The sequence below is a fragment of the Musa acuminata genome, chromosome BXJ1-5 (assembly GCF_036884655.1).
Source record: "Musa acuminata AAA Group cultivar baxijiao chromosome BXJ1-5, Cavendish_Baxijiao_AAA, whole genome shotgun sequence".
Classification (NCBI taxonomy): domain Eukaryota; kingdom Viridiplantae; phylum Streptophyta; class Magnoliopsida; order Zingiberales; family Musaceae; genus Musa; species Musa acuminata.
Window position 1 is genome coordinate 4,998,240 of NC_088331.1, and position 203,357 is coordinate 5,201,596.

At 40.1% G+C, this 203,357-nt stretch overlaps 29 protein-coding genes, 1 long non-coding RNA gene and 1 pseudogene across 56 annotated transcripts; 21 read left to right on the top strand and 10 right to left on the bottom strand.

The window, feature by feature from the left end:
* Nucleotides 1-12,152: 12,152 nt before the first annotated feature.
* LOC135673229 (proline-rich receptor-like protein kinase PERK1) lies at nt 12,153-18,122 on the top strand. The gene is made up of 8 exons (XM_065182044.1): nt 12,153-13,022; nt 13,732-14,274; nt 15,127-15,213; nt 15,331-15,401; nt 16,337-16,413; nt 16,835-16,982; nt 17,088-17,249; nt 17,671-18,122. The coding sequence occupies exons 1-8, from the start codon at nt 12,296-12,298 to the stop codon at nt 17,971-17,973; spliced, it is 2,118 nt and encodes a 705-aa protein (XP_065038116.1). The 5' UTR covers nt 12,153-12,295; the 3' UTR covers nt 17,974-18,122.
* Nucleotides 18,123-18,846: 724 nt separating this feature from the next.
* Nucleotides 18,847-21,952, top strand: LOC103984130 (ras-related protein Rab7). Of its 2 annotated transcripts, XM_009401566.3 has the most exons (7): nt 18,852-19,027; nt 19,124-19,150; nt 19,248-19,347; nt 20,761-20,907; nt 21,006-21,086; nt 21,289-21,434; nt 21,678-21,952. In XM_009401566.3, exons 1-7 carry the CDS (start codon nt 18,975-18,977, stop codon nt 21,748-21,750), a joined length of 627 nt encoding a protein of 208 aa, XP_009399841.1. In that variant the 5' UTR covers nt 18,852-18,974; the 3' UTR covers nt 21,751-21,952. The 2 variants fall into 2 exon arrangements, with proteins under 2 accessions (XP_065038118.1, XP_009399841.1); XM_065182046.1 differs by lacking the exon at nt 21,006-21,086 and having other exon boundaries at nt 18,847-19,027.
* A 1,188-nt stretch (nt 21,953-23,140) lies between these two features.
* On the top strand, nt 23,141-26,602 carry LOC135673230 (uncharacterized). The gene is made up of 5 exons (XM_065182045.1): nt 23,141-23,212; nt 24,267-24,521; nt 24,718-25,045; nt 25,143-25,224; nt 26,180-26,602. The coding sequence occupies exons 2-5, from the start codon at nt 24,314-24,316 to the stop codon at nt 26,369-26,371; spliced, it is 810 nt and encodes a 269-aa protein (XP_065038117.1). The 5' UTR covers nt 23,141-23,212; nt 24,267-24,313; the 3' UTR covers nt 26,372-26,602.
* Nucleotides 26,603-29,113: 2,511 nt separating this feature from the next.
* Nucleotides 29,114-31,788, top strand: LOC135673231 (rho guanine nucleotide exchange factor 8-like). Its single transcript, XM_065182047.1, has 7 exons — nt 29,114-29,532; nt 29,642-29,758; nt 29,964-30,118; nt 30,221-30,295; nt 30,388-30,657; nt 30,743-31,063; nt 31,151-31,788. The coding sequence occupies exons 1-7, from the start codon at nt 29,256-29,258 to the stop codon at nt 31,544-31,546; spliced, it is 1,611 nt and encodes a 536-aa protein (XP_065038119.1). The 5' UTR covers nt 29,114-29,255; the 3' UTR covers nt 31,547-31,788.
* Nucleotides 31,789-32,107: 319 nt separating this feature from the next.
* LOC135673232 (TOM1-like protein 9) lies at nt 32,108-41,340 on the top strand. 2 transcript variants are annotated; one of them, XM_065182048.1, is made up of 10 exons: nt 32,108-32,478; nt 33,874-33,952; nt 34,879-34,977; nt 35,064-35,177; nt 37,180-37,337; nt 38,025-38,106; nt 38,418-38,503; nt 39,293-39,463; nt 39,803-40,317; nt 40,563-41,340. In XM_065182048.1, the coding sequence occupies exons 1-10, from the start codon at nt 32,378-32,380 to the stop codon at nt 41,207-41,209; spliced, it is 2,052 nt and encodes a 683-aa protein (XP_065038120.1). In that variant the 5' UTR covers nt 32,108-32,377; the 3' UTR covers nt 41,210-41,340. The 2 variants fall into 2 exon arrangements, with proteins under 2 accessions (XP_065038120.1, XP_065038121.1); XM_065182049.1 differs by lacking the exon at nt 35,064-35,177.
* A 2,014-nt stretch (nt 41,341-43,354) lies between these two features.
* LOC135586203 (transcription factor bHLH68-like) lies at nt 43,355-51,560 on the bottom strand. 9 transcript variants are annotated; one of them, XM_065182057.1, is made up of 14 exons: nt 51,400-51,540; nt 51,201-51,276; nt 50,258-50,343; nt 50,065-50,170; nt 49,847-49,964; nt 49,674-49,763; nt 45,921-47,228; nt 45,533-45,821; nt 45,191-45,268; nt 44,971-45,036; nt 44,757-44,822; nt 44,464-44,514; nt 43,801-43,845; nt 43,355-43,725 (listed from the first exon to the last, which is right to left on the bottom strand). In XM_065182057.1, the coding sequence occupies exons 7-14, from the start codon at nt 46,211-46,213 to the stop codon at nt 43,591-43,593; spliced, it is 1,023 nt and encodes a 340-aa protein (XP_065038129.1). In that variant the 5' UTR covers nt 46,214-47,228; nt 49,674-49,763; nt 49,847-49,964; nt 50,065-50,170; nt 50,258-50,343; nt 51,201-51,276; nt 51,400-51,540; the 3' UTR covers nt 43,355-43,590. The 9 variants fall into 9 exon arrangements, with proteins under 9 accessions (XP_065038129.1, XP_065038123.1, XP_065038130.1 ...); XM_065182051.1 differs by having other exon boundaries at nt 51,174-51,276; nt 51,400-51,537; XM_065182058.1 differs by adding an exon at nt 49,144-49,434 and having other exon boundaries at nt 51,174-51,526.
* A 634-nt stretch (nt 51,561-52,194) lies between these two features.
* LOC135673234 (putative pentatricopeptide repeat-containing protein At3g15200) lies at nt 52,195-55,455 on the bottom strand. The gene is made up of 2 exons (XM_065182060.1): nt 54,944-55,455; nt 52,195-54,156 (listed from the first exon to the last, which is right to left on the bottom strand). Exons 1-2 carry the CDS (start codon nt 55,005-55,007, stop codon nt 52,490-52,492), a joined length of 1,731 nt encoding a protein of 576 aa, XP_065038132.1. The 5' UTR covers nt 55,008-55,455; the 3' UTR covers nt 52,195-52,489.
* Nucleotides 55,456-56,077: 622 nt separating this feature from the next.
* Nucleotides 56,078-62,039, bottom strand: LOC135673235 (serine/threonine-protein kinase RHS3-like). Its single transcript, XM_065182061.1, has 3 exons — nt 61,687-62,039; nt 60,246-61,086; nt 56,078-57,149 (listed from the first exon to the last, which is right to left on the bottom strand). Exons 1-3 carry the CDS (start codon nt 61,697-61,699, stop codon nt 56,300-56,302), a joined length of 1,704 nt encoding a protein of 567 aa, XP_065038133.1. The 5' UTR covers nt 61,700-62,039; the 3' UTR covers nt 56,078-56,299.
* Nucleotides 62,040-64,497: 2,458 nt separating this feature from the next.
* On the top strand, nt 64,498-69,719 carry LOC135673238 (cyclin-A1-4-like). 2 transcript variants are annotated; one of them, XM_065182066.1, is made up of 11 exons: nt 64,498-64,916; nt 66,394-66,769; nt 66,968-67,101; nt 67,664-67,756; nt 67,833-67,966; nt 68,051-68,126; nt 68,203-68,279; nt 68,370-68,403; nt 68,489-68,638; nt 68,800-68,934; nt 69,025-69,719. In XM_065182066.1, exons 1-11 carry the CDS (start codon nt 64,713-64,715, stop codon nt 69,094-69,096), a joined length of 1,485 nt encoding a protein of 494 aa, XP_065038138.1. In that variant the 5' UTR covers nt 64,498-64,712; the 3' UTR covers nt 69,097-69,719. The 2 variants fall into 2 exon arrangements, with proteins under 2 accessions (XP_065038138.1, XP_065038137.1); XM_065182065.1 differs by having other exon boundaries at nt 66,391-66,769; nt 69,025-69,716.
* A 6,398-nt stretch (nt 69,720-76,117) lies between these two features.
* On the bottom strand, nt 76,118-79,041 carry LOC135673240 (E3 ubiquitin-protein ligase SINAT5-like). The gene is made up of 3 exons (XM_065182070.1): nt 78,662-79,041; nt 77,073-77,459; nt 76,118-76,814 (listed from the first exon to the last, which is right to left on the bottom strand). The coding sequence occupies exons 1-3, from the start codon at nt 78,881-78,883 to the stop codon at nt 76,449-76,451; spliced, it is 975 nt and encodes a 324-aa protein (XP_065038142.1). The 5' UTR covers nt 78,884-79,041; the 3' UTR covers nt 76,118-76,448.
* A 392-nt stretch (nt 79,042-79,433) lies between these two features.
* Nucleotides 79,434-84,190, bottom strand: LOC135673239 (phosphatidylinositol N-acetylglucosaminyltransferase subunit A-like). Of its 2 annotated transcripts, none has more exons than XM_065182067.1 (9): nt 84,033-84,190; nt 82,782-82,921; nt 81,994-82,566; nt 81,634-81,788; nt 80,816-80,906; nt 80,580-80,696; nt 80,329-80,432; nt 79,955-80,045; nt 79,434-79,826 (listed from the first exon to the last, which is right to left on the bottom strand). In XM_065182067.1, the coding sequence occupies exons 2-9, from the start codon at nt 82,899-82,901 to the stop codon at nt 79,734-79,736; spliced, it is 1,344 nt and encodes a 447-aa protein (XP_065038139.1). In that variant the 5' UTR covers nt 82,902-82,921; nt 84,033-84,190; the 3' UTR covers nt 79,434-79,733. The 2 variants fall into 2 exon arrangements, with proteins under 2 accessions (XP_065038139.1, XP_065038140.1); XM_065182068.1 differs by having other exon boundaries at nt 82,782-82,937; nt 84,033-84,178.
* A 191-nt stretch (nt 84,191-84,381) lies between these two features.
* LOC135673236 (pentatricopeptide repeat-containing protein At5g46460, mitochondrial-like) lies at nt 84,382-88,223 on the top strand. Of its 3 annotated transcripts, none has more exons than XM_065182063.1 (5): nt 84,382-84,760; nt 84,878-87,393; nt 87,488-87,668; nt 87,881-88,030; nt 88,127-88,223. In XM_065182063.1, exon 2 carries the CDS (start codon nt 85,071-85,073, stop codon nt 87,159-87,161), a length of 2,091 nt encoding a protein of 696 aa, XP_065038135.1. In that variant the 5' UTR covers nt 84,382-84,760; nt 84,878-85,070; the 3' UTR covers nt 87,162-87,393; nt 87,488-87,668; nt 87,881-88,030; nt 88,127-88,223. The 3 variants fall into 3 exon arrangements, with proteins under 3 accessions (XP_065038135.1, XP_065038134.1, XP_065038136.1); XM_065182062.1 differs by having other exon boundaries at nt 88,117-88,218; XM_065182064.1 differs by having other exon boundaries at nt 88,124-88,207.
* LOC135673241 (uncharacterized) lies at nt 88,054-92,043 on the top strand. Its single transcript, XM_065182071.1, has 3 exons — nt 88,054-88,217; nt 89,187-89,636; nt 91,532-92,043. The coding sequence occupies exons 2-3, from the start codon at nt 89,188-89,190 to the stop codon at nt 91,761-91,763; spliced, it is 681 nt and encodes a 226-aa protein (XP_065038143.1). The 5' UTR covers nt 88,054-88,217; nt 89,187; the 3' UTR covers nt 91,764-92,043.
* Nucleotides 92,044-94,378: 2,335 nt separating this feature from the next.
* On the top strand, nt 94,379-98,847 carry LOC135673242 (BEL1-like homeodomain protein 9). The gene is made up of 4 exons (XM_065182072.1): nt 94,379-95,406; nt 96,943-97,316; nt 97,956-98,016; nt 98,159-98,847. Exons 1-4 carry the CDS (start codon nt 94,696-94,698, stop codon nt 98,702-98,704), a joined length of 1,692 nt encoding a protein of 563 aa, XP_065038144.1. The 5' UTR covers nt 94,379-94,695; the 3' UTR covers nt 98,705-98,847.
* A 2,218-nt stretch (nt 98,848-101,065) lies between these two features.
* On the bottom strand, nt 101,066-106,582 carry LOC103984144 (LIM domain-containing protein HDR3). 3 transcript variants are annotated; one of them, XM_065182073.1, is made up of 12 exons: nt 106,420-106,582; nt 105,012-105,160; nt 104,731-104,812; nt 104,452-104,572; nt 104,242-104,362; nt 104,035-104,118; nt 103,103-103,222; nt 102,743-102,955; nt 102,600-102,662; nt 102,415-102,530; nt 101,680-101,738; nt 101,066-101,546 (listed from the first exon to the last, which is right to left on the bottom strand). In XM_065182073.1, exons 1-12 carry the CDS (start codon nt 106,463-106,465, stop codon nt 101,227-101,229), a joined length of 1,494 nt encoding a protein of 497 aa, XP_065038145.1. In that variant the 5' UTR covers nt 106,466-106,582; the 3' UTR covers nt 101,066-101,226. The 3 variants fall into 3 exon arrangements, with proteins under 3 accessions (XP_065038145.1, XP_065038146.1, XP_065038147.1); XM_065182074.1 differs by having other exon boundaries at nt 104,731-104,822; nt 106,420-106,558; XM_065182075.1 differs by lacking the exons at nt 102,600-102,662; nt 102,743-102,955.
* Nucleotides 106,583-107,698: 1,116 nt separating this feature from the next.
* On the top strand, nt 107,699-109,253 carry LOC135674920 (uncharacterized). 2 transcript variants are annotated; one of them, XR_010513770.1, is made up of 3 exons: nt 107,699-107,838; nt 107,957-108,750; nt 108,823-109,253. It is a non-coding gene; the product is annotated as an uncharacterized LOC135674920 (long non-coding RNA). The 2 variants fall into 2 exon arrangements; XR_010513769.1 differs by having other exon boundaries at nt 108,826-109,253.
* A 3,832-nt stretch (nt 109,254-113,085) lies between these two features.
* On the top strand, nt 113,086-115,805 carry LOC135673243 (probable transcriptional regulator RABBIT EARS). Its single transcript, XM_065182076.1, has one exon. It carries the CDS (start codon nt 113,345-113,347, stop codon nt 114,122-114,124), a length of 780 nt encoding a protein of 259 aa, XP_065038148.1. The 5' UTR covers nt 113,086-113,344; the 3' UTR covers nt 114,125-115,805.
* Nucleotides 115,806-119,517: 3,712 nt separating this feature from the next.
* Nucleotides 119,518-121,490, top strand: LOC135673244 (protein PSK SIMULATOR 1-like). Its single transcript, XM_065182077.1, has one exon. The coding sequence runs from the start codon at nt 119,722-119,724 to the stop codon at nt 121,189-121,191; it is 1,470 nt and encodes a 489-aa protein (XP_065038149.1). The 5' UTR covers nt 119,518-119,721; the 3' UTR covers nt 121,192-121,490.
* A 1,511-nt stretch (nt 121,491-123,001) lies between these two features.
* Nucleotides 123,002-127,844, top strand: LOC135673245 (uncharacterized). 2 transcript variants are annotated; one of them, XM_065182079.1, is made up of 11 exons: nt 123,002-123,284; nt 123,402-123,566; nt 123,647-123,802; nt 123,957-124,011; nt 124,136-124,194; nt 124,432-124,557; nt 125,634-125,771; nt 125,861-125,915; nt 126,010-126,164; nt 126,254-126,337; nt 127,574-127,844. In XM_065182079.1, exons 1-11 carry the CDS (start codon nt 123,168-123,170, stop codon nt 127,595-127,597), a joined length of 1,134 nt encoding a protein of 377 aa, XP_065038151.1. In that variant the 5' UTR covers nt 123,002-123,167; the 3' UTR covers nt 127,598-127,844. The 2 variants fall into 2 exon arrangements, with proteins under 2 accessions (XP_065038151.1, XP_065038150.1); XM_065182078.1 differs by having other exon boundaries at nt 123,025-123,284; nt 125,876-125,915.
* Nucleotides 127,845-129,406: 1,562 nt separating this feature from the next.
* LOC135673246 (transcription factor PCL1-like) lies at nt 129,407-130,526 on the bottom strand. The gene has a single exon (XM_065182080.1). It carries the CDS (start codon nt 130,410-130,412, stop codon nt 129,495-129,497), a length of 918 nt encoding a protein of 305 aa, XP_065038152.1. The 5' UTR covers nt 130,413-130,526; the 3' UTR covers nt 129,407-129,494.
* Nucleotides 130,527-135,757: 5,231 nt separating this feature from the next.
* LOC135673247 (E3 ubiquitin-protein ligase RDUF2-like) lies at nt 135,758-137,564 on the top strand. Its single transcript, XM_065182085.1, has one exon. It carries the CDS (start codon nt 136,089-136,091, stop codon nt 137,262-137,264), a length of 1,176 nt encoding a protein of 391 aa, XP_065038157.1. The 5' UTR covers nt 135,758-136,088; the 3' UTR covers nt 137,265-137,564.
* A 317-nt stretch (nt 137,565-137,881) lies between these two features.
* LOC103984150 (B-type cell cycle switch protein ccs52B) lies at nt 137,882-145,882 on the top strand. Of its 4 annotated transcripts, none has more exons than XM_065182084.1 (14): nt 137,882-138,026; nt 140,354-140,584; nt 140,686-140,785; nt 140,860-140,968; nt 141,093-141,996; nt 142,094-142,216; nt 142,379-142,483; nt 143,131-143,310; nt 143,518-143,580; nt 143,693-143,887; nt 143,963-144,064; nt 145,143-145,205; nt 145,401-145,469; nt 145,562-145,882. In XM_065182084.1, exons 5-14 carry the CDS (start codon nt 141,547-141,549, stop codon nt 145,613-145,615), a joined length of 1,404 nt encoding a protein of 467 aa, XP_065038156.1. In that variant the 5' UTR covers nt 137,882-138,026; nt 140,354-140,584; nt 140,686-140,785; nt 140,860-140,968; nt 141,093-141,546; the 3' UTR covers nt 145,616-145,882. The 4 variants fall into 4 exon arrangements, with proteins under 4 accessions (XP_065038156.1, XP_065038154.1, XP_065038155.1 ...); XM_065182082.1 differs by having other exon boundaries at nt 137,887-138,026; nt 140,019-140,584; XM_065182083.1 differs by having other exon boundaries at nt 137,908-140,290.
* Nucleotides 145,883-146,745: 863 nt separating this feature from the next.
* On the top strand, nt 146,746-149,718 carry LOC135673248 (uncharacterized). Of its 4 annotated transcripts, XM_065182089.1 has the most exons (4): nt 147,231-147,372; nt 147,490-147,584; nt 148,590-148,806; nt 148,914-149,718. In XM_065182089.1, exons 2-4 carry the CDS (start codon nt 147,582-147,584, stop codon nt 149,393-149,395), a joined length of 702 nt encoding a protein of 233 aa, XP_065038161.1. In that variant the 5' UTR covers nt 147,231-147,372; nt 147,490-147,581; the 3' UTR covers nt 149,396-149,718. The 4 variants fall into 4 exon arrangements, with proteins under 4 accessions (XP_065038158.1, XP_065038159.1, XP_065038160.1 ...); XM_065182086.1 differs by lacking the exon at nt 147,490-147,584 and having other exon boundaries at nt 146,746-147,372; XM_065182087.1 differs by lacking the exon at nt 147,490-147,584 and having other exon boundaries at nt 146,746-147,372; nt 148,689-148,806.
* A 1,128-nt stretch (nt 149,719-150,846) lies between these two features.
* Nucleotides 150,847-154,698, top strand: LOC135673251 (outer envelope pore protein 16, chloroplastic-like). Its single transcript, XM_065182091.1, has 6 exons — nt 150,847-151,168; nt 151,262-151,313; nt 152,346-152,377; nt 153,562-153,595; nt 153,722-153,789; nt 154,294-154,698. Exons 1-6 carry the CDS (start codon nt 151,055-151,057, stop codon nt 154,432-154,434), a joined length of 441 nt encoding a protein of 146 aa, XP_065038163.1. The 5' UTR covers nt 150,847-151,054; the 3' UTR covers nt 154,435-154,698.
* An 882-nt stretch (nt 154,699-155,580) lies between these two features.
* On the top strand, nt 155,581-162,382 carry LOC135673250 (pectin acetylesterase 5-like). The gene is made up of 12 exons (XM_065182090.1): nt 155,581-155,897; nt 155,990-156,072; nt 156,570-156,699; nt 157,184-157,263; nt 157,397-157,486; nt 157,703-157,827; nt 158,297-158,357; nt 160,407-160,457; nt 160,588-160,665; nt 160,751-160,856; nt 160,971-161,116; nt 162,060-162,382. Exons 1-12 carry the CDS (start codon nt 155,663-155,665, stop codon nt 162,180-162,182), a joined length of 1,308 nt encoding a protein of 435 aa, XP_065038162.1. The 5' UTR covers nt 155,581-155,662; the 3' UTR covers nt 162,183-162,382.
* A 515-nt stretch (nt 162,383-162,897) lies between these two features.
* LOC135673252 (large ribosomal subunit protein eL36y-like) lies at nt 162,898-166,137 on the top strand. The gene is made up of 4 exons (XM_065182092.1): nt 162,898-163,033; nt 163,308-163,418; nt 165,337-165,536; nt 165,835-166,137. Exons 2-4 carry the CDS (start codon nt 163,317-163,319, stop codon nt 165,863-165,865), a joined length of 333 nt encoding a protein of 110 aa, XP_065038164.1. The 5' UTR covers nt 162,898-163,033; nt 163,308-163,316; the 3' UTR covers nt 165,866-166,137.
* A 2,027-nt stretch (nt 166,138-168,164) lies between these two features.
* On the top strand, nt 168,165-172,122 carry LOC135673253 (protein spotted leaf 11-like). The gene is made up of 4 exons (XM_065182094.1): nt 168,165-168,647; nt 169,774-169,890; nt 170,063-170,491; nt 170,580-172,122. The coding sequence occupies exons 1-4, from the start codon at nt 168,339-168,341 to the stop codon at nt 171,750-171,752; spliced, it is 2,028 nt and encodes a 675-aa protein (XP_065038166.1). The 5' UTR covers nt 168,165-168,338; the 3' UTR covers nt 171,753-172,122.
* Nucleotides 172,123-176,246: 4,124 nt separating this feature from the next.
* Nucleotides 176,247-177,674, bottom strand: LOC135673254 (dof zinc finger protein DOF5.1-like). 2 transcript variants are annotated; one of them, XM_065182095.1, is made up of 2 exons: nt 177,478-177,674; nt 176,247-177,324 (listed from the first exon to the last, which is right to left on the bottom strand). In XM_065182095.1, exons 1-2 carry the CDS (start codon nt 177,526-177,528, stop codon nt 176,383-176,385), a joined length of 993 nt encoding a protein of 330 aa, XP_065038167.1. In that variant the 5' UTR covers nt 177,529-177,674; the 3' UTR covers nt 176,247-176,382. The 2 variants fall into 2 exon arrangements, with proteins under 2 accessions (XP_065038167.1, XP_065038168.1); XM_065182096.1 differs by lacking the exon at nt 177,478-177,674 and adding an exon at nt 177,425-177,465.
* Nucleotides 177,675-188,253: 10,579 nt separating this feature from the next.
* On the bottom strand, nt 188,254-189,085 carry LOC135673255 (ATP synthase small subunit 6-A, mitochondrial-like; annotated as a pseudogene).
* A 1,135-nt stretch (nt 189,086-190,220) lies between these two features.
* Nucleotides 190,221-193,623, top strand: LOC135673256 (cation/H(+) antiporter 20-like). Of its 2 annotated transcripts, none has more exons than XM_065182097.1 (4): nt 190,221-190,731; nt 190,900-191,922; nt 191,994-192,941; nt 193,027-193,623. In XM_065182097.1, the coding sequence occupies exons 1-4, from the start codon at nt 190,552-190,554 to the stop codon at nt 193,405-193,407; spliced, it is 2,532 nt and encodes an 843-aa protein (XP_065038169.1). In that variant the 5' UTR covers nt 190,221-190,551; the 3' UTR covers nt 193,408-193,623. The 2 variants fall into 2 exon arrangements, with proteins under 2 accessions (XP_065038169.1, XP_065038170.1); XM_065182098.1 differs by having other exon boundaries at nt 190,598-190,731; nt 190,829-191,922.
* Nucleotides 193,624-201,648: 8,025 nt separating this feature from the next.
* LOC135673257 (histone H2B-like) lies at nt 201,649-202,386 on the bottom strand. The gene has a single exon (XM_065182099.1). It carries the CDS (start codon nt 202,323-202,325, stop codon nt 201,861-201,863), a length of 465 nt encoding a protein of 154 aa, XP_065038171.1. The 5' UTR covers nt 202,326-202,386; the 3' UTR covers nt 201,649-201,860.
* Nucleotides 202,387-203,357: the final 971 nt, after the last annotated feature.

Below are 203,357 nucleotides of genomic sequence, written 5' to 3' on the forward strand. Positions count from 1 at the left end.
TCATCACCAAATCATAACGTTCAAGAATTAATTCAGATTTGTAACGTTTGGACCATAACGAAGAACTTTAATAATATTAAATATTTAATTTAATAATAACGGTTTCATGTTTAAAGAATAAAATACTGAAATCATTTAAACCATAATTAATGAAGAAATTCATGATAATCAATTATGAATCTTAATGATAACAGTTATATTATTATTAAATTAGATATTTAATAATAACGGTTACATTCTCCCACTTGGTCCATACGTCTATCTTAATAATTTGAATTAATTTTTCTTGAACAACTTTCTTAAGAAATAAATACACGAATCATAGCGATAAGTCCTCTAAAAGCGAGTATTATCATCCATGTATCACGATGTATTTAGTTTCTTAATCTTAATATGATAATATTACTTAATGAATAAACCTTATGTTTATTCTTGGTCCAGCAACAATATATTTTCTCAAAATAATATGCGCATGAATGAGAAAATTTCACAATATATATAAGAGTTTCAATATCATTACAAAGTGGAACCAAGTCTCATTTTCTCTACATGATCCTTGAATTTCAGAGGTGGCATGCCTTTAGTCAAAGGATCAGCAATCATCAATTCAGTGCTAATATGTTCAATGATCACTTTCTTTTCCTTTACACGTTCTCTTATGGCTAGATACTTAATGTCGATGTGTTTACTTCGACTTCCACTTTTATTATTTTTAGCCATAAAGACAGCAGCTGAATTGTCACAGAAAATTCTTAATGGCCTAGAAATAGAATCCATGATTCTAAGCCCAGAAATGAAACTCTTAAGCCATACACCATGTGAAGTAGCCTCAAAGCAGGAGACAAACTCAGCTTCCATGGTAGAAGTAGCAGTCAAGGTCTGCTTAGCGCTTCTCCAAGAAATAGCTCCACCGGCCATCATAAAAATATATCCTGATGTTGATTTACGAGAATCAACACAACCGGCGAAGTCTGAATCTGAGTAACCAATCACATCCAGATTGTCTGTATGTCTATACATAAGCATGTAATCTTTGGTTCCTTGTAGATACCTCATCACTTTCTTTGCAGCTCTCCAGTGGTCCATACCTGGATTACTCTGATATCAACCTAGCATCCCCACAATAAATGCAATATCAGGTCTAGTACAGACCTGAGCATACATAAGGCTTCCTACGACAGAAGCATATGGGATGTTTTTCATTGATTCCCTTTCAAAATTGTTCTTTGGGCATTGGTTCAAATTGAACCTATCACCTTTCACAATGGGAGCAACACTTAGTGAACAATCCTTCATCCGAAATCTTTCTAAAAGTTTATCAATATAGGTTTCTTGTGATAGACCTAAAATGCCTCGAGGTCTATCTCTATAGATCTTAATGCCAATGACATAAGATGCTTCACCCATATCCTTCATGTCAAAATTTTTAGAAAGAAATTGTTTCACCTCATGCAGCAAATCCTTATCATTGGTTGCAAGCAAAATATCATCTACGTATAAAACAAGGAAACATATTTTACTCCCACTAACCTTCTGGTATATGCATTGATCCATGAGATTTTCAACAAATCCGAATGAAGAAATCACTTCATGAAATTTAAAATACCATTGGCGGGAGGCTTGTTTTAAGCCGTATATAGACTTCCTAAGCTTGCAAACCAAGTGCTCACCAACACTAGAGGAAAAACCTTCAGGTTGTTTCATATAAACCTCTTCCTCTAGATCTCCATTAAGAAATGCTGTTTTCACATCCATTTGTTGCAACTCAAGGTCAAAATGAGCAACTAATGCTAAAATAATACGCAGAGAATCTTTCTTAGATACAGGAGAAAATGTCTCCGTATAATCGATTCCCTCTTTTTGAGTAAATCCTTTTGCAACAAGTCTTGCCTTGTATCTCTCAATATTGCCTAACGAATCTTTCTTAGTTTTAAAGACCCATTTGCAACCAATGACCCTTGCTTCATTAGGCAACTCTACAAGATCCCAGACTCCATTGCTCATCATGGAATTCATCTCTTCTTTCATAGCATCATGCCACAAATTTGACTTTTTGCAACTCATGGCTTGTGAAAATGTTTCAGGATCATTTTTTGCTCCAATATTATAGTCAGATTCTTGTAGATATACAACATAATCACTAGGAATTGCTGATCTTTTATTTCTAGTAGATCTTCTTAATGTTGTACCAATGGTTCCTTGAGGAACTTGTGGTTCAACTAGTTGTTCAGGAGCTTGTTGTAATTCCTGAACTGCTTGATCTATTAGAATACTATCAACAACTTGTGGAATTTCAATGATTGGTTGTTCAGCACTAGTTTGTACTTGAGGAGTGCTATGAACTATAACCAATCTATCATTTGATGTGGAAGGTTGAGATTCTATATGATCATGTGTGGAAACTATGTTCCAGAAATGATCGCTCCCACTAATCACATCATCCTCAAGAAATTTAGCGTTTCTTGATTCCACAATCCTAGTTGTGTGAGATGGACAATAGAACCTGTAACCTTTGGACTTTTCGGCATATCCAATGAAATACCCACTAACAGTCCTCGGGTCCAGTTTCTTCTCTTGTGGATTATATATCCTAACTTCAGACGGACATCCCCAAATGCGCATATGTCGCAAACTCGGTTTCCAACCTTTCCATAATTCAAATGGTGTCTTTTGGACAGCCTTGGTTGGAACTCGGTTTAATATATACACAGCCGTCTTTAGTGCTTCAGTCCACAAATATTTAGGAAGATTGGAGTTGCTAAGCATACTCCGCACCATGTCTAATAATGTTCGGTTTCTTCTTTCTGCAACACCATTCTGGTCTGGAGAACCAGGCATAGTGTATTGGGCAATAATCCCATGTTCTTGAAGAAACTTAGCAAAAGGACCAGGTGCTTGTCCATTTTCAGTATATCTACCATAATATTCTCCACCCCTATCTGATCTCACAATTTTAATTTGCTTACCACATTGGTTCTCAACTTCAGCCTTAAAGACTTTGAAGGCATCCCATGCTTCATTTTTATTATGAAGCAAATATATATACATATATCGTGAGTAATCATCTATAAAGGAAATGAAGTATTTCTGACCATGTATGTCCATGTCTGGACAACATATATCAGTATGAATTATTTCTAATAAGTCTGAACTCCTATTAGCACCCCTTTTGGACTTATTGGTCTGTTTTCCTTTAATATAGTCCACACAAGTCTTAAAATTAGTAAAATCAAGAGTACTAAGTACCCCATCTTTAACTAATCTTTTAATTCTCTCTATGGAGATATGTCCTAATCTCCGATGCCATAATATAGAGGAGTCCTCATTAATATTACACCTCTTAATGCCAGCGTGAACATGCATTGAACCTTGAGTATTATCATTTTGTAATAAAATACGGTAAAGACCGTCAAACAAAATACCATTCCTAACACAATCAGATTTATATAATAAACGAAATGATGTGTCTTTAAAATTAAAGAAATATCCAAATGGTACGAGTCTGGAAACAGAAATTAAGTTTCGTGAGAAACTTGGTACATAAAAGGTTCTTTCCAATTTTAAAACAAAACCACTACTTAAAGTTAAAATGCATGTTCCAATTGCTTCCACATGTGAGCCCATCTTATTTCCTGATAAGATGCTTTGCTCACTTCCCACTGGCTTCCTTAGGTTTTGCATACCTTGTAAAGAGTTTGCAATATGGATTGTTGATCCAGAGTCAATCCACCAGGTGTTAATATTAACATTGACCATATTAGATTCATAACATACATATGAGGTTGGTTTACCTTTCTTTTCAAGCCATTGTTGGAATTTCGTACATTCCTTCTTCATGTGTCCCTTTCTTTTACAAAAGAAACACCTTGCTTCTTTCTTGATATCAGCTTGGGGTGGTATTTTACCTTTTCCCTACTGATAAGCTTTTTGATTGGCTTGATGTTTGTCAGTTTTGTTCTTCCCTCGAGTGGTTACCATCAATGCACTCTCACCCAATTCCATTACTAGCCTCTCTTCTTCTTGAACACACATGGTCATTAATTCATTAATTGACCATTTATCTTTATGTGTATTGTATGAAATTTTAAAAGGGCTATATTGAGGTGGAAGGGTGTTCAGAATATAGTGCACCAGGAAGGATTCTGACATATTAACCTCAAGTTTCTTAAGTTGAGCCGTAATATCTCGCATTTGCATTATGTGCTCACGCACACCCTTTATGTTGGTGAGTTTAAGTGATGAAAATTTCATAATAAGGGTGCTTGCTAGTGCCTTATCCGAAGTGATGAATTGTTCATCGATAGCCTTTAGCAAGTCTCGGACATTTTCATGCTGGTCAACAGAACCACGTATGCCAGCAGTTATCTTAGTTTTGATAAACATCACGCTGAGCCGATTGGATCGCTCCCATCGCTCATATAACGCGATCTCAGTTAGAGTGCTGGTATCAGTGACTATAGGTGGTTCGTCTTTTCTAATAGCATAATCAATATCCATCCACCTTAAATGGAGGAGAACCCTCTCCTTCCATATCTTATAATTATTACCACTAAGTTCGGGAATATCACATCGAATATCAGAGAAATTAACAGTTTGAGAAACTGCATAAAATCAAACATGCTTATGTCAAAATTTGAAGCTTAATAGACTAAATTACATGTTTTACCAATGTGAAACATGCCAAAAATATGAATCTCATGACATAAAAATTGCCTGTGGGCTAAATTCTTAATTCAAATAGATTCATATGGTCTTTATGATAAAACTATCAAATTATATTCCAATTCATAATCCCTATGGGTAAATTATGAAAATAATCTGATATTTTATCCTGATTAATTATATTAAATATAATAAAAGATCCTGTGGGATAACAATTATTATACGAAATATAATCAATCACAATATGATGTCTAATTACTTATGTGATCCTTATTTTAACTTTATATATAATTTTAATTAATTAAGGATGCTGTGGCTAATTCTTAATTAATTAAGATTATATGGATCACTAGACATTTTAAACATAAAAAATTTGCTCATAAACATAATTTAATATAACTAAATATGCATACATAATATGAGCATTTTAACGACTAAAAATGTTGAAAATGATATTTCCTCATAATTTTCAACAAAATATATCAACAAGTTTCCAAGAAGAAACCAAAATCAAATCATTTTCATGGCATAAAAATGAAAACTTTTTCATATCAAGGCAGAGGTCATTCGGCTCTGATACCAAATGTAAGAAATTTTGATGAAGCCAACTTGTGTTTCTAAATCATTGTAATAGAAACACAATAAACTTATGCGGAAACGAAATAGCGTACCTCCAGCCATTGTCGCCAAGAATTTCTGCAGAGGTTTCTTCTTGAACTTTGGTTCTTCTCAGCTCAGTACTCTCACTTTAGATGGTGTAGGAAAGCCTTTCGCTTCAAAGAGATTGATTGAGCCAAGGGACCAAAATCCTCATGTATATATAGATGTTCTCCCATCAAGAACATTTATCATCACCAAATCATAACGTTCAAGAATTAATTCAGATTTGTAACGTTTGGACCATAATGAAGAACTTTAATAATATTAAATATTTAATTTAATAATAACGGTTTCATGTTTAAAGAATAAAATACTGAAATCATTTAAACCATAATTAATGAAGAAATTCATGATAATCAATTATGAATCTTAATGATAATAGTTATATTATTATTAAATTAGATATTTAATAATAACGGTTACATATAAATCATCATGTCGTCCACTGACACTGTGAGCTTTTTTGCAGGGATGTGAGGAGTATACCCCATGAGCTCCAATATATAGACAATCGTGGAGATGCAGCATTTCCATGATTGTCGAAGTGCATCTGCTTTGCGGTAGATCCTGGGAAGTGTGGCACCAAAACCACATTCTATTTGTACTTTCACCGTAAAGACAGAATAGAGCAATTCTACTGGTAATATCGACGGGGAGGATTGCGCGAGAGCCTATCAGAGTTTGGCTGGCTGAAGTACCCGATCGAACATCTAATGTGTCGTTAGGTAGATGAAATCAAAGTTGATGGTGGTGGGAGATTCGACACATTATTATTAGATTATGTAATTTTATTTAATTAGGTAAGATATATTATAAATATGATTGGATTCTGGTTATTGATCAATAAAAAAAAATTCATGTTAAATAAGATTCCTTATGAGATAATCTTGATGGGAGGAACTCCCCTAATAAGTTATCCTAGACCCTCTGCTCTCGCATATAAATAGACAAAACCTCTAGAGGTAAAAAAAAAGAGGCATCTTAGTTGAGAGATTAAAGTTTTTCTTTCTCTTCCTAATTCATCAATCTAGATGGTCTTGTAAAAAGATAGGAAGAGAGGAAAAGGATTAGTTTGTCTTACAGATTGATATCTCAAATCCGACGATGAGGATGCTTGATCTCAGCCAATAGACTCATAGAGCAATCAAGATTGTAGAAGCCCTGGTTGAAGCGTAAGACGGAGCCACCCATGGTAGCCCTTGTTCCTCTGTTGTCTTCCTTGTAGTTGCCTTCCTCTGTTGCACGTTACAAAGTAATATCATATTAACAAAGAAAACATCATAATTAATACAAGGATCAAATCCATATTGCACATCATATATATATTTTTTTTATTTTTTCTTTATCTTCTTTTAATATCACATGTCATATTATATACCTATATATTCTTTTATTTATATTAAAAAATAATAATTATGAAACTTAGATATATACTAAACTCGAGGGAATTAGCCTCATTTTATATGGACAAGGTAAACTTAAACGCCATCCCATATGTCACATCATAGATTTATCACTATGTAACACATAATTTTTATTCACATAATATTCATAAAAATTAATTTATTTTTTAAAAAAATATTATTTTTAATTCTCTTAGTTAAGTTACTATTGAATATAATTTATATTACCTCATTGCCTTCGCCTTAGTGGATTTAAACATCATCCGATTTAAAGTTTTATAACCTTTGGATTCTGGAATAAGGTATAAGTATGGTAAGGGAACTAATCAATAACCTAAGTTAAATTAAATTTATATATAATAAATATTTCGATCGCCAAATTATGATTCATGATTTTTGATGCATGAAAATAAACTAAATAAATAATAATCTAACTATTTCATAACACAAGCAATATAAAGGATCATCATATCACTTGTCAAATAAAACAAAATGTACACTCTAAACACAAGATTCATCCTACTTAAACAACTCATTAAATATATATATTTAGTGAAAGTTTAATAGCATGACAATATGTCTCCATACACTAAGTGTAACTTAGGTTATTTAAACTTAACATGAAATTAATAATTAACCACAACGGAAGCTTTAACACATAAAATATAACATTCGTTATTTTACACGATAAAACTGATATTTTGAGCATACCAATTCTCTACGCAACAACATATATGCTTCAAAAATTGTGCCACTCAAACGTATATTTCTATTTCAATTAATTAAATTAATCATTAACGAAGAAGTTATCCGTATTTTATTTTAATTACGTTCTTTAAGTTATATTTCATTCAATTATATGCACTATAAATACTCATTCAATCAAATTATGTGTTGCCTGCTAGTCTCAATCAACATCTCAGTTTAATTTAGCGAGTCACTCGCTTAATCAACCTGCAACATTTCATCCAACTTTAACGGGCCCATTTAGGCCTTATGGGCCACTGAGGTAAAGCCCACATGAATGGAGTCAACTATATACTCTGTTAACCTTTTGACACGAGTGTTAGGATATCATCGTCTTCGCGACTTGGTTATGAAGAAGTCAACGACTCTGTTGATGCTTTGGTCGCTTGTCTCTATCCCCTCGATCATTAATTAGGAGAGTGAAGAGTCTATTAGATCTCTATCCTTAGTCAGGCAAAGCTTGCATACAATAACGAGTTCTTACCTCATAATTAGAATTAGAAGCCGCCGTATTCATATGTACTTATCATGTCCACACCATTGGTTTCTCGATTGGGGATCACAAAGCTATTAGAGTCGTTTCAGAACAAGATTTGAAGGCATAAAGAGAGATGCGAGAGGATATCTCGTACTATTTTCGACATCCTGTTGAAAGGAGTTCAACATCTCATGCGTGATCATCGCAATGGGGCTCCTTCCGCTTTCGTTCGGGTGCCTAATGATTAATCTGCTATTCTCGAAGAAACTGCGACATGTTTTGGGATGATCTCTAAGTTTCAAGCTTGTTCTTTTGGTGTCCTCAGAGTTGTGCACAGTAGAAATCTTCGAGGCTTGTCTTGCATTCACGTCCTGATGCAAAGCACCGTCTGCTACATGATGGCAGGTGGTTTCCGCAGCGGTGTGTGAGGAGGGGCTTGTCGATTGCCGATGACACGGTTGAGTATGGAGACAAGCTCATGTTAGCTGTGAAAGATCTTATTGAATCATACAGAATCGTTTCCATCTCCGGCTTCTCCTTTCTTCTTCCTCTTGTCCTATTATTATGTTTATGTCAGCATGGTTTGACCAGTTGAAGATCGTCCTGTGTTGATATCTGAACTCTACCAATCACCAAGAAAAGATCGTTGTGGAAAACAAGAAGAACCTGCAACGCAGATCAGCAGCAATCCACGAACGCTCACAGTTGCGATCGAAGAGTTGTCAGCGGCGACGAACAACTTCTCCGATGACAATTTACTGGGAGAAAGTTTTAGGAATTCCTTGGATTCTGCAAACGGCTTAGCATAGTATTTGCATGAGGACTCTGAGTTTTTATCTTTCATGTCCTTGCTATATGTGGCAATCAGCTCGAATGATGCTCATCAAGGATTGCGGTCAATCTTTGATGGTGGAACTTTGTAGGCCAACAAAGGATCATTCACCGGGATACTAAATCAGCCAATATTGTCTGTCCTGGATAATTCTTTTACGGCAAAGGCAATGTTCTGATGGCAGAAATGAGACCTAAACTTTGACACCTTGAAGAACTCATGCAGATTGCAGATTTCGGGATCGCAATGCGTTTCTCTGATGAGAAAACGCAATTTTCGAGTCTTGTGAAGGGCACTTATGGGTATATGGATCTCATGTCATATAGTTCCACTCCCGATCAATCTCATGCTGATGCACAGATACCTGGCGCCAGAATACGCTGCGACCGGGCAGCTTACGGACGAATCTGATGTCTTCTCCTTCGGAGTGGTGCTTCTGGAACTGATCACTGGAAGAAGGCCTACAGGTTTGGCTGATTGGGTCAGTGTTATATACAACTCTCAGCTTCGAGACAAAACCATTATTGCCTATGGTTTCGTCGACAAAACCATCGATTGCGTCGAGGCAAATGCCGTCTTCATCTCTTCTTTACACGTAAGAAGAAACAACAATAGTCCTACAGAGATGGGGAGAATGGTTGTTTGACTTGTCATTATACCATGAGATCCATTATGGTCCGAGGACAAGTCAAGCGATTGTTTATCTTCTGTCTTGATGCGAGGGAGACACATCAGATTATCCTATACGCAAAAAACCTCATCAGCAGATAGGGAAGAATCGTACTGTTCTGATCTTTCCTGCAACTATCATTGATCTGTTGCTCTTTCATATTAGGTTCTGAACCTCCGTCGAATAATTGTTTGAGCTCAAACAGTAAACAATGACGGGTTATGACAGAGACGAGGACAACAGTGTTGCATGCTTATGAAACCTATCAATCTCACAGAAGACAAACAACATCATGTGCTTGATGAAGAACTTGATATTTTCATGGGAGACAACATCATGTGTGGCCAAAATGACGGCGAAATCTCGTCATATTGGCTGCTCAACCTTTTTTGTGTTCTGTCACTCGTTAAAGACGACGAATTTGAAGAGAGCACCTGCGCAATTTATTATGAGACATTAAATAAGAAAAGATGCGATTGTCAAGGAGAAGCTAATGAGAAGGTGAAACTTCTCTTTTGTGTGAGGTTGGAGGACCACATGAATTAGCAGCCCCGCTTCTTCTGCAGGCATCTGCACTCTGTGAGGAATGGTATTTGATTGAGTGGAAGACATGTTCCCCAATGTTTCCTATTATTCCCGGTTAGCAGGCAACGCACACTACATTGTCCGTAGAAAATTTGACCGATGCAACTTATTCCTTTTGTAGCTCGTCGCTGTCGCCGTGAGCAATGCTTCTCACCTGAACGAGGCAGGTGATGGGGCTCCTCTACCTGCCCAGTTCTCTTGGCTCACAACCCTGCCTAACACTTCCATCCCCTCAATTAGGTCTCTCTCTCTCTCTCTCTCTCTCTCTCTCGCGTGCTTCCTTCATCTATATCTGTACATATACATGAGCAGCGAGAGATTAATGCAGATGCGCTGTGTACTTCTGCTGCTTAACCACGGCAGAGAAGATAAACATATGACAATGATAGCCGCTTGTTTGTATTTGATTCGATCTAAATAAAGTGCTGAATAATTTGACCAAATCGATTCTGAACGGTATGAATGATCACTGGATTCGAAGCTTCTTTGTCCAACCTCGATCTCGAGTAATGGTCACCAACAACTCGTCTTCATATAATATGCGAGGGGAAATGGCATTGTCGCCGGCCCTGGTTTGACCGGGCGGCTCCTTGAAGGCTCGGTGTGGTCAACCATCTCCATTGCCGGCTTCCTTTTTCCCAAGTCAGCTTTTAATCATGAAAGAGAAATGTCGAAGATGCCTATGCACTAAATATTTTAATCGCTGCCACTGCATTTAAAATCTAAAGCTGAGATTTGATCATTAATCTTCTGACAACATGCATGATTTCGTAGCTAATGCCCCACATTCCTTCTGATCTCCTTGTTGGTCTCTGCCAACAGATGTGTGGCTGCCGACTCCACAAGAGTGACATGGTAGATCCAAAATCTGACTCTCCCCACACACGCTAATGCAAAAAGTCAAATCACACCGACAAGAAGTCGATGTAATCAATCATCCACATGCAGACCGGAGAGCTGCGTCTTTTGCAGCATACATTACGTGCATTGAAATTTTCATGCAAAAGCATCGCACGTAATTATCATCTCTTTGGCTTATTTCGCTCACTTGGGTGAATTAAGAGTGTCACCAACCCATCTCAGAAAGAATCAATTGAGTCTTTAATCATTGGAGTCACCACAAACAAGTTGGGCCTACTCACCAGCTGGAGTTTCCCCCAAGAGTTTCTGGAACATAGATGAGATGGGTCTTGGTCAAAGGAGAAGTTTACGATGATGTGAAAGCTGGTGCTGTGACCATCTCTTTCAAGTCACTGTGTGCTTGGCCTATCTCCTGCTCGTATATGGATGTGGCTTTGTTTGAATGCATCGTCGTCGGCAACTGGAGCGGTGATGCAACTAATCCTTTGGACTGCCTGCCTGTCTCCTCCTTTGTGTTGCGTGGCTGTTGGCCTCTTTTGCTTCAGAGACAAACAAAGGGAATCCTTTTTTGGGTGTCTAAATTGAAGAAAAGAACCCTATGAACTGCTATCATTCACAAGACTGATTCTTGCAGCAGATTAAACGTTTGAATCGTGCAGCAGGCAGTGCTTAAGCTGGTCAGATTCATGCAATAAGACAGTAAAGCTGATGCGGTTTGCTAGACTTTCGCTCGTGCGAAAGAACAGAAAGGCATGAAAACTCGGCATAATTATGACTTGGCTGTTCTTCGATCTCCATCCTTAATAGAAAGATTTTTAGAGGAATGATGAGAAATCATCAGCGTCAAGGCTTGCCCGTTATCCCATCGCCGGCCTCGGTAGGAAGGCTAAAGACGAACGAAGAAGAGAGGCCTTCGCGGGCACGGTAGGAGAAGCGAGGCGTGCGTGCACTCGCGACCTGCGCGGCGGGACCGTGTGGACCCCGCAGGCGCGCTCTCGCGCTCCCTCCGCTCGCGCTTACCTTTTCTGGTGTGAGGATTCACTGCCAAATCCGCGCAGGGTTCAGGTTTTATGCGGAGCTTGATTCGGTAATAATGTGGGACCCGGAATGCAGGAGGAGAGAGAGTTAAAGGAGAGCTTGGATGTTGTGGTGTTATCTGACAGCGGATCCGAATCCCTTCGGCTACCTCAACGTTGAAGGGTTAGCACGCACTCGTCGAAGAGAAAGCGAGAATATATCCCCTTTGCTACTTCCTCTACTCCGCCACCGAGACGCGCCTCCACGGCGCTGCTGCTTAACGTGTCTTTTAACCCCAATTACATTGACTTCGCACGATATCAAGAAGAAGGGTTTGATAAATAGACCTCGAATACTAACCCGAACCGCGGTCGCCTGTCATGTCCACTTCGCCGCCGGCCCCCTCGCCTTCGTCACCCGCCGATTCCTCTCCTCCGGCCACCCCTGCCGCGCCTCCACCGGCTACCCCTGCCGCGCCTCCACCGGCTACCCCTGCTGCCCCGCCTCCGGCCACCCCTGCTGCCCCGCCTCCGGCTACCCCCGCTGCCCCGCCTCCGGCCACCCCCGCTGCCCCGCCTCCGGCCACCCCTGCTGCCCCGCCTCCGGCCACCCCCGCTGCCCCGCCTCCGGCAACCCCCGCCGCCCCGCCTCCGGCCACCCCCGCCGCCCCGCCTCCAGCAACCCCTGCAGCCCCGCCTCCGGCCACCCCTTCCGCTCCCCCGCCCACCTCACCTCCTCCCTCCCCCGCCAACCCGCCCCCAGCCTCGCCGCCTCCCACCAGCCCTTCCGGCTCTCCGCCGCCGCCGCCGCCCTCCGGGAAAACCCCGCCGTCTCCTCCGCCGCCGAGGACTCTGTCTCCGCCGCCACCCAGGACTCCGTCTCCTCCGTCGCCCAAGACTCCGACCGCCCCGTCTGCGCTCTCTCCGTCGTCGTCGTCTTCGAGCTCGGTCTCGACTCCGCTCGTGGTTGGCATTGCGGTGGGCGGGGTGGTGATCCTCTTGCTGCTAAGCTTAGTATGCGTCTGTTGTTGGAAAAAGAAGCGCCGGCCGCCGCCTCCACCGCCCCGTTACTACGGTGCTGCCCCGCTGCCTCCGCATGCAGGAAAAGGTTGATCTAATTTTCTCGTAACAATTACCAAAAATGTTCTTTTTTCATTGATTTAGATCATAATCTACAATCTATAATCTATAATGAAACCTAAATATCGTCTATTTCGCTGTACTTCCACAAATTTCTATTTTTTTTCATGAATGTTGTCAGATTTTGTGTGGAAAAAGTGATTTTTTTTCTTTAATTTTCTTTTTTCCATGAGGGTCAGGATTCAAGAACCAACTATTTGATTATTCTCTATCAGAAGACATGGATGAATATTTAGGCAAGAGAATTAAATATTAAGCAGATTGTTATACAGTGAGAATTTTATATCAGAGAGAAAGATGCAGATATTGCATATTAACTTCCACTTGATGATTCAACCTGGATTATCAATGCATATTTATGAAATCCTTTTTTTTGGTTTTTGTAAAGGAAGATACCTGCATGAATGGAGGTACCTGGGTTTCTCTTCATATGACATCTGCAATGATGCAAGTATCAGATAATGGTTTTCAAGTTGATATAATTTGCCTACTTTTGCAACTTAGATTGCATTGCATAGGTGTTGACTTGTCGCTATTGTGCATCAAATGGTCACATCACTACCTTTTGTTAAGACTTTAAATAGGATTGTTATTTGTGTTTCCTAATTCTGTTTGCATTTTCTGACTATTGATCGAGAAAAGTATCATCATCTAAATGAATGTGATGGTGTTTTCAGATGACCGGTATGGTGAACATTGGCAACAGAATGCTCCACCTCCAGCAGATCATGTTGTCAAACTGCCTCCAGGTCCTCCTCCACCTCCTCCATTTGCATCACGTCCACCACACTCTCCAGGCCATCTGCCCCCTCCACCTCCGCCTATGATAAGTAGCAGTGGAGGGTCTGGGTCCAATTATTCCGGTTCTGAGGTGCCACTGCCTCCATCTCCTGGTGGCGCCCTTGGCCTCTCAAGAAGCACATTCACCTATGAACAGCTGGTTATGGCAACCGATGGTTTCTCTGATGCTAATCTCCTTGGGCAAGGTGGTTTCGGTTATGTACACAGAGGAGTACTTCCCAATGGTAAGGAAGTTGCAGTCAAGCAATTGAAAATCGGAAGTGGGCAGGGAGAGCGTGAATTCCAGGCAGAGGTTGATATCATTAGTCGTGTACATCATAAGCATCTTGTTACGTTGGTTGGATACTGCATTTCTGGAGGCAAGAGGCTGCTTGTCTATGAATATGTTCCTAACAATACATTGGAGTTCCATTTGCATGGTGAGCCACAATTTCATGTTGTCATCTGCAAATTTTAGCTCGGATAGTTCTGCTCTATTTAATTTTTCTTTTACTTTGGTGCTAAACTTTCTATACTAGATCATCGTGTTTGTAACTTCATTGGATGGATTTGGATCAGAAATGGTTTTTCAGCACATATTTGAGATGTAGTACAAGTTCATATAAGAAAATTCAGATGGTTTTCTAAGAAAAATGATTTTTTATTACTCTTGTATCATGATTTATTATATTATTGATAGTGACTGTCTATAGTTATGCATAGTGTACTCGTTACACCTTCTAATATTCCTGATTATTCTTAACTTCTCTACTTTTCTTTCAAATTAACTCAGAAAATCTTATCTTCTTTCTATCAGTAGAATTTTCTTCCATATAGTTTATACAAAGATTGGGGATCTTGATTGAGGAAATTACTCTAATGTTTTATATGTCCAACCCATCAATTTACATTAAATAGTTATTAGGTGATATTCCAGTCGTTTGTACAGATTTATGAACCCTTAGCAAAAGAAAAGAATGTCTAGTTAGTAATGACCCTTCGAACTGAATGCTAAAAAGTTTTTAATTAACTTGTTTAAAGCCAGAATTGCCGATTCCAAGAAATGGTCCTTGTGACTATTGTTGGACACTTAATACAGTCCATAAGATTTTGTTTTCAGATGATAGATGTTTGATCCAACATGTCTTTTGAGGATGATCCTGCATTCCTGTAGGATTTGTTCCCCAAAAGTGTAGTCTATTAATAGCTGATGTTTTATGCTTGTTTCATCCTTCTCTGGATTACTATTTTACTATTAGAAACTTTCGTTTGAAATTAATCTATATTGCCAGGGAGAGATCGGCCAACTATGGAATGGTCTACACGATTGAAAATTGCACTGGGTTCTGCAAAGGGTTTGGCATATCTTCATGAGGACTGTGAGTTTGTTCTCCTTTTTTTTGTCTTTATTACTTCTCAAACTTAAAGCTTAGTGTTGATTTGCTCGCATAATTTTTTTTTACTTTGTTCCTAATGAAGGGCATTTTTCTCTGCAGGTCACCCTAAGATTATTCACCGTGATATTAAGGCAGCTAACATTCTTCTTGATTACAAATTTGAGCCAAAGGTAAGCAAGTGCTGCTTTTTTGTCCATTGAATTTTACTCAAATCACCACATCATCTATCTTGTATACATAACCAAGTTCAAATATGTATTGCTTCTGCAAGTAATATGTGCTTCCTCGTTACTATTGTTTTTCATTTGAATTCTATTTTCTTTTTTTGTTGCACTGTAGTCTTTTGGTAAATTGCTGTTACTATTGTTTTTTATTTGAATTCTGTTCCAGTAACATTATGCAATAGGATCAGGTGTCTCTTTCCTTTTTTTCATTTTTGACATGTATAGATTCAAAATACAAATAATGCTTTGGCTTAATTCTTCCTAATCAATTTAGCATTTATTTTGCACTGTAGTATTTTTGGCAAATTCTTGTTAGTCGATCTATAAGATTGATAATGAAAGATTATGTTTGACAACATTAGTAATGAAGGAACTTATTAGTCATTTATGGGATAGACACGATTATATTATTTTAGTTGATGAAAGTTCAATTGAAAATAATTTTAATTTAGGTTATGGAGACATTTTATAAGTTAAAGGTTTTATATTAATTAGAACTAAGATTGGCTATATAAATTATAATTTTAGCAATATTAAGAGAACAGTTTAAGATATTAAGATGGAGGGATAAAAAGCTTCTGTATAATAAAAATTTTAAGGTATCTTGGATTATTATTCAACAAATGGGGGGATTGATTTAAATATTACTTGTAAAGTAGAGTTGAGTGTTTGAAAAGTCGATGCCATTGTTTTTCATTTGAATTTTGTCCATGAATATTATGCAAATATTCTATTTTTCATGTTTGCCATGTATGCCTTTAGAATGAGAATAATGCTTTTGGTTGAATTCTTCCTAATCAACAGCATTTACTTTGGTAACTTCCTGTTAATTTATCTTTAAGAACATCGAAAAAAATTAAACGTTGCGTTCTGATCTTCAGGTTGCAGATTTTGGTCTTGCAAAGTTTGCTTCTGATAACAACACCCATGTTTCCACTCGGGTTATGGGAACCTTTGGGTATGCTCACTTTTGCTTTTGCTTTTATCCTGGACTTAGTTTATATTAAATGGTTGATTCCTTCTAAAGACTCATTTTTTAAATGTTAGGGTTCTTGTATCATGTGGCAGTCTTTATCAGGAATCTGTTCTGCTATCAATATTTTTGTTGCAATTTGGATTCTATTTTTTTTGGTTATTCTCCAGCACAACCGCAAATCGTGTAGTTTTTAGGTTCGATGCTAATTGTACCATGTGGAAGGATTTTAAATTTGAGGTTCCTTTTGGTTATTCTCCAGCACAACTGCAAATCGTTTAGTTTTTATGTTGGATGCTAATTGTACCATGCAGAAGGCTTTTGAATTTGAGGTTTTCCTAAGGTTTTCATGCTCGTGATATCCTTTACCATCACAGTTTAACATATAATCTCTGCATTCTTGCAGTTATCTGGCACCTGAATATGCATCTTCAGGTAAACTCACTGATAAATCAGATGTCTTTTCGTTCGGTGTCATGCTTCTGGAGCTAATCACTGGACGCCGTCCTGTTGATTCGTCCCAAACTTTCATGGATGATAGCTTAGTTGACTGGGTTAGTACATGGTGTGCCTAATCTTGTTCTGTATATTTTTGTGCATCATGATGTTGCTTCTGCTTACCTTCAGCACTCAATTCTTTGAGCTGCTTGTATCTGCAGGCAAGGCCATTGCTTACTCGAGCTCTTGAGGATGGCAATTACGATGCCCTTGTTGATCCAAAGTTGGGTAGGAACTTTGACCCAAATGAGATGGCTTGCATGATTGCCTGTGCTGCTGCTTGTGTGCGCCACTCAGCACGGCGACGGCCAAGGATGAGTCAGGTGCTGATTCTTTGTTCTTTTTTATATATCTTAAATGGTTCCTTTTTCTGTCAGATCTGTTTTTTTTTCTCTGTTATGACAATTTCTCTTGAATCATTTGTTTCCATTTTGCTGTGTCTGCATTAGTTTCTCTCGTGATACTGATCAACAAACACCTTCCTTGAAGTTAACCTTCTTTTTGCTAGTTTGTAGGAACTTATCATCTGTCAATTAAAATTATCTTTTATCCATTATTTCTGCATCCTGTTTCCTCGGATTATACAAACTCCTCAACTTCTCAAGAATTCTTGTAATCAGTTCTCGTCTGAAGCACATGGGCTGAGTTTGATATATATTTCAGCCTTTGCGATAACATGAAAGATACTTCCTATTCCTACATCGAGCTTTTACTAACTAACCCCACTGACTGAAAACCAATCAGATCATGCGTGCTTTGGAAGGAGATGTGTCTCTCGAAGATCTGAACGAAGGCATCAGGCCGGGTCATAGCAGGTTTTACAGTTCGCATGGCAGCTCCGACTATGACTCTAGCCAGTACAATGAGGACATGAAGAAGTTCAGGAAAATGGCACTGACACCGGAGTACGGCAGCAGCGACTACAGCGCACCTACCAGTGAGTATGGCCAGCATCCATCGGCGTCGGCCAGCAGCGAAGGTCAACATACACAGGAGATAGAGACGGAGAAGAAGAAAGACAGCTCTGGCTTTGGCAGCAGCTTGTGAGAAGAAACTTTTGCAGATTGCTCAATTGTAAAGCACAAACATCATGTTCCAGCCATAAGTATAGTTTCTGGAATGCTTTTATAGGCTTCTTCAAATATGTTTAGGCCTTCTTTTGCCAATAATGATGAACATCCGACTGATTCTTTTTATGATTTTAACTTCATAAGCTCTCCCCCTTGTGCATACTCTCTGGTCTCAGTTCAAAGAATTTTGGATTGTTTGTGTCAAGAACATCTCCTTGAATGCAAGTCATTGTTAGCAGGTAGTCAAAGCTGAGTTGTCTTCCAACTTTTCTTCTCATCTAACTTTTATAACAACATTCAAAAGGTCATAAACTCCTTATATCTAATTAATTACCTTATATCTCGATTCTTATATTTTTAAAAATTATATTAAGGTCCTTATATGAAATATTTAATTTTATTTTTCTTCATAAAATCGACGAAAATATATATAATTTATCATTAAACTAGTGTAAGGATCAAAAAATTAAAAATTAAAAATTATAGAGATAATATGTAATTAATCCTCCAACATGCTTCTAATCATGCTATTAATATTTCATTTATCCTTACAAGCTAATCATTACCCATTAATGGCTCATTAATCCACTATTTGCCAGCAACAACTCTTATTAAGGTGACGATGATGATACTTAACCAGGCCAGCTCCTATAACAGAAGACAAAGTGTTCAATACCGTTAAGAATGTACTCTCTTTGGCCACCTGACCTACGATATCACCAATTCGGCCCCGAAAGTGGGCTCCACATAGGGCCACTCACCTCCTTGGATGAACGGGTAAGACAAGTGGGTTCCCTAATCATATTGCTCATAATAATACAGCGAAGAAGCGCACAACAGTCTTAATTGGGTGTCCTTTTGGGTCTCTGTCGACGCTGCCTCGCTCTCTTGAGGCAATAATTCTAGGGCTCGATCGGGTGGTGAGGGAAGAAACCGTGGGTCGCCAGGCTCTTCTCGGCTCTGTCGGTCGTCGGATCTATGGCGTCCCGGCGGCGGATGCTCCTGAAGGTCATCATCCTCGGGGACAGCGGGTGAGATCTCCACCCGTTTGTGCGTGGAAAAAGCCCCTCCTTTCTCTTGTTTATGTGTCAGGATCTTTCCTTATGTGTAATGGTGTTCTTTGATAGGGTTGGGAAGACATCTCTCATGAATCAGTACGCGTTTAATTTTTGAACGAAAGATTTGTTCTTTTGGTCGCGATTCATTTGTCTATGGTGGGTGATTTGGGGTTGGATGCTAATTTGAATATAGGTATGTGAACAAGAAGTTTAGTAATCAGTACAAGGCTACGATTGGAGCCGATTTCTTGACTAAGGAAGTCCAGATTGATGACAGGTTGTTCACATTACAGGTCAGGAACTCTACGCCATGGCTTGTGTTGGGATTCCTTTTGCCCTCCCTTTTGGGTGCTTCTTGTTCCTAAGCATGATATATAATTCAAATTGGTTTCATGATGAATTTTAATGGTGGAATGGTTTTCTTCTGACTTGAACTGTTGTTTTCATCCAAGGATTGTAATCTGTGATATTTATGCTTACTTAGAAGTCAGAATTAATCCCTTTTATCTGAAATATTACTTGATGTTCCTAATTGTGGGCATGGGCAGATGAAAAAGTACTTTTCACATGAATAATATTTCCTCTGGTGATTGTGAACAAACGTAAGTGTAGGTGACCAGTTTATAAAGAAACAAAAGAAACATAAGCAAGCAAATATCAGTCATCTTTCTGTTCAAGTAATTATGAACATGAATCAAAATAATGACATGATAAAGCTAATAGAATTGGACAATCGAAGAAGCACAAGCTCATGATACAAATTAAGCTTGAGTACTGTAGCATAGAAAAGACATAGTTGTACCATGGCACTGGTTGGCAACCATAAATACAATTACCACAAATGATGTTCAAGTTAGACAAGCTTGATTCACATGTAACATAATCTTGTAAAGAAATTTCAAGACAAAAGCTAAGTTGATATAGCTTCATTTGCTTGAAATATATGAACATTTTGAGAATCTAGCCACTTAGGTAAGCTGGTATTCTCTTTGATGGTGGTTTGGCTTCTGATTTGTGCATGTATTGAGGAGCCTGATACTTACACTTATGTTTGTGCTATAAGATTCATGTGGTTTGGTCTTATAGCTACTTAACATGGTTCTAACTAAACTTGGCCAGGCATGCTTCTGGCTGAGATTGGGTGTAGCTCTATCTGATTTGAGCTTGACTTGAATCCCTCTTAAATTAAGAGTGTTCATCTTTAGCTCAGCTTGCAGTTAGGTTTATCCATACTCAAGCTGATCATGACCTTGTATTAAATGACATTCACTTTCTGTCTTATGTAAATGGCTTGGTCTATCAACCTTTGAAAATATTCTCAACAATGTAACTGACTTATCATCATATGTCTAGAACTAGGTATTTTCCTTCTTTTGCTGTTATTTTCAGAAGGGAAATTAAAGAACTTACCCACAATTTTCTGACCTATTGCAGCTTCTCACTTGTATGGTAAAAGATATAGTTGAATTATCTTACTAGAGTTAATCATTGATGATGTTTTCTTGACAAATAGGAGATTAGCCGAGTCTAAGTAGACTTGAATGGTATATTAATGGAAACATCAAAGTTCAGCAAAATCATCATTTTTTTAAAACTTTACTAGTCTGTTATGCTGTTGGGCTTTCGGCTTTGGAGATATCTTTCTTGTTTTTGTTCTCCGTTGTTTATAATATAATAAGCTTGTTGTCTGATGTTTTATCTTTCAGATATGGGACACTGCAGGGCAAGAAAGGTTTCAGAGTCTTGGTGTGGCTTTCTACCGTGGAGCTGATTGCTGCGTCCTTGTGTATGATGTTAATGTCATGAAATCATTTGATAATTTGAATAATTGGCGAGAAGAATTTCTGCTTCAGGTAAATGATACTTGACTTTCTCGATTGATTTGGAGCAGTACACATGAAAAAAAAAAAAAAAAAAACGGGTACATCTGTATTGGTTGTGTATATTTCAGGCCAGCCCATCGGACCCTGAGAATTTCCCTTTTATAGTTTTGGGTAACAAGATTGATATCGATGGCGGTAACAGCCGAGTGGTGAGACACTCTTTCCTTCTCAATGCTATATAGGAAATGAAAACTTTATCATCGGTGGTAAAATCTCTCTTCCATATTATCCAAGCAAACAAAGCAAATGGAAGAGATCGATCTAACGACATCATTTCGATGAATCGATAGATGTCAATATGTGATACTGTTATGTTTTTGAGATGGTTCTTTCCATATCTGGATTTTTCAGGTGTCTGAGAAGAAAGCAAAGGCATGGTGTGCTTCTAAGGGGAACATCCCCTACTTCGAGACATCAGCTAAAGAGGGACTCAATGTGGAAGCTGCTTTCCAGTGTATCGCCATGAATGCCCTCAAGAATGAGCCAGAGGAAGACATGTAAGTATCTCTCATATCACCTCCCAACCCATCTAGTCCTATTTGTGCATCAACTGCCATTCACATCAACTCAACCTAAAGGTCATCATTTAGATCACAGTCTGCTTATCGTCTGAACTCCATGAACATTATCTAAATCAAAATTGAAGTTTTAGGAATCTATTTATTTGGTGATTGATCACCTCTAAACTTGGGCTTGTTTTTTGTGTTAATGCTATCAATGTCATTTTTACTATGGTGAAGATATCTTCCTGATACCATTGATGTGGCGGGTGGTGGAAGACAGCTGCAGCGATCATCTGGTTGTGAATGCTAAGATGAGAGTCTATTGGCGTCAATTCTGTCAAACATTTGTTGCCTTTGCCAAATTATTTGTCTCATAGTTCGTGGTGATTTTTATTTGGACGGTCTGCGTGTATGTATTGTAATGTGTAATCTGCTTTGCTATCGGATATGATGCGATTCTTCGTATTATAAATATTTGCGGTAGTAAAACTGACATGGATAGTATTTTGTTACCTCGCGTGCGGTGCTCTCTTCGAGTTTACTTCCACGTAGCCAAAGAGATATGTACCAGTCTCGGAGGCCTCGGACACGTGGCTGCAGCTCTTGCCCCTGCAACTAGCCAAAGAGACTGATCGAGCATGTTTTCTTACCTCATGAAAGAATGAGATGGTGGATACGGAAACAATGGAGTTGGAGGACGCAGACGCCGGTCATACTGAGCCCACTCTCGTTGGAGAAGCCATCGCCCGAGCTGCCACCTCCATCAGGTCACTCGCTGCTTCTTCCGTGGCTGCCACAGAAGACGATGATGACGACTCTGAAGCCGATGAAGAGAACAAGGGGTGCGTTGAGGACCCCGGGCCGAGCAACGGTGACGTACCGGATGCCCTTTTGGGCGGCGAGGCCCAACCTTTAACTTCCTGTGGAAGCGGCGGCGGCGGCACTGGTGATGAAGAAGAATTGGAAAGGCAAGTGGCAAAAGACACGGTAGTGGTCGTGGGGGGTGGAGAACAGCCAGCAACAGCTGACAGCGTGCTGGTCGTGGGAGAGGATGACAAGGCTGGAAGCGAGAAGAAAGCTTGCCCTGTGGACGGGATAGAGATTAAGAAGAAGAGATGGCAAGGAGAAGATGAAGATGGGGAGTATGACAGCGGTGATGACAAGCCCATTCTGGTTGAGGACCTCGTCTAAACTAGACGTGTCCATTGTGATGAGTATGTAACGTCTTCATAAACATATCTGTCCTCTCTCTATACGGGTGCGCCTGTAAGAGATAATACCTGCAAACAAATTTTACGGAAGAGTTTAGGTCCAATAAACCTGCAATCATAAGAGAGTATAACTGGGTAAAGAGTTAGGATGAGTAACTATTTCCACTTCATCCTTGTATTCTTGAACCATGAGCTTCCTTCTGGGTTTGACTGATGATGAAGGAACACAAGAACATTCCTCCACCTGTAACTTGCTTGAGCAGGCAAAAAGGTCGGAAACAGGAAAAGTAGAGAACCTGGGGGGAATACAAGAAAAGTTATCCCTTTCTTCCTCATCCATATGCAGATACTTTCAAGGACTTGCATGTGAAAGCAATGCCTTAACTTTCTTGTCCAGAACTCCATCTCATCAACATTAATTATCCAGGCCTGACTTTGTTTCCAAGCTTGGTCTCAAATAAAAGTCCATATGGATCCCTCCCTCCTGCTTGTATCAATTTGCAAGCTCCAAACAAGCTCCAAGGTCTGTACCAGCTTGGACAATCTGTGGAAACAAATTAGGTGCAGTGCTTCGTAATCGTGGTCAGTTTCACCCTTCCTTGGAGCTGTTTCTGTATCAAAAAGTTGGATATCTTCTGTAACATCCAACTGAGTTCCTCGTGTCTTTCTTGCTATTATGAATGAATTTTTCACCTGCATGCAGTAATAAATGACGATAAGAAGCAGCCTTAGGAAATACTCTCACTGATGTCATGTAAATTGCAACATGTTGTCTTTAGTATGATTATAGATGACAAATAAGAATATAAGATTATGTGACAATTCAATGAAAAAAGCTTCATATCATGGCTTCTTTAAATGGTTCAGCAAATGAATTCATCTAATTTAATTGTTAGGGGTGAGATTTTCTGAATTAGGAGAAGAATACTGGGAAGAGCGCCAGAATACAATTGAAGGAAGGATACCACAAAAAAAACTGCATCATCTAAAGAAGGCATCATATTTATGTTTCCAGTGGGCCCTTCATGTCTTATGAAATGAAACATATATGTTTCGCATGGCAATTATTTGACTAAAGCAAAAGAATTTCTTCAAGTTAAGCTAGTCACTGAGAATCATAAAAATGTGAAAATATATTATTTTTCTTCTATATCAATATCAGCAGTTAATAAACTATTTCAGACCTATTTTTCTGATCTAGTTATATCATAATTTCTATAGACAGTCTACTATAATCAAACACTTGTTTTATTACTACATGTTGCATGCGTGCCCATCCATTAGAAAACAAGGATCCTCCGCACCAGTCATGTTGCCCATTGAGAACAAGGTAATGGCTCAGCATGGATGCAATCTGATCATTCTATTGGCCTAACAATTTGGATAGAGTGGATGCCAAAAAGCAAGTTACTATTGGTAGGTCCATCGAGTCTCAATCCATACTGTACTCTAATCTGAGACTGATAAGGTTTTGAATGTATAAACAATTAGCATTCATAATAAGCTTCACAACACAGAAGCAAAGAAGCAATTTCAAAGGAAGCCAAATACTACAATCTGTGTGTTTGTGTTGAAAGAATGCATATAAGAAGTCATAAAACACCTTCTTTTGTAGAAAGAAAACATACCTGTATTGGGTTCCAGAGGCAGTTTTCAGGCCAAATGAGTGACGTCAACAATGCCAGCGATGCTGCGTTTGCAACTGCAGTTGCAGCAGCTGCATATGCTATCACTTCACTGGAAGAAGAAGATCCATTGAACCAGAAGCGCCCTCCAGCCAAGATAAAAAGCAAAAGGGAAGATAGCATGAACAAGCCAACTGATAACATACTATCGAGATGGTTAACTGGCTACGATGAAAAACAATCAGGTACTTTCCTGTTATATGTCCTTCTGCAGTTACTAGCATAATAAAGCTGAATCATTGTGTTCTCATCAATTCCATACTGATGTGTATAGTTAAGGTATTTTTGTATCCGTTTCCACATTCAGCCCAAGGACACATAGAAAACATTAAGCATGAAATCCAATACCCAAAATATTTGTGAAGGATAACACAATTTCAGATCATTCTCCAGTGAAAAAGCCGGTAGGAAACAAAGAAAAAATGCTAGACGAATCTGGGTTCGATCGCAAACTTTCAGGAAAAGAAAAGGAAACTAATCTAATCACTAAAAGGACACCAACGATCTCTGATAAGTATCCAGATGATACAGGCAGTATTAGATCTGAAAACGGACAAAACCAAAAAAGGAGACAAGCATCATCCACAATCAAACCTACAGCATCACTTTCTGGGAAAGGAAATGGAGTTGAGAAAACAATTGGTTATGATACAGTGGAAACAAAAGCAAATGCATGGGAGAGAGAAAAGATGGACGAAATTAAGAAAAGGTAACCACAGCTTGCCTAGCAATCTGATGTATCAAAAAATTTCAGCAGCAGCAAATTATTTAGTGAATCTACTTCTAACAACAGAAACAATTTTCAGGTATGAAAGGATGATGAATGAAATTCGGGAGTGGGAGAATCAGAAGAAGGTGAAGGCCAAACACCGACTGGATCGAAAAGAGGTTTATGATTATTTCTGTTGCAATTTTCTCCTTTTCATCTTATTTCTATTCGAAGACATATCCACCCCAAATAATAAAGACCTTTAGAAGTCCTTGATGAAGACAGAGTCTTCCTAAAGCAGCTGAACTGCAAAAAGCAATAGCAGCTGCCATCGCTTTCAGCTTCTCAAACCAAACTGACCACATCTTATGTCATTCAGAACCATGGACTAAAAAAATCCTAAAACACTTCAGTATACATGCCCTTATTATTAAACATACACCATAAATAAAGTTTCAGCTGCATAAACAAAATCTCTCTCATGAAATGGCAAAGTCCAAGGTAAGAATGCAGATAAGCAGTGTGGTCCCTACTGGATAATTCACACATTCCAAGTAATCAAATCTGCCCTGGCAACTCTTAAATTAAAGCAGACACCATACCATTACAATCTTCATCTTACAGAAAAAGGAAATAGAACATATTCATACTTCACATCCACAAGAATATACCTCGCTACTTTACAAAAAAATAAGAACTACTTCTCCAATAAACATTTTGTTTCTTGGAATTACCCAGTCACAGTTGACATCCAGAAAACAATTTTACCTATGGCTTATCCAGGTAATTTGCACAATATCTTCTTTTATTATCAAAAGCACTTGTCTGTATTACATCCCAATATAGATGCCTATGGACACACCATGACATCAAAATGCAATCCTACTATATCCAGGCCTTACTCTGTCCCTTATATTTCAGTTGAACAAAAGACAAACCTATCAAGTTCCGATGTGTTTTGAATGCATCTCCTCTTGGAAGTTCTCCTAGTTCTACATGCTCAGGCTTCAGTTGCTAATGAAGCATGCCAGGGCATAAAATGATTGTTGTTCACTAAAAGAAAAATAAAACAAAGTTTTATGACATTTTAACTGAGATAAAAGAACAGCTGACCGCTTAATATGGTAATTGCAGAGATATGTGGAACGCAGAAAAGAAAAGGCATTACAAGAATATCGTTACAAGATAGAAAGAATTGATCGAGTTTCTGTTGACGCAAGAAACTTAGCAGAAGAAAAGAGAAAAAATGACGAGACCAAGACACAAGAGAAGGCCAGAATGATGCGTTCAAAGGGGAATGGACCTCACACATGCTTGTGCTTCTAAAACATCACCAGAAGAGAAGAAACAGTATCTGGTCAAGACACTACATCAATATAACTCAAAGGCAGTTTGCTTGTGGATCTTTCATTCTATGTATAAAAATCAACATGTGCAGATCAATGAACATCTGGTATATCTTGGTTTAATTTGTAATATATATTACAACCTAAAAAATTCATGTTCATCAAATGAAACCAAAGCAGAACTTCAAATAGTCCAAAAAAATAAAGGATGTGTATGTGACTAACGGACTGAACCCAAGTTTAAACAGATACATGGTTTAACCTCATGCGCATTCAATAAAGTTTATGTTGAATGCAGTATCAAAGAACGTGAAAAGCAGTTCAGTATGGATACCACAGTGATTAAGTGATCAAAATTATCAACTATAATTTGAGCTAGAAATAGAAGAAACCTAAAACAGCAACTCGCAGATGCTTGCAAAACAATGGACAATCTCCTACCTAACATGTTCTGTCACTTCGGAAGATAGTGAATTTTGGGTACCTACAACCTATCATATGGCATATTTCAAATCACTATGTTATACACAGATTTTAATTTTATTTCACAATGGGTATTAATGTAATCGAGATGTTATGGCTGGTCTTCCTATTTGAATTAGAAATAAGATACTGTTAGATGATAATATAGAGAGAACCCTGATTGATCTAGGACTATACTTTAACTTTGGAGAATTAGAGTTGGCCTTGGTCACCTCTCTATAAGTTTCCCTACATCTTCCCTCCTCTTAATCCATCAAGGGGAGCGAGATCATAGGGAAAATAGGTGTCATTGAGATAGGTAGGTACCTCCCAGCCTTAGCTATTTAGTTTCTCTAATGAAAGTGTAGCTAGACATTTACTTATACTAATATAATGAGATTCATTGGAATGTATTTTGAATTATTGACAATAAATATATATGAATTTATTGTTCTTGTTTTGCATATTACAGATGATTGAATGATGAGCTTATGCATGGTATGATCCTTTTGATTTATGAGACAGGTCATACCGGGGAAATCTCAAAAATCAAATAAGAATCAGCTGAATTTATAAAGACAATTTTGCCTTGTACATTAGCTTTTACTTGATTGATCATTTCCCACATGTTTCAGACTACCACAAATCTCACTCATGTCTAATTAACTTTACAAGGTAGGCATAACAATTTACACCACAAAATGAGTCAGTTATGTTTATTCATAAAAGGAAAGCTTATCACTTCTCTTTGCAGGTAGCTGTTCATCAATGCAGATATGCCCTCATCACTTCTAAGATTCCATATCACTTCTCTCCAATGTTCATCAACAAATACAAGATTATCCCCATGTTCCTAAAATGACGCAAATCTATAATATTTGACGCTATTAACAGAGGTAACATTCATTCGACATGAACATCTAATATAGTTCACCAGAAAGTAGAGTTGCAGAAAATGACTTGACATAATTCCATCCGATGAAAATTCCTAGTAAAACAGACGACTTGAGGTCCACCTTTCCCACAGAAAGAACACCAATGTGCAGAATAAGAAGATACAAAGGTATCAAACGCAAACCTCGGTAGCAAGCTTGTAATCCCCCTTGGCCTCCCACGCCCCACCTTCGGACAAACCTATCCGCTTCGCGGATCTCGCTACGATGGCGAGGTCTGCGACGCTGAAGGAGGCGACGATCTCATAGCGCCTCGATGGTCTGAGCGTCGGACCCCCATGGTGGAGATCCCCAACAGCGCCCGGACGGAGGGGACGTCGGAGCGACTCCCGGAGCCGGAAGGGCTTGCACCGCCGGCGTAGGGAAATGTGACGTCTCTCCTAATTGGACATAAATTAGTCGATTAAGTCTCAGGCCACCGTCATTGGTTAAAGCAGTGGATGAACATATTGGATCATAAATTTGTTTTCTAAATAATATATAATTATATTACAATATGTAATACGTTATGTTAAAAATATGTCACATACATAGATAATTACATAAAATAATTTTTATAATATGATGGATGGGAAAATAATAAATACAATAAATTTTTTTTTCTTGTCTCATTTGTATAATAAAAATTGAAATATTTTTGAAAAATTCAACACTGAAAATTAAAATTATTTTTAAGATTTAGTATATATATATATATTTATATATATAATATTTTTTTAATAAGGAGAAAAATTCCCGGGCTCTTTGCCAGCCTCAAACCATACAACAGAAAACTTCCATATGCATTCACTCTCTCTCTCTCTCTCTCTCTCTCTCTTCTATTTTAGTTCTTTGACTCTCCACCACTTCCTCTCCTCCTCCAAATCCCTTCAATCTGCACCCCACGTTCGATCCCCCCCAATAGAAAATGTCAACACCACCTCAAAAGCCCCCTCTCCTCGTTCGCCACAGCTCAACAAGAATAGGAGCTCATCCAACTCTTAAGCAATTCTCATTCTCTCAAACACCTTCATCAATATCTCATCTTCCCCTTCGCTTCTCATCCTCCTCTCTTCTCTCTCTTCAGAGTTTTGGTTCTTCTCACCAACGGCGAAGTTTTAGCCTTCTTCCGTTCTTCCCACCTCCTTTCCCTGTCAGGAGAGGTGGGGAACAAGGTCCAAGGTTTGCCTCATTTTACGTGCCCAAAACCATCAAGTTACCATCTTTATCATCCCATCGATCTCGTTACCCTGTTCGTTCACATCGTACGCCTTCAAGTTCCCAGCTTTATCTTCCATGCCATCCGTTGGCATTGTATTTTAGGTGGGTTTCTCGTACTCCGTCAAAATTCCGTTCAGGCGGCTAACTACGAGGCCCCCTTACCTCCAATCTCTCCGCTCCCCTGATCGGGGAGATGACCCGGTGCACCCCCGCACGCTATGGTATAAGGTCAGGGCGTTCAGTCTTGTCATGGTGCGATTTCTCAAGCGGGGGCACGGCTTCGACAAGTCGGAGGAGGGAGACGAGGTGTGCGAGGTAGGAGGGCACCAGGCTCATAGCCTGATTCTGGAGGGCAGTGAGAATGGCTTCGGAGTTGAGGAGGATATCTTCTTCCATAGCCAAGGGGCAGGCGCAGGCCGCCCTCTTGGGGCGCAGCAGATTGGCTCCGTGCTCGAACGCTCGTCGGGTATAGGCCCGAGGTCTCGACAGCGCAAGGATGGAGGTGCTCGAGCTGGACCGCCATCAGGCAAGTTTTTTGAGATGCTAAACGACACGCATACATATATGGAAAGGAGGATTCATGAATTGATTGTTATGACATCAGTTTGTTCTCTGTGTTTTGGCTTTTGATTCAGATATGGAGTTGATGAAGGAGAGGTTCACAAAGCTGCTTCTTGGTGAGGACATGTCTGGTGGTGGTAAGGGAGTTTCATCAGCTCTTGCTCTCTCCAATGCCATCACCAACCTTGCTGGTAATTCCACTCTCCCTGAGGACTAGCCATGATTTGTCATACTTCAACACAATCAGCTGAGGAGCAAAATAAAATGCTGGATATTGTCATCTAAGAAATAGGAAAATTCTATTAATATATGCAATTTGCTAACCTGTTTGATTCTGATAAGTCTAAATGCTCAAAGGATCATTAGCCATTGTTTTACTGTTCCTGATACATGCAGCATCCGTTTTTGGTGAGCAATGGCGTTTGGAGCCTATGTCTGCTGAAAGAAAAGCTAGGTGGAGGAAAGAAATCGGTTGGCTTTTGTCGGTCACCGACTATATCGTAGAATTCGTTCCTTCCCGGCAGACATCGAAGGATGGATCCATCATGGAGGTCACGCGGGGCCTATAAGCTCTGTAGATTGTGCATAGCACGCAGAGTGATCTGCATAAAGTTTCATGCAAGTTCAAACTCATGTGTTTCCTTCACTTGCAGATAATGATCACTCAACAACGCAAAGATCTTCAATTGAACATTCCTGCGCTGCGCAAACTCGACGCAATGCTCATCGTAAGTGAGCCTCTCCCTCTTCAGAAGAACAAACAAATGAACTGCCTTCATGTATAATTCTGAATTCTTCATCGTTATGCATGGTGAATCAGGGCTACCTGGACAACTTCAAGGACCAGAACGAGTTCTGGTACGTATCAAGAGACGCTGATGAATCTGAGAAAGGTGCACAGAGAAAAGACGACAAATGGTGGCTTCCGACGGTGAGAGTCCCTCCCAATGGACTCTCGGATGTCTCCAAGAGATGGCTGCAGTTTCAGAAGGAATCAGTCAACCAAGTACTCAAGGCAGCAATGGCAATCAATGCTCAGGTCCTTATGGAAATGGAGGTCCCTGAAGCCTACATCGACTCCCTTCCCAAGGTAGACCACCGTAAGCTTGTGAATGTATGTTGATTTCTCATGTTCCTAGCCAAGTCTCTGCTCCCTTGATCTGGTTTTGTGACAGAATGGGAGGGCAAGCCTAGGAGAATCGATTTACAGGAACGTTACAGATGATGTCTTTGACCCTGGAGAGTTCCTCGAAACGATGGACTTGTCGACGGAGCACAAGGTCCTCGACCTCAAGAACCGAATCGAGGCCTCCATTGTCATCTGGAAGAGGAAAATGCACGACAAAGACAGCAAGTCCACCTGGGGTTCGGCTGTCAGCTTGGAGAAGAGGGAGCAGTTTGAAGAAAGAGCCGAGACCATCTTGCTCCTCATCAAGCAGAGGTTTCCTGGACTCCCTCAAACATCTCTCGACATAAGCAAGATCCAATACAACAGAGTAAGGGACACGATCTCTGTCAAGGATCAGAATCTATCATATATTATCCACTTCCCCAGTGCATTTCTTTGACGGCCATTTCTGCAGGATGTTGGACTGTCGATCCTGGAAAGCTACTCAAGGATTCTGGAAAGCTTGGCTTTCACAGTAATGTCCCGAATCGAGGATGTCATCTACGCGGACTCTCTGGCTCAAAATCCAGCAACCAAGAATTCCAACAGGAGGCAATCCCTGCATGATGCAGCAGCAGTGAAGAAGCTGCACGCGAAAGAAGAACCGGAGTCGCCGTCGTCGATGACCCTGTCAGATTTCATGGGTTGGAACTTTGAGCCAGAACCAGTCATGAAGAAGAACTCCGGGTACGTGGACGACATCATAAGCTCGAAGAAGAAGCCTCCTGACGTCGAGGCCGTGAAGAAAGTCTCCTACATAGAGAGGGTAGAGCACGTAGGTGGCATGCGAAGTCCTACAGCTCGCCATTAAAGAGTACTGCAGAGGGAAAGAGAAGCCGCTTTGGGTCAAGTGTGGATAGCTCACACAGGCATATTGAAAGCCTTTGGTAGGTCTCATGTTATACTGACATCGATAAGGACAAACACGATATTTTCCCAACTCTGTAATTGTTTCCCACTATGCTTATAAGGGATTGAAGACAACATATTTGTAAGTATATTTTGGATAAGAAAATTCAAATGATCAAAAATACCTCAAAACCTTAAAATCAATTAATACTTTTTATTCCCAATATTGTTTAATTTAAGTGTCTATAATTATAAATTGTTTGGTTTATTTTAATTAAATGCGTTGTTCGACCTACGATGCATTGGACCGGTCGTCGGGCCGGTTCCGTAACTGCTTCCGTCATCATCCATGCGTTCGCCACTGTTTGATCGACACGTGGGCCCTGTGACGCTGCCCCCGCTCGGCACCGTTTCCGTCCTCATCCGTTCCTCGATCACGCAGCGGAATGACCGAAGCTTTTGTCCGTTTGTTTCCCGTTACGGTTTTCTTCTTTTTCTTCCAATTTTTTTCCCCTTTATTTAAATAAAAGGTTCGAGACGGGGAGAGATCCATATAGAAGTGGCTAAAGAAACACCGACTCGAGTGGGAGAAAGGGGAAAGGAGATTCGATCTGGAGCACGCGTCTGCCGATCGGGAGACGCCGCCATCGCCGCTTGGCTTCCCGGTTCTTCCATAGATTTCCGATTCCTGTCATCAGGGTTGGCGTGGCTCGGGTAGGACTCGCCGGAACCCGTTCGGATCTCGTCGGAGGGGTCGAGCTATCGGTCGATCGGGTTTTCTGGGGCCGCAGGGATGGCCGGCGCTCTGGTGGATCGTGCGACGAGCCATATGCTGATCGGCCCGGATTGGGCGATGAACGTCCAGATCTGTGATATCCTCAATCGTGATCCTGGGTATTGCTGTCGGTGTTGTTTACTGTTGTATTCGTTTGTGAGTTGAAATTACTGGTCCCTTGATGAGATGTGGTTGTGGCGTTTTTTTTCGTACGATGGAATCGTTGCAGCCAATTCCATTAAATTTTAGCAACTTTTTAGTTTTGCCTCCCCTTCCTTTTTTCTTGATTTGCTCGTAATGAAAAAGTTTGGATTTTTAGGCAGTATACGACGGAAATCGTTGATGGATGTCGTGAATTCTACTTTATAGGATAAGACGTGTTGACTGTGTGTCCATTTGTTAGAAATTCCACAAACGAAAAACCATTCTGACATTCTCTTTTGGTCTTCCTAGAAATTTTGATGAAAGTATGCACATTTGGAACCTTAGATCCAGTATAAATTAGGCTGATACAGGAAATAAGACCTTAGAGTGAGTATGTTCAGATCTGAACACTTTGCATTTAGATCTATTACTTTTGGTAAATAAAACACTAAGATCAATCAGCAACAACGTGCAACTCTTATTGGTAAAAATAAAACAATCTTGAATCTGGCTTCAAGAAGTTACTTGCATACAGTTGGTATGCTAGTTGCTTATACTTGTGGCATGACACATACACATGGCTTTGACAACATCCCAAGAGCTGCAGAGAAGGTGGTAACAATTTGTGATGCTATGATGAGAACGGCCTCAGATGAAAGATCATATTATTGATAGGAGCACAACCGGGAAGGAGAGACTAACATGTTATATTTATAATTTTTGGGTTTTCAAGCAACATCAGCTACATAAGAGAAGGCACGGAAGAAGGACCTTTTTTATGGTCCTGTTGTCTTTTACGTTATTTCAGTTGGTTTAAGGGTTGTCTTATCATCAGTGGATCAACTATAATTTCAGTTTTGTAGATAAAAGAAAGGCCAACTTGTATAAATATAGTTATCTCCAGCTAACAATGTGGGACTTGATGGCTATTAGTTTGACTATGATATCGTCTTCAACAGCTCTTAATGTTAGGAGACGATGTCTGTAACTAACCACATATATTTGGTGTTTACTTGTTCTTGTTGTCAGCTAAATTACCAAGGTTATAAAAATTTAAAGTCACTAAGTTTTTCTGGAGGACCCTTGTTGATTGACTGTCATAATGGGAAAATTATGGGATTAAGTTATTGATGTTGTTGTAAGCTTCTTTTTGTTTATCTGCTTATCTTTCTTTTAATGCTCGAAAGACATTTGAAATCAACTTTGCTATATGCTACACATGATGAGTAATATGACTGGTTGAATTGTTATGGACGAGGCAATGTATATTCTTGATGAGCTGTGTCTTTGAGATGTTGGGTGATTACATCTGTACTCTCTAGGTGAAGATACTCTGACACTAATTTAACTCTTCGCATTCATTTTACCAGACAAGCAAAGGATGTTGTTAGAGGCCTCAAAAAGCGTATTGGTCATAAAAATCCTAAAGTTCAGCTGCTTGCACTAACAGTAAGTATATATCTAACTTGTAATTCTTGTCATCAACTTTTGGAATTTATCATATTGGATAATCAACTTTATTCACGAAATTGTTTGTTTCGTATATACCTTTTTCCTACATGAATTCATCCAAGCTAACAATGACTACACTGTAGCATTCCATTTATTTATGATAATTAAAGGTACGGTTTGATCATAATAACTTAGGTGGAGGATGCCTCTGTGAAATTGACTCCACAGTTTAGGAATTGTGAAATTGACTCCACTTAGGAGCCATTAAAATTATTTGTCCTATTCTATTTTATGTCGACAATAAATTGGTTATTTTCTTTTCTTATTTGTTCTGTAGCTGATTTTGAGTTAGGCCTAGTACCAGTATACATCACAAAAACTTTTTTGTGGATTCCATGAGAACCAGGATTGGCAAAATACTAGCAAACTTAAGTTTATGACTTTTTCTTTTAACCTAGATGATCTCAGGATCAATTATGTTGTCTTCGAAGAGCACTCCTAGCATATGGTTGTTTGTTTGATCTGGATCCACATGTCTAGGTAAAATAATGCAGAAAAAAACAGCCTAGTCTAAGAGACTCCTATTGTTGCAAGGCGTGGGAAGGGATAGATATATGAACAAGATCTATGAAACTTAAGACTTGTGTTTCCTCCTATAGATGGATTGTGTAGGTTATATAAAGCACCGCTGGTGAAAAAAATGTGTTGATTAGGATCTATATCTATGCTCATGGCCTTTTGTATGACTTTTTTAATGGATCATATAATAAAGTTGAACCTTATGAACTAAAATTATTAGTGAAGGTTAACTTTTAAAATTTTGATGTTATTATATTTTGATTTTTTATTTGTGATATGCAAGTTTCTTTATTCCTTTATATTACATACAATAATTTAGGCCATATTTTCATATGAAATTGCAGCTGTTGGAAACAGTTACAAAAAGTTGTGGTGACATTGTCCATATGCATGTTGCTGAGAAAGACATACTCCATAAGATGGTCAAGATTGTAAAGAAGAAGGTTACATTTCCTGGGTTTATAATGGGCCTTTGTTTCATATGTCATGATGAAGATTCTTTTATATTGATGATGTTTTCATATTACAGCCAGATTTGCAAGTCAAAGAGAAAATTTTAGTATTAATTGACACTTGGCAAGAAGCATTTGGTGGCCCTCGTGCAGCATATCCACAATACTATGCTGCATATCAGGACCTGTTGGTAATTGTCAAATTTATTAATTTTTGTTTGTCTAGCATGATAACTGTATATGTACTATTGTGAAGCACTCAACACTTCAAATGCTTGACGTGTCTTTTCAGATATATTTCCACAGGTTTCAAATACTTCTCCACATATATTTGATATCTCGAAACATTAGAAAACTTGTATCATCTATCCTTTTTTATGGCAATAAATGGTACATACGGTAGGCTACATATATCATTTCAGGATGCCATCTTTTGGTTAACATACATGTAGTCGAGGCTTTTGACTTAGTCCTTAATGTTTTGCATTTGCGTTTGAGGTGTTTTGTGGATGTTTGCAATTTATGTTATTGGTTGTTATGCATCATATGAATTAGATATTGTAGAAATGATAGGTTGTAATGAAAATATAATATATATAAAAAAAAGCACCGGTTGCTTTTTCTTTGTCATGTCTTACATTTATAAGACATGTAGTCATATGCTGGCATGTCTATTTCCATCATTCGTATCTACACTTGTTGAAGAAAAAAATTCATCCAAATGAGTAGTGTTTTGGAACCTTATGTCGTGGCTTGGGAGTCGGTACAGCTTGGTCCTGAGTCGAGGGCATAAGGTTGTCCACGTGAAGAGGACGAAGGAGTGAGGTCGGGTCGGGAGGTTGTATCCTAAGCTCCTGCTGTGCACTCAAAGCCGACCCGAGGTGGGGCTTGATTGGCTTCGTATGCGTCTATCCTACACAACAAATCGATGTTGGGAGGGGGATTCGCGACTCGACCCCTCCCATGGTTAGCCAGTAAGAGTATTTTGTGGGGTAAAAAGTTCGATCTCCTTTCTATGGGCTAGGGGGTTTGCTTTTATACTTAAGGAGCTGCCCTAAAGGTGTGTGGGTCGTTAATGCCCGTTGTTGTCCTCGTTCGGCGTCGTCGACCCGTACACTCCCGATGGCATGGGCTGACCCGTCCTGTTCCTCGTCGTGCGGCATCGACACGTACGGTTTCCGACGATTCGGATAGGTTTGTCCGGTCCCCCATCATGTAGTACCAACCCGTACGGTTCTAGGTGATGCGGAAATAGTCATGCACCAGCTGCCAGCTTGGTTGTCTTTGCTGTAGACGTGTGTCAGGTCATTCCACGTTGGCTCCCTAGCGGCTGCCAACTGTCGGTCTGCGATCAATGTTGAGATATTCCTTATCACCTTGCTTGAGCTAGTATAACAGCACCGACCACAGACCAACAATTGGCAACCACCAAGGAGCCGACGTGGAACGACTCAACGCATGTTTGCAGCAAAGATGATCGAGTTGGCAAACGACGCAGACTATTTCCGCATCATTGAGAACCGTACGGGTCGACGCCGCATGATGGGGGATCGGACAAACCTCTTCAAGTCGTCGGAAATCGTACGTGTCGACACCTCACAACGAGGAACAGGACGAGTCGGCCCGCGTCGTCGGGTGTGTACGGGTCGGTCGAACCGAACGAGGACAACAATGGGCATTAACGACCCGCGCACCTTCGGGTCGGCTCTGTAGGTATAAAAGCAAACCCCTAGCCCAGGGGAAGGGGATTGAACCTTTTACCTCACAAAATCCTCTTACTGACTTAACCATCGGAGGGTTCGAGTCGGGAATCCCCCTTCCGACCTTGATCTATTGTGCAGGGTCGAGATGCATGCGAAGCTGATTAAGCCCCACCTCGAGTCGGCTACGAGTGCGAAGCAGGAGCTTAGGACACAACCTCCCGACCTCACTCCTTCGTCCTCCTCTTCACGTGGACGACCATTTACCCTTGGCTCAGGACCAAGTCATACCGACTCACAGGCCACGAGATAAAGTTCACAACAAGTAGTGATAATAATAACGCAAAGGAAGTTACACTTTCTGTGGAGGTTTTTTAAATTAAAATTCAAATATTGGGTGTTGGGTTACTGTCACTTGTAGGTTCTTGACATTATGATATCTTAGTGACCCCTTCTGCCCTCACACCACTCTGCCTTTTTTTTTCTTCATTAGCAAGCTGGAGCTGTATTTCCGCAGAGGACTGGGAGGTCTGCTTCTATATTTACTCCACAAAATCAGCCTTTGACATTGTATCCTCCATCTGCACGGAGTACTGATGATCACCAAGAAGTGCCTGAAACATCAGTCGGATCTGATTTTCCTGCTTTAAGGTGTATGCCTAACTCCTATCTTCTAATCCTTAAATGTATTTTACTTGCAAATCATACTAGCAGGAATAATGCTCTGTGGTTCTGACATCTCTTATTCCTTTTCTCATTTTTGTCATTTCTCCATACTTTTAGCTTAATTGTCAGACTAGGACTCATTTACCTTTAGTACTAATGTTAAGGAACTATGTTGGCCATTTACTGATCATATATTGCCTATGAGCTGAAATTAGATAGTCATATTCAACAAAGTGGAACAAAGAAATGAGGTGAGCATATTTTGATGTAACTTCCTAATACAAAACACATTCCCAGCTTATAGTCCTCAATTGAACATATTGTACTGTTTTTTATCATGATATTCATTAAATGCTAGTCTAATTTATCAAAAAAAAATCTAGCCAAGCTAAAGATACGGATTGTGCAAAAGTGGCTTAAAGTTTTGAACTTCTTTATTTTCGTGTATATTTTCCATGTACAAATTCATAGATGTGAATATTGGAGTCGGGTTGGCACATGTAGGCGGGAACTCTCCAAAATGCTAACTAGTTTAATTTACTTACAAACAACCTTTTTGATCTACATTATTTTCAGAAAAAACTAGCAAATTGCAGTACCTTTTCCCGTTATGTGATCCCTTCAACATTTATCACTGTTACCATTTAGGATTAATTTTGTTTAATTTTTCAGCCTGACAGAAATTCAAAATGCTCGTGGCATCGTGGATGTTCTTGCTGAGATGTTGAATGCCATAGACCCTGGGAACAGAGAGGTATTGTCAGTGTGGCACTTCTGTATTAAATTTAGAATCCTTGAAATGTATTTCGAATCCTGAGAATCTTGACCCATGCTTTTAGACCATCATATTTCAACATGATTATGCTAGATAACACCATTATGCTCAATGACTTGTTCTTATCTTCTTAAACACCTATAAATTAATTACACAATTTAAGTGGTCCCTGTAAATTGAGATTTTTTTGTGTGTTTTATCCAATAGTACAATCTCTGACATGATTTTTTAGGCTATGGCTGATATAGCATAATCACACAACTGCCACCTGCTCCAACTTTCATTTTCAGGGGCTCAGACAGGAGGTTATTGTTGACCTTGTTGACCAGTGTCGAACTTACAAGCAGAGGGTAATGCAGCTTGTCAACACAACCACGTAAGTTTATTAGTAAATTTTTAATACTTTTGACATTTTCAAAGAGAAGGTAGAAATTTAGAATATGTGTGTATGCTGTAGTCCTTTTTGGAGAAATCAGTTCCTCTTATATGGCATTTGAACTTGTTCCAATTCCCTCAGCAAATCTATCTGTTTTATCATGTATTAGTAAAAATAAACAAAGGCCTAGTGTCTTTAGCAAACTTATCCTAAAATAACACAATATAGGAATTTAGACTGGTGTGTATGCTATGATCCTTTTCTATGGCATTTGAGCTTGTTCAATCTCCTTCTACACTCATACTTTCTATTTTATTATTTTATTAGTAAAAATAATAAGTCCTACCATCTTCTTTTAAGAACAAACATCTTTATTCATATTTTCCATCCCTTTTCTTTCCTTGCTGTGAACTTTTATCCTTTGTTTATAGTTGGTGGAGCCAGGTATAGCAAAGTTGATATTGTGATGAATGTAGGCAATGGATTGTGCGTGCTGGCTGGCATGTACTGTGCCAGTGGGTTTCGGCGGACAGTTGTTTGTGAACTGGGACAACTGTGGGCCATGATTGACACATGACCAACAAGGCGTGGCATGGTCCCCATCCGAAGTTGCATGGATCCATTCATGCCATGCTAGTCGCTTCTGCTGTGAGGATAGAATCCTTGGGGCATAACCTGTTTGCGATATGATGAAGTGTTTTCATATTTTGGTGCTGCCTGGTTTATCATACCTGTCTGCAAAGACATGGGATTCATTTTTCATTATTTCTGTTTGCTTCTCTGTAACAGAGATGAGGAGCTTCTTTGTCAAGGACTTGCTCTTAATGATGACTTGCAGCGTGCACTCGCCAAACATGATTCTGTTGCAGCAGGGATTGCCGTTCAGGTGGAGAAGCCAAAAACCCTTAAAGCACTTGTAGATGTTGATGATTCTGCAGCCAGCAAAGACACAGATCAAAGGTGATTAATTTTCCCTTACCATTGTTTGCTTGTTAAAGCACTGCAGTATAACAGTTTAGAAACATGTTATTCTATCTATTAGATGTTATAAGGAGTACAAAACTTGATTCTTGCTAAGCCTTGTGGCTTTCCAGTAGGGTAGATCTATGCATAGCAGTTTGATTATTTGAATATTACCGGCCTTCTCAAATACATGTAATTGAGAGTGTTTTATGAGTATACTAAACCTTTGACCGTCTTTGATTCTCTTCAAAAAAGTGATTTACTACTTAGGTGGTGGTTTCTTTGTTAACTCCAGATGTTAAGTATATTTCACTTTGTGATGCATGTGATATGTAGGTCCAGCACAGGCACCAGTAGCAACCAGCCTCCTCTTCAGCAATTATCATTGCCGGCACCTCCAGTCTCCAATAGTTCTGCAACCTCATTAGCAATAGTTGATCCAAACATAGATCTTCTCAGCGGAGAGGATTATAGTAAACCTGCAACTGAGAATATGCTAGCCCTTGTTCCTGTCAGTGAACCACTTACTAATTCTGCTTCTGACCAAAACATCTTAGCCCTTTCAGACATGTTTTCCAACACTAGTGCTCAAGTGAACAATAACAATCCTACAAACGTTTCTGATTCTTCATTGACATTGTCAGCCCCACAGGCTTATCCTTCTGTATCACCACTTCAGCTGCAGCCCCAGCTGGTGCAGCAGCCTGCCCCTTATCCTAATGGAAACAACCCAGGACCACCTCGATATGAGCATGCGATTAATGATGGTTCACAGTTAAACCAAGCAAATACTGTGTGGAATGGTCAAGTTATTCCCAGCTTAACATCACAGCAGGCAACACAAGGTTATGGTAAGCCAAATTATTTGCTTGATTATTTTTCTTTTAATTGCATTTATTACATCAGCCATGTCATAATTATATGCTTGGAGTATTTGCTTTCTGAATGTAAGACAAGTGGCACAGACCAGTGTTTGCTGGGAAAAGTTTGTTTAGCTTTCACATTGAGATCAACCGATGTCAGCTGCTGTATGAGAGGAGAGGTTTCAATTGATTTATTATCTGTAAGCTCTGAATGCTAACATTTCATTTTTCAGGTATAAATGACCAAAATGGAATTCTTCCTCTACCCCCTTGGCAAGCTCAACCTGTGCGGACTACTGAATTGCCTAATTTGCAGCCTCAACCTATGCAAAATGGCCATCTTGGAGGTGTGAATTCTTTACCGGGGCCAATTAACCAACCCGGAAGCATGCAACTCCAAGCCCCCCAATCCATGCCGGGCAGCTTTATGGGGGTAATGCATCCGCAATTTATGTTAGGAACACAGTTTGGAGGTCTGCAACCGCAGTTTGTGCAGGGTAACCAATATGTGGGGCAGAACGGTCAGATGACTGCTATATATTCGCAGCAAATGCTCGGAGGACATTTGCCTGCTATCAATCAGCAAACTCTCTCCGGCGTCCAGATGACCGGTTATGGGTACAGGAGGCAACCAGAGTCCCAGTTCTATGATCCAAGGGTTACTGCATACAATTATTCCAGCCCAGAGGAGATTTCCCAGAGGATGTATGGGCTCTCCATGCAAGGCAATAGCATGTTTGTGAATAAGACTTCTTCCAACCAGAGCTCAATGCCCTCTTACCTGCATCAATCCAACATGCCATCAAAGCCTGATGATAAACTTTTTGGTGATCTTGTTAATATGGCCAAAGCAAAGCAAAATAAAGTTGGAAGCCTGTAAGATCAGCTTGGGACCATTTTAAATTGTCTTTGGCATTCTTTTATGTTTCTGTACTTGTTCCAATGGTTTTTGTTATATAAATTTGTCTTTCGATCGCGGATCTCATGCTGAATGATTTCCCGACAGATTAATACTTGTCTTTGAGTTTATCATACAAACTGCACTGTCTCTACTAATCTCTCTCTCTCGAACTTTTTCATTTGGTTAATCAGTTAAGCTGTGCATTGCAAACCATATATATGCCTTTAAGAAGTATGCTTCCAATTGTCTCTGGCAAACACCATGGCAAAGTCTACATCAACTCCCCAGTAGATGCTAGCTAGAAGAAAAACCAGTATTATATCTCAGTCATGCCTTCTTTAACTACATAAAGCTGCTCTAGATGTGCTTATACTGCTCAATTTATTATTGTCTTGATGAGAACTAAAGTTATCCAAGTTCTTGACCCAAAAATATCATATTTAAGTTTTTTAATTGAATTGATGCTCAATTGATTTTGGCTCATCGACGATCCATATCAATTTCAAAGAGAACTACGATGTTAATCTCATAATCGATAAAAAAAAATAGCTAGTTTATTTTAAATTCATCATCGATATCAATATTTTTTTTTTATCTCACAATATATTTTTTGTGATGAAGATAAAAGATAAATAAATGCTGAATATATGCTACGATTCATCATCGATATCGATATATTTTTTTTCTCATAAATATATTTTTTGTGATGAAGATAAAAGATAAATAAATGCTGAATATATACTACGATTCATCATCGATATCGATATTTTTTTTACCTCACAATATATTTTTTGTGATGAAGGTAAAAGATAAATAAATGCTGAATATATACTACGATTCATCATCGATATCGATATTTATTTTTATCTCACAAATATATTTTTTGTGATGAAGGTAAAAGATAAATAAATGCTGAATATATACTATGATTCATCATCGATATCGATATTTTTTTTTATCTCACAAATATATTTTTGTGATGAAGGTAAAAGATAAATAAATGCTGAATATATACTACGATTCATCATCGATATCGATATTTATTTTTATCTCACAAATATATTTTTTGTGATGAAGGTAAAAGATAAATAAATGCTGAATATATACTACGATTCATCATCGATATCGATATTTTTTTTACCTCACAATATATTTTTTTTTATGAAGGTAAAAGATAAATAAATGCTGAATATATACTACGATTCATCATCGATATCGATATTTTTTTTTATCTCACAAATATATTTTTGTGATGAAGGTAAAAGATAAATAAATGCTGAATATATACTACGATTCATCATCGATATCGATATTTTTTTTTATCTCACAAATATATTTTTTGTGATGAAGGTAAAAGATAAATAAATGCTGAATATATACTACGATTCATCATCGATATCGATATTTTTTTTTATCTCACAAATATATTTTTTGTGATGAAGGTAAAAGATAAATAAATGCTGAATATATACTACGATTCATCATCGATATCGATATTTTTTTTACCTCACAATATATTTTTTATGATGAAGGTAAAAGATAAATAAATGCTGAATATGTACTACGATTCATCATCGATATCGATATTTATTTTTATCTCACAAATATATTTTTTGTGATGAAGGTAAAAGATAAATAAATGCTGAATATATACTACGATTCATCATCGATATCGATATTTTTTTTACCTCACAATATATTTTTTTTTATGAAGGTAAAAGATAAATAAATGCTGAATATATACTACGATTCATCATCGATATCGATATTTTTTTTTATCTCACAAATATATTTTTGTGATGAAGGTAAAAGATAAATAAATGCTGAATATATACTACGATTCATCATCGATATCGATATTTTTTTTTATCTCACAAATATATTTTTTGTGATGAAGGTAAAAGATAAATAAATGCTGAATATATACAATGATTCATCATCGATATCAGCTTCTGCATATTACTGCCAAACATAAATAATGCTGAACATATGCTACGACTCAGTGGTACGTGCAGCTGATGCTATAAACCGGCATGACGTCGACCTCAGTGGTACTTGCAGAGTCTTCCTTTCCTCCATGGCTTCTCTTGTTTAACTAATGATTAGTGTGGCATGAGAACCGTCTAAATTGAAACCCTAATTGCCACATTTCAAGAAACTGCTGATAGATCACACTGGAGTAAAGATACAATCATAGCTGATCGCCGAGAGAATCTATAGAACAAACATGTCTCTGCCATCTGGCTGATCGCAATCCACAGCATCATAAGCGATCAGTCTTCTCTTTCGGCAGAGTGACAGCCAATGATGCCTTGCCAACCTGCAGTCCCCAAAGCAGGCAAAGCAACAAGTCGTAAGCCTCAACGGAAGCCCCCACCGAGCGCTGGAGCCCAGAGATCGGCTCCATTACCACTCCCTACATGCATCATGAAGGCGACAGGGACGAGGCAGAGCCCTCGACTCCTGAGGTCTTTCTTCTGTTCATCATTGCATTCCTGCAGTAACGAAGAATGGCAGCAAAACAATCATACTCTTTGGAAGTCGATCGATCGATATCATTTGCAAAGTACCTGATCTTGTTCTCCACCGTTCTTCATGCCATTCTCATTCAAGATCTGCATTTGTCCCGGGAACGATAAGAGTAGAGGCAATGAGTGGCGGTGGTTGATTTCCTTTAACGTCGTATACGAGCTTAAAGTGATGCACATTTAACCTCTGGTCTCGAGGGAAAGGAGAGTAGAGTAGAATTCTATGAACGACCTACCTAGCGTAACATGTGAAAGTAGAAGAAGACAAACCCTAGAAGAAGAAAGCGGAAGATATATATATATGCATAGATACTGAAAAGATACCGCCTATCTTTCGTTCACAGGTTGTCGAGCAATGCCACTAAAGGCTGACTCAGTGCAAGACTATGGGCACAACTCGTGACCGCGACATACATCAATGGGGCAAAAGAGATGGGGATCAGTGATTTGTGGGTTAAGCCGCTGACAGTACGCAGTGCTACTACAGCACACCGAGAGGAACCGAGTCGATCTTATAATGAGAACTCATCAAAAATAGACTCTTCAACAATGAAAACAACTAATCTTACAGTATGTGTAAGCTCAGAAACAGATCCAATTATGTGAATTTTTTGTATGGTTTTCGTGCATGCGCGCGCGTGTATGTGTGGGAGAGAGAGAGAGAGAGAGAGAGAGGATGGTAGGGATGAGGGTATGATTACTTACAGGCTGACTCAGGTCTCCTGATGCAGCGGGCAGGTACGACGAGCTCAGAACCTACATGAAAGAAAGGGATGGTTGAGACACTGAGGAACTGCAGACGCATGGCTTTACAAGACCACCAGGCAACAAAAAGATACTGCATCGCAACAAACACTAATTCGATGCTGTGTCAATTGCTTTTTCTGCGTGCCCTCTCACCACATCCTCCCTCTTCCTCTCAGCTTGCTTTCAGTGCACAAGAGAGAGAGAGAGAGAGAGAGAGAGAGAGAGAGAGAGAGAAGGAGAGAGAGATTGACCTCAATTTGACTGTGGAGGAATCTGATGTAGCCAATGGCTTCTAGCAATACGGATGCAGTGTCTGTCTGAAAAGTGTAGTTCTTGTCAGATCTCCTTTCGATTGAACAACAAATATATATATATATATATATATATATATAAAAGAGAATTTGGAACCTTAAATTAATTTGCTGCATAAACTCCATGTAAATTTGAAGTAGGCTTTCCTAATACCTTTCCAAATGGGGAAACTATCTGGTGAAGTGCTGTAATTCTCTCCCCTAACTTCTCCTTCCTCACCTGTAAGAAACCATGGTAAGATATTTCTAGACTATATAAAGAATGTGAATACACACACACACACACACACACACACATATATATATGCTCTTAGTTTTCTTCTTTAACGAAATAGGTTTGCTGAAATATAGTCGGATGGTAGATATATATGAACCTTGGGATTAGATTTTGGGGAGGAAGAGCCTTCGAGCCTAGCCTTCTTGAATGCTGGAGCAGTTTCTATGCTGTTGCACTTGGGAAAGAAGCAAGATTCGATTAGAAGAAATAGTAGTCAGGAAGGAATTCATTTACGTGTGCATATAGTTTTATGATTCGGAGTAAAGAAAGCATATGGATATACTGTTGCAATTGGATATAATTTATGATTTAGATGACAGTAAATGTCATCTTTTCAAAGCTCAAGACATGATTTTAGACAGATCAGTACTGAAAATTATCATCTGTTCAATTACATTTAACTCTGGAGGTGATGCGATTTGATGCATGTTTCTCTCACCTCAGATGAAGTGTCCGGGAGCTGATCTGCTTTGCTCGAGAAGGTCAACACATTGGTGCTGAAGCTAGTCGTGATGCAGGAGCTGGGAGATGAAGCTGGTAGGACTTGGCTCCATGTCGATTTAGAGGCGTGGATTTCTTCGTTCATGTGCACGTATCCTCTTCCACACAACTCTTGTTCTGTGTCAGCTATCTGTGCAGGAGCTGATGGGTAGACCTGTTGCTCACAGTTCATGGTCTGCAAAGGCATCATCAAACCATGCTTCTCTTCTTCTCCCACAAACCCTCCGCTGAAAGATCAACACCATGACAACAAAATCTCTAATTGGAAGTCATGTCACAAAGAGAGAGAGAGAGAGAGAGAGAGAGAGAGAGAGAGAGAGTGTTACAACAAGAGCTGGCACCATGACTCTGGTATGCCTTGGCCATCTTGCCAAGAAGTCATTGGAGTATTAGAAGGCCGTGAGAACTGAGGGCAGACCGAAGAAGAGGACGAGGACCGAGAAGAAGAAGAAGTAGAAGAAGAAGAAGAAGAAGAAGAAGAAGAAGAAGAGGGCCGAGGAGGTGGTCTCATGTCACCGTTCGTGCTCCACCACCAGGTTGGTTTTCCTTCCACCATCTGCTGCACCATGGAACTCTGAAACACTCCTCTTCTCATGCCTGCATGTTGTTTCTCCTCCATCTCTCTTTATACTTCCACACCCTTTATTTGTTGACACTGCAACTCAATTCTAATTCGAAGCCTTTCTTTCTGTTCTAATAACGGAGAGAAAAGAATGAGAACACAAGCATGCTCGGAGAAACCTAAATAAATACTCACTGAAGCCTCTTGTGGTTTATCTTCTTCTCTTTCTCCCTTCTTTAATACTTTTGCTTGTGTTATATGTTTCTTCATATTCTTTCTTCATCCTTCTTAATTTTTCCTGCTTTTGTTATATGATAAAGTAGGGCAAAAAGGAGGTGGCAGTGCATTCACAACAGGAGATGGTAGTGAATGTGTATCGCAAGGTTGGCAATATAGGCTTGGCCACATGAATGGCACTCTCAGAACCTCCATTTACCCAACTGTTCTAATTCGATGGGGATTTGATGAGGCATGAGTCTATCCTCCATTGAGAAGAAGAGTTAAGCGTGTGGTAATTATGATCAAAGAAAGAATCTTTATTTATCATATGAATCCTGTGACAAAGAAGATCAAATTAAGATGACCCTAATCTTTATTTTTCATGCATCTGAATCTACCTGACCAGCTAAAACCATATGGAGCTGAGATGAGTTTGGGTAGAAAAGTAGGAAAGGATTTGATTCCCAAGTAATAGATGAATTAATGTTCCTAAATGATGAATTAATAGTGAGAGAAGCAATTGTTGGGCATAATTGTGAATATACATATACAATAAACCAATTTAGAACAATCAGTGGCAATTTATACCAAAACAATTTAGAACAATTAGTCACAATCTTCAGTAGAAGCAGCATTTGTAAGCTGACATTGGATTATTGGGATTGAATAGAGGCAGTCATGGGCAGTCCTCTCTCTCTCTCTCTCTCCCTTTTAGCACTCCTATGGCTTGTCTGCATCTGGCCACCAACATATTCCTTTGTAGATTGCAGCAGCTTCACTTTCCTGTAGCTTTGCCTGGTGAATAATCATGGTTCAGTTTTAGGTTGCAGAGGCTATGTAGATCCAGTACAACCTACAGTCCACAAGTTCAAAGAAAAACTATTAATGATTTATCAAGATAAAGCTTCCTTTTTTCCATAAATATTCAAAATGTAGATCTGTTTTTTTCTCCAAATCAGGTAGCTTCATCCTGAGATGTAATAGGCCAACAAACCAAAGCTCACACTGTAGAAAGTGTTCTTGAAGGCTGCACACTTAAATAACTCAGGTTTAGGTAGTGAAATTTCTGTACTGGTGCCTACGTTTGCAACAAAATTCACAAGCCAAAAGATCTGGTAGACACTGACAAGGTCATAAATCATTACAAACAAGCTATGCCTCAATATTCTAAGAGGAACTAAGAATATGGGGAAAAAAATTCACAGTAACTCACTTAGCTTTACTCACCTCCTCACCAACATAACTGATGCCAGCTCTCTGTAGAAGCTATTTACATTAATGATGCTTATATTTAAATTTTTATCCCTAAGACACCATCAAACAGTTTTTGAACTCAGGATGATTGTTTAATAAGTTCACAAAACAAATAAAGATGGGTTTTCTCCTTTAGTACATCAGGATAATTATTCATCAGGGGCAAATATATAGTCACTAGCATCTACAAGAACTTCTACTGACTTGAACTCATCTAAGAACATACAAGTCGTTCAAATGAGTGTCATGCCCCCAAATCGAAGGACATGACGATGCACGGATGACCACGAGTTAGACTAGTTCAAGTCTGACCATACATTTTTTTCTATTCCAATCTAACTCGCGGTCACCCAAATGGAAAACTAATACACACTATAACTACATAAAGCAAAAAGACAATCACGATACTCAAGAGATTTAACTTAATACAAGAACAAAAGATTATTACATCATAGAATATCACCTAACTATTTCATATATCCAAGTCACATTTCTATTTAAATAATTACTTTCAATAGGCCTTTAACATATAATTCTTCCTGACACATGCGGAGTACCAAGATGCATATCCAACCCTAGATCAACCATACATTCTTCGATGAATTAACTGTGGAGATGGGGTAAGTGGGGTGAATATTTAAATAAAACACCTAAGTAAACAAGCCTTCCTCATAGGGCTGATAAGCAAGGATTTAAACTCATTATAACTAGTCAAGTCACAAACAAAATAATAATATTAATAGCATATGCATTTCATACAATCAGATCAATAAGTGCAGGAATAAAGAAATACTCCAACTTATCACATACATTGTGCCCTCATATTCATGGATTATTACATTTCTCTTTTTTCTTTTTTTATACATATATCATATGTCGCATACTTTTTAAGATAGTCAGGTACATACTAAACTCGAGGGAATCAAATCCCACCAACATCCTTGGTGGACTTAAATGCCATCCAACGTGTCGAGTCACGGGTATACCACCCAAGGGTACATCTCTCGTAGGATGATAGCACGTTACCCTAGAAAATCATCTGATAAAATATTTTCTTTATGATTCCCCCTACAAGGCTACTATCAGATATCACTCTCATACTACCTCATTGACTCCACCTCGGTGGACTTAAACATCATCCATTCGCCGATCTGAAGGTTTACTACCTTTGGAATCCACAATAATATAATCACTCGTAGTGGAATTAATGAGAACTAACTTAAAAATACATAAATACATATATAACATTTGCACTGATCTTCTTTGCCACTTGCTATAACCACATACATCTTCACATGCACTAATTCATGATAAACAAAAGTTCATGATTAAAACAATCACACTAACACATCATCGAAGTATATCATGGTACACGTATATAAAGAACAGGAATCATATTTAAAGCAAAGCCTATACCTCTTTATCATATCCAAGCAACTTACCCCCAGATTTTTACTATTTAAAAATAAAAATTAATATTTTAAAAACACTATTTGGGTCGACGAGCCACTTGCCTTGTCGGAGTCCAAGCTAATCACTTCAACTCTAGTCACTTTATTGGAATTTGATGAGGTATCCAAACCATTCAGTAGTTGCAGTGTATCAAACTAATTTAAAATCCAAACATCCCATGAATGGCACATTTCTGTGTTCTGGTCTCACCCATGCAGCTTACAAGATTCTATGCGTTATATGTACATCCAACAACACCTTCCCATGGCTTGTCAAACTTGTCGACTAGTGTAACTCAACTTGTATAACGTTCTTTGTAGACATTCCCTTGGCAAATAGTAGCTTTCAAAAATCTAATGACATCGGAGATAAAGGAAACATGGACCACGTTAGTTTCTTTCCAGACCAGTAACCATATCAATATTCTTCTAGCCATAGACTGAATAGACAGATGGTGTGAAGAACTATTTCTGTTTAGGGATAATCAAAGGCACATGGATCATCTAACAAAATATATAACTGATGTCATCACCAAAGTGATACTAACAAAGAAAGCTAAAGTTACACTAATTCAAGACACATTTCTAATCACCTTTAGATTGTCTTCCAGTATACGAGTAAACTAATTCTGAAGCTCAGAGCCACGGATATACATCAATATTTCCTGCCAATCAGGAGGGTTCTGCAAATAGACAAAAGTTCAAGGATAACAAATAAGCATCCTTCAGAAATAACCAAAAAGAAAAGACCCTCATCAGGCATTACATTGAATCGTCCCAAGTTAGGCTTCAACTTCCCAGCCAACACTTTAAGTGCAGTTGACTTTCCAATACCATTTGTCCCAACCAGACCCAGAACCCGTCCAGGTCTTGGAACTGGCAACCTGTGTAATAAATATCCATTATACAGAATCCATATAAAAGAAAATTATAGAAACAAAAATTATAACATCATGTATGTTCTGAAATAAAATTTCTGCCAACCTGTGCAATTTAAATATATTTGGACCATACCGGTAGGTTGTATCTTTATCTAAATCCTTTGGTAGATTGAATGATTGATAATCTGAATGGCCTCAAATGGGCATTTCTACAACCAAATAACAGAGTTTAGATATATCTTAAAATACTTGAAGACCGAAATGGACAATAGAAACCAAAGGGAAGATCCAAAGACCTTAACACAAATATGACATCCAATGCATAACTCCTCAGAAATAAAAGCAATTTTTGAGCCAGGGGTTACTTCTATGCACAGTTTTCCTGTCAGAGGCAGAAAGATGAAGTAATATAAGCTCATAATGTGATTACAGTAGGAACAGAAATCAATAAACAATACGAAGTCCAAGTAGAGAGGGAAATGGTTATTTACAATAAGAAATGAAATGGAAAGCTCTTGCAGTCAAAAAGAACTTTATAATGGTTTTCTAGAAGATCAAAATAAGAAGCCTGGTCGTGTGTGGGGTGGAACTAGATATCAATCAACTAAACAAGTTGTGGCATCTAATCTCATAAAATTACTGTTTTAAAGGAGTAATATTTCTAGAAGGTCCTTTCAATTTTAATGATTTTCCTAAATTTACTGACCAGTAATTTTATAATAAAAAAATTGAAGAAGTTATCCATCTACATATGATGAATTTTCCACATTAGGAATCCTATTCATCACATTGCTCGCATCTCAACACTGCTTTAAGAAAAGTGGACTCCTACAATTTCACTCAGATAAGTGCTAATAACCTAAAAAAAGCACAAAGCCAAATGCTTCACTACGTTTACTAATCTGGCTTCCTTGTTTCAACTTTTCCAACTAAGGCAGGCCATTATGAAGTCTGCGTAATTGTATGTGTGCCACACAGACGACCATCTAAATCAGTTGCATACCAGATGGGCCTTTTAAAAGCTAGAATCTTCACAATAATAGTCGAATACAAATTTGGCTCTTGAGTTGAATCATAAGGGGAAAAAAGGATAGGACACTAGGGCATAGCAATTGCAGTTCCTCCTTTTTAGTGTGATAAGCCGACTTTGTGAAACAACATCTACAATCAACTTATTGAATCAAAAATTTTCGCTAACCAATTGCATCCCACCTAAGATAACTAAGAAAAGATACAGACTTCCAATAAAGGATTATGGTCAGCCAATCCGCCATGATGAAGGGGACGACAATCTAGCGCCACCGCGGAATTTAGCCTAATCCATGAGCACAGAAGAAGTGAGAGAAGCAAATCATGATAAATACCAATTATACAAGCTGTAACGCTGTTTAGAGATCGATCGAGAAGAAAAGAGGAAGAAGGGTGCGAGGTGTCACACCACATGCTACTGGCTCTTCGCGGAAGAAATAGGAACCCTAAGTCGGTATTCAATGCGCGAGATATACGAAGAAGAAGGGATTAGTTGTCCGCTCGGCCGACCCTGAACCCGACCCCTACCCGGTTCGGTTCACTAATCAGATCGTTTTGAGTGTATATGGACCCTATTAACCTTCCTAATTCTTTAATATATAATACTCGTATGCTAGCGAAAGTACATCCTTTATAAAAGGTCATGGGTTCGAACTTACATAATAGCTTAAAAACTTTTATATTTAATATTTTTTATTTCCATTTAATTCTTTATAATATTTCTATTTTGATATTATTTCAAATATAATTATAAAAATTAAAATAAAAGATTGTAAAATAGTATTATTTACTAATTAGACTATCTAAATCTTAAAATAAATTAAATGCTTGAATTTTTATTTACTATCAAATAAATAATATCCCTTCAATATGTTTATCTCATTCCTAGCATCTTATTTTATTGTATCATAATCTTTATTTTTATAATATTATTCATATATTTTATATTTGAAACATATACACACACACACACACACACACACACACACACATATATATATATATATATATATATATATATATATATATAGGTGTATATATGTGTGTGTGTGTGTGTATATATACTTTTAATATTAAACATCAATCAAAACTAACATTTATGGATTTTCAACATTGAAGCTGAAAACACAAATTTGAGGCAGATGCATATATAATTTTCTGTCGATTAAATATCTTGAAACTGAAACACCTGTATTCTATAATCTCAGCCAAGGATCCAGTAATCTCATCCCTCATAAAGTATTGCAAAAGCTTCTTTAACCGGCAGTTCTCAGCTACTTTAATCACCCATTAACCACCAAGAAGGAAGTACATTTGGTTGAATCATGCAAGCTGATGATATTTGAAGTATATGGATTATGGAATACATATAATTTGCTGTAGCATTATCATTTCTCTCAGTTTTGAAATCAGCTGCCTCGACACTTGAGATGGTCCATGAGGTCTTTGAGTTCGCTCTTACATCAGCTGTCTCCAGTGCATGTTCATCTGAACGAAAATTAGGAAGAATTCTTGAGTGAATTTACTTGCAAATTCATCTTCTTAGCATCATTATTGGAGTTGTGTGATGAATTATCCCCCTTCTCTCTGTTTAAATGGATTGCTTTCACTAATAACCTTGTCCTAGGCTCTGGAGTCATTCCTTTTGATCTCATTTCACTGTAGAATTCCAATGCCTCATCTAGCTTTCCCTGACTGTGAAGTCTATGAATCCTTACTGTGTAAGACCGCTGATCAGGACCTAACCCGCTCCTCTTCATTTCAGCCCATACAGATCTAACACCCTGCTGATAATTCCAGTGCAAATAAAGATTCAGGATCAAATTGTAAGTGTCAGCATCAATTCTGCAGCCAGTCCTTTCCATTCTCAACAACAAAGGGGAAACCTCTTCAGGTTTTTCCATTGTTTTCAAAATGTAAGAGTAAGTTATGGTGTTTGGGAGGCAACCCTTTTGTTCCATGTCATCCAACAGCTCATGTACTTTCTGCATCCTCCTGATCTTACATAGATGTTTGATGAGAGAGTTATAGGTTGCTACATCTGGAAGGCAACCACGCTCATTCATTTCACTAAATATCTCGAGGGCTTGCGGGATTCTCTTCTTAAAGCATAATGCATCAATGATGCAATTGCAAATTGTAACATCTGGATTGCACCCCTTCTTCCACATGGATGTAAATAAATTCACAGCAGAACCAAGCTTTCCAGCTTTTGTTAAAGCATTAATGAAGATGCCATAGGTGAACAAATCTGGTTTGCAGCCAGAAGAGATTATGTCATTCCAAACTCTCTTAGTTTCGCGTAAGCTTCCCAGCACACACCAACCATTAAGGATGATATTTCTGCTCTTTATAACAGGTGGGAACTCATCTTGTTTCTGAAGAAACAGAGCTTCTGCTTCCTCAACATGTTTATATCTGCAGAGGGACATCAGAAGTGTCTGGAAGCCGATCATATCAAGCTCAAAGCCATATTCTCTCCTCTTGTAGAATATTTCTATAGCTTCTTCTACCTTATGGGTGCCTGCATATCTATTCATAAGAATTGCAAAAGTTTTGTCATTAATGATGGATGGATCTATATCTCTTGGAATCTCATCAAAAGTTTGCCTCATTAGCCCAATTTGCTTCATCCTACCAAGAATGCCAAGCATCTCATTGTAAGCTCTTGATCCATGCTTATAATCATTTTGCATAGAAGCCCAATTAAAAAAAGACATGGCAGGCTTCCAATCAGAGCGGTGCCTCCGAAGAACATTCACAACTAGGTCTTCGGTTAACTGAATATTACATTTATCAAGAACCGATGGAAGCTCAGTGCTGTTCTCATGAGACTTTAGTATCTTTTGGATCATCATAGCATCTCTAGCACTTGGACCATTATCAGATGCCAAGCCATCGGTGGAGGGCAATGAAACACACACTTCTGATGCTGAACTTGAAAGACGTAGTCTAGATTGCATAGAAGTGCCCAGGAAACCGTTTGCATATATGTTTTGCAATGAAATAAAGGAATGAATTCCGATATTCTGCGAGAAGTACAGTGGTATTCTAAACAGAGCACAATGGTTCCACAATGCGTCTTGGACGTATGAGGTGTTGCTTGATGCTATGGTTGTAAATGTCTGTTTGAGCACATGATTTTGGTTGACGAGTAGCAATTGATCTGAACATAATTAAACCTTAGTATTCCAGATATCAAAACAGTCAAGTTCCGAAATTTCTATATAAGTCATAATCTTGAGGACAATGACTACAAAACTGGCATATGCTAGGAATGCTTAGAAGAAGGAAAGATTATATTATGTGCTAGAATAAGAAAATTTCCCACATCCAGATCTATTACTGTGGTGAATTCTTCCAATAAAGTTCTCCAAAAAGAGGCTGAAAATTTATCAAACTAACAGATTTAACCAACCCACTGAGAACCCAAACCCACAAATCACAAGAACAGTACCAATAACTAGCACAACCATTCAAACTAAGCCTGTTAAATGCGATTCATTATTTATCAACCTAAGTCCAGAAACCCAGTGCAAACAAGAACTTCGTGGTGCAAAGTTTGGCTTCTTTCTTGTCTAAAATTAAGTAGAATGCTCAAATTTGGAAATAATGCATATCAAGGCTCTACCATCTAGAAGAAAGTGGATCAATTAATTACCAAACTGTATTCCAGATAGAAGAAAGAAAATCAAAACCAACGGAAGCAGTCTGAACATGAAAAGGTGTTACACTGGGATTCCTTAGCTATTACAATTTATTCAATATATTCCGTGACCTTATTATCTATCATCTCTCCACTAAGGTGGAACCAATTAGAAACCTAATTGCACGAGGTTCAGATCTTTCTTCCTCGACACCAAGCATCAAACTTAGAACTTGACAAAATAAACCAATTACCAGTACCATGTAAGACATCATGCTTCAGAAATAAAAAAGACGACGAAACTTACCAAGGATGACAGGAGTCGCAGCCAAAAATAGAACCCTGGACTTGGTGAGCCTCGAGTAACACATCGGAATATAAAGGACAGCAACGGCTCATAGACTTAATTGAGGGGCAGACAGTCGATCACGGCACTGGGAAGGCCACATGAAAGAGAAAACCATGCGATGCAGGAGATCACAAGTATGCCGCTGCAAGTTGCCAAGGGTTTTAATAATAGACAGCAGAATCCGCGATCCAAATATACATGCTATGTAAGACATTTCAGCGAACAAGTGGTGATCAAACAAGTGTTTCCCATCTTAAGCCTCACTTCACAGCGATAACCCACAGGCAGGTGATCGAAACAGAGACTCGGCTCGGATAACATGGTGGGATGACTGACGGCACGAAATTGAAGGCTGGTAGCAGTGTGTGCTCGTAGCGGAGGAGGCGAGGGTGTCGTGTTGTGATCGGGGTGGTGTTCCAGCTATAGTGAGGTCGAGGCCGTCGAAGGGTCGCAAAGCCTGGAGAGGCACTTAGCTTTATGCCATGTTGTGACCCAACCCAAGCCCAGCTTGTATAACGAGTTAGATGTATTCCTTTGAATGCAAGCTTTGCTTCTCCTGTATACATGCATTTGGTCTATGAAGCTTAACATAAATTAACATGCGCTAATTACATATTATCTATAGTATAGTAAGTATTTCTTAACATCTTGATCTTTATATTTTTAAAAATTATATTGAGATCCCTATATTTAGAAAAGTAAAACATTTAATCTCATTGTCTCAATAAAATCTTTTTTTCACTTTCGTAAGTATAGAGATCCTAATATAACTTTTAAAAATATAAAGATCAAACTATTAAATATAATTAATTTAAAAAATAATTTATAATTAACTCATTTAATAACGAGCATAAAATAAAAAGTCACAATTGTAACTATCGAAAGAAGAGGACGATATATTAGCGGAGGGGATAGGCTTTTTATCAAACACCTCAAGAACTTTTATATTGGCCTAGAACTAAGAGGCTAAACTTTTCAGTCACAATCATCAACGAGGGAGTAGACAATATAAATATTTTTTATGTTGAGTTCATATCAATCATCAACGAGGGAGTAGACAACATAAATATTTTTTACTGCAAAAAATCCCAGTGGACTGGAAGAAAATATATAATTTGGGAAGCTGATACATCGTGATGATCCTTTTTTTGTCTGATATGAATTTAACAGCAGAGGAGACCGTCCTGAGATCAGCTGAAGGTTAACAGTTACCATGTTATAACCACAACCAAGAATTTTCAATCATATCAAGCAGATGTCTGCACTATAAAAAAGGAAAAAAATAGAACAGGATCTTTCTTTTTTTTTTGCTTCCTAGAAATACTCAAAATCAAGATAGGAAGAATCATTTGAACTGCCCTTGTTTGCACTACTCCCAGAAAGGCCACTTTCAGAGCCCTTCTTCTCTTTACTCACGAATTGATTATAGTTGACCGGATCAGGAATATGTGGTGGCGTCATGCTTCTCACCAAAGCCCAATTTATACCATCGAAGAATGGATGTTGCTTAATTTCTGTGGCACCTCTATGATATGCAATTCGTTTTTGAGGGTCCTTGACAAGTAGGCCTTGTATGAGGTCCCGAGCAACCAGGCTCACAAGAGGGGACTCCGGAAACCTCAGGGGCTGCCCTACCACATTATGAAGTGTGGCACGGTTACCTGAGCCTTTGAAAGGGGTTGTCCCATGCAAAAGTTCATAGAGGAAGATACCAAATGTCCACCAATCCACTGCACTGCCATGTCCCTCACCTCGAATAATTTCCGGTGCCAGATACTCATGAGTCCCAACGAATGACATTGATCTGGCATGTGTTGGCTCAGCCATGAACTCCAAGTTGGATCCGTTGCTAATGCCAAAATCCGATTTAGATTTCCGATTTCTTTTGGGGAGTATCCGAGGGAAGAATGTTGATGGCTGGATGCAACTCTGTACGACGTGCTCGCTGTCAAGCATACTGTTAGTAAAACTACTACTGCTTGTGCGACCAGACGTGGATTTGACTAGTGTTGGATCAACAGAGCATCGCAGTGAGAGATCAAAGTCTGACAGCATAATATGGCCCTCCTCCCTTACAAGAACATTTTCAGGCTTCAAGTCTCTGTACACGATACCTAGCATGTGCAAGTACTCAAGTGCAAGCAACACCTCAGATGCAAAAAATCTGTGACACATAGAACAGTGAAATGAATAAAATGTTCCAAACCTTACGATGATAATGCAGCAAAAAAATTTGTCATATTCAAAAGATGATGGAAAGTAGCATGGTTATGGAAGATCAACCAAGACAAAAGAAAGGCATAGCATGAAGTCACACTCAATTTCTACTCTGCACCACCTTTAGATACAAGAAATATTAGGTACAGTGCACAAAACATCCCTTCTATCAGCTTAACTTACTAAATTGATACATAATTGAACTGTTTAACCATGCTTCTAAGAACTGTCAAAAGTTTCAAAATTTCAGAGAAGATTTAAAATGTTGTATTGAATGTAGATTTACATGCATTATCAGCTACCACTAGAAAATGTAACTAATAGTTGAACAAGTTTGCATCTGGAGTTTGATCAGTATTTGTTTATTTATTATTTTAATGGTACCTGAACTATTCATGGTGTATCAATTGGATAAACATATAAGATAAGTTGCAAAAAGAAAAGGAGATTCAGAGGATTCCCATAATGAACAGCATAGGGCTGATGGATGATCAAGCGGGAAAGAAAAGTTTATTTCCATAATGTGGATTTTTCTTCAACTCAATGAATTTCCTGGCTTAGGTACCTCTGTCAGAAACCTCCTTCCTGCCCACACTTCCATTCTCTTCCTCTTCTGATCTTAAAAAGCATACTAAACTTCCTTCAATCTTCCCCATGTAGCAACAAGAGCAGCTCTCTCATCATTCAAGGCTTATTGATAATCTATGATCAACTTTCTTTCGTAATAAACCCCAGGGGAAGTAGAATCCCTGGTGAATCCTAGAAAGAGCAATGTCCTCAACCGCTGGACATTAGGGGCATATCGACCATCATCATGCTATAGTGATAGTATGAGTAGTTTTTGGAATTGTCGGTATCATCTAATAATATGACTAGATCTAAACACTCCTTTATACTTTTGTGCCCCTTAGAGACATTCACGGATACCATTCGGATAGGGCCCATCCATATTAATGAGTTAGTTCTATATCTAGTTTAGAGCTTGTTTGTTGCGGGGGGTGTATCTTGTTTAAAGATTCATCTAAGACATTTTTTATTTTGGTTCTATTCAGTAGATTATTAACAGAATAATCTAATCTTTGATAGAGATTGAGGCCCGATGAATTAAGCTACCACCAATATATGGTCTAAGGAGAGCTAATGTATGCAATCTTATGTTGTTTGGTTCCATGGTTTGAACTATATTCACCCAGATACAAAAGAACACCTTTATCATAGTTCCAAGGTTTGTTATTGCAAAGCATAACCTCTTACATTAGAAAAAAAGAATTCTTTCTTGATTTGAAAAAAAAAGGTCCAAAGAAATTTTATAAACTTTATTTCATTTTTCAGTGTGGAGAGAGAGGCTTATGGCTGGAAGCTTCATATCAAGCAAAGGTTTCCTCGTATGCGAAAAGTTGGCCACAAATCGAATGGACTTCAAGAGGTTAAGGATGAAAATGATGCATGAGGAATGGGAATACTGGCTTTCTGTTCCATCACCTGCTGTAAAATTACTTCTAAAAAAGTTGGCTTTCACCATGGCAACAGTGCAGAATAGAGAATTGATGTATAAGATGTGATAGGCTGAACGAGAACATTATTGAGTATATACTATAAAGCTGGAGCATAAAGCTATCCCAGTGGATTTTCTTTCATCTTTGAGATCAAAGAACACTCTCAATTTGGGAACAAATTCTTGGGTGGATGTGGTTGCTACTTTTGGAGTTTGAACGTGATAGAATTTGGTTAGTATATTGTCAGTCAGTTGATGCTCTACACCGTTAAATTTAGAGAATATTTTATATATTCTCAGTTTTTTGAGTCGCTTAATGTGAATACATAAGAACGGCACTCAGGAGGATGCACAGTACACAAGCTGTGAATTGTAGACAACTGAAAAAATAAAGTAGTCGCTGAAAAGTATGTATACAAATCTGAAGCAAAGTCAGTAGGTCATCCTAGACTACCTGTCAAATTAGTTGTGGTTTTGTTTCAAAGAGTGCTTCTAAGCACAGTGCAAACTTAGTCTGGACATGCACATCAACTGAAGAACCAAGAAACATGTGAGGAGCAAATAGTATAAAACCTAAGATATAATAGGCTAATGTAAAATCGCCACGTGAGGCTCTTAAGTCAAAGGTTCAGCTGAAGACAGATAGTTGCAAAGTTTCTGAATTTGATGCAGTGTTGAAAAGCAATGTGACAGGTCTTTTTGATAAGTGCGCCCTATGACAATTATTTGAATCCTAAAGTTCTTAAGCTTCCAAGTGATGTGCATATTCAACTTCATGATATTAAGCACTAAAGCACCTAAAAGAAACAACATCAAAATGACATAAATATGATCATTAAGGGAAGTGAGTGGTAAAATTAGAAAATCAGAGTAAGGGATATGTTCAATTAGGTGCAAAGGTTCGGCAACTGATAGAGACATTAGAGTAGTATGAGAAGAGGGATAAGGAATTTTCGTAAGACAAGAACCTGAAACAAAGAGTCTTACAAGAAAAGCAATAAAAATGATATGGAAACAAGATGCTTGAACTAGAGTCTAAAAAGAGAGGAAAGTAGTAAAATGAAGGAAGTGTTATAAAAATGACGGAAATCTTGTAACAATATGGAGGTAACACCTTACTGTTCGCCATTTACTCCAGGAGGGACCGACAGTTACCATTGATATTCCCCATCTCAATCTTCCTCAACTGATACATTTACCGAATTCAGGGTAAAAAAGTTTAAATCTTCGAACATAAAATATGTTATCTAATAGGATAAATGCTATCTACTTGGAGGTAGAAGCATCGATTTCCTATTGAAACCTCAAAATGCAAAGAATCTATTAGTTACATACAGAAAGTAAATCTATAGTTACGTAAAAGAAAGATGCAGGTGTGACCATAACCAAGTAAGAATGACGTAACTGCTGTCCATGAAACAATTTTACTGAGAAGGGGTTGCAGGGAAGTAGAAAAGTTTACACATACTTGCACAACTATCGTCAAGCAGAAGTTGTTCTAGGAGAAGGTAAATAACTGGAGTAAAAGAAGAAACTGAAGAAATTTACCTAGCAGCTTGCTCGCTGAAATATTTATTAGGCTGCTTCTGCCGAAGAGAATGGAGATTGCCACCGCTGCAGTACTCCATAACTAAGCAGTAGAACTTTTCTGTCTCAAAATGAGAATACAGAGTCGGCAAGAACGGGTGGTCAAGCATGCTGAGTATTTCCCTTTCAGTTTGTGCCCGGAGTAGCTTATTCCTGCTAACTATTGAGGCCTTGTCCATCACTTTCATTGCAAAGTATGTACCAGTTCCTCTAAGATCAACAAGATAAACACTGCCGATGTCACCATAACCAAGGCGCTTAAGAAGTCTAAAATGACCTATGCCAACAGGGGATTCTCTCGCATTGGCCAATTGAATGGCCTCCCAACGACAATCACCTCCAGTGTGCCGTTTAATAGGGGCAGAATTGGCACTTTCAATGCTGTCACTTCTATTGCTACTGTTGCTACCTCGATTAACAGTTGTGCAGGAGTCACTAAGTTTTGCATCACTACTCTTTGTGGTCACTGTTGTGGTTGATGTTCCCATCGAGGTTGAGGTAGAGGATGAGGATGAAGCAGTTTCAAAAATCATTGGCAATGTGGCGTTAGGACTTGGATTTGGGTAGCATTTTGGGCTTCGAGGTGGATTCTTCAACACATTTGTCCCATTCTTGATGATTGGTTCCAAATTTTTTTTATGTGATGCTTTCGATGATACTGAATCCAAACTTGCAGGTGGTCTAGGACTTTGGCATGGACTTGTGTGCACTTCAACATTATTTCCAGTCTCTGTGCTTCTTGTTGAGTCCATACATGTGGGTGCTATTGAATTCACTTGTTTGTCTTTAGACGATACTCTTTCTGGAAGAATGGAATTCATGTCAGCTTTCATCAAGTAGAAACACCAGAATTGTCAAGCAAACTACAGTTAAATAAGTTAAAAGGATGCCAGTACTTGCTAAATTTTACCTAGGTATTAGTAAGAACAAGTAACGGGCACTAATACTGAAACCACAAAGAGCTACATGGCCATTAGAAAAGGTTATTCCTTTTTGATGAATAAAAAGGGTTACCCCTCAACGGGTCCTTGATTATCTCAAACAGAAACACCTGCCACAGCACGGGTCCCTTATCTTTTATCAGAAGCACAAGCAATAAAGAATCAAGACTGGAATGACATTACCGAGACATCATCACAAAAGATGGTTTCAAGAAACGCAAATCGGTGAGACCACAACAACACCGAAACCAACGTAGAGAACAACACAATAAACCATGCGACAGAAACTTAAATGACTTCGTTTTCACAAAAAGAATAAGGAACCACATGTAGATACAAATTAGGGTTTTTGGAGACCAGATCGCAGAATCAAGTAATACAGAGTAAAACGAAAAAGAAAGGAAAGAGATTAAAGACGAAGATTGATGGGTGTTCATCATGAAAGGGATCACAGAACCAACCTACGGAGCTCATAGGTTCCAAGAAACGCTCTAGAACCCGATTCCTTGAGAGCAAAGAGGTCACGGAGAGGTGAAGAGGATGTAACCGAGCAATTGCGTCCGAAATTGGGCTAGCGGGGCCGCCTCCTCCTCGGAGCCCATCGACGGGATACGGGAGCTGGGTTGGATTCGTGGGGCTGTGAGAGGATAGCGCGGAGAGAAGCCATAAATAAGCTAGGGTTTGGTTGTTGAGAAGATCTGCTAAAGGTGAGGGATAAAGAAGAGATTAGACGGCAATAGCGGGGACAGAAGGGAGGCGGTGGGAAACGGTCGGCAGCGAGGTCAACGGAAACGAAGCCAACGAACGCGTGGCCGCTTCGTACCGCCGACGCTGTGGCGGGAGCTGTTCGAACTGGGTTCGTGTACATATCTCGTGGCTCAGCGTTCAAACCGGACCGGGTCCATGTTACGGGTCCGGTCGAGCGTGGTTTGGTCCAGAGCATTTATAGATATGGAACATTATTTTCGAAGCCCCTTCAGAACTTTTGCCCCTAAGCTTACAAATTTTTATAGACCAAACAAAATTGTTATTTTCGAGAAATCTTATGAATTTTTATAGACCCAGTAAGATTGTTTATTCTGGAGAGGTGACACCGGCGTAATTGAATATTATCCATCGGTTAATATCTTAATTTTTATATTTTAAAATATTATAATGACATTCCTATAGTTTTCATATGGGTAATTACTTTTAGTATCTTAATTATATATTTTAAAAAATTATAATAATATTCTAAAAGTGAAATATCTAAGTATATTTATTTTAATATCATCGATTTTACTAAAAAAAATATAAAAATAAAAGATAAAAAAGATAATTTTAATATTTCAGTTTGTAATAATGGATGCTGATGTAATTACTAAGTGACCCTTTCGTCATAACGATCATCACTATTTACATTTGTATCGACACAATGGTGATCGTCACAACGTCTACGGCAAAGATGATGGTCATGTGACCATTTGACTCATGGGGTAGATCGCATAACTCAAAGCTGGGATCACCAAAACTCCTATCACTCTTCTTATTGCCACATTAGTTATCGTCGACTAGGAAGAGAAACTCTAGAAGGCTAGTAAACGAGTGATTGTCGAGCTCCTAATAGATATATCTGACGATAGTAGAAAAATATGAGTATTAGAATTCGACGTTGAGTATGTCGTCGTATCCATCGTCAACACGGTTATTAAGTGACCCTCACCTTTTGTTGTCGCTATCCTCACCCACGACCTCCAATAGCACCATCATCTATTACTATCAATTAAAACATTAAAAATATATTTTTTTTCTTCTTCTTTTTATTAGTAAAACAAATGATATTAAGGTAAAATGATATAAATGTTTTACTTCCGTAAAACGTGAATACAATTTATTGTAAATATAAAGACCGAGATACTAAAGGTAACTAATTGGATAATATATAACTTACCTCTAATATTCCGTTGATAACTTTTGATTTAATATATATATATATATATATTAAAAAACTATATCGGGATCTCATAACATGAGATCATAATCAACTTGAACATTATTGATAAATATATATAACATGCAGACACTTGAGATGACAATTCGAACAATCCCTCATGTTCAAATAGCGTTCAATAATCTGGAGTAACTATTTCTACGAATTAACTCTTCATATTATTTTGAAGATTATAAAAACTTTTATAAAAAAAATATGAGGTATGCCACTTTATCTAAAAGATTACTTGATCGACTGAACCCTCTAAATCCCTCACTATTTTATTATTTTGATTTTACACCAAACTTATTACCACCTCATATTCAAATCGAGATATGACCCATTCTAATTCTTAGACAATCAAAATGTATATTAACAATGACAAAAATAAATAATAGTTAAATCAATTCAATTGTCACGTCACCAAAATTAAAAGGATCTTATATTCTTTGATGTATGACCATCTAAGAGTGAAGTATTATTCTAATACCAATTAAATACTAAAATAAATTCGAGAAAGAACCGAGTTTATTTGAAAATCAATTTTCACCTGAGGATTGCTATCTTAACAATCAAAACTCTACGATTTATTGCTCTAATATAAAGTAAAGCTGGTTTTACATACTTGAAGAACTTGTTAAATTGGGATGTCCCACACATTTAATTTCACAATAATTAGCACAACTATCATCATGACTTGGTCAATAATTACAAATATCCAAACCTAGACAAAGGACATCTTTTAACATCTTCACCATTTTATTCATATCTTTCCAAGAGCAGCCACAGTTAAAGTTCAAATCATGTTGCATGGTCCTCTCTCTCTATCTTTCCTTCATTTGAATTATTATTATTTTATTATATGTCACTCATAGCTTTCCGAGCCAAATTCGAATTGAAATGATCCGCGATCCCCTCACCGCCCCCTCCGTACGACGCTCGTTGCTGCACGCCCCAATCCGGCGGTGATCCGTTGCTCGTGCTCACCGGGGTTCGATTTTGAAAAGACCTTGCTCCACCCGCATTCCCGTCACCGGATCGGTCCACCTGCCTCGTGATTGGAAGAAGACGGGGTTTAACGGGCGGGGCCCCACTTGGTGTGCGGATGGTGATGGACTCGTCTCGGCGTCGATGGCACGTGGTGGAGCGCAGCACGCGCTCCGAGATGCGCGACGATCACCTGATGGAGGGTCCAGATCCTTCGGGATTCAAACCGACTTCTTCCCTCCAAGAAATTATTTTTAATTATTTGAAGATGAGGGTGTCCATAAACCCGTCTCGTTCCTCTTTTCCTTTCTTTCCCTTCTAATCCGCTCCTCCTGTCCGAACAGGCAGAGCGAGAGTGAGCGAGAGAGAGAGTGAGATTTCGTGTTCTGATCTCTTCTTGGTTTGGATTGCTCTTCGCTTTTCTTGCATGCTCTCGTAGCGAGAGAGAGCGAATTCGAGCGAGGCGAGGTGAAGGAGAGGCGGTTTCTCGGTTCGGGGTTGTGGGGTTAGGGTTCTTGAGGGCGTTGGCAGATGAATCGCCGGTCATCGATCACCTCTTCGACCTCCGCGGCCGCGTCCGCTTCGGCGAAGAGGCCGGCTGCGATGGAGAATGCTGCCAAATTGGCGACAGCTACGGGGGAGCAGGCCAAGAAGAGGGTCGCTCTTGGGAACATCAGCAACCAGAGCAATGTGGCACGTAACCCTGCTCGGCCGCTCGGGGCTAAGAGTGCCAATGTGGGTATACTTGGTGTAGTTTCTTTAGCGTTCTTTTCTTTCTAGGTTCTTGTACAAAAAGATATGCTTTTGGTCCACATTGGTTATCGATGGTCATGTTGTCTATTACTCTATAGAGCTTCGATCTGTCCCTGGAATAATGAATTGGTTTCCAGATTGTTTGAGGTTGAATGCTTAGAGTACTGACTTTCTTCTTGTCAATTCTGTTTCAAATTTAAGGGTTCCCTAAATTTTCTAACGAATTTTTGTGATCAAACTCCTTTCTGGTGATACCATAGCCGGGAAACCTGTAACTTTTTCACGGTCTGTTAGTGTTTTGTGATACTACAGCCGGAAATGTTACTCCGTCTCACGTTTTGTTAGTGTTTAACATTTCCTATTTACCTAATTACAATACAATAATTCTTCTTTTTAGTGTAAAGATTATGGAGCTACTAAACTAGAACTGCAAAAAGTGGTAGTTTGTCCTTTTTCAAGTAAAATAATATGATCTGTGTTTTGACGAGTCTTCATGCTCTATATCCTTAGATGCCTTACATGCATTACTTTGGTTTGTCTTGGATGCCTGATTGCCTTCTTTTCCCTCTTTATGGTCCATTATCTGCACGAGAAAATTGCTCGTGCTCAATATGACCCGAAAATCCTCAAGAAAAAAGCCTATACATTTCGAGAAAGTACCATGGTTACTACTTGATTACGTGACAATTGGTCAGAAGAGCTAAACAAAGTTTGCCATGAGTCCTCATCGGTCATGCATGAGAATAACAGGTTAAGTTCATTTATGTTTTCTTCGCTAAAAGTCAACTTAAAGATTGAGTTGAAACCAAAACGTTGGTTTTTATTGTGATAAAACCATCATTTGAGTAGTGCACTAGTTTTATTAATTTTTAATATGTTGTTGATATGCTCAGAAGCCCATTCTGAATGGTCAAATAGCACATGGTCTGTTTTGATTTCTCTAGTAGATAAGCTTTGTTTAGCAGTAGAAACTCCTCGTTAAATAGACCATCCACAAGGTAATTCCATTTTTCACTTTGTTTGTTGATCTTATGTGGCAAATTCTAACTTTCATCAAGTGTCGCACTCATTTCTGTATGCTAGGTTCAATTGCTTTGGGTCATGTCAGATGATGCATTCTTAATTTGTAATAATCAGATGAGATCTTGCAATATTTTATTCTCGAAACCATGTTAACTCCTGTGTCTCATGTTCTACAATTTTTTTTTCTAGGCTTTTCATTTTAGTATCTTTTTATTCCTTTGCAGTTAAAGATCTTTCATGCTCTTCTTACTTTTTCTTCCATGTCTTGTTTTTGAACTATTAACTTCCCTATGTGTAGTTAGTCACCAATTACTTTCTTTAATTTCTTAATACATCGAGTATGATCGAAGGACTTCTCATTTTGTTTAGAATTTCACTTTATCCATGCATTTCTAGTAAATACCTACTTAACCTTTTTTCCCTGCAAATCTAGAAGGCCATTCCAACAAGTTCAGCGTCAACAGTGAAAAAGGGATCTCTGACTGGTGCTCGTGATACAAGATTGAGTCGAAGTTCTGCAGTTACTTCAGCCACCATTAGACCAAATACAAACAAATCCAGCAAGAGAAGTTCGCTTCCTGTCAACAATGGACCTAAGCCTGCAGCTGCTGCCAGTCTCGCATCCTGCATTATAGTTGAGTCCTCTAATTTCTCGGGAGATTCTGTTTCTTTGGATGAAACAATGTCAACATGTGACTTGATGAAAAGTCCCGACGTGGAGTATATAGACAACGGAGATTCTTCAGTCGTAGCTTCTCTGGAAAGACGAGCAACTGAAAACCTACACATATCTGAGCATGTAGCTGCAGCAGGTGTCTTCTGATTGATCTCATAATCCAGTCCTACTGTTACATGTTTTGACTTCTAGCATGATTTTATAACTAGGATTGCCCTACTTTTTATGTAAAATTTTTATAGTCAATGAAGTTTATTGCTTCTTAGTTTTATCACGTTAAATAGACTTTGATTCTTATTTGTCCCTGAATCTTGTCTTACTATATACATATCAGGTTCCACATCAAATATTGATGTTCCTACACCGATGGAAGTCGACAATGTCATTGATGTCGATACAAACCACAATGATCCACAATTTTGTACCACACTTGCTTGTGATATCTACAGACATTTGCGCATAGCTGAGGTGAAGTTCTTATTCTGTATCAGTTTTGCTTTTCTTTCTGCTGGCTTGTTTCATCTCATTTTCTATACATATTCTGATGATAACTTTACCATTCTAGTCAATGAAATGCTTAGTTTGCCTAATCTGATGATTAACAGATTCTCTTTATCTAGGCTCTAGACAGTTTGCTCTGTAGATCACTAGAATGCGTTGTTCTTTTATGATGTTTGATGTGCTATCCTATTATAGTTTGCGTGAACAATGTTTGATATTTCGTCAGCTCCAGTGTGCTGGCCAGCTATTGAATTGACATCTGCAATATGCTGAATCGTATAGTTTGGCAAGCCAATGACAGAAAAAAGAAGCAGAATATGCAGGAAACGTTAGAGACTAAAGAATTCTCTAGCCATAGAATTGAAAATAAGATATGGTCTATTGCCTGGGGAGCTACTGGAGCAATGCCCTTACATTTAAAGCACTAAAGTTCTTTAATCTTGATGTCAGGTAGACATAAGATGCATGAAATTTGAATGAACAGTGCCTTTCTTATACTGATATTACGGTGCATCTGCTTACCTGACAGACTAAGAAAAGACCTTCTACGAATTTCATGGAAACAATTCAGAAGGACATAAATGCAAGCATGCGTTCAATTCTAATAGATTGGCTTGTAGAGGTATATCCATAACAAGTGACTTCTATTGAATGTCATTTCTTTCAACTTAAATGCACTAATTTTCTCTAAACTTCAGGTTGCAGAAGAATATCGCCTGGTACCTGATACATTATATTTGACTGTTAATTACATCGATCGATATCTCTCTGGAAATGAGATAAACCGCCAGCGATTACAACTTCTTGGTGTTGCTTGTATGCTTATTGCTGCGTAAGAACTAACCAAAGATGGTGTAATGATTTTTAAGGTCACTTCTTTGTTGATAATAATTTTACTTGGTGATAATATCTACAGAAAATACGAAGAAATATGTGCTCCACAAGTTGAAGAGTTCTGTTATATTACTGATAACACATACTTCAAGGATGAGGTAGATGTCCTTTCAACTTCGGATTAGATTTCTTGTATGCAACGCTTGTGCTGTCAATTCATATCTTAGCGCACAGGTTTTGGAAATGGAAGCCGATGTTTTGAAGTACTTGAAATTTGAAATGACAGCTCCAACTTCTAAGTGTTTCTTGAGGTAAAATCTATGACCCTTGGTGTACCTTTCTATTTTCTCACGATTTTGTGGACATACTGCTTATCATAATCTTTGATGCGAAAACAAAAGGAGATTCATTCGTGCAGCACAAGGATCTGACGAGGTAAAACTCCCATCTTCTGTCCATCTCTTTTGTAGCTTATTTCTCGAGAAGTAATGACACTTTAAATCATATATTTCCTTTCCAGGTTCCAGCATTGCAACTTGAGTTTCTCGCCTGTTATATCGCAGAGCTGTCGCTTCTAGAGTACAATTTGTTCTGCTATGCTCCGTCGATCATAGCGGCCTCTGCTATCTTTTTGGCCAATTTCATAATGCAACCGACAAAGAGACCCTGGGTATGTATGTCTTTTGTGTTCCTTTCGATTTGCAAAGCGAATCTGTTGTTTCTGCTGAGGAACAACTTCTAGAGTGATCGGTCTTCACCATCTCCACCATATTGTTCATAGTCCAATGCTTTTGGAATTAATGCCTTGCCATTCTCTGACTGATGATGCAGAATGCTACACTTGGTCATTACACACTGTATAAACCATCTGATCTCTCCGACTGCGTGAAGGAGTTGCATCGCCTTTTCTGTACTAGCGCAGGCAATAACCTACCGGCAATCAGGGAAAAGTACAGTCAGCACAAGGTAAATTTTTTTATATGGCCTGCTCAAGCACTTATTCTTTTCTTTTCGTTGACACTCGAGTTTGATTAGTTTTGTGTTTTCTCTTCCCAGTACAAATTTGTTGCCAAGAAGTACTGCCCTGCTTCCATACCTTTAGATTATTTCCAAGATGCGGTGCATTAGACTTGGTCATGGGAATCAGTTTTAGAATCTGCATCGTGAGTCAGCTCATCCATTGCATGATGAGACTCCTTGAACTGATGGAAGCCACTGACAGTTCCGACGACTCACCAATGCACATACATCGCTCAGCTAGCTACTAATGGAGAGGCGCTCTGATGAGTTGTTCATTGTGCTGATCTCGCTTTTTTTTTTTTGTACCCTTATGAAGAATTTGTGAAAATTATGGTCGATAATTTCACTTCCTGTGTGTATCGGCGTTCGCCTTGCGGTTTCCAAAAGCCACCGCTCACCCTGTATGCAATCTTACGGTCAACTCGGTTGACATGTCGAAAGCTTTGACTTTGGTTGTGGTGTTCAGAAAGATGGAGAAGCTGCGTCCCAAGGATCGTTGATCATTTCCACTATGTACTTGCATAATGATCACCCTTGGGTTAGTCATATATCTGTGAGCTCGCTTTGTATGTTAATTTTCCGCTATTGATATGATCCGCAAGAGCTCTCCAAAACATGTGTGCCTCAGAAAGTTACACATTTTCTGAAAGTAATCTTGCAAGTATTGATAATAGCATCATCAGCAGACGCCAATAGCTTGTATCACCAGGGGGCATCAAACAAATATTGCTGCTTTGGTCGATTCTTTTCTTATTTCTATTATTGACAATATATTTCTGGGAGTTTTTGAATTTATGTTTGTGTTGTAATAAAGCATATTTTGGATATCGATCACGTCACGAATTACGTCATATCATGCTCCTGTCGAGTCGAGGATTGACTCCCCACGTCGAACTGAAACTCGGGAAGGCACCCCTTTGGTGAGTCTCATCTTGGAAAGCTCATGGTGGTGTCGTATGGTATCGTTCCATGATCATCGGGTGACGCTCATATAAAGGTACCATCTAATCACTCGGGAGTCATCATTGTGCCAAATCCGCGTACGACCGATCCTCGAGCAGCATTATAAAAACCCCTAGCCAGAGGTAAGAACAAAAAAAGAAAGGAAAAGATCACTGAGTTAATCTACGAGAGACCCAACTCGAGAACACCCTGACCAAGGTATGTGTGTAGGAGTTCGGCCACCCCGGAGGCGCAACCGACTTGACCAAGCCATGCTAACTCCTCGGCTGACATAAAAATTCTCTAACATGTTGGAATATATATACATGCCATATATTTCTGCTTGGTTTTATACCGGTCTTATTGATTTAATGATTTGTCTTGGATTCAAATTTTGTGTTTGCCACAATTTTTTTTTTACACACAAAAAAAAACATGTATTTTAAGCTCAATTTTGTATTTGGGTTGCTGATCTTTGTGCCAATTTCTATTTTACACTCTGATGTGGGTTTCGAAATTACCAAGTTTGATTGCAATGTTGAGATAGAGTTAATATTTTGGTAGTCTAATATAGACTTTGGTTCAGTGGTAGTCTAATATTAGAGCATTCTTAATATTTCTACGTAGGAATTATTTTTCTTAATAAAATCAACAAGTTGTGAGGGCTCCTTCATCTGGAAATTAGTTATGAAGGATCTCTCCAAAATCATCTATGTAATTCTTACATTTTTTTTCTTATCTGTCTACTTAACTTGATCCAATTAGTTGCAATAATAACTATGTTTTATTAACAAAAATTCGATTAAGATTATGAAAAATCGGGTGCACAATTTTGAAGCCATACTTTGTAACCCTCGTATCAATTATGAGGGAATGCATCCTCAACCCAAAGGTGTATGACCGCAAGATAGTCCATATGCAGGATATAATCCAAATATGGTATCCATGATACGTTAGATATGGTAATCTTAGTTTTGTAGAGGGAATGAATGATATTTTCATGCTAGAATATTCCACCTAATTATTATTTTCTTATCTTCGTCATCTCCATAAATTCAGGAGAGAAGACAGAAGAATACAAGGCATGACATGACATGTTTCAGAACCCGAGTTCCGAGTCAAAAGTCTTCGGCCATGGCCATCCCCACCTTACTCTACTCCTGCAAGATGTGTTCTTCCTCCTTACTGCACTCCTGCGAGAGGCTGCTCCCTCTCAGAACTTAGAGATGAGGTCCAGAGTCCGATCCCGCCGAGCTACACCACGTACGTAGCATCGACGCCATAAAAGGTTCGTCCTTTGAGAGTTTTCACGAATGCATTATATGGTCGCTTCTCTTCTTTCTGTAGCCACAAATTAACATCATCATCAAATATTGAGGTCGAGAGGAACCTGTAATCCATACTACAATCTTTTTTGTTCACCTGAGATGTGTCTTTCAAGTCGATCTAATGAAGTCCTTCCGAAGAATCTTACATTTCTTCTATTTCTAGTTTGGTTTCATAGACTACAGAAGAGTAATGCCCTCCACTTCGCAGATGTTCTTCGAGTTCTTCAACGCGTTATTCTGCAAATACATGATAAAAAAGCAAACCTACAATGCATTTAAAATCTTCGTTAATCCTTTTTATGATATCGAATTCTGAACAATCTACTGATGAAAAAGATTGAAAACAACATTTATATGATGCTGTTTGTGTGCAGACACAGCTGCTTCCTTGTATGACGGCACAGAGGAGACCGGATCACTGCCATTTAACGTTGGTTCGGCTCTGGTGGATGAACACAGTAACTGCAGTCATGAGGAATGTTCAAGGAAGGTGCAGTCATTTGTAATGTGTATTGCAATGTTATCCGACATAAATTAATTATAATGTATTTTACGTATTATTGTACGCAATTTTGCTTGCGACAGATGTATTTGATTCTGAAATATGAAATATAGTGCAATGTATGCAGATTTCTTGCTACTGTGCTTTCGATCGATAAAGTACATAAATTAAGATAAGATACTTAATAAATCTATTACCATGAAAAAATAATAATAAAATAAAAAAAAAAGAGCTTTAAATAGAAGGAAATGTTCATCTCATCTTGAGATAGTGTGGATGAAGACAACGATATATTAGTAACTGCAAGTTTGTAATCAGCGTTGCACTGTTATTTGATACTAATTTTGATGTATTTTCTACTACAACTTTGTATGATTGTATAAAATTTTATGACGATATACGCATTTGATTCTCGAATGTGATATATTTGTGTAAGTATAACACCATATGCAAATTATCTTTTTTTTTTCCTATATTGTTGTTGATATATTTTTGAATTTATTATCGTCACACATGATTCTCCCGATATGAGAAATAAATTAATAATAATAATAAATATATTTGGATCAAATAAATATGCATGATAATTAGTTATTAATCAGTATATGACCCAGAATAACATAACATAATTTGACGCACATACTATTAAAGTTTAAAATATTACATTTGTCATAATAAAAGATACATGGTCGATAGCTCGATATCTTAGCTTTATGTTATCGATACCTTGACGTTATGTGACTAATACCTCGATATCAAATAGTTGACACCTTACTATCATATGATCAATACCTCATCACATAGTTGAGTGGGTTAGGCATTTTCAAGTTCGACACGCCACCTTCACAATTAAATCTAAAAGAGGCATACTATCTATTTCATAATTGACATTTACAATAAAGGTAAAATGATATTTGAAGCTTTTTATGTGCGTTTATGAAATCTTTTCCTATTGAAAAATATATTGTCGAATCAATCATAAACTTATACTTAGGCATCGGAAAGCTATTGTCAAGAACACCCTACCATAGTTTTACAAGTATTCAAATTGATTGGACTAAAATGACACGAAAGATCAACCTCGGTTGATTCCTAATCATCCTCCTACTTGGCCAATCAAGAATTGGCTTAATAGATCTAAATTTTTTTTTTTTGACATTTTAGTCCCATAAGAAATTAGATTTTATTATATCAGTCCACAATTTATCAGGATGTAAAGTGTCTTTCTCAAATACCATCCAATTATTATTTTGCATCACAATTATCTACATATTTTGATTAATAAATTTTATAATAATTATTAATTTATTTAAACAAATAATTGAAATGTAAAAAAAAAAAGGATGAACAATTTTGGAAAGACATTTTATAAGTTTCCTATGTGGGATATGACTGTAAATTATATGCATGCACTTTGTGTGTTAGCATGGATATGTAAGATATGGTGTTCATATGATAATTCACATTCCACAAATGTTTTGAGAAGACAATAATGAAAATTTTAAGCTAAAATGTTCCATCTATTCATCATTACTTGTCTATTTTTATCTTAACATTTTTTTTCTCAAGAAATACAGAATGAAGAGAAGCATTGTTGCAACAAAACATGCTAAAAAAAAAAGAGTACCAAGTTATCTCCCATAATAGTCATCTATGATGGGTTTCTTTCTCCTTCTTCTTTCAAAGTCTAGTCATGATTTGATTTCTAAAAGAAGTCAGTAATGAGTTATTCTAAATGGAAAATATGGTTGTCTGTCTCTCTCACATCAAAATTTGTGTTTCTTAAATAGACCATATGTGCTTGATTTGTCCACCTCTTTCTAATTATTAATTAGGCTTCTTAGTTTCTTTTCTTATTACCTGTTTAGGCAAGATTTAGTAATGTTGTGAGTTAGCTGATTGATTTTTGATGGCAATGTTCTGAAATTAAATCCCACCTTCACCCTTATCGAATATTCTAAAAGAAAAAGATAACTTTAAAAATAATTAAAATCGAGAAACTTATCATAACATATTTTTTTATTCCTCTGAGGTATATTTATGGTTGATATTGATAAATTGGGCTTGTATTAGGCAAACTTAAGCCACACAAATTCTAATTGATGAAAGTTAGTATTGTTAATCATTAGAGTATATATATTATTATCCTTATATTTTTTAAGATGTCAACTAGCTCAGTTAATAAAAATCTTGATAGTTTATCGTAGATTCGAATTTCATCTTTGTCATTTATCCTTTATCAATAAAAAAATTATCAATTTATATGGTATTCTTTCATGAAGCTCAAAAGAGTTGGTCAATCTGATTTTGAAGCTAATGCTTTCTCTATAGGTCATAATAACTTATAAAGTTTGAAACTCCAAGGGATCAAATCGATAAATCCTTATTTGATTAAGCTAAAGGGAAATATAAGCTTCAACGATTATCATTTTACGATATCATCGTTAATAAACCTATAACTCAAACTATTCCTAACCTATAATTAAATCATGCAATTAAACGAACCACAAGAAGGAAAGGGAATATATCGATAAGGTTTAGAAATCAACATATTCTAACATATTCTTAGATTGTTCTAACATATTCTCCTTATATCAAGTTTCCTTAAGCTTATTCTAGGGCTCAAGGTCATCGATCGTCTACTCTACTAATTATTCGATCATCGAAATTTATACCTTAATATCATCCTAATATCAGCCTAATCAAACAAGGTTATATCCACTGCTTGGAGTTCGTGAAGCATTGATTTCAATATAGTGATATCCAACTCTCTTGTGATGAAGGAAAAGATGTCATATGAACCAATGACCAATAACACCGATGTACTCTTGCTGATTTTGTTGGTGAACAAATGTGCCGTGTGGGAGTGCTCTCCTCGTTGACCGATTGTAGCATGACGTGGCATCGATTGTGACATATCTTAGATCCAAAATATACCATTTGTCTCTATCGATCAAATATACTGATATGTACTTTTTCTTTTTCTTTTCTTAGTGACTAAATTAATGTATTATTTTCACTAAAACTTGTAATGGATGTGTATTGCTCTGATACAATGTTTTATGCATTTTATTATGTGGCTTGTGTGAGCACACAAATTTGCAATTCATGTATATATTTAATTCTCAAATATGATAATTTTGTGTAAGTAACACATTGTGTACTCACAATATATTATCACGATATATTTTTTACTGCCTAAGATAGGAAATAAAGTTCATTTATCATCCTGAAGAATTAAGATATTTGGATATGAAATATATATATATATATATATATATTCTTTCTTTAAATAGTCAACATGTGAAAACCAATCCTTTTTCACATTAAATAGAAGACATATAATATAAAATCAATCGATGGGAGGTACATACACAACTCACAAGTCATCTCGAGGTATATGACCAAGTCACCAAATTATGATCCGCGATCGTACAATGTAAAATTTAGATATTATATATATATATATAGTGTGCTTTAGTGCATGTAGTTTTGCTACATTTGATTATGATGCACTCTTCTTTGATGTAGGATACACTCATTTATGCAGTGAAATGCACAATTTTGGAAGGACATCTTATGTTGGATACACTTCATATGCAATATGTAATACCACATTAATTATGAATGAATAAATAAATATTTTTATATTATTATTATAAAAATAAATAAAAATATATAGATAATTTATCAAATAAAATCTTTTGTAATGAGCAATATAGTAATTTATCGAAAAAAATCTTTAGTTATGGACTTTAATCAAATGTTGTCCTGATATCAAGTCATGATTATCCAATTATTTTGAGATAAACCAAATACCTATTCAACTAAATCCTAACTATTCAATTAATTTTAGTTAAACTCTATTTTACCCATTGATTTTTTAAAATTACCCTCTCCTCCTTCCACTTTACTATCTTCTACTTCTTCTTCTTCTTCTACTATTGGTTTCCTCCTCTCTCTCATCATTCTTCTTCGTCTCCTCTTATCACCTCGACCTCCATCTTTCGCTCCCACTTTACCGCCATCGTTGCCTCTTCCTCCGACTCTTTTTTATTTATTATGCTTGCTGATATCTTGCTTACGGACATTGTTGTTGTGCAGACAAAAATGGCTTCCTATCCTCTCTATACTGAGAAGACCATCAGACAAATCACCACCATTCAAGTATACTAACCAAAAATTGATAAGAAGACAAAAAAAATCTATGTCTAATTTGGATTAATATTTTTCTGATCTATATTCAAATGTCGGGTATGGATCCAAGAACAGATTGGGCTTAGGTCTGGTATCTGATGGATCCGACCCGACATCATCGCCCATTTCCGAAACAAAACTATGAAAAATGCGCTCGACAAGCCATCAATCATATACTCATAAAATCATTGAACAGGAGGCATACACACAATCAAGCATGTAGCACAAAAAGTCAAAAGATCATGATCCACGATACAATGAAAAATTTACAAGCTGCATGATCTTGTAATGTGCACCGGCTAAAGATTAAAGTCGCATATTTGCTACATCTAAGGACACCAAAAATTTAGACATGGGATGAATAACACAAGTATTTTCTTCATACTTTACATAGCCCCATCTCGATCGACGATTGGACTGAACAGTCAGAAAGCACCAAATATCAACAATACGGTGTCTCGAACACAATCCAAAGGGTACAGTCACAAGTATTATGAGCTACAGGGATTTGGAATGCACGCTGCAGGGTCTGTATTCTGCTGTTCCTTCCATATGCGACCGGTAACCCGCAGTTTCAGCTCCTTCCTATCTCCGCCAGAGAAGAAGAGTGCCATATTCCTCTGAATTATTAGACCATCATGACTGTCTCGAACTTTCCGGTGGCTGTCACGAATGCTGCGAGGGGTACCTTCCCATATTAGTTTCCTGCCACTCGAACCAACCTCGAGGCTGTAGCTATAGTGCCTTGCTTCAGTCTCGTCACCCATGAAACGGAGGAAGGTCATGTATACCGGTGCCACCCCAAGCTGAAAAGCCTCAAAATGGAGACAGAAATACTGCCCATAACAATGAAACACCTGTAGAACACGGAGACAGCAAATGGTAGAATATGGAAGAAAAATGCAGGTAAAGTGGCATATGACTAAACATGTATAGAAAACGAGGCAGTTAAAGTTTAAATTAAGTATAATAATATGCTTTAACAGTGTTTCCTTCCATCATAGATCTCTACAAAAGTAGATCATATATTTCAAAGCACACAAATAAAGAAAATCATTTTAGATTTAATCCTTCAGTAAGGACATAGTGAACTTTAGAGTGCTTAGCATACTTACAGTCAGCATCCAGGTGGCATTTTCTACCTCTCTAGGATTGGACTTCACGTATCTATGGTTGAATGTGGAACCAATGTGCATATCTACCTTGTGATCATCCCTCAGATGTGCCACGAGAAAAGGAATATCCCCGACAACAGAGCATTCAGAACCCGCATATGGGCAGTTGTATGGTCTAAAATTACACCAAGCTTCATGCTGGAGCTTGCTGTAGTATGGGAAGATTTCAGGACAACCCAATGAGAAATACCGGCAAGGGAGCTCGAGTGACTCGGCAACTTTTTCCAATGCCAAACATCTGATGTCTCCAAGCTCTTGCCTACATGTGGGGCAACGATTATGCACCCTTGATTTACAAGCTGAACATAGAGTGTGTCCATTATGGCACTGCAAAGATTCAGATTAATTTTCAGTACAAAATAATTTATAAGAACCATACCATAATCTAGAGAAAATCTGGAAGAATAGAAGTAGAAATCGCCATGAAAAAAAAAAAAAAGCTTCACACCTTTTGAAACATCATAACAATCCTTTCCTTATTTCGGTACTGAAATGTGACAATACATTTTGGATAATAAAGAAGACAATTTCAAGCCATTTGAGAGTATCAACCAAGGTTTACATATAAGTTCTCCAAGCTAACTAATAGCAAACATATCGGCAAATGTACAGGACATATGCAGCTGAGAAAGCAAAGAAAGCTAGCAACTCTTATTCGTACCAGACATGCAATCACCAACTTCCAAAGCTCACCGAAAGCTTACCGCATAAATGATTACTGCTAGTCTGTCTACATAAAATAGTATAAGCGAGAAAACTTTTAGTTCGACAATGAAAGTCTAAACACCGAAATGTTGAGTTTCAATTCACTGACACATTTATCTCCAGTATCATACTGTAAAAGAGAATCGACTAGAAGTAGAAGCTAACATTTACGTGCTGAATTATATCATAACCTAACAGCAAAAAAAAGGCCTTAAATGTTAACCATCGAGTCCATAAACCAATTCAAGAAAGACATGAAGAAAAAAGAACAAATATGATACATGTACGATGATTGAAGACAACGGCCTCTCTTTAGCAAATTCCGAAAATATATGTCAATCATATGCATCCGACACATATGTGGATCAATTTAAGCTAACAATTATACAGAAGTCAGAGCAAAACACTACAAACTGAGGACAACAAAAACAAAGGAAAAGAAGAAAAAGAAATGGTCTTAATTTCATATCATCATGATTTCTTGAAAAATAATAACAGGCACAAAAACTACATTCGCTAGAAGTGTAGATCGAGATATTATTTCACCGACTTCAGCAAGATCATAGATTGGCACAGAAAAGATCACACATTTGTCTGTCCTTGAGAATCAAAACAGGTGAAAATATTGCAGCTTCACGTCACCAAGCTTGAGATTCCCAAGAAAGAAAAAAAAATCGATGCCGAAAATCTTAACTTTATTCCAAAAATCACTTCAGTTTCGCTCGAAACACAAAATCAAGAACTCAAATCTGGCAACGATCTGGCTAGATGAAGCCCGAACAGTCAGTAAGGACAGAGGGGAAATCCAGAAGAGGCAAACCCACCTGATGGATCGGGGGGTACATCGAGTTGGTGCAGACGGGGCACTCCAGCAACTCATGCACCCTGGTCGCAGGGCTCATCACGGGCGACCGGCCGCCGCCGGCGACAGTCCCGCTTCCATCGCCGTGTGGCTTCAGGAAGGGGTGGGGCACATGGGCGACCTCCTCATCGTCCACCACCGTCGCGTCCGACACCGAGATGCACTCAATGTTGTCCGATTCCATCACCAAAGAAACGAAAGGAGGCGCCTTGCGACCCCTGTTCTCTTCTTTCTGGCTCCTGTCGCGGGGGGAAGCAGAGTTACGGATCCCTCCCTCGGGAGAACCAAAGCAGTAATAAATGCGACAGAACGGTGGGATTTGCAGCACCAAATTGAACTTTCGAAACTGTGGTTTTGTTGGCAAACCAAAACAGAGTTCAGAAAACACTTTTGTTTTTTGTTTTCAGGTAAATTGTTTGCTTCAGAACTTAGTAGGTGAGAGGACAACAGGGGAAGACGATGGGCGAGCTTTAGTGACTGCTTGTAAAGTGATCCATCCATGTTCTTACCAAAAGGAGTTTTTGGATGCCTCGACAACTTTGAGTTTTGATTTCTTTGCTTTGAAGGAATGCAAAAGAGAGGGTTTGATTTCTGATTCCATAAAAATAAATAAGAGTTTGATTTTTTTTTCTCAACACATCTTTTTAAATACCAAAGAGTGAAATCATGAATTTTATTTTATTTTATTTTATGAAAATTTCTCAAGATATCATTAGCAACTCCAAAAACAAAAGTAAACTCAATGAATAGACAAATTTAGGTAATGCTGAAAATGGTATGATAACGGAAAATTGTTACAAAGATCACTAAAACTCCAAAATGAAACTTAAATATTCGTTAACAATCCAAAAATAAAAATGGTTAGTATGCCGACAACCTTCCCGATCACATCTCTCTTCATGAATAGAAAATTTTGAGAAAGATTGGAGAGATGCTTCTTGATGATGGAGTTCAGTCTCACGCTTCAACAAAGTCCTGCATAGAAAAGTTTTCTTTTGGTATCTGTAGATCAAGATACTTCTTGATGATGGAGTTCAGTCTCGAGCTTCAACAAAGTCCTGCATCGGCTCTTCATGCTCATTTTGAACCAACACCAACTCAGGAACTTCTTCGATACTTTCAGCAGGCTGGCTTGCCCAAGGAGAAAAGAAAGAAAGTGTATCAGAGCAGTAATGATTAGTTCTTTGTATCTTGTTCTTTAAATTTTTTTGGAGTCTTGATACTGTGTAGGAATTAGCAGAAGGTAACTAAATACCTGCCATAATTCCAAAAGCCGCCATAGAAGGAAATTGACAATCATGACTAAGCCAAACAGCTTGCCAGCCCAAGCACCACATTTCAGGTATCTAAATTCATAGAAACAGTAAGTTACGATAATGAATTGTATCGATGCATAAAAGGTTGGAAAACCAACTTTCGGATAACTATGAGCATATGGAAGTTTAGAAGCTTCCTACAACATGTTGTTGTGCAGTAGTTAAGGGAAACACAGGATAGCTATTTTTGATTTCACTGAACATATAATTCAATTCTAGGAGAAAACTTTCCAGAGATCAACTTATTATCTTATTTGCCCAAACCATCAAAGGAAAGCTGCAGAATCCATAAGAGACTTGCTGATATACTTACCGCGGCAGGCGTTGCAACAGATTTTCATCAGAGGACTGTAATGCACAATTATACACGGTCTCTGTTCTTTTAGCCACATCATGCCAGCTGTACAGTTTTTTCATCTGATATAATCCAATGTAACAAGAAAAAAAAAATGATAATCTATTAGTTTGAGTGAATTTATTTATAAAGAAATGCACAATAACAAGAAAAAGAAATGTGATTTGACCCTTTAAAAATGCCAAAACTTGTTACGGTTGACATCGTACCCGTGAGTGCATGACATGTGGATTGATATTAGGAAGCATGTGAATAGCTTTCCCAATAGCATGCACCATATCCCCTGGGTCTGGTTCTGCAAGCACAATCATGTCATCCGGAAGGACCTGCCAAATTCAACATGATGAAAAACTTAATTACTGTTTTCAACTTTTACTCAAACAAGAATTAAGCATAAGTAGCATTAGGACATAAAAAAACACACAAGAAATCCCTATGTGCATGCCTCTGGGACACCTCCAACTCTTGTGCTCACAGTAAGCAATCCACAGCTAGCAGCTTCCAGAATGGCTATGCAAAAAGCTTCTGTAAGAGAACTACAAAATTACACACAAGTCAATCATATGCTTGTTCAAACGTAAAGCACCTAAACTGTGTTTACATGGATTATATACACAAATCTTGGAAAATTTTGTTCACACCAGCAAATCATTTTCCTTACTATAAGAAACAAGCGGGAAAATCTTTATAGACAAGAAAGTTCAGTTACATAAAGGTTAATCACAAGGACTTAGATGACCCTTAAATTAAATTCAGCGAGAACAGACAGGTTACATTTAGCTCAGCTCCATTTGTAATATCAATCAACTCGGGTAAATAGAGACAAGATAAGCGCACACAATTTCCTACACCTAGTACTAAACACCAAAAAATGTTCCATGTAGCTACCATGTCTTGGAATCCACATAAAATTAGTACCAAGATAACTTAAATTGGAAATACAAATTTAACATAAGCACACAATATCCTATTATTAATACTAAACACCAGATAATGTTCCAAGTAACTACCGTATCTCAGTATCGACATAAATTAAGTACCTTCAGTTATGAAAAGGAACTGCATATACAGTTCACATATGCCAGCATATATTCAGTAGTCAAGGCTAAAATACCATAATTATTTTAATATTTCATTAGAAGAGATTTTGCTTGAATGGATGCCATGCATGTCAAACAATTCACTAAACCTCAGGAGCTTTTAAACGAGCATAATTTAACTGGATTTTAATAAGATTAAAAGGAAGGATTAAGAAAGAACTACCTGTTTAGAAATATATGACCAGAAATAAGAACAGATCGCACTTGAGAATGTGGAACAGCACCCAACATTTCAACTCTATCCTGAAGAGAGTACTTCTCCCTCATCTCTTCTAGCCGCACACGTTTTGGCCCATCTCCTCCAACTACAAAACAGACCTTATAAAAAGTAAACTATAAGGAAAGAGAATTTAACAAACAATTTCTTAAATGAAAATTAAGGGACCAAATAATAGAGTAAAGCAACATTGATCGGCATTTTGTTTTTGTGTAAACTTATCTTTTGCCTCATTCAAAATTTTCAAAAATTATGGCACTCCAATTGTTGCATCATTAGAAAAAAGAATTGAACGCTTTAGCTTACATTTGGAAAGAGACGACAGACTTCTGGGATGACCTCAACAAGGAGATCTGCACCTTTCCGGTACACCAATCTACTCACAACAATGATGACGATTTCATCACAACTGAGCCTATTTGGGGCAGGACTGAACATAGCAGTGTCCACAGCATTAGGTATTACAAAAACTCTCTCAGGTGTTATCCCAGACCTCAAAACTGTGTTCTCCTTGCTTGTATGAGAAACACATATAGCCTGACTTATGTCAGCAAGTGTAAACTGCAACACCTTATTCATGTGAATGCTTCCGACATCTGCAAAACCGTAGAGTGAATGATCTGTGAATATAATCTTGTAACCCATGGTCCTGGCATGCATCAGTGCTTCGTGACAAAGAGTTGAAAAAGCTTGATGTCCATGAACAATAGAAATCTTCTCACGAACAAGAATGGTCCTTGTGATGGGAAGTGTTCCATAAAATGTTGGTAATGCATTCTGCATAAGGAATGGTCTCCATGGCACATAATAAACTTTCAGACCATTGGTCACGTACCGAACTCCAGAACGGTTTCCATATGCATGTGTCATAACCACCACCTAAGCAATGCATTTAGAAAAGCCTAAGATCAATTTAAGAAATCAAGGTTATACGAGTGTAAAATTAGTATGATGACCAAAAGGTTGTTGATCAAATGCAAACAAGTGGCTGTATTAGTCAACCTTGCAAGTAGAAGCCGCAATTAATCAGGTTTCTTTTCTCAGCTAAGCAGAAAACAAAATGGACATCTTACAGAAAGAAAAAACTGTTCAACCTTGTGGCCAAGCTTAAGCAAGCATTGTGACAGATAATAGATATGACTTTCCACACCGCCAAAGTTTGGGTAGAAGAAATCAGAAACCATCAAAATCCTGTGCTTCCTTTGTTGATCCATGGCAATCAGAAATCAAGGTCCTGAAAGTCAGAAAATCTATAGTAACTATTAAATAACATCACAAAGAATTAATAATCCCTTGAAGAATGCAACACTGACAAGACAGCAAGATAAGTAGAATACACAACTTGAAATATTTCATGTGGTCATTATTAGTTGAAGAGATAGAAATTAAACAGTTTAACTATGACGGACAAAGGAACATAATCTAAGTCCCTTAAAGAGCAGCTAAAAATGAAAAACCAGATATGACCTGGTGTAGGCGACCTTGTATAAGCTTTGAGCACAGCTGAACAAAGTGGGAACACAGAAGCTTAAATGGTCAAATTGACCTTGGCTACCGATAAAGTCAACAAGTAAAAGATTCATGCTCTACAATATGTTCATTGGCAAATTTAGTGTGTGCGCGCACACACACATATATATACACACAAATATATATATATATATATATATATATATATATATATATATATATATATATATATATATAGGAAAACATATCTAAAAAAGTTATGTCAGGGTAATTAGTTAATTAGCTACCTTAGCATTTCGATCTTTGTATTTTTAAAGATTAGCTACCTTATCATTTTAAACTGTTGCTCCAATGAAATCTCTCTCTTAATTTTTAACCCTGATATCAATTTAATTTTTAAAAATATAAAAAAATGTAGGGATTCGAATACTAAAGTAGCTAATTACAGAGGTAATATATGTAATTAGCCCGTCCGGAAGGAGGCAAGGGCTACCAGGAAGGTTGGGGGCCGACAGCGGATGAGTAGAAAGAGAGAGAGAGACAGCGGGAGTGAAGAAGGAGGGCGCTGTCGGGGACGCTCGGTAGGGGCGATGGCGGAGGAGGGGGCGAGACAGCAGGAGGGAAGGAGAGTGGGGAGGGGATATCGAGGAGGCTCGATGGGGCGGCTGCAGAGGAGGGAGAGAGATATCGGGAGGGAAGGAGACGGGTGGGAAGGGGAGAGGAGCATGAAGGAGGAAGACGGAGGGGGCGTCGAGGAAGCTTGGCGGGGACGGAGGCGGGGGAAGAGAGGGAGAAAGAGGGAGAGCGACAGCGATTGGAAAGAGAGGCAGGAGGCACAACGCCGGTTGGGAGAGAGAGAGAGAAAGAGGAGGTACCGTCACCGATGGAGGGCTGCCTTGTGCACGGACGCGGGGAGGAGCGGCGGGAATCATCGCTGAAGAGGAGGCGGTGGCGACGGCAACGAGGCGAAGTGAACGACATGGAGAACGAGAAAAGGGTTTCTCTCACCAGCCGGCCCGCGGCGCGGGACTTGGCTTGGTTGAACCGATTGTAACATTCGGATTCAACTCAAGCCAAGTCAATTTCAATCAGGTTTCAAATTGGGCCAGGCGAGCGCTGGGCGGCCCAGCGTGTGGGCCCAGGCGAACCAGCGTGAGAAATGAGCGTAAGAAATGAGAAAATAATTAGACAAATTCATCGAATCGGGCCTAAAATAAGCCGCAAAAGAGTCGTGTGTATGAGCGACCCGTAAACGTGCGCCGCCGCACCGTCTTTGGAGGGGAGAGAGGCGGAGAGGGGTTGAAGCCTAAGGATAATAGAGATGGCGAGGTGATCGTAGTCCTACTACTTGGATCAAATATATCTGAATATATGCATCACGATCGCCCACAATACGAACCAATTCAAAGAAGAAACCATTGACGACTTGTGAGGAGAAGGATGAAGACGAGAAAGCATCCTTGCCATCATAGCGATAACTACAGAGGTGGTCAGGAAGGCATTGTAGTCGGTTACCAGCTTGCCATGAGATGATCAACCGGACAAGAACCCCAGCAAGAAGGGCGCCAAGGTCGAGTTCAAGCAGATCTCCGAAGTCTCGGAGGTACTCTTCGGGATAAAAAATCCAATCTTTTTTTGTTTGCTACATTAATCATGCCCGTGTTTCTTCTAAAGATCAAACCTTGATCCAAATTCTTGCATTTTTTCCGTCCTTTGCAAGGTGGCTTCGCTTGTGATAAACGAGCATGACAATGCTTTTGCATGCAATGCAATTATTGTGAGAGTACTCGGCCATGAAACTTCATTCAATCCTCAAGTCTTGCTAGTTCTGTTTCTCTATGACAACGTGCCGGCTTCGTCTTGATGATTCATTTCAAGTCTTCAAGCTCTTGAGCGATCCAAGGTAGCTGACCATGAGAAGACTTCCTGCACTCTTTCCAAATCATAAAGCGACCGTCTTCCCTCTCAAAACTTCCCATCCCCTCGCCGCTAGAAGATGCAAGGAAGTTGGCTCTCACTGGAAGGCCGCGCTCTTCCGCCTCCTCGAAAGCTGTGACATGGACGAAGCCCGCCGCCTTTTCACCAGAATTCCTTCTCCCAGCGTCCAACTCTACACCATGATGATCGTTGGTTACTCGCGGACCAACCGCATCGACGAGGCCTTCAGACTGTTCGACGGTATGCCGGTGAGAGACACCGCTGCATGGAATTCCATGATCAAGGCCGCCTTAGATTGCGGTGACGTGAGTCTTGGGCGGAAACTGTTCGATGAAATGCCGGAGAGGAATGTGATCTCGTGGACGACGATGATCAATGGGCTCTCGCGGTTCGGGTGGATCGATGCGGCGGAGGAGCTGTTTTTTAGGATGCCTCAGCGGGACACTGCCGCGTGGAATGCCATGATTTCCGCGTATTGTGACAATGGAAGAGTAAAGGATGCTCGGTTGTTGTTCGAGAAGACGCCGCAACCCAATGTGATTTCTTGGACTGCAATGATCGGAGGTCATGACCAAAACGGGGAGAGTGACAAGGCATTGCTCCTTTTTCACAAACTGTGGAGTTCTGGGACGAAGCTGACGCCGAGCACTTATGCATGTGTCCTAACGGCGTGTGCCAATGCATCGGAATTAGGACTAGGCACGCAGCTGCACTCCCATACTGTAAGAACAGGCTATTCATCAGATACATTTGTTTCTACTTCACTGGTCAACCTTTATGCCAAGTGCAAACAGATTGAGGATTCAATCCAGTTATTCAGTGAGAGGAAAGAAAGGGATGTGGTCTCTTGGACAGCTCTCATAACCGGCTACGGTCTGAACGATAAACATGAGGATGCACTGGACGAATTCAACAAAATGATTGCATCTGGTATCAGGCCGAATCAGTCTACCTTCACCAGTGCATTGAACTCATGCTGTGGGCTGGAAGCTCTCGATGGAGGAAAGAAGCTCCATGCAACTACAGTCAAGCTGGGTTTGGAACTTGATGTGTTTGTGGGCAATTCTCTGGTTGTGATGTACTCCAAATGCGGGGATGTAGAGGATGGTCTGATGTTGTTTGACAGTATGGATAGGAGGAATCTCGTCTCATGGAACTCGATCATAGTTGGATGCGCACAGAACGGGTATGCAACATTGGCACTGAAGCTCTTTGATGACATGAGACAGATCAACGTACAACCTGATGAGATCACATACACAGGGCTGCTGACCGCTTGTAGCCATTCCAGAATGCTCGAGAGGGGAAGGCACATTTTCCATCTCCTAAAGCATGATTCCTCGGTCCAAGTGAAGCTCGAGCACTATGTTTGTATGGTGGATATCTTAGGCCGGTGCGGAAACCTGGAAGAAGCAGAAGAGTTCATTCGGAACATGCCCGTGGAACCGAACAGCAAGATATGGTTGGCTCTGCTCGGTGCTTGCAGAATGCATGCTAATATCGAAGTTGCTCGCAGGGCTTCCAAGAAGGTGTTCGACATGGAACCAGATAACAGTGCGGCTTACGTATTGCTGTCCAACATATATGCTTCAGCCGGAAGATGGAATGATGTATCACAAACCAGAGTGATGATGAGATATCGAGGAATCACCAAAGTTCCCGGTTCCAGTTGGATTACGCTGAAGGAAACAAGGCATGAGTTCGTGTGTGGAGACAGGTCTCACCCTATGGCCATGGAGATATACAAGAAGTTGGACTGGCTCGGAGTTAAGCTGAAGGAACTTGGCTATGTTTGCGACAAAACATTTGCGTTGCACGATGTGGATGATGAACAGAAGGAGGCAGCGCTTGCGCACCACAGCGAGAAGCTTGCTATTGCCTTCGGTCTTATTAGTACCGTGGAGGGTAGTACGATCAGAGTCATGAAGAACCTAAGGGTGTGTGGGGATTGCCACTCTGCCATTAAAGTCATATCGCAAGTCGTCGGGCGTCGGATTGTGTTGAGGGACGCCACTCGTTTTCATCACTTCAGGGATGGGCTCTGTTCTTGCGGAGATTGCTGGTGACCATGTATACATTCTTTCCAAGTGGATAACTCTTCAGCTCATTACATGGTCTTCGTATTGCACAAGACAAAAGATTGCTATGGTACCACAAGTAATCTGATATATCATCAAACAGGAACATGTCAGATTGATTGGACGTGTGTTGCATGTCTTCTGGCTTTAAGAAAAAGAAGCAACTCAGTTGTGCACGCCTAATTGTATTAAAAGATCGTACGTGGTGTTTGGGTCCTCGGTGAGTTGGAGTCGCAAACAATGTGGAGTCCTTTGTTGTTCAGTTATATCATCATTAATTAATGATTCTTGTTGTTCTAATGGCACCGGTGCAGGTACAGGATCAGCTGAAGAAAGAAAGGAGAGGGGCAAAAAAGAAATACATCAGTAAAAAGAAAAAGTACCTGCTTTCCCTCAAGAACTCCAGTTCACGTGTCTCCCAAAGTGAAGCTCTTTCTGATAGCTGCAAGATCCTATGAACAGGCTATGTCTCAAGCAACTGGACTAACGCGACAGGTGAATAATTCCTTAGTATTTATTGATTCACCAAATCGTCTCAAATGTTTGGTGCAACACACAGGTAGTACCTTTTTACAGATGTAAGCAGCTTTCGTGTAATATTGCAGAGGCTAAAGCTTTCTCTAGCTTTGTAATCATCAATCGGCCATTGTAATCATCTTCGGTGCTATCTTCTACGCTGAAGCCTACTTAAATGTCTGTGATTGCAGAGGCTAAAGCTTGCATCTACATGGGACGCATGCTTCTCGGAATGAGTGAGGTGTGCGCCTTCATCAATCAATTCCGGTGCACGCTCGTGATGAATGGTTCCCATGGAGGTGGTCCTTTTCTGTTCCATGGAGTCTGCACAAAGATAGAAGGTACTGTTCTTACTGCTTGTATGTCTCGGCCAAAGATTCATGTCGCTTATGTATGCTTTTACGTTTTGGGTTTAATGTGTCGAAAGCCTTCAGCAGCACTGGAGAAGGGATCGACGAGTAAACAACTCGAGTGCAATGGATGAGGCTGCCGCGCGTAGCCTTTTTGACTCCCACACTAACTTCATGGGTACTTTATTATTAGTGTTAATATTATTTGAAGAATTATTGGGTGAGCCAATCTTTCTTTGCCTATTTGTTGAACCCCTGTCACTTCCATAACGTCTCCTTAGACTTTTTACCGTGCTCTCTGTGCTTTCATTGTTGGGGGCCCCACCACCACTGTCAGCAAGAATCCAAAGCCTCGACATGTCTTCGGGTCTCTTATTCTTTTGTTCTGCGGCACAGCTTTATGTTTTTATTTTATTTCTGTGCTTTCCTCTCTTATTTGTTTTATTTTATTTTATGGTGGCCTGCAAGCGGAGAGAGTTTACAATCTTTCTCTGCTGCTGCTGCTGCCGCTGCCGCCGCCGCAGCTCCTGCTGTTACAATCTTGTACACTCCTTTTTCTCTTCTTCGATTCACAGAGGCAGAAAGCTCTGGGAGATCTTAATGTGGCTACTGTAAATTGATCTTTTCTTCTTTTGTTGAGCATCAGAGGATGGAAGCCACCAAAAGAAGTCTATCTCTATCTCCAGTCCTGATCTCCTTCTACTCCTATGCTTTAATGCATTGTTTAAAAACGACTGTTGCAGATTCTTCTGATTTTTTGGCAATGTTGTGTTCAAAATCTTGTCTGATGTAATGGCCCTTTAGGTGCAGTTGCTGCTGAGTTTCTTGGATCGGAACCTTGTTTTGGTTGATCTCTGGTTCTGTGTCCGTGTCTTCCTGGAGTTTTTGGGGTAGTTCAAAGATTTGGTGGAAAGATTCAATTTTGGAGTGGGTTTAGATTTATCTTCCGTGTTACGTTTCCTGATGCTTGACTAAGGGCCCGTCTTTGTTCTTGTTGGGGTACTTGCTTCATGATGAAATGGATCAGATCCTAGGCGTCGCATCAAGTTCTTTGTGAAATTGGTTTTCTTTGATTCAGCCTTCCAAAGATTTGAAACTTGTAGGGCATTTCATGTCATATTATAGGTTTTTGCTCCTAAACTTGTAGGATGGCTAAGAAAGGTGGCAAATCCTCTGGGGATATAGAAGAAGGGCCGCACCACTCTCACTCGAATGACAGTGACGAAGATAGCCTCTGTTTCTCAGATGCAGAAGAGCATTCTTGGCATTCGCCGTATGGCTCCAACTGTGGCAGTTCCATTCACAATGGCTGCCGGATCTCTGGCGCATCCTGCCGTGAGATCAAGGGATTTCAAGAGCCTTGTAGAAAATCCTGTGTCTCACAGTCTTCGCTTGATGATGATCTGGAGACTGGCACGACGATGGTGAAGGTAAATACTGATAAGGGTGAGAGAGATTGCAGGATTTGTCATCTCAGCTTGGAGAAGGCAGCTCCAGAGTCGGGAGTCCCGATTGTGTTAGGCTGTTCCTGCAAGGGTGATTTAGCCGCTGCCCACAAGCAGTGCGCTGAGACATGGTTTAAAATCAAAGGAAACAAGTAAGCTTGCATTTACTCTTGTCCTACTCTTTCTCCAATCTTTTGTTGCTTCATAGGTCCTGAGGTCCTTTAGAATATGGATGATCCTGGATTGATTGAATTATGTATGATGCCATATTTGTTAAACATCGATATGAAGTCTGCATTTGATGTGTATGTGGATAATGCCAATAGAGATATGATTTCTGTGAAGATTTCTGTGAAGATGTGTTATGATTTCTCTGAAGATTCTATGATTCCTGCGAAGATATGATATGATTTCTGTGAAGATATGATATGGTTTCTGTGTATGTAGATATGATATGATTTCTGAAATGCACAAAACTTAAGTCATGCAGATATGATTTCTGTGAAGATACGATATGATTTCTGTGAAGATATGATATGGTTTCTGTGTATGTAGATATGATATGATTTCTGTGAAGATATAATATGATTTCTGAAATGCACAAAACTTAAGTCATGCAGATATGATTTCTGTGAAGATTCTAGAGAGGAAAACCATGCATCTGCTTGCACATAGCTAGTTTGTCTCTCAAATCATGTCATTTTTTATATTGGCTTCAGTAAGACGTACGAAACTAAGTAGACGATGACAAAATGACAATTTCAGGAAGCAATGGAAAAGTTGAGTAATCACTTGACCTACTTTGTGGATAAAATGCAACGCATAATGTGCCAGTGTAGTATAAAAAACTAGTACATGATAATTATAAAATGAGGAAATGTAATATGATCGACCTTTGTTCATGTCAATAGTGGCAGAGTTTAAACATCAGGAATCCGTAAATTGAACTTTCTACACCATTGAGTTATGTCAGATGCAAATAACACTAGTTCAAAGTATGAACCATTACCAGATTGGAGATAAAAGAGGGTGCAATCGATGAACGAAAGGACAAACAGATGATGCGGGCAAACCAAGCATGGGGACTGCATGTCCGAAACACAGTGCAGCCTACCACCTTTCATGCAAATATATAAAAACAGTTCTCCTGTTGTATATACTTAACGATGGTTTTTCTGTCTGTTTGTACATAAATATCAAAATGTCAAACTTTGCTGTTATATAACTTAAATTTAAAGAAGTAGGTCAGAAATTTATAGAGCATAATTTAGGCACTTTCCTAAGAACGATTTAATCTGCATAAGCAAAATTGGTTGCATTTGGTCTGTTCTAGATTCTGACATTTGAGATCAATCTTGAGGTTTCAAATATTTCAATGGTGCCTCCATGATCTGGGGTTCATACATCCAAGTCCTTTGCCTAATAGTGGAAACAAAGATTGAGAAAAGAGGAAAGTGTTAACTGGAAATAGCATATGCTAAGTATTCAGGAAAACGTTATTTGCACTGATTAGACTGGTCAGGTGATCTATTTTTTCTGCTATTTCGTTACCTTCTTGCACAGTTTGTTATTTCTAGTGGATATTATCAGACTGATTCCCTTTTTGATGGATGCCCTACATGAATGGGAAAGAAAAGGAATCTGTTGAATGGTAGAACTATAGGAGGCACAGCAATTTTTTTCAGATCTTTTGAAGGATGTCCTACATGAATGGGAAAGAAAAAGAATCATGGATCTGACTGTTTCTCATGTGCCTCGTGTTTTTTCCTTTGCAGCACCATGTAAGAAAGTGCAAACATGAGTGTGCAAACATAAAATTGGTGTCAACACCTTAAAACAACCAGTCAGTTTCTAGTTTGCATTAGGTTCTGCCATAATGAAAGAGGCCTCCTTTATCACTCAGCATTTCTATGACGTGGTGGTTCAGTATTTCTATCATGACATGGACAATCTTCAGTTATATCCTCTCAGTATACCATGCCACTCGAATCTTTTGATGAACTAAGTTTGCTTTCTGAATATTTTTTGTTTGTGTTTATCATTCTAGGATCTGTGAGATTTGTGGCTCAACTGCACACAATGTGGTTGGCGTGAGCGAGACTGAACCCATAGAGCAGTGGGACGAATCTAACAATTCTACAGCTCCACCTGCTGCTCCGCCACCACCTTCAGAAAGTCGGAGCTTTTGGCAAGGGCATCGTTTTCTAAAATTCCTGCTCGCGTGCTTGGTGCTTGCATTTGTTGTCTCCTGGCTCTTCCACTTCAATGTTCCTGGCTGAATACGAACTGGCATATGGCGAAAAATGAGGTTAAAACCGTCATCTCTCTTGTTACGGGTGTTTCGAGTTTGTTTTGAGTGAAGGAAATATTCAAGCGAAAAACCGCAATGACTAAGGCCCTCCGGAAAGTGTTATATATCTATCATCTGTGTGATATGGCATGAAAACAAAGCTAAATTTTGCAACCTTGTTGGATGCATTGGCCTTTGTTGAGTCTGCTACGAGTGTTCCATTGGCATAACTTCTCTTTTTTTTATCATTCTACTATTGTTTGAAGTCACATTTCTTAGCTGAATGTTGAATGCTTGTGATGAAGCATGATGTATTCTATAATCAACCACTTACTGCAGAAAACCACGGATACTGTTCTATGTCAGAGAACCTTCATGGGTGAAGATTGTATGGACCATACGTTTGTTTGTTGCCTGTAAGATGTACATATCAAATACATGCACAGATGGCAGTACATGAACTAACTATTGGACGCACTAGATGGAAGGTGACACGCCGGGGCCCATCCACGTGGTGGGGCCAGCTGACCTATCGAAACGTGTTAGGTTGGGATTGGCCCACCCGCGAATAGAGCCCACGATCACAACGAGCCCATCATGGGCGGTGGGCAGCGTCGGGTTTCATCGTAGTTGACTCGAGTGGGTCAGATTCGAATAGGACGGGCCCGGGCCCACCCACGAATGGAGCCCACGACCACAACGAACCCATCATGTGACTCGAGTGGGTCAAAAAATTGAGGCATTTTATTACATGACTCAAACTCAAATAATTAATTTAGGTATTTATTTTTGAATGATTTCTCTAGAAAATATTTATATTTAGGATATTTTCCAATCATTATTCTCATTTTATTTTATTTTATTCTCAAACAGTACTTCTAATTTTAAAATATTTAAATTTTTATTTATTGTAATATTTTAGTATATTATAATATTTTTGTCTGTTAGTGTTTTTGTCAACACAATAAAAAATATTGTAAGACTTACTTGAAAATATTATAAATAATTTAAATCAATTTTTATTCTCAATTAAATTAATTACAAATTAAAAATATAATATGACATTGATCTATGTACAATGATAATATGATTAAATTTATAGTAATTTTAATAAAGTTTACAATATTTTTAATATCATAAACAAATCAAATGAGAACATTATAACAGTTGAAAATTAATTAAAAATGATTTTTTTAAAAAAAAATATATTTTAGATATTTTAAGTTAGAAATATTTAAAAAAAACAAAAAATACTTTTAAAAAAATTGAAAACAAAATATTTTTTAAGAAAACCGTTCTTTATTTTTCTACTATATATTCATCGAGTAGAGATACGAAAATTTAAATGGAACAGATGATTGCCATCACTCGCAAAAATCTCAGCAGCTGCTATGGAGACAGAGAGAGAGAGAGAGAGAGAGAGAGAGAGAGATGCGTGGGAATAGGGCTGATTGGATGTTGAATGCTGTGAGTGGATGATTACGTTTCTCTCTCTACGCCAGCTTTTCAACCTGGCCACAGTATCGTACAGTGATCAGTGGACCAGGCGGCCTCGGAATTCGCGAATCGACGGAAAACTCGGGCGATCCACCCTCCTCTCCTCCCTCCCCCCGCTCCCTCCCTCCCTCCCTCCCTCCGCTCCCGCAAGCAAGCAAAAGATATCCCTGCGCGCTTTAACTCCTGCGCTCAAAAAGAGAGAGAGAGAGCTAAAGATGAGGCCAAAAGAGAGAAAAGATTGCTGTAGAAAACCAAAACCAGTGGCTGCGGTACTACTCCTCTCTCTCTCTCTCTCTCTCTCTCTCTCTCTCTCTCTCCTTCCCCTGTTCGGATGACTGACAGTGAAGGGAACTGCAGAGAACGACGTCAGCCCCACCTCCGTAACATGCGCCTTTCCCTGCCCACCTACCCCGTTTCTCCATCAAGAACCAAACCTGGGGGGGTAATAACAGCGATTCCTCAGCGAATCCACTGCGACCCATCATTTCGTAACTCGACACGTCGTCCAGCGGATGAGCTTGATCGACGGATAACCTCCTGTTATGGACGACAGCAGCAGCTTGGCCACCATCATGAGTTCCGCCACAGCTACCTACAGTGGTGTGACATCCGCCTAACACCCTCCTCCTCCTCTCCCTCTACAACAGGTTGCGTGCGTATGTTACCCCGTTCCATCCACGCCGTTGCTGCAGGCCCACCTGACGACGCTAGTGCTCGCCGTAGAGGTCGGCCGGCTGGGCCCCGGGACAGCCGGTGGTGGATACAAAGTCTCGTTCTGGACGGGGTCCGCCGGATACAGCCCACCTGACCCCACCAACATCGCACCCCAACATTTCCAAGTACGTCGACACTCAGCTGCTGCAGCTATTCACCTTCCGAGCCGAGCAAGGACGAACCAACAGTGTTCCGAGAGGCCTGGCGAGGTCCCACGTGCGCCCACCACGGACCCTAATTAATTGACCTCTCTGTCTTTGTCTCTCTGTCTCTCTGTCTCTCTCTCTCCTGGACTCTCGGTGCAATCCAATCGCCGTGTTCAAAGAGGCGTATCTGTTTGTTGGTATTCCCTGTTGTCATATACGCTGCTACTGTTCTCTGATAGCAAATCGAAACGGGGGAGGGGGAAGAGTGAAGGGAGTCGGCATCATGATATATATAACGTGTAGTTGGACGGGGTAAACATGAACTCCAGTTCTCATCATATCACAGCCGTGTTCCCTCTTTCTCCTTTCGCTTTCACTGCTCCACTGTTCACTCTCTTTTCCTTCTTTATCGCTTGCTCTGTGGAAAGCAAGAGAAGCAGCGAAAAGTTGCGAGCATCTGCCCCCTCACTCTCTCCAGGGTTGGGCTACGAGAAGCGTAGTAGCGGCAGCAGTAGTAGTAGTAGACAGAGGAGTTGACGCGAGAAAGGAAAAAAAAAAAGAGAGATGGCTTCGTCGGCTGCGGATCGATTCGTGGGAGGCGGCGGAGGAGGTGGGGATGAACCGATGCTACTGCACCACCCCCAGATGTACGACCACGTCCCACAGCACAGCAGGAGGGAGAAGCTGCGGTTCCCGCTGGAAGGGTCGTCGCCGCCGTCGGCCTCCTTCCTGCTTCTCCACGATGCCGACGCTGCTCCCTCGCTCTATCCCGCCAATTCCCTGACGGCCTTCCTCCCCTCCTCTTCCTCCTCCTCGTCCTACTACTCTCACAACCCTACCCTTAACTACGGTGACGCCCAATTCGACGGCCACGGCGCGCTGCCGATCCCCGCGCAGCACCAGATCCCCATCCAAGGCTTCTCCCTCTCCCTCACCTCCTCCTCCTCCCCTCGCCCCCCGGCTTCGCGGCACCACCTCGCGAGCCGGCCGGCCCCCCTGGGGCCGTTCACAGGCTACGCCGCCGTCCTCAACCGCTCCAGGTTCCTGGAACCGGCGAGGAAGCTTCTCGAGGAGGTGTGCCGTGCGGGACACCAGGCCGCGGCGGGAAGCGGCGGCGGCAGCCGGGAGATGCTCCTAGACGCGGATCCGCCCAGGGAGTCGCTGATGGATCACGGCGTCGACGTGGTGGCCGGCCATGGAACGAAGGAGGACCGCGCGGTCGCCGGCACGGAGCAGCAGTGGAAGAAGACCAGGCTCATCTCCATGCTTGACGAGGTGAGCAGCTTGAATTATTTCTTCTGTGTACTTCTGCTTTGAGATGACTTCGTTAGGCTTCTTGTTGTGTTACGTCTTCCTTTTTGGATCCTCTTGCTTGTGCAAGTCTCCCAAGCAGTCTACTTTATTTGAAGGGTCTTGTGTTCCTTCATGTCAAAAGGTTTTCGATGCTACTGGTGAGATCTCGTTACTGTGTGAAGCCATGGATTTACTGCTCCTGAATCTGCTACTGCAGGGTTTGATTCAATGTATTTGAGATGATAGGGTTTAATCTTTCGTCACTTAGGAATAATTGAACATTTACTTCTACAGACTGATCCATTTAGATTGAATCAACTGCTTCTTTACTGCATATCCTCATCTTCCTCCTCGGACTTGTTGTCGGTGGAAGACAAGATGAAGTGGTTGCCTTGTTTAGGATCGACCCCGTTTAGCCTACGATCTGGCAGAATAGAGGCACTTGGTTTGATTTGCAAGTCATAGTAGAAGGTTCACAAGTATTGTTTGCTTATTTATTGTGCTTCACTTAATACTTGATGATGTGAGACTGTAGAGAAAGGATCAGACTGTGAGGAAAGCTAAGCCATTGTATCACTTGTGGTCAACTCCTGTGATAGTTGATGAGGGTTATCTGCACTAAGCTCATGGTTGCGCCTAGCTGATGCATCAAGTTCATCCCGACATGTCGCAAATTATGTTTTGTTGATACATCAGATCTGTGGATTCTTTGTTTTGTGGTAGCTGTTAATTGCAGAAGTCATAAACCCAGTGTTGTAAGCTGGAACGAATTCAAGAACTGTACACATTTATAAGGCCATCTCACTCAAAAAAATGTTTGTAGTTTAGCCTAATGGAAGTGAATTTTTTTTTATCGAAGCAATCGCAACGAAGTTGTTAAACTCGAGATAGTGTTCGGTAATTTGGATTGCAGTTTACTGCTAATGATGTTCAAGGATAAAGCTCTAATCTGGAAGAATGTGGCCTATTCTAAATGCTAAGATAATTGCTGTCTTTAAGTTTCTCAATAGAAGGAAGATGGAGATTACATCAATAATTGGTTGACTTTTCGGAAAACATGAGGCAAACTGCTGTATCTTCACATCTTTGTATTCTCTAGGATTATTTATACGAGTTAAAGTCGCTTTTATCGAGTTTTCGATGATATTTCATTTGACTTATTTGCGTAGTTAATGCGCCTTTGGTTATGTTACAAAGATTGATTTGTTTTAAGTATTAAGTTTTTTTTCTTTATGCTTTTCATCTTCTTTCTTACTGTTACATAAACCATCTCCACCTCGATGATCGTTATGAACATTATTCAAATTTGTAGCTTCTTTTCGAATCCATGTTGGGTATTAGGTGCATTTTAAGTAATAGAAATCACGGAGGAATTAGGAATAACCGTATAAATTGTTGTTTGATCTATGAAAAGCACCATGTAACATAATAACCAGCTTGAAACTTTGCAGCTTTTCGAGTATGTTATGTTTTCATCTTTTGATGTGAGTTGACTACATTCCAATGATAACCTTTTAGGTTTACAGAAGATACAAACAATGCTACCAGCAGGTTCAAGCTGTGATTGCTTCGTTCGAGTCGGTCGCTGGATTGAGTACTGCTTCTCCATATGCATCGATGGCTCTCAAGGCCATGTCCAAACACTTCAGGTGCCTTAAGAATATCATATCTGGCCAACTTCGGCAGACGAGCAATAAAGGTCACGGAGACGAAGGTGTCAGCAGAGAAGATATCTCAAGCTTTGGGCTCCTAAACAGTAGTAATTATCTACAAAAAACAACCAACAGCCCTGCTACCTTTGCACAACCACACGTTTGGCGGCCGCAGAGAGGGCTTCCTGAGCGCGCCGTATCTGTGCTTCGAGCATGGCTTTTTGAACATTTTTTGCATCCGTGAGTAGATCGAACATTATTTCCATTAAAGATGCAAAACTTTGTGGTGATGAATGCTTGTCTGCTTATCATGTTAAAGTTTATAGTGCCTGATGCAATTCCTTACAACCTTCTGTGTTTTAGAAATGATAAATTCTTTACGACTGAGCTCAGAGGACTTGTCATAGTTACGCATAAAGAGGTTCCATACAGAATCGGAAAAGGAGCGCATGTAGTTTTGCTAATTTTGATCGCTTTCTAGCTCTCATTAATAGAACTAAGATCCGGTATTTTGTTATGACATGCTTAACATGAATTTGCACTTTTTTTCTTTGGTATTTCTTTTCTCTTTTAATTACATGTTATGATGCCTTAAAATTTTATATTTTCCTACCAATTAAGTTGGTATTTTTTATAACAAAAAAAAACAAGATGTTGGCCTGCATAAAGACACTCGACACTTTTAATTTAGCTGGCTTTTGTCATCACCATGGCCGATCATGTTTTCATCCGAAAGATGAAAAGGTCAGCCACTAGTCAATGATATGCAATAATTTGATAGTATTTGCAATAATTTAACAGCGGTACAATCCTTGTTGCTTACAACTTTTTGGATTATTGAAGACATCTATATATGATCTTTTTCGTATCGTCTTCCAGGTACCCTACCGATGTCGACAAGCAGAATTTGGCTAAACAAACTGGTCTAACAAGAAATCAGGTAAAAGCATGGTGTAATTTGTATCTATACATGCTCAGTATTATGCGTAGCGAATTCTGAATCCTCCAAATTAAAGGAAATGCATTGAGTGAGTTAATCTCTCTTGCTCTCATCAACACTCCACTATTTTTGTTTTGAGCAGGTCTCTAATTGGTTTATCAATGCAAGAGTAAGACTCTGGAAGCCGATGGTCGAGGAAGTACATTCCCTAGAGCTGCGCCAGAAAAACAAAACATCGGCGAGCGGCAGCAGCAACTGTGCCACCACCGACGAACAACCTCAGCCGCCGCCCTCGTCGCGGACAAATCCCTTGAGTTCTCCACAATTCCAGATAGCGAGCATATGCCGCAATCAGAATTCGGTGACCGAAGGCATTCACGAGGAGCTGACCTCCATGCGCAACCACATCCAAGGAGGGCCTGTCAACTTTGTGTACGACATGTCGAACCACCAGCATGTTGCAGGTGGAGCCAGTGTGGTGGCCGCCGGAGGAAATGGAAATGGTGTCTCCCTCACGCTCGGCCTCCATCAAGACAGCGGGGTGTGCTTCTCTGAACCGCTTCCGCTCAACGTGGCCCGTCGATTCGGCCTAGAAGAGTGCAACGACACCTACTTGGTGAGTAGCTTCGGAGCGCAAGAGAGGCAATTCGGGAAGGACGTCATCGGCGGTCGTCTGCTTCACTCATGATTCGGTTGGGTGAAAGCTGTAGCAGTCCCAAGTTTGTAAGATGGAGCTATGACTGCTGTTGTATACCAACAACAGGCTGTGCCATTGGAGGCTTTTTGGCATTGTTATACCTTTCAATGCATGTGGTTCTTCGCTTTTTCTTATTCTCTATATGGAAGCACTTCCTTTTAGCATTGAACATGTTGTCGACGGTGCAGAAAAGGAGAGACTCGATCCAAGTCTTCTCATCGCTTTTTAGTCATCATCATGGCCATAGTATGCATTGCTATATTTGTCCCAGTCCAGTTCACTTTGGAGGAAATCGAGGCCATCTGAACTGAGATATCAGCCTTGGGATTCGATGACGACTTCCACTTCGTGAACGTCGTGACATGCAACAAATGATACGACGCAAACAGTGGCTGGTGTAGACAGCTCGGGAGGCAACTCTTGCATCCTTCGGGGGTTGAAGAGCTGTTGCCAGCCAAGAACATGGTTGAAAGACGGATCGCGATCGATGACCCGAGATGTCAAGGATCTGCAGACCAAGTACCGAGAATGTGTTCGACGAAATCTCTTACCGACGCACAGGTTGGAATTAGTTCGAGATATAATTGATATAGAATATTTGCCATATTAGAAATGGTATCAGATGGCTGATCATGTGCAAGAGATGGCTAACAGCGGCTTCTGCACGCTGCTTGGGGGTAACTCTTGCGTCCTTGGGGTTGAGAGCCGTCGCGGGTCCAAACCCTGCCTCGGATGGATCATAGGAGCAAAGAAGACGCTCTGCGAAAGGGAGAACCGGAAGGTTTTGGTGGGGAAGAACGAGTCCTCCCATGGCACACATCGTGATCTGAGCCGCCCTGTTGGGAGCTCTCGTGGAGTAGCGAGAATAGTGGTCTATAAATCAGGGGACTGTTCACCTGCGACGCTGGCGTTGGAAATGACAGGTACTGCTGATACGTCGGAATAATTGCTTTTCCTCGGAAATGACATTCACATTACAGCAGACTTCATGTGGGTTGAGGTGGTGCGTGCTGATGCGACTCCGACTGCTTTTTCCACACAACACTTGTCGCCTTCCCGCTGCCGATTTCTATCTCTTTCTTTCTCTTCGGCAAAAGCAGCTGCAGCGGCAGTGGGTGTTGGTGACGGAAGAAGACGAAGCAGCAGCGATAAGACCTGACTAAATTTTCAGGGGTGTGTGTATATATATATATATATATATATATATATATATATATATATATATATATGAAGGCACGTGTGGGTCCTACGCGTCGGATGTGTACGAGAGGAGCGCCGTACAAACCAACAGAACCATAGTGCGGTGGTGTGAGTCAAACTGTGGACGGGTCTATTCCAATCGACAATAACAAGTCGTGACGTCCCCACACTCTGTTACACTGCTTCTAATACGTGCATATATACGGATCTTAACTACAGAACTTATGTAATTATAATATTTATAGATCATATTTGGATAAGTGTATAAGTCCAAGAAGGAAATCCACTTATATATAGTTTACATTTGTCTCATAAACTCAAGTTAATTATTATTATCTAGGAGCAAATAGAAAATAATAATAATAATAATTTAGAAGCATATACATATATACATACAAGGTTTTGAAAGGACATTAATTAAACTATTAGCATATCCTATGATCAATTGAGAAAAATATAATGATACCTAAGATTAAAAAAAAAAAAAAAAAAAGAGAAACAAACTTCCCCAACAAAATGGCACGAGTGTGTATTGATTAGTGACCATGTTAAGAAGGCATGGCAAAAGGCAAGCATATTATTCCATGAGCCACATATATGATTAATTTTAATGGAGAACCAAGTGTGTTGCTTGATAACAGAGCAGAAGGAGACCTAATGACCCACAATGCTGATTTTAGTAAGACCATTACTATGCCAATGTCCAATTACAGGGAAATGGGAACTGTTTGCTAAACAGTTTATCCATTAGTAATGCATGCACACCACATGAAGAAGAATGGAGAAACATGTTGCCACAACTATAAATGTTTATGGTTACCAAGAGAGAGAGAGAGAGAGAGAGAGAGAGCTATCTATCAGCCAGCCAATAGAGCAGAAGACAGACATGGTTCAAGAAGCATCATCAGCCAACTCCCTCTCATAAATGGCAGACACATGTAGCTACTAAAAGCAAAGATAGAAGATGACTACCCGAGTTGTATCTTCAGCATCTCATTCTTGGTTGCATATACATGTGGCCGAATATATGCTTGTTTGAGTATTTCTCAGATTCCAGCCTTCTGCTTCACGATCATGCAGTGACAGAGCATCCCTTGATGGGTAATGGTTACCCATTTGCAAGTCTGCTTTAGAGCAAAACGACTGCACAACTTTGAGAAAAGATATTATTTGAAGCTTAGTCAGATACAGCTGCTAATTTTACTTTAGACACAAAGCAATACCACTCATCTGGCTCCCCAAGAAATTATGGGATAAGCGACTCACACTTTGCAATCTCTCTCTCTCTCTCATTACTACATAAGAAATGGTTTTCACATCGGGAAATTGCTTCTTAAGCGTATATGTTCCAGGGTTCGGCGAAGCCCATACTTGTTAACAGCTGCATTAGCAGCTCTGAAACCTTCACCATAGGCAGGTGATGTGTCTTGAGCAATTTGATGCATGAAGAACTCACCGAGTTTCTTATCGGTGGCAGACTTTCCTGCTTTCTTAGATGATGGAATTGAAGAGGATGATGACGACGAAGAGGATGGCATACTAGTTGACCCTGGCAAAACCTCAGATTCAAGCCACATATGGGCAAGAACCTGACAGATGCCTTCTTCCACATCAGGGCTTAAGTTCTGATAGCCTAATAAGGAAAAAAAATCCAAACAAAATAACTATCCCACTGAGACGAAACAAATGGAATATAAGAATTAAATGATTTCATAAGTTCAATTACATTATGGCAATATAATTATTTGCAATTTAGAAAAATATACCTCTGAGACGTAACCAACCATGCATTAATTCATGAGCAAGAATGGAACCAGTTAATAGCCTGCACGTAGAAGAACAAAGAAACATCAGGGCGTTTGACCTTTTTTGCTAAATTAAATGTGTTACTAACTTAGGACTTCTACAAGATGGAACAATGGTTATCTTCTATAGAAAAAAGAAGTTTATATTATGAGTTTATGACTCATAATAGATGAGCAAACAGCAGGGGTAAAGCTATGCTCAGGCCTTCATTGCAGGAGCTTTGTTCATTAGTAGACAGACAGAAAACTCCAATCTTTTCTATTTACCAAACATTGCAAGGTAAAAATGAACATGATTCCTGACCATGAACCTAATATTATGCTTTGTTGATTACTATACCAAGGAGTTAACAGATCCCTGTTGCTTATTACTACAGAAAATTATAATTATTAGAAACATTACTATTATGTTTTGTTGATTGAATATTAATGAAAGAATACAAGGTGTTGAAAACAACTTTATGATTTGTTGAATAACAATTCATCTTTGGCAAATATTATTTGTTTAATTAACAAAATACCGACTTAATTTCACTTTACTATCCTAATCATTTTGCACAAAATCCTACTCCGATTTACACGAGAAGCACAAGCTCGCTCCTCTGTTGCATAACACTCAAAATAGAAAATAGAAAAAATATATTTTAGTATCAAAAAAGACGGCTAACTTTAGCATCGTATGAGGATGTGACTAACCTGGGAAGGCCATACAATACGAGAATTGCAGTGACTTCGCATTGACGGGTCAACTTTTGTGGGAAAGTCCGCATGTCCAGAATTCTGTTTCCCCCAATTTTTGGCCTTCTAAGTATCTATAGATTGGAAACGACACAGCTTAGACGTCAGCACAAACTAAATCAAAATGGAAGGAGATCACTTACACTGCTAACAGTTTGTTCCTCAGAAAGACATAAGCCTCTGGTTTCAGGCATGTGGTGATGACCCTAGTAGGAAAACAGATTCAAAATCCAGAACTACCTCCAGGATAAGCATCTCGAAACTCAAAACAATCAAGAAAGCTTACATCTTTCTCCCCTTCCATGGCTTCATTAAGCGCCTGCCTTTCTACCAAAAGCATGGGAATTTGTTGATTTATTTTCATGTTCATTCCTTCATAATAATCTCTAATTGAGTGGTATAGAGACTGACAGTCAACAATATCCATGATAGCAGAATCAAGACATTCCAAGCACAAGCTACGGCCATCTCCTAGGCAGATATATCTTGTGCTTCTTGACTTCAATATGAAGTAAAAGAGGGAAACTAAGAAATTATCAAAGAAGGATGTTCTAGATAACATGAGCAATTATTTTTTTCTCAATAACCATTTCATACTTGAAACTAGACACCGAAGTTCCTCCAATAAAACAAACACCACACATACCTCCATTCTCTCACAACTACAGCATCGAGGTGTGCGATCATGTTCATGTGATGGACAATATTTTTGGCCCCAAAAGGGGTGAGCTCTATACTCAATTAAACCAGCCCTGTTTGTTGGGATCTGTTGGCAAAAGAAAATGAAGAAAAAAATTTTATTTACCAATATAACGGCATGTTTCAACTAGATAAACTTTTGTTAGAAAAGTTATGAAATCCATTATGAAAGAAAAAAAGAAAAAGAAAGAGTGTTTGAAATGCAAAGTAATGAGATATTAGGCTTTCAGCTAATGAAAAAAGTTTCAATAGTTCTACATGGAATATACTACACCACAGGACACTTGATCATTTTTATCTTTTTAAAGAACATATGTTGGAGATTTAGAGCATTCAATTTGGTGAATTTCTAATTGACAATATCAATGGTTGTTGTTACACAAACCAAATATTTACAAATTACAAAACTTACTATTTGGTGAATTGCAAAGATTTCTAATTCGTATGGGTTCATATCAAGAAATATATCAAAATATAATGCCAATACAAGAAGCAGAAAACCTTTTAGAATTTCAATTTTATGCTATGGTGCAGCTTAATGCTGAAAGGATTCTGAGCAAGGTAGCAAATCCAAGGACCGCAGTGGTAGTGAGATAACAATATACCATATTGACAAGGAATGAAATCCAGTCAAGTTGGGGCAAGCGGAAGTCCCTAAAAGATTTTCTGAATGATAATAGAGGCCAAACAGACTGATAATCAGACTCACTAATATATATACCACAAAGTACCAATACTTAAAAACAAGAAAACCAGGATAGCGTGAACTTCTATATAAAAAATAATTCTATATTGTTCTGATGACACAGTTTCTTGTAAACATTTACATGATAGTAGATGAAAAATGGTCAAAAAAAAAATCAAGGAATAAGTTCTTACAAATTCATGGCAGACATCACATTTGGGGTGAAGCAACTCCTTATAACATGACTTGTGGTATGGATCAATGCCTGACAAAGTAAACTAAAACAACCACCACATTTAAGAGCCACTTCACAGTAAAAGCTGCTCTGAAAAGACAGATGCTAATGTATTATGCATTAAAGAAGTGAAGCAACATATTTCTTTAAAAAGGAATTAACACACCTCATTCTCACAGATAATCTGACCACAAGCATGACAACGAAAACATTGTGGGTGCCAAAAGGTTCCCATGCAGCTTAAATAATGTCCATAACCTATTTCATGGTGACATCCTCCACAAATTCTGCAGGGTAGTAGAAGGCACAAGCATGATTATTTGGTGATCTGCTATAGCCTGAAAGCATATAAACTGAGAAGAATAACATATCAAACCTATATCCTCTGGGCAAAACCTGTACAGGGTAATATGGTTGAGAGGAGGACATGCTCAAACTTTCTTGGATAGCCCTAGCTAACTCGTCGTCATCATTTCCCCGGCCCTTGTAGCCAGCAGCTATCCAGGAGTTGATACACCACTCAGAAATAATTAGCAGTTTAACCAAACACTTCAGACATAAAAGGAAAACTAAGATAAAAAATTTATTTGAAACCAACTGTGAAAAAACAAATTTGGTGGAATCAAATTTTAGAAGCTCACATAATTAAACCTACCATTAGGTCTCTTGGCATCCTCATCAAGAGAAAGTGCAATTGCACGATCAAGATCTTCATTTTCAGCTTTAGATCGGTCATCCTGGTAACAGCTTGCATAAAAAAATTTCACACAATCATATGAAGGAAGATGAAATTGACATATTAAACATATCCCTAGTATAAATTTCAGGTAAATTTCGGAAAAACCAACTTATGTGTATCAATGTCTACTAAAGATAGAACCTTCCTGAGACATTTAACATGCAGTCTTGATTGTTGAATCAGAGAGGAATCTTTACCACTGGTTTAATTGGTCCATGAAACAAGTTTTCTTCCCCATTTACTTGTGGATGATGTCCATTTGACACTCCGGTACCTGTCCCTTTAAAAAACTTGCAGAGCCATCTCATAAAGCGAGACCTTCTCCCAGTATATGGAGCTATATTTCCTGGTCAGATAATGAGATTTGATAAAATACTATAAGATTGCTATCAAACATGAGGTTCAATGATAAATATATCGATCATGCCATTTTTATTTCTTAACAAAAGGAAGCGATGACAGAAATTGTATCATATTCAGATTGTATTCTGAACATGTGAAGCTTTGACCTAAATCAAAGATCAAATATCTCAAACATGGCATAAGAAGAAGAATTGTGCAGAGTATCAGATCCTCCATCAATATTTTTCTTAATAGTTAAAAAATGAAATCAGCTAGATTACAATTTTCAAGAATTCTAAATGCTGATTCTTCTGGTTAATTTACATGACAGCAAGATTGTCTCTGCTTGAGGAAATGCTCTCTGATAGACTTGAGCCTCCTGAAACGGAACATGTCATACAACTTTTTTATATTTCCAATGTATTTATTCTTATTTACCTGCTAAAAAGTGTCACTAGCAGACGGTCAGTTGTACTTATTTGTAGGCTAACACAGTATTATGAAATTTTAAAATACAGCAGAGTATGTTTCCACTCCAATGTAATTATTGATCTACTTGTAATAATAAGAGAAAATTATTTATATAAAACTGTCAGAACTGGTTTTTTACATGAGGCCGAGATAAGTGATACCATCACGCATCCTAATTCTGCCATTTCTCCTGATGAAAACTAGTCAAATCGAAAACCATCGTGCCGGGATTGGGCAGATGCATTGGGGTCAAAGGTCGAAATTCCCATCCTTGATGGTAAACTTTTGTTTTTTTGCTATGCAATATTGTCAACATGTTCTTCATATCCACGTCAAAAATGCTTGAGCCCTTTTTTGCCATTGATGGGTAAACTCTTTTATCTATTACATCTTCTTTCTCGAGCAACAAATAGATCAAATTAGAAGCAGATTCCGGAATGGACATCCGCACCTGAGCACACCAGCAAATTCTAGTGACAGCGACAACGAATTGATGCTCTTGCGAATTCTCGTAAGAGGAGTAACGAATTAATACTCATGCACCGATTCTCGAAAGGCACCGGGCATCACCTCAACAGTTTTTCCAACTAGATGAAAGATTCTCTTTAATCGGTATCGAAAGAAGACAACCGCAAGGATTTGTCATTTCAAAGACAAGACCTACTCTCTTTGATCGAAAAGCAGAACCAAAATGCGCTTTTTCGATCTCGTTTCTTAACAAAAACCAAGAAACCAGCCACTAAATCAAGAAACGAAAAATAAGGGGAAACAAACAGAGGATTGTGGGAGTACCGTGGACGCGAGGCCGGAAGAGGTAACCGGAGTTGGAAGAAGCCATTGGAGCGATGATCGCAGCAAGAGAGGCGAGGATGGAGAAGGGAGGAGGAGGAGGAGGGTGGAAGCCCAACGATAAGGCATCTCAAAATGCTTCCGCGGTTGTATATGTATATATATATATATATATATATATATATATATATATATGTGTAGGTACATGTGGATTATTATAAGGACGGTGGGAGGAATCGGAGCGGAGGGAGGGAAGGAACGGGAGATTCTTTTGGATGGGTTGGGAATACGTAGCTAGCGGAAACAAGAGGAGGCGCGGAAGCAGGGGAGAACGCGGAGAGAGAGAGAGAGATAGAGAGAGAGAGCACACGCACGCATTGCTCCCTTTCGCTTTAGGTGGGAATCGTTTTTAAAGGCGTAAAGTGTGGGTGGGTCGGCGCGTTCGAATCGGGCCATGTTACTTTTGCGGGGTCCACTTAACTGACGTTACTTTGGGTCGGACATGGAAACAATGAGCGCCACGTGGATTGGTCGAACAATCGTGATGACCTCAGCCTTGGCCCCACTTCTATTTTGACCCTCCTATTTGGACCGCCTGTGGTCAAACATGGCGTTACTTTTCCTGGTGGGTGGCTTGGCCGAGACACGGGAGCTGCGTCTGCCTGTGGAGCGCACTGGCACGTGGTGGAGCATTTATTACCTCTGCAAAAACCCTCGTAGACTTGAAGGGGCGTCGTTGAGGTGAGCGGCGACGATCGTCAGCGTGGTCGCGTTCATCGCCTCCTCTGTCTTGATAAGATCGCCAGGTGTTTGCGTCTTTTGGCGATGCGGCGTGTGACGTCTCCATCACGATGCCCTCATCGCCGCACCAACTCCTCGCTCGAAAGCGCCTCACCAGTTTTAAAATCCGAATAGTAGCGGAGGGTGGAACAGAGCAGAAAGCAGTGCAGAGATGTGGGGTGCAATCTTGTTGTTGTCAGCATGGTTCTCACTGTGGCGGTCGTCTTCTTCCCCACCACCACCACCACAACCTTCTCCGATCCGGAGCTCCGTTCTTTGCTACTAACGAAAGGTAAGTAGATGGCCCCAGCGACACCTCGTGAGCTGCAATGAAGGATACAAGATATCGCCGCTCAGTTCTCTACTCTACTTGGTTTCGGGATGCATCAGGTTATGAAGGAGAAGAGACAAGCAGGCACCGGAGGAAATGGCCGTGCTGCGACCGGTGCGGCCGGTGCACCAACTCCGTCGCGCCGCAGTGCCAGTGCCAGGACCTGGTGGGGTCGTGCCACCCGTCTTGCCGGAGCTGCGTGCGCTCCCCGCTCAGCGTGGAGCCGGCCATGTACCAGTGCATGGACCGAGTCCCCGACTACTGCCGGCGTCGGTGCAACCCCGAGCCACTCCTCGACCAGTAACCAAGGCGTTAGTTTGCTGCTCGTTTTGTTTCAGATTTCCGCAGTCATTTTACTTCCCACCTGTCATCTGGCTTTTCCCGGAAGGGAAGAAGGAACTACTTGTCTCTTATGTTGACACCTCGCAGAGTATTTGCCAAGGCAGCTTCCCCGTTGTCTCTTCAGTTGTTCTTTCTTCTTGGCAGAAGAAGATAGATGTCATCGCACAAAACATGAAGATTAGGCAACTCCCTCAGAAACCAGATCATATCACACCATTCATGAATCACAGAAATCACTGGATATCATCCAGTCTGATAGGGGTAATAATGGCGACATGATGGGTCACGACGTCAGCCTCTCCGGGGAGAGGACGTCACTCCTCCCGAGGAGGAGGACAATAAAGCTGACTCAACGTGCGCTAACGTCACCCGCTCTCAGATAACGACTTCATCGTTGTAGACAACGACTTCATCATTGTCTGACCCCGCCCGCTTGATCGAGGCAGAGGAGGACGACGATCGCTCGTCCATACCCTGCGGCAGTTCGGTTCTCGACACAACGTCATCGGTAATGTCAGACGCCATCAGAGGTATGATCTTGCTTCCTGCAGGCAGACATATCAGGTAATACTAATCTGCCCTATAAGTACCCCGAGTTCTAAACGAGGAGAATTAGATTTATTATCTTCCCTTTTTCTTATATTTTAACTACTTTAAATGATTGAATTAGAATAATAATTAACATTAAAATATGAACTAAGAAAAAAAAATCTAAGTCTTTCAACATATAATATAATATAATATAATATAATATTATGTTAAGAGCTTCGAGTAGGCTCGTCGACCGCTACTCCCACCTCGGTGGCCCGCCAACCGTTCGACAGAATGCAGGAGAGGACCATCTTCTCGTGGAACGCCCTCTCGAAGACCATCTTCTTGAGGTAAAGAGATTGTTCCAATCGATGCCCCGGGAACTATAATTGCATGTCAACTAACGTGGGGTGTTCTCCTAGAAGCAAGCCGAATCCACTGCAAATGTCGGGCTTGCTGAGGAGAGAGCATGCGTCCGTCCCCGTGAGCTTCAGTCAGTGAATGCAGGGACACCCAAGATGTGGGAATAGGTGACCGGAGCGAACAAGCCTTCGGAATCCAGGGGACTGCCGAAGGTGCCTGGCTGCCGCTGAATCTTGCTGGGGCACAGCGAGAAATTGGTCATGCTTAAAGAACTTTTAAGGCACCGGGAGGATGGTGTTGAATGTTCGTCAATGATGAACGGGACTTAAGAGGCAGTTGACTAATAACTGATAGCAGCTAAGATTTTCTTTTCTAAATTGGGAGTATATATCAAACATAAAAATATTTTCTTCATTTTATTCTTTCATGGTATTAAAGCCTCTCTTGTTTTAGCAAGATTTTCTTAGAACAATTACTTTGATCTCCTCGACGATAGCAAATCTCTACTATTACATGGCGTACTCCCATCTTCCCTGCGAGAAATGCACGTTGCTCGATGCATCCTTCTTCATGATAGCAACTAAGATTTTTCTAACTGTACGAGGAAATAGAAACCACATATCAAACACAAAAATATATTCTTCATATTTCATTCTTTTAATAACAAGATCAAGAGCATCCTGAGAAATCTTTTGATGGTAAGAATTGGAGCCGAACAAATAGATAAGGCATATTAATTGACTGCCGCAAAGCAAATAATTTGGTGACAGACAACACTAAGGAAGCTGAACAAGAGTTTCTTAGTTTGATGAGAGCAATTAAGGAGCCTTGTGGTATCACATAGAAAAGTGCAATGTATGGATGAATAATCAAGTATTTTCTTTTGAAGAGAGAAGTGATGTTCTGGAGACGAGTCTGCAGATTTAATTGATATGATGTCAGTCAAATCATAATGTCAATTATTTCCTTGTAAAGATTCAAAATTTTGGTATTGAGACTTTGCAGAATATTCTGCTTCCAGTCAAAGAAAGAAATGGAGTAAATGTTTATCAGTATGCACAAAAGCATGAAACATTCATATATCAAAATGAGCATGATTATCATATAATTACTGCATAAAATTAATATTCCTGCCATATCCAACCTTTGCATATCTTACATATAATTCAATGTATCAGAGTAAATATTTTCCATCCTACTTGTCATTATTGCTAGGAACCTCATAAATATTCATGCTCATCTCATCTACCCAAGCGTTCTACAATCCATCAGCAGACATGAAAACCATGAGTGCAGCTTTGGCCCTTCTCTTTCTTGCAATCCTTCTGCCACTTCACCACTGTAAGCAACTCTGACACTTGTGTTTGATGAGTTCTTATAATATATTGGTTTTTGCAATAGACATTTTGTATTTAGATATTCTGCTTTGATTTTTCATCCCATAAAAGTTAGGTTAATGATATATTTTGGCTAAAAGGAGTGTGAAGATATGTGACAGCTTTTTGAAGGTAAACAAACATATGGTGACAGTCAGTGGCTATAGTTTTTTTTCGGTGTCGACGATAAGATTGTGTATATTAGGGAGATATTGCCTCAGCGAGGGTTTCATTCACTATATTCTGACATATTTGTTGTTGTTTCTTTTAGGCCGCGACATAAACACAATGGATGAGAAGGTAACAAAGACGAGCCCTGAGAGCACTGAAGGTGGAATTGAAGTTGCACCACCTTGCTACACTAATAGCTGCTCATATGGAACTTGCACTTGTTGTTCATCAAGTGAAGAGTGCTATCCTGCCAGATCGGAGTGCTTGAAACATTGTCCCATTGGCAAATGAACCAATTTGATGTCCCAAAGGTTCATTTAAAGTAGATGAATAAGAGCTTTTGTCAGCTATTAAAAAGCTGATGAAGTGCATTTTTCAGATGTATTGCATGTTGTTACAGTTCTGCAAAGGTCAATGAAAGATGGAATTCAATTGGCTCCTCCATGACTCTTTTTCTTCATGACATCCTCCATAAATAACTCCATCATGGCATTCACAGCTACTGTGAATGCAGTCATGAATGCAATGCTGTGAGTGATAGTTCTAGTGAATTTAATATGAGAGATTGAGAGGTTTGTAGGATATAATTTGGAATCATTGATTGTCATTTCATATGGTTTGTAGGACTTTGCATTGACAAGCAGGACCTCACCAAGGACTGGAACTCCTCCAGTCCCTAACCTAAACACAGACTGGAGTTGGGACTCTCTCAACCTGAAACAGCAGGGACAAGCAGAAACCATCTTCTTCTCAACATTTATCTTTGCCTGCGAGGACAGTGGAGGACCAAAGCATGCTTTGTCTATCTGTACTGAGAACAGAAGAAAAGGCCCTTTCAACTAATGTCTCCCATCTATCAGGTTGAATTTGATATGAGATTTCAGTAAGCTCAATCATTGGCAGTAAGATTTTGGGATGCATAATAGTAGGATCTTCTTCAAACTAGTGCAGAATCTTAACTCAAACCTTCCACAAATTTCTTTATCAGGTGAGGCAACTTTCAACAAAATTAACTTGGTTTCATTGTCCGAATCGGTGTTCATCAGTCTGGAGTTTGGTTGAGGATCATAATGAAAGATTATTTGGGCATAATAGATGACAAGGACATCATGATTGGTCAATAATATTCACAAAACAATTCAGTTGAAAATGATTGCTATTGTCCCAGTCACAATGATGAACAAAGCCAATTCAATCAGTGGCTTCATGGAAGAATCAACCGAACAAAATATTCAGGTGACATGAAATTTTTGTACTAAATTGTTAGAGAAGTTAGCATTTTTTATGGAATTCAGCAAGAAATGGAACACTGGAAGACAAAGAAAACTTGATTGATGCATGTGAGTAAACAGGTCTCTCATGCTGCTGCAAATCTAGTTCTGAACTTTCTGAGATTAGGTCGGCTGCTCGTCGCTATCATTATACCCTGAGATGGTGTCTTTCAAGAGCTAACAAGATGTGGTCTTCACTAACAAAGCCAAAAACAATCAGACTCTTGACAATTAATCATCCACATTGCTTTCAAACTCAATAAATCGGATTGGGATATAAATCTAGCTACCACTACAAACATATGAATGTTCAAAGGAATCTTGAGATGCTTTGAGTAGATTTGCAGAACAAGTCACAGGGAGCCTCAAGAACTAATACTTCTGTTCATGATCTAAGAAACACAGTTCCTGAGTCCATTATTTAAAGCCTTCCCACATGATTGATACATGACACATTGTCTGAAGCTATATACTTGATTTTGTTTTATGAGATCATGGGCCACATTAAGACAAGTATATACAATACAAAAATCACTAGTTGCTGAGGATGATCCACCAGACATTGAGCAAACACAGTTGAAATCAGTTCTGAGGAGAAACTTACTGCATCAACACTTGTTGCATGCAGAGAGTGACATTTTTTATGACAGATACCTTCCCAAGCCCTCTTTCCCACATGATAAGATCTGTTTCACCATATGACTCAAATTAAACATTTCCAAAAATGAACATTTTTCATTGGAAAAGAAAACATTAAAAAAAAACCCCAAAAGACAGTACAACAGGTAAAATGGAAACAGAAAAGAAATGGAAGCTGCAAACATATTTGGTAATGTAACATATACATGTGATCTACCAAAGCATCAAATTCTTTGGACTGTTCTTGATACTAAAACTCAAATTTAATTATGCATCTTATATCATCATAGTTGTGTGGGCCTTTGCGCATCGATCCGTTGCATCATACAAATCGATACTGTCACCTAACATTCATGCTGAAGAATATCTGTGCATAGGAACATAAATTATCAGGTAAAAAGATAAGTATAAATACATACATGTCACTTTCTCTTTAGTAGCTTCTTTGTTGAAGTCGGTCGGTCGATCGAAGAATGAATTCATGTCGTAGTAGGAAAGGGATTCTGATACAAGTAGTGATCCTAACTTCACAGGTTATCAATTAACTCCCCAGACCCAGATTCAATACTGCTGTCTGAGTTGTTGGCAACCTTGTGAAGGCTTTCCACATGTCGAAGACCTGTCGTCGTGCAGGAAGAAGGAGATGAATTTGCCAAAGAATACCTGACATGGAATATAGAATGTCGAGTTGATTCAGTGGTGACAGATGAGATTAGGCTGATGATGAAGTGTGAGAAGGCCATTAAAAATGCTTGTTGTCAGGAGTAGCCCCCACTGTTTGGAAGCTGTCTCAGTTCTCATCAGAGAAGTGATGCTTTCTAATGCATGTTAGGTCAAATTATAGGTTTCTTTATGATTCACGTTTACTCGACTCTATCCACCTCTATCAGGGAATTGAACCTCGAACTACGGTGATGGGAACAAACAAGCTGACTTGGAATACCAACTAGAGATGAAGATTACCGCATAGATTCTCATGCACCTCGATTTCTATGTCCCCAACTTGGACGCAGATGCTTTGCTCCAACTATATTCCTTCCTCTCTCAGCTCTTCAGTGGAAACACCCGACAAGAAGCTCAGTCAGTGACTTGCTAAAGTCTTTGTTCGTCCAGGAACAAGCGCCATGGAGCAAGCAAGATGCTGGATGTGGACAAGAACAAGACACAGTGGCAGGCCGCACCTCAGCGCTCAGATCCCCGGAGTCGTCCTTGGATCCTCCAGCAACGAGTCATGGGAGGAGAGAGCCTTCGCGGAAGACGCCGCAGGCCGCTTAGGAGGCTGCACATGGCCGCCGAGGTCGTACTCGTGCAGCTTTTGCAGACGGGAATTCCGATCGGCGCAGGCACTTGGTGGGCACATGAACGTGCACCGGAGGGATCGAGCGAGGCTGAAGCAGTTGTCTTCGAGCCTCGGCGAAGAGACCGCCGAAGCCGAAGATGAGCAAGTGACGGGTGCAGAACTCCGTCCGCAGGTCAGCCCTAACCCTAGTTCCAGGTTCTTGCCACCACCTCTCTCTCCTAGGGTTTCTGCTCCATCCATCCAAGAGAACTGGCCCGACAACACCTTGATCTCTCCAGCATTTTCTTCGTCTATCGCTCGAGAGGAGGACCCCAATGAATCGCTGTTCTCCACGACTAGATCTCTGCACCATCCTACACTTCTCCATCTACTTATTGTACCAGAATCCAAGCTCGGGGAAACCAATTTAGGGTCCAACGGATTTGGTTTTCGGAGTCGGAGAGATCCAGGAATCTATGATGAGCAGACCAGCTGTTACAAGAGAAGGAGATCCGAGAGACCCTCTTCTTGTGAGCAGCAACAAGTGCAGTCTGAGGTACCTGATCACAACCATCTGGAAGAGTTAGATCTTGAGCTGAGGCTTGGAAGTATCCCAAAGATGTAGTATTTCTGATCGAATCAGTATGTTCTAAGTAGTAATTTTTCTTTTCCCAATTTCTTCACCTTTAGTCTCATCTTTCTTCTGAAAAATGCCTGTTTCATCTTCGATTTATGGATAGAAACTCAGATTCGGAGCTTCCTTTTCACCATAGACTGTAACCACAAAGCATTGATGTAGATCAAGAAATTAGAATAGAATATGAACTAAGGTTTTCTTGCATTAGCACAAGGATTTCCTACCACAAAAGGAGTTCAAGTAACCCTTTTAATGGAAAATATCTTACAATAGCATCGGTAGATCATGGACTGCAACCTGCACAAGCGTGATGTGAATGATAAACGTGATAGTGTATTAGTAGTGTTAGGATTTTCTTCTTGTAAGATAAGCATGCAGACGCAAGCAACATCATCAACAGACTATACCTGCGGTGATGTTTCTTTCACCAAGTGAGTTTTCTCCCCGGAGGAATCATATTGTTCGGTCAGTTCATAACATAAACATCTCATGTCCTTATTTGAATTCATGCAATATTCTCTCTTATATGAACTCTCTCTATAGCATAGAATTATGCATTTATATTCATTGACTTGTAATTCCAGAGAAAATGGCTTGAGAATTGTCTACATCAAAGATTTCTCGTGTGTATATTTGCTAGTGTGTGAGGTGGAATGAGGAGAAGAAGCTGAAAAGAGATGGAATTTAGAGTGCATGGGATGTAGTGATTTGTTTCATAGTTCCATTTTTTTCCAGCCTGGTATAAATAAACTCACTGACTGACACATTCCAGCAATAGAACTAAAACACTCAAATCTGAGTCTGCTTTAGAATGTATGTATATGCTCAAACGCATCTAACACCCGGATTCCCTTTTTCTGAGGCATTCCATCCAGCGCATGAGTCAGATGTCTCTTCTTCATAAATCTACATGTTTGCGTCTGCATTTTTTGCCTTCCCCATGGCTCCATATCCGAGAACACCATGGCACAACATCAATATAGCATTAGCCATTTGGCCCATTTATGTATGATGTCCAAGCAAATAACCTCGGCTGCTTTCCACCCTGCTACTTTCTTCCTTCTTCCTGCTTTCCACCCTACACATCTGCTGCCCTAAACTAAAGTCCTAATCACAGTCATAGAACTCATCTTTCCAAAATTAGCTTGGACAGGGATCGTATCAACTTTGACCTAAAAGCCTGGAGAGGACATTATGATAGGCAATCAGAAGCGTTTAAGGAGGTACCCATCGGAAACTCTCCCCGAGAGCATTCGGGATTGGGAGAATGGCCTCAAGATGGAGGCTTTGGGAAGAGAGTTGTAAAGGTGGGAGTTGCCCTACTGGTGTAAGAGGTGTGTGATATATAGGAAGAGGAAAAGCATTAAAGTGTGGCACTTTTAGCTCTTCAAGTTACTGAATCCGTGTAAAGAAGTCATTGAAGAGGGACTGACTTGGCCTTGTCCTTCCTCGAGTGCTATCTCTGCGGCAAGTGTGTTCAGAGGCGAACAGCTAGTTGAGTAGGGAAGTACAGAAAGAGAGAGGCTGTTTGATTCTGACCAAAGTGTTGGAATACAGTGATGAAGCTGCACATGGTGGGAAGGTGTCGTTTGTGGGGGAGGAGGGTTTTTATATGGTTCAGAAAAGGAATGAGGACTGATGTGGGTGTGTGAAGAGAGTCCCCTTTTTTTTGGGTCAATAATGCATGTACTGCAAAATGTTTGATAAAAGCCCCAAAGAGAATATGGAATCCATTGTACTGATCAAACTATTATTAATTCAGAAATGTTCTACCAACATGCAGTTGTGGCATTAAATCTTACACTTCAGGGTATGTATGTGGTCGATTCTCTCCCTTCCTCTCTTGGAATATGTTGTAGTTTGTGACTATTTTGACTCTCATGCAAAATAGGGCATGTGCAGTGCAGTGCATGCACGTACAAGCAGTCATAGAATATAAGCTTTCTTTCTTTCTAGACATCAAACTTGCAGCAATAGTAAGTGCAACTATTATATCTATTCTATTCTCTTTGTAATTCCCTATCACAAGATCAGTTCCTTCCATCTACTGATTGCCGAGTCAGATAAAAAGGAAATGTGAAGAACATTTACCTCATAATCCATGATGTAGCTGCTGATCGGGGAGAGAGAGAGAGAGAGTCTTGTTTTCGGACGTCAACGAGAGATGCCAGGTTTCATAACACCAAGTGCAGCTTCAGATTGGAAGTCCATCGAGAGGATCCAAGCCTGGCATGTCTGAGACACGAAAGGTTTCTATCATTGCACTTACGTTGTCTAAAAGCATTATTTATCATGAACAAACCCAAAAGTATATATATGTCATAAATATTCTTTTCAGAATAAATGTAAAGGAACCTAAGAAAAAAATTCCATGCATAAGATCAGAGCATATAGAGTTCATTCTTAGCTAGAATATCTGACCTTTACCAGGTGCTCAGAACATAAACAAAACTAGAATAAGAATAATAATAAAAATTATTTCTGAAGCACTGATGGATATATATATATATATATATATATATATATATATATATATATATATATATATATATATATATATATATATATAATACCTAAAAGTTACACAACTATCGTTTAATTCCAAAAAAAGAAAAAGAAAAAGGTCACTTGCTTATGCAATGATCTTGAAGACCAAATAATGGAGCTTTACTATTCAACAAGCTCAGGATCATTAGGAGAGGGAACTGAGTCCAGCTTGCAAAATATAGTAGTACCCAATTAGAGATGAACCATTCATATCAAAGCTCAATGATCTCTCTAAAATGCATGATATGCTTTCAAGCAGCCTAAACATCGAACCGAGGTTTACAGATAGACAAATGCATGATATATCTACCAATTGCAGAGTCTAGCAAGAATCAATGTATGAAATGTTATTGCTTATGTGTTTAGAAGTAAATAATATACAAATTCCTTAAGAAAATGGATCCTAGCAATTCGAGAGTAGAAAATACATCAACATCCGAATCTCTACCTGCTGTGAGGGCCCAAGAAAGATGTGTTTACTGCCTATCAGATGGGCCCAAAGAAATGCATCATCATCTTTTCTCTTCTTTTTTATTTTTGTTTTAATTCAAAAGTAAGACAAGTATATTACTTAGTTAAATGAGTACAAGAAGTCTCTTATTCATCCAAATACAACATATGAACAAAATTTAGTTATATATTCATGTGTGTTCAAATTTAACTTCCATAAAGAACTCTAAATATCTAAAAACATCACTAATAATATTTGGATTCGACAAGAGAATGTGTGTTCAAGTCAGGTTTAGGATATTCAAATATCTAAAATAAAAACCACCAATACCATTATTCTTTTCAGTATTATCTAATAGTTATACAAAAACAAAAAATATTTAAATTTGATAAAAATATTTTTCTTCCAGAATATCGAATAATTATATAATCCAAGAAAAACACCCGAGTCAACCCAAAACACGGAGACTGATGTCATCATACACGGAGGATTTGGACTTACAATGTGTGATATGCGCTCCTTCGGCTCCCGCCGTCCACACCTTGCGGCCCACAGACGCAAAACAACAAATGGTTAACGGGCAGACGGCAGAAGCAACAAGCGTCGGCGAGTACACCACCACCGTAGGTGGCCGGACAAGAGTCTAAAACCAAGGCAGAAACTTCTTCTCCCGAGCACTGAAACTTCGAAAAAGGGTCTGCTCCGTTGACCACGGTCGAAGAGGTTAAACCATTTCGAGTGTGGACGCAGACAAAAAGGGTTGGTCATGCGAGGCCAAAAGCAGCGACCGTGGACTTGACTACACGCTCTCTCATGCCTACGACGTTTACCCAACTAATGATTGCGTTTAAATTCTTGCACAAACTTCGATTGACATTGGTAATAATTGATGAGATTTCCATATTTTGGATCATGTGATTTAGGTTCAATAAATTAATGTGTCAGATATCATAATTATGATAATTTTAAGTTTATGTTATTGTTTAACCACTAAGATATCTTAGTAGAGACGCATTAATTATATATTATTTTCAAAAATTATATTGGATCTTTATATTTTGGAAAGTAAATCAAAATTCTACTGACGAGTTAGTGGTAAATGATATGATTTTTTCGTCAGAAAAATTAATAATATAACGAAAAATAAAATTAAATATTTTTAATTTTATAAATATAAGAATTTTAATGTAACTTTTAAAAATATAAAAATCAAAATACTATAGATAACAACTAATTATAAGAAATAATCTATAATTAATCTATTAACTTGCTGGAGACCATGAATTCGTTAATATTTGTTATCATTTTTAGTAAAATTGAACGAAATAATCTTATATCGCATTTTTTATACCGACAAAAATATTTTCTTGGAGACCAACAAGCTTTGCTTTGAGATCGATGTCATTCGTCGAGGAGGACTCGAATCATGAGTCTCTTTTGGGGTTGCTCAGTGTGTACGGAAATTGTTTCCATATATCCGAGAAATTAGCCAGAAACTGACCTGCAAAAGCCACGTCGCTTGACAAAACAATGTTCGCCTTCGGCCACACCTTGCATTCCACAGACACAAAACAACAAATAGTTAACGGGCACACAACGTGTACAGTCAGCGAACACAAAAACAACAGCGGGGTTGGCAAGCATACCGCTGTTTCTGGCTGATCCGACGCCGATCGACACGCGTAGACGATGCCGACGGCTTACGCACGTTGAAAATTGATGGCAGCAACTTCTTCCCGAGCTCACTGGATTGGACAAAATGCTATCACTCAGCTGAAAGCTAACCCCTTGACTGCATTAGCGATCACAGAACTGCCTTAACCTTTTCAGCTGTGTGGACGGAGAAAAAAAGCTACGACCATTGACTGCAAATCCTCGAGAACGCGGAGTTAACATTCATGTTTTCGTGGGTAACGATCGCATTCATACTCTTATAGCACCATCCCCTTCGTTAATCAAGTTTGGGATTGGGTTCCTCGATTGCGTGGACTTGGTTCACCGCTGTGGGGCCATTGGAACTCAGGGATGGCCCACCTTGAACCCCCCAATACTGAGGCCATAATTGTGGGCTCCGGCGACCGAGCAAACGATCAGCCAAATCAAAGAATGCAATCTATTTTCTGCCCGTTTCGTAGGTACCCGAAATATACCTGCCTTATAATCGGAGGAAATGGTAGGGTTTAATCTTCAACCAACCATCAGACAGGTGGCAGGTGTGGGCGAGATTTTAACAGAGGTGGTGGATATGCGGAACACAGCCAGCGTGGCGGTAAACGCAGGGGACGCCGACTTCCTCTATTTCTGTCCGTCCCCACTACCGACGTCACCGATATCTTTAATCCTTCGTGCGTTGCCTTCGCTGCTGTTACGTCTGAAGGCGCGCAACCGCGTGTGCCCACCGAGAAGGCTCTCGGAAATGGAGGTAGGCATCCCCTCGTTCCCTCCTCCCCCATATATCCCAGCAATTCCCACGTAGGAGCCACAAGAGAACCCAATTCCAAGCTTCAGGGAAGCAGTAATCCAGGAGTGGAGGAAGAACAGAGCCTGTGACTTCGTTCCCTTCTCTGTGACGTAATCTGCTGCCTGCATGGGCGTTCTTCCGAAGGTGCTCGCCGATCTCCGGACCCGAGTGGGCAGCATCGACCGGGAGCGGCCTGTCGTCGGGATCCTTGCCTTTGAGGCGGCGGCCGCCATGGCACGCCTCATCTCCCTATATCGCTCCCTCGACGACGACGAGGTCCGCCGGCTTCGCACCGACATGCGGTCCCAGGGCGTGACCTACCTGACTTCCAAAGACCAGGCCTTCCTCCTCCGTCTCGCCTGCGCCGAGCTGGTCGACGAACTCGACAGGGCTGCTTCTGCGGTCGCCCGATTCGGCCACAAGTGCTCCGATCCACTCCTCCGGGGCTTCGATCGGTTATACGCTGACCTCAAGGCCGGCGGGATCTGCTTATTTCTCCGCGACGGCAGGGCTGCCGACCAGGAGCGCTTCGGGCTCGGCGCGAACGTGAAGAGTGTCGAGAAGTGGATTAAGAGGATGGAGAGGTACGTCGCGGCGACCTCGCGGCTGTACGCGGAGATGCAGAGTCTGAACGAGCTGGAGGCCTCGGAGCGGCGGATACAGCAGCAGTGGCGGCGGCATAGTGGGCCGATCCCGGTGCAGAACCCGGGTGTAACCCCCGCCACCCACCCCGTCCAGTTCGATCTCCGGTCGCAGCGCCAAAAGGTTCGGCGGCTCAAGGACGAGTCCCTCTGGAGCAAGACCTACGACAAGGCGGTCGATCTTATGTTCCGCGCCGTGATCACCGTCTTCGCCAGGATCTGCGTAGTTTTCGGCCCCTGCGTCCTGGGTTTCCCCGTCGGCCGCGACAGAAACCACAGGGTCCTGATGCTCCAGAGCAACCTAGATTACCCGGGCAAGTACTCGTCCGGGCCGCTGGAAAGACTGGCGGCGAAGGGTGTAACTTCCCTGAGGAATTCAGCTCCAATATTCATGAACAAGGGAGCGCTCGACAAGCCATTCGAGAGCTTGGGTAAAGTACTGGAAGCTGCTCCAAACACCGTCGGGGGATCTGGACTGGCTCTGCGATACGCCAGCGTGATCGTGCTGGCGGAGAAGTTGCTGACGATAAAGTCAATCGAGGGACACGGAGCGCAGGAGGAGGAGGAGGCGAAGGAAGAAGCCGCGGCTGTCGCGAGGGAGGAGATGTACCAGATGATGCCATTGGGGATGCGGGGGACGGTGAGGGCGAAGCTGGGGGAGTGCTGGAGGCGGGAGGGTGGGACGACGGACGCGTCGCTGGCTGAGGGGTGGAAGGAGGCGATTAGCGCCATCCTCGCCTGGCTAGGGCCGGTGGCACACGACACGCTACGGTGGCAGGAGGAGCGCAACATGGAGCGGCAGCAGCGGTTCCACACCAGGCCGCGGGTGCTGATTCCGCAGACGCTGCACTTCTCCGACAGGGAGAAAACCGAAACCGCCATCGTCGAGGTTCTCGTCGGGTTGAGCTGCATGTGCTGGTACGAGGAACGGGGACCCGAGTCTCTCAGGTTCTAAATCGCCTCCGAGCTGAAGATTACAGCTAGGATCAAAGACAACTACTCTCGATTCGTTTGATTGCATTCTTCGGCAACTCTTGTTCTTGAATACATTACAACGTTCCTGAATTCAAGTTCAAGACGGTGGGAGTGATCTGCATTCATGCACACAAGAGTTTGGGAAGTATGATGTCGTATGCTTATCACAGGGAAGGAGATAGCTACACAACTAGTCTCATCTTCCTTTCTGATAGATTCATGATTTCCTTGTTCTTTGTTGATTTGTTACACATAAGAATTCTTGGAAGCATTTCTGGATGAAGTATTATTATAATAGAGTTCCTTTGATGTGTTCAGCATAGGGAAAAGGATAGCACTACAACCTTCATCTCCTTTCCTGATAGAAAAAAACCAGGAGAGACAAAACAAGAACAATAATAATAAAGGAAAACAAACAAGATCCAGTCTTCTTGTCTTGTTCTTGTGATAATAAAATGCTGCAGAGACACATCACTTTCAAGAACTGTGACACTGGAACCAAACCTTACTTTGACTTTGCCACCAAATCCCAGCCAGTTTGTCATCCCTAAAACTCGATGGATCTGGTCAAATCACTTGAACTTTGATGACATCTTGCCTAACTCAAACTAAGATTTCGGTGGGCAGCCTTCACTTTTTTCCGGCATGCAGCTGCCCACATGTCTTGCCAAGGGATATATAGCTTTGCTGATGTCTCAACTAATCCATCTTTCGGCAAAGCCAGTTCTCTGTCACATCTGAGACCTAAATGCTTGGAGAATAAAGGTCACATCTTGCAAAGCCAATGGAATCAGCATAACCAGGATGACAAGTTTCATGGCTGTAGTCAGGAATGCTTTAACCAAAGTCATGGTAGTGGAGAATGTTTGATGCATTGGTCATCAGCAAGCATCGAAACTTTCTTCCTTTCGTGGAACCACATCTGCAAAGTAAGCTATTATTTACTACTCACTTAGAAATCTCTGATACACGATGTCCACCACCACTTAATAAAGAGCTCGCCCACTCCATCATAGAGAAAGTAATAGCCTCTGATTCATCTCAACCCAGCCAGCAGGTATTGGATTGTGATGATGCAACTTCTAATTGGGATTCAAGGTGAGATGAAACATTCATTCTTTGGATATGCAAACATTGACATTCATGTGGACTTTACATCTGATTTGATATTTATATCCATTTAAACAAACATTCGATGAGCTCAGAATTGGTCGTTTATGCTACCACATCAACATTCAAGTTAAAAGGACGGAATTATTCCGATGTCCATATCCCTATTTGATCCGTTCCCACCCATATGTACGCTGGTCTAAGTGGAATCCTTCTTATTCTGACTTCAATTATTCTTTCTCTTGCGTGCTATCGGATTGAATTCACACAGTTGACGAATTCCAAATGGGTGCTTAGCAGGAACAAGTCCATGATTTGGAGGATGATGATGTATTCAATTTAATTGGATCCTTAATTATATGACCCATTCTGGTTGAGTCCGTCACTCAACTCGATTGAATTTGATCCGACCTGACCTAGCAGCGTAATCCTGATCCGATCCGTTACACAGTCGGATCGGGTAAATGTTAACTGGAGGGGGGGTCGGGTCTGCTTCTATGTGAAGTCTCGATCCGACCCATTTCACTAATAAATCGGGTGGATATTAACGGAGGCGATCGCATCGCGTCTCTCCAAAGAACCCATATCCCCCAATGGGCCTGAGATACTCGACGCGTGGGCCCGGGCTTCTTTACGGATGCAAACCTATTTATATTCTGCGCTTAACTCCCGGGCTCCCCCGTCCGCGATCCCCCGTCCTTGCCATCCCTCTCCATCGGTGCTCGCCGAGCTCCGAAGAACGCCCCCAAACCCTATTCCGCGAGTCCTCGTAGCCCCCGTTCCCGCCGCTCATTCATTCCTTCCAGGGATTCTTGCGCCGTTGCCGAGAGCGATCGATCGCCGGGAATGGCGACCAACGTCCCCTCGGTCTATATCCATGTTGTGGACGATGTCATCAACAAGGTCCGAGAGGAGTTCATCAACTACGGCGTCGGGGAGGGCGTGCTTAACGAGCTCCAGGCGGTAATTTCTTCTTTCTATGGTGACGGGGCCGTCATTTCCCTATAAGATTTCTCGATGTTTCTAGGGTTTCATCAGGGTAGTTCCGTACTACGGACTTATTGTGGTTCGCGAATCTAGTTATGGGAGATGAAGATGAAGCAGTGTGGCGCCATCGGTGATAGCATTGAGAGGTCGTCCCTCCCGAAGATTGCAGCCCCGACTCCGGTGCGCGATCTGAATGTTCCGTACGAGGGTCCGACCGAGGAGTATGAGACCCCTACCGCGGAGATGCTTTTTCCTCCGGTGCGCTCACCGCCCTTTTTCTTTTTGGTCAATTCGATAGGCTGCGTTAGTTTTTTGTGAATATTTGGGTATTCTTGCAGACTCCCTTGCAAACCCCAATCCAGACTCCTCTGCCTGGAACTACTGATCCGTCGATGTACAACATACCCACAGGACCCTCCGATTATGCGCCATCTCCAATTTCTGACATCCGAAATAACATAGATTTGAAAGCCGGAAGGCCTAGTCCGTATATGGTATGGCAATGTCTTAGATATATGAGTATTTTTAGTCTGTTTTCCATACCATATATCTTCATTTGTTTGCTTAGTGCCATAAGTTGCTCTGGTTATGAGCGTAAATTGTATGTGAAATGACATTTTACTGCTATGCAAATACTTCATTGCACAGCAACCACCTTCTCCTTGGATGAACCAAAGACCTCTTGGAGTTGATGTTAATGTCGGTATGTATAAAGGATTTTTCAATATCAAACATGGTCTGTGTGGTAATTATATTAGCCTGCTGATATTTCATCGAGTACATAATTGGAGTAAGTGGTCAACTTTGCTGTTGCACATTCAATTCAGCTTATGTTGATGGGCGTGAAGAGGCTGGTAGAGGATCTTCTCATCAACCCACGACTCAGGTATTTTTGTTCTTTGAACATATCATTTTCATTGCTTATTTTAGGGATTATATGATGATACTCTAAAGAGATTTTTTTTTAAATTACTCTTAAAATTTATTGAATGGAGGGATACTCATTAACTAATTGTCTATTGATGAGTCAACCATTGTCTTTGTGCTACTGTAGTTTTGAACTCACCTTCTGGTGTTGTAACTTGTAAGCGCTTATTCTTCTATTGTTTGTTTCTTGTTGCAGGACTTTTTCATGAATCCTGCTGGGAAACGTAAAAGGGATGACTATAATTCTCACTTTAGTTCTGGAGGTTATATACCACAACAAGATGGAAGTGGAGATGTGATGATGGAATTTTCTCTAACACAGGTTGTTGCATTGAAAAACTATAATTACTTCTAATACCACTGATTACAAGTTGATGTTACTTACAAATTGATTCAGGTTCTAACATGCTATTGTGTTAATGTTTCTGCAAATTTATGTCACAAACCAATGTAATCTTAATTGGTTGATGTGCTATGTAATAGGTTATAAGTATCTTCCTAGTAGATGGACCATGACCATTCTTTGGTCATGCAGGTCAATTACTCATTGCTATGATTCTTTCGGTATTTGACTGCCACTTTGCATATCCATGTGTGTGAAACAAACTTTGTTAGTGTGATGTCTCTCACAAATATTGGTCATGAGCATGATGTCAGAAGGTACCAGTGATATACATGGTTGCTTGCCATGTGCTTTAACCATATTTCGAGCGTGAAATGAGACATACCATATGTTTGTCATCAGAGTAGGCTACATACAACACGGGACATATCACGTTCTCTTTCGACCACTGTGATTATTACTCTGTAATTTAACTTGTTGTAGATGGATAAATTGCCTTTTATCAGACATGCTCAATTTTTTAGCTTTGGAGTCCAAATTGGGATTGGCATCTTTGATGAAAGGTTTTGTCGGTGGGTATGTCTGATTCATTGTTGGTTGTTGAATTTTCATCTAATCTTGTTGAACTTTATTATTAATGATAATATTGCATTGTTATGGCCATAAAAAGACAATTTTGAGTTTAGCAAACATGTAAGAGGATGGGACACTGCTTTCCGTTCTCTTTCATGCCTCAATGATAATAGATTTAAGGACAGATTGTGCCCTTTCTGTCTCATTGTCTGTTAATGTTCATTTAGGTATATGATAATGTGTATTATGCTAATGCGCACTCTGAAAGTGATAGAAAAAGTTACAGATTGTGGCAATCAAACAATAAGGTGTCAGTCTGTTTCATGTGCATAGGGACCTGCTTGCCCTTTAATTGATGCTATTAGGTAATTCTGGTTTTATTTATCGATTGGATTTAAATGGGAGTATAAGCTATCTACTTCCTTTCTAATTGTTCTGCTGCTAGCGTTTAAGTCTCTGATCTTTCTTTTCTATGGTTTCAGAATGTTTTAAGCCAATTCCAGAAGTCATCAATTATGGATGGCCAAGGAACTGCAACTTCGAAGTTCCTTTCCAATAAAGATGCAAAACCAGCTAAATTGATTCCTCAGGTTGATGGGACACATGATGACTATGATGATGTAATTAATACACTTCAGATGAGTTATATATCAATTTATGCACTTTCCTTCTCCTTTTATTTACTTCTTGTTGGGCTTTTCTTTTGAAGATGTTTCATCTCCAGGAAGTTCCCAGCGAAGACTACAATACTCCTGGAGAGCATGGTAAACTCATAGTGTCAAATGTGGAGCATCTTGAGACATGGATTAACTTCAGTTTTCTTCCCAAAGCTGAGTTGTCTTTGTTTCATTTCTTCAGTTGAAGTACGAGGTGTTACTCCTGTTGGTACACCAAAACCTAGTACAGATGATGACGAGCCTTCTCTTAATGAAGATGATGATGAGTTGGATGACCTTGACCAAGAGGAGGTGGAGACAAATACTCAACATTTGGTTCTAGCTCTATTTGACAAGGTAATAGCTGTAAATGGTTTCCTTTTCACAGGAAAAGTGAATAGGAATTGAATTTCATCCTATTTCACTTGATTGTGGTGTTGGTATAGGTGACCCGGACGAAGAGCAGATGGAAGTGCAACCTCAAGGATGGAATAATGCATCTCAACAACAGGGATTTTCTTTTTAATAAGGTATTATTGCATGGTATCAAACTGATGAAAGTTGGATATCCATCGTGATTTTTTTTTGCGTAATATATAGTTTATTGTATACATTATTCAACTGAGTATGGTTTCTAGGTAAGTAAAATGCTTGTGATTGAAATGTCCCCTACGTAGATGTAATGGTCTAGGTGTTAATGATCCTTTTATTGTTGAATGTCTTCCCTTTTATCGAGTAGGTCAGTTGTAGTGTCCTCGGATTACTGTTCATACATATCTTAGTGTTTCAAACTGTTCAAAATGCTTACGATCTTGTTATATCCCTGCAACTTGGCAGGTTAAACGCTGCCATGGAAATCCTGTACTTTTGTTGTCATGATAGTTGTTGTTCTTTGTTTTTTCTTTAGGCCCAAGAGAGGCTAAGCCTCCTATTTTGCCTGATCAATGTTACGATTTTGGTTTTCTTCTTGATAAAAGTTTGCTGAGAGATTGCTTGGTTTCAAGGGGTGTTTGAAAATTGCATATCATGTTTTGGATGTGATGTCTGGCTTCTCTTCTCTATGGTCCAGGCAGGTTTTGCCAACAGAAGGTATTAGGTTTGGCATTTCCCATATGATAGAACCTAGTTGCGCTGGTAAGAAGGTTATCATACAGAAATGATTCTTATCTACAGATTGAAGCACTATGGGAAAAATCTTGCTTTTCAAGCATAGGCATGACATTCTTTTCAAGTTTTTGGGCACCAAATGTAGTTAACATAAATATTATATTGGATAAATATTAGTCTGATTGTAGTGATCCAAAAGAGCAAATCTGTGATCTTGGAAGGAACATTTTAGTCAAAGATTATCAGAAGATATGGAAATATTTCTATAGCTTTATAGATTTGGCATCACTTTAGCTAAAAATGTAGTTTGATGTTTCGAGAATGATGTGCCAAAAGACAATACCGTATACTGACAGTCAAATGATAACTTACAAATGCTATGTGCTTGGTGAAGTAACCTGGCAAAATTGAAGGTATTACTAGTGTCGACTGGTGATTTTAAGACTTGAAGATTTCTAAGTTGTATTACTTGCACAAACTGTGAGTACTTGAATGAGACCCAGTTTGATCTTGTAATTATGCAATTATTTTATTTTATTTTTTAAAATCCTTTTGTGTATTTTCGTTATCCACTATGCAAGACATGATATCAATGCTTTTCATAGGGCTGCTGGATAGGATTACGAACTCATGTGGGCAACTTCTAATTTGCTTTGCAGGCGACTGGAGAGTTTGAATTTTGATTTTGACAAAAGTAGCAGCTGTTTTTGTTCATGAGCGTGGTCAAATGGGAGCACGCAGCTGTTAGTCCTGGATGCTGTGTGCTTTCGGTATGCCTTTCTTTTTTTGCTTGCTTTTCTGTTTACATAGGAGACATGTTAAATAAAATATACAACCATCGAATGGATCATTATATTTAGCTGCTGTTAATTTGTTTTGTAAAGATGTTAAATCAATTGAACCTTGTAAATTTGTTTTCTTCCCCCCCAACTAGAAAACCCAGACGACCACTTCGTCTGTTGTTTGCTTGCTCCGTAACGTTGAACCTGTTTACTGCCTCCAAACCAATGGACTTCCCTTTGGAACCACCGAGTCCTGAATGAGTTTAGAGTGAGACAAACAGATGTAGTCCACCGGGGAGATGTTGTCGTCTCCGTATCGCCTCCATCCCTCCTTTCAGAAAGAAAATTGCTCCTCCCATGCGATATCATGCAAAGATACAGAAGATTTAAGTGCCAGGTGGTGAGAGAAGCTTATGGTATACGATCACAGATCCGGTGGATGTGGAGATCCGAACTGGTCGTTTCAGGAGGCCAAATCGCCGAAGAAAATAAATTTGGGTAGCCAATATACCCGACTGAAACGATCCTTACTCTCTCTCTCTCTCTCTCTCTCGCTAATCTTTTGCTAATTGTTCTGATCACCACACTTCCTAGCATTGTCTAGCCACACATCATCAGTGCGACAAGAGTTGGCAGAAGAAAGGAAGAACCCTTTTGGAACACTGTTTCCATTATGGAGGACGACGATGATATTTGCTGGATGCACTCAATCAACACTTCCAAAATGATGCTGACAATAAAATAGTCAATTAGAACTATTAGTAAGAGCAGAGAGAGACCAAAACCTTGTCAGAAACTACCAACTGAAACTTGATTAGTGATAGGGCATAACTCGATGATAGAAAGAAATTTCATGTAGCTTACAACTTGTCGGTTTGCATCCAAGTAAAAGGTCAAGGTTTATACTTTATATGGAGATAACACAACAAATGACTTGTTGCCAACTTTTAACTGATCATGGAATGCTTCTCGTTAAAGCACGCATAATACCATTGTGCAAAGAGTACAATTTTTTATGATCTCTTGAACTGTGTGGTGGAGTGATTCCTGATACTTTTTATGAGCTAAAACTTAGGGTGCTCTTGCTTGAATGATTAAATGATACATTACCGAAGCATTATGAATCTTAAATTCCAAAATCAGAGGACAAACTTCCAAGTTTCAGTGAAAAACGTACAAAAAGGAATAGATCAAGTATCGAGGATATCTCTATCCAATATTAGATACAAAAGGGAGAAAGAATATAGCTTTGATTGAGTACCAAGAGACCACAAACAGAGAGAGATTCTAGTCTTCAAGGTTGTCGCCATTTGAATGTTGGATTAGGATCTCTAACTTTTAATCATTATCATTGCCTATATAAACTCCTAGTGCAACATTTATTATCCTTATATAATCATGAAAGTATATCTGACGACAGATGATAACTGCAGGATAATTATTAAACATGATATAGCAAATACATGATGCATGATTGGATGTTTAGACACTTTAAACTGTGGATTTCAATTCGAGTTCAGGCACCAAGTTGCTGATACATAGCAGCCACCCTGGAATCAATCACCCTTCTAAATCATCCAAAATTTCATTGCCTAAATCTTAATAGTAAAGCCTACACAAGCACCCAAAATGCTTCCTAATTCACAACAATGAACAGAGTGCAGATCAGATGAAGCATCAGCAGCAGCAGCAGCATTAAGAATGATGATGTAGGATTAGTAATCTGAAGCCATATTCCTTTTGGGAAATTATAGTCGTTTATTGTCCAACATTAGCATATGAAACAATCGAGTCGACCTCACCAATCCTTGTGACGCTCCCCGAAAGCTCCGTATGGATAATGATGTGCCTCAAAGCCGTAGAAAGCCCCGCCCACCTGGTGGTTGTTGACCGGCACCATCCCCATCGGGCTCCCATGGCCGTTGTGGGGATGAGGCATGCCGTAGGCCGGCATCGGTATCATCGTCGGAACGGCATAGGGCATGGGCACCGGCAGCTGCTGCTCCCGCAGGCTCTGCGGCACCGGCGTTGAGGCGAAGAGGTGGTCGGACGACGACGGCCCCTCGTTCGACAGCCCCTGCATTCGCTTCAGGTAGAGCCTGTACTTTTGGAGGTGGCTCGCCACGTTCTCCCTCGACAGCCCCTCCACGTTCATCAGCTGCATGATGGTCTTGGGCACGGCGTTCTTGATGCCGAGATGGGCGACCACGTCGACGAACCGCTTGTGGAGCTGCGGCGTCCAGACGAGCCGCGGTCGCTTGAGCGTCCGCGCGGAGTGGTCATCGTTGGAATTCTCAGGCGCAGGGGCGGAGGACTCGGCCTCCTCGGCGGCGGCGGCGGCGGAGTCCACACGTCGGGTCTTGTGCGAGGGCTCGTCGGCCTCGAAGGCCATGGGGTCGTCGTCGTCGCCCGCGGGGAAGGGGAAGGGGTGGAAGGATCTGAGAGCCGCGGCGGCGGCGGGGGAGGGGGTGATGCGGCGGAGGTTCGAGATAGTGTGCTGGGAGGCGCGGTGGACGTCGAGAAGGGTCCGGGCGGGCTCGGGGTTGATCCGGAAGGCCGAGGCGAGCTCCGGGGGGATCAGCGACTGCGAGAGCGGGACGAGGTCGTCGCCGCTGGGGAGGCCGAGCTCCCACTCGAGGACGCTGCCGTCGTCGCCTCCGTCTCCGGCGACAGCGGAGATGCGGTCGTAGTCGGCGTCGCTGGCCGCTTCGCCCATGTGAGGAACAGAGTCGAGGTCCGGCTAGATTAGGGCTTTGACCGGAATTGGGAAGAGCAAGAGGCGGTGGTGGTTGCGGCGGTGGGTGGGTGGAGATATTTGTTTTAGATTTGGGGAGGGGGATGGATTGGGTGCGGAAAAGTGCAAATCCAATGCCAGATCGCTGTCGTCGGGGTTACACGTGGACCGATCAGCTTGATATTTTCGATTCCCCCTTACCTTTTTGGCGATCTTTTTCCCTTTAACAGAAGAATATTATAAAAAAGAAATATTCGCTGCTTTCGATCCACCATTTCTTTTTTATGTTTTCTCCTTCGCGGATAATTTCCATCTCATGTACCCAAGTTTGTGCTATCGCTACTCCAATGGATAATGCAGCCTGACACTGGGTGGTACCATTATTCAGACTAGTGATATCATCGTCTAACGGTCTCAAAGATTAAGTCTGGGTGGTACCACTATCTAGATTGGTGATTCTATCATCTTACATAGTTTCGGAGACTCTATCATATCGATTTTACTTGTTGGGTCATTGTTTGGACCTTTTCACTTAGCCCAACACAGCTCAAACTTGACCCAATTATTTCATAATTGAGTTGGCCCAATTTCAACCCAATTATATGCTAACTACGAATTTTAAGACATTTACTAAGCTAAATAAGTCCGTAAATCTATATTTCTTTCCGGCGAGCTTCCAACGATCTTCCGACGAATTTTCAATGATCTCTCGGTAATATTCCAACGGACTCTTGGTAAACTCTTAGACTTCATAATGATCTTCTTGGTAAGTTCTAACTAGCTTCTCTAGTAAACTTTTGGACTTCTCAGTCAATTAACTTCCGACAAACGTGATCATCCCGACACAAATATTAGCGCATCCTTTGCGACTTGACGCTTACGATGGCCTTTTTCAACGGCAATCCTCCTCCATGTGGGTCACGTTTCCAGCAAGAAACTCAACGCCTTCTTCGTGAATCTTAAAGCGTACGATGGCGTTCTCTTCCGATTTCTTTTTTGCCCTTTCCCTCGTGGATGACTCGAGTCTGTAGACGGCCACCGTCACGAATCTTAAAGCCTCACGTCAGACGCTTCGTGGACCGAGCAACCACGTGGCAGCCAGCTGAAGAATCGCTACCCGGGGCGGCGCAGCCCGGTGACGGGCGAGTCGACCGACGGCTGCAAGAAGCTTCCTTGGCCGCAGTGACCCGTGCGAGCGCTGCTGATACAAGAAGACACGATCCAAACGCGAGTCTGACAGGTTATATCTGTTCCTACATGTATACGTGGAGACATCGGAAGGAGACCTCTTTGAAGAGGTAGTAGCAGCGAGAGCATGACAGCTTTGCGGAGCTGCTGCAGTGAACACCGATCGAGCACTGGCTTCCACCACTGTCGTCGCTCGACCTGTGGGACGGCGATGCTTGCTCCCACAAGCGCAGACCTCTCCTCTGTTGTTTCGCTGCAACCACGTGCTTGGATTCTGCAGGGATAAAGCTGTGCCAGCCCCACCACAAGAAGCTGGGAGACATCATCTCCTTCCTCCTGCCCCCACTTCCTGTTCGTTGCTGCATGCAAAGGGAGTCCACTAGTTGCATCTGCGGGTGCGAATCTCAAAGGAAATCAAGAACTTGGCCACGCATTCCTTTCCCTCTGTAGACTGCTCTCTTTTGAATGCAATGATTAAGCAGTAATAAAAGTGTCTATTTTCTTCATTTCATATACAATCCAAAATTATTTTAATTAGAATAATTTCCATATTTGTGGTGGAAAAGTAATTCTACTTTTCTTGAAATTTCCATATTTCATATCAAATTTTCTACTTGCTCATCCAATAACATACTAAACAAACAGATTTCTCTAAGTCTTATCCAATGAATGAGAGTAGTTTCTTACGAGCAACTTTAATCAAAGTCAAAACTATGGTTCTAATATATTTTGAGTAGGACCCATCGTAGTTTTAGTTTCCATGGGATCATTTTCTAGATTCATCAAGAAGAGTCAAAACTATAACCCTATGTAATCCATCAACTTAATTCGGAATTTGATTGTTCAAATTGGATACTAATTTTGAACTAACCAAAATCTCTCTTTTGCATTATAATGTTGATACCTTAAACATTGGTATGATTGTGATATACTACACCCTCTTACTAAAGGTTGAGGGTTTGAAATTTTATTTAATATATTTTTTGAAGGTGTCAATCAGTTTAATTGGGAGAGATTTTGATAGTTTACCATAAATTCCTAAGCTTGAATCTCGTATTCACCATTTAACCCTTGCAAAAGAAAAAAAACTTCGATAGTATTGAATCCTACAAAATTACGTCGGAAGATATTTTCGACAATGCTCCTCCGATACCTAAGTTAGTTTTGAGTTTGAAGGATTCGACTTATACTTTATGCTGTACTAAGAGGGGTCTTTAAAAACATACCAAAAGAGTCCTTTTATAGTGATATATTAATATTGTTATTCTCACGATCAATATCAATGATGAGAAGTATTGTATGTTTCTGCGAAACTTAATCAATATTGTTATTCTCACGATCAATATCATAATGTATCAAATTTGAAATATAATAATGTTCATTTGGATCCATCAAAATTGTTGTGGTATCGCGATGTTGAAAAGTGACCACATAATGTTATGACATCAACTATATAATACTAAAATATTATTCATGAGGTATTGATGTATCATAATGCAAATTCTCCATAAATAGCTACATTCATTTTTCTCTAAGGGAGAACTCAATAACTCTGATATCAAATGTGAGAACCACATATCTCTCTCTCTCTCTCTCTCTCTCTCTCTAATGGTTTTGGTTGGCAATGGCAACTTTTACAAGTTATCATCAATTTTCCATTCAGTACTGTGGTCTACTATTGTTCTCCTGTGGTCTACAAATAATATCTCCCAACTGCCCACCTGGAGAAGATACAAGGAACCAATTCAAAGATTTCTTCCTCCACATTGCTTTCCAAAGATGACCCAAAACAAGGACATTGGGAAGCAAAGAACTAATTCATAGAATGATTGGTTCTTATCTTCGGGTACATCACACATGATGGCTGCTGAACACATGAAGGTAACTTACAAGTCAAACTTTCCTAATCATTAGGTTCCCTATGGCTGCAGGTTAACTACAGCTTTTAGATCTCCAATGCCATGGTTTCTTCTGGAATGCATCATTTGTTTCTTTTCTATTCAACCATTGCAACTTCAGCTGCCACTGCTTTGTGTCCACTGATCTACAGTTAAGTAAATGATGCTTCTTTGTCAATTAGTCTCATTGCCACTTCATTCTTCCAAATCATAGCAAGTCAAGATCTCAAAAATGAGAGAGATGTAATTATCTCTCTTGGGATGAGTGAGACTTTTGTTTTCTGGTTACCTTTAAGGATAAAATCCACTCCACTCAAAAGCCCCAATTGGTGTTCAATTCTGTAGGCTGAATCAGTGCATAAAGGGATGGGATGACTGTTCTTGGAGACTTAAGAATACTCACTTTGTTCCTTTTCCTCTTCAGTCTATCCACTCCCCACTGCCCATCTTTGCATGAGAGCTGTGGGATCCAACTGTGATGTTCTTTAGTTTTCTTGCTTCCTTGTATGATAATACTAATCAAGTAAGTACATAATACTATTATTGATGCATTAACAACAAAACAATTGTAAGCAAAAGGCAAGTGGAACATTTGTACTTGTTGCTAAGGTACCATTTAACTTCAATTCAATTACTAATTGACAATCCGAAACTTACCTAATAAATTTTATACTATAATATTGATTTGATGATGATATATCAGATCTTTTTATTAAAAATTAAGAAATCAAAATGTTATTCGACACATTTTCACTTACTAAAGTCGAGCTATCTTACATAGTAAAAATTTTAATTCATAAGATCATGAAATCGAATCATGTCAATACGACAAGTTAATATGGTTAATAAAAATTTAAATTATTGATAATAAGATATCGGAATCTAATCTTAACCATTTATCATATGAAAAAATCTAATAGCAACTGAAGGCAAGGCAGGTAGGAACCAATATTGGATCACAACTCAGAACCACTAAGAAAAGTAAAGGTTTTCAATTGGAAGCTCCTAATAATGAAAGCCCCCATCATCTTGTCTTTCTTCTCACCAAAACAAAATTCTTCTTGCACTCATGAAGAGGTGACAATTTGCTGCTTGATAACAATGGCCCAAAAGGTACTCTCTCACCATTAGACAGACATCCTTTGGATAGCACTACTACCCATCAGTGTTTGAAGCATCCATGACTTTATGCTGGCATTCCACCTTTGTGTCATGGTCATTAGGACCACAAATTGCAGGAGTCACATAGAAGACAGAGAAACATTTAGTTGATATCTCATTGAAAGTACCTTGTGCATGTGTTATCCCAATCTGACTAAAGTAAGCTTGCCACTGTAATGCTACACTTTACACATGCCAATCTCCATCCCCTCCTGCCATTCACACACTTCAAAAGAAGATCCTCCCACTGGAATGGAACACTCATCCTTCTTAGAAATGGGTCCTAAAGCAAACATAATCCCTGATTAAGTGCAGCACTCAGTAGATGTATGGGAATATGAGAGAGCATCTGCGCACATTTCGATGCCATGGGCTCATGTGCAGTCAACCATCTTTTGTCTGAACTCTGTGGAGAGGACAAAGCAGTGGCATATCAGAAAGAATGGGAGAGAAAGAGAAAAAAAGGAGTGGGGGGAAAAAGAGAAAAAGTTACCACAACACACTTCACAAGTTGCTGAGAGAGCTCAAAGTTGGGGGCTTTCGCAGAAAGCCATGTATGATTTATCTTAGTTGGCACAACCTAATTGCGGATCTGATGGCACTAAAGTGAAGCGTACCATTGATAGGGCATCCAATGCTCCCAAAGTTGGAACACTTTCACCACAGTAAAATTGGATCTTCACCCATCATTTGGCATTAGATCGACTCAAAGGTTGTGCTAAAGGCATGATTTTGTTGGGCTGTGGCTTTTTATTGGGGTTAGTATAATGCCATTGAACAGTAATTGTGTCCTAATAAGCCATCATAAACTCATTTTAAGCTTCTTATTCTTGGATTAGGGTTGGGGGGGGAGGGGGGGGGGACGAAGACGTGGCCACTTGTCACCCGTTTCATTTACCCTCTCGCCTACCTGCTCTTTATTGGTTGTGGGACCCCCGTGGAGGTTTGTTTACGCCCTCCCTTGGTTCCTTTGACCGAGGGGCGTAAGTCCACGTTGGTCGAGTGACGGCGTCATCTATCTACCCAGTGAGGGCTCGACACGTTACACGGTGAATGGGCCAAAATATATGTGCCATCGGCTCCGCCTTTGGTGCTCGGGCGACCTAATAATAAAACCCCTAATTCCTGGCACTCGGCCTCCGCAAGTCCCGCCTCCAGCTCCAGCTCCACCCAGTTTTGTGGCTTCGCCTCCTTCCTCGAAGGAATCCTACCTCGGAGAAAGGAGTTAGGTAGGTTTGCACCTTGTTTTTGGAAAGTTTTAGGCTTTTGAGATGGTGATCGGATTTGAGTCGTTTGATTCGTTTCGTTGAGGGATTCGGTCGAAAGATCGTAAATTTCGGGGTTTTTGTTTCTAAGTTCGTTTGTTTTTGAGGGAAAGTTCGGATCTTTGTTGCTCTTCTTCTTCGGTTTGATGCCTTCTTCCATGGCGACGGCGTCCTCGTACTGGTGCTACCGGTGTAGCCGTTTCGTCCGGGTGTGGCCGCAGGACGCCATCGTCTGTCCCGACTGCGACGGCGGGTTCCTCGAGGAGGTGGAAATACCTCCTACCCGTCTCTCCCCTGCCAACGAGTCCCGCCGCCGCCGCCGAATCCCCTCCGACGGCGCCGCGCACGCCCTCGGTAGCGACGGGTCCAACGTGGCCGCCCGCCCGCGGGAACCCTCCGAGCTCAGGTACCGCCGCAACCGCCGAGCGTCCGCTGGCGACCGGTCCCCGTTTAATCCGGTTATCGTCCTCCGCGGCCCTTCCGACGGCCCCCGCGACGCGGATCGCGCCGCCACCACCTCCAGCTTCGAGCTCTTCTACGACGACGGAACCGGATCCGGCCTCCGCCCGTTGCCGGAAAGCATCTCGGATTTCCTGATGGGCTCGGGCTTCGACCGCCTCCTCGAGCAGCTCGCCCAGATAGAGATCAACGGCATCGGTCGTGGGATGGGAAGCGCGCATTCGCCGGCGTCAAAGGCCGCCATCGAGTCAATGCCTACGATAGAGATCGTCGACGACCACATCGGGAGAGATTGCCATTGCGCTGTCTGCATGGATCCGTTCGAGCTCGGAACCGAGGCCCGTGAGATGCCCTGCAAGCACATATACCATCAAGATTGCATCTTGCCGTGGCTTTCGCGCCGGAACACGTGCCCTGTTTGCCGCCATGAGGTGCCGACGGATGCGCGAGGGAGGGCTGTGGCAGGGGATGAGCAGGCCGCTGGCTCTGGAAACGAGGGGGAGACGGTGGGACTGACGATATGGAGGCTTCCAGGTGGGGGTTTCGCAGTGGGGAGGTTCGCAGGGAGCAGGAGAGCAGGGGAGCGAGAGTTCCCGGCCGTTTACACCGAGATGGATGGCGAATTCAGCAACAACGGAGCTCCGAGAAGGATCTCATGGACCTCGAGAGGCAGTGAGGGTGGAGGAATTGGTCGGGCCATTCGCAATTTCTTCTCATTCTTCAGGCTGTCGCGGTCCACTTCCTCGTCTTCATCTTTTTCCTCGAGGCCAAGCTCAGAATCGCAGCCTTCATTCTCTCGCAGACATGAAGGAGGCTCAGTTTTCAGGTGGCGTTCACGAAGTCGAGGCAATGCAATTGCTTGATGACGATACATAAACGTTTGGATTGACCAGAAAAAGATAATCCAATGCACAATACTCCCATTGATGAACATCTCGATCGCAAAGGAGCAAACTTTTCGTGAAAGACATGCTTTCATTGTAAATAGATGATGTCGGCGAACATCGTAGCAATTTCTAATCTGTATCTTCTCGATTCGTGTATCAATGTGTTGGAAAGAATCAACTAGATATCTGTGACATAAGGCGTTATATGCTTGCAAAGCTTCAGGGGCTCAATGCTTTGTATCATCAGTTCTGTTTAGGAAATCAGTTTTCACCCGATGCCCGATGAACAAATATCCTCTCTTTTTTCTGCTTTTTTTTTCTTTTATTTTCTTGTTCCAAATTTGATCGGATGCCCTTTCCATCGATGTTGTTTCTTCGAAGGAAGAGAGATTGGTGATATAATCTGCGGAGGCTCATTTGCGCTGCTCTCATATACCGACCGACCCACCCACGTGCGTGCTACCGAGTACTTGATTGGATATCTGCTGTGGGTCCTTCGCAGGGACCCCTGAGAATTGTATTCGTGGTGCGGGACCCACCACGGGATCCTTGCATCCTTTCGGGGGTAACACGATGGATTTATGTTTCGTTCTTGTTTGCCTAGTCAGTGACTTCCTAACTCTGCAGTGAGAGTCGCGAAGGTATCTCCTTCGCTCGTCCTCCGCCTCCTCTCCAATTTGGAGTTACCGATCCTTTACGAGCCATGTATGAACGACCGGATCACCCGCTGAATCACAGGTGCTCTTTAGATTCCCTTTTTCCGGTCAATTATTCATGTAATAGTGTTCTTAATTCATACCCTAGGAAACACTCCTCCTACTCTTTAGTTCTGGTTCTCCTTTTTCAGGAAAAAAATTGAAAATAAAATATTTTTCGGAGAATTATAAACCATGGCTTTGCTTGCATCAGATTTAATACGTTTAGCTTCAACATATTCCTTACGGAATTAAATTAGAGAGTTTAATTATGAAGGAAATGTTATTTTTTTGGTCAACTTAGCCTGGGAGAGAGATGATTTGGGCATCGATTTGCTGCACATTTTGAAAAGATTCACCTTTTGTGTGATCTAAGAAGTTCTTCAAGTGCAAATCGTTCAGTAGTAATTGAGATTCTGGGCGATTAGGTTTCATAGATATTATAGGCATTTTTAGGAGAACATTGGGGTTCTGTCCCGCAAGTCATTATTTTTGGTTTGGACAGCATCTTTGTCTGTTCTTACACTCGCATTTTTCTCCATTCATTTACCTTCATATCTGTTAGCAAACTCTCACCTCCTCGTATAATGATAGTGCAGTGCATACCATTGTTTCCAGGCATTGTGCGAATACTCTCTGAATCATTCAGGAAAAAGAGAGATTGTGAATGTTGTAACATCCCTCTTAATCAGCCTTCCTTGCGTCAGCAATCCAAGTTGCAGGCATGTCCTGGTATCCTTTTCTAAGACGCATACTTCGGGCCACCAATTACAGCTTCTTTCCTCTGATCACATCCTAAACCTCCTTTATACAGAAGTCCATAGCTTTACTTATGGTCCGAATCTCTCTGTTATAAATTGGCTTAGAAACCAGTGCCATCTGTTACAACGTTAGCTACGTTAGCATACTCAGCCAATCTGAACTAAGAACATTCACCTTATCAACTCTTAGTAATGTGAACATTCTTCATCAGTTGAGTTCTTTCACAACAAAAAACACATTGGAAAGTTGAGGACTTTTATGATGTCTTGTAGTATTGCTATTCTTCATGAATAACTTAACGTTGACATGCCTACCAAGGTTTCTAGGTGCATTTCCTGGGATTACGAAATCAGAACATATATATATATATATATATATATATATATATATATATTGTTGTGGTATGTTACATGTTTTGCCACCATCAGCCTGCTTACTCTTTAAAGTTGTTATTGTTGGATGATGTCTCCTGTTTTTAATTGATCACACATGTCTAAGACTCTTGTAGATTTCACTAAATTGTATGATTTAATTAGCGTTTTCTCTACGATATCCTATGTCTTTAGTCCATCAAATCCATGTGGGTCCAGCGAGTGTCTTTTTTCTTTAAATTAGCTCATGAGGATTTTTGTCAGCTTGTGAAGAAGTTTCATTTCATTTCAACTCTTTAGCTTTTTTGAGAACTTGTAGTATGTCCTGACCTACTGAGCTATTCGGCTTGGCTGAGGATCGGCTTATGTTTGATTCAGTGTAAGTATATAAATAAAATAAGATTAGCTATCTTATAAATAAAATGAAAAAAAAATACTATGTGCTCACGAGAAAGTAATAGGAAAAGTGGATGTTGTTGTTAGCAATTGGCAAATTGGTATAAATACTGTTTTTCTCTCATTATCAAAAGAATAATTTCAGTAGTCATATGGGGTAACATGTTGAGGGATTTCTAAGTGATTATTCAATTGGCTGTGATGATTGGGCAGATATTAGCCTATTCCCAGAGTAAACCCTAGAGATTAACTACATATGGGAGTTGTTATAAAAAAGGGCCTATCCAAGTACTTATTCCTTGGCTAAAGATGGCCTAAAGCACAGGGCATGGCAACCAGAAAACAGAAGTATTGCTTATCCTGTTCTAAGATTCGCGTTTGGTATATTCATGAGTACTGCAAATAATTAAAGTCAATCTTAAGATTCTCATATGCTGAATTCTTCTGAGTTTCACTGATTTTGGTGGTTGACCTTTTCTGTTTCCACCTTTAAACTTTCATTCTAGTAAGGAAATGTTGACTAATTGGGTTGAGATGAACAAGAAAGGGAAGCTACAATATGATCATGAGAACCTGGCATTGTCATTGTCTAAGTGCAAGTTTTGAGATCGATTTAGAAGCACCGATCACACTATTGTGGAAGAGACATGAGAGATGAGTCAGAAGAACCAGGTGAAGAATCTTACAATGACAGCCACAGCATAAGTGAAGGTTATGATTGCCACCATGACACTAGACCTTGATGATGAAGCTGAGAAGTTGTCATATGGGAAAACCGGTTTGCTTTCTGTCTCTTCTCATAATTTCAACCTTAATTCTTTTGACATTGAAATTGTTGAAGGATCAAGCAACAAACAACAAGGAGGACAAGAAGTTCAACGTGATTCAAGATACAAAGTAGCAGAGGAGGTTGCTCATGAGTTTGAGGGTTATGGTGATTACACTATTTCCAGCACTAGGGAAGAACAGCTTGGAACAACTAGAAACAGAGATCGAAGATTTAGTGCTCTGTTCCAATGATGTGGCACCGCTTGCATTGTTGCTTTCGTCCAAAGGTGGAGCATTGGGCAAGGTGAATCGCTGCTTCCTCTCTCTCTCTCTCTCTCTCTCTCTCTGTCTCTCCTTTTGCTGCAAGACTTAAATATGCTCCTCATTGTGCACATGGTGTTGAAGGAGAACAAAAACAGTCTTGCTGATGGTCCATTGGGTGCAAGGAAACCAACCATTGGTAAAGAATCTGAGCAATATTTTTCGATGCTGATGCTTTAGGAAGGTATAATGGCAAGTGCTTCTGTTTATTAGCCGTGTATTTATGATGTTGTAACATATACAAAATTGCATTTGTAGATTTAATGGTGTGGGCAAAATCTGCGAAGAGTTCGACGCTGTTGCTATGGAAAGGGATGAACAAGGCATTAAGGAGAATGTCGTGGCCCGTGTCGTACACCTAAAGAAGGTATAATACAGTATTTACTAACGAATGGACTCCTCGAGACCAATACGTTTTCCTACCCGTCTCGTCGTTCCATTTCCCTACCCATGTGGTGATTCCAGTGACAAGATCGCGGGGCCCACGTCAGGCCCGTGTTTCTGACCTGTCAGATGCCGTCGATATTTTAATTAAGATACGAGGAGCGGGTCCCGCGGCTCGCCTGTTTTCGGGGCGCACAGGGTTCCGGGATTCATATTCGCTTCGCAGGTGGGGCTCTGGCAGAATGCACGAGGGACCCGGCTGGGTTCGGGTTAGGGTGGACCTGCACCCTGTCTTGGTTGCCACATGAGATCTCCCTGCTTCCAACGGCTACTTGGTCTTCCTACCATGGATGCTCGGATCCGCCTCGGATGACCGTTGCAGCACGACCGCATCTTCTCAGCCAAGGCTTAAAAGACCGGAATGTAACCCTAGAATGAACTCTTCACCCTTCAGCTTTCTCGTTCCATCTCCTGAAGGGCATCAAAGCTCAAGCAGAGAACTGAAAGCTTGAAGAGAGAGAGAGAGAGAGAGAGAGAGAGAGAGAGAGAGCGATCCGAACGATGGAGTCGAGGAAGAGCCGATTGAACCTCCCGGCCGGCATGGAGTCCTCGCTCCGCCTCGACTCCATCCCCGCCGCCCACTTCCCGGCCATCCCCAAGACGCCGTCCCCATCCAAGACCACCTACGGCGACCGCTTCATCCCCTGCCGGTCCTCCTCCCGGCTGCAGAACTTCGCACTGGCGGAGAAGCCGTCCCCCGCAAAAGAGGGCGGCAACGACGCCTACTCCCGGCTGCTACGAGCCGAGCTCTTCGGACACGACCCCGCCCCCTACTCCCCGGGCGCCCAGGGATCGCCCATAAGCCCCAGCAAGAACCTCTTCCGGTTCAAGATGGATCACTCCGCCCCGAGTTCCCCGTTCTCGGTCACCTCCATGGCAGCCCATGACACGGCCGTGGAGGTCTCCACGCCCCCCAAAGTGCCCCGGAAGATACCTAAGACGCCGCACAAGGTGAGGTTTCGTTATAAGCAGCGAACGGGGGAAAAGATACGACTTGTTCTATTTCAGAAAACAGGGAGGGCTAATACTGTGATTCGATGTCTTGTAGGTTTTGGATGCCCCTTCGCTTCAGGATGATTTCTACCTGAATCTTGTCGATTGGTCTTCGCAGAACGCTTTAGCTGTAGGATTGGGTACCTGCGTATATCTTTGGTCTGCAACCACAAGCAAGGTCTTAATCACCATCGATCTAGCTCTCGATTAAAACGAAAAAGAAAAAAGATCCTTCTTTTGGTGGATTTGGTTCATGGAGAGACTGGCTATGCCTCATCTGCACAGTTTAAACCAGTGATAATCTCATCAACAATATACTAACTTGTTCTCATGATCTCAGGTGACGAAACTGTGTGACTTGGGAAATAGAGATGGTGTATCTGCAATCCAGTGGAGCCGGGAAGGCTCTTATATAGCAATCGGAACAAGTCTGGGAGATGTCCAGGTATGTTCGTACTACTGGTTATCTCCAATTTCTGAGTATAGTGGGTCACTTTGGCTTTACTGGTTTTATGTTGAAACGTGACTGGACTTTGTTGGTAGAAGTTTGAGGCTAAGTAGACAAATGAGAGGTCACCAGGTACTGAACAAGTAAAGTTGACCACTTTGAATACCACAATAGTTCTACATTAAAAAGAATCGAGTTCACCATGGAACAAGTAATGTTGGTTACTGAGGAGGGGATACCTCTGTCTTACTTGCACATGAGCAGCCATCTCAATCAGATTGTGATTGCTTTCTCATAATCAGTGACCACATGGCATCAGTGTATCAATTTCCTGCAGAAATTATATATATATATGTATATATATGTATATATATGTATATATATATATATACATATATATATATATTCGAGAGAGAGAGAGAGAGAGAGAGAGAGAGACTCTCGAGATCTTCTTTAGTACAACATTTAGCTAAAACCAAATGGTGCTGGTGATCCCCATATTAGCATTCTTATGTTGGTGTTGAAAATCTTGTTCAATACAAACTCTAAAATTATTTAAATTTTGTCTTATATCATGAGAACAATGAAGTTTTTCATAATCAACCATGTTCTAGCAATTTTACTCATGACAATATATTTAACAGATATGGGATGGCACAAGGTGTAAGAAGATTAGGAGCATGGGTGGCCATCTAACAAGAACTGGAGTGTTGGCATGGAATTCATGTATTTTATCTTCAGGGAGTAGAGACAAGAACATACTTCACCATGACCTTCGAGTTCCAGGCGACTTTGTTTGCAAGCTTGTAGGCCACAGATCTGAGGTAAATGTTCAATACATGCCACTTGAAGTTTGTTGCAGGAAGAAAGATATTTTTTTCTTTGGTATTTGATAATAAACTCATCTGATATTTACTTAAGGATAGTCATAGTTCTGAACTTTGATCATTTAAATGAATCATCTTGTCTGTAGAAGGCTTATATAACTCTTAGCCTAGTTTCTTCTAAAAAACTTATCATGTTTGCATCAGGTTTGTGGATTAAAATGGTCTCATGATGACCGTGAACTAGCTTCTGGTGGAAATGACAATCAGGTCAGTGTATAATTCATTCATCCGTGTTAAATTGGCCCCATGATAAGCATGAATAATTCATGTATAGCTGCTTAGTCTAATGCAATGGTCCTTTGATTTCCTTATGAAACAGCTCTTAATTTGGAACCAGCGCTCTCAAAGTCCACTTTTGAAACTGACAGAGCATACAGCTGCAGTTAAAGCCATTACTTGGTCACCACACCAGCATAGCCTTGTTGCATCAGGAGGAGGAACAGCTGACCGGTGCATCCGCTTCTGGAACACTTGTAATGGAAACATGCTTAACTGTGTCGATACAGGCAGTCAAGTATGTTCAAAATCTATCTTTTGCTATGAAAAGTTACCAGTGTAATTACTGGCTTATATGGTTTGGTTTCTGCAGGTCTGCAATCTAGCATGGAGTAAAAATGTCAATGAACTAGTTAGTACTCATGGTTATTCCCAGAACCAAATCATGGTGTGGAAGTATCCGTCTCTTAGCAAGGTAGACTTCTTGGTAACAATAAATAATAACTCTGCATCATTCGACAAAGCCATTTACATTAGTCAGTATTATAAGTTTGGAATATTTGAGGAATAAGTCCTTATCCAAATATATACAAAAATTTTATGTTGAGAGTCTATGAAAATTCTTCTAGGGCAAGGAAAAGAATTGTACTTTTAATATAGTAAAATTGCAAGGTAGACTTCTTGGTAACAATAAATAATAACTCTGCATCATTCGACAAAGCCATTTACATTAGTCAGTAATAGAAGTTTGGAATATTTGAGGAATAAGTCCTTATCCAAATATATACAAAAATTTTATGTTGAGAGTCTATGAAAATTCTTCTAGGGCAAGGAAAAGAATTGTACTTTTAATATAGTAAAATTGCAAGGTAGACTTCTTGGGAACAATAAATAATAACTCTGCATCATTCGACAAAGCCATTTACATTAGTCAGTAATATAAGTTTGGAATATTTGAGGAATAAGTCCTTATCCAAATATATACAAAAATTTTATGTTGAGAGTCTATGAAAATTCTTCTAGGGCAAGGAAAAGAATTGTACTTTTAATATAGTAAAATTGCAATATAAAGAAGCCAGAAACAGCAAGGCTATAAATCTCATATCCTGTCTCAACTGAAGCTGAATCTTTTAAACCAGATGGTTTGGCTTGTTATTTCTTTAAGGATATTGTATATATGTGACACACAAATGATATCTTTTGAGTTTTGAAAACTCTAGCATCTCTCCTCTTCACTTGTGGGCATCCTTTACGTAGTTTCATTAAATTTCCATTTTTGTTCATATATCAAATGGTTTTTATCTCCATCTTTTACCTAAAGAAATGTCATTTCATCAGTCCACATTCATTTTTCATATCATGGCATATAAGTGAGATTTGACAACAAATTGTCATGATTAGTGAATTGTACACATTTGTGTTCTTATTCTCCTGGTTTTTTTTTTCATTTTAAGTTGTTTTTTTATAGACTAGAATTGTGGTGAAGCTTTTGATTATTACTTAGCTTCCAACTTTTCTTGCATTGCTTAATTGACTGAAACATCACAATACAGGTAGCAACTCTAACAGGCCATACACTTCGCGTACTGTACCTTGCAATGTCGCCTGATGGACAGGTAAAGAATGTTCAAGCACATTTTGTCTCCTCACCCGTTTATTGGTCCTTTGAATTTGTTATGAAAAACATCTACGTGTTTTTGCCATCTGATGGCAAGTTAAACAAATGGCCGGGGACATTACCTCCCTGGTGATAGTTCAACTTATAATGACCAATTGCTACATGCAACTCATTTTGCTCTACCTTTCTGCAGACTATAGTGACCGGAGCAGGTGACGAAACACTGAGGTTTTGGAATGTTTTCCCCTCGATGAAAACACCAGTAAGAATTGCATTATTCTCACCAGTAACATCTAACATCTAGTTACTAACATTATATGAATTCTCTGGATTAATCGTGATTCTTCCTTGTAGGCTCCCGTGCGTGATACTGGAGTTTGGTCCCTGGGAAGGACACACATTCGTTGACCAAGGAGCAATTCTTCCAATGTGCAAATATCAAACTAATTTCTTTAGATTGTTTTGTAAATTATCTAACAACATAATAATTTGTCTGATGGTAATCAGTTTTTAGATCTTGCATCATTCATGGTAAAGCTTCATGTATCTAATCATATTAAATGTTGTGTTGGACATTCTGTGACAATAGGGACATCTTCAACTGCTTCATCAAGAAGATATGATTCTGGAGATCGTCTTAGTAACACGATTTTAATAGTATCTGGAGTTGTAACATTTCTTGAATGCCAAATGCTATGCAAGTTTGATTATTGTGCTTCATGTTGTTGATATTACAATATTGGGAATATATCATTGCAGCATTACAGACTATCCTGAGTATCCAAATATAATAATATCCTTTTATTGTCAGGGAAATCAATTTTAATAGAAAACAAGTGAAATTAAACTTATAATTTTCAAAAATCATAAAAATAAATTATGATACTACTAATTATCCTTTGAAGGATGTTAAATGGGGTCCAAGAAACACAAATGCGGCTATCACATCCTCAATTTATCTGTCAATAATTAAGAATAATATTCTGTAACACCTAATCCTTAATTCATGCCTAATTTGACCATTATAAATTAGAGATATAGTTGTAATGGTGACGTCATATCTTTAATTCATTCCCTATTTGGCTACTATAAATTAGGGACACAGTTGTAACAGTGACAACCCACAACGGTCAACTGATCCAAAAATAGAAGTGTCCTCCGGCTTCCGCCACCACAGGTTGCAATTTGATGAACAAGCTGTTCTACTTGATGCAGGAAACACGTTTTTCAACGAAGTGGGTCCCCGCAACCATCTTGCCGGTTTAGGAATGGGGGCCATCTCGACATGGTGAGTCGGTACGTGTTTCCTGCCCAGGCCGTTGCAGGAACATCCGACATAGCAACCTACAACCCCGTGGGAGATCGAGACGTACCGTCTGATGACGAACAGACGGCCTCGATTTCCCGTATCGCGTACCTGTCAGCTCGCCAAAAGGGCTTTGGGCCCGCGGCCGTTTAACAGACACATCAAAAGGCTCTCGAAGGGCCAATTTAGTCCTTCCATGGCCTACTCCTCGTCTATTTAAAGCCGTCGTTTCCGATGCCTTCCACCGTCTCTCTCGTCCTTTTGGGTTGTCACGGCCTTCTTCCGCCAAAAACCCCATTTGGATCCCAAAAATACAATTCCATGATTTAAACCAGCCCGATTCCTAAAATTTTTTCTCTTTTACTTGAAAACTTTTGTCGGAATCGGGAAATTGGATTTTATTGCGGACGAATTGGACTCAGGTTTGTTGCTTCTGAAAAAAACTGGGTTTTTAGGTCAAAAGTTTGCCTGATTGGATCGAAGAAGGGGTCGGGCGCCGTTTGCCATGCTCCTAGCTCCGGAAGTTGGGGTTTGGGTAGGGGAGACCCCGTCCGCGCCGGCGCTGGCTCGGCGGTGGCCGGCAAAGCAGTGCCCCCGGGCGTTGGATCGGCGGCCCGTCGGCGGAGAGGACGACTGCCGGATCTGCACTGCCACAGGTGACATGTGGGCTAGGCTCAATGGTGGGGAGGGGAGGGATGTCATAGGCCAGAGTGGTGGGTTCAGTCACGAAAGCGAGCACGATTTGGCAGTGATGGTATGTGATTTCTTGGAGAACGGAAGCGGCAGCGCCGAGTCACGTTATAGCAGCGACAGCGACTCTCGGTTCTCAGAACTTGCTCACCTTGCTGAGAAAGTTTTGGTTAGTCGTCAAATTCTTTAATTATCCTGATTTCTTCTTCTTCCTCCTCTTCTTCCTCTTCTTTTTACCTTTAGATGTATACCACTTGCCTTTCGAGTAATTATCTCATTCTTTTAGCTTTCAGTCCTCTCATGATAAAAGGGAAAACTTGCTGGATCTTGGCTGATATAAGAACACTTCCGCTGGCGGAGATTTAAGTCTTTCTGTTGATGGTATACCTGAGCTTAAAGATAGAAACTTTAGTACTTGCCCAATTGAATGTCTTATGTGCATTAACTCTTTCTGATGAATTGAGTGAGTTTATGCATCAGTCATGATTGTCGAACTTGAATTAGTTGCCCTGTTGATTGATTGATTGATATTAGGCTTATGCAGTGTTCGCAATGTGTCTTATCTGATCCGTAAACAATTGAAGGTATTATCTTCAATTGATTGGTCTTCTATTTAGAAGGGATGAAAAGGTTGCTCTCCATGCAGTAGTTATACTTCTCAATTCTCATTCATATTTAAGAGTCTTTTGTATATCAATTCACTCATCCCACGTGAAGAAGCTTCTCAGTTTGCCTTAGACCACAGAAGCCTCAAGATCAAGCACATAAAATTCTCATCATTCATATGTTCTTGCATGTATGTCGGAGGAGGCTTTGTTCATAGGTTTGCCCATACCAATGTTTCTATTGTTACGAACGAGATATGGTAAATGACTGGTTTAAGTCTATTTGAAGTTCTCTATTGTAGTTTTTTTGGCTTTTTAGCTGTATATGCTTGTCTGAGAGGTAGGGATCTAAGAATAATAGTGCAACTCCCAATGAGGTAGAACAAGTTGTTAATGTTTAATTTTTCTTAAAATCCATCATCAGTATAGTTTATGTATTCGATAGCGGTTAGCAAGTACTTGCAGTGACCCTCGGAGTTTCAATGATGTTATTTTTGATGATCTGGGACCTGAGTATATTAATTGCATTGCTATCTACTTATTGGCTTGGTATTCGTTCTATAAAATTTTCCTTGTCACTCTTGTTGTTCATCTACTCTTTTTCTTCTGATTTGTTGTTCATTCAACACATCTACTCCTTTTCTTCTGATTTGTTTCAAAAACTATGGTGAACATAGTTCCATTTGAGATTTGCCTTTAACCTTATGTGAGATAGAGCACAGCTAACATGTGATTCTCACCTTGTAAAAGCACTAATAAACTTATGTCGTTTGCTATGTAGTTATATAAACGTGCTGTGACTCAATATGAGAATGATTTGCAATCCATTGTCGGTTCCCTTCTCTTTTCTATTGATGAAGTGGACCTTTATCTTGTCAAGGAAGAGCAATGTAATGCTAGTTGTATAAGGCAGTCATTGGTGAAGCTCCTGAAACTCTCTGGTTACGATGCTGCTGTATGCTCATCCAGATGGCAAGGCTTTGACAAGGTTCCTGGAGGTACATATAATTGCCTTGCTTTTTGTCTCAGATAATCTTCATGCAGGTCCTTGAAGCTGTCAAAACTAATTTTGCGCTCTTTTCGCCCCTTTTGTTTGTTATGACAGGAGATCATGAATATATCGATGTGGTTGTTAGTGATGGTGGGGATTCCAAGCATTTGATCATCGACATTGACTTTCGCAGCCACTTTGAAATAGCAAGGGCAGTTGAATCTTATGATGCTATATTGAGTTCCCTACCGGTAGTCTTTGTTGGCTCCTTTCCCAGACTTAAACAGATCTTGCAGGTCATGGTCGATGCTGCAAAATTTTCCCTCAAGCAGAATTCAATGCCGCTGCCTCCATGGAGATCACTGGCTTATTTACAAGCAAAGTGGTGTTCCAAGTATGAGAGGAAACACAATGTGGATAAGAAGCACCAACAAAATTGTAGTTCTGATCATAGACAGTGTGTCGGACATCTACAAAGGCTGAAAGCCTCGCTTGAGTTGGAAATTGAATCAGAAAGGTTGCTAAAGCCTGCTACTAATGACAAGAAACGGACAATCAAATCAGAGAGATGGAGGCTCTCCCTGCGTAGCTGCTGATTGAGGTGTATAGCACTTCCTTTTTCATTCCAGAATCAAATAAGGTGGAAAAGAGTTTCGCACCCAGCAATACTGAGAATATGACGCCGTTATTTGGAGGCAGACACACATTGAAGTTCCAATTTTTAGAGTCAATTCTTTCAGTTGGTTAGTTTTTGCAAATAACCAATGAAAGGCACATGTTTTGGGCTAATTACATACACTTACCTGTAACATAGAGCAATCTACTCAATTTTTTTGAGCTTGGCTCATGTTTATTCATGCAAATATTTTGTTTAAAATGGGTGGACAGAAATCTAATCCATGATTCACAGTTTTTTGTACTTGGTTATGATCAAGAGACTCATACAACATATTGTCCTCTCACTTGTAATAGTGACATAATCACAGGAGGTAGCTGAAATGAATTTTTAACATTGTTAAGGGACTCCGATGCCTAATAATTACATTTGTTATGATCAAGAGACTCATACAACAGACTGGTCTCTTTCACTAGAAATACTGACATAATCCCAATCAGCTGAAATGAACTTTCAACTTTGTTATGGGATTCTGATGCCTGATATGGGAAGCTGTGGAGTTTTAGATGGCAGACACTTCACTTTCTAGAGCTTTATATCTTACGAAGTGATTGTCCATCTTTAAGCTAAGCTTCATATGATTTCTCTGCATGCAGTGAATGTGTGACCAGGAAGAGGCATGCATGTGTGTGATAGTGCTGCTGCCATCTTGCTTGGCAAAGTTTACTTAATTTTCTCCCCAATTGTCATATCTATTATTACTAACATAAGCTCCAACATCTTTTAAATAATTAGGTCGATAAAGGACTATCAGTATAATAATAATAATAAAATTAAGATAGTAAAGTCTTAATTATTTGAAGTAGGAGACATAAATCTTTTAGGTCTTTCTCTATCTATATCTTATTATTAATGGTAGTAGTTTTATTTTTCAGACTATAACATCTTTTTTTATCTCTTCTTTTATCGAAATTATACTTATTTATAAAGATTTTTTTAGGAGTCTATTAGTAATAAATTTAAATTAGTCCAAATTTATCATACAAACTCATATAGTCCAAATTAATATTAGGGCCGATAGAATGTAAACTTTTTAGTATGTTAGCTAATTATCCTTATAATTAGTTATCTTTAGTATTTCGATCTCTATATTTTTAAAAGTTATATTGAGATATCTATATTTATAAAAATAAATTATTTAATTATATTTTTCCTTACATGATTTTATCGGTAAAAATATCAAGAGTTTACCAAGTATGTGTTGAGTTTATCTCGTTTCCATTTACCATTGATCACATATGATATTTTTATTAATAAAATTGTGAGGATAAATAAAGATAAATATTTTACTTTTCTAAATATAAAAAATAATATAAATTTAAAAAAATAATTAATTATAGGGGCTAATATGTAATTAGCCCTTCCCACAAACCACCGACTTGATGCGGAGGAGATGGAAACGGGCGTCGCAAGCAAAGCAGCCCAGCAAGGGACGAACTTGATGCAAGCGCCGGAATTGGTTTCCTCGTCACGTTCTCTCGGTCTCTTCTCTTGTGCTCCGTATCTTGTTGATAGATAGATAGGTGGTAGAGGGCTCCGAGGAGGTAAAGCAGCAGGTGAGCAACCAAGCGGGCGAGAGATGCCGAGGAGCACCTTCTCCGGCTCCATCACTGCGCCCGAGGTCTATGTCACCGTCGACATGGGCAATCCTTTTCTCAACCGCACCGTCGATGGCTTCCTCAAGATCGGAACTGTAACTAATTGCGTTATCTCGCCCGTCCCCTTCTTTCCCCTTTGATCCCTATTTCCTCCATCAAACGTGTTTGATCTTTTGCCGCTGACGCAGGTCGCTGCTTCCAGGGTTGCTGCGGAGGAAGCGTATCAATGCGTGCGGAAAGGTTGCTCTGCGGCCGCTTAATCCTGATTTGTGCTTTCTTTTGCCCTTTTACTGATTTTACTGCTCTTTCTCAAGTATTGGTATTGATTGGATTGGTGCAGGTAAGTTGGTCTCTGTTTTGATCGCTGATATGGACATCGATGTCAAATGCAATTAGAGGATTACTGACGCTGATTCTTGATCGTTTTGTGAGTAGAAGATGATAGCTTGGTTAGGAATCAAAGAATTAACTTGGCTAGCATTTGTGGCGGTTTCTATGCTGTTGAATGTTTTGTTGGAACAAGGTCTAACAATTAGAATCAAAAAGTGATTTCTTTTCACTCTCAAGAAACGTAATTAGCGTACTTTATGCCTCTAAGATCCTGAATGCACACACTTATGTTTTTTCGTCTCTAATAAATAGATGATGCTTTTACGATGATGAGTCATTCATAGTGATGTGATTATTTCTGCTATCCAATTTGAGTTGGAGAGACTGACTATGCTTTTGCAACAAACCACTGGTGATCTGCAGCAAATCCAGCATAATTGATCATCATGGAAATGTTTCACATGTTGGAGACTCGATAAGCACGTAGTCCTCAGTGCCACTTGTACACGTTAATTTGCAAGTTGTGCAAGTTATCGTTGGAGTCGGTCTTTTTCAACAAAAGTTTGAAAATCCTCTAGTTGTCTTGGTATATAATACCTGGATACCATGAATATCATAAGTCACTAGTCACTGGCCCATTATGGAAAACTCCAGCACTAGTTTGGTGGATGAGTCCATTTGATGCTATTGACCAGTTCATATGCAATCTCGACATCCATACATTTCTATCTTCATAATTAACATGCAAAGTTCTTTGTTAATTTATTTGCTCATGAAATTTCTGCTTGTTTGTTGCATTGACAAAAGGTCATGCTATGATCTTCTTTTACCTATTTTAAACCTTATTCCCTCTCAAAGCAAACCTAAAAGTATCTTTGATCAAATTATACGATCTGAGTTATTAATTTCACAAATGTGACTTGCGTGGTTATATTTTTTCAGGAAGCATCAGCAAAAGAAAATTTGAGGTTGCTGTAAGTACAAACTGGATTGCTTTGTTAATTTGTCAAATATTAGGTCCATGCTTAATGTAATGTCTATCGTGTGGTTCTTTCACCAGTGTGAAGTCAATTAGAGCTTGTCAAAATTAAATATTTTTTAGTGAAATTATTCGAGTATGTCAATGTAATTCTGTTTCTTATTCTAACAACATTTTGTGAAAAGTAAAACAAAAGAAAAAGACTTACATGTCCTGCTTAAAATATTTGTACATTGTTCAACTAAAATCAGGCCTCTAATGTCTTGTTTCTTCTTCATTTTGTGGTTAAACAATAATGTTGTTGTATCTTGGTCTTCAATAGGTTCCAGATACTCTGCATTAGCTTCCATCTTTTCTTTAATACCTGTGTAATGTATATTCCCATGAGTAAATTGAGTGTTTTACTGGATTTTTGTTTGATGAAGAATGGGATTCAAAGCCTTTCCATGTTAGGTAAGTCTATGTCTCACTGACTATTTTCTCAATTAGCCAAAAAAGAAAGTGATTCTAAGGCATTTTTATCTCCAGCTAAAATTTTTAATTATCACTTCATACATAATTACACAAGCTGGATCTCTTTGACAGATAAGTCCTTGTTACTTTAGTAAATATGGAACCAATACAGAATGTAGCCTATGCTATGACCACTTACTCTGGATGAATGCCATTTACGTTGATAAAACAACTCGCATGTATGAAATAAGGTCTTCTTTTAAAATGTTGGCTTTCTAAAATTTGTATTGCTTGAATGACTGAGTCGGGATTTTCCTTATTTGTTCTCATGTTCTTTTGAGATTGTATTACAAGCTTAGTTATCAGTAACACTCAGACTGGAAAACTTAGAGGCAACATAGAGTCTCTGCTTCATGCTCATGAGATGATGAAACTGAATCCTTGTTTAACCTGATTAATAATCTGAACTCAATAAATGACATGAAATTATGCATGCCAAATAACAAATAACTAGTTTTGTACTGTAAGCACTATCTTGATACCTAAAATGTATTTCCTGGTTATGGACCTAACCCTCAAATGCATTTGTGTTGTATAAAAATGACGGTTTATGGAGGTTCCATCATAAATCAGCTATGAATGGTTTGTTTTATTTATTCTTACCCTAAAAAACAATGAACATAAAAGGCTTGTTCTATTTTCACTGACCTTTTGCTACAATTGCAGCTAAAGAGGATGTGTAAAGAAGGAGTATATTGGGGTAATCTTAACTTTTAAGTTCTCAAAGTCAATGAAATTTATTGCTGCATATTTGCACCATATTTCCTATTTGGTATAAAACTGGTGTTTACTTTGTTATGTTTGTGCGCCACACACTTCAATACAGGAACTGTGACCAGTGTGTATGTAGGAGTGGAGCATAATATCGAAAGGATCAGTGGTACAAGAACCTGGGTAATCTATGACTGCCTATGCTAGAATGTGTTTCAACATTTGTTGAGTTAATTATTTATTTCTTCCTTGGTAGACTTCTCAATTGTTTCTCATTTGGATGTGTTGTATTAATATAATTTTATTAACAGTTAGAAGAGATAGTTATGCACGGGGAGTACATCTAGTATGATTGAAATTATACACTGTTATAAACTTACGGTACCAATCTGTTATTGCTATATATCTGATCAAACAAAATGAGCATGATCTATCATTGTTATTTGTATAAGGTAACCGGAGGGTATGAATCAGTAATCTATGCAATGGAAAATTTTGAAATTTCACATGACTGAAACAGGTGTAAAAATGGTAATGGCAGTAGGAATAGTAAATAACAGACCCTCAGCTATAAATTTGTGTAGTTCCTGTTCCAGTGAACCAGAAGATTAAATTATAACAGAGCAGATCTCTCTACTTTGTTGGTTGAATCATAGGCTTTGCATTAACATGTTCTTGCTCTTGCAGAAGAATGCAATGCTTGGTGGTGCGATAACAGGGTTCCTCATTTCAGCAGCCAGCAACAATGGAACGGACAAGATTATCAAGGATACTATCACAGCTGGGGCTGTAGCTACTGCTATTGAATTTATCAACCTCCTCACTTGAACATTATCTAGTTGCAATGTAATTTACACAATTGAAGATGTTTATTGATTCCTGCACCTCGCTTGTTGCCTCTTTGGCGACTGTCGTGCCTTCACTTTCTCAACAATATTGGAGGAGCTGATTCAGATGGTACGGAAAATCAAATATTTGAATACCCTTGTAACAAAAATCTTTCTATTCAACAACATACAGGATTATCTATATCAAATGTAAATGAAATTTGTAGAGAAATTTGAGTAAATAATTTTAAGGTAATTGGCTTCATGGCAGGGTTAATTTGATTACTGAACATGCTGTCATTCAGTTTGAACCTTTGATCCAGAAATCTGAAACTACATGCTGTGTCCGGTACTGGCTGCTGTGCTGATGATTAGAACTGGTTTTGGAGAGCATGTCTTGTGATCATCAATCAATTCCTGAGTACAAAAGCCATGGCAGCAGGACACATGATCTGTTTCTTCTTCCCTTCACTACTGTTGAAGTTGAATCCTTGAACATGCTCTGAGGTTGTAATTCTGGTAAAGCTGCTATGATTCAAGGTTTCTTAGCAATTTTTTCGACTGCCCTTAGCGCACTTTTCTGATCTAAAACTGAATGGCTTTAATTCTTGTGAAAACAAAATTGATTCTCTCATTGCTAATGCTTGGACTAATTATCATCAAATTCAGTACTACATGCTAAAAATTTCCAAAGAACTTGAAATAAGCTTAGGGGAATTTTATCTGACTGGTTTGGTAAATCTTTATTCTTTTTGCCCCAGATAGATATGAAATTTTCTGGGAAACAATAAATGCCTTGAAAATTAATAACATTCTACATTCTAATATATATATATATATATATATATATGTATATATATATATATGTATGTATATATATATATATATATATGTATATATATATATGTATGTATATATATGTATATGTATGTATATATATATATATATATATATATATATATACATACATTTGTGTGTGTGTGAGAGAGAGATCTGGAGATAGTAAAATTAACCTTCAAGTCCCTACAATTTTTTCGATTTGGCCCCTACAAAATAAAAAATCATCACGTGATGCTTTTTGCAAATTTGTCCCTTACAAAGTTCAAAATAGCACATTTATCACTGCATATGCGGGTATTAATGAAAAGAACTATTCTGGTTGGTGGGCTTCATCGTCGACCTCGGGATCGGATTTGTTCGAACCCTAGTGGGGGTGGGAACCCGCTGTAATGGCAATGGGCGACGTCCACCAGCTCCAGCTTTGGTGGAGGCGGCGATGGGGCACGGAGCGCCGCGCTACCGTCGCCTGGGTGTTCGCCGCCCTCTTCATCGTCCTCTTCCTCGCCGCCGGCTCTCGGCTCGGTGACACTGCTCTCGGAGGTACGGGGACCCTGGCCCGTTCGTCCTCGGATCCATCCCTCGTCGATCTCACCCTCGTTCGTGACGCCGAGGAGAAGGGCGCCGGTAAGACTTGAAGCTCGTTCGTTTCTTATCGATCTCGACTTGATATCTTCTTTTCCTTGTTATCTCGATCTCCCTCGCTGATGATTCTGCAGTGTGTTTGGATGGGAGCCCACCCGGGTATCATCTACAGAGGGGGTTTGGCTCTGGCGTGGACAGCTGGCTTGTGCACTTGGAGGTAATAAAAAGACATCTGGCATCGATTCGCTTCTCAGAATCACTTTTGTTGATCGCTCTTTGGCATTTGGATCTTGAAACTGTTTCGGTAAGAAAGCCATGGCTTTTCTGTTAGGTGCTCCTATCTCGAAGGTTTGGCTAAGATTACTTTAGATTTAAAAATGATTTTTTACCGTTTGGTCTTTAGTTGAAGTGATCGAATCAAAAAAATAACTTTGGATTTGGATAAATCGATTGTTCTTTGAATAGCTTGAGATTTGAGTTTTGGGTGTGGATATCTTTGTTGATCTTGGATTATTAAATTTTTTCTTCCCTCCTATGCTGCATTCATAACGAGACGAAGCCTTATTTCACTTTCAATATTGCCAAGGACTTAGGCAAATCTATCTTCTTCATTTTGCTAATAAGAAAATATCGGCAAATTATGTTCCCATTTAATTGGCTTTCTATTTGATTGTTGCAGTTTGACTGCTCATTCTGACTTGTTTGGAACTCTAGGGTGGAGGCTGGTGTAGTTCTTTGGAATCATGCTCTTTGCGCAAATCCACACCAGTAGGTTCATCACACCACATGGAACGTCAGGTTCCCTTTGTTGGCATTTTGAGCAACATCCCATCACAAAATCCTGGTAAATACGTTTAATTATATGTCATGTTTCTAAGTTTTTTAATGCTATACTTTTGTTACTTTTGGCATTCATTCAATGCATCATACTTTGCAAGGGTCATCATTCATGACAAGGTTTAACGTTTTCTTTCTTGTTTGTCACTCCATGTATTGATAATGGCTAACTTTGCTACTAGCTGTTTATATGTACTGGTAATATATGGTTTGCACTTAATGAATGAAATTAAAAAAAAAAAAATATTGAACATACTTTTGGATGAAAAAACTAACTTTGTACTGAACATGAACTCATGGAGCATTAGATGAGAATTCAGAGTAAAAAATGTTTGTATATAGGAGATCATGCTGTTGATAGAGCCATGCCCATGTAAAAGTTACGATGTTATACATCCCCATATATTTATTACATTCTTGGTGATCAATGTAATTTGGTGCTTCAATTCACTAACGACCTCCAAAATTCTCATTTTTCTTTCCTGTATCAGATTTCCATAACTGGAACAAAGTTAAGGTGCGGTACTGCGATGGTGCATCATATTCTGGGGAGGGAGAAAGTGAAACCCAGGTACATATAATGGCATATATTGATTATGTTTACTGTACTACATGTTATGGCTGTTTTAAAATAGTTAGGAACTTAGGATAACAAAAGTTTGGGAAAATAATATGATTCATATATCATTTTGGATTATGTACAGGATGGAATGAAACTTTTCTTTAGAGGTCAACGGATTTGGAAAGCAATTATGGGTGAACTCTTACAGAAAGGACTTGCAAATGCTAAACAGGTCATATCTTAACCAAGTTTGAATATATTTACATTTATTTGTTCAGACAATATAGCTATCTCACAGCTTCTATTATACATTTTTAATATATACCACTGTTGTATAGCAACACTTGGATGCTGGGTTGATTCTACTATTGCTAAATTTAGTACTTAATTTTGTAAATATTATCGGAGATACATGCATTAAAAGCTTGAAGCAAGTTTTTCTTTTCAGGCACTTCTTACAGGATGTTCTGCTGGAGGTCTTGCCACTTTCATCCATTGTGATGAATTTCGTGAACTTCTCCCTACGGAGATCACTGTTAAATGTTTTGCAGATGCTGGTTTTTTTCTCAACGAGTATGTCTTTGACAAGATTCCTTACAGTCCATCATTCTTTTCGTTTAAAATTCATCTGAGGGTTGATATACTACAGCTTTTTGAATCTTAAATTCAATTAATTATGATAGTAACATATACCGAGGAAGGGTTTCTTTGATTAAACTTGTCTGAAACTCTTGGATCACTTATACACTTCTAAAAGTGAATAATTTGAGTGATGTAACTATTTTCTCGTGTCTCATGCTTCATGAAATTAGTTCTGTTAATTACATTCTGAAGTCATTATAATAATCTGTGCTGTGCTTGTTTTTTACTCTGTATTTAGGTTAAAACTGGCCATGGTTGACTGCATCTGTTCAACAACTTGCTTGGCCATGTCTAACATGTCTGAAAATAACCTTTACTAGGATTAATCATCATCAGCCTTGCTTATTCTGTCTCCTTAGGTTGGTGTATTCCCGGTAATTATTTTTCTGTTTTATCACAGAAAGGATATATCTGGAGAAAGTTACATTCAGTCATTCTACAGTAATGTTGTCCGCCTTCAGGTTTGTTGTCTCAATTGTGCACTATAACTGTTTTCTCTAAATTCTCTCCAATATTTTAATTTAACGGGAAATTTTGTGGGGTCATATACATGAATTATCTAGATTCATTATCCATTTGTTAATCAGGGAATATTTAGGCTATTGGCCTAGATTTAAGGCTCTCATGGATCCCAAATGCTGTTTGGTGTGGTCTAGAGATATGAAGTTCCTAATTTCATGCTTACCTAGCATGTATTTAGCCACCATGTGCTGATTTCTTTTAGTTTCAGAACATACCATTCAACTCAAAGTATGCTGCTGCATCGCTAAAATGAGTATATTTGCATATTTGTATATTTGTACATCATTATAGAGATATATATGTATATATATATATCTGTACTTCCTTGTCCATATTATAGATTTTGTAGTATCAAGGTGGCACAAAGTCAATTCATCAGACCAGACATGTTAAGTCTAAAAAGAACCCTTATTCAAATTCATTTTGGTAAGACTCTGGAACTCTCAACCCAATTTTCCCCCATATCATTTAAAATTTTAAATTGAATGAAGTTTACTGCAAGTTTAAAGCAAAAGATGGTAAACAAAGGATGCTGTTCTTTGAACATTTTAGTAATACAGAGACATAAGAGGAATACTACAAGGAAAGCTTGAGCAATATTGTTTAATCAGTTTTTCCTTTAGAGGTCTATGTTTGAATCAAGGCCAAAACAGGCTTCTCTTCATCCTAAAATTTTGGGAATTGGTAAGCAATAAACACAGTTTTTCAAGCGACTGAAGTTGTCTGGCTATATCATACCTTGATCTGCCATCATTGAACCCTAATGACCATACAGAACTTAATCAAAGAGTTAGTTTGAGCAAATAGTGAATATTATTATGTATAACCAAAAATTTTAATCTTGTCAACAAAATATTTAGCGTCCTGATGTGATATTGTCATGCGGCATGTCATAATGATATGTGGTATTGTAAGTATTTCACCTTGGAACTAGAGCAAGGGGAACCGATGTGGATGATCTTGTATATAATTGACTTGGACTCAAATTACACCTAGAAAGGTAATTATGGCTGGTGATTATCAAATTCACAACCGAATGCAGAGAGAGAATGCAGAGAGAGAATGCTTTTCTCAACCAAATAAGGCTGATATCAAAAGTGGTACTTAGTTCACAACCAAAATTGGAAGGAGCAGCCATACCTTGTATGCACAATCCTTTGCACTGTTATCTTGTATAATTGAGGCCATGGTGTAAAACTGTAGACCACTTTTGCAGAAGCATCAGTCCAATTACGAGACTAGTGTCAAGAAATCACAACTCACTCTACACGTAAACAATGAAGAATGGATCATCAACTGAAGTTTTTAATATGTCAATAGGAAGGACTTGATATTGTAATCATGACTTCGAGCAATAGTGTCTTTGTAACGTAGTAAAAGATGTATATTTTTTTTGAAATTACATTTCGTTAGTTTTGTTCCCTTTCTTTGTATTTTATCTAAACCTTGGTACTTTATTGGATGGCATGAATACTTAATTGAGCATATAGAAGTTCTGCTTTGCCATAGATTGTTATTTGAATATTTTGTTCTAGAACCTCCTATTCCATTTGTGATGCTTGTAGTGCTTTTAAACTTCTGTCTGGTAGTCTTTTTGCCAGTCAGGGTCAAATTTTCTTCTTTACGGTTAGCGTAGCTACAAAAGTAATTTGGTATGGAAATTAACCATAAGTGGTAGGACTGCGATCGGTTTAGATCAGATGGATGGGGCTAGTAGTGTCTTGGGATCTGGGTTCTTGTGAACTACCAAAATTTCGATGGGAATGCTGGGAATCGGTTAGCATCAGCTGGAACTGGTTGAAGTGGACTGACTGGCGGGTGACTAGTGGATTGGACAGTTCCAGCATATTCTGATGATCCCATAAAAAGTACAGGGTTCTGGGATTGGCCATTCTTAGAAATCTGCTTTGTAGATTCCATTGCAACAATAGCCAATTCTATATGTTTTCTTTTAAGCTCTGGAGTTATTGATTCTTTCTCTTTTTCAGGAGGTAGGAAAAAAATTTCCAGATTGCATCTCAAGGATGGAACCATCTCAGGCAGGTGATTGTGATTATCTACCATATCACAAGTCGGTTGATTACCATTTTGTTTTTCCTAATCTCTAATTGCTTTAAGTTTCAAGCCCCTGAACTCTTTTCCTGGTCCATCATGTACTTGTATTCCCAGTGTTTCTTCGCAGAAGAGATTATTAAGAATGTGAAGACTCCACTTTTCATCCTCAACCCAGCCTATGACTCTTGGCAGGTATTTGCATATCCGTCATGTCTTCTCTTCATGACAATGTAAGGTTGCTGAAATATTTGTTGTCACTATTGATCCACTATGACAGATACAAAACATTTTTGTACCAGCCTCATCTGATCCCCAACAATCATGGCAGCAATGCAAGCTTAACATTCACAATTGTGATTCCAACCAGATAAAGTCGCTGCAAGGTTATTGTTTACAACAAAGTTTAATCATTTACTTGTAGCCTTTGGTTCTTTTTAATTTACATGAGATCAGCTTATGTTATGACTGAACTGCTGGGAGCAAATTTATTCAAACAGGATTTAGGTATGCCTTGCTGAATGCCCTGAGTGAGTTTAAGAAGAACAATAACGGAGGCATGTTTATAAATTCCTGCTTTGTGCACTGTCAGACAATTTACAATTTCACTTGGCATTCATCAAATTCTCCACGAGTTAACAATAAGGTAAGGACTATGTCTTGCTTAATTATGTTTCCCTCAAAGTTGTGGTTTTCTGTAAAAATGTCAGGATGTATTAAGCAATATGGCTTATCATTTGACGGTTTCAAAAGCACTGAGAATTGAGATATGGATGTCACGATATCTCATGAAATAAGCTGACACGATCACACATGGATCATAGTGAGACTAAAATACCAACATGCTTGGCAATAGAACAGACCGTGGCATATGCTAGACGGCTGTATATTTTAGTATGTTTAGTTTCTTGGATGAACTTCTAGCGGAAGGTTTATTAAATAGAATTTGGCACTGACCTCCGAAGAAAAAAAAGGGCTAACAGTAGCTATCTGGTATTTCAGATTAATGCTTCAGTTAAGGTTTGTCTAGATAAGTAGTTCAATATTAAGTCCATTTTTTTTCCAGCTTAGGCCTGCTACCATATTTTATTTCAATGGGCATGCCAAGGTTTTGATCCTGTTCAACAGGCCATGTTTTAGATGTAGGGATAACTCTCCATGTATAGGGTGATATAATTGAGTTCTATGTTGAGATTAAGAATGTGGCAAGCAATTTATGGAATGTGTGAGAAAAATGCATAGAATTCTTAAGCCTAAATTTTACATCAAGATAAATTAACGAATGCAACAATTATCATACTCTTCACTCATACTTTACCAGTGGAAAATAAGTTACAGATACAGTTACTCCTTGTACCATTATAATTCATATGCTGAAATATCAACCATGTTACTCTCTTGCCCAACCTGTTGATTCTAAAAGCTTGTGAGATACAACAGCCTTTCATTTGGAAAAAAAGAATATTTTCGGTTTCTTTTGCAGCTTATTTAAGTTAGTTTTAGATGTAAAATCCTGCTTACCACAATGCTTTTACATACCTCACTTGAAGATCCACTGACTTTTGTTGGACAATTGTTTTGATGAGCAGACACTTGCAGAGGCTGTAGGCGACTGGTACTTCGGGAGAGCAAAAGTCCAAGAAATCGACTGCACTTATCCCTGCAATCCTACGTGCCACCATTTGAACCTTATGCAACCTTACAGAATGTAAGAAGGGTGTGGGGTTATCCTGTCTTCTCTGTTCTCCTTTTGCTTATGGAGATTTAAACTCGAGACATGATTGTTCAATGCTTCCTTTTTTTTTTGTTGTGTATGTTAATTCAGATTCATGAGGGTGCTGTAAGATGGTACCAGTTTCAATTGACTGATAGAACAATATTTCTATGCATGATGGATTTTGACCTTACTCCATTACTCGGAGCAACTCTTGATATCGACTGCTTGCTCGCATCCCTGCTGCACAGTGCCCATTGTGCTTTATATGCTTGTCAATTGTAATCCGTCATTCTTTCTTCTGCCGTTCCTCATGTAGTGGAAATTAGGGTGCGTAATGAGTAGATTAATTATGATCAGTCCTCAGCAACATTATATATATATATATATATATATATATATATATATATATATATATATATATATATATATATATATATATATAGTTTAATTCAATAAGGATTTAAAGAGAGTTAAATACATACAGTATTATAGTTGTATAACAAGCAAGCAGCCTTATGTTGATACTGCCCTTTTATCATGGGATGTATATGATGATATGAATATTCTTAATGCAAGTAATTTTGGTGCCAAATAGGTTGCACATGGATCCAAATTAAGAGATGATGACTTGAAATGGGTCAATCGACATCCAACTAATCTAAACCCTCCAAATAGTTCAAAATAATTGGACGGTCGGGATCCAGTATAAGGGCGTTACGGTAAATAAGAGATCGACTGGCACTATTTTGGTCTTCTCGTTAAAGGGTCGGCGCCTATATAAGGGTTGCCTTCCTCTCCGCGGTTAGGGTTCGTCGTAGCCGCCAGGGGTTCGGTCGCTGCAGAGAGGTGATAATCTTTTGTTTCTGCTCTATTGGAAATCTTGTTCCCTTTCTCGGTACTAATACAATATCTCGCAAATTTTCTCGATGAGATTCTTTATGCGATTGTTGAATCCTGGACTGAACTCTAAAGATGTGTTTTTTTTTCCTGATTTGGCTTTGATGGCGCTAAAAAATTGGATTTGTTTTGATTCTGTATCTATTTGTGTTGATCTATGAATTGTTTGTAGTCGTTATTGGTGGTGTGCGATGAAAACTCATAAAAATTTTGGTTTTAACAGAGGTAAGCGATGGCTCCTCCACAGTCGAACACCGGCCTATTTGTTGGCCTGAACAAGGGTCATATTGTTACCAAGCGGGAACTGGCTCCTCGCCCTTCTAGCAGAAAGGGGGTATGACATTTTTTCCCTTTCTTTTAATTTTCTGGTATGTATTGATAGAACTTGTGCAACGAAGCACGGAATATGCAACATATTTACTGTTAATGAAGAAACGACACGTTGTTAGCCACAGCATATATCGTTTTGATGTATTATTTGGCTAGTTCGAGTTAAATCCTGAGTTCAACCATCTTTTGTAACGGTAAAAAATTCTTTGTTTTCTCTTTTACTGAGAGTTTGATATGCTATTTTTTGAGAAAATGAAATTTTGTGTTTGTTGCTCCGATGTGTTGATTTGGTCACTATAGTTAGTGGCTCATTTAGTACTTAATGAGGCTTTTGACTCTAGGAAGCCCATGCTGATCTCTCCGGAGGTGCAAGGTATGGAGAGAAGAGAGCCACTTCTTAGTAATTTGGCTTAAGGAAAAATGACAAGAAAACAGAATAATGAACCTGAAAAGTTGTTGAATATTTAAACTTTTTTTTCTTTTTTTGTGATAGTTAGTTTTGCCTGATGATGTGCAGGGGTAAGGATGTGCATCCTAACCTTCTCCTTACAAATGGCAGGAGACTTGTATGCTGAATTTCACCTTTATACGAACCATAGTTACTATAAGAGCTATCATTCTTTAGGCAAAAAAATCCTTTGAGAAACTCAGCATTTGTTCTTCAAAAGTTATAAATAAGATTCTGATAATTATAGGAAAACTCATAGTTAACATGTATCCCTGAGTTATATTTCTCTTCTACTTGTTGAATTGCTTATGAATATTGATTCATGAAAGTGAAATGAACCATTTCAAGAGCAGTGTTCATGGCCTGTCTTCGTAGGTTTAGGAGGCATTTTATATGGTTTTTTATTTGTTGCCATTAACAAAATTTTAGCTCATGAGATGGCACTTTAGTCGATTCCTGCTTGACTTGCAAGTGAGGGAGGTGATTGAAGTGGCAGTTGTGGGGCCAACTTGTGTGTTCTACTTTGGCTTCTTGCTTTTTGAATTATCTGCCATACCCATTGGTGGGTAAGGCAGGTAATTCAGCTGAGAAAGTAGCATCCTTTATTAATTCTTCACTATATGAGCATTTTGGAACTATGAAATTCTATTTTTCTGTTGTTGGGTATTAATTCTTTTTGGAATCTGAATCTTTCATTATTTGATTTTATATATTGATTACTGCATCTCATGGATGTATACAAGGAAGGATTTAGGAACTTGTCCCTGCTAAGTTTCTGCTGAAATATTCTTCTTCTGCTATTGACGATACATCATTAAAGCTTCTTCTGCCGTTGAGGATTTTCACTGAGTCGTATTGTGTAGTATTAATTATAAATTGTTCGGGAAAAATCTAGTTGATGTAAATAATAGTGAAATAAGTGGTCCGATGTTGTTGCTTGTTCATTGTGGTTCTGAAATATGTTCCATCTAGAAAATTTTGTTTTGCTACGTCTCTCTTACTTGATATTTAGTAGGTGCTATAATTACCTAATAATAAAGCTCGAGTTCAAAGGCCCAGTGGCAGCAAAAGGTATATCTAGCCAATCCCAAATGGTTGGGATGTTATGGTTTTGTTGTTTTTGAAGATAGCATAATAATCTTCATGTGTCTCCAAATAAAATGTCAATATAAACAGTTAAAATGGTTGCTAACTCTGCTAAGCATTTTTTTTACTTGTGTTTTTCCTTACTCATCAAGACTTGTGTAAGAAATGTTTAGGATTAAAACAATGCATGTTTAGAACATTTCTAATATTTTCATATTATGATGGGATTGTGATTATTATTTTATTCTCGACATTTCAAGTTATCTGCAGTGAGAAGTTGGTACAGCTATAGTTGCTTCCTGAAAAAATTGAAGCCATAAATCATTTGCAAGTTATCATTCTTACGCTTGGTTGTTTTGATTTGTCATATGCTTTTACTCTTCTACAGAAGACAAGCAAAAGAGTGCATTTCGTCAGAAATATAATCCGTGAAGTTGCTGGATTTGCTCCTTATGAGAAGAGGATTACTGAGCTCCTTAAAGTCGGGAAGGACAAGCGAGCATTGAAAGTAGCAAAGCGCAAGTTGGGTACACACAAGAGGGCCAAGAAGAAGCGTGAGGAGATGGCCAACGTTCTGAGGAAAATGAGGTTGGTGTTTATGCTCTCCTTTCCAATATTATGTCCTTTATACATTTTGCACTAGCAGATTTCTCAGTATTGGATTCCTAGACATGTATCATCACCAGGTTTATTCTCCGTGGAAATATATGTTGGGTGTCTTGTGGCTAGAAACTTCCAAGTGGTTATTGGTTTGCTTGTTGATGAGCACAATCATCACTATGTAGAAACAATTATTTTGACTTGAGGCTCATGCTGTCTTAGGTAGGGTTGATAACCTGCACTTATGTTTCGTGGAGATGTTAATAGACCCTTCTGTCGTATGTAGGTCTGCTGGAGTGAGCGATAAAAAGAAGTAAAGATGATTGATGATTGCCATGGCTGTAGCAGAAGCAGCACCCCAGGATTTGGACCTTTTAGGATGTGCGACTTTTCTAGCTTCTCTCTCATTCCCTCCCTGTTACAGTTTTTGAGTTATTATGTCGAAACCTTAATGCGGGTGTGCTTCTCGGAAAGATGCATGTTTGATTAATGTTATCATCATTGAATGTTGGTTTTATGTTATTAATGTAGTGTTGTTGCACTTCTTTTTAATCTGAAAAGAACAATGGAAGAGAAACTAGATTTTGCAGCCTGGTTTTTACTGTTTTGGAAAGCCATCATCAATCTAAATATATAAAGGCTCCGCTCATGAACGACTAGCACGAAACTAAGCGCCGATCGCCTCACGCTTCGACACGTCAACGCAGTCGGAGTCTTACCGCTTTAAAGCACACGTGGTGTGCGATATGCCCCTTGGTCTCTATCTTCTCCGCGACAAGCCTCGTAGCCTATCCTCTCTCTCTCTCTCTCTCTCTCTCTCTCGCGTCGCCAAAGGCTTCTGTCCTATGCAGGCTTGGAGATGCGGGGGCCGCCGCGCGAGGTTTCTGCAAACCACGTCGAACAATGTGGGTCCCACTCTCAGTCAGCGCCTACATGGATCTGTAAAGACCGAAGAGGTCTGTGGCCGCGTGGAAATTACCGGTTTAACATGACCAGACCCTGCTTTGATCCAGTCTACCTACACGGAGGCCTTCAACAAATAATAATAATAATAATAATAATAATAATAATAATTGTGCATGTGCATGTGCATGTGCATGCTGAAACCTTCCTCCCTGTTGTGATGATTAATATGAGGGAAAATACTAAAAGTGGTAATTCTTTTGCATTTGTTTATTATCCTTGGGTTTTCTCTTGTGCTCTAATTCAAGAGATCCATATTGTCAACGTGATCATCGACAAGGCATTAGTTTTGCTTTCCTTGCTTCTCAGTATTATTTTATTTAAAAGGTAAGGCATGAATGGTGTGGTCTGTTCACTTTGTGTTTGATGGGTCAACTGACAGGTTGATGCTCTTCTCAAGGGGAAGATAAATAAATCATAGTGGTTGTTGATAGGAACCATGAACTGATCATCCCAAAATAAAATAGAGTTCTGCAACCAAAAATTTATGTTCAGAAGTGCTATTTAGACAATAACAGTATTATGTCACTAAATATTATATTCAGAGAATTAATTATAAATTATCCTCTGTAATTATAAATTATACTCGTACTTACAATTAACTCCGTTATTCGAAATCGTTGTTCTAAATTTTTAGTTCTATGAAATTATCCTTTTAATCTTGTATAGGGATCTCAATATTTTACTTTCGTAAATATAAGATTAGAATAATTTATAATTTATCATATTCAAAAGTGTAATATTGGTCATTTTGATTTCAAGACAAGATATTAACTCAGTTCAAACAATCATAGATCCATAGACAAATTGGAGGACAAATATGCAAATCTGGAATTATATAAGAATTTATATGAAACAATATAAGTACATAAAGTAGCATCTAATGACTCTTACTTAATCTTCATGTCCTGCCCTACTCTCTTGCTGCATTGACCATTGGAGTTGCTCCAAAAATTTCCATTATGAAGTTTCAAATGATTGTGATGAGTGTCCATAGGAGAATTTTCTTTGCATCAATCCTCAACCATTCTCTTTATTCTGCCTGCTTTAATTGACATGCAATAAGTTTCCTCTTTGAATTACAATTCATTGCTAGTTCTATAAATACTCATGCAATTATGCTCAGAAAAAGTCCATCTTCAAATTAGAAATTCTATGAGCTTTCTTATCATAATCCACATGTCATTTATCTTTCATCCCTCAACTCTGCCCATCCAATCAAATCCAGCTTGTGGGGAAGTAGAACTTTGATCCAATGGGCACTACATGGCAACATTGTCTTCTCCAGTGTGGCCCATGGCATTATTAGACAGCACCTTCCCACTTGACTCTTCTCAGGTCCACAGTCCACCACCTGCTGCATCATTAAAATAGTGTTTGCTTCATCCAAAGCCACGGCTCCAAGCCGCGCCGACTATAAGAGCGCGCCGGTAATAAGAATAGGTTAATAGTGTGTGTATATTAACCAGTTTGGAGGCTGGGAGGATCCCCTCCAGTTATTGTAAATTGTCGATCCTGATCAAATCCCGATGAATCGTGAAGTGTTCGGAATTGGACGGTCGATGCAAGAGCTTGTAAGAAAAGTTTGAAATTATGCTCGTAGTGGATCCCCTTCGGAGACGAAGTATAGCTGCGTCTGCCGCGGCTCTCTCATCATTTCTCTGCCCACTTCCTCCGCTCGCCTTGAGAGGGGGAAAAAGTCTTCTTGATACCCCGAAACATATCTGAAATTTGACTGCAAATTCCTCGATTTTTTGGTGAATCGGTCGCCAATTTCGAGCTCCGCGCGATTCCTCGGTGGAGTAGAGGCCGATTCGTCGAGCAGCGATGGAAGAAGGAGAGAATGAAGCGGCAGTGCTGGCGGCGGCGGCGGCGGCGGCAGGAAGTGTGGTGGAGAGTCTGATGGCGGCGGTGGAGGAGATCGCCGCCATCTCGGACTACCGGAATGCCTACAAGAAACAGTTTTGCAACCTCTCGCGGCGGATCAAACTGCTGGCGCCCATGTTCGAGGAACTCAAGGAGAGCAAGGATCCGATCCCCCCTCGGGCGGTCAGAGCTCTTGAGAAGCTCAACGGGGCTCTCGATTCGGCCAAGGACCTCCTCCGGTTGGGGAGCGAAGGGAGCAAGATCTTCCTGGTATGTTGAAGCGGCATCGGCGGAGCTGCTTTGCTTCTTCCTTATGCTTCCCTTCCTATATGTGAAATGTGGTATCTTTTTCTCTTTCTGGTTCGCTTGAACTCTTGGTAGTAACTCTTTGCTTGAGACAAAGTTCTCTTGTTTTAGCTCTGCGTATCTTTGATGCTGCAAACTTGAGCTGCGTGCTGGATCTTTTGGTTGATTTTTCTTCTTTATTCTTTCGGACAAGGCTTAGTACGATTTTTTTTTTCCGCCACTTGCACTACGTTTATGTGATTTCAATGATGGCTTCTAAAAAATGGGTTTAGAAGTGTATACAACTGTCATCTGGTAAAGTTCTGTTCTTTGTTTTTTCGTCAAGTTTATCTAGTAACATTCAGTTTGTCAATATAATCAATCAAATAGAAAAACCAATTACCTGAATTTGGTCCACCAAACAAGGGGGTCGGGATACTATTATCAATCATGGGCCAGAATTTGTTTCCTACTTCAATCCTGCAATTTGTCATGATTATATATCATGCTTTGACCCGATAAATTTACTGGCACAATGAATGAAATAGACCATATCTTTAACCATGTGACTACGAATGCTTGAACTTACCCATGAACTCCAACTCCCAATTTATGGATGAGTATTTCCATTTCGAACTCATCTACAAAGTCCCAATTTGAAACCATTCTCCAAATTGTTTTTTTTTCTAAATTTAGTGCAAGTTTGCACAAACTAAAAAGATATTGAGATTTCCAATATAGTCCTGGATAAGAGGTCGAAAATTAGCAATGCATATATTGTACGTTGACAAGCTTGGTATAAATTCGTTGTCTTAATGAAAAAAGAATCATTTAGACCATTCGGTAAAGTAGCAATTTGACACAAAAAGGGTTAAGTAGTTTTCTCTATCACAAAGTGTGATTTTCTTTATCATGTCTGAACTTTTTGGTAGCATGTGATGTATAAAATTAATCATCTGAACTAATCATTGTTTCGGTTGGAACATGAACAAAGAAACATATCTAGTATGTGTTTTCTTGCTGGCATGTGTTTTTACATCTTAGGTTGAATTTCTGATGGAGTCTTGTTGTTGGATTCTGTAGTCACCGATTTCTGCTTTTCTTTTTCCAGGTCCTGGAGCGAGATAGAATAATGGAAAGATTCCAAGAAATTACATCTCAACTTGAAGTGGCATTAAATGAAATTTCCTTTAATGAGATTGACATATCAGATGAAGTAAAAGAACAGGTAGATCCACCAATAATAATATCCCCTCTTTTAACATAATTATCCTTAATTACTTGTTTCATAAATTAGATCTGCAAGAAAAATTATTACCCTCTAACTTTCAGAATATTTGATAGCATTTATCTTTCAATTTGTTCAGTTTCATGCCTACCAAGTTTAGCATCCTTTACAGGTTGAGCTCGTGCATGCCCAGTTTAAAAGAGCCAAAGAACGGATCGATACTACTGATCCTGAATTGTATGCTGATTTGTCAAGTGTTTGTCATATGAATGCTGACGCCAGAATAGATTCTCCCATCCTGAAGAGATTGGCAGAAAAATTACAGATGATGACCATATCAGACCTCAAGCAAGAATCACTTGCCTTGCATGAGATGGTTGATGCCAGTGGTGATCCTGGAGAAGTTATTGAAAAGATGTCAATGCTGCTAAAAAGGATTAAGGATTTTGTCCAGACTCAAAAACCAGAAATGGGCACTCCAATGAGTGCCATGGTTATTCCTTCTCATGGAACAAGTAAAACTCCTGTTGTTCCTGATGACTACCGTTGTCCTATATCCCTTGAACTGATGGGAGATCCAGTGATTGTGTCCACTGGACAGGTATCTAAATATTACAAGTCTCTATTCCCTCTGCCATACCTTCCGTGAGACTTGAAGATTACTGAAACATATGTTCCCTATTTTGCAGACTTATGAACGGGAGTTCATTAAGAAATGGCTGGAAGCAGGGCACAACACATGCCCAAAAACACAACAGAGACTATCCAGTACCTCACTGACCCCAAACTATGTCCTTCGCAGCTTGATAGCTCAGTGGTGTGAGGCTAATGGCATGGATCCTCCCAAGCTCCCAGCTAGAACTGGCAAGCCTCTGTCAGTTTGCTCTGCAGGTGAACATGCTAAGGTTGTTGATCTTCTTCACAAGCTATCATCACAAAACCTTGAGGACCAACGATCAGCTGCCGGCGAACTTCGCCTTCTTGCAAAGCGGAATACTGACAATAGGATCTGCATAGCGGAGGCTGGTGCCATACCTCTTCTTGTGAATTTGCTATCTATGCAGGATGTGCGCACACAGGAGCATGCTGTTACTGCACTTTTGAACCTCTCTATCTATGAGGAGAACAAGGGAAAGATAATTGTCTCTGGTGCTGTACCTGGTATAGTGCATGTTCTTAAGAGGGGCAGCATGGAAGCACGCGAGAATGCTGCAGCAACACTCTTCAGCCTCTCAGTGGTGGACCGGAATAAAGTCATAATTGGTGAGTCAGGAGCAATCCCCCCTCTTGTTTTGCTGCTAAGTGAAGGCAGCCAAAGGGGCAAGAAGGATGCTGCAACGGCACTTTTCAACCTGTGCATTTACCAGGGTAACAAAGGAAAGGCTGTGAGGGCTGGGGTGATACATACACTAATGGGACTCTTGACAGATCCAGAAGGAGCTATGATGGATGAAGCACTAGCTATCATGGCGATACTCTCAAGTCATCCTGATGGGAAGGCAGCAATCAGGGCCGTGGAGGCATTGCCAATGCTGGTAAAGGTGATAAGAAGTGGGTCACCCAGGAACAAGGAAAATGCAGCAGCTGTCTTGGTGCATCTCTGTAATGGGGAGCAGCAGCAGCAACATCTTGCTGAGTTGCAGGAGCAAGGGATGATGGTTCCCTTGCAGGAAATGGTAGAAAGTGGCACCAATAGAGGCAAGAGAAAGGCTGCACAATTGCTCGAGCAAATGACCAGGTTCCTGGAGCTGCAGAAGAAAGCGGAAGCTCAAGCTCAAGCTCAAGCTCAGGCTCAAGCTTGGACACAGGCACCAGTGGACCAGTCAATGGATACAGCTTCATCAGCTTTTACCGTTCTATAGCTAGAATGGTCTTTGCATGTTTAACACGGTGAAGTAATTGGTAAGATCGCCTGCGTTGCTGATTTGTGAGTTAATTGGCGTGTTATTATGCATGAACTGGGGAAGCTAAGTCCGATGCGAGAAGATAGTCACAACTGCCATAACCTAGGGAAATATGTCCCAAGTATCGAAAGAGTTATTCATAATATTGTGCCATGGCGTTGATGTAAGGTTATCACCCTCAATTTTTATGGAGGAGTCGCATCTGTTGAATATGGCTCCCCAAAGCACATTGTAAGCTTCTAAATATTTCAGTAACCATGTATTCTCATTAATTCTACCCATGTAGCTTCATCTGCTTGTTGCCATTAATGTGTAATTGTTCCAATCATCAGTCGGATGGCAAATGCTTCAATACTAAGCTGCAGCTTTATACATGATAGTATATTCTGGCAAAGAACACGATCTTTACATGTCATTTAGCAATTCTTTCTTCTGCCTTAAAAAGTCTAAATGATGCAGGAGGTTTGTACATGTCCATAAAGGAAGTGATGAGTTACAGTGGACTGCTAATATTTGCAAATACAATTGTTTGCTTTTGTAGGATATGCATAATGATATGAAAAACCCAGAAATCTTGAAAATGATACTGTGAACATACTGGAAGCTTTTGGTAACAGAAGAAAAGATTGTGTTGCCCTCACATCAAATAATTTGATAAGCATCCAGTATAGAATGACAAAGCAATGTGTTACAATCATATCATCTCATGCCTTGGTTTGTGGGACCAACACAAAACAAGAAGGAAAAGTTCTCAAAGGCTGTTATTATTAATATCAGAATTCAGGATCTGACTTCCAATGCTTCTAATGTCTCCCTTTTCTTTCAATTACAAAAATAAGGGTTCAAGAACCAATGTTCATCACTGTCAAAACTTCAAGTTTTCAGCTATTCTAGACCCATTAATTGCCTTTTTGCCGATCATCCACGAGTTATGTTCACGATCATTTAGCATGTTTCTGAAAATAAAAGTGCAATGGTCCATCCCCATGTCAATGCAGGCTTTTACCAAATCTTTTCCAGGCTGTATCATGTTCACGGTAAGGCCAACAAAAGCTCCTCCTGCTGCAGCAAATGCCCTTGTGAACATATCCCTGCAATAAGACTCCACCAGCTGTGCGGAAGGGGCGGAGACTACACAGTGTGGGGTGTGGATCAGCTCAAGAGTCTGCATCATGACAGGCCTTTAGGTTCAGCAGCTTCATGGCAAGTTCCCGAAAAGATCACCATGGGTGTCCGTCCCCTGCCTATGAGTAGATTGCTACCATTTCTTCATCCTGTGATGACCACATCGTTAATGGGGACAATGCAGATGGCACTTGCTCCATCCAGTCTATTCATGAACATATTTGTATATTTATTATCTTCATCCTCTAAATTGTATGGCAGATCAACTAGCATGTAATAAAGGATTTGGTTTCCAAGACATGTTGTCTAACATCATCTTTATAGTTGTATTGTGTTTGATATATCTAAGTCTTGTAAAAACTCTCAGATATGCACATCATTGGTGTTGTGTTTCTACCTCTGTTTATATCCATATAATTCCTTGTATTCTTTTCTATAATATGTTTATATATGATGTAATATTGGCATGCTACTCTGTATATGTTAGATTTTGAGGTTTCAAGATATGAAACACTCGAATGCAATATGTCAAAGTGCATTCTTTCTGATCAGAATAAAGCATGTAAGAAAACCACTAATTTCATTCTTGCTTAATTGCACTAAAGAAACAAAATGGAGAAAAAAGTAAGAGATATTTTTTGGTTATTCTTTCACATTCACTAAACAATGGCTTACTCATGCATAGGCTCATTTTTTTGGCAAAGCATGCTCATAACTTTTCAAATTATTTAGTGAAGATTCATAAATCATAATATGGAATGTCATATGTAATTTGGAAAATACTTTATTGTATTGCTTTATGTTTCACTCCACATTGGTAGCACACAACATGATGAACAAGTAACAAATGTCTACAAGGATTTACCTACTCATTTCACTTGATACATTATTTTTATGAATGTTGTCATTCCTGAAGTTGCACCTCTACTGTGCTTGCAGCTTATGATCACTCAAATTCTCACATTGAAGTGTTCCAGGTTAACATATCTTTCTAAATCAAGAGGAACAAGATTGTAATTCTTTGTTTAAGATACTAAGTGCTGATATATATAACCTTCATTAGAGGGCATTCCTTTGTGTGAGGCATATCTCTAGAAGAATTATGCATACATAATGTATGTAGCTAATCAGATCAAGATGCTCATGCCTTTTACTTCTTCTAGCATAAAGTATAAGGTGCTGTTGATTGCTAGGGTTGAAGATAATTGGTGACCAGCATTTTCTCTGGGTGGTTAAGTGAATCCACTCTAAGCTCATCAAGTTTGTGGCCATTAAGGTCATGGTAATTCATCCATGATTGACCAAGATTTGGCACTGGGAAACTGCAACACCAGAAGACTTATCATCACCAAATTTAGTGTTACTATTAAGTGCATTCCATAAAGTTTGCAGTATTGAGGAAACAGATGATTACCGGGGTTTTGCAAGGAAGATGATGTTTCTAGTCATCCCTTTAACTCGTTAGGTTAAACCTTTAAACTGTGGTATGTTATGGGCAAAAAGCATCAGCTAAATCCTCTTGGAGAAATGGGTGAGTCCAATTTGAGTGGTCTCACTATGGTGGCCTCCTTTTCACCATCAAGAGGAGGATGATCGAGGTGATAAAGATAAAGCTGCTTCTCCCTAGCAGAAAGAAATGCCATCACCTGCAACTATCGGTCATACCACCAACCAAACACCAACATTAACGTGGAATTCTGGTAGTATATCTCTCTTTCTCTCTCTCTCTCTCTCTCTTTCTCTTTATGTCTTCTGTTCTCTTTGCTTGTACATGGCACAAGGCCACCATTATTCTAAAGGCTCGGGAGACGGGAGATTGCCCTCGTTCTTGGCAAGAACATGGGAAAACCAGATTCCGAGAAACATGACTCATGTTTACCTGTTCACAGATCCTTTTTCCCTTTTCTTTTTCTCATTGTTTCAGTGTGTATATGTTTACGTGTGTGCTTCCACGTCTGGCCTCGCGGTCTTAGGTTTCTTCTATGGAATTCTTGGATACTGAGACCTACGCTTCTTTTGCTTTTGTCGTCGTGGTACAGTCCTACATGCACAAATCTGTGTCGGAGCTAAGTGGTGATTCGCAGTAAAGAGGGAGATAAAGTGAGAATAAGCCGCTGAGTCGAGTGAAATCCAGCTACAAACTCTGCAGGATAAAGCGGTCTGTCTCTCTGCCTCCTGTTCATGACTGTGGCTGTTCATGTCCTCCTCATGAGTGCACATGGACAGCCTCTGCATGTGGATAGCAAGCACGGAGAGAAATGTGATACTGTTGGATTAAAGAGGATACGTATAGTGATCATGATGAACTTGAAGCTACTTAATCCCTTTAAGCTTTTGAGGATTACCCTCGAGATCAAACAACCCACAAGTAATGTGTTTTCGACTGATAAGATTAGCTGCATGATCAAATCAGAAGATCATGATTAAGAACAAAATATCATGAACGTCTTGTTAGCAAGATAATTTTTCGTCCCCAGTCCATGTCTAGAGAATGCATGTATGATCTGATATTATATAGACACATGCATGGAATGTTGGTCAAAGTGGTCATGCTATATCAAAAGATGAGAAGTTGTGCATGATAGCTTTAATCTGCAAGCAATCATACCTAAATTGCAGAAAAGGCTGAATGGTTGTATATTCAAATGGGAAATCTCTTGGAATGTAGCGACTCTCTAGGTGTTCAGAGGTAGCAGCCATTCTTTCCAGACTCGGTGAATCCCCCACGTCGACAAAGTGAGTGAGAGAGAGAGAGAGAGAGAGAGAGAGTGAGCGATGCCTTAAACATTGATCACCAAGTAAGATCTAAGAGCTCCTTTATCCATCCATTCCATGGAAACAAATAAATGTCCATTCAAGTCTGGCTCAAGAACAAATTCTTGATTCCTGAGTTGAGTACAAGAAGATCTATCAGCAGCTCTTTTCATGAGGCCAGTGGAGAGATGATGCAGTAAGCTTCGGATTATTCTTATATGACCTCAATGGCATCCTTCTCCTTCAGAGTTTATGTCAAGAGATAGATTGTGGTACTTGAATTGTACGTGCATGCATCAGATTTTGTAGTATGTGAAGAAAATTAGATAAGCTAATCCAAACAACTGTGTTGTGTTGCATGTCAGATGTATACCAGACAATCTCCATGCATTGATGAACTCAAACACCAACTTTCTGTAAATATATGGTTGCATACAAGGAGGGAATAGCGAAATCTAACACAAACTATGAAAGGAAAACGAGAATCCTACCTACGATTTCCAGTGATCTTTCTCAGCGTGTCAAACAGATGTGAACCACATATTAGTTTAGCCTTGCTGCTGATTAAGGAAGCTTGAGAAACTGATTCCTCCATATCTACTCCTCCAATCGAGTAGGTCAATCTCTCGAGTAGCTAAGTAAAGTAAGCTCTTCCTCCAGTGAAGCAGGTCATTCTTCCGAAGTACTCGTTACCTGTAAGCATCAAGGATTACATGAAATTGTCATTAGATGGAGAGTTGAAGCTGGAGAAACATGTTGCCCATCCACCACTGCTGCCACCCCAGATGAGTTCATCCCTGAAGCCACCCGAAAGCGGTCTTGGAAGAGTAAGCTCTTGTGCGCTATCATCCATCTTCACCGAAGCCAGCTGCATGAGAAGCCCGGAGCCGAGTACTTTGCTTTGAAGTGGCGACGCAAATGACCTGCCGTCCAGCTCACTGTCTTCTTGAATGAAGGAGGGGTATAAGCTTGGAACTGGTGCCAATGATGGCACTGACGGTGGTGGAGGAGGACGAGGAGGAGGAGGCTCCATTCCACCCATGAATGGAGGGAATTGCTGGATTTGATTATGGAGCCTTGAATTCTCCAGCCCGACACTACCATTACCACTCATCTGATAGTCGACTGCATCAGAGGATTGAATCCCGGCGAAACTCGAACCTACGTTAGGAGCCCTGCAGTCCGGAAGCGGGTGCAACGAGGTGGTAGGTAGCGGCTGCGGCTGCAGGGTGGTACTGGATGTCGTTGCACCACTCTGGCGGCCGGCGGAAGTAACGGAGGACTTCGAGGAGCTGCTGCTATCGCCACACTTGGTCCTCTTCTTCCTACGGCAGCAACCGCCGACGGGTACGTTGCGGAGGGCACCCCCGCGTGTCCAGTAACGCCGGCACGTCTTACAGAAATGCCGGGGCTGCGACAAGGAGTAGTTGTTGAAGTAGCAGAACTTGGTGTTCGTGGAGTCGCACCGCGGGCACTTGAGCGCTTGTTCCGGCTGCGCCATCTTCGCCAGCCGAGCTCGTGCGGCCATCGACCCTGGCCTGATCGAGCTGACCGTCCCGCGCGGTGCTCCCACCAGGCCAGGTGGTGGTGCAAGCTGGGGAAGCTCGCTTCCTCCGCCACCATAACCGCCGCCCAGCTGATGAGCTTGTTGCTACGACGAATAACGGAAGGGAAAGCCAGCAAATCAAGAGAGAAATTAGTGCTACTGGTATATCCAAGACGAGATACGAAAAAGAAAGAGAGAATAATACTCTTGAATCATGCATTCTGCAAGTAGGAAGAGAAAAGGAAGGACAGGACTCACCTGGTTCCAGTAAGGTGGATCTAGATAGACAGGAAAAGATGGAAAGACCATGGCTGGGTGGGGAGTGCTTCTTTGGAGCTCGCTTCTCTTTCGGCAAAAGGTTGATGGGGGTTAAGAGGTGGTGGAGAATCACATCCACAAGGGTTTGCAGCAAGAAGAAGGTGGTGAGAGAGAGAGAGAAGTGCAAGGAGAAAGAAAAAAAGATAGAACTGGCTGACTGGGGATGAGGGAAGTGGAGAAGAGGAGAAAAAGAGAGCCTTAGCCTTTAAGCTTGCGGCCAGAGATTAGTGGTGGTGCATGGAAGAGTGGGGAAGACTAGTGGCTGCTCATGCATGGGAAAGGTGAGAAGGAAAGCAATGTGAGGGCTTTAGGAAGGGTAATAGAAGGCCTAACATGTAGATTAACTTAGAAAAGACTAAGGAAAATATTAAATGTGGTGTCTGAGAGGTGAAAAGATGAAAAGCATTCCATCCCAATGAATATGGGTGTGTTTATGTGAGTCCATGTTCTTTATCTCTCTAATTCTTTCTCTTGTCCAAACTCTCTAAAAAATCTCAATGAAAATTGTTTATTCTCTGGTCCAAAAAAACAAAGAAGCAGCTCAAGTATACAGGGTTTTCTGTTTTTAATGTCAAGAATCCAATTAGCATGAAGAAATCTTATGATATGAGTAGGATCTCAAATTGATTCTTTCTTTCATACTTGTTAGGTACTGATAAGTAATTATCAGAAGAACAAGTTTAAGACTCATTCGCTGCATTACAGGAAAAAGCATGCAAAATGAGTGTTCATCGTGTCACCATTGCAGCTGAAAACTTCTTGTGAGTTTACTGCTATTTTCTGAAAAGCCGGTATCTGTGGCTGAGTTCATCTCAGTATGACGAATCAGATCAGTAACCCTAAATAATCTATTGGTGTCTGACCATATAACTCATGTTCTCAGTTCACTAATCACCCTACCAAGTGGAAATACTTCCCTTAGCTCTTACATCACAGGGAGAGAAGGCTTCAGGTTTTCTTTATATGTAAATCCTCAGATTTGAAGTCATTCCAAGTTACAAACGCAAAGTAAGACGAAGAAGAGTATTCAAGTGAAAAACCAAACCAAACCTTTTGCCTCTATGTATTTTAAATAAAAATACATAAATATCGAAAAGCTGATTTGACCAAATTGGAGAGACGATTGAGATTAAAAGAAGAGTGCGATTGAAGGTTTTGATAGGACCCTTGAGAAATTCTTTTCCATGGTAGAATTTACCTTCTCCAAAGGAAGAAGAACAAAAACTTCACCATGGATGGCAGACATAAAGTGAGGTGACACACCAATCTGTCATTTGTGCTTGAGATGGCCAGCTGCATGCATGGAGTAGCAGTCTTCTCTGGTCCACCAAATTGCCAATGGCACATATCATCATCCCATAAGGAATATACTTAAAGCGTGGCCCCATCCATGCTGATCCTAATCATAAAATCCTGCCAGTCTCATATCATGAAGAGGAGTGTGATGCACGATTCTGATGGCACAGAACGAAGTTGCATGGATACTGTCAGATGATGTTGAATTGAGAAGTCCCAAGAAGAAGCCAAGGGGAATTTGAGTTCCTTGATGGAGATTTGCATGAGAGCAGCCCAATAATTCATCATACGTGATAAAGTAAAGGTGATCTGGACCTGGTTCAACTTGTGCAAAAAAAACATGTTTGATAGGTCGTGTTTCTGTCATGCAAGCAATTGTAACCTCAAGCCCTTCTTCCATCTAAAAGAGATCAGGAATGTGTCGCCATTAGTAATGAGATAGAAAATGAACTTGGAAAGCTTCTGTTCATGCTACGCACGCAAGTGTACCATATACCATGGAAAAGAGATGAGATCATGAAATGCGGTGAAGAGAGGGGAAAAAGTTACCTTGATCGTGGAAGCCTTTCCCAAAAGCAGGCAATTACACTTGCAAATGCAATGGTTGAACGATGACGAATACACTGATTATGTATGCAAAGTTTACGCAACCTTCGTTGGAGTATTGCTCGAGAAGACACCACTGATTAGTCCAATGCACAGAAAGTTACATGCTGACCAACTTAACCAATCTTCTCTGCTCAGTGGCATCCTCGATCTTCTTCCATCTTGTCGTCCTTTGATCGATTGACCTGACGCTGAAATCATAATTTCCACTCTACACTGAAATCATAACGTCATGCATGGTGAACTTTTGAAGTGATACAATTAGATTAGGTTTTGTTAGTTTGGCAAGTCGCATGGTCCCACATCGGGAAAATCAGACTTGTTGTCTCGTCTTGAAACTATAAATAAGGACCTGGGCTTTGAAGTCAGCTGCACCACAAGAGGTACCATAAGTGGCACCACAAGAAAAACCTAAGTGTTTGCTTTGGTTTAAGTCCATACTCAGTTAAATAGTTTGGACTTATAGTTTGGTTTTTCTTGTTTAGTATTTTCGGGTGTTTTATGGCCTAGGAATATCTTCCTAAGGCATTTGTAATTGTCCCTCTTTTGCAGTAGTAATTTGCTCCTCTTTCGTCCGTGGATGTAGGTCAAAGTCAATTGACCGAACCACGTATATCTGGTGTTCTTGTCGCTTTTATTCTTTCCGCTTTATTGTCTTTGTTGTGTTGCCAAAATTATCCTTTGGTAAATTTCCTAGGGCTAGCTCTAACAAACCGGTATCAGAGCCTGGTTCTGGGATCTTTTTGGCAACGATGACAATAACAAAGATTGTTGTGAAGATCTTGCGGGTATGGATAAGAAGGCCCGATCCAGCATCATTCTAAATCTCTCTGACGAGGTTTTACGGGAGGTAGCTACGGAGACTACGGTTAAGAGCATGTGGGACAAGCTTAAAGCTTTGTACATGAATAGGACAGTGGAGAATCGTCTCTACTTGAAGCAGAGTCTATATATGCTTCGGATGATTGAAGGTACATCTATACTCTCGCATCTTGATAAGTTTGATTCTTTGGTTATGGATTTGGAGAATATAGATGCAAAAATTGATGATGAGGATAAGGCTTTGTTACTCTTGTGTTCTCTTCTCCAATCTTTTAAGCATTTCCGTGATACTTTGATTTATGGAAAAGAAACAGTTTCTTATCAAGAAATTAAATCTGCACTGAAATCTAAGGAGCAGATAGACAGGAATATCACTAGGGAAAATAGAGAGAATCAGACTGAGGGTCTGGTTGTTAGGGGGAGAATGGATAAAAGAGAATTTGACAGTAGTAGATCTAAATCTAGATTTAAATCCAGACATAGAAATTTGGAATGCAGATATTATCATAAAATGGGGCACATTAAATCTGATTGCTTTAAATTAAAAAATAAATTAAAGCAAAAGGAAAATTTTGTTGAGAAAACTATTGAATCCGCTGAAGTTAGTGTAGCAACTGATGAGATTGTTGGAAATATTTTTTCTGCTATTGATGACAGGACGAGGTCTAAAAATGAATGGATTTTAGATTCTGGTTGTTCCTATCACATGTGTCCCAATAGGGATTTGTTTTCCACATATGAATCTTGTAATGGTGGAATTGTTTTGATGGGCAATAATGTCGCATGTGATGTTGTTGGTAGAGGTACAATCCGAATTAAAATGCATGATGGTATTGTGAGGACGCTCACCAATGTTAGACATGTTCCTGATTTGAAAAAGAATCTCATTTCTTTAGGCACCCTAGAGGCCCTTGGGTGTAAATACACAGCTGAAGGTGGAGTTATGAAAGTTTCTAGAAGTGCCCTTATTGTTATGAAAGCTTGTAGGTCTGGTAGCTTGTATATTCTGTAGGGAACTACTGTCACAGGTTCGGTTGCAGTTTCGTCATCATCATTGTCTGATTCTGACATCACCAAATTATGGCATATGTGTTTGGGTCATATGAGCGAAAAAGGTTTGAGCATATTGAGCAAAAGGGGTCTACTTTGCGGACAAAGTACTGGGCCACTGGACTTTTGTGAACACTGCATTTTTGGAAAGCAGAAAAGAGTCAGCTTCACTTCTCCGGCAGTTCACAAAACGAAAGGTACTCTTAACTATATTCATTCAGACCTTTGGGGTCCAGCTCAAGTTCAGTCTAAGGGTGGTGCCAGGTATATGTTGACTTTCATTGATAATTATTCCAGGAAAGTTTGGGTTTATTTTCTGAAGCATAAAAATGATGTTTTTCTAACATTTAAACAATGGAAGGCTTTGATTGAGAAACAAACAGGTAAACAGATTAAGCGGCTTCGAACAGATAATGGCATGGAATTTTGTGAAGGTGATTTTGAAGAATTCTGCAAAAATGAAGGAATCGTTCGGCATCGCACTGTTAGGATGACGCCTCAGCAAAATGGTGTGGCCGAACGTATGAACAAAACACTCTTGGAGAGAGCAAGGTGTATGATCTCAAATGCAGGGTTGACAAAAGACTTTTGGGCAGAGGCGATTAATATGGCCTCTTACGTTGTCAACCGCGCTCCTTCTGCATCACTTGACTTTAAAACTCCGGAGGAAGTTTGGTCAGGTACTCCTGCTGATTATTCTGATTTAAAAATTTTTGGGTGTCCAGCATACATGCACGTAAATGAAGGAAAATTAGAGCCTCGGGCTAAAAAGTGCATTTTCCTTGGGTATGCTTCTAGGGTGAAAGGATACAGATTATGGTGTTCTGATCCCAAATCCCTAAAATTTATAATCAGTAGAGATGTTACTTTTGATGAATTATCTATGCTATCTTCTAAAGATGAATCTACTAGTTGTACAAATGATAGTGCGCAGAAGCAGGTGGAACTTGAGATTGGTAGTTCAGATTCTTTTAAGTCGAACTCTTCTACTCAAAGAATGCCAGTAGATGGTCCCGAGTCTACTGACGCAGATGATCCAGAGGAAGAGCAATATTCCATAGCCAAGGATAGACCACAGAGAGATATTCGACCACCACAAAGATATACAAATTTGGTTGCATATGTTTTGTCTGTTGCAGAAGAGACAAGTGAAGTTGGTGAGCCTACTTCGTACTCAGATGCAGTTTCTTGTGATAATTCCGCTAAGTGGTTAATTACGATGAATGAAGAAATTGAATCTTTCCATCGGAATAGAATTTGGGATTTTGTGAAGCCGTCTTCGAGTAAGAAAATTGTTGAATACAAATGGGATATCATTGCTGAGGGAAAGGTCCTTGTTAAGAAAATTCATACGAAAGACAATTCAGTTGATATGCTTACGAAGCCTCTTCCGGTTTACAGGTTCAAGCAGTGCTTGGACTTGGTTGGTATTCATTGTTAGTGATTGCCCGTTGGGGCTTTTATGAAGAAGGTGGAGCAAGTTTTATTGGGACATGCCAAGGTGGAGATTTGTTAGTTTGGCAAGTCCCATAGTCCCACATCGGGAAAATCAGACTTGTTGTCTCGTCTTGGAACTATAAATAAGGACCTGGGCTTTGAAGTCATATGCACCACAAGAGGTACCATAAGTGGCACCACAAGAAAAACCTAAGTGTTTGCTTTGGTTTAAGTCCATACTCAGTTAAATAGTTTGGACTTATAGTTTGGTTTTTCTTGTTTAGTATTTTCGGGTGTTTTATGGCCTAGGAATATCTTCCTAAGGCATTTGTAATTGTCCCTCTTTTGCAGTAGTAATTTGCTCCTCTTTCGTCCGTGGATGTAGGTCAAAGTCAATTGACCGAACCACGTATATCACCTGAAGAATCAACCGCATGGGGCTAGCTCTAACAGGTTTAGGTAAATCTAATATCACCTGAAGAATCAACCGCATAAAATTAACAAGATTGCAAGCTCCAACACTGGTTCTGCTTGTACCCACCCAACAAATGTACATACCCTTTGGACGTGAGAGGCGTGCTATATGTGAGCAGCAAAAAAAACACAAACAGGAGAGGCACAATGAACGCATGCTGGGGTTAGATTCACATTACGAGTATATGATATATAAAACTTGAGCTTCATAGAAAGTAGAATTAGCCCAACATTTCAAATAGCTCTTATTTTAAATTCAGAAATACCATGTCAAGTTGCAGACTTTTCACATCAAAGAAAAAACCAAGCTAACTCCACGAAGATAACACGAGGAGGATGATACCAGCTTCATCAAGGAAAGCAGTGTAGCCATGGTACCCGCCATGACAACATCGCCTGAAAAGAAATGTGTGCTATTAGATTCCAGATAATAACTTGATGAGACACACGTCTTGTGGAAAATCAAATAAATAGAACATATTGAAAGCATGTGGGATTGCAATCACACATTATGTATAGTTAATTGAAGTTCTTCCAACAATGTCACTGATCACCTACCTTGTCGACATGAGATTTTTCTTTACTGCTGCTTCTTGCATCAGTATGTTGATCTTGCTACCAGATTGAAACCCAAGTAGCTGACGAACTAGCAAAAACGGGGAGGGAGAGAGAGAAGAGAGACCTTTATGCATCAGATTTTGAAACAAATTGGTGGTTCATGCGGTGATAAATAACATATTAAGAAAGCCTTAAATCAAAAGAACCAGAGAACAGATTTCATCCAAGTGAATTACTCCACAGCACTGATCTTATGAAAGGAAAGAGGAAACAATTTTACAACAATGGAAGTCCATATAGTAGATGAGGATGGCATGATAACAACAGACATGTCGAGATTCCTTAAACCTCAACCTATGAAAAGAACATTTGCATCAAAGGAAGGAATGCTGACTAACCCAAGTCACTTATTCGGAGAAGACTCCTAATCTTAGGGGTCGAATAGCATGTACTATATAAGAGAAAGGCAAGATGGTGCAACTCTCGTACCCCGCTTAATGATGAATGGCACCAGCAGGAAAGTAGTTATCAAGTATACTCATCTAGAAGCCATGCAAAGGGTGGAAGCTTCTTTTGGATAGTACAAGAACCAGAAATTAAAACTATCCAACATGGATCCATGGGCAAATTTTCATTGTTGAAATATGATCTTTAACTCACCCCCTAACCCCAATCTCATCTGTGCCCAGATAATTATATCAGATTCCCCAAAAAACAACCTGCTCCAAGTCAGAGAATACATTAATTCACAGTTACTGGAATCTAAAACAAAGGTTCATGCTTTGTGGTTTATCCTAGGCTCCACACATATAATTCTTATATGTGATCCACTCAAATAGGCAAAATACGGTCAAGACATTTTCAAAGTAAACTAAGTTTTAACAGAGCATAACCAAAAGTATGAAGTGTAATCGTCCATAGTTTTTTTTCTCCCTTAACATAAATTAATTATCATAATAATATAATTTTTTAAAATTATTAACTTCATTGTTTGTATAGTATGATTAAATAAATAATTTAAATTGATTTTCTTAATTATATGGATAAGTTAGAAATTTTATCAATCAATTAGATTATTAATTGATTTATTTTCTAATAAGTGATGTGATTTTTATAAAGTAAATGATTCAAATTATATTTTAATGTATGAATCATAAGAAATAAATACTATAATTCTATCTTTACGTGTGAAAGTAAAAAAAAATTAAAAAAAAATAATTAAATTATTGTTTACCTTTCAAAATAACTCAACTTATCTTGTATAAAGAGACTCGAGTAAAAAATTTTACAAAGCGAGGATTCTCAAAAAGAGATATGATCCTCTATTTCCTTTTATCAGTTTTTATTTATATTTTGAAATCCTTGATATTAGAATTGTTATAATTTGTATGATATATAATATTTTAATTTTAAAATTTTATGATTAATAAATAATTATCATTGAATTGTGATGTTAGAATGATTAGTTAATTTAATAAGAGTTCTAATTCATTTAATTAGATATATTTATATTTTAAGGAATTATGTGTTAATTTCTATGATTTAATTAGTTTTAATTTAGAATCATAAATCTAAATTAGTTAATTCATAAAAAAAGAATGGATTAAAGGTTAATTATTATTTTATAATATTTTAAAATATTTTTTAATATAATAAAATATAATTTAATAAGATGGATTTGACCTGAGATAAACTAATTGGCCAATCGAATTATGTGATCAGGTATAATTCAACCCATGTGATCAAACATGACCTAGCTCAATCTATATGATTAGGTATAATCAGCCCATATAGTCAAGTATAACTTAACCCATGTGACTAAGTATGATCTAGCCTATGTAGTTAGGTATGACCAAATCTATATGGCCAGGTATATCCCAACCCATGTGGTTAGATATGACTCAGCCTATATAGTCAGGTACGACGCAAACCATATAGTCAAGTATGACCCAACTCATATGGTTAAGTACGGTTCAACTCATGTGGCCAAGTACGACTCAATCCATGTGGTCAAATATTATTAAACGCATGTGACTAGGCACAACCTAACCCACGAGCTAAACGTGGCTCAATTCAGTAATAAGACTTAGCCTAACCTGTGAATAAAGCTTAGCCCAACTTGTAAAACTAGAGCTGCCCAATTATGCAATTGGTTCTAGACACATTGTTGCCCCTTTATCTAGCTCGTTGTATCTCAGTCCAACCTTCTACTAAGGATAGGCAGGTGCAACACATATGACTCGTCTAAGGCTTAAGTGGTTCGGTTCGATCTGGGTTAACATCATGTGACATAGTCTAATTTTTTCTTATTAATTTGAGCCTATTAGTTGGCTAAATCAGATAGGTTTGATCAATTTAAGTTGATTTAGGGTGATTCTAAACTAATAAGGACTTAGGATTGGTTCCATCAAATTCTAATTAAATTGAGGATAGTTCAAGTCAATTAAACTATTTCAATTAAGATTCTAGTTGATTTAATGCTATTAAGAGATTGATATCTTATGTGTTTATGATTTGATAAATTTAAAAGTCTTATTTGAATGTATAAATGATTATTAATTTTTTAATTTTGATATTATGTGATTATTATTATGTAATGTATATGACTATGCTGAGTGATTCACGTTAGAAGTGCAACCTATGAAAAAGCTATGGGCCCATTACGACATAAAGCCACCAATAGACATAACAGGTTATACATGAAGTATGGTCCCTAATAATATCTTATCATACTATTTCTTGGATAGATGCATGAATGAAGAAATGAATATAAATAAATAATAATGATTGATCATATACCCCTATCGAGATACAGTTAGGCGTGACGATTAGACGATTCCTTCATCTATTGTTGAAAGAAACATATCCCTCATTTAGGCTAGTGAGGGATATTATTACATTTATTAGTTAGGAGTATGATATAAGTTCTCTTCATTCATCATTATGTATGAAACATATCCCTTATGTACGTCATCAAGATATATTACACATAATTGATGTGTAATATTATTTATTATATAAAAATTATTATTATTTTAATATATAAATTTTATAATAATTTATTATTTTATATTAAATTATTAATATTTTTATATGTTTTAAGGTTAATTTTATGATTTTTTGAAATATTTCTACCAGGATGTGTGAATCTTACGTGTGACAGCAAACCTGCAAGCACATGCTCCATCGCCAGAAAAACATAATAAACTATATTACCCTATCCCCCACAGGAAAAAGTATAAAGCACCTCTTAAAACCGGCATTTTCAATCCCTATAGATAATACATCAACTAATTACCCAGCATGAGTATTCCTTAAAATAATTGTTTAAATGACTAAAAATATAGTTAAGCTCAAAGGTCAATTAACTCATCCAGAGAGCCACAAATTGTTGTTTTTTAACTTCCTTGTTATGAAACCAAATCAATTTGCGGCCATTGGGGAATATATACACAATCTGTGTCTGCATAAATCCATACTGATGCATGTATCTGTGCATTGCAAATTACTCTGTATCTTAGATATCCATGACATCACAAGTCTAAGATACACTCATTCCTGCAAGATGCTCTTAATTATAATAAAAGTCTGAAGTGTTTTGTTTTCATACCTTGTTAAGATAAAATACATGACAAGGTCCAATGACTATCAAACAACTACTCTTATGGACCCTCACACAACCCTTACAGATATTTACTGATATTACCCAAGCGACCAATTTGTTACAGCGAACAGATAAAGATAGAAGTGAAAAAGACAGAGAGGACTGCAAGATACTTAAGGCCCTGTTTAAATGATAACTTATGGAGAGAGGAGAAAAGTATCTGGAAATGCAATCTTTTCTCTCATGGTTTAATAAGATGTGAAAAGAGAAGTTCTAACAAGTAGTGCTTGACAATTTTAACATTGATTGTTTTACACTTAAAAGTTTTCATTCATATCACATAGGGGCAAACAAGTGAAAAAAAGAAAGATGGTTTACTTCTCCAATTTCAAAGGAAAGCAAAAGGAGTTTCTGGAGAGAATTGGTATATTCTTGATTCTCTCTGCTTCTCTCCAATCCTCCCCTATTTGTTGCATCAAAGCAAGAGAATCCATGTCCCTTCTTTTCAGTTCACTTCTCTCGTCTCCACTTCTCTCTGTCCTAACAGGCCAAAAGAGAAACACTCGGAGGAAATAAATGAACAACTCTAGATGAGGAACAGACCAGCAGACATATTTGAGCCATAGACAACAAAGATGAATCAGCTAAAGAGCACCTCAGAACGAAAATAACAGTTCTATCTGCCAATCAGAACCCAAAAATATTGGTAGATCAATAAGTCAATGTAATGCCCTGAACTTTTTTCTTATCCAACTACAAATATGACCAATGAAAATGGGCATTTTGAATAAAAAGTGTAACATTATCGAGTATGAAGCTGAACAAAAGATGTGTCGATGCAAAGATAGAGTGAAGGACAAACACAAGAATGATCGTGATGCAAATATCTATAAGCCAATCCAAAATTTTACAACTATTTCTGAAGAGAACTAAAAGGACTACAAATCTGGAGCAATGGAATATGTAAAAGTTAAAGTGAACTCAAAAACACGATAAAGTGGCGAGCTTGAAACAACTGTTATTACTCCCATCCCACTAGAGAGGTGTCCTACAGTCACAGAAAGATACAAAACATCTGTAACCTTATAAAAATTCAATGGCATCACCAGTACTCTTATTAAAGGTTGGTCTATTAAGAATTCAATCAAAATACTAACCGTGTTAACGTCAATCTACATGAGTGATCCGACCAAACACCTCGTTAGACGCTTAATCAGATTGACCGCTGAGAAAAATGGCAGCGTCAACCAGTCAAATTGGTCAAATAGACGAAGATCGTAAGAGCATAACGGAATTCGAGACAACTAATGATTCCGAGGTTAGAAGACAAAGACTTGCTTACCCCCTGTTGTGCTCCTGCACGAATCGGGAAATTTTGTCATCCTCCTCTGTAATTTAATAAAAAAAATAAGGAAAAATCAAAACGAGGATAAATGAAAGGGAAATCAGGAAAGAGATTGAACGCACAAAAAGATTGAAAAGGGGAAGGGACGAACAGGTGAGGCCGGCAGTAAGCTTGACGATGAGAATGCCGATCATGGCGAATCCGACGAGGAAGGGCCAGTTGCGGCTCCACCCGCTCTTGAGGAACACCGGCCATGGGTCGAACTTCCTCATCTCTCCACGCGCTTGTCCGCTGACGACCCTCTGCCTCTCAAGGTTTTTGGGAACTCCACTCCCCTTGATGCAATCGTAACGGCCTTCCACTTGGACTTTTCTCATATAATAACCAACCCCCGTGATTCCAACCTTAATATTTACACACGATCAAATGAACTCCGATAACTTACTCATCAGATCCGACTCAGCGACACGGGTTCGGATGCGGATCCTCCACCCCGTGCCAAGGTTTCTCATTGTTACGGGTTCGGATGCTTTTAGAAATCGACCCAATAAGACTGGACCACAACACAACTATTGAACGCCACGCGGCGTGATTTGTGTCAGTCCGTCCTTGTGGGATTTACATCACATACCATAAAAGCGCATCATCTGATGGTGATCGCTAAATCATGCGGTCAAGATTGACGATCAAACCGTGGCGCCACGCGGGAAGTAAGTTGGGCTCGCCGATTACCATGAGCCCATCTTTGCAAGCCCTATTACCTATATATATATATATATATATATGCGCGTGTAATATCCACAATACAATCTTTATTGATTTGGAAGGTTCAAGTAAAAAGTTGAATGTAGTCAATTGCATGGCTATGGTTTCCTCCCAACTTGCTACGAGCAATTTGAGGTCATGTTTGCAGCTTGAGTGACTTCTATCGATTCTTCTGTACTTAACGTCGCCTTTCTCTGCAGCAGCATGAGGGCCGAAGAAAAAAGAAGAAAAGTTCAGGTTCCATCGCCAATCGGCACGAGAAACCATGCTGATCATATGCTCTTCTTGTGACGTGATCACGGGTGGCTTGTGTTCTTCTCCAGCTTCATGCACCATCACCACTGCACTGCATCCCGTGTTTGACTTCCAAGCTTTTGAGCAATTTCTTTCTTAGCCACGATCCTTCTTCCATTCTCTCAAGTTCGAAGCGTGATGTTGAGTAAGTAATCACCACCCTACGATCTGCAACCGACGCTGAATCGTCAACATGATAGTGAACTCAAAGTAGATCACGTTTCGTGACACAAGATCACACCTACAATGGCCATGGCGATGCCTGAGGAGGAGAACAATTGGGCTGGTCCAAGAGTCGACCTGTAGGAGATGGTAACCCATTTGGACAAGTTATGTACGGTGCCTGTGATACCGTCGTTTTCTTCCTTGAATTCCTTCTCGCTTTTAGGCGAGTCATATGTGCAGCAGTAGAGGTGTTTGTTTTCTCAGGTAAACACAGAGTCTCGTCCAGTATCGCTCATCGAGTATGACCATTATATGAGTTGCGGTGCACCGCCACCCTCACAGCATCTCTGGGTGATATGTGTCGTAGCTTTATGCGCTCCAAGTCACCTGTGCGTGCTCTCTCTGGGTCGTCGAAGTCTCCGGTCTAGAATTGCTGCTGCTTCAATTGCACCAAACCCCTCCGCTCCTCCATCAGCTCCTCTGCAGTCCTTTCTTTATAAGGATCGCCTCCGCCCTGTATAGCAAACGAAGGCTTCGCTTCCCGGAGCGAGCAGCATAGCCGAGGAGCTCTCTCTTTCTATCCATCGATCTTCGAGAGATGGCGGTGAACATAACCTCCATAAAAACCTCATCGAATGGGGTGTGGCAAGGCGACAACCCCCTCCACTTCGCCTTCCCGCTGCTCATAGTTCAGACCACCCTCGTGCTCCTCCTCGGTCGCTCCCTCGCCTTCCTCCTCAAGCCCCTCCGCCAGCCCAAGGTCATCGCGGAGATCGTCGTAAGCCTCCTCATCTGACTAATCTAAGTCACTCCTCTTCGGTATACATGATCTGCAAACCACCGCTTTAGAACTACATGAGCTTTACATGACGCAGGCTTTTCGCCACTAGGCATACATGCATCGACTGCAGTGGTGCTCATGAACAAACACTGGCTTCTTTCACAGGGTGGGATTCTTTTGGGGCCTTCGGCGCTCGGCCGCAACAAGACGTACTTGAACAAGCTCTTCCCCTCCTGGAGCATGCCCATCCTCGAGACGGTGGCCAGCATCGGCCTCCTCTTCTTCCTCTTCCTGGTCGGCCTCGAGCTCGACCTGCGCTCCATCCTCCGAAGCGGCCGCCGCGCCTTCGCCATCGCCGCCGCCGGCATCTCGCTCCCCTTCTCCTGCGGCGTCGGCGTGGCTTTTGTCCTCCGCAGCACCGTACCCGGGGCCGATGTGGCCGGCTACGGCCCCTTCCTCGTTTTCATGGGCGTCGCCCTCTCCATCACTGCCTTCCCCGTCCTCGCTCGCATCCTCGCCGAGCTTAAGCTCCTCACTACACCGGTCGGCGAGACCGCCATGGCCGCCGCCGCCTTCAACGACGTCGCCGCGTGGGTCCTCCTCGCCCTTGCCGTCGCTCTCTCCGGGACCAGCGGCAGCGGCAGCCACAGGAGCCCCGTCGTGTCGCTCTGGGTCCTCCTCTGCGGGATGGCTTTCGTGGCTGTGCAAATGATTGCAGTGAGGCCGGCGATGTCCTGGGTGGCGAAAAGGGCGGAGAGCGAAGGAGGCGAAAGCGAGGTGTGGATAGCGCTCACTCTCGCCGGGGTCCTAGTCTCAGGATTCTTCACCGACTTCATCGGCATCCACTCCATCTTCGGCGCGTTCGTGTTCGGCTTGACGGTGCCGAAGGACGGGGAGTTCGCCGGGATACTGATCGAGAGGATCGAGGACTTTGTGTCGGGGCTGCTGCTGCCGCTCTACTTCGCGTCGAGCGGCTTGAAGACGAACGTTGCAAGCATCAAGGGGGGAAAGGCGTGGGGGCTTTTGGCGCTAGTAATCAGCACGGCATGCGCCGGGAAGATAGTGGGAACGTTCGTGGTGGCAGTGGCGTGCAGAATGGTGGCCAGGGACGCGTTGGCGCTCGGCGTACTAATGAACACCAAAGGCCTCGTCGAGCTCATCGTTCTCAACATCGGCAAAGAAAGAAAGGTACGATAGAATGAGTGAATCCCAAAATGTTACAAGATTTGATTCATGACACGTTCCTTATGACGTGGCAGGTTCTCAACGACGAGACGTTCGCCGTAATGGTGCTCATGGCGCTCTTCACCACCTTCATCACCACCCCCACCGTCATGGCCATCTACAAGCCCGCCCGAGCTCACGAGCACCGCAAACTCCACCGCTCTGCCTCCTCCTCCTCCCCGCCGTCGGCCGCCTCCGACCCTAAGGAGCTTCGTGTCCTCGCCTGCGCCCACAGCCCCCGCGACGCCCCCTCCCTCATCACCCTCATCGAGGCCATCCGCGGAGGCGCCCACCCCCGGCCGTCCCCCCTCAAGCTCTACGTCCTCCACCTCGTCGAGCTCACCGAGCGCTCCTCCTCAATCGTTATGGTCCGCCGCGCCCGCCGCAACGGCCTCCCCTTCCTCAACCCTCTCCGACGACGCCAGCCGCAAGACCAGGTCGCGCTCGCCTTCGACGCCTACGGCCAGCTAAGCCACGTCCGCCTCCGCCCCATGACGGCCGTATCCGCCCTGCCCACCATGCACGAGGACGTCTGCAGCGTCGCGGAGGATAAGCGCGTGTCCCTCCTCATCGTCCCTTTCCACAAGCGCCAGCACCGCAGCCGGGGGGACGACGGCGCCGCCGCCATAGAGAACGTGGGGCACGGATGGCGATCCGTCAACCAGCGGGTGCTGAGGGAAGCCCCCTGCTCCGTGGCCGTTCTCGTGGACCGCGGCTTCGGGGAGGGGGAGCAGGTGGGGCCGACCGAAGTGACGCGGGAGGTCTGCGTGCTCTTCTTCGGCGGCCCCGACGACCGGGAAGCAGTAGAGCTCGCGAGCAGGATGGCGGAGCACCCCGGAATCCGTGTCACCGTAGTGAGGTTCATCACGCAGAAGAGTGGAAACGAGGATCGGCAAAACGTCACGCTTCGGCCGTCGCCATTGAAGAGCGCCGAGAAGAGCTACACCTTCTCCACCGCGGTGATGGATCGCGAGCGAGAAAACGTAAGGTTTCTTTGAGTCACCCTTTTCACAACACACAAAGCATGCCCCGGCGTAGTAACCGACGGTTGCTAACGATGTGCGACAGGAGAAGGACGATGCGGCGGTTGAGGCGTTCCGCAGCAAGACGGACGAGACAGAAGGAACGGCAAGGTACGAGGAGAAGACAGTGGGGAACGTGATAGAGGCGGTACTCGCGATCGGCAGGAGCGGCGCGTTCGATCTGGTAGTGGTGGGGAAGGGGCGGTTCCCGACGTCGATGGTGGCGGAGCTCGCGGGCCGGCCGGCGGAGCACCCGGAGCTAGGCCCCATCGGCGACGCGTTGGCATCTTCAAGCAACGAGGTGGTGTCGTCGGTGCTAGTGGTCCAACAGCACGACGAGGTCCACTCGGACGAGACGCCAGTGTCGATGGTGTTGGGGGATGGCGCCGACGCCGTCGTCCTCGAGGTGGACGGCAGCAAACACTAAGCTGAAGCTAGCCGAGGGTAGGATGATACAGTGCGTATATTGTTACAGCATCAACAGGCAAGTAGCCTTCCTAGTAGGTCAAGTGATGCATATCATATTCATCCTTCAACTTGATATTAGTGTTACTATCAAATATTCCATTTCAGTTCCTGGCATCTAGCTCATTTAACCACTATGACATATATTATCCATCTAAAGAGAATACTGGTTAGTTTATTGATTCCCCTTCATTTATTTGATTAAGGTTTTTTATGTGTATATTGCAATAGATTAGCATAATTAACAGACCCAACCGGGTTGCTGTACATGATATTGTTAAGAATTTTGAATTAGAAAAGCTTGACACGAAAGTCTTTCAAAGATTTTTTAATTCAAAATTATTATTAGAAAAACTATCTTGGGTGTCAGTGTGATCATACTACTATATCCAAAATGAGATCTCGATATACCAAAGTAGAGACTAGTCTGCTAGATAAGCTTGACGAAATATCAAGAAAAAAACATAAGTACTAAGTCGGGTAGGTAGACCCAATGACTTAGTAAAGACCAACACATCATAAGACTTGCATTAGGGGGGGTGGCAAGTAAGGATCATTGTTAAAAGGCACTTCAGTAACCATCGAAACATTTTGATCATTGGGATACTTGGTTAATGTATCTTTCTAAATATTTGCCTCAGGATACCTCAACTTAAAATGGGCTAAAGCAATATAGTACGCGTACTAGTATAAGGCCACCTCCGACCTCTCCAAGCTCTTCCTAAACCCGATAAAGGCCTTATAGTTGACAATCGCCTCCTTTCGGTACCTCGATATCATGTTTCTCTCAGCCCTTAGTGCCTTATTCAAATACTGAATCTGCTCAATTATACTCATGACTTCGTTTATCCTAATAACTTGCTTGACGAGCTTAGAGTTGTATGTTCTCATTGAATCCGGCTCTAAGATAATTCGCAACAGCTCATCCTCCATTTTTTATTGTTGCTTCAGACCACCTTCAACTGTTCAGCATGATCAGCAAAGCATCACTCGACCTTTTCTAACTACCATGCTAGCTTGGCTCCTTAAGCGTTTGCCTCAACTATAGTCACTCAGTCCTCTCTCTCTCTCTCTCTCTCTTCAACCCCTCCACCTCCTTGAAGAGACTGTTAATCATGAGATACTACTAATTAATAGTGGAGTCAGTGTCATACGTAGTCAAGAAGGGTCATGACGTAATAGTGATACTATAAGTCAAAGACAAATGGGTTATCAATAATATATCAAAATGGTACTAAAGGGATTAACAACAATACAACGATAAGGTACTAAAAGGGTTAATAATAACTTAACCTATCAGCACTTATCACGGTAGCCCGCATTGAGCAAAATCTATGAGGTGGAACGACAAACTTTCTTCGCTATCCCGGAGCATAGGGACCCTCAAGAGAATTGTAACATGGCTCCAACATTACCCCATATTTTCTACCCTTTGTGTATACCCTCTCATCTTGGTGGTAGTAGTACATCTGAAATTGGGTTCGATAAGTTAGTTATTATCAATGTTGCAAAAGGTAAGGACTTGCCCTTGCATAGGTCTAACACCAATCTTTATCTCTCTCATCTTCTTCCAAAGGAGGACCTTGAGCTTCATGGGTCATGTAAAGATGCTAGTGCCTTAAAGGCAAGAGACACTTTATTTGATTCCTCTTTGAGAATCTACTCCCCCGTAGGTTCTTCAAACCATTGAGGACGGGACACCTTATGTACGATATTTTTCTTTCTTAGCTAGCCAGTGATGAAAGGACAGTCAGATCGAGTCAGGACCAATGCCTTGAGTGATGGCTTGCACATATATGAGGGAGGAGCTAAAGAGGCCACTGCTATGCTCGAAGAGGAACTAGCTTCATTTCTCCTCAAAGCTCGAAGATTCATACTTGTACAAGATCAAAGTCATGAGGCTACACGGGATAATTTTTCAAAGTGCAAAATAAACTGAGAATGCAGGGTATTCATATCTACCCTGAGGAGTCAGGCTGAGACTTGTTTTGATCAACTAATCCTCATCCATCTTCCTGATAGCCTTCAAAGAAGAGAATATATATCTTAACTGAAGTTCTTGATCTACCTCCTCATCCTACAGGAAGGGAAATGTATTATCTATGAAGTCTACAAATCAGATAAGACTAAACCCTAAATCCCAACATGTATCTATGAGAAAGAAATACTCCTTTTCAACCATTAAAGCCCTCTCAAACAGCCAAGTAATAATTATTTTTTACCTTGCACAACCAAACACAAGTGGTAAAGAGTTTATGAATCGAGGTAATATCGACGTGGCAACATTCCCTAATGAACACTATCAAAGAGCATCACAAGTTGAGTATCATCAATTGGGAAATCTGGGTTATCATCATATGCGCAGCGGAAGAACAGAAAAATAAAATCTCAAAATTTCTCGCATAAAAGGTCTCATTGTTGTACAAAGATTGATGTGCAAAAACTCGTAGAACTAAAAACTACATGTATATAAAAGATATATTTCCTAGGGAGATCGTATATCCCTGAAAACCTACAGATCCATAGGAGAGGATGAAGGAGGTCAACTATCCTCCTCTCTAGCGGTGATACACACGATAGGCGCTTTGAAGATGCTCCTCAAATCACTGCACAATTATCCTTTACACGTGCACCATACAATCAAGAAGGGGTCGGCCCTTTTTGTTGTCCACATGCTCTAATCTAGGGCTATTGGCTAAGGAAGAGAAGAGGAAGAGATGGGAGATAAGTATAGAAGGTGGCAGCCGAAAGGGTCTAGCCCTTTTGGTTCTGTCCTATATATAGGTCTTTGTCAATTTAACCCTAATGAATTCTATCATATTGGGTATTGGATCTCCATCCAACTACCCAAGCTTATTAGATTAATGGATCTCCATTCGAGTTGCCATGAAGGAAGCAGTGCGCAACGGAGATTGTGCTGGTAGGGGCAGAGGCCCAGGATCCAGGCAATGGTGCACAAATTACAGCGAAGTCGATGGACTTCGGGAGCTACTAGGCGACGGACTGTCCTAGAGCGGTGCTTCATCTAGGTGTGACCCAAGAGTGGGTGGATGAAGGTCGATTGCCAAAGGAGCGAACAAAATCGAAGGTGGAGGAGAACCTGCGATGTATTGGCAGAGGCCACACATGGAGGGTTCACAATTCGAGTTTATTCCACAAGGATCAGAATGCAATGGAGATGTCACCAGGAGGAGTACCTCACAAAACAACAACTCCACGAAGCTCAATGGACCGAGCAAGCAGCGAAGAGTTGTCACATGATCTCGCTCGAGAGAATGCATGGGTGGATGCATTGCGAGATCAAGTGGGGGAGCGACCTGAAGCAACTTAAATGAAAGCACACTTAGAGTCGATGTGGAGATCGGACTCAAGGGAGGGCTGACCCGTGGAATGGTGGGCGTGAGGGCCACCATCAACTCAATGCAAAAAACGAGGAGCGGAGCAACTTGGGGGTAACTTGGCGAAGTACTCAAGCCGCTTGAAGGGAGCCAGCATAGAAGTTGGAACATGGAGCAGAGGCACAGTGCTTTCCTTAGACAGAGGTCAAGGACATGAACTCTTGCAGAGGCAAGAGTAAGATCATGTTGTTCCATGGGTCCTTCATTCTGACGGAGCAGACTCATCTTGCATGGTGCCAAAGACGAAGGGAGCTTCGGGGCACATGCACCTTATCTCGGAGGAGCATTTGATGGAGGAACTAAGGCGACTCAATTTGCGGAGGCGAAGTTGAGTTCAAAAGGCCTTAGCACGGGGCAAGAGGACGCAGAGGCAGGTACTCTTGAAGAATATGCCACAGTGTTGTCAAAATTACCCTTTGGTAAATATCCTGGGGCTAGCTCTAACAAACTGGTATCAGAGCTTGGTTTTGGGATCTTTTGGCAACGATGACAATAACAAAGATTGTTGTCGAGAAATTCGATAGAAATGTCAACTTCGGCATGTGGCAACTCAAGATGGAGGCCATTCTGGTTCAAGACGGAGTTGATTTGGCACTTCAGGGTGCTCTGAGAACATTCCAGATGGTACGTCAAAGGAAGATCTTGCGGGTATGGATAAGAAGGCCCGATCAAGCATCATTCTAAACCTCTCTGACGAGGTTTTACGGGAGGTAGCTACGGAGACTACGGCTAAGAGCATGTGGGACAAGCTTAAAGCCTTGTACATGAAGAGGACAGTGGAGAATCGTCTCTACTTGAAGCAGAGACTGTATATGCTTCGGATGATTGAAGGTACATCTATACTCTCGCATCTTGATAAGTTTGTATCTTTGGTTATGGATTTGGAGAATATAGATGCAAAAATTGATGATGAGGATAAGGCTTTGTTACTCTTGTGTTCTCTTCCCCAATCTTTTAAGCATTTCCGTGATACTTTGATTTATAGAAAAGAAACAGTTTCTTATCAAGAAATTAAATCTGCACTGAAATCTAAGGAGCAGATAGACAAGAATATCACTGGGGAAAGTAGAGAGAATCAGGCTGAGGGTCTGGTTGTTAGGGGGAGAATGGATAAAAGAGAATTTGACAGTAGTAGATCTAAATCTAGATCTAAATCCAGACATAGAAATTTGGAATGCAGATATTGTTATAAAATGGGGCACATTAAATCTGATTGCTTTAAATTGAAAAATAAATTAAAGCAAAAGGAAAAATTTGCTGAGAAAACTATTGAATCCGCTGAAGCTAGTGTAGCATCTGATGAGAATTTTGGAAATATTTTCTTTGCTATTGATGACAGGACAAAGTCTAAAAATGAATGGATTTTAGATTCAGGTTGTTCTTATCACATGTGTCCCAATAGGGATTTGTTTTCCACATATGAATCTTGTAATGGTGGAATTGTTTTGATGGGCAATAATGTCGCATGTGATGTTGTTGGTAGAGGAACAATCCGAATTAAAATGCATGATGGTATTGTGAGGACGCTCACTAATGTTAGACATGTTCCTGATTTGAAAAAGAATCTCATCTCTTTAGGCACCCTAGAGGCCCTTGGGTGTAAATACACAACTGAAGGTGGAGTTATGAAAGTTTCTAGAAGTGCTCTTATTGTTATGAAAGCTTGTAGGTCTGGTAGCTTGTATATTCTACAGGGAACTACTGTCACAGGTTCAGTTGCAGTTTCGTCATCATCATTGTCTGATTCTGACATCACCAAATTATGGCATATGCGTCATATGAGAAATATTCGACCACCACAAAGGTATGCAAATTTGGTTGCATATGCTTTGTTTGTTGCAAAAGAGACAAGTGAAGTTAGTGAGCCTACTACCTATTCAGATGCAGTTTTTTTTGATAATTTCGCTAAGTGGTTGATTGCTGAGGGAAAGGTCCTTGTTCAGAAAATTTATACGAAGGACAATCCAGTTGATATGCTTACGAAGCATGTTCCGGTTTACAAGTTCAAGCAGTGCTTGGACTTGGTTGGTGTTCATTGTTGGTGATTGCCCGTTGGGACTTTTGTGAAGAAGGTGGAGCAAGTTTTGTTGGGACATGCCAACGTGGAGATTTGTTAGTTTGGCAAGTCCCATAGTCCCACATCGGGAAAATCAGACTTGTTGTCTCGTCTTGAAACTATAAATAAGGGCCTGAGCTTTGATGTTAGACACACCACAAGAAGTACAGTAGGCATCACAAGAAAACCTACTTATGGTTTGAAGTCTTCTTGTTTAGGAAGCTGAAGGTGTTTTATGGCCTAGGAACATTTCCTAAGGCATTTGTAAGTATCCCTCTTTTATAATAGTAATTTGCTCCTCTTTCTTCCGTGGATGTAGGTCAAAGTCATTTGACCGAACCACGTATATCTGGTGTTCTGGTGTTTTGTTTGTTCTTGTCGCTTTTATTATTTCCGCTTTATTGTCTTTGTTGTGTTACCGAAATTACCCTTTGGTAAATATCCTGGGGCTAGCTCTAACAAAATCTTATCCACAAGACCCAATAATTCATAGGCTAATTAGATATCCAATAAGATAGGGGCTCCAACGGATATTTCATATCTGAACCATTACTCATCGTAAGACCTATCATATGTGTAAGACTCTCTAGACCCAATATCGAGTTAGCCTTGAGTCAATACATATCAGAACTTCTTCTGACTTAGTGAATTATTATCTTTTATAATAGTTCATTCGACTCATCGACTATGGATGCACTAGGCCACTACGTCGCAGTCCATAAACGATACAATGGAATCAAATCCATTTGACTTGTTTGTTCTCAATTATCATGTATCTATAGTCCCTCATCCATCTAATATCCCAAATATCGTATATCAGACATTGTGCTGTCAGGCTCATACAGTTTCTATTCGAGTCTCGCATTAATTAAATTCTCTTGGAGAACACTTTCTCCTTAATCCGAATAATCTTGACCAGGGATTTTCCTAAGCAAGAACACATAGGATATTCCTCTCGAGACACCGAGAGTGGATGATCTTTATCGACACTTATTTGCTCTCGTAAAGTTAGTTGTCACTCCCGATGACTAGTTGTGTTAGATTTGAAATTTCCAGATCTATAAGTCTGGTATCAAAGAGGTGAGTACTCATATAAAATATCATTGGTGTCTCAAGTCTAAAGACCAGATATACCATTAGGACAACGAAATCGTTATCTAACAATGAGGTATCATCAACCATCTAACATTCCATGAGCCGATCGATCAGTTAAGCCACAAAGGTTGGGAAACCCGACCCTCCACCCTCGTTGTCGAGCCGTAGAGGTTGGGTACTTAACCCTCCCCATTTGTCACTCATGGAGGTCAAGAAACCTGACCCCCTCTCGTTGTCGAGATGTGGAGGTCAGGCACCCAACCTTCCCCTTTTATTGTCGTCGAGCCATAGAGATCAGGAAACCCAACCCCCTCTCGTCATTGAGGTGAAGAGGTCGGACACCCAACCCCTCCCCCACCTCCCCTCTCATTGTCGAGGCGTGTAGGTCAGGCACCCGACCTTTTCTATTTCATTGTCATTGAGTTATGGAGACTAGGAAACTGAAAAAGCACCCCGGTCATCAAGGCACGGTGTCAAGATATCGACACCTCTTTGATGCATGATATTGTGGCTTTTGTTATTATTGCACCTCACTAGCTCTCTAGAGGTGGTCAAAGTTGTCTTTGCCATCAACGTCCATGGCCTTGATGGCTAGATTATGTAAAGCTCCGACAAGGGGTTATCGAACCCCATGGAGGGCTAGAAAGTGATGATCGAGAATGCTGTCACCTCTTCCATAGGGTTGGAGCTCTAAGAGGGTAGTGACCAAGAGTTGTGGAGGCCAAAAAATCGACCCCATCATTGTTGACCTCAATGCTTGGAGGGTTGGGTTTACATCGATGAGAATTGGTATGTTGCCGAGGAGGACCTGTTGACGAGGAACAACACCTAATTGAGGGATAGAGGTCGTCGATTCAAGGCACAGGTCGGGCATCCCCAACCTCTATCAATGTTCGCCTAATATGCAGACTAAGAGAACCAATCGAAGAAGCATAAATTTAACATGATGGATAAATTAGACGTCGCACTTTGGATCTCCCTTGCGAGAGCCCTTGAAGCACGCTTTTGAGGGTGGATAAATGATAGATAGAGTATCGTCAATTAATCGTCATATGACATGTTACCTCTATATGGTGTCCAGACTGAAAGGAAAAGACAAAGATCACCCTCCGCTTATCCCCCTCGTGACAAAAGTGCAAGGTAAATAGTTGTAGGCTCTCTCCGGGTAATTAGGAGCTACCTCTGTACATAATATTTCATAAATATTAGATCCATTTATATAAAAGCTCATTTTCGACTTAATAAAAAAGATAATCACACATATTCATAATAACTATCATAAGTTAAACCTTATTTTTCATACATTCAGTTCAAGAGTTCCATATTTTCACCTATCGTACCATATCAATATAATTATGATATTAATAATATTTTCTCATAACACAACTCAATTCGCGTTCAGAATCTGATAACTATACCGGTAACTCTTCCCCAGCTACCGGTCACATTCTTGTTCCTCAACGTGTAGGATTAGAGTGGTATGTGCGGAGGTAAATTAGAATATTTTTTTCTCAAACCTACATTTGATTTTTTGTTTCGAAATATCACACGGCATATCAAGATATTTTTAAATTCCATATTTATATATCAAAAAATTATCAAAAAAAAAAAGGAACCACAAAGGTGTATTAAGTCACATACCCAGACACGTATATAAGAGAATCAAAAGTTAAATCGTCTCTCTGTTCTTCACATAATAGTTAGCAACTGAACTCCACGACTGAACACCAAACATCTTTCATACAAAATCCAAAGATACAAAACCAAAACCCTAAATCAACCCATCGTAGCCCTAGAAATAGCATCAGGATAGACACCGACAGCACAACCACCTCCACCACCACAAACCCTAGCTGCAGCGAAAGATCAAGAGCTAGTGAACTTGGTCACCGCCTTGGTGCCCTCGGAGACGGCGTGCTTCGCGAGCTCTCCGGGGAGCACCAGGCGGACCGAGGTCTGGATCTCGCGGGAGGTGATGGTGGGCTTCTTGTTGTAGCGGGCAAGGCGAGACGCTTCCTGGGCCAGCTTCTCGAAGATGTCGTTGATGAAGGAGTTCATAATGGACATAGCCTTGCTGGAGATACCGATGTCCGGGTGCACCTGCTTCAGCACCTTGAAGATGTAGATCTTGTACGTCTCGCTCCCCTTCTTCGCCTTCTTCTTCTTCTTCTCACCGGCGGAGACGGCGCCGCCATCCTTGGAGGGAAGGCGTTTCCCGGCCTTGGGTTTCTTCTCCGCGGGGGCTTTCTCCGCCTTCTTCTCCTTCTCCTCCGCCGGTTTCTCGGCCGCGGGCTTCTTCTCCGCCGGCTTCTTCTCGGCCTTGGGCGCCATTACGAGGGTTTCGAGGCTAAAACAGAAGGTACCAAATCTCAGAAGGCAGCGATGTAACCAATATCCTTCGAAGAGTGTTTATAAATAGGAAAAGGGTCTTGTTTTGGTTGGACGAGGGACTTCACTCCGGATCCTTGACATGGCAGTTTTAACGAGCGTTAGATTGACGAATATGAATGGCTAACGAACGGCTAAGATTGAACGTGTTTGTCTGAGTGGATGCCATTGGGGGATTTAAACGGATTGGGCACAGCACTCAATCGGGGCGGATCATACGGAACCGATAATTGGATCCGATCCGATATTACCTAGGTAAGCATGAACTATTCCAAACAAATAAGATGCTTCTCCGAAAGAAACCCCGAGACGTATCGCAATTTCGATACTGCCATCGTTTTTTTGTGATTTGTTCATATTTTGATTTACTAGTGTATATTCTTAATTAAGAGAGTCGTTTGTTGTAGGGATGGTAACTACAGATCTGACTTATGGTGCACACTGTCCTAAATTAAATCAAACTAATTCAAATATCACTGATATCTTTTTTATCACATTTGATTAGTTAAATTTGGATCTAACCAAATCTTTAATCAAATATCAATATTCTAGATTCAGAAAAAAAAAAAAAAAAAAAAAAAAAGGTCGAGGACTCTAAAGGGTTAGATATAGGGCACATTTATGGTGCAATGTTAGAGATCAAATATTTGGGAATGCACAATTTGATGCTCCAATTTGGGAATACACAAACTAAAGCTTCATGAATTCTCGAAGCAAAAGATCAAATAACAAAGGAAAGAAATAGTGCACCTTTACATGTGTTTTTGGTCCTTTTTTTATGTTGGGAGACACTATTTTTATAGTGTAGAACAGATTTATAGTTGGAGAGAGATTATCGATTTTTTTTTCGTATTATCTGAAAAGTGGAGTACTAGTCAAGATATCATCAGCTTAAGTAATTATCATCTTGAATGCGAGAGATTACTAACCACTCTTTTGTGGTTTTTCGTCAGGTTGACGTAGGATACTTATGGA

Excerpts from the sequence above, each read along its gene's own strand:
- LOC135673238 (XM_065182065.1), top strand. The coding sequence starts at position 64,713 with ATGAATCGCCGGTCATCGATCACCTCTTCGACCTCCGCGGCCGCGTCC. Across the intron at positions 64,917-66,390 it reads TCGGGGCTAAGAGTGCCAAT|AAGGCCATTCCAACAAGTTC; the intron begins GTGGGTATACTT and ends CTGCAAATCTAG. Across the intron at positions 68,935-69,024 it reads AAAAGTACAGTCAGCACAAG|TACAAATTTGTTGCCAAGAA; the intron begins GTAAATTTTTTT and ends TTCTCTTCCCAG.
- LOC135673235 (XM_065182061.1), bottom strand. Across the intron at positions 57,150-60,245 it reads TTCAGCGAGCAAGCTGCTAG|ATTTTTTGCATCTGAGGTGT; the intron begins GTAAATTTCTTC and ends TATGTGTCACAG.
- LOC135586203 (XM_065182059.1), bottom strand. The coding sequence starts at position 46,213 with ATGGAGGAGAAACAACATGCAGGCATGAGAAGAGGAGTGTTTCAGAGT. Across the intron at positions 45,037-45,190 it reads CCCCAAAATCTAATCCCAAG|GTGAGGAAGGAGAAGTTAGG; the intron begins GTTCATATATAT and ends GGTTTCTTACAG. Across the intron at positions 43,846-44,463 it reads CAGGAGACCTGAGTCAGCCT|ATCTTGAATGAGAATGGCAT; the intron begins GTAAGTAATCAT and ends GGACAAATGCAG.
- LOC135673242 (XM_065182072.1), top strand. The coding sequence starts at position 94,696 with ATGGCTTCGTCGGCTGCGGATCGATTCGTGGGAGGCGGCGGAGGAGGT. Across the intron at positions 95,407-96,942 it reads TCATCTCCATGCTTGACGAG|GTTTACAGAAGATACAAACA; the intron begins GTGAGCAGCTTG and ends ATAACCTTTTAG. Across the intron at positions 98,017-98,158 it reads CTGGTCTAACAAGAAATCAG|GTCTCTAATTGGTTTATCAA; the intron begins GTAAAAGCATGG and ends TGTTTTGAGCAG.
- LOC135673239 (XM_065182067.1), bottom strand. The coding sequence starts at position 82,901 with ATGGATCAACAAAGGAAGCACAGGATTTTGATGGTTTCTGATTTCTTC. Across the intron at positions 80,046-80,328 it reads CTGTTGCAACGCCTGCCGCG|ATACCTGAAATGTGGTGCTT; the intron begins GTAAGTATATCA and ends CTATGAATTTAG. Across the intron at positions 79,827-79,954 it reads GGCTTTTGGAATTATGGCAG|CCTGCTGAAAGTATCGAAGA; the intron begins GTATTTAGTTAC and ends TGGGCAAGCCAG.
- LOC135673253 (XM_065182094.1), top strand. The coding sequence starts at position 168,339 with ATGGAAGAAGGAGAGAATGAAGCGGCAGTGCTGGCGGCGGCGGCGGCG. Across the intron at positions 168,648-169,773 it reads AAGGGAGCAAGATCTTCCTG|GTCCTGGAGCGAGATAGAAT; the intron begins GTATGTTGAAGC and ends TTCTTTTTCCAG. Across the intron at positions 170,492-170,579 it reads TGATTGTGTCCACTGGACAG|ACTTATGAACGGGAGTTCAT; the intron begins GTATCTAAATAT and ends CCTATTTTGCAG.
- LOC135673241 (XM_065182071.1), top strand. The coding sequence starts at position 89,188 with ATGGCTAAGAAAGGTGGCAAATCCTCTGGGGATATAGAAGAAGGGCCG. Across the intron at positions 89,637-91,531 it reads TTTAAAATCAAAGGAAACAA|GATCTGTGAGATTTGTGGCT; the intron begins GTAAGCTTGCAT and ends TTATCATTCTAG.
- LOC103984150 (XM_065182084.1), top strand. The coding sequence starts at position 141,547 with ATGGAGTCGAGGAAGAGCCGATTGAACCTCCCGGCCGGCATGGAGTCC. Across the intron at positions 144,065-145,142 it reads AGTATCCGTCTCTTAGCAAG|GTAGCAACTCTAACAGGCCA; the intron begins GTAGACTTCTTG and ends ATCACAATACAG. Across the intron at positions 145,206-145,400 it reads CAATGTCGCCTGATGGACAG|ACTATAGTGACCGGAGCAGG; the intron begins GTAAAGAATGTT and ends ACCTTTCTGCAG.
- LOC103984144 (XM_065182073.1), bottom strand. The coding sequence starts at position 106,465 with ATGGCTTCTTCCAACTCCGGTTACCTCTTCCGGCCTCGCGTCCACG. Across the intron at positions 104,813-105,011 it reads ATGGACCAATTAAACCAGTG|GATGACCGATCTAAAGCTGA; the intron begins GTAAAGATTCCT and ends AGCTGTTACCAG. Across the intron at positions 104,363-104,451 it reads GTTTTGCCCAGAGGATATAG|AATTTGTGGAGGATGTCACC; the intron begins GTTTGATATGTT and ends ACTACCCTGCAG.
- LOC135673247 (XM_065182085.1), top strand. The coding sequence starts at position 136,089 with ATGCCTTCTTCCATGGCGACGGCGTCCTCGTACTGGTGCTACCGGTGT.
- LOC135673250 (XM_065182090.1), top strand. The coding sequence starts at position 155,663 with ATGGCAATGGGCGACGTCCACCAGCTCCAGCTTTGGTGGAGGCGGCGA. Across the intron at positions 160,458-160,587 it reads CAAGGATGGAACCATCTCAG|TGTTTCTTCGCAGAAGAGAT; the intron begins GCAGGTGATTGT and ends TTGTATTCCCAG. Across the intron at positions 160,666-160,750 it reads CAGCCTATGACTCTTGGCAG|ATACAAAACATTTTTGTACC; the intron begins GTATTTGCATAT and ends CCACTATGACAG.
- LOC135673245 (XM_065182079.1), top strand. The coding sequence starts at position 123,168 with ATGGCGACCAACGTCCCCTCGGTCTATATCCATGTTGTGGACGATGTC. Across the intron at positions 124,195-124,431 it reads CTCATCAACCCACGACTCAG|GACTTTTTCATGAATCCTGC; the intron begins GTATTTTTGTTC and ends TTCTTGTTGCAG. Across the intron at positions 125,772-125,860 it reads CACATGATGACTATGATGAT|ATGTTTCATCTCCAGGAAGT; the intron begins GTAATTAATACA and ends TTTCTTTTGAAG.
- LOC135673230 (XM_065182045.1), top strand. The coding sequence starts at position 24,314 with ATGAGTGACGTCAACAATGCCAGCGATGCTGCGTTTGCAACTGCAGTT. Across the intron at positions 24,522-24,717 it reads CTACGATGAAAAACAATCAG|ATCATTCTCCAGTGAAAAAG; the intron begins GTACTTTCCTGT and ends ACACAATTTCAG. Across the intron at positions 25,225-26,179 it reads ACCGACTGGATCGAAAAGAG|AGATATGTGGAACGCAGAAA; the intron begins GTTTATGATTAT and ends TGGTAATTGCAG.
- LOC135673244 (XM_065182077.1), top strand. The coding sequence starts at position 119,722 with ATGGGCGTTCTTCCGAAGGTGCTCGCCGATCTCCGGACCCGAGTGGGC.
- LOC135673236 (XM_065182063.1), top strand. The coding sequence starts at position 85,071 with ATGAGAAGACTTCCTGCACTCTTTCCAAATCATAAAGCGACCGTCTTC.
- LOC135673252 (XM_065182092.1), top strand. The coding sequence starts at position 163,317 with ATGGCTCCTCCACAGTCGAACACCGGCCTATTTGTTGGCCTGAACAAG. Across the intron at positions 163,419-165,336 it reads GCCCTTCTAGCAGAAAGGGG|AAGACAAGCAAAAGAGTGCA; the intron begins GTATGACATTTT and ends ACTCTTCTACAG. Across the intron at positions 165,537-165,834 it reads AACGTTCTGAGGAAAATGAG|GTCTGCTGGAGTGAGCGATA; the intron begins GTTGGTGTTTAT and ends TGTCGTATGTAG.
- LOC135673256 (XM_065182097.1), top strand. The coding sequence starts at position 190,552 with ATGGCGGTGAACATAACCTCCATAAAAACCTCATCGAATGGGGTGTGG. Across the intron at positions 190,732-190,899 it reads AGGTCATCGCGGAGATCGTC|GGTGGGATTCTTTTGGGGCC; the intron begins GTAAGCCTCCTC and ends CTTCTTTCACAG. Across the intron at positions 191,923-191,993 it reads ACATCGGCAAAGAAAGAAAG|GTTCTCAACGACGAGACGTT; the intron begins GTACGATAGAAT and ends ATGACGTGGCAG.
- LOC135673251 (XM_065182091.1), top strand. The coding sequence starts at position 151,055 with ATGCCGAGGAGCACCTTCTCCGGCTCCATCACTGCGCCCGAGGTCTAT. Across the intron at positions 151,314-152,345 it reads GTATCAATGCGTGCGGAAAG|GAAGCATCAGCAAAAGAAAA; the intron begins GTTGCTCTGCGG and ends ATATTTTTTCAG. Across the intron at positions 153,596-153,721 it reads TAAAGAAGGAGTATATTGGG|GAACTGTGACCAGTGTGTAT; the intron begins GTAATCTTAACT and ends ACTTCAATACAG.
- LOC103984130 (XM_009401566.3), top strand. The coding sequence starts at position 18,975 with ATGGCGTCCCGGCGGCGGATGCTCCTGAAGGTCATCATCCTCGGGGAC. Across the intron at positions 19,028-19,123 it reads ATCATCCTCGGGGACAGCGG|GGTTGGGAAGACATCTCTCA; the intron begins GTGAGATCTCCA and ends GTTCTTTGATAG. Across the intron at positions 20,908-21,005 it reads GAGAAGAATTTCTGCTTCAG|GCCAGCCCATCGGACCCTGA; the intron begins GTAAATGATACT and ends TGTATATTTCAG.
- LOC135673240 (XM_065182070.1), bottom strand. The coding sequence starts at position 78,883 with ATGGAATCGGACAACATTGAGTGCATCTCGGTGTCGGACGCGACGGTG. Across the intron at positions 77,460-78,661 it reads TGTACCCCCCGATCCATCAG|TGCCATAATGGACACACTCT; the intron begins GTGGGTTTGCCT and ends GAATCTTTGCAG. Across the intron at positions 76,815-77,072 it reads ATGCCACCTGGATGCTGACT|GTGTTTCATTGTTATGGGCA; the intron begins GTAAGTATGCTA and ends CGTGTTCTACAG.
- LOC135673246 (XM_065182080.1), bottom strand. The coding sequence starts at position 130,412 with ATGGGCGAAGCGGCCAGCGACGCCGACTACGACCGCATCTCCGCTGTC.
- LOC135673232 (XM_065182048.1), top strand. The coding sequence starts at position 32,378 with ATGGCCGGCGCTCTGGTGGATCGTGCGACGAGCCATATGCTGATCGGC. Across the intron at positions 35,178-37,179 it reads CTGCATATCAGGACCTGTTG|CAAGCTGGAGCTGTATTTCC; the intron begins GTAATTGTCAAA and ends TTTCTTCATTAG. Across the intron at positions 38,107-38,417 it reads TAGACCCTGGGAACAGAGAG|GGGCTCAGACAGGAGGTTAT; the intron begins GTATTGTCAGTG and ends TTTCATTTTCAG.
- LOC135673257 (XM_065182099.1), bottom strand. The coding sequence starts at position 202,325 with ATGGCGCCCAAGGCCGAGAAGAAGCCGGCGGAGAAGAAGCCCGCGGCC.
- LOC135673254 (XM_065182095.1), bottom strand. The coding sequence starts at position 177,528 with ATGGTCTTTCCATCTTTTCCTGTCTATCTAGATCCACCTTACTGGAAC. Across the intron at positions 177,325-177,477 it reads ATCCACCTTACTGGAACCAG|CAACAAGCTCATCAGCTGGG; the intron begins GTGAGTCCTGTC and ends TATTCGTCGTAG.
- LOC135673248 (XM_065182086.1), top strand. The coding sequence starts at position 147,019 with ATGCTCCTAGCTCCGGAAGTTGGGGTTTGGGTAGGGGAGACCCCGTCC. Across the intron at positions 147,373-148,589 it reads ACCTTGCTGAGAAAGTTTTG|TTATATAAACGTGCTGTGAC; the intron begins GTTAGTCGTCAA and ends TTTGCTATGTAG. Across the intron at positions 148,807-148,913 it reads CTTTGACAAGGTTCCTGGAG|GAGATCATGAATATATCGAT; the intron begins GTACATATAATT and ends TTGTTATGACAG.
- LOC135673234 (XM_065182060.1), bottom strand. The coding sequence starts at position 55,007 with ATGTGTTACTCGAGGCTCACCAAGTCCAGGGTTCTATTTTTGGCTGCG. Across the intron at positions 54,157-54,943 it reads TGCGACTCCTGTCATCCTTG|ATCAATTGCTACTCGTCAAC; the intron begins GTAAGTTTCGTC and ends AATTATGTTCAG.
- LOC135673229 (XM_065182044.1), top strand. The coding sequence starts at position 12,296 with ATGTCCACTTCGCCGCCGGCCCCCTCGCCTTCGTCACCCGCCGATTCC. Across the intron at positions 14,275-15,126 it reads ATTGGAGTTCCATTTGCATG|GGAGAGATCGGCCAACTATG; the intron begins GTGAGCCACAAT and ends CTATATTGCCAG. Across the intron at positions 15,402-16,336 it reads ATTACAAATTTGAGCCAAAG|GTTGCAGATTTTGGTCTTGC; the intron begins GTAAGCAAGTGC and ends TCTGATCTTCAG.
- LOC135673231 (XM_065182047.1), top strand. The coding sequence starts at position 29,256 with ATGGTGCGATTTCTCAAGCGGGGGCACGGCTTCGACAAGTCGGAGGAG. Across the intron at positions 30,658-30,742 it reads ACATCGACTCCCTTCCCAAG|AATGGGAGGGCAAGCCTAGG; the intron begins GTAGACCACCGT and ends GTTTTGTGACAG. Across the intron at positions 31,064-31,150 it reads GCAAGATCCAATACAACAGA|GATGTTGGACTGTCGATCCT; the intron begins GTAAGGGACACG and ends CCATTTCTGCAG.
- LOC135673243 (XM_065182076.1), top strand. The coding sequence starts at position 113,345 with ATGGAGCAAGCAAGATGCTGGATGTGGACAAGAACAAGACACAGTGGC.